This window comes from Bubalus kerabau, chromosome 4 (genome assembly GCF_029407905.1).
Source record: "Bubalus kerabau isolate K-KA32 ecotype Philippines breed swamp buffalo chromosome 4, PCC_UOA_SB_1v2, whole genome shotgun sequence".
Taxonomy (NCBI): domain Eukaryota; kingdom Metazoa; phylum Chordata; class Mammalia; order Artiodactyla; family Bovidae; genus Bubalus; species Bubalus kerabau.
This window is the reverse complement of record NC_073627.1, coordinates 32,851,352-33,071,178: the sequence shown is the minus strand read 5'-3', so window position 1 is coordinate 33,071,178 and position 219,827 is coordinate 32,851,352. Positions and strand designations below refer to the sequence as shown.

The window sequence follows — 219,827 nt, the reverse complement described above, 5'->3', positions numbered from 1 at the left end:
CTCTGTGTGACCCCATAGACGACAGCCCACCAGGCTCCCCCATCCCTGGGATTCTCCAGGCAAGAACACTGGAGTGGGTTGCCATTTCCTTCTCCAATGCATGAAAGTGAAAAGTGAAAGTGAAGTCGCTCAGTTGTATCCGACTCTTAGCGACCCCATGGACTGCAGCCCACCATGCTCCTCCATCCATGGGATTTTCCAGGCAAGAGTACTGGAGTGGGATTGCCTTCTCCATCAATCCTGTCTAGTGCTGCTGTTTCTGTAAGGTAAGGAAAAAAGAGTACTGTTTGATTTAATAATAAGGAGGTGGTTGGTCAGTAACCAAGGTGAGAGCATCATGGTGCAGTGGTAAAGCCAAGTGGATGTGGACCAAGGAATTGGAAGGCAATGAAGAGGCCGTTCCCTGGTGGCCTAGTGGTTATGATTCCGGGCTTTCACTGCTGTGGTCGGGGAACATGACCCCACAGGTCATGTGCAGCGTGGCCAGAAAAAGAGAAAAAGGTGGGGGGAATGAGAAAATGGAGACTGAATCCAGGCATCGCCTTTCAAGGGGCATGGCCACGTGAGGAAGAAGATGCACAAGACCAGAGCAGACAGAAATTTAAAGGACTGATTTTTCAAGAGGAGAGATATTTGAGGTAATTAAAAAAAAGAATGAGAATTAGCTAGTACACACAAGAGAAAGTGGTAGGGATCCATGCACATCTGTATCACCTTTAATTTATCCACTCTACTGTTGATGGACACTTCAGTTGTTTCCAATTTTTGACGATTGGAAATGTTGCTGATACAAACATCCTAGCACATTCATTTTGGTACACACATTACCAAATTTTTTTTTTAATTTATTTTTTGGCTGAGTTTTGCATCATGTGGAATCTTAATTCCCCAACCAGGGATTGAACCCATGCTCCTTGCAGTAGAAGCACAGAGTCTTAAACACTGAACCACCAGGGAAGTCTCCTTACATTTTTGTTGAACATGTGAAATTGTTGAGTCATGGTGTTTGCCTGCCGTTAAGTTGTAGCCAATGATGTAAAAACAGCTTTCTGAGGGGCTTGTCCTCATCCCCCTCCCATCAAAATAGATGAGCTTTGGCTGAGCTACGTCCCCACCAACACTTTGTTTTGCCCGTCTTTTTCAGTTTTAGCCATGCTGTGGATGTGTTTTGGTATTCCCTGTAAAATTGCCTGGCACAGATTGGATAACTAATAGGTTCAGCAACTTTTCATATTTCCTTGGCCATTTGGATTCCTATCTGTGGTAAGGTGACTGTTCAGGTCCCCTGCCCATTTTTCCTTTAAGTTTCTTGCCTTTTTCCTCTTGTATTGAAGAACTCTTTACATAATCTGGAGTTGAGTCTTTGACTATTATGTGGTTTTTGCAAGTAACTTCTCCCACTCTAAGGATTGTTTTTTTATTCTCTTAATGATATTATCTCATAAACCAAAGTCTTTTATTGTTAAGTAATATGATTTATAATGATTTCCTTTAAGGTGAGAATTTTTGGTATCATGTTTAAAGAATCCTTCCCTACCCCAAGATCCTATAGAAAAGCTTCTCTCTTGTTCTTTATTTTGATTATTATTTCTCTTGGGAAAAATAATTTTTTTAGAGAATGGGTGGCTGATAAACCTTTTCAGTTCATTGCATGTTTAAAAATGCCTTATTTTTCACCCTTGTTTGTGAATGTTAGACCAGATGTAGTTTTTGAGTCCCACTTGAGTTACAATCTGTTTCCATTGAGCTCTGTAAATATTGCTCGAAATTTTATTACACTGTTGCAAAAAGGAAGCTTGAGGGAATCAGCTTTTCTTCAGAGAGAAACTTCTTTTCTCTCAACAGTACTTATATACATTTATATCTATCTTTGTATTTGTATTGTTGTGGTTTTATTTTAATTTGCTTATTGATGTACACTGGGTTTACAGTGTGTAAGTTCCTGCTGTGTACAGCAAAGTGATTCACTTATACATATACTATATACACATTCTTTTTTACATTATTTTCCATTATGGTTTATCATAGGATACTGACTATAGTTCCTTGTGAAATACAGTAGGACTTTGTTGTTTATCCATTCCATATATAAAATCTTATATCTGCTAACCCCAGACTCCCACTCCACCACTCACCCAATCCCCCCCGCCACCCCTTGGCCTTGGTGGTTGTTTCCATTGAAGTGTAATTAACATATAATATTATATTAGTTTCAGGAGTACAATGTAATGATGTGATGTTTGTACATACAGCAAAATGATCACCACAGTGATCATTAGTTAATATGATCTAGTTAACATCCATGCCACACAAATTACATTTATTTCCTATGATTGGAACTTTTAAGATCTACTCTCTTGCTGCCGCTGCTGCTGCTGCTAAGTTGCTTCAGTCGTGTCCGACTCTGTGCGACCCCAGAGACGGCAGCCCACCAGGCTCCCCCGTCCCTGGCATTCTCCAGGCAAGAATACTCGAGTGGGTTGCCATTTCCTTCTCCAATGCATGAAAGTGAAAAGTCAAAGTGAAGTTGCTCAGTCGTGTCCAACCCCAGGGACTGCAGCCTTCCAGGCTCCTCCGTCCATGGGATTTAAGAGTACTGGAGTGGGGTGCCATTGTCTTCTCTGATCTACTCTCTTAGCAACTTTCAGATATACCATACAGCAGGTATCTAGCTTTGAAATTTAGAAATTTTACCCAGTTACTTCTGGGGTCCCCACCTCTATCTGCCGCAGTAGTGGTTTCTGGCACTTGATGAATGATTTCAAGTTTGATTTGGGCCTTTCTGCAGCTGTGCAAAATATCTTTTCAAGAATTTCCATGCTATTTTCTTCTTCATCATCTGCTCTGGAAATGCTATCACATATATATTTTTCAATGTTCTGAGGAAGATTCAGCATCTCTGCCTTTTCCCTTCTTTTCATGGAATTACCTCCTTCTTTCCTCTGAATTTTGGGAGATTTTTTCCAGCCCATCCTGGAATGGACTCTGAAGTCTGGCTTCGGGCAGTGGCAAATCTGTTATGACCTGCCTCTATTGAGTTTCATTAGTTTAGAAGTCATGTGTTTCTTATCCGAGAACTCTTCCTTCCTTGTTTAAAATGGCTCTTTTTCATGGCAGCCTGCTCCTGTCATATTAAAGCAGTGTTCTCTCTGTTCTCACCAGGAATACAAATTAGACTTTAAAAATATATTTCCCTTACTTCCTGATTAACTTTTTCACTGGAGGACAGTTCTCTGAATTCTCAGATTAGCCTCCCTGTTTTATGGAGGTAATAACCTGTAATAACAGCACAAGCATTTGAACTAGAAAAACCTGGCATCTCAGTGGTGATGCATGAGTGACTCTTCACAGAAACCCTCTGAGCTTTGATTTATTCGATGGGTGTAATAAAACCCTGATCCTAAAGTTCTTTTAAGGATTAAGTAAGATGATGTATGTTGAAAGAATCTGCCTGCAATGCAGGCGATCCTGGTTCTATTCCTGGGTTGGGAAGATCCCCTGCAGAAGGGATAGGCTACCCACTCCAGTATTCTTGGGCTTCCCTGGTAACTCAGCTGGTAAGGAATCTACCTGCAATGCAGGACACCTGGGTTTGATCCCTGGGTCAGGAAGATCCCCTGGGTAGGGAATGGCTACCCACTCCGGTATGCCTGGAGAATTCCATGGGGTCACAACGAGTTGGACATGACTAAACAACTAAGACTATATGATTTATTATTTTCATTGTATCTTGCCATCATCATTGTGGTCATCATCTTTATCATCATCTTTACTATTATATTTAATTACTGATTTTTTTCTGTTTGTTCAATTCTCAGGTAGAGAGGTCTGATTAGTCAGGATTTGGTGGCTGAGATGGTGGGGGAGGTGATCTATCAGAGATTATATTAGTCTCCATTTAATTTCCCTCAAGAGGTTACCACACATAGTAACTTTTTCCTGGCCAGTTCTTCCCTGATTCAGAATTCACTGGAATCATTTTTTTTTCCTGTAAGAACAAAATTTATTAGCATTAATATATGTAGTAATAATGACCACTTCCTTAGTTTCAATGTAGCAAACATTTCACATGTGTGCATTAATGTGTTTGATCTTCATAACAATCTTGAAAAGTAGGAACTGCAGGAATAATGGTGACCAGCAGAGACAAGGTTCTTGCCTTCATTTTCCAGAGGAAGAAACTGAGTTACTAGAGAAGTTGAGTAACTTGTCTTGGATCACTCAGTAAGTGACCAAGCCAAGACTGATCCTGGGCTTGTTTATCATGTCGTGTTGCTTCATTAAAATTTGACGTGGTTGCCATCGGAACTTACTGCATAAGACTCCCAGTTCTTTCCATCTCAGTTTTCCATTTCCATTGTATATATTCCTTATCATAATCAACACTTGTTGAACGTCTTCTATATACCCAGGTCTTATTTTGGGCAAAAAGAGGTCCAAGATGAAGTCTCTACTCTTAAGGTTGAGGTTTCCTATCTAGTGACTGCTTCCATTTTCTGCCATATGATAGCAAGTGGGATCTTTCCCTAATTTCCATGAGTGACATAGAATTTCTCTGGTGTGTGTGTGTGTGTAGATATATTTGAGTTATTTCAAAATGATATTGGAGGAAGAAATGAGTCAAAGCTACTGGCTCTAGTTAACTTTTTGGTCCCCAAAACAGAATTTAAAATTTACTCTAAATAAAGAGAATTAACAAATGAAGGATCTTAGATGAAAATACAGTTGAATATTTCTACCCTTTGGGGATAGGGAAGGCTTTCTAAGCATTAAACTAGAGGCATAAAACATAAAGGAAAAGATGGATGGCTTTGACCATATTAAAAATGTAAAATTCCTGGAAGACAAAAATCAACATTAGAGATATTAAAGGGGGAAGGTCAAATGTAAGGAAATATCTGACATAAGATAATAATAGCATTAGCGTAGTTAAGATAACTAAAGAGTTTTTTAAAATCAATAAGATAATATGGAGACCCATAAGAGAAAACCAGGCTGAGGACATGAAGAAGTGAGCAGTTAACTGAAGAAGGAATGCTCATAGCCTTGAAACGTGAGATGCATGTTTACTGTGATAAAGAAGAAAAACGCTGCAAATTAAAAGAGCACTATAATGCTGCTGCTGCTGCTAAGTCGCTTCAGTCGTGTCCGACTCTGTGCAACCACATAGACAGCAGCCCACCAGGCTCCCCTGTCCCTGGGATTCTCTAGGCAAGAACACTGGAGTGGGTTGCCATTTCCTTCTCCAATGCATGAGAGTGAAAAGTGAAAGTGAAGTCGCTCAGTCGTGTCCGACTAATGTTATTTCTCAGCTATTCATCAGGCAGGATTATTAACAGTGGTAATATCCCATGTAGGTCAGGGTGTGGGCAGAATAGGACATTTATGCATGGTAGGTGGGCCTGCAAAATGTTTCCATTTCTTAATCTAGAGGATAATTTGGCAACACAAGAATAATTTGAAAACATGACCGACACACTGTGATGCAGAAATTCTTTTTCTCACTGAACCATAATTGATCGACATAAATGACACGACAATCGTGTCAGCTTCAGGTGCACAGCGCGGTGGGTCAGGTATACACATATATGTATGTGTGTATGTGCGTGTGTGTGTGCTCAGCCGTGTCTGACTCTTTGCGACCCCATGGACTGTAGCCTGCCAGGCTCCTCTGTTCATGGAATCTTCCAGGCGAGATTATTGGAGAGGGTTGCCTCCAGGGGATCTTCCCGACCCAGGGATTGAACCTATGTCTCTTGAATCTCCTGAATTGGCAGGCGGATTATTAACCACTGTGCCACCTGGGAAGCCCATCCATCCACACACACACACACACACACACACACACACACACACATATTTTTTCAGTTTCTTTTCCATTATAGGTTATTACAGAATATTGAATACAGTTCCCTGTGCTATATAGGAGTTGATTTTCTATTTTATAGATAGTTGTGTGTATCCACGAATCCCAAACTCCTAGTTTATCCCTCCCCCGCCCCCCTTCCTCTTTGGTAGCCACTAGTTTGTTCTCCGTGTCTGTGAGTCTGTTTCTATTTTGTAGATAAGTTCATTTGTCTCCTACTTTAGATCCCACATATAAGTGATATCATATGGTATTTTTGCCCTGTGTTTTGAATTCTGTTCTCCAGACCAGTACTGTCCAGTGGAACTGTCAGCGATGATGTAGATGTTCTGTTTTACACTATCTAATGTGGCAGGCACTAGCTACGTGTGGTTTGGGGGTATTTGAAATGTGGCTAGTGTCACTGAGGAACTAAGTTTCTAATTTTATTGAATTCAACTGAAATTTAAATAAGCACATGTCTTTTGTGACTTCTGAGTTGCACAGGGCAGCTCCAGCCAATGCTGGGGTGCAGAATGAAGATGCTGAAACTAATTCAGGGGCCTGCAAGTGGAATATCAGATTTCAGAGGAAAAGGATCTCAGATAAATAGTACTACAACATTATTGAAGCAAGTAAGAAGCCCCTATTTTTGTTGGTCAAAGCAAGTCATGTGGTCACATTTAAGGTCCACAGAGCAGGAAGTGTAACCCTTCCATAGATCAAAGTCAGGGATATGAGAAGTAGAATGTTCTTTCTTTCTCTTCCCCTTCCTTCTTCTTGTCCATGTCTCTTCCTTTCTTCCCTCCTCCCTCACCTTCCTCCCCCTTCCCCTCCCCTCCTCCCCCTTTTCACTTTCTTCTTCAAATGCACTTAATCGAAACGTTCAGTCCATTCTTCTGGAGGTAGAAATCAAATTTCAGGTAATCTGGGGCTTCTTCATTCCACACCTCAGCCATTGCTGCCTTCTGCTTATCTATGTTGCCAACAGCATCATGCCCAGCTCTTTTGGTGCCTTTGTAGGCCCTCCTAGCACACACGTTCACTGCACATGGCACTGTGTGTTGGGCACTCCAGGTCCTCCATGTGGAGGGTCTCTGTGACCTTTGCTATATGACCCATAGCTATATAATCTACCTGTCTCCAACCTGCCGGGACTCTACTTAAATTGTGACCTTGGGAAGGGCAAAATGGGGCAAGTCACTTCCTTAGAGATTCTTTCTGTAGTAAGCTTAGACTCAGTGATGCTGCAGTAATGAACAGCCCACTAACCTCTGACTGACAGCAACAAAGGCATTGTGTTTTCACTCCAAGTGGACAATCGTGACTCTGATCCACAGCAGCCCCCCAACTGCTCATTGCTGGTCTCATGGGAGTGTAAAGAAAGAAGGGGGTGGATCACAAAATGACTCTTAAAGCTTCTACTTTGAAGTGGCATAAATCACCTCTGTGCAGTCTATGTCCAAGGAAAAAAATCACGTGACTGATCTTGACCTCAAAGAGAAGAGGAAGTATAATCCCTTCTTATGGAGATAGGCAGTGAAATTTTTGAACAATAATAAAATCAGCACATTCATCATCAACTTTTCCTCTTCCTGTCTCCTTTCCCACTCCCCTATCATCATCTTCAGTATTCCACAGCTTGGGGGTTCTTTATCTAGAATATACGGGGTAGGATACTCTTCAAACGGTGCTATTTATAGCATAGACATAAACATTCCAAAGCCCATAATCTTCAAGCTCAAAACCCCCCTTTTAAAAAAAAAACAAAAAACCTCTATTCTCTCACATGTGTTTCTGAAGTCTGCTTTGAGAGATGAAAAGATTTGACACTCCTTTCTCTTTTTTTCTGCACTGTCATCCCCTCCCTGGGGTAGGAAGCAGAAAAAACCCTGGCTGCTTCTTGAATGGAGGAAAAACTCATAGGAGAATAGAAACTTGTGAAGAAACCATCAGTTAATAACATATTATTAGACCACAGTCTAGCAGGGTAGACTGTCTTTTGAGGAGAAGCAGAACAGAACTGAAATATCTCAGCATTGAAGGCAGAGGCTGACATGATATTGGAGTTGTCTGCCAGAGTTCTGGAGGACAAGTGCTGTCCACTAGAACTTTCTGAGATGATAGGAATCTCCTAATTCTGTGCTGTTCAATACAGCCACTCCCTAGTCGCATGGGGCTATGAAGCCCTTAACATGCGGCTAGGGTGATGGAGAAACTAAATTTTATTGCTTTTAACTTTTAAAAGTTTTAATTGGAGGATAGTATTTTTGTTTTTAAGATTTTTTTATTTTTGGCTGTTTGGGGTCATTGCTGCCTCACCATCTCTTCTCTATTGCTGGGAAGCGGGCGCTACCCTTTGTCACTTTGTGTGCTGTGCGGACTTCTCTTTGCAGTGGCAGAGCTCGGACGCTACGGGCCTCAGGATTCAGTAGTTGTGACACATGGGCTCCGTAGTTGCAGCTCCCGGGCTCTAGAGCACAGGCTCAATAATTGTGGGCTTAGTTGCTCTGCAGTATGAGGGATCTTCCAGATCAGGGATCGAACCTGTGATTCCTGCATTGGCAGGCAGATTCTTTACCACTGACCCACCAGGGAAGCCCCAGTGTTTTAAAATTATTTTTAATTTTTAGGCTGCACCAGGTGGCTTCCAGGGATCTTAGTTCCTTGACCAGGTATCGAACTCGTGCCCCCTGCAGTGGAAGTACAGAATCTTAACCACTGGACCACCAGGGAAGTCCTGAGGAATTACATTTAAAATTTTAATTTCAGTAGCCATGTGCCGCTGGTGACTACTATACTGGGCACTCTAGACATTACCCGAGACAGTGCTACTATCAATAAAAATCACCCAGTGTCCTTACTGCTTCACTAGTATTTATACATATAAAAACATGCTGTGACTTGGCTTTTAAAAAAATTCTCAAAATGGAAATAACTTTAGTTTGTAGAAAAATTATATTGACATTATAGGCATAACTCAGTTAAAAGCAAATAATGCCTTAACGTATTAATTGGCTAGAGCTGCTGACCTAATAAGCTGAGGCTAAATCCACAACTTAATTAAAGATTTCATGTTCATTCAGCCAAGACATGCCTCAAACCATCTTTTGTTCAGCCGGTCAGCAAGATACTTAGAACCATATGTAGGACATCTTGAGACTATAATCAACCTATGCAAAATAGCCCATTGCAAAAAAAAAACTTCTTTCATTTGTCAGATTAGTAATTCTGCTGTAGGAATAGCATTTCTCTCTACTGCAATCATGCTAATCTTATTTGTAGTAAATGAAGGGGACATAATGTACTAAATAGAAATTTAGATGTTACTTGATTGTTGATAGTTTAGCAAACAGATCTCTAACTTTGCTATCTCTCAAGCAGTATTATTTCTCTATTAGAGATGAAAAAACTGACTTAGGGTATGTACTTTCTCCCTAAGGTTATATAATTGGTATTTGGAGTTTTAATACTCATATCTTTTTGATCCAAAGACCCTCCCACCCAACACACTGCTCTTACTTGGTAGATGATGATAAAACCTAACTGAAGTCACCATTGTTTTCCAAAGGATAAAGGCTGCAGAAGGTCATGACCCCTTTTCAAAAGCCAACTGATGCTAATGCGCCACCACCATGTAGGATGCTGCTGGCCAGCCACAGCTGATGGCACTTGTTCTTCAGCGGTAGAAGGGACATGAGGCTGGAGTCTAAGCCACACGAGAAAGTGATCCCGGTCAAACTGGAACCCGTGATCATGATGCCACTATCATTTTATTGGCTTCTGGGTACCTACTGCTAAGTCACTTCAGTTGAGTCCGACTCTGTGCCACCCCACAGATGGCAGCCAACTAGGCTCCTCTGTCCCTGGGATTCTCCAGGCAAGAATACTGGAATGGGTTGCCATTTCCTTCTCCAATGCATGAAAGTGAAAAGTGAAAGTAAAGTCGCTCAGTCGTTCCCAACTTTTAGCGACCCCATGGACTGCAGCCCACCAGGCATCCTCCGTGCATGGGATTTTCCAGGCAAGAGTACTGGAGTGGGTTGCCATTGCCTTCTCCTCTGGGTACCTACTAGGTTTGTTGAAAAGCAAGCATCACATTTCTGGGATGTATGCTACACCTGGTGCAAAATCTGCCCAACACTCTTGCCCCAGGCTTAACCCTGGCCCTCAGTGTTAATCATCTGCAGGTTTATGAGCCATGTTCTTGCAAGCATGTCTTCCTTCTGGGAATTCAATACCTCACATTCTCTTAAAATACAAACAGGTGGTTGCCAGGAAGGAGGAGGGTGGGAGGCAATGGGGGAAAGAGTTGAAGGGGATTAAGAGGCACAAATCTCCAGTTATATGTCAGTTGTTCAGTTGCTGTGTTCTGTTGGACTCTTTGCAACATAAGGGATATGGTCAGTAACATTGTAATAGCTTTGTGTGGGGACAGTTCGTTACTAGATTTATGGTGGTGATCGTTTGCAAATGTCAAATCATCATATAAAACACCTGAAGTATTAGTCCCTCAGTCCTGTCCGACTACTTGCGACCCCGTGGACTGCAGCCTGAGAGGCACCTCTGTCCATGTTCTCCAGGCAAGAATACTGGAGTGGGTAGCCATTCCCTTCTCCAGGGAATCTTCCCAACCCAGGGACTGAACCCAGGTCTCCTGCATTGCAGGCAGATTCTTTACCCTCTGAGCCTCCAGGGAAACCCAGTACACCTGAAACTGACATGATATTGTACATGCCCTGTATTTCATTAAAAAGAAAAAAAAAGGCAATGGATGCTCCTTATTTGCTGTTGTATCCTCGGTTCCACTTTGCTATTTCTAAAGCAGGAAAACCTTGCCCTTCCTAGAACGCTGAAGTGCAGAGCCGCTGGTCCCACGTGGACACCCGGGACCGTGGCGAGGTGGGCGCCGGGCGCGGAACTACAAGCCCCAGAATGCACGGCGCCCTCCGCACAGGCGCAGCGGGGACCCCCCTCCACCCCGCCAGCTCCGGGCCAGCCGGTCAGCGGCCAGCCTGCGGAGACCCGGGTCCCGCGCCGTAGCGGGGCTGGGGGCAGCGGCCGGGGCGGACCCGGCGGCGGCGCCCAGGGCGGCCCGGGCGTGGCCATGAGGGCTCCACGGCTGCACGAGGAGTAGGCGGTGGAGCCCCCGGGAGGGAGCCGCGCGCGGGCCAGACGGCTCGAGAGGCTCCGCAGTGCCGCCGCCCGGGAGGCTCGGCGCGGGAGCCATGTAACCCGGCGGCGGGCTCCGGGCTGCTCCGTCCTCCCCAGCTCCGGGCTAGCGCGCCAGCGGGGCCACGATGAAGAAGCAGTTCAACCGCATGCGCCAGCTGGCCAACCAGACGGTGGGCAGGTAGGTCACCCGCGGGCCGGGCGCGCGGCTGAGCTGTATCCCCCCGCGCGCGCAGGTAGGTGATGGAGCGGGCGCGCCGGCCCCCGCCGGTCCTCTCCTCTAGCTCCGGGCGCCGCTCGCGGGCGCGACCCCTCCTCCCCGAACTTCTCTCGGACCCCCGAGCCATTCTGGACCTCTGCCCGCCGCTTCGGGGCTCCGGTTGCCAAGCGCGAAGAATGACGCATCCTTTACCTGCGTCCCCAGCTGCCCCTTCACCTCGTCCTCCCTGCACACCGCCCCCCCTCCCTGGGACGCCCTTCTCCCTCTGGCACCAGAGCGTCGTGGAAACAGGTGTTTGCTCCGATCGTGCTGGAGGCCGCCGACCCGTGGTCGCTCTTCGAAGATGCATGCCCCTCCTCCTCCGAGTTCGGGGCTTCTCGGGGGGTCCGGCGGCGTGGGGAGGTGGGGCAGTGTTGGGCCTGGTGGGTCGGCTTGACAGAACTGAGCCTGCCCCTTCCGGAGCTCTGGCTGTGCGAGATGCTGAATCTCTTTTCCTGGCCGGGTTTGTCGATGTGTTAGGTGGCGGGGAGAGATCGGTAGGGGTGGGGGCCGCGGCAAGGAAGGTGCTGGTGGAATGGCGCGGCAGTCGCTCGGTCCTGAAACTGATTTCAGTGGCGGGGGGTAGGGGGGGGCGTTGGCGGGGGGGGGGGGTTGGCGGGGGGGAAGTGGGGGTGGCGGTGAAGGCCGCAGAGGAGGAGGCCCAACTCCTCTGGAAGATGAGATAAGCAGAAAGAAGGTCACAGCCAGGTAGGGGAGGCCGGGGGGCGGCGGTGGGGAACCCCGGCCCCAGAGTTGGAAAGAACCGGATCCTAGCGCAAGACCCCGCCGCCGGCTGTCATCACCAAAATGGGCTACATCTGGGCTAGTGTCTCCTGGGGCCGCTGTGTGGGGTGCCGGTGTCTATTTTTGTTACATAAGGGTTTTGGTGGGTCTCTTCCCAAGCTCTGCACACAGACTGGTTAGGTAGAGAGGGTTTTTCGTGAAACTTCTGTCCCTGGAGAGAGATTTCCGTTGCTTCTGTGGCCAAGGAATTTGGGTGTGCTGTCTTAAGGCTGGCGAAAAGCAGAGAACCCAGTCTTGGGTGCAGTTCAAGTACGAGCTCAACACCTCGAGGGCCCTCCACTAGGTTTACCAAGAAACCGAATACCTTTATTGGGTGGGAAATGGAGCCCCAACTGGCATCTGGCCAGTCGGGAGTGGGGACCTCCCCGGGGGACACTGAACACCCTTGTAAGCACACTGCCCTAATTACGGTGGGCATTTGAGGGCAGGGGGGTGCAGGTGGCTTGTTAGGCTTCCAGATGGCTCCCAAGCAACCATGTCTAAAATGGACTTGGATACATTTTCCTTTTTCCCAAACACATGTGCTTTCACATTGGGGAGAATTTATGAATAGCAGAGTCAGATTAGCCCAGATTTCTGGCATGGTATTGCCACAGATAGAGCCTCATGTGGGCTGCCTTTTGGTATGTTGGATGTGGAAACCGTGTTTTCCTGTCTGGGTCATTTAGCAGATGATGGTCCAGTTGACCTGTCTTTAGTGAATGACTTCTGCATCACCCCAGGGGCTGGCATGGATCTTCAGGTCTTCACACCAGACCAACCACGTGACCAGGGACCCATAACCTTAGACCTGGATCTCCCTTCTCACTTGGTCTTGAGGTTCCACTTCGGTCATCGAAGCAAAATGTTAGCAAGGTGTCATGCTTTCTTCCCAGTACCCCTAAAACACGGCTGTCTCTTTTCAGGACTTGTTTCAAAGTAGGAAGATTTACTACAAAACTTGGGCATAAAACATGATTTCCAGCCTCATCCATGGTTGGAATGACCAAGGGAGAATGGAGGTTGGGTTTCAGAATAGGTACCAGGTGTTCTTACTGATTTGAAAGCATATTCTTGGAGCTCCAAGCAACTGGTCACTAAGGGGTACTTTCCACTTGTTTATGGAGACACTGGTGGTTGCTGGCGTGTGGGTGAATTTTGACTCTTTATCAGGTAGCATTGGGACCAGCCCACTGTTGTGTTAATCACTAGTCTCTATCCATTTTGATGATGTTCTGAGTTGAGTGAACCTTTTAGGGCAAAAACTAGGTTGTATTATTTTGCTGCTGAAAAGCCTCCAGTGACCTTTCATTGCACTGAGCGCCCCAAATCTTTCCAGGGGCCTACAAGACCTGGCCAGACTTGACTCCCTTCTGGTCTTTTCATTCTCATTCTGTTCCGCCGACCCCTCCTCTTCTGTGCTCCATCGACGGCGGCCTTCCTTGCCCCAAACGCACCAAGCTCATTTCTATCTGGGGATCCCACTTTTCCTGCTTGGCTAAGGGTCTGCTCTTCCTGCATGCCTCTTCCTCTTCATCCAGGTCTTTGCTCAAAGACCTCTGAGAGGTCCCCCTCGCCTCTTCCCACCCCCCATCATCTTGTTCATTTTTGTCACATCACTCATCACTCTTTGAAATGCTCTTCTTTTTCATTTTTTTTGATTTCTTACAAGCACAAAACTGTAGAATGTACTGACTGCCGTTGTATGCTCATTGTGTATCGTGCAATGCCTTCTAGACCATTGGTCCTCAGTTCATGGTTATTTAATCCAGTTGACCGGGGGGTCCATGCAGGTAAGTAAAAGGGGGCAACCTTCACTTTCTCTTACGGAGAATGTACCAAGGCATGATCCTAACGCTGCTTCTTAATTTCTTGACTCGGTAGAAGCAGTGGGATTGGATGTTTGGATTTAGGTGTGGGGTTGGTGGACCACCTATTGGTGATGCTTTAACAAGCCACTGGATGCTTGCCCTATGTGTGTCTTTGAAGGGATGACATTCTTGTCTTTGAGGGAGGGCTAAGAGATGGGCTGGAGGGTGGTCCTAACTCTTGGCATCTCATCCGGCTTGCCTTCTGTAAGTTGTAGGTTCTGGACGTCTTCTGAATATAAAACTGCCAGGGATCAGATCCAGTCTCTTTAACAACGAGGAGATGCTGTACTTACACATACCTTATGGAGTTAGCAGTATTTTCTCTTGAAGTGAGTACTTCTCTGTAGAGAGGGTGCCAGCAACTGGGAAAAGTTTCAAGCCCACTGCAGTTAACTAGGAAAAGTGTCATCTCCTCCTTGGTTAGCTTCTCCCATCTGTGCACACATTCCTTCTCCTCTCCGTTCACTTCAGCCCATCTCTTGGGAAGCATCTCTCGACTTTCCAGACTGTACCACCAAGTGCCTCGTGGTTCCGAGTAGCACTGGCTTTCGAGTGGGATGGATCTGGCTGGTTGGTTACTGACTACAGGATCTTGAGCTGGGCTCTGCTCCTTAGTTTCCTCATCTGCAAAATGGGCATAATAAGGGTTGTGCTGAGGTGATGTAATAGGGAGGGACCTTTTGTATTCTATGACAAGTTCATCACTAAAGGGATGTTGCCTGTAAGCTTAAATTACACATAATGGCCCATCTCTGGGAGTCCTGCCTCCCAGGTCATGAGCATTAAGCCAAAATACCTTTGTTTAGCTTCCAGGAAACTTCCTGATCAGGCCCACCTGTGAATGACTGCAGGGAGGAAGAAATTAACACATCCCTTCTGGAGGCTAACGCAAACCAAGAAATGTTTGACTTTACTGTCCTTTTTTTTTTTTTTTTTTAAAGTATTAATGTAAAAGAAGCCTGAATTCTAACTCAGGAGAGATGGTTCTTTGGGACATGAGTCCACCATCTTCTTGGTTGGCTGGCTTTCCAAATAAAGGCACTATTCCTTGCTCTAACAGCTCCTCTCTTGATTTATTGGCCTCTTGTGTGGCAAGCAGTACAAGCTTGGACTGAGTACCAGTGATGTGGTGATTGTGGCAATGAGGTCATGGGATTACCCCCAGAAAGTACCCAAAATCACGCTCAGCCAGGGCATGCTTCATAAACAGTAGCCACAAGTAGCTTTGGGCAGACGCTATTCCTGGCTTGTATGCTCATACTTTCATCCATCCAGTAAATGCTTATTGGATGCCTGCTGTTTGCTGGGCTCTGTGCTGGTTCACGAACTGTTGCCGTGCAGAGTAAACAAAACCCATTTCTCTTGTGTAGTGTAATTTTTATCTTGTCTCATTTACCTTTTCCAGTAGACTTTAAGCTCCTTGCAGGCAGGAACAGCTGTTCTCTAATGCCTGGCGTATAGTCGGTTCTCTGAAATTCTTTGGCAATTGAATATATAAGTGAACGAGAGGTCCCGGTGTCATAGACAAGGATGCGAGAGGCTCCAGACACGGCTCCTCTCTCCTTTTGGGATGGTGATGGGTGTACCGATGCATGACCACAGCTGTATTCCTGGGCTTTGGAAGGATAGAGCAGGAGTTAAGGGAGGAATCAGTTCATGCTGACTTAGGATACCGGGGTTTTTTTTACCTTCAGGAGAGTCTATCGGTTGCTGGGGTGAGAGGCACTCTGAAAGACATAGAGTATTTTTTCTGCAAATGGCATGTGGTTTGTGTTGGGTGGAAATAGAGCCTGAGCTGAGATTTAGAGACCTGCTAGGTGACCCAGAAAATAGAAGTAAAACTGGCCTTCCTGGTGGCTCAGACGGTAGAGAAGCTGCCTGCAGGAAACTTGGGTTTGATCCCTGGATCAAGAAGATCCCCATGGAGAAGAGAATGGCTACCCACTCCAGTACTCTTGCCTGGAGAATCCCATGGACAGAGGAGCCTGGCAGGCTACAGTCCATGGGGTCACAAAAGTGTCGGACACGAATGAGAGACTAACACACTAGGTGACTGAGAAATTGGAAGTAAACCTGGCCCTTTGACTTGGTGAGGAGGAGGTTCCTTCAGTCTCCAGTGAGGGGTGGTGGACGGCATAGCAGCCCCTGCCCTAGATGTCTGTTAAGAGTTAAAGGGAGCTTGGCTTACATCGAGTACCCAGGAAATGGTTGGTGAGGCTCCTTGTGTCCATTCAGTCCTCTGAAAACACTGGCTCCGGAGTGTAAAGGACTTCTCAGATGCCCACAGCCACTGACCAGTGATGGCTGTCAATGGGCTCTGTGCTAAGTTGCATCAGTCATGTCCAACTCTTTGTGACCCCATGAACCATAGCCCACCAGGCTCCTCTGTCCATGGGCTTCTCCAGGCAAGAATACTGGAGTGGGTTGCCATTTCTTTCTCCAGGGGATCTTCCTGATCCAGGAATCGAACCCCCGTCTCTTATGTCTCCTAAATTGGCAGGTGCCACCTGGGAAGCCCTCAGTGCTCGTGTGCAAAACAGGGTGATGTTCAAGGGACTCGAGAGTAGACAAGGAGCTCTGGAAGTGTGGGAGGGACCAAGTCTGGTTGGGTTGGATTTTTTGGTTCTTAAAGCTCTGAGTTGGGGGAGTGGAAGGTCAAGTTTGGTCTGGACAGCCCCATCTTCCACTCCTAGACTGCTCCTTGAGCAGGCTTGGTTTCTGGTGCAGAGCTGGGTGGGTTGAGCATCACTGCTGCTGTGCAGCTCTGAGGATGCCCCTGCTGCCACCAGGGGTACCCAGATAGATGCTGAGGATGCAGCCATCAGGAGCACTGGTGCTGCAGACATCTTGGCTTGAACCAAAGCAGCCAAGACCAGTGAGGATCTTTTCCTTGAAGGTGTCTCTGAGACACTACTTTGCCCATCAGCAGGCCTCCTAAGAGCTGTGGCCCAGTTGATAGGGCATCACTGCCCTATAGGGAAGTGAACGTCACTGTTCTGATAGGGAAAAGTTGGAACCAACTCCAGATTAGTCATCGGACTCTTTTGCTCCTGCCTATATTTCCCCGTGTCTTTCTGTTACACAACAGGGCTGGGCACACCCAAACCTGTCCCCCAGGGAGCACTGTGCATGTTTGTAAGGTCTCAGAGTGATGTTTTTCATTAGTTTTATGGAAGCCTGTGTCAGGCCACCTGCTGCGGTATGTGTGTGTGACAGAGAAACAGAATGTACTCACCGACGGATGAGCAGGCTAGCAAATCTGGAATGTATTCTCTGCTTGAGTCTTCCAGGCTCCTCACCATGCAGACCTGCCAGCTTGCAGCCTTGGGCTGGGCTGCTCCCGGTTGTCAGGACTTCCTGCAGGACTCTGTTCTCCCAGACCTGCAAGTCATTGCCAGGGAGCCATTCTTCTCAGCAGCAGATAATGACTCCCCCTCCCATTGTCCATCCAGGGAAGAAATGTATCACGATGGGTGATAAGGACTGTTTCCCCTCTAGACAAAGTGAATCAGTAGCTGAGCAAAACAGTCATTCGGTTGAAGGTTGTTTCTTTTAGAGGGGATTAGTAAGGATCTCTTGATCTCTTTTAATAATAATCAAGAGATTCAAATGCTATATTGATAATGACAGCATGTATTTCAAATGCTGTATTGATGACAATGGGAAATAATACAATTAAGCCTCAACTCTGCATGGAGTTAGTGGTAGTTTGGAGAGAGGTGTGGGGAGACCGGGAGTGGGGGAGAGTTAGGGCTCTCCCGTTGATGGCACACCTCTGCCTTTGGGAAGTGTGTGGCTGTCTAGCAATTTTAAACTCTCCTTTCTGTCCAGGAAGCAGATGTTTTTGCTTTCATTTTCCAACTTCAGAGTTTATTTTTAGGATAAATGTTTATTTTCCCACAGAATTCAATTTACTTTTTTTAAAACTTTCTTTTTGGTTGTGTAGATGATACTTGTTTATTGTAGAAAAGTTATAAACTTGTGGGTGGGCAAAAAGGCAAAAAAAAAAAATCATCAATCTTGCTACTTGGAGCGACTTCATGGGTGGTGCAGTGGTTAAGACTCCCTACTTCCATGGCAGGGGACTCAGGTTCAATCCCTAGTCAGGAGCTTAAATCCTGCCTGCCACAAGGTATGGCCAGAAAACATCCCATGTCAGTAGCTGTTTTTACAGCATGATTTTTCAAAGCTATGTAATATTGCATTAGAGTCCACTGAGTTCCTTTGGTAATCATGTAGCAAGTATTTCTTATGGGTTTACTTTCCTAGGATGAAGTCTTAGCAATGGAATTTCTGGGCCAAAGAATAAGTGAGTTTTTAAGACTGTGTGAGTATATATTTCATATATATGAATTGCACACACATTTTCTGTTTTTATCCTCAGAAGAATTGTTAATTTCTTCTCCCCAACTCCATCAGTAACTAATTTTATGACTTTGTTAATTACCTGAATAAAACCAAAACCTTTTTTCCTCTCAAATGTCTATAGTGAGGTTGAGCATTTTTTATGTCTGTTGGATGTTTGTGGCCTTTTCTGAGTTGCCTGCATAGGTCTTTGCCCCATTTCTTTGCAGTCATGTTCATGACCGTTTCTTATTGATTTTAAGGTCTTTGCTAATATATTAAGTATATACACTTTGTCTTATGCTATGCACTCTCCCTGTAGTTTTCTCTGCCTTTGATATTTTATGTCATTTTTAATATTTCATGACCTCAAGTCTATCAATTTATGGTTTGTGCTTTAAATGTTATGCTTTGGAACACTTTTCCCAGCCTGCCGCCGCCGCCGCCAAGTCGCTTCAGTCGTGTCTGACTCTGTGTGAGCCCACGGACTGCAGCCCACCAGGCTTCTCCGTCCATGGGATTCTCCAGGCAAGAACACTGGAGTGGGTTGCCATTTCCTTCTCCAATGCATGAAAGTGGAAAGTGAAAGTGAAGTCACTCAGTCGTACATTAATATTGATACATTTTCGTGACCATTTATATAATTTTACTTTGCCATCAGATCTTTTATTTGTCAAATTCTGTGATTTTGATGTGTGATATCACATAGGTGTCACCTTTAGTTTTTGTTTCTAAACAGTTGTTGTTGTTCAGTTGCTAAGCTGTTTCTGACTCTTGGCGATGCCATGGACTGCAGTATGCCAGGCTCCTCTGTCCTTCACTCTCTCCTAGAGTTCATGTCCATTGAATTGGTGGTGCTATCTAACCCTTCATCCTCTCTTGTCCTCTTTTCCTCCTGCCCTCAAGGTTTTCCAGCATCAGGGTCTTTTCCGGTGAGTCCGCTCTCACAGTACTAGAGCTTTAGCAGCAGTCCTTCAGTGAGTATTCAGGGTTTATTTCCTTTAGGATGGACTGGTTTGATCTCCTTGCAGTCCAAGGGACTCTCAAGAGTCTTCCACAGCACCGCAGTTCAAAAGCATCAATTCTTTGGCACTGAGCAGGGATTTGAGGTGGGCTTTGCTGCCCAGGCGAGCAGGGGTGGATCCCACCCTTTGGGCAGGAGTGCAGTGGAGTTGGTCTGGGCCCCTCATCCTAGCTTCATCTGGGGCAACTCCTTGACTGGCTTGACAATTAGGACTCAACAGCTTTGCCCAAAGATCGTGTGCCTTAGTCACAGCTAATTACAAATAGCTTCCTTATTTAAAAAAAAATGTTGATTATATTCTTTTGGCTTTGCTCACTGGTTTATTTTTAGTATGTTTTAAAATGTATGCATTAAGTTGGGGGGAAATTAACAGTTTTGCAGTATTTAGTATGATGAGAATTCTTTCTGTCTGGGAATGACATATTTATTCAAGTTTGTTTATGATCCTATAATCTAGTTTTGTCTACAAAGGTCCTGAATAATCTTGCTTTTATGTTTAGGTCATTTGTTATTGTCATTGCTGTCGCCTTAATGGTTGGAGTCTTTTGTTAAGTGATATTTTCTTACTCTTTATTGTTGGAATGTAGGAAAGTGGTTGATTCTTGTATAATTATCTTAATCACCTTCATCCAAACTTTCCCATCGCTTATAAGTACTTTAGCAGACATTGAGTGTATTGAGTTTTCCAAATAGTAATCATATTTTCTACAAATAGTAATTTTGTTTCTTCCTCTCCAGTATTATACATATCATATTTTCTTGTCTAATTGCATTGTCTAGGACTTATAGAACACTGTTAAACTACTGATGAATACATGGTGAAATGTGAACTTCCCCGTCTTATTATCTCTGGAAATGCGTGATTGGTTTGAGAGACTTTGTTTTTTAATCATGTTACATAAATGTATTATTTTATTTTGAATTTTTCTTTGGCCCCGAAGTTAAATTTGACTATATTGTCGTGGTCTTTAGAGGTAATCATGTATTTTTATCCTTTAATTTGTTACTGTATTCACGCAGTAATTTATACCGTAGATATTTATGGAGCACTTACTATGTTCCAGGCATTGTTTTCTGCGCTGGTGATACACCAGTGGTCGTTCCTCCTGCACATGAAGGCCTTGTGTTCTACATTCTTGAGCCTCAGCAGATTTTCTAGTATTGAGCTCTCCCTGCCTTCCTGCAGTTGATCTTATTTGACTATGTTTGCCAGTTATTTTTATACAATGCTAGATTTAGTTGTTTAGGATTTGGGCATTCAGTATTCCTATGTGTTCTTTTGTTGCTAAGTCTTATCCGACTCTGTGACCCCAGGTACTGCAGGACTCCAGGCTCCTCTGTCTGTGGGATTTCCCAGGCAAGAATACTGGAGTGGGCTGCTGTTTCCTTCTCTAGGACATCTTCCCAACCTAGGAATCAAACCCATGTTGCCCGCATTGGCCGGTGGATTCTTTACCACTGAGCCATAACATTGTTAAATAGACTGTTCACTTCTTTTCCTGTGCAATGGTGAAGTAAGGAATTACTTGTTCTTTGAAGGTTCAAAACAACCTTTCCAGGACAGTTTTTGGAGGTGGTTCTTTGGCAGCTTTCCCAGTTTCTTCAGTGATCACTGGGCTATTTATGTTTTCTATCTTTTCCTGGGTCATTTTGGTAACCTGTGTTATAGAAAAGCATTAATTTTTTTAATGATTTTAAAACTCAATATAATCTATGAGTATATAGTCGTACCTCCTTTGTCAGCCAAATCTGCATTTCCCTCTTTTCATCTGGACTAACTTTGCCAGGGGTTTTCCTTCTTCCCATACCCCACATGCACCTCTGTGATGGTGGCGGATGTGACGAATCATGTTGGTTCTTTATGGAAGTCACACATGTCACTTCTGCTCATATCCAGTGGCTAGAGCAAGTCACCTGCCCCACCCCAGCTGGAGCTGGGGCAGGGACGGGCAGTCCCTCATGGACCCAGAAAAGGAGAGCCACAAAAGCCACAGCTCTGTCTCTCGTCACTCAGGACTGGGCAGTGTCTTTTATAGGCTTTATTTTTTTTTGACTCATGGTAGCAATACTTGGGCCATCTGATGTGAAGAGCTAACTCATTGGAAAAGACCCTGATGCTGGGAAAGATTGAGGGCAGGAGGAGAAGGGGGCAACAGAGGATGAGATGGTTGGATGGCATCACTGACTCAATGGACATGAGTTTGAGCAAACCCCAAGAGATGGTGAAGGACAGGGAAGCCTGGCCTGCTGCAGTCCATGGGGTCGCAAAGACTGGGACTTGACTTAGTGGTTGAACAACAACAGCGTGGAAGCGTGGCTAGGAGTTGGGTGCTCTGCATAGCTCCGTTTTGTGGAAGTGGCAGACTGAGACAGGAGCAGACCATCAGAGCTGTGGCCTAAGCAGGCCACGTGCGGGCAAATGCTCCCCGCTCAGCTGCTCTCTCCTGAAGGTGGATCTCTGTAGCCTCTGGGTCCCTCCTGTTACTTCAGTTTAGGTGGTTCTGGAAATGCTAATGAACTGCTCTTGACATGAATAAAAATAACACTGTCACATTCACTCAAGGTAATCGAGTGTCTTGTTGGTAGCCATCCACAAAGAGCATACGATGAACATCTGCCAATAGAAAATTCTTCATTTTGTTTCCTGACTGCGGTTTCACTAGAAAGGATAAGGAGAGTGAGTGCCCTTTGAAAGTACTTTTGTTTTTTTAAAAGCTCTGTATTGGAAGAAAAGCAGTTTCTGTATCTGCAAAAGCCTCTACCAACTTCTACATGACAAACTGAGCAGGGACCTTTACAAAACGAATGCTATAGAAAAGCATTCTTTTTTTATGATTTTAAAACTTAGTAGAATCTATGAGTATATACTCATATCTCGTTTGTCATATCAGGAAAATGAAAAGCGGACCGAACTTTTATTATTTTGTCATTTGCTTATGGATACTGTTATGGAGCTTCCCTGGTGGCTCAAATGGTGAAGAATCTGCCTGCAATGCAGGAGACACGGGTTCGATCCCTGGGATGGGAAGAACCCCTGCAGGAGGAAATGGCAACCCACCCCAGTATTCTTGCCTGGAGAATCCTACGGACAGAGGAGGCTGGTGGGCTGCAAAGAGTTGGACACGACTGAAGCGACTTGGCGCGGCATAGATACTGCTGGGATTGCAGACACAAGCTTCGTGTGCATAGCTGCTCTTGGTCGTGTGTGTCCTGTGTCTTGCGGCAAACACTTGAATGCACTTCACAGACGTTCCTGTTTCATCTTCATGACTCTTCAGAATAGTTACTGAAGTAGCAGGAGGGGCCCTGAGGCTGCAGAGGTCCACCCTCAGGAGACACCTCCGGTGTTTGCACAAGTATCCAAGCAGGTGAGCGTGTGATGCATCTGGGTGCAGAGATGGTAAGGAAAGGACAGCAGTTGAGATTTGCTCCTGGATTTGCTGGTTCTGACACTGATGTTCTTTATTGCTGTACTTTGAGTCTGGGCTTCCCTGGTGGCTCAGATGATAAAGAATCTGCCTGCAACGCAGGAGACCCGGGTTCAATCCCTGCATCAGGAAGATCCCCTGGAGAAGAAGTGGCTACCCACTCCAGTATTCTTGCTTGGAGAATTCCATGAACAGAGGAGCCTGGTTGGCTACAGTCCATGGGGTCACAAAGATTTGGACACAACTGAGAGACTAACACTTTAACTTTTCACTTTGAGTCTGCAGGAGGGAAAAATTTGGAAAATGTTGAAATGTCTGACGTTAGTGGGATGACTAAATTCTGGCCCATCTATGCAGTTGTAACAATCTTAGCATTTCCCTAACGTTGAAAAAAATGTAATGACTTGGGAGAAATGTTTAAGATAAGGAAACAGGATACAGAAGGCATACAGAGTTGAGACTGTACAGTTTTTTTTTTTTTTTGTAAAGAGTACATAGAACAGACTGGAAGGAAATCAGGAAAGCCTGGACAGTTCAGCATGCAGTGTTTATCTCTGGGTAGGATTAGGAGTGGTTTGGTTTCTTGCTGCTTGCACTTTCTAAAAATTTCCAAATTCTTTAAAAATAAACACTAAAAAAAAAATCAAACCCTTTCAAAGTGGGCAAATGTAAAATGTAGCTGGAAGTTCTCATGTGATACTGTTAAGTTTGGGGCCCTGGAAGATCTGAACAGAAATGTTTGAAGTCCTTCTCAGCCTTGATTTTCAAACATGGGAAACATCTTATCTTCATGCTCTGGAAGGGACCTGATGTCAGATCTCATTTTACAGAACAGAATAGTCATCTCTTAGGATGTGATCGGCTAATAGCCTTTGCGCATGGCTTCTTTTGAAAGACACATCACATTTTGAAACTTGGTCTGCATGACTATGAGCTGAGGTCTAGTGGATCCTTGTGACCAGTTGGGGTTCTCTGGTTGCGGCAGTAGGAAGAGCTAATTTAAGCCAAAATGAAGCTTTGGAAAGGAGAAGGGCAGCTCAGAAAATCAACGGAGTGACCAGGTGCAAGGGGGCCACAGGACAGCCCTGCAGAGGCCACCTTCGGAAGGGTTACTTCCCTGTAAATGGGCTTATTTACAAAACAGAAACAGACCAACAGACTTAGCAAACAAACCTAAGATTAGCAAAAGGGAAAAAGGAGGGGTGGATAAGTTAGGGATTTGGGAGTAACGTATACACACTGCTACATTTAAAATAGGTAACCAACAAAGATCTACTGTATCGTGCGGAGAACTCTCCTCAATATTTTGTGATAACCTATATGGGGAAAGAATCTGGAAAGTGTATATATACACACACATATACACACACCTTCCCAGGTGGCACTAGTGGTAAAGAACCCACCTGCCAATGCGGTTTGATCCCTGGGTTGGGGAGTTCCCCTGGAGGAGGGCATGGCAACCCACTCCACTGTTCTTGCCTGGAGAATCCTGTGGAAAGAGGAGCCTGGAGGGCTACAGACCATGGAGTTCCAAAGAGTTGGACATGACTGAAGCAACTTAGCATGCACACACACACACACATATTAAACTATATAAATGTATAACTGAATCACTTTGCTGTACACCTGACACTAACATAACATTGTAAATCAACTTCAATTAAAAAAAAAATTTTTTTTAAGAGAGTTAGTTCCCAGTTGTTTTCTGTCATTGGGCCACTCAGGATTCCACTGCAGAGGAGAGTCTGATTGGCTTGGTGCGGGTCATGTGACCTGGCCAACCCTTTGCGGAACGAGGAAGGGTAAGGAGTTGACAACATGTCCACACAGGCCAAATGGGGAGAAGCAATTCCTAAAAGGAAAACCAGAGGCTTCTACCCAAAGGATCAAGAAAGGATGGTGGCCATTTAGTCCACTCAGACGGTTGACTAGACTCTATAATCAGTGACATCAAAGACCCAACCTAGGTCACTTCGCCAGGGAGCTGTGACCTTAGCAGTGACCTGGAGAGCTTGTTTCCTGGTATTCTGAGGTCATTCCTCACTCCTCCATGTCCAGTCAGTTCCTCCAAATTTCTCTTTGAATCATAATTTATATATGTTATTTCATTCCTGTATCTTTTAAAAAACTTTTTATTTTGTATTGGAGTGTAACCAGTTAACAGTGTTCTGATAGTTGCTGGTGGACAGCAAAGGGACTCAGCTGTATGCATACATGTATCCATTCTCCCCCCAAACTCCCCTCCCATCCAGCTGCCACATAACATGGAGCAGAATTCCCCTTGCTATACAGTAGGTCCTTGTTGGTCATCCATTTTAAACGTGTACAGGAGCGTGTACATGTCCATCCCAACATTCCTGATTGTTCCTTGTTGTCTGTGTCCCTACCGTCGCCTGCTGCAGTGTCCTCCTTATGTGTATTCCCGCCTGGGATCTCTCCTCTCTGGCTTCCTGCAACACCAGAAAGATGATATTTTTGAGTACACGGACAGAAGAATGTCCTTCTTCTTCTTTATCAAGTTTTGTTCTGTGGGAAAAAAATCCCCGGACTGTGAGGAATGTGGCACGCTGTCGATTCTTCTTAGAGACTTACAATCTATATTTCTATTTAAGGTTCTCAAGTTCTGCAGTGAAGAAAACTGGATCACTTGTATCACCTAGAATGCTTTCATTACAGTAGCAGATGTCAGTTCAGAGACACTTAGTAAGGAGGCTTTGCTTCAGGTGAAGGTGTGTGCACAGGTAGGGAGAGTCCAGGTGCCCTGAGCACAGGGTCCCTGTGTCTTCCTCACCATTTCTCTTTGCTTTGCCTTCACCTGCATCTTGGCTTTTTTTTCACGGTCAGAATACAGCTGGTAGCAGCAACTGAGGTAGTTTGTCTTCATGCTCATGAACCCATGAGAGGACATGGGAGAGAGATGCTTGGGTCTGAATGTTTGTGTTCCCCCAAATTCATATTGAAATCCTGACCCTCAAGGTGGTGGTTTGGGAAGTAGGGCCTCTAGGAGTTTATGAGATCATGAAGACAGAGCCGCCATGAATGGGATTAGTGGCCTTATAAAGGCATCCCTGGAGGGTCTTCCCTGATGATCCAGTAGTTAAGACTATTGAGTTTCCAATGCAAAGGACGCAGATTTGATCCCTGATCAGGGAGCTGAGATCCTACATGCAGTGTGGTGCAGCCAAAAAAGAATCCCCCGAAAGCTCCCTTGGCCCCTCCACTACATGAGAACTCAAGTAGAAGACATTGTCATAAAGCAGATCAGCTGTCGCCTTGACCATGGACTTGCCAGTTTCTAGAACTGGGAGACATTTCTACTGATGTGAAGCCACTTGAATCCCTAAGGCATTCTGTTACAGCAGCCCCAAAATGACTCAGACAAGTGGAACAGTCCCTAGAGTCCCAGTCATGGGATAAGAGTCCTCTCCTCTCACCTGCTGCTAAGTCACTTCAGTTGTGTCCGACTCTTTGTGACCCCAGACGGCAGCCCACCAGCCTCCCCCGTCCCTGGGATTCTCCAGGCAAGAATACTGAAGTGGGTTGCCATTTCCTTCTCCAATGCATGAAAGTGAAAAGTGAGAGTGAAGTCGCTCAGTCATGTCTGACTCTTAGAGACCCCATGGACTGCAGCCTACCAGGCTCCTCCATCCATGGGATTTTCCAGGCAAGAGTATTAGAGTGGGGTGCCATTGCATTCTCCGCTAAGGCAGTTTATATGCATGCTCAGTCCTGTCTGACACTTTGTGACTGTAACCCACCAGGCTCCTCTGTTCATGGGATTTCCCAGGCAAGAATACTGGAGTGGGTTGCCATTTCCTTCTCTAGGGGATCTTCCCCACCCAGAGATGGCACCCAGGTCTTCCTCATTGCAGGTGGATTCTTTAGGGAAGCCCAAGGATATTGGAGTGGGTTGCTGTTTCCTCCTCCAGGGAGTAAACCTGCATCTCCTGCACTGACAAAATTCTTTTCCCTGAGCAGCCTGTGAAGCATATTTACATGTTTCCATTGACTTACCACGTGCCTGAGGGAGGAGGTGCCATGGGCTGCTGGGTACAAGCCTGCATCTTTGACTCGGTCCCTAGCAGGGGAGGCAGGATTGTGATGACTAGTGGCATGGAGACCCCTGGGAGTAGAGGTGGAGTGCTCCATGGGGGAGGAATGGGTACTTGTCCAGAAGGGAGGAGGAAAAGGGTATCTGGGTAGACAGACTGCAGCTAGGTTGAACCCAGCATTTTGAGTGTGAAAAATAATTTTTCAGAGACCACCCATGCTTCAAACTAGAGTTTTTAGACTGTCGTTGGCAGTGTGGTTCAGAGAAGTTCAAGTCTTAACCTTAGTGATGTTTTCACCTTGAGTCAGAATGTTGTCGCTTCTGCTTTGTATCTGTCAGGGCCCTTCTTCCATATTCCAGAGCTCTGGTTTGTATCGACATACGAAACATGGTGTACTGTGTCATCATGATAGTCCAGCTTGTAGTCTGTGGACCCCAGCGCCGTGTCTGGAATACAGAAGGGGCTCAGAAGCTGGGAGGCTTGTTCTCAGAGCTCAATTCGGATGCCGCCCCTACCTGTCTCTCCCCACGACCGTGTCTTGCTTTGTGCTTCCACACGCTCTGCTGCTTCTGTACCACTTCTCTCATCCTGCTCTGGTCTCCAGCTGCTGCCAGCTCTGTTTACCTCACTGGGTTGGGTGCTGCGCCTTTGCAGGGATCCAGGCAGATACCTCTGTGTCCGGAGCTGTCTCAGGTGCTGTGCAGACAGCGGGAGCAGGCGCTTCTGAAGAGGTGGCAGTGAGGCAGTGTGTGGTTTTCTAACAGGTGTCAGAAAGTCCTCTAAATTGAGGTTTTCCATGTTAAATATTTAGCTGGAGGCTTGTAGTCATGCCTTCTTAATCGCCAGGATTTTACTCTGCAAGCAAAAAAATAGGACATGGCTTTAGAATTGGTCCCCACTAAGTATAATGTCTTTAATTTGTAAGTATGATTTTCTATAAGCCAGACCCAGGCCATTGTCATATTTGCAAAGAGGAAGGTGTAGTCGTGGAAATGTATTAAGTAAAGAAGTCATTCGTTAACAGATAACTATTGACCACCTACTATTGTGGTAGGTGACAGGTGGGGTCACAGGAAGCAGATACTGAGAGTAACACGCAGAGTGGTTATTAGGAAATGCTCTTAACATCAGCAGGTGTGGAAGAAGTGAATGGAAATAGGACTTGGCAGAAGGAGAAATGAGTCCGTGATGCAGTCCCAGGAAAGGTCTCAGCTGGTTCCCTGTTGGGTTGGTGTCTGGAGCTCGGATGTCTCTTCAGAGTCGTCCTTGGTTGGGAGGAAGGCATTAAGCCATTTTTTTAATCTCTGTATTGATCAGTCGTTGGAATCGCACCTTTCATTGGAACACAGGGTGACTTTCAGCCCGAGCAGTGCCAGAGGGTAGACTGCTGAAGGTGGTCATCTGGCAGCGTTCCTGCAAGATGGGGCGCATAGCTTTCATTCCTGAAGGGGAGTCTGGTGTCCACTGTACCTACCAGGTGGCAGGTCCTTTGCTGGAAACGTGCACATGAGGAGAAGCGCACTTAAACCAGGACAGTGGGTGGCGTCTCGGGTGACAGGTCTGTTGTTCATGGCATCCTGAGAACATAATGGTGTTTGGATGGAGTGAGGTTTGGGAGGATGTCATGGAAGCTGAGACCTGAAGGACGAGGCATTTCTAGCAGGATAAGGGAGTAGAAATGCCAAGGGATGTAGAGTGTGGCACCGCAAGGAAGTCAAATAAATTCTCTGTGTTTGGAATGTCATTGGCAGTCAGGGTAAGGCTTAGACTGTCTAATTTACTGTCCAAAGTGGGACACTTCTGAGGCTGGTTGCATAATTCAGTGCCAGGGACGGTAGGGCAAAGCCTGGGCACATATTGTATGGATAGCCTACTTTTGCCATGACTCAGCGAATTTGGATTTTACACAAGGACCAGAGGTAAATTGCTCAGTAAATTACCAAATCACTGGACCTCTTTCCACACTTCTGGGGTCATGACAAGGGTTCCGATGTTGGATTCCCACAGGTTTAGATCTTGCCTCCGTCCCTTAACTATTTGCAAAATCTTGGGCACGTCACTTAGACTCGGTCAGCCTCAACTATCTTATTTGCAGAATTGGTATATTAATAATTGCCATGATATTTTATGATGTTTTAAATGATAAAATGTATTTTATGATATGAGAAAGTATGATATTTAAATGAATTAGTACACACGCAGTACTTGAAATAGTTTCTGGGACAGTATAAGCCAGCAGTAAGCGTAAGATGCTGCTATTATTTTAACAGGGGAGGAGATTGGGTTTTAGGCTAATTACTCTGGATGCAGGATGGGAAACCAAATGGAAAGGGGAGCAAGCCTAGGGCAGAGGGACCAGTGAGGAGATGACGCTATTGAACTCAGAGACTAGGTAAGTCATTCAAGCCAGGTGATGGCCACCTGGATCAGATCTGTGGTCATGAAGATGGAAGATGCGGAAAGATTAGAGGTAATTAAGTTGTTGACTTGGGGACCTTGGTAGAACTTGAGGGAGCAGGAGGAGATAAAGCTGCCCTGAGGTTTGGGATTAGGGCAAAGGGTGGGCAGTCCTGCCAGTCACTGAGAAACACAAGGGGAAGATGTTCCACTGGGCATCTGGGTCTGGAGCTCAGGAGGAGGTCTAGTGGTGATGGAGTTAGGAGTCCTCAGCAGGTGGGTGGAATCGAAGCATTGAAGTGAAGCGTGGGGGGGGAGTGTTGCTAAGAAGAGAGGGCTGCAGAGGAATGTCCTGAGGAACCTCAGGAAATAATAGATGGTGTCGGGGTGAGGGGATTGCACTGGAGCCCCCATTTTAGCTCAGAGTTACAACAGAGAAAGCCTTGCTCCACCTACTGTGTCAGTTCTTATGGCTCCTGTAATCAATTACCACACACCCAGGTGGGAGGGGGGTTTAAAATAACAGATTGTTGTTTTCTGACAGTTCTAAAGGCTACTGAGTCAAAATCCAGGGTGTAGGCAGGGCCATGCTCTCTCTGAAGGCTCCGGGGAGGATAGATCCCTTGCTGGGATGTAATGAAGAGGATCTCCTTTTCAGGGCTTCCCTGGTGGCCCACCGGTAAAGAACCTGCCTGCCAGTTCAGGAGACTCGGGTTCCATCCCTGGCTTGGGGAGATCCCCTGGAGAAGGAAGTGGCAACCTACTGCAGTATTCTTGTCTGAGAAATCCCATGGACAGAGGAGCCTAGAGGGCTACAGTTATTGGGGTCGCAAAAGAATCAAACATGACTTAGCGACTAAACCACTACCACCATCTCCTTTTCATCAGCTTCTGACAGGAAGCTTCAAAAATCCCTGGAATTTCTTGAGTTAATACTTGTGCTTTCTTATGTTAATGAGGTGACCTTGGTGGGCCCCTAGATGGCTTCAGGATGGGGGCTGGTCTCCAGAAAGACAAACCTTGTGATTGAAGGGTTGGAACATTGGGGGCACAACGTCTGGGGAGGAGAGAGGAGCTGGGTGTCCAGTGCTGTGGCCAGTGACTCAATCCATCCTGTCTATGTGCTGAAACTCATATATCATCTCTGGACAGTGGACCTCAGTAGAGCTTCCTAGATGGGAACATATTGAGGTGCTGGGGGTGGGGCGCCTATTCCACGAGAAGAGGCCATGGAAACCCAGCATCTCCCACCATCCCGCACCTTGCTCTGTGTACGCCTCTCATCTGGTTGTTCCCAAGCTGTATCCTTCTTTATTGAACTATAGTTGATTTACAATGTTGTGTGTTTAATTTCTGCTGTGCAGCAAAGTGGCTCAGTTATACACATGAATAATCTTTTTCGTGTTCTTTTCCATTATGGTTTATCCCAGGATATTGAATATGGTTCCCTGTGCTCTACAGTAGGACCTTGTTACTTATTCATCCTGTATGTAATAGTTTGCATCTGCTAATCCCAATTGAGTTGTTTCCATAATACATATACACAAAGCTGTAAGCCTCAGAGGAACGCTTTCAGGGAGTTCTGTGAGTCATTCTAAGAAATGATCCCACCTAAGGGAGATGGGGGAAGCCCTGAATTTGCAGCCAGCTGGGCATCATGGGCAGCTTGGGGACACCCAAAACTGGGGCTGGCACCAGAAGTAAGGGAAATCTTGTGTAGCCCTCTGTCCTTAACTTCTGGGGTCTGCTCTGACTTTGGGTAGTTAGTGTCAGAATGTAGGACATCTGGTTGGTACCAGGGAGCAGTGTCAGAACTTTCTCTTAACTTCTGGTGTTGCCAGCAATCCTTGGTGTTGTTAATACTTGGGTTGTAGACACAAGTATTAATAGAGATTAATCTAATCTCTACCGCTGCCATCGCATGGCATTATCACTGACTCTGTTTCTTCTCATCTTCTTATAAGTACACCAGTCATATTGGGTTAAGGGTCCACCCATCCCAGCACATGTGATAGTGTGTGTTCAGTCATTTTTCACTCTTTTCTTGTAACTCTGTGTTTCTGTATGGGCTTCCCTAGTAGCTCAGCTGATAAAGAATCCGCCTGCAATGCAGGAGACCCTGGTTCAATTTCTGGGTCTGGAAGATCTGCCTGGGAAGGGGTAAGCTACCCACTCGAGTATTCTTGGGCTTCCCTTGCGGCTCAGCTGGTAAAAAGAATCTGCCTGCAATGTTCAATCCCTGGGTTGGGAAGATCCCCTGGAGAAGGGAATGCCTACCCACTCCAGTATTCTGGCCTGGAGAATTCCATGGACTATATAGTCCACGGGGTCGCAAAGAGTCAGACACGACTGAGCAACTTTCACTTTCACCATGGACTGTAACCCACCAGGCTCCTCTGTCCATGAAATTTCCCAGGCAAGAATACTGAAGTGGGTTGCCATTTCCTACTTCAGGGGATCTTCCTGACCCAATGATCAAACCCACATCTCTTGTGTCTCCTGCATTGGCAGACGGATTCTTTACCACTAGTGCCACCTAGGAAACCCATACCCCCAACATATCCTCCTCTTAAAGTGAATTACACATGCAAGAACCCTATTCCCAGCTAAGGTCACATTGTGACTGTAACTTCTGCAGGGATAGGGGTGGGGTTGTTTGTGACACAGTTCAGTCAACAAAACCAACGAAACACATATTTATCCTTCAACAAGGAAAAAAAGGTTTAACCATATTTTTGTGCCAAGCTTAGTGGCGGGGGCAGTGAGCCCAACAAAGATGATACGTCTAGATGAGTAGTGAGTTTCTCCAGCACCATTTATTAAAAAAAGCCTATCCTTTCCCTGTTACATTGCAGTGTTCTCCTTGTCATAAATCAGCTGATAGTACATGTGGGTCTGGATTTGCCTGCTGGCCATAGTTTGCTGACCCTGCAGTAGGTTGTCATGGACTTCCTAGCTTGGGAGGGAGAGTGCTGGCACCACTTTGGGTACCTGGGTTCACACTTCTGGGCCTCAGGGAGTTCAACGCCAGTAGGTGTGTGGAGCTCCAGTAAAACCATTGTCTATTTAATAAACCATTACTGTTAATTATTCATGGAAAGAAACCAAAGTCTAGAATGCAAGCCATTTGCAAATCAGGATAGCATTGTCTCATCACTTTATGTCTTGAGCAGAAGTGATGAGAGCTGAAGGAAGTGATGAGAGCTGAAGGAAGTGATGAGAGCCGAACAAAGACAATTGCGTACAGCATTAGAGCCAGAAAAAAAGATATCTTAGATATTAAAATACTGTTTTCCTTGGCCACCCTTCTTGCCTGGTGACTCCATCTTTCTCTTCCCAAGGCACATCTGTGACTCAGAGGCTGGACTTAGGAAATGTTACATCTGTGAAAGAGACAATTGTTCTGCATGAGGTAATGTCAAAGCCAAGTAGAGGTGCTGGATCAATCATGTTTTCTTAAAGTATCAGGAAGGTGGGTTACTGGGTAGACCTTTTTCCTGATCTGCTGTGCTGCATGGGTAGATTCTGCTTTCTAACTTCTTTCATCTGCATAGTCTCATAACTCAGAAATCTGCTGTGGTTCAATACCAACTTAGTGTAGACTCTCTAGTTATAAAGTAATGTTCTGTCTGGCACTCTTGACCCTGGAGATGAGCAGCAGCATTGGTTCCTTGGGAGGGCATGACTGTCTTTATGATAATAGGAATCTTCAGAACTCCAGGCTTCTTTAATACTTCCAATCAACTTGCAGACTATTGAACTCTCTTAAAGTCTTTCCCGGGGAGCCTTGTGCCTGTAACTGAGGCAGTACACTCTGCTGTCGTGGGTGACTCAACAAGGCCAGTTGGTACCTTATGAATTCTTTACTGTCCAACTTGAATGGGCCCGCCCCTCATGGTTCCCTCCAAATCCTTCTGTTGTCAGATCAGCTTCTTCTGTCCTTCTCTAAAACAAGAGTACTTCCTTTTTCTATTTTCCTCAAACTGCCTCCTCCCTAGCACTTTTACTAACCTCACCTTCTACTTCCTATAGAAAGCTGATGCTCTATCAGATGAATGAGATGACCTTTCCACTGTGAAAGTCAAGACTTCCTCTGTCTGTAGCTTCTCTACCTTCTTACCTGTTCCAACAGAGGAGGAATTCTTCTCATTTTCTTTCTGTCCTTCCATCTGTGCTTTGGGTCTCATCTCTAGAACCTTACTGTGTTATCAAGTCTCCCTTCTTTCCCCACTATATTTAATTTTACTCTTTCAAATGGTTTGTTCCATCAACAATGAAGGTGTTCAATCCCTTCCATCTCAACAATAAAATTTCCCCTGACATTCCCTCCAACACTGACTTCCCTCTCGTCTTTTAAAGCCAGACTTTGGGGAAAGATGCCTGTATTCACAGGCTCTGTTTGTTTGCCTCCTCTTTTTTGGTAAGTATAAATTTTTTACTGAAGTATAGTTGATTTACAGTGTTGTGCCAGCCTCTGATGTTCAGCTAAGTGACTGTTACACACATGTATACATTTTTACGTTCTTTTCCATCATGCTTTATCACAGGATATTGAATATAGTTCCCTATGCTATACAGTAGGACCTTGTTTATCCATCCTATATATAATAGTTCGCATCTGCTAATTGAAAATTCCCACTTCACCTTCTTACACCCCCTTCCCCCTCAGCAACCACAAGCCTGCTCTCTCTGTATGTCTGTGAGTCTGTTGCTATTTCATAGATAGGTTCATTTGTGGCATATTTTAAATTCCACATATAAGTAATATCATATGGTATTTGTCTTTCTCTGACTTACTTCACTCAGTATGATTGTTTCTAGGTCCATCCGTGAAGCTGCAAACGTCTTTGCCCCCTCTTGACTGTGTATCCCTCTGCCTGGCCTCTGGTCCTGTTCCTTACCCATATCCCTCTGCCTGAACTCAATGAGGTACCAAAAAGGCGCCAGACTCCATATGGCTAACTCCACTGACATCTCTGAGTCTTTATTTCCTCTTTAACCTTTCAGCAACCTTGGTTCATCACTTTTCCCTGAAGTGCTTTTTTTCTCTCCCTTGGCTTCAGTGATACGATATTGTGCTGCGATTCTTCCTGTTTTTCTGGCCATTCCTTATCTGTCTCCATTGCAGGAAATAATGGATTTCCTCGTGGATTCTATGGTCTTTCCCTATGCAATTTCCTTCATATCCTTGGCTTCTGTAACCACTCAATGCAGATAACTGAGTTCTCGTAAGCCGTCTTGGAGCTGCCAGTGGTGAAGCCCCAGGTCCTTAATGCACTGTGGAAAAGTTTGAATTTTTGGTGAAGGAATAATACAGTTTTATTGACATTTTTAAAAGATTAGTCTTCCTGATGTGTGCAGAATACTTAGTAGAGAGACAAGTGGAAGCAGGGAAACCTTTTAGGAAGCTAATATCCAGAAAAGAGGCCATGGGGGCCTCATGTGTTCAGACGTGCCTTAAACACAACCTCTCTAAGGCCTATTTCATGGTCTTCTTCCCAGGCTTCCCTATTGTAATGTCTGTCATCACCATCCACCCAGTGGGCTGGGTTAGAGACATTGACCACACCTGTTTTGGTCTATTCCAGCTACTAAAACAAAATACCATATACTGGAGCTCTTAACAACAAGAGACATTTACTTCTCATAGTTGTGGAGAGTGAAAGTCCAAGATCAAGATAGTAGCATGGTCTGGTTCTGGTAAAATCTCTTTTCCTTTTCCTGGCTGGCACCTTCTTTGCTGTGTCCTTACATTGTGGAAGGAGCTCAGGGGTCTCTCTGGAGCTTCTTTTATAAGAACAGTTATGTCGGGTGTGGAGGCACTACTCTCATGACCAAATCAGTTTCCAAAGATTTCATCCCCTGATACTATCATCATCTCTGAGAGTGAGGATTTAAACATTGATTTTAGAGGTCAGTTCAGTTCAGGCACTTAGTCATGTCTGACTCTTTGTGACCCCATGGGCTGCAGCACACCAGGCTTCCCTGTCCATCACCAACTCTCAGAGCTTGCTCAAACTCATGTCCATTGAGTCAGTGATGCCATCCAACCATCTCATCCTCTGTTGTCCCCTTCTCCTCCTGCCTTCAATCTTTCTCAGCATCAGGGTCTTTTCCAATGAGTCAGTTCTTTGCATCAGGTGGCGAAAGTACTGAAGTTTCAGCTTTAGCATCATTCCTTCCAAAGAACACCCAAGGCTGATCTCCTTTAGAATGGACTGGTTGGATCTCCTTGCAGTCCAAGGGACTCTCAAGAGTCTTCTCCAACACCACAGTTCAAAAGCATCAATTCTTCGGTGCTCAACTTTCTTCACAGTCCAACTCTCACATCCATACATGACCACTGGAAAAACCATAGCCTTGACTAGACAGACCTTTGTTGGCAAAGTAATGTCTCTGCTTTAGAATATGCTATCTAGGTTAGTCTTAACTTTTCTTCCAAGAAGTAAGCGTCTTTTAATTTCATGGCTGCAGTCACCATCTGCAGTGATTTTGGAGCCCAGAAAAATAAAGTCAGCCACTGTTTCCACTGTTTCCCCATCTATTTCCCATGAAGTGATGGGACCAGATGCCATGATCTTTGTTTTCTGAATGTTGAGCTTTAAGCCAACTTTTTCACTCTCCACTTTCACTTTCATCAAGAGGCTTTTTAGCTCCTCTTCACTTTCTACCATAAGGGTGGTGTCATCTGCATATCTGAGGTTATTGATATTTCTCCTGGCAATCTTGATTCCAGCTTGTGCTTCCTCCAGCCCAGTGTTTCTCATGATGTACTCTGCATATAAGTTAAATAAGCAGGGTGACAATATACAGCCTTGATGTGCTCCTTTTCCTATTTGGAACCGGTCTGTTGTTCCATGTCCAGTTCTAACTGTTGCCTCCTGACCTGCATATAGGTTTCTCAGGAGGCAGGTCAGGTGGTCTGGTATACCTATCTCTTTCAGTATTTTCCACAGTTTATTGTGATCCATACAATCAAAGGCTTTGGCATAGTCAGTAAAGCAGAAATAGATGTTTTTCTGGAACTCTCTTGCTTTTTCGATGATCCAGCAGATGTTGGCAATTTGGTCTCTGGTTCCTCTGCCTTTTTTAAAACCAGCTGGAACATCTGGAAGTTCACGGTTCACGTATTGCTGAAGCCTGGCTTGGAGAATTTTGAGCATTACTTTACTAGCGTGTGAGATGAGTGCAATTATGCAGTAGTTTGAGCAGTGATTTTGGAGCCCCCCAAAATAAAGTCTCTCACTGTTTCCATTGTTTCCCCATCTGTTTGCCATGAAGTGATGGGACCAGATGCCATGATCTTAGTTTTCGGAATGTTGAGTTTTAAGCCAGAAGTTTCTGAATATTGAGTTTAAGCCCTCTTCCAATAACACAAGAGAAGACTCTAAACATGGACATCACCAGATGGTCAATACTGAAATCAAATTGATTATATTATTTGCAGCCGAAGATGGAGAAGCTTTATACAATCAGCAAAAACAAGACCAGGATCTGACTGTGGCTCAGATCATGAATTCCTTACTGCAAAATTCAGACTTAAATTGAAGAAAGTAGGGAAAACCACTAGACTATTCAGGTATGACCTAAATCAAATCCCTTCCGATTATACAGTGGAAGTGGCAAATAGATTCAAGGTATTAGATTTGATAGAGTGCCTGAAGAACTATGGATGGAGGTTTGTGACACTGTACAAGAGGCAGGAATCAAGACCACCCCCAAGAAAAAGAAATGCACGAAGACAAAATGGTTGTCTGAGGAGGACTTCCAGATAGCTGAGAAAAGAGAAGCCAAAGGTAAAAGAGAAAAGGAAAGATATATCCATTTGAATGCAGAGTTCAAAAGAATAGCAAGGAGATATAAGAAAGCCTTCCTCAGTGATCACTTTAGGGGTCAGTCAATTCAGTCGCTCAGTCATGTCTGATTATTTGCGACCCCATAAACTGCAGCACGCCAGGCTTCCCTGTCCATCACCAACTCCCGGAGCCCACCCAAACCCATGTCCATTGAGTTGGTGATGCCATCCAACCATCTCATCCTCTATTGTCCCCTTCTCCTCCTGCCCTCAATCTTTCCCAGCATCAGGGTCTTTTCAAATGAGTCAGCTCTTTGCATCAGGTGGCCAAATATTGGAGTTTCAGCTTCAATATCAGTCCTTCCAGTGAACACCCAGGACTGATCTCTTTTAGGATGAACTGGTTGGATCTCCTTGCAGTCCAAGGGACTCTCAAGAGTCTTCTCCAACACCACAGTTCAAAAGCATCAATTCTTCGGTGCTCAGCTTTCTTCACAGTCCAACTCTCACATCCATACATGACCGCTGGAAAAGCCATAGCCTTGACTAGACGGACCTTTTTGACAAAGTAGTGTCTGCTTTTGAATATGCTATCTAGGTTGGTCATAACTTTCCTTCCAAGGAGTAAGTGTCTTTTAATTTCATGGCTGCACCATCTGCAGTGATTTTGGAGCCCAGAAAAATAAAGTCAGCCACTGTTTCCACTGTTTTCCCATCTATTTCCCATGAAGTGATGGGACCGGGTGCTATGATCTTGTTTTCTGAATGTTGAGCTTTAAGCCAACTTTTTCACTCTCCTCTTTCACTTTCATCAAGAGGCTCTTTAGTTCTTCACTTTCTGCCATAAGGGTGGTGTCGTCTACATATCTGAGGTTATTGATATTTCTCCTGGCAATCTTGATTCCAGCTTGTGCTTCCTCCAGCCCAGCGTTTCTCATGATGTACTCTGCATAGAAGTTAAATAAACAGGGTGACAATATACAGCCTTGACGTACTCCTTTTCCTATTTGGAACCAGTCTGTTGTTCCATGTCCAGGTCTAACTGTTACCTCCTGACCTGCATACAGGTTTCTCAAGAGGGAGGTCAGGTGGTCTGGCATTCCCATCTCTTTCATAATTTTACACAGTTTATTGTGATCCACACAGTCAAAGGCTTTGGCATAGTCAATAAAGCAGAAATAGATGTTTTTATGGAACTCTCTTGCTTTTTCAATGATCCAGCGGATGTTGGCAATTTGATCTCTGGTTCCTCTGCCTTTTCTAAAACCGACATTCAAATCCTAGCACCACTTTTCCTTTCAGTTCAGTTAGGAACTCGGACCCTCTTCCACCCTGTTTCTTATGAGGTAGCCTGAGTAATCTCCACAGCGCACATCTGACGTTGCCCCATGCTGATTCCTTTCAGTTCTTTCCCTTTGCTCTGAGGATAGTGAACCTCATATAAGGTTCTTCATGGTCTGGCCTTGATGTCCCTTCCTGACGTCCTTTCCCACCTGTCTCCTCCTGCTTCTTCACTGTGCTGCCTTCTACCCGAGTCATTCTCTGCCAGCCTAACTACTGTTGCCTATGTATCTCCTGTTCTTCCAGAATCTTGGCTAAAATACCACTTTTGGTGAAGACTTCCCATCAGATTTGACCCCAATTTAGGTCAGTCGTCTTTTTTGTTACTATAGAGTTTGATTTCTTTCCTTTTTGTAGGACAATATTAGTTTGCAAATTTATGTTATTTATAGAGTCATTTGGGGCTAACCCGGAAGCTCAGCTGGTAAAGAATCTGCCTGGAATGCAGGAGACCCCAGTTTGATTCCTGGGTCGGGAAGATCCACTGGAGAAGGGATAGGCTACCCATTCCAGTATTCTTGGGCTTCCCTGGTGTCTCAGCTGATAAAGAATCCGCCTGCAATGTAGGAGACCTGTGTGCGATCCCTGGGTTGGGAAGATCCCCTGGAGAAGGGAATGGCTACCCACTCCAGTTTTCTGGCCTGGAGACTTCCATGGACTATATAGTCCATGGGGTTGCAAAGAGTTGGAGACAACTGAGTGACTCTCACTTCACTTATAGAGTCATTTTATTGCTGGTTTTTTTTTTTTTAATGACATAGGGGACTATGTTCATTGGAGTTTTCCAGAGAAACAGAACCAATTGCATGTATATGTGGAGAAAAGAGAGAGATTTATTTTAAGGAATTGGCTCATGTGATTGTTAGGTCTGAAATCTCTTAAGTCTGAAATCTGTGGTGCAGAGCAAATAAACTGGAGACTCAGGGGAAGGTTGATGTTGCCGTCTTAGTTCTGAAGACAGTCTGGGAGCAGAATTCATCCTTCCTCAGAGGAACTTTTCTGTAAAGGCCCTCAATTCTGTGAAGGAGATGGCCTACTCACATTGGAGAGTGCTGTAGACTGAATGTTTGCGTCGTCCCCAAATTCTTTTGTTTAAGCGTATTTCCCAAGATGGTGATCTTTGAAATTGGCACCTTTGGGAGGTGATTAGGTCATGAGGGTGGAGCCCTCATGAATGGGGTGAGTGCCCTTATAAAAAGATCCCAGAGAGATCCTTCTTCCCTTCTGTTGTGTGAGGACACAGGGAAAAGATAGCAGAAGCACGAAGTGGGCTCTCACCAGACTTGGACTACGCCAAGACCTTGATCGTGGACTTCCCAGCCTCTAGAACTTTGAGAGATAAATTTCTGTTGTTTTTAAGCCACTTAGTGTAGGCTATTCTGTTATAGCTGCCCAAATGGATTCAGGAGGTAATCTGCTTGGCTTCAAGTTTACCGATTTAAATTTTATTCACATCTTAAAAGTACCTTCACTACAATACCTAGAGTGTGGTTTAACCCAAAACTCAATACCATAGCCAAACCAAGGTGACACATAAAATTAACCATCACAGGAACCATGTCTGTTTGACCCCATCCTTGCATCCTCATTGCCTGTCATAGTGCGTGACATGTAGAAGGCATTCGATAGACATCAATTATGTAGCTTTGGCAGTGTTCGGTTTCTAGATTTTCTACCTATAGCCAATGCCAGTGGGAGTGATGTCTTGTGGCTGCATGCACTGCTGTTTAGAGTAATTCTGTGTGTTCATTCTAAAGTACATTATTGTTAAACCCTTTCCTGGTTCAACAGATCCCTTGAACAAATTTGCCTCTTTATAAATCATTTATAATCCCCTCTTCGACTGTTTCTTTACCAGTTCTTTTAAAGAATCTGATGAAGAAGTTGTGTCAGCCATTTGGCTTAATCGTGTGATTTCCTCTTCTCCGGTCTTCCGCTTTGTGCTTTTTCCTGTTTTCCTGAGTGCAGTAACCAGTGCGCTAACTTCATTCCCGGTGTCATTGGACCGTGACTTGACTTAAGGATGTGGTTGCATTTAAATTTCCCAAGGCGCTTACATTTTATTGGCAGTGTTGGCTATAGCAGCACATCATGCTGATTTTTCTATTTCTAAAATCAAACTTGTCATGCTGGCCCTGTCTCCAGAGTTTTCTGTTTCCGTCAGGGGTGCCAGACACCAAGACGAGAAAGCTGGGAGTCATCCTTGTCTTTTCCACCCCCACTCTCCCCACTCACTTCCAAGATTCTTTGGATTCTTTCTTGATGTGGTCCCTCAAAATGGTCCTTTTATTCTTCCACGTCTTCCTGCGAGGATTCATGGGCCCGTGCCATGGTAACAGATTTATCACCGGTGCTCCTCGCACTGTTCTTTTCCAGCTTTCCATTGGAACCCCCAGTGTCAGGTGAGCCTTCTGATGCATTAATATGATCTTGAATATATTCTCTTCTCCCCAACTTTCAATATCCAGTCACTACCTTGAACCCTGTTTATTAGTCCTTCCTACGAACTGTTTATAGAATATAAACTTTATTCCTTTTCTTTATTGAATGTTATAATCACACCAAAGTCTCCTCTCTTTAATTGAGGCTTTTGCACTCCGTTTTTCCTCTCCCTGGAATGTTCTTCTGCCTTCCCTGCAAGTATTTCCCTACATTTAGTAAATCTTTGCCCAAAGGCCACCTTCTTGATAGAGCCTGTCTTGGCCACGTCCTGAAATTGCAGTCCCATTGCTGCAGCACTCATGCTCAGCGCGTACACCTACTTACTCTACTTGCCTATTATGTTTATTTTCTTTCTCTCCCCAGCCCCACTCCCCACTGGCATATAAGGCCCTCAGAGGCAGAGATTTTGGTGTATTCATTCACTGATTATCTTGTTGTCTACAAGTGTGCCTGTAACATAGTTGGCACTCAGTAAATATTAAACAAATAAAATCAAATGTGTGTGCTCAGTCACTCAGTTGTGTCCAACTCTTGCACCCCCGTAGCCTGTAACCTGCCAGGCTCCTCTGTCCATGGGATTATCCAGGCAAGAATACTGGAGTGGGTTGCCATTTCCTCCTCCAGGGGATCTTCCCAACCCAGGAATTGAACCCAGGTCTCCTGCATTGCAGGCAGATTCTTTACCTACTGAGCTACAAGGGTGCCAGTCTTCAAATGAAGAACTTGTCCTGCAATGTAGACCTCCTGTGTGGCAGCAAAGAAGTATTGGTTGGTTGGGCTCTGGGGGTTTGGGATTTTGAAGAGATTGAAGTCTTTTCATAAGTATTTATTTGAATGCTTTCTTTCTTGACCTCAGAGAGCAATGGGCCTTTTTGCTCTGTTTGCTAAATTCTCTTAGGCCAAGGAACTGATCTTGTGCCTTGAGATGCTCTGACAAGATGTTCAGCTTACGTGCTGTCATGCTGGTAACAGGAGTAGATGCTTCCTTTCCCTGATTCTCTGCTCTGAGCTCAGACTCTCAGCTCTGTCCTCTTCAGTTTATTTAGGGATCGGCAAGATTCTTACATCTTTATTTTTCACACTGTTTTGAACCTAATGTCTTGTAATTCAAATTCTTGTCCTTATTGGTGATATTTCCCGGGTCTGTGTTACATCTTCCTTTATGCTGTTACCATGAGAAATCGACAAGGCATGGTTAAATTATCTTCTAGGTCTCGTCTCATTGCTAATTGCCTTGGGACCTTGGGCAAGGCACTTTTCCTCGGGAGGCTTCAAACTGCCCTTCTATATAATGCAGGAATCAGACTGAGTGCCCTGTAAATTCTTTTTTTTTCCAGCAGCTAACCAAGAAAAAAAAAACCCTATGAAATTTGTTATATTTTCCCCTTGGATAGGGAGCTATTCCAGACTGCTCTCATCTGGTGTTTTGCTTAATTTGCAGACAATGATTAATTTACACACAAGCTTAGCCTGTATCCCTTGGCGACACTTAGCAACCAGGAAAGAGGTTTGGTCAGGTTGTTTAAAGGGACATATTATCCCATGTTTTAGAGCAGAGAATGGAGGGCAAAGTTGATTTATTTTTTATTCAAAGTTGATTTATTTGAGGACACGTCTTTTGACTTTACATTGACTTTTCTTTCAATGTGTTATATGCCCCTGGCTTTGGTTTTCTGGCCCTGACCGCCTGGCTTGTCCAGTTTTAGTGAATCCTTCCAGAGGTTTATTTCCATTTGCTTTCTTAATTATTTGTTTAGCAGTTCTGATATTCCAGACATGGCCCTAAATTCATGCCATATCTTACTTCATTCTTTAGCAGCTCTTGTGAGGCAGGGCTGGTGTCTCCTTCTACACATTCAGGAAAGCATCTTGAGGTCACAGTGACCAAGCCCAGTGGGCAGAGCCTGGCTGACTGCCTGTTCACCTCTTGCATCTTTTATTCCTTAATTTCACCAAAGTGAAGCGGTAAGGAATGATTTTAATCCACAAAGTCGAACAACAATCAGTATCGAGGCTGCAGAGAACAGAGAGCTTTATCTGGGGTCTTAAGAATTGCTATTGGGGGGTACATAGATTTGGATAAAAAAGTATTCTGAGGAAGAGGAAGGATCCGGGATTTATAAAGACAAAAACTATGAGGTTGTTCAAGAACTGTGATTGAGGGACTTCCCTGGTGGTCCAGAGGCTAAGACTCTGTGCTCCCACTGCAGGGGGCCAGGGTTTGATCCCTAGTCAGGGAACTAGATCCCACGTGCCACAGCTAAAGGACCCATGTGCTGCAACTAAGACCCAGTGCAGTCAGTCAAATAAATAAATATTTTAAAAAGAACTGTAATTGATGATGATGGAAAAGGGGAACATTTGTCCTTAAGGAGTAGGCTATCAAGAGTTATTTTAGGGTTGTTGTTGTTTGATCACTAAGTTGTGTCCAGTTCTTTGTGACCCATGGACCACAGCACATCAGGCTCCCCTGTCCTACACTGTCTGCTGGAGTTTGCTCAGATTCATGTCCATTGAGTTGGTAATGCTATCTAACTGTCTTATCCTCTGTCGCCCGCCTTTTCTCCCACTCTCAGTCTTTCCCAGCATCATGGTCCTTTCTAATAAGTCGGCTCTTTGCATCGGGTGGCCAAAGTATTTAGAACTTCAGCTTCAGTATCAGTCCTTCCAATGAATATTCAGGGTTGATTTCCTTTAGGATTTCCTTTAGGATTGATTCCTTTAGATCAGCAAGGGTTTGATCTCCTTGCTGTCCAGGGGACAAGAGTCTTCTCCAGCACCACAATTTGAAAGCATCAATTCTTCAGCACTTAGCCTTCTTTATGGTCCAACTCTCACATCTGTACATGACTACTGGAAAAACCATACCTTTGACTCGAGGGACCTTTGTCAGCAAAGTGATGGATCTGATACATATCTGGGCAGGTGTTCTGGATGTCTAAAAAAAAAAATTGGTCACAGTTCAGATTCCATCTGGGCTAAGATGTGTTTAAGTTTTCCTTTCTCAGTGGCCTCCTGGGCATCATCACCTGGTCCTGTTCATCTTCTTCTTTGAATTCTCATCCTCCCCACCTCCTTTGGAGGAGGTGGAAGCACTTACTAAATGCCAGGGGCTGGTCATCCCCTACCCACCAACTCTCAGCCACTCACTTCCTTACCTTGATCTTTTCCTCCTCTGTTCTTCCAAGTGTCTAAATGACAGTACGATCCTACAAACTAACCGAACATAGAGGTCAGGTTCACATTCTCTGCGTGAAGAATAGAGCTGCTGTGAAGTGCTGCAGCATTGGACACTAGTCGTCTTCAACTAAAGTCCTGCACCAGGTCGTGAATTTCACTTATTCATCCAACTAGTTGAGTGTCTGCTGTCTCTGGAGCTGGGTTGACCTCGAGGATACAATATAGTCTTTTCCCTCATGGAATTTATTTTCTAGTAAAAGTGATCCTCACTTATTCATCCAACTAGTCGAGTGTCTGCTGTCTCTGGAGCTGGGTTGACCTTGAGGATACAATATAGTCTTTTCCCTCATGGAATTTATTTTCTAGTAAAAGTGATCTTCTCAGAAGAGGTATAACATTTGAGTGAGACCAGCTGAAATCAGTGAGATATAGACAACTTGGAGAAACATCAAATACACTTTTTTTAAGTTTCTTTTATAATATTGTGGTGTCCCTTTTTTTAATAATCACATAAATACGTAATATATAATTTTGTCTTTTCCTATCATAATATTTGGTGTATTAGGTTTTATAAGTGCAGTTTATTCTAATCATTGAAGGTTTAATTGCTTCTAATTATTACAAGTGTTTGGTTACTAAGGAGACTGAAAGGCAGGCTTGCTTAGAGGGTTGGAAAGGTCTGAAAATTAGATGCATTTTTCTGCATTCCAGATTATGGTGTGTGTTTGTGAGAGAGAGAGAGAGATTTATTATTAATTCATTGTGATCTGGAGAAAAGAGAACATCCCACAGAAACCCTTCTGGCTTCTGGCTGTAGTCTTTTGCAAGTTTAATTTAGATAGAACTTACCAAAGCTGAGGAGATTTTCAGCTAACCTGTAAATGACCCAGTGGTGGCAATCAGTATGAAAAAACTAGAAAAGCCCACACAAGTCATGATCATTTTATAATATATAGAAGTATTGAATCGCTATATCTTACACCAGGACCTAACAAAGCATTGTAGGTCTTTTAACTTCAAGAACAAACTCATAGATCGGATTTGTGGTTACCAGAGGTAAGGGTGAGGGGAATTAAATGAAAATGATCAAAAGGTATAAACTTCCAGTTATAAGATAAATAAATACTAGGGATGTAATGTAGAACATGGTAAAGATAATTAACACTGCTGTGTTTTATGTGAACATTGTTGAGAGTAAATCTTAAGAGTTCTCATCAAAAGGAAAGTTTTTCTTTTTTTGTTTTATTTTGTATCTATGAGATGTAGATGTTCAGTAAACTTATTGTAATCACTTCACTATGTATGCAAGTGAAATCATTATGCTATACACCTTAAACTTATACAGTGATGTATGCAAATTATATCAATAAAACTGAAAGGAAAAAAAATTGAGTAGAGGCTCACCAAAACCCTTAAGAACAAGAAAAGAAAGCTATGTGTGTGTGTATGTTGAGAAGACTCCTGAGAGTCACTTGAACAGCAAGGAGATCGAACCAATCAATCTTAAGGGTAATCAACCCTGAATATTCATTGGAAGGACTGATGCTGAAGCTGAAGCTCCAGTATTTTGGTCACTTCTTACAAATAGTGGACTCGTTGGAAAAGTTGCTGATGCTGGGTAAGATTGAGGGCAGAAGGAGAAGAGGGTGTCAGAGGATGAGATGGCTGGAAGGCATCATTGAGGCAATGGGCATGAACTTGGGCGAACTTCAGGAAATGGTGAGGGACAGGGAGGCCTGGTGTGCTGCAGTCCATGGGGCTGCAAAGAGTCGGACATGACTGGGCGACTGAATAACAACTCCTTCCTAAAACATAAACTCATGAGGACAATGACACTGTTTGCCTTGTCCATCGCTTTGTGCTCTGTGCCTCTTAATCTTTGTACATAATAGGCTCTCAAAGTATTTTTTTTCAGTTTATTGAGTTATAATTGACTTACTAAGTATTTATTAAGTTGATTAATGTGACATAGAACTTTCCTATTGAGTCACCAGATATTTATCCATCCCTGGGAGTTGGTGATGGACAGGGAAGCCTGGCATGCTGCAGTCCATGGGGTTGCAAAGAGTCGGACACACCTGAGTGACTGAACTGAACTGGGAAGGCTGCAATTGGTTTGTGACATCTTTATTTCTAAAGCTGTAGAAGTACTCCTTTCAGTGCAGAAAATGTCAGTGGTGTATTTCCTCTGTGTAAGGTGTGCAAGACCTGAGGTTCAGAGGATGGTTGGAAATAAATAGAAGACAGAGTCTCTGGATTTAAAAATCTATTAACAAAAAAACATATCTACAATAGGTTAGTGAAAACTTGTGACCTTGTTTCTAGGCTTGCTTTTTCACCCTTTTTTTCAGAGTCGTGGTGCAGGGAGATGGTGCAAGTTATTTCTAGGGAAAACCTTCAGCTGGCAAATGGATGGGTGAATTTTAGGACCTGTGGACTGCGTAGTATCTTGTTACCTAAAAGATTTCAGACTTAGATCTGTCTAGGTAGACATGAAAATCTTTACTGTTTTTCACTTACTAATTTTAAATTGAGAAGCAAAACGTAAACTTGGTAACTTTAAAAAAAAATGCAAAAAGAAAAATGTAAGCATTTTCCCAACTCTTTGGCTTCCAGATTCCCCTTTCCAGAGGCAGTAGCCCTTAACAGTACCCAGTTTGCCATAAACCTTTTTGAAAAACATATGCATCCATGCTGTACACATATCTGTACATCCTTACATGTGTTAGCCTATATCAGTGTGTTATGCCTTTTTATAACTGTGTAGGTGATGGCAACCCACTCCAGTACTCTCGCCTGGAAAATCCCATGGACGGAGGAGCCTGGTGGGCTGCAGTCCATGGGGTCGCTAAGAGTCAGACACGACTGAGCGACTTCACTTTGACTTTTCACTTTCATGCATTGGAGAAGGAAATGGCAACCCACGCCAGTGTTCTTGCCTGGAGAATCCCAGGGACGAGGGAAGCCTGATGGGCTGCCGTCTACGGGGTCACACAGAGCGGGACACGACTGAAGCGACTTAGCAGCAGCAGCAGCAGTATCTTGTTATGGGCTTCCCAGGTGGCTCTAGAGGTAAAGAACCCGCCTGTCAATGCAGGAGATGGGGGTTTGATCTTTGGGTGGAGAAGATCCCTGGAGGAGGGCTTGGCAACCCACTCCAGTATTCTTGCCTGGAGAACCCCATGGACAGAGGAGCCTGGTGGGCTACAGTCCATAGGGTCGCAAAGAGTCAGACATGATTGGAGCAACTTAGCATGCACGCAAGTATCTTATTACACAAATTATGTAATAATGCATTTATTCAGTCTCCTATGGAAAAATATTTTAGGCTGAAAATAGAATTTATTTGAAATGGGAAAGATGTCTGTCAAAGAAGTAGTAATGTAAGTTACTTTTTTGCAGTGTTTCTGGTTACCTTGACAACCGGAGACACCTTCAAATGCCATGCCATCTCTCCTAACACCATGCTTGAGTAGAAATGACAGAAATAGAATGAGTGAAAAGGCTAGATTGGGGTCTGCTTTAAATAATTTCAACAGAGGAACATTTTTATGGTGTGTTTCTTGTAGTGCCTTTAACTAGGCAGGTGTAATTCCTCACAGTGTTGCTTATGCGACAGAGTAGTTTCACGTAATCTCCTCTCATTCAAGGGAGAATTTGTATCCTGCTAGAATGGAGCTGAGAATTCTCGATCATGGTCTTGTCAGGTTGTTTCAGGTTAACCCACGAAGTAATGCTGAGCTGACAGTCATCACCGAAGTGGCCTGCTGTGCTACCTGGGCTTTATCCCATCCTGAACTGCATCTTTGTTATCCAGCTTTAGCACAGCATACTGCAGCACAGTTTGATTTATCTCATTGGATATAGGAAGTTCTTTAAAATAATACTAGGGAAGCAGTACAGACTGGTTTGTTACAAGGTATGCTTGGACAAACCAGGGGGAAAAAAGTGAATTATATCACAATTGGTGAGTGAAGGGGTGATGTCTGTAGAATGTGGCTGTTGCACTGTTGCCAAGGCAGTTTTCCCAGCATGCTAATGATTTTTTGTAGCTGTTATCTTTATTTTTTAGCTTATTTTTTTATTTTGTGAGTGTATAATTACACTCACATATAAATAACTTAATTGCTGTGCTGTATCCCTGAAACCAACACTATATTGTAAATAAACTCTAAAATAAAAAAATAAGCTAAAAAATAAAGATAACAGCTACCAAAAAATCATTAACATGCTGGGAAAACAAAGCTAGTGGAGGTGATGGAATTCCAGTTGAGCTATTCCAAATCCTGAAAGATGATGCTGTGAAAGTGCTGCACTCAATATGCCAGCAAATTTGGAAAACTCAGCAGTGGCCACAGGACTGGAAAAGGTTTTCATTCCAATCTCAAAGAAAGGCAATGCCAAAGAATGCTCAAACTACCGCACAATTGCACTCATCTCACACGCTAGTAAAGTAATGCTCAAAATTCTCCAAGCCAGGCTTCAGCAATACGTGAACCGTGAACTTCCTGATGTTCAAGCTGATTTTAGAAAAGGCAGAGGAACCAGAGACCAAATTGCCAACATCCGCTGGATCGTTGAAAAAGCAAGAGAGTTCCAGAAAAGCATCTATTTCTGCTTTATTGACTATGCCAAAGCCTTTGACTGTGTGGATTACAATAAACTGTGGAAAATTCTGAAAGACATGGGAATACCAGACCACCTGATCTGCCTCTTGAGAAATTTGTATGCAGGTCAGGAAGCAACAGTTAGAACTGGACATGGACCAACAGACTGGTTCCAAATAGGAAAAGGAGTACATCAAGGCTGTATATTGTCACCCTGTTTATTTAACTTCTATGCAGAGTACATCATGAGAAACGCTGGACTGGAAGAAACACAAGATGGAATCAAGATTGCCAGGAGAAATATCAATAACCTCAGATATGCAGATGACACCACCCTTATGGCAGAAAGTGAAGAGGAGCTAAAAAGCCTCTTGATGAAAGTGAAAGTGGAGAGTGAAAAAGTTGGCTTAAAGCTCAACATTCAGAAAACGAAGATCATGGCATCCGGTCCCATCACTTCATGGGAAATAGATGGGGAAACAGTGGAAACAGTGGCTGACTTTATTTTTCTGGGCTCCAAAATCACTGCAGATGGTGACTGCAGCCATGAAATTAAAAAACGCTTACTCCTTGGAAGGAAAGTTATGACCAACCTAGATAGCATATTCAAAAGCAGAGACATTACTTGGCCAACAAAGGTCTGTCTAGTCAAGGCTATGGTTTTTCCTGTGGTCATGTATGGATGTGAGAGTTGGACTGTGAAGAAAGCTGAGCGCCGAAGAATTGATGCTTTTGAACTGTGGTGTTGGAGAAGACTCTTGAGAGTCCCTTGGACTGCAAGGAGATCCAACCAGTCCATTCTGAAGGAGATCAGCCCTGGGATTTCTTTGGAAGGAATGATGCTGAAGCTGAAACTGCAGTACTTTGGCCACCTCATGCGAAGAGTTGACTCATTGGAAAAGACTCTGATGCTGCGAGGGATTGGGGGCGAGAGGAGAAGGGGACAACAGAGGATGAGATGGCTGGATGGCATCACTGACTCGATGGACGTGAGTCTGAGTGAACTCCGGGAGTTGGTGATGGACAGGGAGGCCTGGCATACTGTGATTCATGGAGTCACAAAGAGTCAGACACAACTGAGTGACTGATCTGATCTGATCTGATATATATAAATATATATATATGGATGTCTGTATTCTTTTTCAGATTCTTTTCCCTTACAGGTTATTACAAAATAGTTCCCTGTACTATGAGTAAGTCCTTTTAGTTGTTTATCTCTCTTTTATATAGTTCTTATATGTAGTAGTGTGTATAAATTCATCCCAAACTCCTCATTTATCTCCCCTCTGCTATCCCCTTTGGTATCCATAAGTTTGTTTTCTGTGTCTGTGAGTTTGTTTCTGATCTTTAAATAAGTTCATTTATATCCTTTTTTTTTAAAGATTCCACATATAAGTGACTTCATATGATGTTTGTCTTTCTCTGTCTGATTCACTTCACTTAATATGACCATCTCTAGGTCCATCCATGTTGCTTCCAATGGCATTATCACATTCTTTTTTATGGCAGAAGGTGATCCTGGATAAAGTCAGGTATCAGCCTGCTTCTTCTTGTTCCCTGCTATGTGCAGTAAGAATAGAATGGAAAAATGGGGAAACTCATATTCATGTTCTTTGAGGTACAGCCTAGAAATCTTTCTGTTCGATGTTATATTAATGGTAACTTTGAATCAAAGGGTAGAAGTGCTGTTTTTCAAGTAGCCATCTTCCCGGGCACTTCCTGTTCTGCCTTTTTTTGGGTGTCGATCTCCAGCCTTTGAGATGATTTGTTATCTCTGCATGGAAACTCTCCGTGCTTCTTCAGTCACCTTGTCAGAGCACCAACCCACTCATTTCTCACTTCTTATTAAATTTGTTGATTGGGTATGAAACATGAATATCCATCAAGTATTCTCACTAATACATTTTTCCTGCAGTTCCTGCCAAAGCTTGCCTTTTTTTTTTTTTTTTTTTTTAAAGTCAGAAGCTACTTCTGGAAATTACCAAGTTCTCTGGGTAAGTTAGTCAAACCTGTATCAGCACACTTGGATGGCTCTGAAACCCTGGTGTGCTTCAGCGTCTCTACTGGATTCTGAGATCCATGAGGGCAGAGACGGTTCTTCCTCTCATTTTTTAAAAAAAAATAAACATTTATTTATTTGTTTACTTGGCTGTGCCAGGTCTTAGTTGTGGCATGTGGAGTCTTTAGTTGTGGCATGTTTGATCTAGTTCCCTGATCAGGAATTGAACCCGGGCCACACTGCATTGGGAGCAGAGAGTCTTAGCCATTGGACCACCAGGGAAGTCCCCAGAGATGGTTCTTATTGGGAAGTATCCTGTGTTTCTAGAAGGAACACAAAATACATGTTGGTTTAACAAAATAAATGTTGGCTGCATTCAGATTCTAGCCTGCAAAAGGACATTCAGAATCTAGGTGCAGAGAGCGTTAAAATCACAGCTTGTATGTTGTCATGAGAATGAGTTATTTCTAGGATTTGCAGGTCAGGAACTTTCCCTGAGGTTTCTGTGCATGGACTTTTCATAGTCTGACTCATGTGCTTTACAGAGTCCATTCGAAAGCATCTGGGAGAACAGAGCTGTGTGGCCTGGCCCTTCCCCGCCCCTGTGTCTTCTTCCTGGTTCTGTCCGTCACCCACCTTACCAGCCTGACCCCGTGTCTGTGCTTGGCGTTCACACTGCTTGATACTCTGCCCTGCTTCTAACCCTCCTTGGCTTGTTCACCTGAATCTGATTTTCTGGTTTGAATCCTTGTTGCTACTTGGAAATGGATCTCTCTGGCTTCCAATGTTAGTTCAGTAACAGTCTTTCCTTCCAGTTTTTGTTCTTTTTTGTTTTTAAGCCCTTGTTTTCACCTTGTCTGGCCCCAATGAACCCTGAGTTGACTGATCATTAAGAAACAAACTCACAGGTATAAAGAACAGATTTGTGGTTGGTGGGAAGGTGGGGTGGGTGAAGGGATGGATTGGAAGTTTGGGGTTCTCTGATGCCATGTTTTATAATATATATAGAATGAATAAGTAACAGGATCATACTGTATTGCCCAGGGAACTATATTCAATACCCTGTAATAAGCCCTAATGGAAAAGAATATAAAAAAAGAATGTCTCTATGTATGTGTGTGTGTATGTGTGTGTGTATCTGAATCACTTTGCACAGCAGAAATTAATACAACGTTGTAAATCAGCTACAATTAAAAAAGAGGGGGATTTCCCTGCCCATCCAGTGGTTAAGACTCTGTGCTTCCACTGCAGGGGGCATGGATTTGAACCCTGGTGGGGAACTAGATCGCACATGCCAAGCACAGCCAAGGAAGAAGAAAAAAAAAAAAAGAATTGCCCAAACCCAGGCTCTCAAAGGGTCTGATGATAACATTTAACTGTATTTGCCAATTATTGGCTTTTGAAAATATTAATTCCTGCCATGACCAAAAACATGATGGCACTTAATAAATGATGTGCAACATTTTCTCATGTATTCCTTTACTTCCTTTTTTCCAGGCAGCATTTGATGCTGCTTGATCAAGGATGACAAGCTTGTCCACAATGTGTTGATGTGAGCGTATGACTCTGGGATGATTCAGTTTGTCTGTTAGCGAAATGTTCATTTTATCCATGGTGGAACAAAATTGCCCATAAAAGAGCATTCAGATTGTCCTTATGCTTCGCCAAGAGACCAGATTCACTTCTGCTTGCTAGGAAGGATGTTGGTAAGCATTGCCAAAGTGAAATGTCATGGACATATAATGACTTGTCATGGGATAAGTCAAATATAAATATCAAATGATCCAATTGTGGTGTCAAGGAAGCTCAAGAGAATATGTTCCAGCCAGCTCTGTTTTAAAATCAAGGGCATGAGGGCTTAGATGGTGAGCCACCCCAGAGCTGACAGGCAAGGAGCCTGGCCTGAGTTGGGCTTTTGTAATGACAGGTATACAGAGCCAATTGCTTTTCACTGCTGTCTTATATGTTGATGGAATCTAACTTTAAATAAGCCAGAGACAGGAGTAGAGCCCTATTTTTTTTAGAAAATTGCAGTTGTCTTAGTTTCACTGACCCATTTGGGATCCTTTGCCTTCTCTTACTGGAGTATAGTCAATTAACAATATTGTGATAATTTCAGGTGGACAGCAAAGCAACTCAGCCATACATATACATATACCCATTCTTTCCCAAACTCCCCTCCTGTCCAGGCTGCCACATAACACTGAACAGAGTTCCCTGTGCTATATGGTAGGTCCTTGTTGGTTATCCACTTTAAATATAAAAGTGTGTACATGGCCATCCGAGAATCCCTAACTATCCCTTCCCCAGATTCTGCCCCCCAACTCCCGGCAACCGTAAGTTTGTTCTCTAAATTGGTGAGTCTTTTTCTGTTTCATAAATAAGTTCACTTGTATAATTTCTTTTTAGATTCATCATATAAGGCATGTCATGATATTTATGATATTTTTCCTTCTCGGTCTGATTTACTTCACTCAGCATGACCATCTCTAAGAAGCTACTTCTAGTCATTGAGACTCATGCATATCACAGACAGCTTGGGACCTGGGTAGAAATCAGAGGAGCTGGATTTTATTTCCCACTTTGGCTTTTGAACACTTGTGATGCTGTGATTTTTAATAGGAAACATGCATTTTGTCTTTGTCCCTAGAGCTCCTCAATATATATTTAGAACTCCTAAAACCCTTGGACTTTCCCAGGTGATAATAGTGGTAAGGGTGTCTTGATATTCAGAACAAGCCCCTTTGAACCACACCTGAGCTTATGTAAGTGAGAAGATCTTTGGAAAGCATCTGGAGCCTGGGGGCTGGTTGGCAGAGCAAAACCAGTCCTGTGATTGGAGGGTTAGAACTTTCCTTCCAGCTTAACCTCCAGGGAGAGGAGAGGGGCTGGAGAGGTTGCCTATGGCCAGTGGTTTACTCAGTCATGACAATGTAATGAAGCCTCCACATTGCCCCAGAAGGACTGGGTTTGGACAGCTTCTGGGGAGTGTTGGCAGGATGGCACCCTTGGAGAGCTCATGGCAGAAGCTCTGGGCTCTTTCTTCATGCCTTGCCCCGTGCATTGCTTCCACTCTGCTGTTGCTGAGTTACATACTCTGAACCAGCATCTAGTAAGTACAGGTGACCCCTGAACAATGAGTTCAAACTGTGTGGGTCTGCTTATATGTGGACTCTTTCAATAAATACTCTAGTACTGTACAATCTACACCTGCGATTGGTTGTATCCTCGGGGGCAGAGTTGCAGGTAAGATGGTCAACTCTGGGACTTGAACATCCTCAGATTTGGGTCTCAGGGCAGGTCCTGGAACCAACCCCCTGTGTCTTTCAAGGGTCAACCATAAAATATTTTCCTGAATTCTGTGAGCCCCCTAGCCAATTGATTGAACCTAAGGAGGGGATCATGGGCTCCTTGGATCTGTAGCAGGTTGGTCCGAAGCACAGGAACAACCTGGACTTGGGGTTGGCATCTGAAGGGGACGGGGTGTAGGTAGCGCAGTCTCGTGGGACTGAGCCCTGAACCTGTGGGATCTGACATCATCTCCAGGTGTCAGAGTTAAGTTGTAGGAAGCCCGGCTGGTGTTGCAGATGATTGCTCGGTGGAGTGGAAGGAACCCACGCACGCAACATGGAAACTGGAATCAGCATTCTGCCAGTGCCTCAGCTTTTGTGAGTCATTTCCACTCTGCTCACGGGTAAAATGAGAGGGTTGGGTGTGTCCCTCTGTAGGATCCCTCCCAGCTGTCTTATTTCTGTGCTCAGGCATCCATGCAGGGTGAGCCTGAACAGCGTCTCCAGCATCGCAGGAAGCACAGACCTCAAGTCCTCAGGTCCCTCCCTTGAGGGTTTTCTCAGCTATGTGGACAGGCTGGTAGCTGCCCCATCTCCTCTCTCAGGGTCTGTCCTGGTCAACTGGTCATTGGAATCAGCTCGGGTTGCATATAAGAGAGAAGTCTTAAATGGTAGAGCTTTAAACAAAATGGTAGCCTCGAAAAAGGCAGAAGCTTATTTATCTCCTACCAAGAAGGCTAGAAGGTAGGGAGGACATAAACTCCCACCCCAGAACTCTTTCTCAGGGCTCCCTCATGCAGGTGATTGTTCTTACCTTCTAAACAGAAGGAGGGAATTCCTTTCTAAATAAATGAAGTCTATGGGAGAGAACTTTCCAGAAATCAGATTGTGCATCCTTTTTGTCTGCATCTCCTTGGCTTCAAATAGGTACCATCTAAGTCAGAGGGCAGTTGCTGCTGTTCAGTTCTTTTGCCTTCAGTCTTTCCCAGCATCAGGGTCTTTTCCAATGAATCAGCTCTTTGCATCAGGTGGCCAAACTATTGGAGCTTCAGCATCAGTCCTTCCAATAAATATTCAGGGTTGATTTTCTTTAGGATTGATTGGTTTGATCTCCTTGCAGTCCAATAGACCACGTTTTGCCAGAACTCTCCCCTATGACCCGTCCATCTTGGGTGGTCCTGCACAGCATGGCTCATGGCTTTGTTGAGTTACACAAGCCCCTTTGCCATGACAAGGCTGTGATACATCAAGGGACAGAGGGCTGTTGGGTAGTTAATCTTTTAGGTGGAGTGGAGTGGAGTATACCCTGCAGAAAATCTGTGGTTATAAAGATGAGCTTGTCTCATCAGTTTCTTTGTGCTGCCTTTATTTGATTCTGGCTTCAAGGACTAGAAGGCATTGGGCCCTACTTCCGCTGTTCTTTGTGGAGTTTGAGGAGATAGGATGGACGTGGCCTGTGCTCAGCTTGCCTGCACGATCATCTGAAATGTGTGAACTGTTTGCTTTATCTTAGGGTATGGTGATCATGTGGAAGATAGATTTTACATTCTGGTTAAGTATATTTCACCAGCAAGTCTTTGCTTGTAGAGACTTTTTGTCTGTTTGAGTAATTTTTATGTTTCTGGCAATTTTTAAAAACTCTCCATGTTCATTCACAGTGTTTGTCATTTGCATCTTTCTTGGTTTTTCTTAATTAGTTTTCCCAGGGGCTTGTCTGTTTCTTGTCTCTTCAAAGAACCCATATTAGCTTTGGTTAATTCCCTCTGTTGCTTATATTATCTTTTTCCCTTTATGTTTATATACATCATGATCATGACTGTACATCATGATCATGACTTGGTGACCATGAAGGCACAACTACAAGCTGTCAGCTAAATATTCAGCATGTGTGCTCAATCAGTCAGTCGTGTCTGACTCTTTGCAACCCCATGGACTGTAGCCCGCCAGGCTTCTCTGTCCATGGAATTTTCCAGGCAGGAATACTGGAGTGGGTTGCCATTTCCTTCTCCAGGCACAACTACAAGCCTACAGCTAAATATTTAGCATGTGTGCTTAGCCACTCAGTCGTGTCTGACTCTTTGCAACTCCGTGGACTGTAGCCTGCCAGGCGTCTCTGTCCACAGAATTTTCCAGGCAAGAATACTGGAGTGGGTTGCCATTTCCTTCTCTAGGGGGTCTTCCTAACCCAGGGATCAAACCCATGTCTCTGGCATCTTCTGCATTGTCAGGCAGATTCTTTACCACTGCGCCACTTGGGAAGCCCATACACACACACACACACACACGCACACATGAATGTATTATTTATAAATATATGTAATATATTAATTTATAATTATATAAACATATATATATATATAATATACATAAGTAGTGCTCAGTCGTGTCCGACTCTTTGCAATCCCATGGGCTGTAGCCTGCCAGACTCCTCTGTCCATGGGATTTTCCAGGCAAGAATACTGGAGTGGGCTGCCATTTCCTACTCCAAGGGATCTTCCTGACTCAGGGATCGAACCCATGTCTCTAGTGTCTCCTGTATTGGCAGGTGAATTCTTTATCCCTAGCACCATGAGGGAAGCATATAAGTTATATATAACGTGTATTATTTATAAATACTTTTATATTTGTACATATATTTATACATATAAATATATATATACTTATAAGTAATACATTTGTATATGTTTACATATACTTCTGTATATAATACATTCATATTATATGTGTATTTTTCTCTGTGCTGTTGGTCTTGTTCTGCTGTACTCATTTGTTTATTTTCTGGCTACAGGAGTGGGAGTTGTCACGCTGTCTGTGGGGTGGCTGCCTCTGGAGATGTTAGGGCAGAGAAACCCGCAGTCTGTTAGACCTGGCAGGGAAGTGTCCTTCCTCTCTGCTTCCCTGTAGGTAGCCTGAGAGCAATGATTTTCTGCTGTTTTTTGAAAAGCAGCCAGACTATATATAGCACTCTCCCGGAAGCGGGCCCTGAGCAGTGAAGTAGGCACAGTTTCGTTGTGCTTTCCCATCCCCTCCTCAGTGTCTTCCACGGTCAGTTCTTATTCCGAAGGTATTTTAGGGATTGCCGGGATCTCTAAACTTTTTAAAAAGCCATGATGATATGGAGGTCACGGAAGTGGGTTCTAAGCTCAGGCTGGGTTCATTATCTGCCTGTCCAAGCTTTGTGACCTTGGGCTGGTTCTCTGCGCTCACTAACCCTCCATTTCCCCATCAATAAAATGATGTTATTAATAGTCCCCGCCTCAGGGGTTGTTAGGAAAGTTAAACGAATATGAAGTTTTAACATACTGCTCAGTCAGCTCCAACTCTTTGTGACCCCATGGACTGTAGCCCATGAGGCTCCTCTGTCCATAGGATTCTCCAGGCAAGAATACTGGAGTGGGTTGCCATTTCTTCTTCCAGGGGATCTTCCCAACCCAGGGATCAAACCTGGGTCTCCTGCATTGCAAGTGGATTCTTTACCATCTCAGCCACCTGGGAAGCACTTATTGGGGACTTAATAAAGGCCTGTTTGTTTTGGTGGTGGTGGTGGGTTTTTTTTTTAATGAATTAAGACTCTACATGTGATTTTGCATTTTCTGCATTTTCTACATCTCTCTGCCTTCTGCAGACTTTGAGATTTACTTTCTGTAATTTATATTCTGAAAATAACCTATCATTAGAAGTGTAACGACAATACTCTTTTCAAGGAAATCTTCCCCCACTTCTTGCCAGACTTAAAAAAAGGTTACCTCACTTCTCTGAACCTCGTTGCCCTACTGCTGATTAGGGGCAAAGCCATTTCTCCAGAATCCTATGGAGACCTCTGTCCCCACCTCCTGCTTCTTTTCCTGGAAGCTTGTTCTTGCGCAGGCACCTGGTTAAGTCCTCCCTGAGGGAGCCCCGCAGTGACTCTAGTAGAGGATCTCTAGTAGAGGACAGTGATTTAAGCCACTGAAGGATTGGATGTTTCATCGTGGTATTTTAGGCATCGCTCCCTCAGCATTTTGAAGGTGTAAGGAATGAACTGCCTTGAAATATCAAACATCACCTCAGATGAAACTCAGGATCTCAATGAAATGTGAATCCAGACCCCATCAGAAAAGGAAGGTTTATCGTTTTGAGAAGCCAGCATCGGCTTGAGCTTGGAAGGAGGAACAGGAGTAAGTCTTCCACCAAGTCTGTAGTAAGCCTTTGGCTGTATTAGCCCACAGCGTGTGGGCCCAGGAATCTCATGAATGGAAGGTTCTGAGCATGTCTGCTGGTGTAAAAACACTGGGGTCAGCCAGATAGAGGAGCCGTGTATACAGCAGCTGTATCTTACCCCCTTTCTTTTCCTGCTTTGCCCTCTGCTAGTTGTGATGGGGCTGTGGAATCCCCCAAGCAGAGCCGCCCCCTCGCCACCACTTTGGTGCCCAGAAGGCAGGAGAGTCCATGTGGCACTGCCTGGGGTGTAACTGTTTCAGCGGGGATCCTGCAGGTGTGCAAGGATTCCTTTCACAGCTCTAGCATCAGGTCAAATAAAGCAGCCCTCCAGGCCCCTTTTCCACAGTTGAAGCTCTCAGCCTGTGATACTGTGATTTGTAATAAAAATATTTGTAATGAGGAATATAATATTTATAATAAGAAATTTAGTCTTGGTTTTCTTTCTGGCACAGAACTTTTAAAACTCTTGGAATTTCCGAAATAATGAGAGCTGTAAAGGTATCTTCTTACTTTTTAGCTTGTTGTGTGAATGAGGTAACTTTGGGATGGCACCTGAGAATGGGGCTGGTTGCCGGGGGAACCAACCCTGTGATTAGAGGGTGGGAACTTTCAGCCCCACCCCTAATCTCTGGGGAAGAGAAGAGTCTGGAGGTAGTATTGACCATCACTGGCCAGTGAGCTAATCAGTCGTGCATGTGTAATGAAGTCTCCATGAAAACCTGAAAGGCTGGAGTTTAGAGGGCTCCCGGGCTGGTGAACGGGCGGAGGCTCTGGGCGGGGCAGCGACTCAGAGCATGGAGGCTCTGCATCCTTTCCTCACCTCTCCTGTGCGCTCCTTCCATCTGGCTGCTCCTGAGTTCTGTCCTTTTATGGCAAACTGGTAATCTAGTGCAATTGGAAAGAAGGAGAAAGAGAAGAGATTACGTTACCAAGAATAGGAATGAAACAGGAAATATCACTGAGAACGTCTGGGTTGATCCCCACAAGCAGTTTCAGAGTTGTGTATTCCTCCAGTAATGGGAATTCTTGTTTCTTCCTCCCTTACATTTCCTGATCTCTCACTTGCCTGCTAACCTTTCAGGCTCTCTTCAGTCCTTCCATCTGGGAAATGATGGGGTTGGGTGGACAGCACGTTCTTGCTCTTGACACATGAACACTTATTAAAGGTCTGCAGGATGGTCGTGCTCGCAGAATTGTTTTAAAGGTCACTGAGTCCAATTGCCTCACTTAACAGATGAGGGAACTCAGAGAAGCTGAGACTCTTCCCTGGAGAACCAACAGCTTAGCCAGAAGCCAGGACCCCTGCTTTCGGATCCCATTACACCTTGTTTCTGAAACTCCTTGACCTAGTTAAGTGAATTCACTCTTGTCACGCACAGGTATTTTCCCCGAAAATTTGTAAGATCTAATGTCATTCACTGAGCTAACTCAAAATATTGCATCTCAACACGAGAACTGACATAACATTTACATGTCTTCTTCTACTAAGTATATTTGCATAAAATAGAATTATTATATTATTCCAGTTTCTTCCCATTTTACCTCTCAATGACAGTCATTTTAGTACCAAAGAAGTAGATGGTTCTAGAATCTTCTCAAAGCTATTTCTAAGACCAAGAAAGCTGGAGATAACGTGAATCCTTGAAAACTATGGAAATTTTGCATTAAAATATACATCCTTGGATAACCAGCAAGGACATATAGTATAGCACAGGAAACTCTACTCAATGTTACATGGCAACATGGATGGGAGGGGACTTCAGGGGGAAATGGTTACATGTGTATGTATGGCTGAGTCCCATTGCTGTTTACCTGAAACTATCACAACATTGTTAATTGGCTATACCCAATACAAAATAAAAAGTTTTAAGTTTGAAATATATATATATGTATATATAAATATAAATATAAATAAATAAATAAATCCTGGAGGATTCTAGAGAGAATCCTGTCTGAGTCCAGGTCCCTTATTTTTTATGTGGACTAGTATGGTGAACCATGGTGACCATTCTGGTTATCTAGGAGTGTGGTATAACAAACCAGCCCCACTCTAGTGGTCTGCAAGAACAATGGCATGGCATGGCTCAACTCATATGACACTGTAAGCCGTGAGTCCTTCATTGGAAGGACTATTGCTGAAGCTCCAATTCTTTGGCCACCTGATGTGAAGAGCCGACTCATTGGAAAAGACCCTAATGCTTGGAAGATTGAGGGCAAAAGGAGAAGGGGGCAGCAGAGGATGAGATGGTTAGATAGCATCACTGACCTAGTGAATTTGAGCAAACTCCAGGAGAGAGGGGAGGACAGAGGAGCCTGGCATGCTGCAGTCCATGGGGTCACACAGAGTTGAACGTGACTTAGGGATTGAACAAAGTCACAATGACGTTTTCTTTATGAATCTGCTCTTGGGCAAGGCACAGAGGGTTCAGCTCATTTCTCTTGCACTTGATGTCAGCTGTGGTGGTTCAGATGCTGAGGCCTGCTCACCTATCTGGTGAGCTTGGAAAGGTCCACCCTCCCACCCCCCCCACCTCCACCTCTGCCAACACACACACACCAGCCCCTAACCTTGAGAGCATCACTGGAGCCCTTGTCTCCGCAGCTCACAGCATCAGCCTGGACCACGGTCTGCCTGGCTTCACTTGTGGCTGCACCTCTACCTGGGACCCTTCACAGTGTGGCTTGGAAAGGGCCCCAGAAGAGAGGCCACAGGCCCCAATATCAGTATTTTGTCTGGGTGGGCACACTTTTGGAATACCACGGATCATGGCAAAATAGCATCTTATTGGTCTCTCTAAGCCCTGCCTGACCAGCACTGCCAAGAGCAGGAGGCCAGAGGAGTGTAAACCCACGTTTGTGGCCCTGGTCCTCTTGCTGTAGTGAATTGTGTCCAAAATCCTGCCCTCTGGACCCTGGGGCCGGCCTCCCCGTATAAAATCTGTCAGTCACATCGGAGAGGGCACCAGGGTATTCTGCCATTTTCAGTGTCGCAGACTGGCCCCTCCGAGAGCTGTACTTCCAAACCACTTTCCGCTGGACTGGATCGTGGGTTTATTTTTAAAACCGTGCCCAAGCCATAGACCAGAAAAAGACCTTGGCCAGTCATTGAGTCCAGGCTTTAACTTCAGAGAGAATCACACTTAAAATCCACCCCAGAGAACCTTTCTGCAATGACAGGTATCCTGGAAATTGCCCCCACGGACGGCTTGGGAATCTGTTCATCCTGAGCCAGTCAATCCCTTCATGTTCAGGAACCACATCAGGTCTTGTTCTGAACGTCACCAGACCGAGGTCTCTGACAAACACAGACCCCAAACTGTGAGCAGAAGAGAGCATGAGAGTCATGCAGTGTTTGTGACTCTCTTCTGCAGCCCTGAGACCATCCTTAAAACCATGAAGGTTCACGGCACTCAGAATTCAGTGACCATGAGGGGGTGGAGGTAGAAAACACAAAATGGGCTTCTGTGGGGTCTGCTGGGGCGGCTAAACCAAGTGGCATCGCCAGGGCACTTAACAATGGAAATTTATTTTCTGCTAATTTCAGAGGCTAGAAGCCCCCAAACCACGGTATCAATAGGGTTGGTTCCTTCTGAGGCCCCTCTCCCTGGCTTGCAGACAGCCGTCTCCTCCAGGCGTCCTCATACAGTCATCCGTATGCAGATCAGCGGCATTTATCACACTCACAGTTTTGTGCTACCATCACCACCATCCATCCTTCCAGGGAAGTCCTCATCTAGCAAACCTGAAACTCTGTATCCCTGAAACAGTAACTCCCCCGTAACCCCTGGTAACCACCTTTGCAATACATTTTACAATACTTACACTGTGACTGGAAGAAGCACAAGCTGGAATCAAGATTGCCGGGAGAAATATCAATAACCTCAGATATGCAGATGACACCACCCTCATGGCAGAAAGTGAAGAGGAACTCAAAAGCCTCTTGATGAAAGTGAAAGTGGAGAGTGAAAAAGTTGGCTTAAAGCTCAACATTTAGAAAATGAAGATCATGGCATTTGGTCCCATCACTTCATGGGAAATAGATGGAGAAACAGTGGAAACAGTGTCAGACTTTATTTTGGGGGGCTCTAAAATCACTGCAGATGGTGACTGAGCCATGAAATTAAAAGACGCTTACTCCTTGGAAGGAAAGTTATGTCCAACCTAGATAGCATATTCAAAAGCAGAGACATTACTTTGCCAACAAAGGTCCGTCTAGTCAAGGCTATGGTTTTTCCTGTGGTTTTTCTTTTCCTGTGGTCATGTATGGATGTGAGAGTTGGACTGTGAAGAAGGCTGAGTGCCAAAGAATTGATGCTTTTGAACTGTGGTGTTGGAGAAGACTCTTGAGAGTCTCTTGGACTGCAAGAAGATGCAACCAGTCCATTCTGAAGGAGATCAGCCCTGGGATTTCTTTGGAAGGAATGATGCTAAAGCTGAAACTCCAGTACTTTGGCCACCTCATGCGAAGAGTTGACTCATTGGAAAAGACTCTGATGCTGCGAGGGATTGGGGGCAGGAGGAGAAGGGGACGACAGAGGATGAGATGGCTGGATGGCATCACTGACTCGATGGGCGTGAGTCTGAGTGAACTCCAGGAATTGGTGATGGACAGGGAGGCCTGGCGTGCTGTGATTCATGGGGTGGCAAAGAGTTGGACACAACTGAGCGACTGAACTGAACTGAACACTGTTCACTGTAGAAGAATTGGAATATTTAACACAAGGGAAGAACACAGGGCTCACAGCACCTCGACATATACCTTAGCATATTCCTTTTGCCTCTGAGGTGGGGATTCCTTGGGGGCTCAGTGGTAAAGAATCCACCTGCCAGTGCAGGAGATACATGTTTGATCTCTGGGTCAGGAAGATCCCCTGGAGAAGGAAATGGCAATCCACTCCAGTATTCTTGCCTGGGAAATCCTATGGACAGAGGAGCTTGGTGGGCTACAGTCAGGGCAAGGAGTTGAACACAACTTAGTGACTAAACAACAACAGCATCCATATATGTTTGTGTGTGTGTATATATATGTTTTTTACTGCACGTACTGGTTTATGGCTTCTCCTTGCTTAATATATCAGTACCTTTGCATGTCAAATATGTCATCATTTTTAATACTTAGCTGAAAGTCCATCCATTTAAACAATTCCTTTTCATTTTGGGGGGCAATTCTTTGGATCTTTTCCAGTATATCCATGTTCCAAAGGGCCAGAGACAAAAGATTAAGTATAAACGTAGACCTCCATTCCGGAGAAGGCAATGGCACCCCACTCCAGTACTCTTGCCTGGAAAATCCCATGGACAGAGGAGCCTGGTAGGCTGCAGTCCATGAGGTCGCTAAAAGTCAGACACGACTGAATGACTTCACTTTGACTTTTCATTTTCATGCATTGGAGAAGGAAATGGCAACCCACTCCAGTGTTCTTGCCTGGAGAATCCCAGGGACGGGGGAGCCTGGTGGGCTGCCGTCTATGGGGTCGCACAGAGTTGGACACGACTGAAGCGACTTAGAAGCAGCAGCAAAAAGCAGACCTGCATTCAGCTCTGATAACTTTCTTACAGTTCAGTCTTTGTCTACATCCTCAGTTATTTCTTCGGGAAGAGTTCCTCCTTTTAAGTTACCTGGAGAAAGAAACATTTTCTCTATGTTCAGGCTTTTAAAAGATACTGCTTATGACTGAGACGTTTTGCTGCGTACCTGAAACTGTCATATCATTGTTAATCAGCTGTGTTTGTGCGTTAGTTGCTCAGTTGTGTCTGACTCTGTGATCCCAGGTTGCCTTCAGTGAAGATCGAACCATTTCGTGCTTCCAGCAGCTGTGGGTCAACACACCTACGTTCCCTGACTTGGATAACCTTGTCCCTTAAAAACTAAAATAATAGGTGGATGTGGCTTCAAAAAATCAAGTTGTAGAGAAGGACTTACAACGAAAAGGTACCAGCCCTGTTACTCTGATCCCACACCCAGGCCTGCTCTCTGAAGATAGTTCGTTTTGTTTGTTTTTTTTTAAGTAACTTTTATTTTTGGCTGTGCTGGGTCTTGGTTGGTGCCTGCAAGCTTTCTCTAATTGTGGCGAGCTGGCTTCTCATCACGGTGGCTTCTCTTGTTGAGGAGCACAGACCCTAGGCACAGACTTCCATAGTTGTGGCACAAGGGCTTAGTCACCCCCGCAGCCTGTGGGGTCTTCCCAGACCAGGGATGGAACCCTGCATTGGTAGGAGGATTCTTAACCACTGAGGCGTCAGGGAAGGCCATGGAGACAGCTATGGCTTCTGTATTTAATTCCTGAGTAACTTGTCCCCATATCTGTAAATAACATGCTTGTACTGTTGGTTCTTTCTCATACACACACACACACGCACACACGCACACACACATACAGTTTCCTTCCTACTGGAGAGATGAGGTTTTGATTCTATGAAACCACCTGCCTCCTCCTGCATTACCATTTTTGAAATTGTTATAACAAACCGCATTTTACGTGTGTTTAAATCTCTCTGCAGGTGCTGCAAGTGGTACAGCTTCAGTGAACCTGATTCACCTCTCTTTCTCAGCTCTTTTCTTTTCCCTCTTTTTGCTTTCTTTCCCTTCTTTCCTTCCTCTTTTTCTCTTTTTCACATCTCAAAGACTGATAAAATTTACATTCGTTCTCTCCTGCAATCCCCATAATTACATACTCTGTGCTTTGATCATGGGTTGATTCTAAAAGTCAAGTCAATTAAATACTTCTTTTGTAGCTACTTAAATATTGTTCATTGCAGAGCCCAGTAACATGTCAATAATATTTCATGCTGTGTGGTTCCAATATAAGGATATCTACTCAGATCACGGAGACTTTGCCTAGCGCCAAGGTTAAATGAATACTCTTCTGTTATGTTCTACAAATGAGTTGATCATGTATCACTTTACTTCAATTCATATTTTTTTTGATTCATATTTGAATCCTGTCTTTCTTGGGCGCTTTTCCTACAATTTCTTTGGGATTATCTTGTTTCTTCTTAGTGGGAGAATCATATGCCTTCATACCTTCCAGCTTACTCATTCCATCTATTATCTCGTTTGTTGTCTTCGTCTTCGAGGCCACTGAGTTATGATTTGGATTTACTGCTCACCAAGCTTCCTGAGGGGCTGACATCCTGGGATTTCCTCTTCTGGTCTCAGGTTTATTTCTATCATTTCTTGCTGGATTGAAGTTTTATCCTTATTTTTTTCCTGGAGTGCATCCTTAAAGAGTTTTCTCAGAAAGAGAGGTAACCTTTTCTATTTCTAAAAATGATTTTATTTTGCCTCTGTTCTTGACTGATAAGTTACCATAATAAAATTTTTTTTAGATTGAAATGAATTTTCACTCAGAACTTTGGAATTGGTCTGTGGTAGTCTATCGTCAATTATTTCTGATAAATTCTGCTGATGGTCTGATTGTTGCAACTCAATAGCTTCCTCCTCTCTGACAGCCTTTTAGGATCTCTTTGTTTTATTGTGTCCTTCACAGTCCAGGCACTAGCAATTTGAGGGCTTGAGTGTCTCTTTCGCTCTAGGAATTTTCCTCTCTCTGACTAGTTTCCCATTTTCCATTGTTTTCCCCTGGAACTTCTATAGGGCTTACTTCCAGAAATCTTTCTGGTGTTCTAATTGTTCTTGTTTTCATAGCTTTCTATGTTTTTAATAGGTGTCTTTTTCTTCTTGAAGATCTCAGAAGAAACTAGTTAATAAGGTGTTTTCTTTCTCAATTTAAGCATTGTCTGTACCTTGTTTTGAAAATACAGCTTTGTCCTGGCATTAGAATAACTTGGCCACGTGTGTCTCCTCTTATTCCCAAGAGGTGATTTTCTTCTTGTTAACCTACTTCTCTTTAGTTAGTTGCCTTTTTTTGGTCCAAAGGGAATGCCTTTCGTGGTTGCTCTGCCACTTTGGACTGTCTCCCTTGTTTCTGTCTGGCAAATCCTACCCAACCCTCAGTACCTGCTGATGCTACCTCCTTTGGAAGCCTTTCTCAGTAATTCTCACACCACCCCCACCCCCACATGTATTCATGTTCAGACTGGTAGTTAGTTAATGAAGATTCTCAGTGAAAAGTTAATAATTGCTATACTGATTTTAAGATGGAGGGAACTATGGACAATTTCAGGAATATCAAATAATTGCACTTTTAATCAGAATAAAATAAGCTATAGGATGAGACCCTCTGCAGCCAGTATGTTGAGCTGAGATTGTATCGAGCTTAGTAATAGAAAAATCCACTTAGAATGGCTTTGAAAAGAGTTGATTTCTCTCAAAAATAAGTCCAAGTATAAATGCTGGGTGGAGTTGTATCAGTGATTCAGTCATGTCAGGCTAGCATCTCTGCAGTTCTGACAGTTCTCCACGATTACAAAACAGCTGCTATCACTCCTGCCATCATGTCTGCATTCAAAGCAGGAAGAGGACAAAGAGCCTGACAGCTGTGTCCTCTTCATTCTTACCAGGAAAGTAGAGCTTTTCCAGATGACTCTGAAGCATACTTCTGCTTTTGTCTTAGAACCTAGAACCAGGACACATGGGTATTCCTAATTTCAGGAGAAACTGGGATGGTTTTGGCCTCCCACCTTCTTTGGTGAGAGATAGCAAAGCAGCAGAGGTGGGGATGGGCTTTAGGAGAGAGCCAGTTAGTAGAGTCTGCTAAAATGAGCAAGTCTGAATAGGGAAAGCCGCTGTGCCTGATTGTATCAAAGATGGCACTGCATTTTAATGAGCGTTTATAGAGCACGTGCTGTGTCTAAGTGCTTTGCTGGTGCTGAGCATGATAGGAGTCCCAGGGGTGCTTGTTTGGTGAACAAGGGAAAGTTAGATGTGCCTGCAGCATAGAGTATCAGGCAGGCAGGGTTGGAGGGGATCAGTATGAAGAGCAGGAGATGCCTGGGTGTGGAAGATGGGCGCAGTTTGGGGACCTTGAGGAGATAAATTTGTTGACTCAGCAGGATGTTCTAGAGGAGAACGCGGGCAACAGAGGATGAGATGGTTGGATGGCATCACTGACTCAATGGACATGAGTTTGAGTAAACTCCGGGAGATAGTGCAGGACAGGGAAGCCTGGCGTGCTGCAGTTCACAGGGTCACAGAGAGTCAGATACAACTTAGCGACTAACAGTATAATACACCAAAGCATAGTCCTGGACCCACAGTATCAGCATTACTTTCAAACTTGTTAGAAATGCCAATTCTCCAGTCCCAACCAGACCTACTGAGTCAGAACTTCTGGGAATGAGCTCCAGCAATCTACTTTAAGAAGCCCTCCAGGAGGAGGGAGTCAAGATGGTGCAGGAGCAAGTGGACGTGGAGTACATCTTTTTCTGCCGATGCATCAAGAATACATCTACAGATGGAACAGTTCTCAAAGAACACCAGCTGAATGCTAGCAGGAGCAATGCTGATAACTGTGTGTCCAGGACTATGCTTTGGCGTATTAGTACTGTTAGTCACTAAGTCGTATCTGACTCTTTGCGACCCTGTGGACTGCAGCCCACCAGGCTCCTCTGTCCATTGGGTTTTCCAGGCAAGAATACTGGAGTATTCCCTTCTCCAGGGGATCTTCCTGACCTAGGGACTGAACCCAGGTCTTCTGCATTGTAGGCGGATTCTTTACCATCTGAGCCATTAAGATGATGACTTAATTTAGAGTTGACTTAATTAAAAAACATTGGAGACAATAACATCTTCTGCCTTTAAAAAAAAAAGTGATTGACTGTATTCACTATATTTTCTGTATACTTCAGGATTGGGCATTTGAAGTCTCATTGTCTCAGGAGAGGCTGCCCCTCCCAGGCCTGGCTGATTCCTGGAGAGCGCAGACAGTTTGCCTGCAAGCACTTCTTTGATAGGCAAACAACCAGTCACAAGTCCATACCTCCACTCACCTGTTTTCAGGCTCCTGTAGTCCAAACACTATTCTCCTGCTTCTGAATCACCGCAGGTTCAGGGATTGGACTAGTAGGGACCCCCATAGCCCAGTGCATGCATGCTCAGTGGTGACCGACTCCTTGTGACCCTGTGGACTGGAGCCCGCCAGGCTCCTCTGCTCATGGGATTTTGCAGGCAAGAATGGGTTGCCATTTCCTCCTCCATGGAATCTTTCCTGCTGAGCCACCAGGGAAACCCTGTAATGAGACTATCTCTGCTTTAAAGGCAGCTTGCTCTGTGACTTCTGTAATGACAGCTGAGAGTCATTGCTTGGCTGTCTAGCCACTAAATGTCTTTCTGTGAGGAGGCTGGAACTCCAAAGGCAGCATGTCAGGTAAGATCTCCAGCGTGTCCGTAGCGAATGTTTCCTTCACTGTCATACTCTGCACTCAGGATGTGGTTGCAAACTGGTGTTATGTGAACTATATTTTTATAGATTTGGGAAATGACGAGTTGGCTAAGCCATTTGATTTCCTACAGGATGTCTCAGAGCCTTTAATACTTTAATAAGACTCTGTTAATGGATAATATAACCTTCAGTGTTTCCTAGCATTTTTTCCACAGAGCCCTTTTCTTTGGAGTGTCTAATAACTATTTGTTTTTTCATGGAGCACATTCTGTGACCTGACAAGCTCAAGAATGACACTGGCGACAGTCAGGATTTTTGTGGGTGGTGGTGATTATTCTCCTAAGCCCCTAAGGAGAACAGTGCACCATTTTTAGATCCGTTTGCCCAAGGCTCTGTTTTGCATTAGTCTCTTGGTGTAAAAAATAAAAGTACATGACTTGTACTCAGGTGTCACCTACACAGTGCCTATCATTCTGTAGAATGACTCACCCTCTGAAAACAGTAGTGTTCATTGTCTTAGTAGTGAACAATGCTCTTTCATTTACAAAGATGAGACCCAAATTACCAGGCTTCCTAAAATTAGCATCACCTTTTAGCCCACCGCCTTGCTTGGGTCAGTCTTGAGCGCTCTGTTGAAGTGGGTCCTGTGTAATGGAGGAAGTCTCCAGCGAGTGGACAGTCGGCCTATGCAACCTCCAGTCAATTCAGTATTGATCAGTCTTCCCAGGTCAGCAAAAGATTCTAGGAGTTTCTTAAATCCTTTTGATTTCCAAATAAGTGTTTGACCCCACACTTTAAGAGCAAAATTTGTCTCCAGCACAAGATCCTTTTCTTTTAAAGGAGTTTGTTGCCACTTTATCAATTATGTAGTTACATTGTTTTGATTATTTTATGTGCAGTTGAACTGTGAATAATTAGCTAGCAATCAAGAAGCCCTAAAACTCAACTCTTACCCTTAAAGAAAAAGTAGTAATATCTTTAAAGAAAATGTTTATAATGTCACAGTTTATATATATTGCATTTATTATCTATTTATTATATATAAAACATATGTATATATGAAGTGAAGTGAAGTGAAAGTCACTCTGTCATGTCCGACTCTTTGCGACCCCATGGACTGTAGCCCGCCAAGCTCCTCTGTCCATGGGATTCTCCAGGCAAGAATGCTAGAGTGGGTTGCCATTCCCTTCTCCAGTGTATCTATATAAACTTGCATAAATGAGTCCTATAATCCCAGAAGACTAAAAATAAACAAACAATATTCATTAGATTCCCTATATTCTGCCTTAAATATATGTGTGTATAACTATGTATGCATATGTATATAAATCATTTATGCAAGGAACCATTTATGCAAGTTTATGCTTAATACTTGCGGCTTATTTTTTATATTATCTTTTGTTTGATACATAGATTACCAGTATTTTCATATGCATATTCTGGAACATGTTAAAGCTATGAATGTACTATACAAATTCAGAACCAGAACACTAACAATTATGTTGGAGCTACCTGTTTATCCTTTTCAAATCCCACCCCTCTTCCTTTTCTAGAGATAACCACCATTTGAAATGCCTTTTCATTTTATTACATGTGTATTCATCCTATAACAATATGTCCTTTAGTAATTTTTAGCTTTGAGCCTTATGAAAATCATATCAAAGATCAAAGTAGTCTTTTGTTTTTCCCCAGTCACAGTACTTATTAGATTCATCAGTGTTGTTTTGGGTAAATTTTATTTAACTATTTTTATTAATGTATTAACATATGGTATCAGTTCAGTTCAGTTCAGTTCAGTGGCTCAGTCGTGTCCGACTCTTTGCCACCCCATGAATCGCAGTACACCAGGCCTCCCTGTCTATCACCAACTCCTGGAGATCACTCAGACTCACATCCATCGAGTCAGTGATGCCATCCAGCCATCTCATCCTCTGTCGTCCCCTTCTCCTCCTGTCCCCAATCCCTCCCAGCATCAGAGTCTTCCAATGAGTCAACTCTTCTCATGAGGTGGCCAAAGTACTGGAGTTTCAGCTTTAGCATCATTCCTTCCAAAGAAATCCCAGGGCTGATCTCCTTCAGAATGGACTGGTTGGATCTCCTTGCAGTCCAAGGGACTCTCAAGAGTCTTCTCCAACACCACATTTCAAAAGCATCAATTCTTCAGCGCTCAGCTTTCTTCACAGTCCAACTCTCACATCCATACATGACCATAGCCTTGACTAGATGGACCTTTGTTGGCAAAGTAATGTCTCTGCTTTTGAATATGCTATCTAGGTTGGTCATAACTTTTCTTGCAAGGAGTAAGCGTCTTTTAATGTCATGGCTGCAGTCACCATCTGCAGTGACTTTGGAGCCCCCAAAAATAAAGTCTGACACTGTTTCCACTGTTCCCCATCTATTTCCCATGAAGTGATGGGACCAGATGCCATGATCTTTGTTTTCTGAATGTTGAGCTTTAAGCCAACTTTTTCACTCTCCTCTTTCACCTTCATCAAGAGGCTTTTTAGTTCCTCTTCACTTTCTGCCATAAGGGTGGTGCCATCTGCATATCTGAGGTTATTGATATTTCTCCCGGCAATCTTGATTCCAGCTTGTGCTTCTCCCAGCCCAGTGTTTCTCATGATGTACTCTGCATATAAGTTAAATAAGCAGGGTGACAATATACAGCCTTGACGTACTCCTTTTCCTATTTGGAACCAGTCTGTTGTTCCATGTCCAGTTCTTACTGTTGCTTCCTGACCTGCATATAGGTTTCTCAAGAGGCAGGTCAGGTGGTCTGGTATTCCCATCTCTTTCATAATTTTCCACAGTTTATTGTGTTCCACATAGTCAAAGGCTTTGGCATAGTCAATAAAGCAGAAATAGATGCTTTTCTGGAACTCTCTTGCTTTTTCAATGATCCAGCGGATGTTGGCAATTTGGTCTCTGGTTCCTCTGCCTTTTCTAAAACCAGCTTGAACATCTGGGAGTTCACGGTTCATGTATTGCTGAAGCCTGGCTTGGAGAATTTTGAGCATTACTTGACTAGCGTGTGAGATGAGTGCAATGGTGAGGTAGTTTGAGCATTCTTTGGCATTGCCTTTCTTTAGGATTGGAATGAAAACTGACCTTTTCCAGTTCTGTGGCCACTGCTGAGTTTTCCAAATTTGCTGGCATATTGAGTACAGCACTTTCACAGCATCATCTTTCAGGATTTGAAATAGCTCAACTGGAATTCCATCACCTCCACTAGCTTTGTTCGTAGTGATGTTTTCTAAGGCCCACTTGACTTCACATTCCAGGATGTCTGGCTCTAGGTGAGTGATCACACCATTGTGATTATCTGGGTCATGAAGATCTTTTTTGTACAATTTTTCTGTGTATTCTTGCCACCTCTTCTTAATATCTTCTGCTTCTGTTAGGTCAATACCATTTCTGTCCTTTATCGAGCCCATCTTTGCATGAAATGTTCCCTTGGTATCTCTAATTTTCTTGAAGAGATCTCTAGTCTTTCCCATTCTGTTGTTTTCCTCTATTTCTTTGCATTGATCGCTGAGGAAGGCTTTCTTGTCTCTTCTTGCTATTTTTTTTGGAACTCTGCATTCAGATGCTTATGTCTTTTCTTTTCTCCTTTGCTTTTACTTCTCTTCTTTTCACAGCTATTTGTAAGGCCTCCCCAGACAGCCATTTTGCTTTTTTGCATTTCTTTTCCATGGTGCGATGCTGTAAAGAGCAATATTGCATAGGAACCTGGAATGTCAGGTCCATGAATCAAGGCAAATTGGAAGTGGTCATACAAGAGATGGCAAGAGTGAACATCGACATTCTAGGATTCAGCGAACTAAAATGGACTGGAATGGGTGAATTTAACTCAGATGACCATTATTTCTACTACTGCAGGCAGGAATCTCTCAGAAGAAATGGAGTATCCATCATGGTCAACAAAAGAGTTCAAAATGCAGTACTTGGATGTAATCTCAAAAATGACAGAATGATCTCTGTTCATTTCCAAGGCAAATCATTCAATATCACAGTAATCCAAGTCTGTGCCCCAACCAGTAACGCTGAAGAAGCTGAAGTTGAACGGTTCTATGAAGACCTACAAGACCTTTTAGAACTAACACCCCCAAAAGATGTCCTTTTCATTATAGGGGACTGGAATGCAAAAGTAGGAAGTCAAGAAACACCTGGAGTAACAGGCAAATTTGGCCTTGGAATATGGAATGAAGCAGGGCAAAGACTAATAGAGTTTTTCCAAGAAAATGCACTGGTCATAGCAAACACCCTCTTCCAACAACACAAGAGAACACTCTACACATGAGCATCACCAGATGGTCAACACCAAAATCAGATTGATTATATTCTTTGCAGCCAAAGATAGAGAAGCTCTATATAGTCAACAAAAACAAGACCGGGAGCTGACTGTGGCTCAGACCATGAACTCCTTATTGCCAAATTCAGACTGAAATTGAAGAAAATAGGGAAAACCACTAGACCATTCAGGTATGACCTAAATCAAATCCCTTATGATTATATAGTGGAAGTGAGAAATAGATTTAAGGGACTAGATATGATAGATAGAGTGCCTGATGAACTATGGACTGAAGTTCATGACATTGTACAGGAGGAGACAGGGATCAAGACCATCCCCATGGAAAAAGAACATATGGTATAACATTATGCAAATATATGCCATTTTTAAAATTCTCTTCTTGATGACCTTTTTCCCCCCTAATTTTTTGTTTAACCAAAAAGAGAAAAATCTGCTGAATGTTTTGAAAATGTCTCCTGATAAATGCCCAGGGGTTTCTCTAGGACAGCATTTTAAAAATGCAGAGTCCCAACCCATAGTTGATATGACAGAAATGGTATGGACCTAACAGAAGCAGAAGATATTAAGAAGAGGTGGCAAGAATACACAGAAGAACTATACAAAAAAGATCTTCATGATCCAGATAATCACGGTGGTGTGATCACTCACCTAAAGCCAGACATCCTGGAATGTGAAGTCAAGTGGGCCTTAGGAAGCATCACTACGAACAAAGCTAGTGGAGGTAATGGAATTCCAGTTGAGCTATTTCAAATTCTAAAAGATGATGCTGTGAAATGCTGTACTCAATATGCCAGCAAATTTGGAAAACTCAGCAGTGGCCACAGAACTGAAAAGGTCAGTTTTCATTCCAATGCCTAAGAAAGGCAATACCAAAGAATGCTCAAACTACCGCACAATTGCAGTCATCTCACATGCTAGCAAAGTAATGCTCAAAATTCTCTGAGCCAGGCTTCAACAGTACGTGATCCGTGAACTTCCAGATGTTCAAGCTGGATTTAGAAAAGGCAGAGGAACCAGAGATCAAATTGCCAACATCTGCTGGATCATCGAAAAAGCAAGAGAGTTCCAGAAAAACATCTACTTCTGCTTTATTGACTATGCCAAAGCCTTTGACTGTGTGAAGAAGTGAAGTGAAGTCGCTCAGTCGTGTCCAACTCTTTGGGACCCTGTGGACTGTAGTCTGCCAGGCTCCTCTGTCCATGGGATTTTCCAGGCAAGAATACTGCAGTGGGTTACGATTTCCTTCTCCAGGGGATCTTCCCGATCCAGGGATCAAACCCAGGTCTCCTGCATTGGAGGCAGACACTTTAATCTCTAAGCCACCAGGGAAGTCCTTTGACTGTGTGGATGACAATAATTGTGGAAAACTCTTCAAGAGATGGGAATACCAGACCACCTGACTTGCTTCCTGAGAAATCTATATGCATCTCAGGAAGCAACAGTAAGAACTGGACATGGAACAACAGACTGGTTCCAAATCAGGAAAGGAGTATATCAAGGCTGTATATTGTCACACTGCTTATTTAACTTACATGCAGAGTGCACCATAAGAAATGCTGGACTGGAAGAAGCACAAGCTGGAATCAAGATTGCCGGGAGAAATATCAATAACCTCAGATATGCAGATGGCACCACCCTTATGGCAGAAAGTGAAGAGGAACTAAAAAGCCTCTTGATGAAGGTGAAAGAGGAGAGTGAAAAAGTTGGCTTAAAACTCAACATTCAGAAAACTAAGATCATGGCATCTGGTCCCATCACTTCCTGGAAACAGTGACAGACTTTATTTTCTGGGGCTCCAAAATCACTGCAGATGGTGACTGCAGCCATGATATTAAAAGATGCTTGCTCCTTGGAAGAAAAGTTACAACCAATCTAGACAGCTTATTCAAAACCAGAGACATTACTTTGCCAACAAAGGTCCATCTACTCAAAGATATGATTTTTCTATTAGTCATGTATGGATATGAGAGTTGGACTATAAAGGAAGGTGAACATTGAAGAATTGATGCTTTTGAAGTGTTGTGTTGGAGAAGACTCTTGAGAGTCCCTTGGACAGCAAGGAAATCCAACCAGTCCATCCTAAAGGAAATCAGTTCTGAGCATTTATGGGAAGGACTGATGTTGAAGCTGAAACTCCAGTACTTTGGCCACCAGATGCAAAGAACTGACTCATTTGCAGAGATCCTGACGCTGGGAAGGATTGAAGGCAGGAGGAGAAGGGGACAACAGAGGATGAGATGGTTGGATGGCATCACTGACTCAATGGACATGAGTTTGAGTGAACTCTCGGAGTTTGTGATGGACAGGGAGGCCTTGCGTGCTGCAGTCCATGGGATTGCAAAGAATCGGACACTACTGAGCAAGTGAACTGAACTGAACCCATTAGTGATAGTGAAATTAATATAGTGAACACAGTAGAAAATATTAGAAAATATTTTAGCAGAACAATGCTTACTAAAATATTATTGTAATAGGCATTGTTCTGTTAAAAGATGTTTCATTTGTGTACCAGATAAGGGCATGTGGCCTTTTTCACTGAGCATAATGTCTTTAAACACCTATCCATATGGTCACTTGTGTCAATAGATCCTTCCTACTTATTGTTGAGTGTTTGTTGTTGGTCAGTTGCTAAGTTGTGTCTGACTCTTTGCAAAACTGTAAACTGCAGGACACCAGGCTTCCTTATCCTTCACTATCTCCTGGAGTTTGCTCAAATTCATGTCCATTGAGTTGGTGATGCTATCTAACCATCTCATCCTTTGCTGCCGCCTTCTCCTTTTGCCGTCAACCTTTCCCACTCAGCTTCCCTCGTGTCTCAGTTGGTGAAGAATCCGCCTGCAATGCAAGAGACCCTGGTTCAGTTTCTGGGTTGGGAAGATCCACTGGAGAAGCGATAGGCTACCCACTCCAGTATTCTTGGGCTTCCCTTGTGGCTCAGCTGGTAAAGAATCTGCCTGCAATGCGGGAGACCTGGGTTTCATCCCTGGGTTGGGCAGATCCCCTGGAGAAGGGAAAGGCTACGCACTCCAGTATTCTGGGCCTGGAGAATTCCATGGACTGTATTGTCCATGGGGTTGCAAAGAGTCGGACACGACTGAGTGACTTTCACTCACTTTTCCCAGCATTGGGGCCTTTTCCATTGAGTCTCTTCACATCAGGTGACCAAAGGATAATTGTGTTACAGAATTTTTGAACAGAAACTTTATCAAAGAAGATGAATAAATGGCAAGCATTGGAGCTTCATCATCAGTCCTTCCAATGATATTCTAGGTTGGTTTCCTTTAGGATTGACTGAGTGTTTTACAAATTGTCGAGTGTATTCTGCTATTAATCCACTCACCTAATGAAGGACATTTAGGATGTTTGCTTGTTATACATAAAGTGTCTATGAACATTTATGAGGGTTTTTTAGGGGGGAACATAAATTTCATTTCTATAGAGTGGGATTGCTAGGTCATGTGGCAAGTGTATGTTCAAGTTCATAAAACTACCAAGCTGTTTTCCCCAGTGACTGTTCCACCTTCCATTGCCTCACTCTCAGCTGTGTGTAAGGATTCCAGTTGGTCCATATCTTCTCCAGAACGTGATATAGTCAGGGTTTTGCATTTTTTGTTGTTATTTTGTTATATTGTGTTATCTCATTTGGATATTAATTTGCATTTTCCTAGTGGATACTGATGTTGAACAGTTTTCCCTGTGCTTATTTGCCATTTATTCATCTTCTTTGATAAAGTTTCTGTTCAAAAATTCTGTAACACAATTATCCTTCAACTAAAAAATAAATTTTAAAAAGTTTCTGTTTGGGTATTTTTGCCCATTTTGTAACAGGATGTTTTTTACTGTTAAATTTGAGAGCTCTGCATATATTCTGGATACAGTTCTTTTATGTGAACTACAAATATTTAAATATTTCTTGTTTCAGTGGATTTCCTTTTCATTTTTTAGATGTGCCTTTCACAGAGCAGAAGCTTTTAATTTAAATGAAGTCTAATGTATCCTTTTTTTAACTTTTATGGATCATGCTTTTGATATTTCCAAGAACTCATCGCCTAACCCCAAGGTCAAGGATATTTTCTCATGTTTTCTTCAGAAGTTTTATAGTCTCTTGTTTTGTATTAGGTCTGTGAACCTTTATGAATTTTTATATATGATATGATATATGGGACAAAGTTCATATTTTTTGATGTGAATGTCAAATTGTACCAGCATAGTTTGTTAAAAGGACTCTTCTTCCTCTTTATATCTTTGTCAGAAGTCAGTTGCTTATATCTATCTAGGTCCATTTTCCTTATTCTGTCCCATTGATCTGTTTTTCTGTCCTTTCACTTCCAGATTCTTTTGATTACTTAGTTTTATAGTAGGTTGCCGGGGTCCAGCCCTGGTGGATCCAGGGAATTCAAAGCGGGGACGACATCGGCGAACTGAATACAATAGCTTTAATTAAATATTAATTAGAGATATAAAGAGTAATAGAATAAGGATAGCTCAGCAGGAAAATTCAGTGGAGAAAAGAGGCTGAATAACTTGGTTTACGTGGAAAGCTAATAAAATTCCAAGGCAAGGAATTTACGTCACCTACATAGGCCGCAGGCGTCCTCCTGTTCTCCCGAAGGAGAGGAGACACTAAGGCCTCCCCAGTCAGATCTTAGAATCCCAGGCATAATTAGTAGGCTTGACGAGCCTCCACGCTCCAGATGGGAATTCAGCCAGAAGGTGAGAGAAAGAACGACATGGGGAGACCAAGTTTCAGTAAACAAGGCCCTCACTTTATTTTCCAAAGTTTTTATATACCTTAAGTTGTGCATAGAGTATAATGGGGGAAGGGGTAGAGTCAGCAGTAAGCCAGGCTTTCTTCCTGCAAACTTATCATATGCAAAAGTTTAGGTGATTTACATCATCTTCTGGCCAAGAGGCCTGTTAACATTTTATGACCCTTTCTTCAGAAACTTTATTTTTCTCTAAAGGTGATTATTCTAAAGTCAGGCACCACCCTCCGAAAGCATTAGATAAAGTTGCATTCCTATAGGGCAAAGGTGTGGTGGGCTATTACAAGAAAAGAATTAACTCAAGGGTCCAAGGTTACAAACATTAAAGCTACTACTTACATTCCTATACACCAATTATATTAATCAATACACTGCCAGGGACACAGTAGGTAAGGGATATGGAGACTTAGCAGCAAACATTGGACCAAGAAGTGAAAAACCCTTCACCAATACAATTTCTAATCAATCTTTTAACTGCTCAAAGGAATCTGTATTTAGACAGTTTAGAACATCTCATGCCTCTCATGGTTGGGAGGCTGTGAACAATCACATGTGGCCGGAAGAACCTGAAGGGCAGGCTAGAGAACTTCCAAAGGAGTTTGTAGGTTGAAACACTCTTGTTACACCCAGGAACTTTATTAACTGGAGCTGTAAGTTAACTCTTTTTCAGAGAGAGGTGGTGGGGGACAGCCCCCCATAAAGTCAGAGGTGTAGGTGAGAGCACAAAGCAGTAAAGTAGGCAGACTCTGGTTTTGGGGGTAGATGCTCGAGAATTTCCAGGGGGACTCCTGAGGCTCGATCCCGCCTTTGCGTATGCCGAGCCTCCCTCATGACCTTTGCCACAGGCGGAGTTCCTCACGCTGGCTCCCAGCAGTAGGTCTTAAAATTGAATGAGTACTGCAAATTTATTCTTTCTAAAAATTGTTTTGTATATTCTATTCCCTTTGCAGTTTCGTATTGATTTTAGATTGTTTGTATCTATAACAAATCCCAATCCTTTTGATTTGGATTGTATTTAATCATAACTAATTTTGTGAATATTGATATCTTTATTATGTTGAGTGTTCCAGTCCACAAACACAGTATTTCTCCCTTGATGTAGATTTTTATTTCTTTCATAAGTATTTTATAGTTTTCAACATGTACTTTCTGTGCCTATGTATTTATAAATTTATTCCTAAGTATTTTATTTTTCAAAGCAGTTGTTAATAGTATTTTATTTTTAATCCTAATATATATTCACTGCTAGTATATAGAAATAAAATTTATTTTTGTTTGTTTACTTTATGTCCTGTAACCTTGCTGAATTCATTGGCTCTAGGAATTTTTTTTTTTCTTGGTAGATTCCTTGGTATTTTCTACATAAACAAACATGTCATCTGCAAATAGGGACATTTTAATATGTTCCTTTCATATCTATATGTTTTTTTATTTCCTTTATTGCCCTAAGTAAAACTTCTAGCACTATATTGAATGAGTGTTGAGTACAAACTTGGATCAAGGCATCTATATCGTGAGGAATACTGGTTTATAGTTAGCTTTTTTTTTTTTTTTTTAACTGTTTTTTGTCTGGTTTTGGTATCAAAGGAATACTAGCTTCATAAAACCAATTGGGAAGTGTTTCTTCCTCTTCTGTATTCTGGAAGAGATTATGTAGAATCGGTGCTAATTCTTCTTTAAATTTTTGGTAAAGTTCTCTTGTGAAATCTCTGGATCTGAATTTTTTCCAAGATTTTTAATAGTATAGGTTCAATTTCTTAATAGTCACAGGGCTATTTAGATTATTTCTTTCATATTGAGTTTATTGTAATTTGTTTTTAAGTCCATTATTCCATTTCATGTAACGTGTCAAATTTACATGTATGTGGTTAATTGTTCAAAGACAACCTTTTGAAACCTACAGGATTTTGTAGTGACATTTCCTGTTTCACTCCTATTCTGTCTTCTCTTTCTTCCTGTTTTCAGTTGTGCTAGAGGTTTTTTCAACTGTATTCTCAAAGAACCAGCTCTTTTGTTTCTTGGTTTTCTCTGTTACTATTTTGTTTTAGACTTCTTTATTTCTGCCGTTTATGATTTCATTCCTTCTGCTTGCTCTGGACTTATTTTTGGTCTTTTTTTATAAGTTGTTGCACTAGAGGTTACTCATTTGAAAATGTTTCTCTTTTCTGATGTATGATTTTAGTGCTATAAAATTTCCTCCCAGCACTGCTTTGGCTGTGTCTGCCATTTTGATACATTGCATTTTCATTTTTATTCAGTTCGTTAGTTTTTTTCCTTTGAGACTTTCTCTGTTCCAGGAATTATTTAAAAGCATCCTGTTTAGTGTCTGTTTGGATATTTTCTTTTTATCCTTCTGTTAGTGATAGGAGAATATACTGTATATGATTTCAGTTCTTTCAGGCTAGTAATGTTATGAACCCAGATGTTGTGCATCTTGGTATATGTACTGGAAAAGAATATTCTGCTGGTGTTGGTTGGAGTGTTCTTCAATAAATGTCAAATTCTTTTGTGGCGGTTATGGTTTAGTCTCTAAGTTGTGTCTGACTCTTGTGACCTATGGACTGTAGCCTGCCAGACTCCTCTGTCCATGGGATTTTGCAGGCAAGTATACTGGAGTAAAAGAAAAGTGAAAGTCGCTGTCGTGTCTGACTCTTTGTGACCCTGTGGACTATACAGTCCATGGAATTCTCCAGGCCAGAATACTGGAGTGGGTAGCCTTTTCCTTCTCTCCAACCCAGGTCTCCTGCATTGCAGGCAGGAGCCACAAAGGAAGCCCAAGAATACTGGAGTGGGTAGCCTATCCCTTCTCCAGGGGATCTTCCAGACCCAGGAATCGAATCAGGGTCTCCTGCATTCCAGGCAGATTCTTTATCAACTGAGGTATCAGGGAAGCCCATACCGGGGTGGTTTGCCATCTCCTTCTCCAGGGGATCTTCCTGACCCAGGGATCAAACCTGGGTCTCGTGCAGTAAGACAGATTCTTGACTGACTGAGCTACCAGGGAAGCCCCTGGAATTCTGTTCATATATACTCTTGCTGATTTTTTTTTTCCTAGCTGGTCTGTCAGTTGTTGAGAGAAGAAATACTGACATCTCTGCATTTGTGCTTTCCTTCTCGTATTTTGCAGCTTTGTAGTTTGGTGCATACACATTCAAGATACTGCGTCTTCTTGTGGATTGATGCTTTTATCACTATATTCTCCTCTACACTTCTGGTCATTTTATTTATTCTGACTCTACTTTATCTGCTATTAATACTGCCACTTTTGCTTTCTTTTGATCAATGCTTGCATGATATCTTTTCCTGTCCTTTTACCTTCAGCCTACCCATATCATATTTGAAGTGAGATTCTTGTGGCCCACATGATTTCTTTCAGTCCACTCTTGTCACTTGTTATTTTAATTGGCATATTTATTAGGCCATTTGCATTTTTAATACAATTATGAATATGTTAAGGCTTAAGCCTGCCATTTAATATTTTTGTATTATGTCTGTTCTTTTCTTTAAAATTGCTTTGTATTCTTTTTCTTTCTTTTCTGTGGGTTAGTTTATATTTTGATTTTTTTGAGTATGCCTCTTTGTGCTTTGCTCCAGGAAGATTTGCATTTTCCTCTGATGCTGAAACAGGGATTGCTAACAGGTTGGGACACTCCAGCCAGCATCTAGGTTCTTTCCCTGAAAGTGTTAACCTCTGGTTTCAGCTCCCCACTTTCTGGGGGGGTACATCATACTAGTGGCCAGATCTCAGTGGTGACATTTGCATTTGTCACCAGGACTCAACGTTTTCTCTGTCTTTGCTGTTGATCATTCTCTGCCACATTTGCTTGTTTGGGGGAGACCAAAGGGAATGGGTGGGGGAACCTACTTAATTCTATCAATTGAAAAAAGAATACCTGGAGGCAGAAAAAGGTGTGTTTGTTGTGCTTCATCTAGGTTTCCACACAGTATCGGGAGACCCCTCAGAGCCTATGTTTTTGCTGGAAATGCTGGTTACTTGATGTTCCTTGTCAATCTCAGTACTGCCTACATTTTCTCTTGTTAGAAATCATTGCTGTTGATGCAAGCTAGTATATCCAGGATGGAGAGACAACAAGGTCCTGCTGTGTAGCACGGGAAACTGTGTTTAATATCCTGTAATAAACCACAAATGGAGAAGAATATGAAAGAATGTGCATAGATGTATAGCTGAATCACTCGATAAGTGGAGAGGGTGGGGAGTAATTATGAGACCATATTCCTGCTTTTGGTTTTTTAATTGATATGTGTCTCCATTTTCCCTTTAGGGCCGAGAAGACTGAAGTTCTGAGTGAAGACCTTCTTCAGGTAAGGTTGTCACTGGCCCATAACTCATAGATGTCAAAGACATCTTCCCTTTTACAGCCGAGCCCTTCCTGATGTTGTTCAGACTCTCCACTGCTCCTCCCCCAGTCCATTTAGAGATGCAGCTTTTTCTCTTTACAATAGCACCCTACATGGTGCACAGCAGCCTCAGTGGGACTTTTCAGGAGACATGGGAAGGCATTTCACCACACGGTTAGCAAAGTGTCCCCGAGTCTGTGATCCCCTCCTTTTCTCTCCCGCATCGGATGTTGTCTCTGCAGAAACAGGGGTCAGTCTTGTCCCTGGATTATCCAGACCCATGACCCCACTTCTGACCTCACCTCACCCGGGGGCCCCACCCCCTGCTCTGTCTGCAGGTAGAGAAGCGGCTGGAGCTGGTGAAGCAGGTCTCCCACAGCACACACAAGAAGCTCACGGCATGTCTGCAGGGCCAGCAAGGGGCCGAGGCTGACAAGCGCTCCGTAAGTGCCCTCTCGGCCCCGGGGGAGGTGGAATTTGCCTGCTGACCGCCCGGCCAGTGTTTGAGACTCATAGCCCTGCCTGAAGCACCTCCACCCTCACTAAGATGTGGTCCCCATCCTTGTCTTCCCAGACTGGGGCAGCCCCCGAGAAGAGCAGGACGGGCTTAGATCCCACTGCTAAGGAGGCTGCCACCTTTCCCTTACCCCAGCTGCTCATCTACGGATTCCATTTGCCTCCATAGTATCTTAAGATCACACGGGAAAAAAAATTACACTGTGGTTTTGGGGGTTACCAGGGACTTATAAAGGCTCTAATGAAGAGCGTTTTTGCTGCAGTGATGCAGTAAACATAACATGATGCATAACAGGGCTCCAGGGCTCTGTCTAGGACCTGCACTCGTGCTGAAGGCATGGCATCGTGCAGCTCCACTGGACAGTCCTTGGCGGGGATGATCCTGAAGGCTTACTTCCCTCTTGACCCCCACCTCCCTCAAATTCAGCAGAGATGAACAGATATTCTTCCTTTAAAAAAAAAAAATCTTACTAATATTAGTTTATTTTTTGTTTGTCTGCTGTGCTCAGTCACTCCTTGAGACCTCATGGACTGTCACCCACCAGGCTCCTCTGTACATGGGGTTTCCCAGGCAAGAATACTGGGTTGCCATTTCCTACTCCAGGGGATCTTCCCAACCCAGGAATCTAACCTGCGTCTCCTGCGTCTCCTGCATCGGCAGACAGATTCTTTACCACTGAGCCACCTGGAAAGCCCCCTGAAAAGATGTTCTCAAGTGTTCACTTGGCTTTGTTCCAGGGGAGGGGCAGTCTAGGGGGTTTCTTTCCCCCTTGAGTTGATGATCAATGTGTCTGATGTCTGTCTGATTTTCTCTGACCAGGAGTTCTTGTTGACATCACTTCCTGGTGGTTGCCCTGAGCCCCCCAACTCTGTTGGCCTCGCCTCTCTTGGCTATCCTGACGCGTCCTCCGAGCTCACACTGCAAGACCAGATCACTTTGCTCACTCCATCGATCATTCCATTTTCTCCTCCCAACCCTGGTTTCTTCTTTCTTAACTTTCCCAGCAGGAACTACTGATGTGTGGTGGAAAGAAAATGTTGACTGCTTTGCAGTGTCTGTGGAAGTAATTCGATGTGTTTTGGGGATTTCGGCAAGGGGAGCCTGACAGTCGTCCCACTTGTCAACCACTGGTCTGTTCTCTGGGTCCACAAATCTGCTTTTGTTTCCTAAGTGGGTTCGATTGTGTCCTCTTTTAGATTCCACATTTACGTGATAGCGTATGGTATTTGTCTTCCCCTGTCTGACTTCACTTAAGTGATAAACTCTAGGTCCATCCATGGTGCTGCAAATGTTGTTATTTTCCTCTTTTATGGCTGATTGGTATTCCTTTGTATATATGAACCACGTCCTGATCCATCATCTGTTGATGGGCTTTTAGACTGCTTCCAAGTCCTGGCTACTGCGACTAGCCAGACCAGCCACATCTTACTGTTTGATTCTCAGCTCAGATGCCACCTTCTTCGTGCAGCTTCTCTCACCATCTGATGTGTTTGCTCCCTCCCCCAGTCACACCCCCCAATTCCATGTTCTTCCTAGCACATGTTGTTCTCTAAAATCGCTGTGCTCCTTCATCTTCTCCCGTGTCCATTCCCAGTCCTGGTATGTGAGCTCCATGGGAGCAGGGATCTTATCTTCCCATCACGGCTGCATCCTTAATGCCTCTAATGGGCCTGCCATGTGAAGGCAGCGCTAAAAATAGATGTGTGACGACTGGATAGCCCATGAGTATTTTAGGCACAGGAGTTGCCCAACGCATCGCGCCAATTTGAATCTTTCCTATTCTTTTCTTCTAAAATCTTTATTTAATTTGTTACAGTATTGCTTCTGTTTTATGTTTTGGTTTTTTGGCTCCAAGGCATGTGGGATCTTAGTTCTCTGATCAAGGATCAAACCTACATGCCCTTCATTGGAAGGCGGATTCTTAACTACTGGACCACCAGGGAAGTCCCAAATCTTTGCTGTTCTTTACAGAAGCAATTTAGGTTGATGGTTCTGAGTTTAAGGGCTGGGATATGACTCTCTGAGCTTGAAGCCCAGCTCTGCTGTTTCCAGATTTTGCCTGACAGAGAACAAGTCAGTTACCTCTATAAGCCTTGGTTTCTTCACTTGGAAAATAGTAGTAACAGTGAATCCCTACTTAGTAGGGTTGTTTGAGAATTCCGTGAGATCATTCATGTAAATGCTTAGCACAGTGCTTGACCTAAGTACATAGTAAAGAAACAGAAGCTGCTGTTATTGTGGCCCCGTCGTTGGTCCAGAATCACCTGAGAACTGCTGAGCCCCAGGGAACAAGCGTGCCTGGATTAGAGGGTAGTAGACAGCGGTTCTCAGAGATGGGGCTGTGTGTGAGCGCGTGTGTATGTTTGGGAAGCAGAGTGGATATTAGAAATGAGACTTTTTGTCTCTGAGTCATCCTACAAACTGTGCTACTTCTGCCCAAGATAATTTTGGAAAGAACAGTCATCTCAGACAAGTCAGATCGACTGCTTGCAAACCCTGGAACATTCTGTGTCCCCGTCTTTAACTCTTAAGCATCTCTCGGCACTCCAGAATCAGGAGGAGGTGTATTCTAATAGCTTCCCTTTGACCTGGAAAGCCATTGGTCAGGGTGAAGCTTGCTCAGATCTCTTTACCTGGGCACTAATGGTCCCTGGTGGCTCAGACGGTAAAGATTCCAGCTACAATGCGGGAGACAGAAGAGAGGCAGGTTCGATCCCTAGGTCGGGAAGATCCCCTGGAGAAAGGATTGACAGCCCACTCCAGTATTCTTGCCTGGAGAATTCCATGGACAGAGGAGCCTGGTGGGCTACAGTCCATGGAGTCACAAAGAGTTGGACACAGCTGAGCAACTAACACAGTAGTCCCTGGAATGCTAGTGGTTCTTTCAGCCTGGATCTTTGTCAGCCAGAGAATGGTGGCTTTTCTAGACATGTGGGCAGTTGGATCCTTCAAAGTCTCCATATGCTTCTAAGTGAGGTGGGGGTGAGCAGAGGGTGGGGAAGAGAGCAAGTAATATCTCAGGAGCAGGTAGGCATTGGGATAAATTAATCAGCACAGTGCCCTGTGTCTACCAAGCCCTCAGCTTTTCCTTTTATCTTAGAAAATTTCTTTAGGAATAAAGAAATAATTTGGAGTCTGTCGTGAGTTGTAGTCCATTCACTTCTTCTATTCACCTGCCTTTGATTGTAGATTATTACTGTCTGATTTTTGACATGAAGATATAACCCATTTCTTCCTTTCTTTTTTTCCTTTGGTAGCTTCCTTTTAATTTCTTGATTCTTTTCTTCTCTTAGTTTCTGGACTCTTACAGCATCTACACAAGCAAAAACTCACTAATTGAGGTTTTACCCCTTCAACACCAATGCCCTTGAAATCCACGTGCCCACAAGGCCCTCAGTGTCTCCTCCACAGCAAATCCTTTCTTAGGAGCATCACTCGGTCCACAGGCACAGACCCTGTCTTGTGACCATTACACCGTCAGTACAGGACTTGTTTAAATGTTGTCATCATCATTCAATGATCTGTGTAGCCATTAAAAAAAAAAAACAGCATGAGGCAGTTCTCTCTACGTCTTGATAGGAAATGACATGAACGATATCTCTATGTGAAAAGGAAAACGAAGTGTAGGGTTGGATATATCGTGTGCTGACAGCGTGAGGGGGAAAATGTGTCCATTAAACACGGACACACACTCACATACATAATTGGATCTGCTTAGAATACTTATGGAAGGAGACACAGGAAACTGATCACTGCCATGATTCTGGGGACAGGAACCAAGCGGCTGAGGGTTAAGGATGGTCTGCTTTTCTTTCTTTTTTTAACCATTTTAGACCATTCTCTACAACGTGCCTGAAGTAACTCCTTTTGAACGGTGAGCGTGGGAGCAGATTCTCTCCGAAGATACTGTTCCTGTGCCTTTCATTAAATCTTTGGAAACCTGGACCTAATAGCTTTGTAGGACAGCTAGAAAGTGGTGGTTAAGTTTGGATGTATGATTTCTTGGTTGCCTGGTCTCATTGTTACCCAGAAGAATGTCTCATTTTATGTGAAATGGTGGGGTAGCAGGATTATTCCTCGAGTGAAAGGCATCTAACCGGGAAGTGGTACCTGGGTAGGTAGGCACCCCATTCACGGAAGTTAGATGTCCTCTCTCAGGGTAGGGAGGGGACTGTGACTTGGACCCACCCAGGGTATCCTGGGTTTTCCTGGGCTGGAGAGCAATAATCTCTCAGGTGTCCTGGTCTCTCCTCCTTCTGGAGCCCCAGGAACTCCATCCCATTCTTGGGCTTGACTTGACTCCTGCGATTTTTCCCTGGAGATACCTGGAGCCTGCCGCTCTCCTGGGGATGTTCAAACCAGATCCCTAAAAATCCACCTTCATCTTGGTTCCTCTCTCACATCATCCAGTTTTGTGTTTCAGGACTGAGTTATTTTAAACAGATCATTTTGTTCTTAAACAAGCCCCCAGTGGTCCCCAGATCCCCTAGAATCCAACTCCTACCTCCGGCTAATGAGGACCTGCGCAGTCTAGCCTCCACCTCCTCCCTGACTGCTCCCCCTTCACTCACTGAGCTCCAGTCATGCTGGTCTCCTGGGGATGGATGCTGAGCTGGCCCGGTATCCTACCTCCAGACCTTTGCACCTGCCATTCCTCTGCCTGGAATGTTCTGTCCCAGGCCATCCGGAGGCTTGGCTGACTTTGTCTCCCTTCAGGGTGCTTCCTAAAGGTACCCTCTCTGGGGGGAGGGTCTTTTCTCATCACTGCTCCCTCACCACAGCTGCCCACGCTACCTGTTGTCCTGCTTTCTGTTGCCCGCACGGCACTTCCAGCTCTTGAAACAGTCTCCTTCATAGTGTCTATGTTTAGTATTTGTCTCCCTTCCCTGGGGTGTAAGCTCCCTGAAAGCAGCGTCTGGTCTCAGTCATCACAGCTGCGGCACCCGGAAGTGAGTGACAGCTGAGGGCCTCTGGGTCCTGAGGCAAAGGCTGTGGGGTGGGAGGGGGTCTGTGTGGTGGTGTAGACCGGAAGACCTAAGGAGATCCTGTTGTTCTCACTTTTTTGTTCTCAGCATGTGCTGGATGGTGTAGGCTCAGGAAGAACAGGGCTTGTCCACACTTAGTAAGGAGGGAAGATGTATCATTCTGTGATCATAGATTGTTCTGCCTTTCTGCCTCCCTCCTTCTCTCTCTCCCTCACTTCCCACATAACATAAAACTTGCCATTTTAACTATTTTAAGAAGTACAATTCAGTGACATTTAGTGCAGGGACAGTATTCTGCAGCTACCACCATAATCTACTTCCAGAGCATTTCCGTCCCCCCAAAAGGAAACCCCATACTCATCAATTAATCCCCCTCCCCCGAAGTTCAGTTCAGTGGCTCAGTTGTGTCCGACTCTTTGCAGCTCCATGGACTGCAGCAACGCCAGGCCTCCCTGTCCATCACCGACTCCCAGAGTTTACTCAAACTCATGTCCATTGAGTCGGTGACGCCATCCAACCATCTCATCCTCCATTGTCCCCTTCTTCTCCTGCCTTCAATCTCTCCCAGTATCAGGAGAGTCAGTTCTTCAAATGAGTCAGTTCTTCACATCAAGTAGCCAAAGTATTGGAGTTTCCCCCTCATCTCTTAACCACAAATCTAGCTCCCGTACCCATGGATTTGTTTATTCTGGAGATCTTATATACGTAGATCATACATCACGTGCCCATTTTCCCTGGTGACGCCTTCAGGGTTCGTCCACCTTGTAGCCTGTGTCAGGACCTCGTTCTCTTTTTACGGCTGTGTAGTAGCTCCTTTGCGTGGATGGACTGCGTTGTGTTTCTTTACTCACCCGTTGATGGACACTGATGCTGTTTCTACCTTTTGGCTATTGTGCATTGGGCCGCTCTTCACATCATGCATGTTTTTATTCAGCCATCTGTTTCAGAGTATTTTGGGTACATACCCAAGAGTGGAATTGCCGGGCCATATGGTAATTTTGTTTAACTTATTGAAATACTGCCAAACTTTTCCCCAGTGCTGGACCGTTTTACATCTCTTCTGGCAAAGCATGAAGGTTCCAATTTCTCCACATGCTCACCAATATTTATTTTATGTACCCACAAATATATATTATTAATATTATGATAGCCATCCTAGTGGAGGTTAGGTGGTATCTCATTGCAGATTTCATTTGGTTTCCTTAATGACTAATGATGTTCAGCATCTTTTCACGTGCTTATTGGCCATTTTATATCTTCTTTGGAGTCTGCCTTATATTGATGATTACTTTGTTTGTATTATAATTCTAGGTGAACATTTTCTCTCTTTCTTGACCATAAGCTGCCTTATTTATAAATTAGGGCTAATGTACTTCTTAAGATAAGAGTTTGATTTCTAATTAAATCATGATTCAAGTCTTTAGCATAATTTTGAAATCTCTTTTTTTCCCTGTTGCTATCCTACTAGATTTTAAAATGCAGCATGTAAACCTCAGCCTTATTTTCCAAATTAGCAAATTTTGTTTTAATTTTCTGAATTTTGATATCTCTGAGTCTAACCCACCTTTGTATCCTCTGAATTTTTAGGTTTTATACATATTTTAAAGTCAATTTGTTTCTTAGCTAACAGAGTATCTAGGCAAGTATTTGACTTCTCACTATTTTCATATAAGTGGGTGACTGTTGAAGTCATTTTCATTACCACATTCTTTTTTCCTTTTCAGAAAAAATTGCCTTTGACAACACTGGCTCAGTGTCTGATGGAAGGGTCAGCTATCCTGGGAGATGACACACTTCTTGGGTAAGGAGATATCACGCATGGGTTCGTGCCAAATCTGGGAAAGTCCCCGTCCTTAAAGAGGGGACAAGCACATCTCAGCAAGGCGCTGAGGACCCTGAAGCCTGGCTGGGGGCTGGATGGGGAAGAAGGAGCGGTGGCCAGTGAGAAATGGAGCCCCCAGGCCCTGGAGTCATAGTGTCTGGGCAGGAGGCAGCTCCCAAGGGGAGAAACTAATGTAAAACTGTAGGGACTTCCCTGGCGGTCCAGTGGTTAGGACTCCGTGCTTCCACTGCAGGGGGTGTAGGTTTGATCCCCCGTTGGAGAACCAAGAGCCCACATGCCATGAGGTGTGGTCAAAAAAAAAAAAAAAAATGGTTGAAGGGCACTCAAAATCCCTCGGGTCCCAGCAGAAGCAAATATGAAATCTCTCCGTGTCAGATGTCAGAACTTATAGGATTCCCAGAAGAACAACCCATGCTGATTTTGAGCTCACAATAAAAACAAATTAAAAATAGAAGCATCATGAGAGAGGGTCAGCAGGCACAGCTGATGGGAGAATCGGACCCTAAGGGCTAAAAATACTAGGATGGCATGAAAGGAAATGGACAGTAATTACATTTAAAGTGAAATTTAAAAATTTAATAAACACAAAAAAATTCTTGAAAGAAAAAAATCAATACAAGGGGAAAAAAGAAGAGGCAGAATCAAAGAAAACCAAATAGAACTTTTAAAAATTCAAATTATATTTATTATACTTTAAAAACTTGAGAGAAACCAGAAGTTGCACACAGATATGGAAACTGGTGACCTTGAAAACATATCTGGAGTGGCCAGAAGAATGACCAGAATAAAGTACAGTTCCTTTGGGTTTTCCTGTAAGAGCTTCCAGAAGATCCTGAATGAAAGTCTTGGCTGACCAGTAGAAGCACTAAGGATACAGGCAACATTAAGTGGAGAAACTCAAGTGGCGGGTTATAAATATAGAGCATTAATGTGTAGTAGCTGCTCCTGAAGAAGAAAATAGAAGGGTGAGTTTCTGGTTGAATTTTCCTTTTCTATATTTGAAGAAAAGCATGAGTCTTCACATTTAAGGAGCACAAGAAGTCCTGACAGAGATCCACAAAAAGAAATCCATCACTGGACACGCCATTGTAAAACGACTACACACCATTGACACAAAAGAGAGATTTAAAGTCGAGCAGAGAAAGCTTGTTGTTGTTCAGTCACCAAGTGTGTATACAAGGGCACTTAGACTGATAACTGACTATGAGCCAAAATAAATGCCAGGAAATAAGGGAGGAATATCTTCAAGTAGTGAGTGAAAAATGTGAGAAATCTAGATTCAATGATGTACTAAACTGTCCTTTAAGAAGAAGGGGACGGGACTTCCCTGCTGGCCCAGTGGTTAAGAATCCTCCTCGTAATGCAGGGAACAGTGAGTCCCACCCCTGGCTGGGGATCTGAGATCCCACGTGGCTTGGGTGAGCAAAGCCCACGTGTTGCAGCTACTGAGCCAGCGTGCGCCACAACTAAGACCTGACAGCCAAAGAAGCAAATATTTTTTTAAAAAATCTTAAGGAATAAAAGGAAAATAGGATATCTTCAGGCACAGATATAGAGGAATTACTATTTGCATGTTCTCACTGAAAACCTAGTTAAGGTTGTGTGTGGTAGATTATGTCCAGAAGAAAAGAATGAAATGCAAATAGCAAGAAAGCATTAAAAAAAAAAAAAGTATGCTGGGAAAGAATGAGGGCAGGAGGAGAAGGGGGTGACAGAGGATAAGATGACTGGATGGCATCACCGACTCGATGGACATGGGTTTGAACAAATTGCTGGAGGTAGCGAAGGACAGGGAAGCCTGGAGTGCTGCAGTCCGTGGGGTTGCAAAGAGTCAGACATGACTTAGTGACTGAACAACAAACAGCAAAGTGAATGTGCTGGAGAGGATGAAGAAATTCTTTTTCCCTCTTCTCATCTTAGGCTCTTTCACGGGCCCTACAAATAAAATTGACAGAGGACAGATGAATAAGAGAAAAAGCATACATGTTTGATTGTCATACACGTGGGAGAACTCAATGATGAGTAACTCAAAGGGGTGACTTGAACTTGGGCCTATGTAGCATTTTTAACAAAAGAGCAGTGATTTTTAGAGATGGGACAAGACAAAGAAAAAGAAATGTTAGTCTCTAGGACAGCAGATTGTGGGAAGGTAAATATATGAGGAAATATATATATAGTAGAAGATAAGAGCTAGTAAAATTCATAATGTGGAGTCCACTGGGGCCGTCTCTGGGCTGATAAGGGTCTGGAATTGTCTCTGGTGATTAGCATGTGGTAGAGATGGGAGGGGGACCCCTTTACAGATTCATTTCCTGCTTTTAGGACTTCCCTCATAGCTTAGTTGGTAAAGAATCTGCCTGCAGTGCAGGAGACCCCGGTTTGATTCCTGGGTCGGGAAGATCCACTGGAGAAGGGATAGGCTACCCACTCTACTATTCTTGGACTTCCCTTGTGGCTCAGCTGGTAAAGAATCCGCCTGCAATGGGGGAGACCTGGGTTCGATCCCTGGGTTGGGAAGATCCTCTGGAGAAGGGAAAGGCTACCTAACTCTAGTATTCTGGCCTGGAGAATTCCATGGACTGTCTAGTCCTTGGGGTCACAAAGAGTTGGACTTGACTGAGTGACTTTCACTTTCACTTTAGGCAAACAAGGAAAGAGGAGAGAGCTTCTTCTTTTTTTTCTTTTAAATATTTATTTGGCCTCACCAGGTCTTGGTTGCAGCACACAGGATCTTTCGTTGCAGCATACAGGATCTTAGTTCCCCAACCAGGGATCGAACCCCAGCCCCCTGCACTGGAAGGTGAAGTCTCAACCACTGGACTGCCCCAGGGAAGCCCCTCTATATTTCTCTTAATTCCCCACAGACCCCCTTTTAGCCAAGACGCATAGTAGTTACTCAGCATCCTTTAGAAAGTGGACAGTTTCAGAAACGAAACTGCATGGAGCAAGTTTTTCTCAAGAGGGTTTACCTGGCTGGCAGGTGGCAGCAGCATTGGGACATGGGTCACATCTTTCTCGGAGAAGGCGCTGGCACCCACTGCAGTGCTCTCGCCTGGAGAATCTCAGGGACGGGGGAGCCTGGAGGGCTGCAGTCCCTGGGGTCGCGAAGGGTCGGATGCGACTGTGTGACTTCACTTGCACTTTGCACTTTCATGCACTGGAAAAGGAAATGGCAACCCACTCCAGTGTTCTTGCCTGGAGAATCCCAGGGACGGGGGAGCCCGGTGGGCTGCTGTCTATGGGGTCGCACAGAGTCGGACACGACTGACGTGACTTAGCAGTAGCACATCTTTCTCTGCAGAGTACTCAGGACGGTTTTCCTCCCCTTCTGTTGCAGGAAGATGCTGAAACTCTGCGGCGAGACAGAGGACAAGCTGGCTCAGGAGCTGATTCATTTCGAACTGCAGGTTGAGAGGGATGTGATCGAGCCACTGTTCTTGCTGGCCGAGGTCAGAAGTGGGAGCGAGGCTGGACCCATGTGATTGGGGTGGGCAGAGTGGTGGTCCCTGCGGTCCTTTGGCTCCAGCCTCAGGGTTGTTTCTGCCTCTCACCCACTCTGTGACACAGTGTCGCACCGGGGATTGTTACTACCCAACTGCAGGGGCTTCCCCAGCATGGGAGCCCTTTGCGCTGAATGCTGCCCCGTTCTCCTACCCATGCCATCCTTGAGGGTGGAACCACAAGGCTGGTGGCATCACTTCATCCTCTGCAGGGTCTCCGCCCCATCCTCCTCCCTGCCCTGTGCCCATCTCCAGTCTTCAGTGAAATGACAGTGGAATCTCAAATAGGACACAAATGAACCTATCTGTGAAAGAGAAACAGACTCCCAGACATAGAGAGCAGACATGGTTGCCAAGGGGGAGGGGATAAGGAAGGGATTGATTGGGAGTTTGGGATTAGCACACAAGCTAGTCTATATAGGATGGATAAACAACAAGGTCCTTCTCTATGGTACAGAGAACTAAATCCAGACTCCTGTAATAAACCGTAATGGACAAAAATATTTTAAAAAGTGTGTATATATATATATATATGTGTGTGTGTGTGTGTATGTAAGTGAATCACTTTGCTGTTTAGCAGTAATTAACACAACATTGTAAATCAACTGTACTTCAATTTAAAAAAGTTAAAAAATGAGCAGCAGCCCCTATTCATAAGCCCCTGTCCTTGGACATGGGGGCTCATGTCCAAGAGACTCTGTGCAACCCCCTCGCTGTCTCTGTTTAGACAGGGCCCTTCTCTGTCTACTTTAAAGGACACTGAAGCAAACTGTCTTTTTGAGAAGAAGCCTTAATGTGTAGGTGGCAACTTTGCCAGCTTCAACCAAGTGAAATTTTATTAAGTAAGAGATAAAGTGGTCGGGGGATGTTCTTTGCTGTGAACCCTGGCCCTCTTCGCATCCCCTTTAATTGGTCCTACCAACCTCCCCGGTGCTGGAGATGGTTCCGGTCTACACAGCTTGGCGACCGCTGACCACCTGTGGCTGCTGAGCTCCTGAAATGTGTGTCATGCAGCCAGGTGGCGCTAGTGGTGAAGAACCCCGCCTGCCAATGCAGGAGACAGAGGCTCACCTGGGAGGATAAATTAGGAGCTTGGGATAGACGCACACACTCTGCTATGTATAAAATAGACAACCAACAAAGACCTCCTGTCTAGCACAAAGAACTGTACTCAATATCATAATAACCTGTAATGGGACAAACCTATTATACAGCAAAGTGATTCAGTTTTATACATATCTATTTTTTTTTCAAGTTTTTCTATAATGGAGATGAACTTGTATGTAATTCAGTCACTTTGTTGTACACCTGAAACATTGGAAATTCAACTATACTTCAATCTTTAAAATTATTTTAAAAAATTTGTCACTGGACTTCAAATCAACTGTGTTTTCCTTGTTTGTTTGTTTCCTCTACCCACAGGTAGAAATCCCAAATATCCAAAAACAGAGGAAACACTTAGCCAAGCTGGTGCTGGACATGGACTCTTCACGAACGAGGTATGGTGGGTTTTCTTTGCTTCCATTTCTGCTTCTTTGAAGAGCAGCGGTCCTAGTTGGAAGGCAGTGGCTTGTGTGTGTGTTCATCCACTGAGTGTTTCTTTCTTCTGCTGTGAGCTGGGTCCTGAAGTACAGGGGCCTTGCTCTTAGGCTGTGGCCTGATTTGGGAGTTGGATGCTGGACAAGAGAACACAAACACACACACACACACACACACAAGGCCATTTCAGCAGCCGTAAGTCCTTTCAGGAAGACACCACAGTGTAAGTTTGGAAGTGGCTCTGCAGAAGCAGGTCATGGCATAAATAGTGAAATAGAGAAGATTTTTCTTTTTCTTTTTTTTTTTTTGAGTAGATGACACTTGATCTGTTAAGAAGGAAGCAGCTACGCAGAGATACATTGCAAAGCTGTCCATGACACTGGGAACAGCAAAGGCCCTGTGGGTGGAAATAAGGGTGACGGATTCAGGAAACAGAATGAAGGCGGGCATGGTGGGGGTGGAAGGGAAAAAGGGAGGGTGGTAGGAGCAGAGATCACAGAGGAGGGTGGGTGATGTGTCTGTAATAAGAGGAGATTTTCTGGGAATTCCACGGTTGTCCAGTATTCGTACTTCGTGCTTTCAGTGCCAAGACTCCATCCCTAGATGGGAAACTAAGATCCTGCAAGCCACGTGGCTCAGCCAAAAAAAGAAATGAAAGAGGAGAATTTCTGAATCTGGGGACTTGGTCACCTTTTCCTGCTTCCAATAGTATAGATTTCTCTTCTGTAGTTCCACACTGGGGAGTCACATAAGAAATTAGAAGACACTTGTTCCTTGGAAGAAAAGCTGTGACAAACTAGACAGCATATTAAAAAGCAGAGACATGACTTTGCTGACAAAGGTCCGTCTAGTCAAAGCTGTGGTTTTTCCAGTAGTCATGTATGGATGTGAGAGTTGGACCATAAAGAAGGCTGAGCACTAAAGAATTGATTCTTTTGAACGGTGGTGTTGGAGAAGACTCTTGAGAGTGCCTTGGACTGCAAGGAGATAAAACTAGTCATTCCTAAAGGAAATCAACTCTGGATGTTGATTGGAAGGACTGATGCTGAAGCTCCATTACTTTGGCCACCTGATGTGAAGAGCTAATTGGAAAAGATGTTGATGCTGGGAAAGATTGAAAGCAGAAGGAGAAGGGGGCAGCAGAGGATGAGATGGTTGGATGGCATCACTGCCTCAATGGACATGAACTTGGGCAACCTCCAGGAGATAGCGAGGGACAGGGAAGCCTGGCATGCTGTGGTCCATGGGGTCACAAAGAGTCGGACATGACTGAGCAACCGAACACCACCACGAGATGATTACAGACATGCTGTTTGTTGCGCTGTCAGGATGATGGTGGACACTATGTGCCTGGGTTTGCAGAGTGATTTCCTCCTCTGAGGACTTGGGTTTTAGCTCTGAGGTCTTTTCTCTGCTTCTGTAAGGAAAACCTGAATTTTCAGCTTCTGCTCAGAGCTGGATGTTAGCATCAAATCTTGTCCTTGCCTTGTCCACTTCCATTTCTTCATTCAGCTTTCCTAAAGGAGAATTTCTTCTGGGTAACAGAAGTGGTCCATCTAATTCTGTCTCATGTTTTTAATGGCGACACCAGAGGTGGCTTGTAGATTTTGAAACCGTAAGAAGTGTCATCAGGGGCTTCTCTTCCAGTATTTAATGAGTGTTTTCATGTCTCCAGCTTATGGTCTCTTGGGTATTAGGATTGGTAAGGCAATATCTCAAAATTCTCCAAGCCAGGCTTCAGCAATATGTGAACCATGAACTTCCTCATGTTCCAGCTGGTTTTAGAAAAGGCAGAGGAACCAGAGATCAAATTTCCAACATCCACAGGATCATTGAAAAAGCAAGAGAGTTCCAGAAAAACATCTATTTATGCTTTATTGACTATGCCAAAGCCTTTGACTGTGTGGATCACGATAAACTGTGGAAAATTCTGAAAGAGATGGGAATACCAGACCATCTGACCTGTCTCTTGAGAAACCTGTATGCAGGTCAGGAAGCAACAATTAGAACTAGACATGGAACAACAGACTGGTTCCAAATAGGAAAAGGAGTACGTCAAGGCTGTATACTGTCACCCTGCTTATTTAACTAAATGCAGAGTACATCATGAGAAACGCTGGTCTGGAAGAAGCACAAGCTGGAATCAAGATTGCCAGGAGAAATATCAATAACCTCAGATATGCAGACGACACCACCCTTATGGCAGAAAGTGAAGAGGAACTAAAAAGCCTCTTGATGAAAGTGAAGGAGGAGAGTGAAAAAGTTGCCTTTAAAGCTCAACATTCAGAAAACTAAGATCATGGCATTTGGTCCCATCACTTCATGGGAAATAGATGGGGAAACAGTGGCTGACTTTATTTTTCTGGGCTCCAAAATCACTGCAGATGGTGACTGCAGCCATGAAATTAAAAGACGCTTACTCCTTGGAAGGAAAGTTATGACCAACCTAGATAGCATATTGAAAAGCAGAGACATTACTTTGCCAACAAAGGTCCATCTAGTCAAGGCTATGGTTTTTCCAGTAGTCATGTATGGATGTGAGAGTTGGACAGTGAAGAAAGCTGAGCGCTGAAGAATTGATGCTTTTGAACTGTGGTGTTGGAGAAGACTCTTGAGAGTCCCTTGGACTGCAAGGAGATCCAATCAGTTCATCCTAAAAGAGATCAGTCCTGGGTGTTCATTGGAAGGACTGATGTTGAAGCTGAAACTCCAGTACTTTGGCCACCTCATGCGAAGAGTTGACTCATTGGAAAAGACTCTGATGTTGGGAAGGATTGGGGGCAGGAGGAGAAGGGGATGACAGAGGATGAGATGGCTGGATGGCATCATCGACTCGATGGACATAGGTTTGGGTAGACTCCGGGAGTTGGTGATGGACAGGGAGGCCTGGCGTGCTGTGATTCATGGGGTCACAAAGAGTTGGACACAACTGAGCGACTGAACTGAACTGAACTGAAGGAAATATATACCATCCCATCCAAATTTCTGTGCTTTTCACCTTGAACTTAGACCCTTGACAGCCTTTCAGAAGCCAGCTTCCCCCAATTTCTTGCCTTTCACTCTAACCCTTCACCCCGAGTCAGCATGAGGACTCTGCCAAGATAGAGCAGAGAGTGAGACTTGGCTCTGTGCTGTGGAAATGCAGACTCACCAGCTGCTCTTGGTGAACAGGTGGGTTCTCACTGCCCCCACCTCTGCCCCACCCCACTTCCGCATTTGGTCAGTCTGTACTCCTTAGGATCTGTTCCTCACAGCTTCCTCCTCCTGGGCCCTCAGAGAATGGAGGATGCCAGTGGTAGAGGAGCAGAGAAGATGGGGCAGATGAAACAACACATGTCCTCCTAACACAGCTTTCCCCTTTCTTTCCAGAACTTCTTCTGGACTCCCTGTCACCTTGAAGTCATCTTGACTTTGCCTTCTATACCCTTCTTGTGGTCTCTGAAATGTCTTACCCTTATTTCCAGCCTTTTTCTTTCCATAAGCCTTTCCTGAAGACTTTTTTGTTTCTTTAAATATTTATTTGGCTGCATCAGGTCTTAGTTGCAGCCTGCAGGATCTTTCCTTGCCTTGGCTCTTCGTTGCAGCACTCTGACATCTCTCTAGTTGCAGTGCGTGGGTCTCATTAGTTGCGGTGTGCGGGCCAAGTTGCCCTGTGTCATGTGGGATCTTAGCTCCCCGACCAGGGGTGGAGCCCATATCCTCTGCATTGGAAGGTATATTCTTAACCACTGACCACCAGAGAAGTCCCTCCTTAAACCTTGCATTCTATCTTCATCATCCCCAAATCGTCAGTTCAGTTCAGTCTCTCAGTTGTGTCTGACTCTTTGTGACCCCATGGACTGCAGCACACCAGGCTTCCCTGTCCATCACCAACTACCAGAGTTTATTCAAACTTTGTCCATGGCATCAGTGATGCCATCCAACCATCTCATCCTCTGTTGTCCCTTTCTCCTCCTGCCTTTGATCTTTCCCAGTATCAGGGTCTTTTCCAATGAGTCAGTTCTTCGCATCATGTGGCCAAAATATTGCAGTTTCAGCTTCAGCATCAGTCCTTCCAATGAATATTCAGGACTGATTTCCTTTAGGATTGACAGATTGGATCTCCTTGCAGTCCAAGGGACTCTCAAGAGTCTTCTCCAACACCACAATTCAAAAGCATCAATTCTTAGGCGCTCAGCTTTCTTTAAATCATAGTGATAGCATCTTTCCCAGAGAATGCTGGGTCACCTCAGCTCTCTTAGTGGGAAGAAATGAACTTTCTCCTCTTCCAGCTTCAAAGCTCAAACTCTTCTTGGACAAGAATCCTTATTTCTCCCCTTAACAGAGCAGTACACTTGTCGAGTTTATTTATAGAGCCTTTGGCTGAGAATATCATCGTTCCTTGAAATTTATGATTTTTTAAAAATATTTCAAGTTTATTGGAGTATAGATGTTCACAGTGTTGTGTTAGTTTCAGGTGTACAGCAGAGTGATTTGGTTATGCATAGACATATATTCATTCTGTTCCAGATTCTTTTCTCATATAGGTTATCACAGAATAGTGAGTGGAGTTCCCTGCAGGTCCTTGTTGGTCATCTATCTTATATATAGTAGTGTGTGTCTGTTCATCCGAAGCTCCTGATTTATAACCCGCCCCACGTTTCCCCTTTGGTAACCGTAAGTTTGTTTTTGGTATCTGTTGAAGTCTGTTTCTGTCTTGTACGTAAGTTCACTTGCATCTTTCTTTAAAATTCCATCAGTTTAGTTGCTCAGTTGTGTCTGACTCTTTGCGACCCCATGGACTGCAGCATGCCAGGCTTCCCTGTTTTTTAAGATTGGATTCCACATATGAGTGATATCACATGAGATTTGCCTTTGTCTGACTTACTTCACTTAGCTTGATAGTCTCTAGGTCCATCCATGTTGCTGCGAATGGCATTATTTTGTTCCATTTTATGGCTGAGTCACATTCCGTGTATATATATGTACCGTATCTTCTCTATCCATTCCTCTGTCGACTGACACTTATGTTGCTTCCATGTCCTGGCTTTTGTGAAATAGTGCTGCTCTGAACAGTAGGGTGCATGTCTCCTTTGGGGTTATAGTTTTCTCTGGATATGTGCTTAGGAGTGGCAGTGCTGGATCATATGGTTGTTTTAAGTTTTTTAAGGAGCCTCCACGCTGTTCCCCTTAGTGGCTGTACCAATTTACATTCCCAACCTGTAGTGCAGAAGGGTTCCCTTCCCTCCATACCCTCTCCAGCATCTGTTGTTCATCAAGATTCATGATTAGTGGCACTTCTAACAAATTACTACCTGTACAAAATGTTTCCTAGTTTTCCTTGATATTGTGCTATTCAGTTTCCACAAAGGGACCATTTGGTGGGTATTTATAATGTCAGAATAGATAACTTATCCATTACAAGTAAAATTCCCTATAAAGGGAGGGAAAAGGTGTATGCTTTTAAAGTACCAGGACAGAATTGTGGGGAAAAATAATGTCTTCATTTTAATATACATATATTAAATGTAATTTGGGGTTTAAAAAAAAGACCTAATCCAGATCTATACTACCCTAAAAATCAGTTTAGTATTTATGGCCACTGTATTTTTTATGCTTATTTATTTGTTACTTTCTTTTTTTCAGGCAGGATGAGTCAGATGGTGGTTATGGGTCTGTCCCATAATCTATTATGGAAGTACATTCATTATCTGAGATCCAAATTACATCCATGATATTCCATATTTTATTTGGCCGTGGCTTGGAGATATTAATTAAATAGATGATTTCTGTTGGACTTCCCTGGTGGTACAGTGGATAAGAATCCCCCTGCCAGTTTAGGGGACATGGGCTTGATCCTTGGTCCCTGAAGATCCCACTTGCCACAGAGCAACCAAGCCCTTGTGCAGCTCCTGAGCCCACGTGCTCCACCTGCTGGAGCCTGTGCTCTGCAACAAGAGAAGCCACCACCAAGGAGAAGCCTGTGGACAATGAAGAGAAGCCCCCACTTGCCACAACTAGAGAAGGCCCACGTACAGCAATGAACACTAAGCACAGCCAAAACTTTAATTAGTTAATTTTAAAAACAGAAATAATAAATACATCATTTCTGTAGGGCAAGCCATTATAAGAAAGAATTGCCAAGGCATTTTTACTAATCCTTACCTGTTAACTTAGATTTTTTTTTTTTTTTTGACATTTTGGAGTACAATATTAGAAAAATATTTCTAATTTTTCCTGAATTCTTGTTATGAGTAAGGAATCTTTCTCAGGACACATGTGACCGTCGCTGTAGCTTCAAGCCAGCTTGATGTCCCAAAGCCTTTCAAAGTAATTCTCCCATGGATGCCCTTTTTTAAGTGACAGAAGATTCTTCATTTTGCTACTTTTTGCTAATAGCAGAGAGAACTGATTTCCTCTTTTTTGGTATTGTGATACAGCTCCACTGTCTTAGTTTTTTTCTTGCACATAACACAGTAAACCCTTAGTGAGTCTATTATTGATTCTCAAAATGAGGGTAAGGCTGTACTTTTTGCCTCCACCTTGGGAGAATGGTCCAGGAGCCAGATGGAGCCGGCAGGGCTCTCTGGTTTGTCGCGTTCACCCCGGGCCTGCATGGTGTTTAGAGGACACTATTTAATCTGTTGCCACATTTCATCTGATGAGTACACTTGACAGTTCCCAGCTTGTCCATGAAAACATCCAGCTCCCCACAGCCCAGGCTCCTGATTGGGCCCCACCGTCCCCCGCCCACCCCCAATGAGTCCCTCCCGACTTCCCAAGACGGTAGCCAGGAATCATCTGCCTTTGCCACCCTGATGACTCGATTATTTTCCTTAGAGCTGAGAAGCAGCTTATATCTCGTGTCCCTATAACAAGGAGGAAATAAATGATTGGGTGGGTGAGTTTTTTGCCTTATTTTTCCATTTGCCTTGTTTTTCCCACGTGCTGGGCCCCATAGACTGTGGAGTTTACTGCCTGAGTGAGCGAGGCCCCACTGCTATTCCCTGCTATAGCCACTAGCATCTTAGTGTAATTAGAACCTTCTGTCAGGGCCTGCTTTTGGTAATTCTTTGATAATAACTTAGCAACCGGAAATAGCTTTTTAAATTTATTTTTTAATTGGAGGAGCAACCAGAAATATTTGTGTTTCCCCTTGAAAGTTTCCCAAGGGGCCTCCTTAGAAGGCCAATATTCTCTGCCTGGAAATCAACGTTTAAGAAAATATACATGAGGTATCAGAATGTTGATCCAAGGCTGCTTAGTGCTTCCTAGTGGAGATTTTGACTTTCACATTTGTTTTCATCTTACCCATTTATCCTCTCACTTAGCATCCATGGTTGACTTTGGCCAAGTAGATGAAGGTTTCCCAACTCAGTGCCCGTAGGGTGGGCAGGGAACTGAAAGGAACGGCGTGGACTGTGCTTCAGAGAAAGCAGCAGTGATGCCATTCAGCCTTAGGGTTCGGGAGACGGTAGGGACGGTGTTGCAAATTGGAGAACACTTGCTCTGTCTGAAGGACCACTGTCCTCAGCCTCTCTCGGTCCTGCCGTGTAGACACTGGGGTCCCCTTTCTCCTGGTCTGGTACCAGGTACCTTTTCCTGATTTCTTGGCAATGAGGCTGTGTCATTCCCTGGGTGATACCCGTAACCAGCTCTTTCCCTGCCTCCCACAGTGTCCCCAGGGTTTTCTCTACCTGTCTCATGTGTGTGCATGCATGCATGCTCAGTTATGTCCAACTCTTTGTGACCCCATGGACTATAGCCCTCCAGGCTCCTCTGTCCAGGGGATTTCCCAGGGAGGAACACTGGAGTGGGTTGCCATTTCCTTCTCAAGTGATCTTCCCAACCTAGGGATTGAACCTATGTCTCCTGCATTGGCAGGTGGATTCTTTACCACTGAGTCACTTGGGAAGCCCCGTCAGGGTTGATAAGGCATCAGATTCCACACGCTACATGGAAAATGTTCTTTGCCAAAAGTTATCATTGAGTCCCATTCACCATGCATTTTCCCTTTCTAATCCCAGAGTGTTTGCTTTCGCTGTTCATTCTAACTTATCACTTAAAAAAAAAAAAAGCTCAGTCGTGTCCAACTCTGCGACCCCATGGACTATAACCTACCAGGCTCCTCCGTCCATAGGATTTTCTGGGCAAGAATATTGGAGTGGGTTGCCATTTCCTTCTCCGGGAGATCTTCCCCACCCAGGGATCCAACCCAGGTCTCCCGCATTGTAGACAGACGCTTTACTATCTGAGCTACCAGGGAAGTCGCTAAAAGACACTGAAATTATGAAGGTGCACAGGGAAGAAGTTTGGAGTCTCGTGCATCAGTGGCAAAGGGATGGGGAGCCCTAAAGAGCTAAGGGTGTGTGTGTTTGACTATTTTGTATGTGCACAAACACCAATTTGTAAGGCTCATCAACTTAAATGTAGAATGTCTGAAAATGCTAAAAGAAAAAAACACCCACACTGTACTGAAACTCAACTTATATTTATGCCTTATCTGACTAGAATCTAAGTTCCTCGAAGGCAGGGACCAAGTTCTATTCACACCTCTCCTCTCTTTCTCCTGTTTCCTCATCAGGTGGCAGCAGACATCCAAGTCTTCGGGTTTGTCCAGCAGCTCACAGCCTGCAGGTGCCAAAGCCGATGCCCTCAGGGAGGAGATGGAGGAGGCTGCCAACAGAGTGGAGATTTGCAGGGTACCCCCTTTCTGTGCTCCTCTCCACTGAGAAAAACGGGAGGCCCTCAGGGAGCATCCTTTTGTTTGCTGGAGGTCTATGAAAACCCTAATAGCCTCTGGTTGAGTCTGTGTCCCCAAGCTTGGCAGCTGGCATGTCTAAAGAGCCCAGGACGAACCCTAAGAGCTTTCAGTACTCATCATATTTAAAAAAAAATTCCTGGCCCAATAATTTCAGCATTCTTGACACCTGTGACTCTGGTTCTGATGCTTGTTCAGTTTCTTCAAACTACGTTTTTGCCTTTTAGCATGCCTTGCAATTTGTGTCCAAAGGTGGACATGAAGGATTGGGTAAAGGGACGTGTGGTGCGCAGGCGTGTGGTGATGTGGCAGTCAGGTGTGGGAGCGGGGGAAGCCCCTGCAGCCCTGTGACTGGGCGTGAGTCTTGTGGGTGCGCCTGCAACCCTGCACCGTGAACTTCAGTGCTTCTCTGTTGCCTTTCGTTCTGTTTCCAGCTTCTCAGTTTTTGTGTTTGGTAGGACAGGATGGCTAGAGGATGCTGGAGCTGATTAATTCTCTTTCTCAATGTGAGGGAGGCTAGAGTCTGCTAAAAGCAAGTGTTCAGTAGGGCTCTGATATAACCCCAGCAGGTTGTTGTGGCTCAGTTGCTAAGTTATGTCTGACTCTTCACAACCCCATGGACTGCAGCCCAACAGGCTCCTCTGTCCTTCACTGTCTCCTGGAGTTTGCTCAGATTCATGTCCATTGAGTTGATGATGCCTTCTCCAACCATCTCATCCTTTGCCGACCCCTTCCCCTGTTGCCTTCAATCGTTCCCAGCATCGGGGCCTTTTCCAATGAGTTGGCTCTTCCCATTGGGTGGCCAAAGTATTGGAGCTTCAGCATCAGTCCTTCCAATGACTATTCACAGTTGATTTCCTTTGAGGTTGACTGGTTTGATCTCCTTGCCATCCAAGGGACTCTCAAGAGTCTTCTGCAGCACCACAATTTGAAAGCATCCCAGCAGGTTCTACTGGGATAAAATGATTTATCCTTGAAGTTTCCTGGCAGTCCAGAGGTTAGGACTTGACATTTCCACTGTTGTGGTCCCTTGTTCAGTCCATGGTTGGTGAACTAAGATCCCACAAGCAGCATGGCACAGCCAGGAATAAAAGAAAAATTCTCCTAAGGTTAGGTCTTGTTAAGGGTAGAATGCTCCAGTGCATTTCAAAATGGCAATATTTTCCCTTCCCCTTGGGAAAAACGAGAGAGGACTTTTCTCTGCTGTTCACTGTAAGAACTTGGTAGTAGTCCAGGAGGAAAAACTCAGCAGAAGTGTAGGGGCTCCCTATACTTATTTAAATATTAAATTATATTGATAATGTTTATGAATAAAATATTTATAATATTAAATTACAAATATTTTATTTAGACAAATGAAAATTTGGTTTAGAGTTTCTGCTTTTATTTCTCACTTGTGTGGCTTACTTGGAATCTATATTGTTAACTTTATAAGACGGTGATGTGATTGTACGTTCAGAAGGATACCTTCATGTTCCCGAGGGCATACTCCGTTCGGCTGGCTTTACAGAGATCGTCTGCTGAGTGGTTGAAGGTGATTTGATGTGGCATCAATAGACATGAGTTTAAGCAAGCTCTGGGAGTTGGTGATGGACAGTGGCATGCTGCAGTTCATGGGGTTGCAAAGAGTCGGACACAACTGAGCGACTGTACTGAACTGAACTGACGTGGCATTTAGTCCTTCCCAAGGCTCCCTTTCTTACCTCTGTCTACCGAGTTGTTGTTTTTTTTTTATCACCCCACCCTTTGTCTTCCCCTGACTTGAACTATCTCCCTCACGCTTGTCAGGCTGGTGATGGATGCTTCTAGACCAAGGCTGCTTGGGCCATGGCAGGCAAGGTTGAGTTCCGACAAAACCACTTTCTCTAGCACCTTTGACAGGTCCAGCAGCCTCCCGGAGGCATTCATTGTAAAGGATGCTGAAGTGGTGGGGACCTGAGGCGGGTGGTCCTAGAGCCCATTTTATTCTTTGGGAAAAATACCTTGAACTTTTGGTAGCTAGTCATGTGAAATTGGTGTCTTGGTTCTATCATCTTGTATGCAAGAACCCTTTAAGGACGCTTGCCTGTTGAGTATACTGGAAAAGGAAACAGATTACTTCTCCCATTCCCCTGCTCACGGAGGACAGTTCGATCAGCAGCTGGGGGGCTGCTGAGGTTATCGGGGTCTGTGCAGAATGCCTGAGGTTCCGTGTATATCAGACTCTTCCTGAATTATGCAGTTGTCTGCAGTAATTCCTTCAGCATTCGGGTCAGCTTTCCTGTGCTTTTTTTCCTTTTTATTGAGATATAGTTGACATACAATACCATGTTTGTATCTGGTGTGGTACATGATGACTTGATATTTGCATAGATTATGAAATGATCACCATGATGAATCTAGTAACCATCTGTCCCCATGCAAAGTTATTGCAGTATAATTAACTGTCTGCCTTATGCTGTATGTTACATCCCCGTTGCTTAATTATTAAGTAAACTGAAGGTTTGTGCCTCTTAATCTCCCTCATCTATTTTTCCCAGCCCCCGATCCCCTCCCCTTATGACAACTACTGTTTGTTCTATGAATCTATGAGTGTGTTTTTGTTTTGTTTTGCGTTTTAGATTGCATATATGAAATCATGAGGTATTTGTCTTTCTCTGACTTATTTCACGTAGCATAATACCCCCTAGGTCCATCCATTGTTACACATGGCAAGATTTTATTTTACTTTTTATGATTGAGTAGTACTCCATTGTCTGCACACTACAACTTCTTTATCCGTTCACCTGTCAGTGGACACTTGGGTTGCTTCCATATCTTGGCAATTGGAAATAGCGCTGCTATAAGCATTGGGGTGATGTTTTCCTATTTCCTCCAACCTGAACGTGACAGATACTTTTTCTCTTAACTCAGCACCTCTTCTGAAGCTCTGCCTCAAAGGCTACCAAGCAGGGAGGGAAGTCAGAGATCACATGACTTGTACAAACATGTTTAGAGAATGTGACATGCTCACAGATACGGTTAGTGTGACAGAGTCTATGTCCACTCGAATGCACTTCTGCACTGTGCTGGGGGCGTTTCAGTGAAACTGACCACTGACCTCGGAGGGAACATGATCCAGACACAGCATTCAGCCCCTATTCTCAGCCCCTCGGGGAGCTGAGTGATGAAGGGCTTTTCACACTGAGATTCATGTATGATATTGGATGAGTCCAGGGTTTTTTTTTTTTGCCAGGTTTGGCATCAGCAGTCCATCCCCTGCCCACCTGTCTTAACCAGCTTCCCTCGACTTGGTGTGTTTGCCTCTCTTTTCCTGATGATCAGCCAATCAGAACTGAAATGAGGGGAGCAAGGCAGTAGTATCATCAGGGGAAGAAGCGGCAGGGGTGGCAAGCAGAAGCACAGGGTGTGCCTGGCGGGGCTGCTGCAGACAGCAGGGCGCGCCGCAGAGATGCAAGGAAGCAATTTGCGCGTCATTCCCCTGCATCAGCTTTCCTAACTCTCCACGTGGCCCATGTTAAAAGCCCCAGGAAAACACTGGCATAGATGTTCTTTCCCCACTTAGTCATCCTTTAGAGCCGTGGCTGGGAAATGCAATGTCCACAGGCAAAGTTTGTAATCTGCCCAGTATTATGAAAAATGAGGTTAAACCATGGTTATGGTTCTTTGCCCTGATGTGTGGATTCCTACTCTCTATCCTTCTGTATTTTGCCCCCACAGGACCAGCTGTCAGCTGACATGTACAGTTTTGTGGCCAAAGAAATCGACTATGCAAACTACTTTCAGACGGTAAGCATCCAGAAAGGTGAGGCAGCTTGGAGTCTGTTAGCAGGTGTCACAGTGGGGACGGGAAGGAACGTGGGCCTCGAATCAAGGATCTGTGAAGCATGTCCTGAGAACAGGTGGGGCTTTGACAGTCCTACCTGTGAATAAATCCTGCCTTCTTGTCGCCTTTGTATGGATTTCTCCAAAACCCCAAGAATAAAATTCAGCCTCACCCAGGAAGATGTTTGTACCTCTGTGATCTACAGCAGTGGTTCTCAACCAGGGGTGATTCTGTCATCTCCCAGCAGATGATTGGCTGTGTCTGGAGACATTTGAGGAGGGCTTCCCAGCTGGCACTAGTGGTAAAGATCCCACCTGCCACTGCAGGAGACTTAAAAGACGCAGGGTCGATCCCTGGGTTGGGAAGATCCCCTATACAGCAACCCACTCCAATACTCTTGCCTGGAGAATTCCATGGACAGAGGAGCCTGGAAGGCTACAGTCCATAGGGTCACAAAGTGTCGGACACAACTGAAGTCACTTAGCAGAGATGTTTTTGGCCGTCACTATCAGGGGAGGTGCTACAGGCACTTGGAGGGTGGAGGTCAGGTTTGTCGCTAAGCGTCCTGCAGTGCACAGGACGGTGGCTCCCACGACAGAGGGTGATCCAGCCCCAGATGTCAGCGGGGCCAGGGTTGCAAAACCTGAGTCTGTCATCAGGAAGCAACTTGGGAAGAAGCAGCTAGCCACACCCCAGCATCTGTTGGTTATTAATGGAGATTTTTTTTGTCCCAGATGATGACACGTTGGTAAATGAGGGCTGAATTCTGTTTACTGCCTCTCCTCTATGGGGGCAGATTTACAGAGTAGAGACACAGGATCTGAGTCATCCATACTTGAATCATCTGGCCCAAATAATTAGGACCCTGAAATGAAAAATAACGTTGGGAATAAAACTCAAAGTTTCTCTTTAGGGTCAAGGAAGTGATACAAAGACAGGGAAAGAAGATAAAGGGAGGAGAGAAGAGGAATCCTGAGAAGCTGGATGCATTGATAAGCATGGGGCGGAACTGGGGGCAGTCAGTGCTCCCCTTCGTGCTCAGCATCAATGGCCAAGAAGTCCAGAGTTTCTTCCCCCGTGAGAGAGAGCTGATACATATTCCTTCCAACTTGAAATGTTTATTTTGAAATAGTAGGATTCTTTTCAAGTCTATTCCATTGGTTTTATTTGTGAAGGTAACATTTCATTTTAAAATATCTAAAACAAATGATTGTTGACATTCCAAGCATTATTGGACTACCTAATTGTCTTTGGGTACCACTTATTTCAACTCTATGACTTAAGAAAAGATTCCCTTTTAGTTTTCCTTGGGGATAATAGCTACTCATCATACCAGACTTTGAGCAAAGTGCCTCTCTCTTCGTTTCCTCCTACATGCCCAATTTTCTTTTTTGTTTTTGGAGTGGGGAGAGATTTAGAAAATAAATGAAGTGCCAGCTATTCACTGCTTTTCCTCTGCTGTTTTTACCATTTCAGCAGCTTTTTCAGTAGTGGGAGGGGCAGAACAGAGCATCTTGAAGGACCTTGTCCTTTGAATCACATCACGATAAAGCAGATTTGCCTCCCAAGGTGGAAGAGGATTGTGGATCGAGCACATGTTTTCCCACCAGTTGTATCTTGAACTCTTCTTGGGGGGAATCAAGATACATTGAGGCTCATGACATTGAGCGCCCTCTCATGGGCACCTGGATTTCTGAATGTGTTCTCTGTTTATAGCCTTTTCATTGTTGCACCCCTTTGGTGCCTTTTGCTGTGAGAACTGGGGGCATGGTGCTCCCCAGCAGGGGTGGCAGTGAAGGCAGGCTCACCTCTGGAGAGTCCCCTTCACCTCCTCCCCGAGTCTCCCACCTCCAAAACTTCCCTTTATGGTCACCCCTCTGCTGCAGAGGCTGAAGGGACGAATGCCCGTCATTGCAGATGGGTGGAGGAGGGGGCAGGGCACCCCGATGGTGTGGCAGCCCATGCCCTCTATCCTCCAGCAAAGGCTGATGCTTCTCCTTGTGTTCCCTCAGCTCATCGAAGTGCAGGCCGAGTACCACAGGAAGTCCCTGACACTCCTGCAGGCCGTGTTGCCTCAGATAAAAGCACAACAGGGTGAGTGCCTGCCTGGGGCGGGGAGGGCGGGGAGGGTGGGGAGCCTGCCATTCGGGGCCCTGTGCTTGGCTCGCCTGCTCCTCCCCTACAGGGCTGCCTTCACGTGAGCCCTGGGCCTCCGCCTGCGGGCACCTTGATCAGCGGCAGGAAAGCAGAGCACGTGTACACACTACACACACGCTGCCCCAGTGGGGATGAGGCGGGTGTGCATGGGTGTGTGTGGAGGTGCATGTGTAACAGGAAGCCCAGCAGCTCTGCTCACAGCAGGCAGGCTTCCACCGCCTCCCCCAGTTCCTCCCCGTCATCCCCCGAAACTGCAGGAATGGAGATGCTGCAGTTGGACAGTGCTTCCATGGACATTGTTGGACAATGCTTCCACGTCCACTGCTCCATGTCCCTGGGACACTTAGGAGAAGCAGTGTGACCGGAGGAAAGGAAGGTTCCCGCGGGGGTGACCTGTGCTGACCCCTCTCTTGCTCCACCTGCAACCCCCACACCCCAGAGGCCTGGGTGGAGAAGCCTTCCTTTGGGAAGCCCCTGGAGGAGCACCTCACAATCAGCGGCCGGGAGATCGCCTTCCCCATCGAGGCGTGCGTGACGATGCTGCTGGAATGCGGGATGCAGGAGGAGGTGCGTCTGGGTGCAGCCGAGCTCAGCCGTGAACGGGTCCCCACAAGATGCAGCCTCCGGGGTCTCTCCTCCTCTGTTACCATCCTCACCCGGCCCCACGAACCCAAACCTGGGAAGACGCAGTACAAGCCCCCTGTCCTCAAACTGGTCCTGCTTCTCCCATGAGCCTTCACTCTCCAGGGACAGTGGAGGATTGTGGGACATGATACCCCCGCCCTGAGGACGTTATAGCCCCGCTCTGGCCCTCCTGTCTGCATATGTAATGAGATTGGGGCTTTCTCCTCCTTCTCTTCCACCCCATTCTCCACCTCCTCTCTCTCTAATTTAAAATATAGACCTTTTAACCTTTAGATCATAACTTTTTTTATAGACATCCTGAAAACTGATATAGACATTAGAAAGCACTCCTTACAAGCCACATGTTAAAAAAAGAATCCTATGAGACATTGGCAACCATTGTTTTTATTGCTGTGTCAGTGGTCTCCTGGGAGGTAGACCTCATCTTTAGTTTCTTATGCAGGCAGTTTAAAATTCATGACTCCACTTTCCTGTGATCTGATCAACCAATCAATATTTATCTATGGTATTTATTACTAAGCAAAGTATAAGTGAGATGGGGGCTTATGAGCTTATGGAGCAGATAAGTGTAGCGTCTGTCAAATAAGCCTGATTTATTCAAAACAGGTTTCTTTGACCCTGTTTTAAATGCCAGGCATTTTCATGTATAATACCAATGAAAAATGAGGTCTTTTTAGTCCCTGAGGGAAAGTTTTATGGAGGGAGGTGAATGGGGCCTTTTCTTTCCCCATTTTTTAAAAACTTTTTATTTTGTATTGGGGTATAGCCAATTAACAATGCTGTGATAGTTTCAGATGAACAGCAAAGAGACTCAACCATACATACAAATGTATCCATTGTCCCCCAGACACCCCTCACATCCAGGCTGCCACATAACATTGAGTTGAGTTCCATGTGCTATACAGTAGGTCCTTGTTGATTACCCAGTTTAAATATAGCAATGTGTACCTGTCCATCCCAGTTCCCGACCTATCCCTTCCTCCTGTCCTTCCCCTGGCAACCATTAGTTCCATAAGTTTGTTCTCTAAGTCTGTGAATCTGGTTCTGTTTTGTAAGTAAGCTCATTTGTATCATTTCGTTTTAGATTTCACATATAAGGGTTGTCATGCAATAACTTCTCCTTCTGTCTTGCTTCATTAGTATCATAACCTCTAGGTCCATCCATGTTGCTGCAAATGGCAAAATTTTCATTCATTTTTATGGCTGAGCAGTATTCCATTTTATAGACTTACCATATCTTTTTAAATCCATTCATCTGCTGATGGACAGTTAGGTTGCTTCCATGTCCTGGTAATTGTAAATAATGCTGCTGTGGACATAGGGGTACGTGTATCTTTTCAAATTAGTGTTTTTGTTTTTCCAAAATATATCCTAAATACACAAGGACGGGACATTGACGTGCCCAAGGTTCGTTTAATCAAGTACGTGCTGAACCAGAACACCGGGTCACCCTGCCCTAGGTGCTGAGGCCACAGCCAGGGATGAGGCCCAGGTCCTGCTGTCCCAGTGTTGACACATGGCGATGGGAAGGAGGCCCCTGGGAGATCGTGGAGGAAGCGGGTGGGGAGACTGCCGGCCGTCGGTCTCGCTGTTGTGCCCTCAGGGTGCAGGCTGTCTGCTGACCCCTGTCCTGTCGGCAGGGCCTCTTCCGAGTAGCCCCATCTGCCTCCAAGCTGAAGAAGCTCAAGGCGGCCCTGGATTGCTGTGTGGTGGATGTACAGGAGTGCTCGGCGGACCCCCACGCCATCGCAGGTGGGCCCCGCAGCTGGAGGGGCTCCGGGGGAAGGGATGGGCGTGGAGGATGTACAGCCATGTGTCAGGGACACTCGAGCCCCTGGCTCCCCGCCGTGCTCTGGGCATGTCCACTCAGGGCCCCACTTTAGGCCTGGTTGCTTGTGCCCTTGAAGGAAGGAGGAGGTGTTGGTGGTAACACGAGAGAGGAGGCCCTCACGGCCACACCAGAGCGTTGGATCCAGGCATGTGGCAGCCACCATGTGACCTGGTCACGAGGGTCGGGGAACCTTCCCCAAACATGCCCCTCATGGTGACGCTGGCTGGTAGCACGTGTCTGCCACGTCCCGGCAGCTCACAGCCTGTACTGTGTTCACGTCCAGGAGCTCTCAAGTCTTACCTCCGGGAGCTACCAGAACCTCTGATGACCTTTGAACTCTACGACGAGTGGATTCAGGCTTCCAAGTGAGTATGGCAGGTCTCTGTGTGTCCTGTGGGTGTGGTTTATGTGGAGCCTTAATTGAAACTGTGCAAGTGTGCCACCTGGGATCCAGCGAGTCTGTATCTTGGTGTGTGTCGTGGGGAGAGGCTTGTACATGTGCCCGGAGAACCAGGTCCCAGGGTGTGGATCACAGGCTGGAGCCACCAGAGTGGCCCAGAGCCCCAGCTGGGCCTTCAGGAGGACTCAGGGAGGTTCCGGGCTCCCGTCACCACTCAGACCGCCCCCCGCCTTCACACTGGCCATTCCCTGCCACGCGACAGGTTTTGGTTCCCCAAAACCTCTACCTCGTAGGTTCCTTCTGACTCTCTGGGTCCCACTCTGAAGGTCACCTCAGAGAGGCCTCCTTCCTGACAACTGGTGCCCAGCAGCTGGCAGCCAGGGTCTGCCTCAGCCCCCGGGTTCTCTGCAGAGACTGATCAAATTCAAGGCTGTGTTGGTGTGGCTGGTTGGATTGTGAGCTGATGGGGAGCAGGGAGGGATGACCGTCTCTTCTGACTGCCTCCCACTCCCTAACCCCTGCGACGCTGCCTGATACACCAGAGACCCTCAGTATGTGAGTGTCGATTTTTTTTTTTTTGCTGTGCTCAGCTTGTGGGCTCTTAGTTCCCTGAATACGGATCAACCTGTGCCCCCTGTATTGAGAGAGTGTAGTCTTAACCACTGGACCACTAGGAAAGTCCTATATGGATGTTGAGTTTTTACTGAAGGAAAGACCTTGGCAGCATCTGCCCTTTGACCTTAAAGAGGATTGATGAGCAGAAAAGGGAGATTTTCTCGCCTTGGTCAGGATGGAAGCAGGGACTTCTGGGGGTCCTGCGATGGCCATTCCCTACCTTGGGTCTTGAGTCAGGGGGTCAGAGCTGAACCTCTCGGTGGTGTTTGCTTTTCAGTTTTTCTTGTTAAAAGGTTCTTTGAGCATAAGGTCTTCCAACCCTGTAAACCTTGATGTAGGTTTTCATAAAAATGTATATTTAAAAACGTAGTCCTAACAAAAATAAATTTTATATATATATATATATATATATATATCTTTCAGTAATCTCTTTTAATCCTTAGAAGATCTAGCGATAAAGAAACCCTTTGAGCAAGTCTCTCTGTAGAATGGAGAATCCTTTGGTTGCGGAAACTATCCATCTTGTGTTGTGTCTTCAAGGGTCAGATATCCTTATGTCAATATGAGTTCATGTCATTTACTTGTTCAGAAGGTGTTTATCGAGCATCTGTTATATTCCACATGCCGAGAAGCTTAATGTGCATCAAACTCTGTGGGACTGGCCAGTCGGTTGCCATGGTGGCGTGAGGGTGGAGTTGACCTGTTTCTGGTGTCCTGTTCTGTGCCAGATCTAACCTCCTGATGACATCACAGCCCTGCCCACTCAGGTGCAGGCGTCTGCCCTCTGCCCTCACCTGCTGCCCCGGTACACATTGACTGGGGCCATGTGATGTGTGCAGGGGAAGTTTTGTTAAAACAGCACAGGCAAGACCGAAAGATTATTGAGGGGGAAATAGTAAGAACCAAAGATATGAATGATAATAGTTTACTGATATGGTCACTGACAACGGCTGGTTTCTTTTTCTCAAATATTTCGATGGCTGTGAGTCTGAGTGCCGGTAAGACTTCATTGATCCGTACTCAGTTAGTGGCTTTTCCTGTTAATTTTCCAGCATCCAGGACCAGGACAAGAGGCTCCAGGCACTGTGGAATGCGTGTGAGAAGTTGCCCAAAGCCAATCATAACAACATCCGGTGAGTGGACGATAGAGACGCTGGGTCAAGGTTATTTAAACCTCACACACACGTTTCTGGGCCAAAAGGCGTAGTCACTGGCAAGCTTGGCGTTACACAGTGTCCAAAGTAAATTTAACATGCAGGGTCTCTTTTCAACTTCAAGCAATCCTGGGAGGTTGTGAATTACCATCCTGCAGATGAGGAAACAGACTGTATGGGGCTGTGAGATGCTGCAGGCTACCTGACCAGCTGCTGGCTGATGCAGTTCTTTGGTTTGCAAGGAGCAAGGATGAATGCAGGCTGCTTTCAGATACTGGGGTTTATTGTAAAGATAGGTGCCTGTGGATCCCAGGGGCGACACTGACCAGACCCTGAGCTGGATTTGACAGTTGTGTCCTGGAGCCAGGCTTCAGGAAGAAGAGGCTGGAGAATGTTCTCTGGTTTCCACTTGTCACCAGCAATTTTCCATGTGTCTGTCTCTTACTTTTCTCACCCTTACCCGGGTTTCACTTCCCACTGCTCTACGCATCTTTTCCCTCCCGGGCTTACGCTCTTTTCCACTTTCTGCTTCCTCATCACTTTGCACCAGCATCGCTCTTGGCCCTCCCCTCGTCCTCCTTGGAGCTTACTTAGATGCATATTTTCAGCTTCGGCTCCTACTGCCATCTGCCTGATTATTTCTGTTTTCCTGTTAAAAATCCCAGGAGTGACTTCTCATGGCGGATCCTCAGACAAACATAGGATTCCTGTATGACCCAGCAATTCCACTTCCGGGTGTATTTCCAAAAGATCTGAAAGTAGGGACTTGACTTTGTACACCTACGTTCATGCCAGCGTTATTCACAATACTCAAGAGGTAGAAACAGCCCACATGTCCAGCAGTGGATAAATATAGGTGAACAAAAAGTACATACAATGCAGTATTCAGCCTCAAATAGAATAGACATTCTCATTCTTGCTACAATATGGATGAACCTTGAAGGCTGTATGCTAAATGGGAAAGAAGCCAAACACAAAAGGGGAAATTCTGAACAATTCCACTAAAAAGCAGTATATACAGTAGTCAATTCATAAAGATGGAGAGTAGAATGGTGGTTGCCAGAATGTAGAATGGTGGCTAGGGTAAGGGGAAGGGGTCAGGAGCAGCAGGTGGGCTGTCATTTCATGGTGTCAAGTTTTAGTTTGGGGTGTTGAAAAATTCTGGGGATGGATGGTGGTGATGGTTGCATCACAATGGAAAGTAATGCTAGTGAACTGCATACTGTAAAATGCTTAAAGTGTTAAATATATACAAAATTGAAAGAGAGCATCCCACGAGCAAGAATCAGATCAAGAGCAAGAATGACTCTCAACTGATGCTAGGCCACTGACCAGCCTGTGGACTGACCATGCTGAGCTCAGGCCCCATGTCCTGGTCCAGGCATGTGTGGCCTCTTGGAGGGTGTGATGTCGCAGGATGTGGGTGGAGGTGGCCCATCAGCAGCTTAGGGTCTTTGTGCTCTGTGGGCAATAGTTGCTGAAGGAGCTGCTTCTCTGTGGTCCAGGCAGCATGGGGCTGGACCCACTGTCTATATAACCAAGAGCCCGGGAAGAGATGGGCTTTGGGGTCTGGGGCCTGTGCGGGACCAGGCATGTTTGATATGGTTTGGGAGAGCTCTTTTTGTGCTTCATTTGTGCATAGCTACTCAGTCACTGATTTTTTTTTTTTTAATAATAGCTTTATTGGCATAACCATTCATATGCCAGTGTCCCCTTTTAAAAGTGTGCAGTTAAGTGTGTTTTTGTAAATCTGCAGAGTTGTACAGCTATGACCACTGTGTAATTTGAAAACATTTTCATCACCCCACAAAGAAATGCTGTTCCCATCAGCAGTCACTCCCCATTTCTGCTTGCCCAGCCCCTGGCAAACTCTCATCTATGTTCTGTCTCTGTCAATTTGCCTGTGCCGGGCCTTTCATACAGATGGAGTCATTCACCCCGGGGTCTCTGTGTCTGGCTTTTCTCCACTGGCATCACGTTTCCGAGGTTCATCCACGCAGTAGCATGTGTCAGTATTTCATTGCTTTTGAGGGCTGACTAGTACTCCACTATATGGATGGGACTACGTTTTATTCATCTGTTCATCCCTTAATGGATATTTGGTGGTCTGTCCTTTTCAGCTATGCTGAATCACACTGCTAGGAACATTTGTGTCCACGTTTTTGTGTGGACGTATTTCTCTAGGAGTGGAATTGCTGGGCCACATGCTAAGTCTAGGTCTAACATTTTCTTCGTTGGCTCTCACAGCCCCACTGAGACACTGCTCCTCGCATGAGAAAGTCCCCACTACTGACACCTGCACACCACTTCTCACCTCTGCACACAGGGAGGACAGGAGGCGACAGAGGCTTGAAAAGAAGGAGGGAATTTCTGGCATTATGCACTGAGTCAAAAGGAAAGATGGAGAATTTTTTTCTGGCCACAGTTTGTTGAAGCAGACGTTGACAACTAGCCCAGGAAGAGCTCTCTCTGTTTTTGGAGCATTCTTGTGTCCTGACACGTGATACATCTTGATTATATTGTAGGATGTATGAGTCTTCTTATCAGTAAGAGATGTTTCCAGCTGGTGTTAAGGGACCATGGCTGGTATCCAGCCCTCGAAAACCTGGCCTTTCTCACTTCCTTTCAGATACTTGATCAAGTTTTTATCCAAGCTCTCAGAATACCAAGATGTCAACAAGATGACACCTAGTAACATGGCCATTGTATTAGGACCCAACCTGCTGTGGCCACAAGCAGAAGGGTGAGTCCAGGGAGGAAGGGGTGTGTGGGTCACACTGGGGGACTGTGGGGGCCTGGGTGGGATGGTCAGGGCCCCAGATAACCACTAGCCTAATTTATGTGTCAGGTCATATGCCTGTCTTGAGCTGGTCCTTCTTTAGACTCAGGAGGAGACCCAGAATTCCTCAGATAGTTCCTGTTAATAGTCTCAAAGCCAGGTGTAGCCAAGGTCTTTTCTGAGCTCATCTGGGTCAGCATCAAGTCTGGCAAGCTCTTCTAGGCCCTTGGGCCCTCTATGGAGAGCACATCCCAACATTGGGATACAGAAGGACAGAGTGCTGTCTTGACAGAACAGAGCTGGGAAAGGATGAATCTGGCAGTTGTGAGAATCAGTCCTCAGACTTAGCGATTTCGTGTGTGTTACTCACTCGTCTCCTGTAGGGAGGACTTCTGGGGATGTCTCCATTCTGTAGACATGGGGAGAGGTTCAGAAAGGTGAAGTGGCCTCCCCAAGAGGACACACGCTCTCAGACCCAGGTGTGCAGGCTTCTGGTCCAGGGCCCCCTCCCTGCCTCAGCTGCTCACCTCGCCTGCCCTCCTCTGCCCTGTGCCCTCAGGAACATCACGGAGATGATGACCACGGTCTCGCTGCAGATCGTCGGGATCATCGAGCCCATCATCCAGCACGCAGACTGGTTCTTCCCTGGGGGTATGTGGCAGCAGCTGATGTGGGAGTAGGCTTCTGGGGGGAACGGGAGGTTGCTGTGAGTTCTGAATCTTTGAAATTGAGTGCCACTGGCCAAAGGGGTGTGTGTGTGTGTGTGTATGTGTGTTGTTTTGTTTTTAAGCCCCCTGTGCATACCACCTTTGGCCAGTGGTAGGAAATCAGGATAAAGAAACAAAGGAGGTAGGAGTTCAAGGTAAAACTCTGTAGGTTCTGTGGCTGAGCTCATAAGCACTGCAGATAAATCGGCTGTAGTCAGGAGGGGATGAGATGAGACTCCATTTGAGAGCCCGCAGTCTTAAGTGAGATCTCTTTCTGTTTCTAATCCTGTAATTTTTTTTTCTCTTTGGTTTTCTGAAAAAACATCTGATCATCATTGTCTACAGATAGTAATATTGCCTGTTATTTTCTTTTCTTGACTAATTCCATTGGCTAGCACTTCAACAATATCAGATAATACTGTTGAGAGTGGACATTGACCTCTTTCCTGATTTGATTTAGACTGCTCTGGCATTTATTTCAGTCTTAAATGTGAGGATTGAGATAGATGATTCTGCCTTTTTTTTTTTTTTTTCCATAAAGAAAATACCTATCTGTCCCTGTTTGACTGAATTTGTTTTGCGAATCACAGGTGCAAAAGTGCTTTATTAAGTCCCTCTTCTATTACATGCTAGGTGAGCACCATGAAATATAATAAGATGAGTTAATATCAACAGATGATCTAACACTGAACCATGGGATGAGATTTTCAGGGGTGACATATAAAAGAGTGGCCATTTCTCTGCTGGTTTCCCTCCTGCCCAGGAATGGCTTGGCCAGCTCACAGACCATGTGTATCTCTTCTGTCTTGCCCACAGAGATAGAGTTCAACATCACGGGCAATTACGGGAGTCCAGTACACGTGAACCACAACGCCAATTACAGCTCAATGCCCTCCCCGGACATGGACCCCGCCGACCGGCGCCAGCCCGAGCAGGCCCGCCGGCCCCTCAGTGTGGCCACGGATAACATGATGCTGGAGTTTTACAAAAAGGATGGGTATGAGCTCACGGCCCTGTCTCAGCTTTGGGGGAGGGAGGGGTTGACTGAGATGGATGACATCAAGGCTGCACTTAACCAGCAGCAGTCTAAGTGGCCCTGTCATCTCATTTCTGATGCCAGCAAATGCTTTGGAATTTGTCTTTTAAACGTGGTTTTTAAGCAGTTCGGTTCCTGTGTGAGGCGTCTCTAGCTGGGGGGATACCCTGGAGGGTCAGTTGTGGTGCTTCGCTCTCAGATGTCTCTGCATCAGAGCTGGACTCCCTGTCTTCTCGGCCACACCTCGTCTGACTCCCAGTCCGCTCTGAAAAGCCATCCAGATGACCTCTGCGAGAAAGGTGTCACCGTGGCACCTTGGGGCATTCAGTGTCCACTGGCCCCTATAGTATGGTCTTCTGAATATAAAGAGCCAGGGTCGTCAGGATTTCTGTGGCTAGAGAGCCATCTCTCTGGGACCCCAGGGTCTGCAGGCAGTTTCGCAGGCGCTGCTGGAACTTAGGGGTATAGAGGCTAAAACCACATACGCCAAGCCGCCTCAGCTACTGCTGTATGGATTAGTCCAGCTGACGCTGCCAAGTTCTGTCAGAATTGTGGATTTGTGGCCTGGATCGATAAGCTACTAAATTTTGAGGATAGTTTGTTATGCAACAAAAGAGAATCAGAACAAGCTTTTTAAAAAAAGAAAAAGACACTGGGGGCTTCCCTGGTAGTCAAGTTAGGTTGTCAGTTTAGGTTAGGACTCAGAGCTTCCATGCAGGGGGTGCAGGTTCAATCCCTGGTCAGGCTCAATCCCATGTGGTCACACCACATGCCATGCAGTGTGCCAAAAAAAGAAAAAGGACACTGAGGTCACGCACCCTATGCGGCTCTGTGTAGCTGCTCTTTCCAGTCCTACTTGATGTGCCTGTAGCAATATCACTTCTGTTCTGAGCCTCAGGGGGCCTCACCAGGTCAGCTGACAGCAGCACCTGAATCCATGAGTATGTCCACACAGAGACCTTAGCCTGGAGGTACTGTGATTTCGAATGTTGTTGTTGTTTAGTTGCTAAGGCATGTGCGACTCTTTGCGACCCTGTGGACAATAGCCCACCAGGCTCCTCTGTCCTTGGAATTTCCCAGACAAGAATACTGGAATGGGTTGCCATTTCCTACTCCAGGGGGTCTTCCTGACCCAGGGATGGAACCCATGTCTCCTGCACTGGCAGGCAGATTCTGTACCCCTGAGCCACCAGGGAAGCTTGTAATTTGGAATAAGCACGTGTAAGAAGAAGTTCAGGAGCGACCTGAGGTGCTCTATGGAGCACAGGTTCCATGATGCTTCGTTATGTTGGGGCAGCGGGGAGGAGATAGACACCTGGGTCTCGTGAGTTTCTGAGACACATGATTCAACACATTGAAGCCACTTCCCTGAATGTATGAGTTTGTGGGGTCTTTTACATGCTGTGATCTGTCACGTATCTTCACAGCGGGCTGTGGCATCCTTTCCCAAGTTTATTACATGAAAAAGCCTGTTGTCACGAGATAGAACTCGTGTTCCAAGGAGCTTGTTTTTACGATTGTGGCTATTGGGGTCCTCTGAAGACCAAGTAGAAAGATGGAGAACCCCAAATGCAGCTACTCTGAACAGGATTGTGGGGTGGTGAGGGGGTGCAGGAATTTTTCTTCAGACAGAACTTGAGGTTCTGGGTACCATGGAAACTTTGACTCATATTTGACGCTTGGACTGTCAGCTCAGCCTTCAAGAGGTGTGTTCTTGGCCCAGGCCCCACCTCTGCTTCCACATTTCCTGGATTCACACATTTGTGAGACCAGGTCTGTGAAATGTTGCCTGGTGCCTCCGGCTGTTATTTGTCCTGGGGAGGTGAAGAAACTTTGTTATGCATTTAGGAGAGGAATGATCCCTAGAGGAGCTAGAAATACTTGATTCTGGCCTTCCTGGGGGAGTGTGGGCAAGGCTGAGCCAGGATCTTTAGGATCCTTCTTACTCATCTCTCATGTTGGCACCTACCATGCCACTGCTGCCCAGCCTCCAAGTTCATCTTAAATGGTCCAGGAACTCCCAAAACTCCTGTGGATTTTGGGGGAGATACTAGGCTTTCTTGCTTCCTTTCTCTCAGCAAGTATTTGCCAAATGTAACTGATCGTCAGAACAAAAATCGAAACCTTCCAGATCAGTATAGACTTGTTTTTGTTCAGTTGCTCAGTCATGTCCGACTCTTTGTGACCCCATGGACTGCAGCACACCAGTCCTCCCTATCCTTCACCATCTCCCGGAGTTTGCTCAAACTCATGTTCATTGAGTCGGTGATGCCATCCAACCTTCTCATTCTCTGTCCCACCTTGTCCTCCTGCCTTCAATCTTTCCTAGCATTAGGGTCTTTTCCAGTGATTCCAAATGTAACCAATCTCTAGATGAAAAATCAAAGCCTATCCGACCTCTGTATACTTAAATACCTCAAATCCATATACTGGCCAACATCTCTGGGTAAGATCGTTCCTGACCAGAATTCAAAAACAGCATGATGGGGACTTCCCTGGCAACCCAGTGGTCAAGACTCCACATTTCCACTGCAGGGGTCATGGGTTTGATCCCTCGTTGGGGAACTAAGATCCTGCATGCCACATGATGTGGCCAAAAATAAAAACAGCATGAGAGATGTCTATGCTGCTGCTAAGTCGCTTCAGTCGTGTCCAACTCTGTGCAACCCCATAGATGGCAGCCCACCAGGCTCCCCCGTCCCTGGGATTCTCCAGGCAAGAACACTGGAGTGGGTTGCCATTTCCTTCTCCAATGCATGAAAGTGAAAACTGAAAGAGAAGTCGCTCAGTCGTGTCCAACTCTTAGCAACCCCATGGACTGCAGCCTACCAGGCTCCTACGCCCATGGGGTTTTCCAGGCAAGAGTACTGGAGTGGGGTGCCATTGCCCTCTCCGGATGTCTATCCTACAGAGGTCAAAAAGAAATATAGCTGCTAACCCCTGACAGCTCATGACTTGGAACGGTCCAGAGCAAACTTCTGTTCTCAGTGATAAATGTATTCTTTCTGTAGACACCTGTTCTTATGCTGAACTCTCTAACTTTCAGATTTTTTTTTTCTGGGGCAGGCCTTTGTCTCCTAATTTTTAAGGTCCTGCATCTTATCTTTTCCCTGTGTGGCCTGCCAGGTTATAGTGTGAAGTGTTAGTCACTTAGTTATGTCCAACTCTTTGTGACGCTATGGACTGTAGCCTGCCAGGCTCCTCTGTCCTTGGGATTCTCCAGGCAAGAATACTGGAGTGGGTAGCCATTCCCTTCTCCAGGGGATCTTCCTGACCCAGGGATCAAACTTGGGTTACCTGCATTGGCAGGCACATTCTTAAGCTTCTGACTCACCAGAAAAGCCTAGCTTAGGATAAGCTACTCTGCAATACGAGGTCCCAGTAGGCTAGGAGGAGTGAAGCAGGGGAGAGTAGCTGCCAGTGGACCCGCCTTGCCAGCCAGCCTGCCCCATGTGAATCCCAAGGGGGAGCAGATGAGGACTCTTGCCACGTCGTCCTGCTTTCTGCTAATTGCTCTCCAAACCTTTTGCTTCTTGGGTGTTCTTTGTGGCCTCTGGCTTCTCGCCTCTGCCTTGATTCAACTATAAAGGGATCCGAAAACCAAGTTCTTCTCATTCTCACTGGAAGCAGTGGCTGTGGGGAATCTTTGACGTCCATAAGCGATGTGGGTATCTATGAAGTTTCTAAGGGAGTTGGTTGTTTTCGATGGATTGAATCTGGTGTTTTTTTAAAACAACACGAAGTTATTTGATGCTTGCGACTATTCTTTGTGTGACAGAACAATGAGCAGAAACTTGTGACCTGCTTCTGTGACCTTCTGGTTGTATTCTTCTACCTCTGAGTAGCTCCCTTGCTCTTGGCAATATGCCAAGCAATTTTGTAAATTTTGTCTTTGGGTGGAGTTCTAGCTCGACGTTTAGACACTTAAGCCTGCCAATGTTTCAAGCAAATTTTCATTAGCCTCTGAAGGTAAACGTGCTTCGACGCCTCCAAGGTTGTCGCTGTTGCCATTGTGATTCATTGGTCTATAAAGATTTTTGTTGCCTTTTGAAGACATCTGTGAACCTTTGATGCCTGTTTCCTGGGCACAGGGCATGCTGCCTGCCCCACAAAAGTCACTTCAGCTGGGAGAGTCATGATGGCAGGCGGCTTAGCTGTCTATGAAAGCAGGAGCATACATTCACCTCTTGATTCTTGGTTGCTGACGCTTTGCTGCTGCGATTTAGCGGGTCTCATTGGTCCCCCCTCCGCGTCCTCCTCTTGGTGAACCAGGGGATCACCAGGTAGCCTGATGTCGGGGTCCATGGTGCTGGGAGATGCAGTTGATAGCAGAAGATGTCCCCCCACCAGCCCTGATCCCAAAGCCCATGCCTCCCATCTCAAATGGGGAAGGTCTTTCTAAGCGAAAGAGAGTGTGATAAGAAAGAAAACCCATGAGACCGCCCTCCTTTAGGGCTCTTCTAGGAACCACAGGGAACAGCATCACCAACCATTGCAACAAAGTGGCGTCAGTTCGCTTCCCCAGGTGGATTGTTAAGCTTTTTGCTCTCTTTCATCCTGATAAATTTAGAAGCCCAAAGAGCACAGTTTGCTGCTTGCCCCCAGCTTACTTTAAATACCAGGGGATGCCACTGGACCCTGCTGCAGAGTTTTGAGTGGCCTCCGGGGGTGACTGGATCCCCTGTAGAAGGTGCCTGTTTATTGGTGGGGGTCCTCAGAGCCAAGACGACTTGCAAGCTGGTGGGTAGTGGATCCCAGAGAGAGACCAGCTGCCCCCAAAATGCCTTGGAGAAGAGAACTATTAACACATTATTGACCAGAGAGGTATTAACACCACAGCGTTAGCTTCTGCAAAAATGCCCCGGTCAATAATGTGTTAACAGCGACACTAGACGGGCGGCGTGGCAGTGGTGGTGGGGGTCTCCCCTCCGCTTTCCCCAGGGGAACGTGTGTCAGAAGGTGTCCCTTTCTGTGTGCATGGCGTAGCACCATTGTCCTCTGTGCCCCTCATGGAGGCTCCCTACCCACACATTTTCGTAAAGGACCACATCCCACCTGCTACAACCCATCCCCAACCTTTGGTTTGAATCTTGCTGCACCTCTGCAAGGTGGGCAGACCGTCACGGTGTGGCAGCTCAGTGCTCCTGGCCAGCGTGGGTGACAGCAAGGGGCAACCCTCTGCTTATCCCCAGTGGAGACGGGGGACTGCCCGGTGTTCTCCCTGCATGAACATCTGTCTCCCTTAACACTGGCAGTATTAGCTCTTGCCATAGTCAGTGAAGGCTTTGACTACGTATCATGGCACCAGTCACCTCCTAGACCAGAGGAAAGGAGATTGACCACCTTCTAAATCATATAACTTAGAAAAGAGCGGATGGCTGCTTCTGTGGATTTTTTCCCTTCCTTGTGACATGCCCCCAACCCCTACCACAAGCACCAGGGTCAACTCTTCAGCTTCTGTCTTTATTCACCAGTGCGCTTGGTAGGATGCTCTTCACCTGTGCAGACAGAAAAGTCACTTTAACTGGAGAGACGGACTAAGCAAACAATTTCAAGGCTCAGTGGAAACCCCAGGCTTAGCCCCTGACCCTGACAGAGAGCCGCTGTGTGTCCGGAGGCAGGCGCAGTGTTTGCCACACTAATGTCTGTGTGTTTCTGTCCCTGCAGCCTTAGGAAAATCCAAAGGTACAGTATCCTCGGGTAGCCATGAGGCCACGTGCAGTCTATGGGAATAGCGAGCAGTGCCTTAGCGAGCTCTGCAGGGGTGAATGTGCGTGTCTGGTTGCTTTGGCCGATGTACTCAAAGCTGTGTCCCCCCTTCTTGAAGTGGAATCGGGGGGCGGGGACTGACCAGAGCATGATCAGCCCCGCCCTGCTCTGTAGACCTTGCAGAGGTTGTAAGCCAGCCAGCATCCTGGGGCTGGCCCGGGAGTCCTGAGTCGGTCCTGTGCTTCCCAGGTGACAAAAAGAAGGATGGGTGTTCAGGTGTCCCTGCTGGTCGGTGCTCTCTTCTAGTCTGATGCTGCCCTCCCCCCTCCCCCGCCCTGCCTCGCCTCCACCCTCCACTTGGGAGGAGTGGGTGACCCCCCCCAGCGAAGCCGCTCTCTGCTCTGAGGGAAGCTTGGGTTCCGGGGAGCTTGTCGGGCATGCCGTGGTCCTAAGGCCAGCGGTGCCCAGGCCGCCCCAGCCTGGAGCTGCGGGATGCTCCGCGGAGCAAGGCCGCCGCCTCGCTTCCTTGGTCCAAGAGATGCTCGGGGCTGCGCTGCTGGCCGCTTCGTGGGGGCGGGAGCCCGGCGCCCTGGGTGCGAGGCTAAGCCTGGGTGTCTCTGTGTCCCCGGCCAGCATGGGCGTGAGGGTCATGGACACGTCGTGGGTGGCTCGAAGAGGCTCCTCGGCCGGCCGGAAGGCATCCTGCGCCCCGCCTGCCATGCAGCCCCCCGCCCCGCCCGCTGAGCTCGCCCCACCCCTGCCGTCGCCCCTCCCGGAGCAGTCCCCGGAGGCCCCCATGGCGCCCGCGCTCTCTCCATCCGGCCTCGGCCTCCAGCCTGCGGCTGAACGGACCAGGTAAGTCCGGGGCGCTGGCCCCCCACCCGACCCCCCGGGTAGGCTAGCTTGCAGTGCACGTGGATGAGGGGTTTCAGGTTTGCTGCACACGCTCAGAGCCTCGTGCAGTTGGTCATGTCCCCTGTCCCCTTTCTAAGCATCCTGGTTTGGCTTCTGCTTCATGCTGGCAGCAGGTAGGGATCATAGCCCCTGTGTGATCAGAGGGTGCCCAGGCTTTTTGAGAATAGCATCCCAGGTGCACGTGTAAGGTGGCAGCTTGCCAAAGCAGGCGAGGAAGCTGAGTTCCCAGTTCCTCTGTCCCCTCCTGTGCTGGTACAGCTTGTTACCTGTTTCGAAGTTTAGAATTTCAGTGGTTCTCCTCTCCACTCCTCTTCCTTTAGATGCATAGGGGCCATTTTTACTGCTAAAATGGGAGCAAGTCAGGTAAAGAATGGAGGTGACAAGATCATGCATTTCATTCTCGTGGAGGAAGAAAAGAGTTAGGGAGCCTGCTTGTTTCAGTGCTGGTTCCATGAGATTTTATGGAGAAAGGGCCTTGTCCCTCCAAAAATGGAAAGTGTGATCTGAGCCGGAACGGGGTCGCTGGTCCCCAGGGGCGCAGGGGAGGAGCCCCCCCCCCACAAACCCCTTTGAGAGGGGCATGGTCAGAGGGAGGGGATTCTACAAGCGGGGTTGCACAGACCCCTTGGCTGTTTGTCTCTGTTCTAAACAATTCAGAAAATTAGGAAAGCCACTTCACCAGGCCCACTGTGCATTCTGTTAGGAATTGGAAAAATTTTGGCGACTTTGGAAATCTGAACCTTTCAAGCCAGTCTTTGTATGCACTTGTGTGTGTGTGCACATGCACACAGATACCAATCCCTAAGTGAAGGGGTTGCAGGATTTTTTTTTTTTCTTTAATGTATAGAAAGTATTTTCCTTGTGAGATGGGAAATGACAGAGTTGGCAGGGGCTAGAGATGACCCTGGATGGGGTGGTTGCTGATGGCTCCATCAGAGAGGGCAAGGGGTTGCCGACCCTGGCCATGGAACCATGGGCTTTGATTCTGTTTCAGGATGCAGGAGGGGGGAGAGAGGTCAGCAGGAAGCAGGGGCTGCTGTGGGAAGGAGGAAACTGACAAAGAGGAGACTTCCTGGAATGGTCTGCTGGGGAGAGGGCCAAGGCCAGGAAAGGGCACTGGCTGTAAGGGGGCCACCTGGAGATGGGAGTGGAGCTCAGGCCTTCAGAGCCCCCACGAGGGGCTGGTCACCTCCACAGGCATCTTTGAAGGCCTTAAGAAGGTCTGGGAGGACCACACCTGCCCAGAGAACATAAATTCAGTTCATGATTCTGATGCTGAAGCTGCCTGAGTTCAGGGACTGACTCGGTTTTATAAACTGTTGTGTTACAGTGCTTCTAAAAGCAAAGAACTTTCTCCAGGATCAGGGCAGAAGGGAAGTCCGGGTTCTAGCCAGGGGACACCCAGTGCAGGCTCACAGCCCGGGGCACAGCCAGGCACGAGTCCGGGCCAGCCACCTGCGGACCAGAGCCCTCACACCCTCCGGAAAGGTACGTCACAGCCACCCTCATGACTAAATAAATAAAAGAGGGCAGTGTGGAGACTTACCCGGGGCTCTGGTGGTTAGGACTCTGCTTCCACTGCAGGTGGACGGGTTCAATCCTTTGTCATCGGGGAACTAAGATTCTGAATCAAAAAAAAGTAAAAAGAGGGAAAAAAGTAAAAAAGAGGGCAGTGCAGAGGAGTCGGGGCAGTGGTACACCTAGAACAATGCAGATCTGTCCACATCTACACCTGGGATTCTTAAAGGGTAAACACCTCCAGGGCAAGTACACGGGACTGAGGGCAAGGACAGGGAAAAGACAGACTGAGTGATGGAGGCTCTGGGCCTCTGTGGCCGGAGGACTGGGTCAGAGGTCTCTGTTATGGCATCCCAGAGCCACTGGAGGTTCAGCCAGAAGAGCTTCCTGCCCGGAGGACAGTCGCTTTGTCCAGGGTCCAGTGTCCAGGTCCATCTGTAGTCGTCCCCTCCTGGACAATGCATCCTCAACTCCCACCTTCTCTGAGCAACCCTGATACTTGTACCACTGTGAAGCGATGGAAGGACCCTGAACTCAGCCGCTGCCTGGGGGTGGGACATATGTGTGTGTGTGTGTGTGTGTGTGTGTGTGTGCGCGCGTGCGTGCGTGTGTGTGTGTGTGTGTGTGCATGTGCGCCAATTACAGCAGGAATCGAGAGAAGAGGAGGAGACATTAGTGAACAGGTGGGGCAGATAGGAAAACCTGTAGTTCTAGGTGAATTTTTAAAAATGGCATCAGCTGCCCTCAGGGTGCCAGGAGCTGGGCGTGGAGGCACTGGTGGTGAGGGGTCGGGGAAAGGTGCTCACAGCCACATGGATGGATGGTGAGTGCCACTTAACAACCCTGTGTGCTGATTCGTCTTTCAGTTTCCAAGAAGCTGGCACCCATTCCACCCAAGGTCCCCTTCGGCCAGCCAGGGCCCCTGCCTGAGCAGCCTGCCGGCCAGCCATCCCCACTCAGCCTGTCCCCCACGCCCCCCAGCACCCCATCACCCTACGGACTCAACTATCCCCCGGGCTACTCCCTGGCATCGGGCCAGCTCTCCCCCGCGGCCCCGGCACCCCCACTGGCCTCCCCCTCTGGCTTCACGGGCGCCCTAAGCAAGTCGCGGCCCACCCCGAAGCCCCGGCAGAGGCCCACCCTGCCGCCGCCCCAGCCGCCCACTGTCAGCCTCGCCGCCTCCAGCCCACAGTCCTCAGAGCATCCCGTGCTGGACGGCGTGTCCCCCGGGGAGAGCATGTCAACAGGTAACCTTGGCGCGCGTGGCATCTGGGAACTTGGCAGGAGGTGGGCCTTGTTTCCAGGGATGACCGTGCTGGAGCCACCTGTGGCATATGGGGTGGTCTCCTTAGAAGCCCCCCTGAGGCCGTGGACACCCCCGGGCCCAGTTGTCCTGCAGAGAGGGGGCTCCCTAGGGGATTTCTCCCAATTGAACACCCGCCAGCCTGGGTTCTCATCCTGCATCTGGGGGCCGAGCGCCCTGCGTCCTGGGAAGAGGCGGCTTCAGGAGGGGCTGGACTGTGATGGCAGAAAGCGGGATCACAGCACAGGTGTGTCTGGGGCTTTGCTCAGCTCAGCACTGGCAACTCAGTTACCAGTTTTCACCGTGAGAACAGAGGTTGAGAGACAAAGACATAGTTTCCTAATAACTAAACAAGCCTTGTGGGCTTCCTGATAACTCGGTTGGTAAAGAATCCACCTGCAGTGCAGGAGACCCCGGTTCGATTCCTGGGTCGGGAAGATTCCCCTGGAGAAGAGATAGGCTACCCACTCCAGTATTCTTGGGTTTTCCTGGTGGCTCAGATGGTAAAGAATCTGCCTGCAATGCAGGAGACATGGGTTTAATCCCTGGGTTGGGAAGATCCCCTGGAAAAGGGAACAGCTACCCACTCCAGTATTCTGGCCTGGGGAATTCCATGAGTCCATGGGGTCACAAAGAGACATGATTGAGCGACTTTCACTTCACTTCAAACAAGGCTTATTAGAAAAAGGTTTTTTCCCTAGCAAAATATATTTAGAAAGGGCTCAGTAAAGAACCTGCTTGCCAGTGCAGATGTGAGAGATAATGGGTTTGATCCCTGGGTCAGGAAGATCCCTTAGAACATGGCAACCTACTCCAGTATTCTTGCCTAGAGAATCCCATGGACAGAGGAGCCTGGAGGGCTACAGTCCATGGGGTCGCAGAGTTGGATACAACTGAAGTGACTGAGCATGCAATTTCAAACAAGATTCTGTAAGCCTGGTTCTTTGAGGGGCTTTGTGGGACAGGCCCATGACAACTAAAATTAGTTTTACTTTAACATCAAAGGTGGAGCTATTTTTCCTCTAGGAAAATGTGTAACCATAACCCACACACACCACACAGATACATGCATGCAAGCATGCTTGAACGCACTCATACCACAGATACACATAAATCACACACAGATACACCATATATACACCTACTGTATACACACACCACACACACACATACAAACACAGCTGTCTCCATGCAGACACGCCACACACACACTGGAGGCAGCAGTCTGGCCTTGGGTCCTGACTTGTGCTTTTATTCATCCCCACATCTGCCCTCGGGAGTGAAGGTTCCCTTGACCACATGGAAGGAGAACCCATGGGTTTAGTGCTTTGCTGCCTAGAAGAGACTAGTCCAGTGCACGTGCCTGGGGTGGGGGAAACAGATGTATATACCATGGGGAGCGGCCGTCTGGCAATCTGGCTTTCTTTGGATGTGATTAATGGTGAAGGCCCAGTTGCTCTGTCCACCCTGAGGCTCTTAAGACATTAAGGAGACCCCTCCCTGGAGAACCACAGTGAGCACCACCTCCCTCCCGCTGGTGGTTCTGGAAGAGTCCCTGATGGATGGCGGGGGTCCCAGCCACCCCTGGTTCAGAGCTGCTGCCCTTGAGCGGTCATCTGGGGGGCGGCGGCCCCGCCCCTCGTCCAGCGGGGCAGTGGTCTGAGCGGTGTGGTCGTCGCGGTTTGCTGCGGCCCCCTGACTGTGCGTTGGGCGTGCTGTGTCCGTTGTCGTCTCATCGTCTCTCTTCCTCTCTCCGCCTCCTGTCGCTGTGTTCTCGCAGCTGTGTGACACGGGGGATGCGGTTGTGGACGCGTGAGGGGGATTGCAGGGTAAGCGGTCCCGGCCTCACCTCTCCCGGCCGCAGCCAGGCCGCACCCCACGCTCTGCATGCACCCCGACCCGCACGGCAGCCTCCTGTGGCCTAGGGGCTCACCGGCCGCCTCCTGGCTTTTCTCAGGAGGAGAAAGAGGCTGCGCTCGGCTTCTCCCTCACTGTCCCCCTCCAGGGCCGCCCAGCCCCAGCTGCTTCCCACGCGGTCTTAGAAGGAAGGGGTGACGGCCCCCTCCCTCATCCCAGGTCTGTGTCACTGGATGGCCCGCTGGCTGACGACGTGTGCCCAGTGTTGGGGGAGGCACAAGCACCAGGGGTTTAGGGAGGGGCCCCCGGGGAGAGTACCTGCCCGGTCCTCTAGGATGGCCAGCAGGTTCTAAAGAACCCCTCGTGTCCGTTCTAGAATTCACCCCAAGCTCACGTTGTCCCAGGTATGCAGCTAGCCAGGGCCTTTCTGTCCAATTCAATGAAATACTCTGGGAGCCCTCCTACCAGTTTCTGCCAGGCCTCCTGCTCCTGTAAAGGGTAGAAGCTCCTAAAGAAACCAGAGGCAAGAACAGGCAGGAAGCAGGTGTCGGGGCCTGAGTCAGATGGGGCAGCCAGAGTCAAATGGGGCAGCCAGAGTGAAGCAAGGGGTCCCCTCTGCCCCCCAGGAAAGCTGCACATTCTGGACAGGAGTGGCTTTGCGGTGTCTGCCGCCCACACGGGCCCCCTGACAGGCCTCCGGGGGCCTCTGTCCCAAGGATGGGCCTCTCCTTTCTCGGCCGTCTGCAGGGGTTTCTCTCCCACTGCGTTCCAGCTGCCTGAGTTACCTTCCTGCTCAGTGTGGCTTAAGGAGTGGCCAAGGTGGCCGCTAGGCGGCTCTCCTCAGGCTGCGTGTCCTTCACCTGTTTTGCCTGCGGGCACCTTCCCACCTGTGTCACCCCAGTGACTGCCAGACCCAGGCGGAGTCAGAAGGCGCCCAAGGTCACACTCCGCCTGGGGACAGAGGCGGGGCTTGAGTCCAAGCCAGGCCGGCAGGAGGAGGAGCACGGCCGAGCCGCGGACCCCCACCCCCCACCCCCGTCTCTGCTCGGTCAGGCAGGGGGCTGTTTCGGGGGGTGGGGGGTCAGGGGAGAGGAGGAGCTTCGTTCCAGAGCTTGCATGTTTGTGTGTCTTTGAAGACGGTGTCCACACGTCTGTCTGTCCACTTGCCGTGGTCTTCCTTGGATGGAATGTTTGACAAAAACGGGAAGCCCCACCCCCATCTGCTCCCCCATGGTGTGGGTCCTCAGTCCCCCACTCGGGGACGGTGAGGCTGAGCAGAGGCCAGAGCTCATCAGGCCCGGAGGGAGTGACAGGTCCCCTTAGCCCTGCGGCCCCGGGAGTTGGCGCTGCCGTCCGATGCCCGCCCCGCCGGGCCGCCAGCCCCGAGCTGCCTGCTGAGGTCTAGACAGACTGTGTGTGTTGCCTTGGGGACCAGTCTTCTTCCTGGTCTTTTTCTAGGAAGTGACCTTTCAGTGCCCGAGCAGAGGCGTAACTGGAGGCGAGCAGGACGGGAATGGGGGTGGCGGTGCCCACAGGGAGCAGCTTGCCCCCCTTACTCCTGGGGTCCTCAGGGAGACCCTTGTCCCACCTCTGCCAGCCCCTTAGGCATACATGTGTGGTCTTGAGTTGGGCCACTGTGTCAGGACCCCCTGTCCAGCCACGCACTTGGGAGGTGGCTGTGTCCCCAGGCTGTGACCCGATCCCTGCAGACTCCAGGAAACTAAATGCAGCCCTGACATCCCCAATCCGGTGTGACCTGGCCCAGCCAGGGGGCATCCTCTATACGCAGAGTCTGGTTCCAGGGGGTAAGGATCCGCTGGGCCTGAACCACAGGTAGGAATCTGGATGTCCGGGCCCATGGGCGGAGAGGGCCCCTTTGAGAGGCTGCTTCAAGGGACCCCCACACCAGCTGGCCCTTCCATGACACCCCAGGCCCCCAGCCTCTCAGCCCGCCCCCCACCCCTGCCGCCTTGCAGATCTGGTCCACTTCGACGTGCCCTCCATCCACGTGGAGCTGGGGTCGGCGCTGCGCCTCGGGCCCCTGGAGCACATGCGGCGACACTCGGTGGCTGAGAAGAGAGACTCAGAGGAGGAGTCGGAGAGCACGGCCCTGTGAGCAGCACTGCAGACGCGCGTGCACACAGCCCTGAGAGCAGCACCGCGCACGCGTGTGCTCACAGCCGTTGCAGCCGCCGCCCAGGTGGGACCCCTGCGGATGGCCACGTGGCAGGTTTCTGTGGTGCAGATGTTTTTTCGTCCCCTCTGGGTGGTGACTCTGGCCTTTTGTTTGATCTTTGCCTTTTGACTTTGTGCCTATTTTGATCCACTTTCGGCCTCCACGCCAGGCGACCGCCCTCCCCACCCGAGGGCTTATGTCAGAAATACCCTCTGCTGGGTGGGTGTGCGCGGCTCGGTGGTGGTCAGCCTGGGGCTGCCTGTTACCCGTGCTGACGGCCGCCGTTGAGTCCTGCGAGGTCCGCCTGATGGTGCAGAGCAGGGAGGGGACAGGGGAAGGTACGGGGCAGGGGGCAGGTCGCTCTCAGGAGCCTGGAAGCCTGGGGCCCTGGCCGGCCTTCCTCTTCACAGCAAGGAGCCCGCCGGGGCAGACCTTCATCTGTGGGCTTTGATGTAAATGGCTGAAGACAAAATTTAAGTTTTACTCCTCCACGCTGTGGAATGAAGCTCCCTTTACTATCTTATGGTTTTCTATTTCTGAATTTTAAAAATGATTTTGAGTGTGTCTGGGGGACCCAAATGTAACTCCCCAGGCACCCCCCCAAAACTTGAGATGTGTCTCAGTAATTGCAGCCCTCCAGGGTCCCCCAGCTCACTAAGAAATGGGGTCAATTTCTGGAGGTCAGAAGTGAATAGCAATAATCCTGTCACCCAAAGCCCAGAGGGGAAGGGGGCATGGCCCGCGGAGCCCCCAGGCCCACACCCCCAGCCATGCGGTGGGCAGAGCTTGGCTCACCCTTCCACAGAGCCCCCAGCCGGCCCTGGGGAGGAGACCCTGGGGATCTGGTCACACCTGGGATGGAAGGGGAGAGAAGTGGATTCCGGTCATGCATGCAGAGTCCAACCTTACAGTTTTATCCTTTTCAAATAGAATACCTAAACTGGATATAATATTTGTATATATGAAATCTATATTTGTTTAATTTGAGCCATTCAATCTAAACCCATGTACAGGTGTACAATGAGAGATTTAAATGCTTCGTTATTTTTCCCAACCAAGTGTAAAGTAATCCTCCTCCGACAGTGGGACTTGCTGATTTCTGATGTTCCCAGCTTTGCTCGTTTCCTGGCAGGGCAGCTCAGTACCCAATTTGTAATGGAGCCCGGGGGATGACAATTACCTTTCAATACGTGTACAAATAGTTGTCAAAAGTAATGTTATTAAAATAGATTTATTATCCCTGAGCGTGGCCTATCTTCCTGTCTTAACAACAAGCTTGAGGGGACGCGGGAGGCGATGCCAGGGACCCCGAGGTCATGGTGAGTCCAGTCCTTGGTCTCTGTCTCAGCACCTATGTCTCTTTAAAGCTGCCCCTCTCTCCTCCCCGGTGGTAAGAACACGTGAATACTAGCGGTGTCTGTGAGAATCCACCCCCTTCTCAGACACTGACCTCAGTGCTGTCCAGCCCTAGGGGGACGCCCGGCCGCTGAACCCACGCGGTGTTGCTCCACACTCCAGTCTGTTTATGCGGCAGGAACGGCAGCCCATCTCTGCGTTCCTGGAACCACTGCACGCCCACCCATCGCGGTCCACAGCTGACAGTCCACAAGACTTGACTTTGGCTAAGACACCAGGCTGCAGAGGGGTGCTGGCTCCCCAGGGATGGACTCCGAAGGTCACTGCCAGGATCAAGTTGCTTCCAGGCACCCTGGGTGCCCGCAGTGCAGAGCTGTGCCCGAAGACCCTGCTTGGCCGCAGCACAGGGACAGAGCGCTCAGGGTCCAGACGCCACCTTCACCATGTCCCATCCTTGGAGATGCCGTTCCTGAGGCTGCGTCCCCAACCCAGCGCTCGTGCTGGAGACCGAAGGAAGCCGCGGCCTCCCGCCACACTCCCCAGCCCGTCTACTGGGCCCTGGCCTTCTTGTTCTGCGGGCTCAGGGGCTGCTCCGCGGGGGCGCGTTTCTGCGGTGGCTCCATGTCCTCCCCGGCGAGCAGGGCCGCCCGCACCTGCCGCAGCTCCCGGCGCTCCCGGCGCCCCTCCATCTCCTCCAGGTCCCCGGCGAACAGGGCCTTCAGTGGCGCCGTCAGCCTGGGCACCGTCGGGAGGTCCCCCAGGCTGACCTACGAGGCAAGACAAGGCCGTCATGGCTCGCAGGCACTGGCCACCCTCACAGGCAGACTTGGCTGGAAGACTGGCCTGGCCATGGGGAGAGGAAGCCAGGCTCCAGAGGCCCAGCTTTACTGCTCAGAGAACGCCGTCCCTGGGCCCTCATGGAGGGTGGCTCATGTGTCATAGCTGGGCCTCCACGGGGCTTTTGGGGGCCTGTGCCCCAAGGCTCTGTGCCAGCTGTGGTGGGCAGCAGGCCGAGCCCGGCCATCCTGTGGATGGAGGCACCTCTCTCCGCCCCGCCCAAGGGGTCCCCTCACCTTCATATGGTCGAAGGCGATGCCCACTTTCTCGTTGAAGTCAGGGCTGAAGAGCGGGATCTTGGCATAGCGCTGGCTGAAGTGGGTCAGCATGATGAAGGCTGCGCTCATCCGCATGCCCACGCCGATGGCCTGGGAGGTGGTGCTGCACACATGGGTCAACGGGAGGCTGCAGGAGCAGGCCGCGCAGGCCCCGGCCCAGGCAGGCACCTGGGGGCCACAGGCTTCCTGCCGCCGACACAGCCACCCCAGGGCCCGTCTTCCCACCTCCCCCAGTGCAACCCAGGCTCTGCATTGTGGGACTGCCCACCAGTGAGGGCCTCAGGGGGACAGGGGCCCCCCACTTGGGGCGACACACTCCTCCCTTAGATCGCACCATGACCCTGCCCCAGGCCCGCTTCCCTGGCTTCAGCATATTTTCAGTTCTTTCCTGAGCCACACCTCCTCCAGAGCCTTGCCTTAGAGGTGCCACAGAAATAAAAGTGGAGGCTGGGGAGCCAGCCACTCGGGGTCAGGAGCCCCCACGGCCCTTGGTGGGAAGCAGGCTGGCCCAGCATCAGCTGGGGAGCCAGACGGACTGGGTGCTCTGTACCTGTGTGTCTTCTCCACAGCTTCCTCTTCCAGACCGTCTTCCAAGGTGGCCTCGTGGATCAGGAGGGTGGCGTCCTTCCCTGAGCAGCAGCACAGGTGCCAAGAATAAGCCCTCTGCCTGGGGGCCACAGGGGTCTGGGGGCCGCACAGAACACGCCCCTACTCACCCATCTGGACCAGAGCTTCACAGGGCATGGTGTCCCCCGAGTAGACCACCTTCCAGCCGGACATGTGGACCAGCGCACAGCCGAAGGCATGCTTGCAGTGCCGGACCAGGCAGGTCTGGAACTGGAGGAGGGGTGGTGCGCTCACAGCCAGCCACACGCTTCCGTGGCCCCCACCTGCCACCCGCGCCCAGGCCTCCCCCTACCTCCTCCAGGCCACAGGTTTCCAGCAGCAAATTTATCAACCTCTCCACCTCGGGGCTGGAGACCTCAGCTCCCTTCTGAAGGCATTTGGCAGGAATAACACTGTGAGAAGATAAAACATTTAAGAAAAAGAACGTTTAATTTGATGTTCAAGCCGCTGACTAGAGAGCCCCACTATTACAAAGGAACAATGCAGCGCTGTCACTGAGCAAGCAGGGTGCTAGGCCTGGAAACCGTTTCACGGAGAAGTGCTGGCAGAGATCTAGACTTGCGGATGGAAGTGAAGGAGGCCGGGAGAAACCGAAAGCAAAGGGCCTTTATGAGTGGGAACCAGCCGAGGGTTTCCGCCCTCCCCGGCTCTGCCGCCCGGCCCGAGCCCACCTGACGTGGTGCAGCAGCGGCTGGCACTGGTTATGGTACTGCTGGAGCCAGGTCCGGAGCTGGGTGGGGGCGACCACGAGCAGGGGGTGGCAGGGTCTGCTCAGCGATGCCTGCAGTGGGGAGACAGCAGATGTTTCAGCGGAAACGGCGTGGAGTGGGAGGAGGCGTGTGTGTCATCACAGAAACACAAGAGAGCGGTACAGTCCAGTGGACTCACCAGAGCACGCTCTCTCTGTAGCAGGATGTTCAACAAGCCCTGGGAGGAGGAGGGGACACAATCAGCCTCGTGCAGACCCGACCTCCCTCCTGAGTTGGGGCCCTGGGACCCCAGCTTGCAGTCCCTGGTCGCCGTCAGCCACCTCCCTCCGATGCCCACCACCCGGCTGCCGCCCGCCTCTGGCTGAAGGTGGCCCCAAGCAGCCACCTGGCCAGGGGAGGCCCTGTGGCCTCAAGATTAGGCCACCGGGTTTTCCTAAGACACCACGCCGGGTGGGAGGCATGGGGCCCGAGGAGGGAGCCCACTCACCGTGTGGTGGTCGGCGTGCAGGTGGGACACGAACACAGCGGCCAGGGAGCCCAGGACCCGGTCCACGCCATCCCCATAGTGGCGGCACAGCTGCCCGAAGGTGCCCTCCCCGCAGTCCAGCAGCAGGGACGTGTCGGGGCTGTGGGGGACGGGCGGGGGGAATCACTCAGGGAGGACGGCAGGGCGATACCTCAGCCCCACCCGGGGGGGCTGCCTCAAGGTGAAGGTGACCTCACAGCTGTCCTCCTCCTATCACAGGACATCCCGACGCCCCGGGACATACACGAGTGTCCTCAGAGTCGCACAGATGCTGGGCATCCAAGAGAGGGTCTGTGAGGGAAGCGGAGCCTGGGGGCAGGTGCACCACGATGCTGGTGGGGGCGGTTAGTGACTAGTTCACAGGAGGAGCCGAAAGCCCAGTGAGACTGCGTCTCAGCCAGGTGACCAGGCGATGGCTCACAGCACACCACCTGCTTCATCCCAAGATGACTGGGCATCCAACTGTGCAGACCCCCCACGTCCAAGTCAGCTACTCGGACCACCCGTCACCTTACTGCCCGACCCCTCCCCAGGCACTCCAGCCAAGACTGGCCTCCAGGGATTAAAGGCTGCACCTTCTGATTCACCTGGGAGTGGGGCAGGGTCCCCCCGCAGGCGGCGCCTCCCTTCAAGGGTTCATACCTGATGTTGACGAGCGTGGAGCTCACGTTCCGGATCTTCATTGGGATCGCAGACCCTGTCCCCAGGAAGACCACTTCTGGGTACTGGCTGCTGGTCGCTATGGAAAAACATGTCGTGAGCCAGCCCTGAGGTTAAGTCCAGATCCCCTGGAGGGGGTGATGTTCAGACCAGAAGGGGCGGAAAGCAGAGCAATTCCACAGGCCCAAGTCTCTTGGTGGTGAAAGTTGCTCAGTCCATGGAACTCTCCAGGCCAGAATACTGGAGTGGGTAGCCTTTCCCTTCTCCAGGGGATCTCCCCAACCCAGTAATCAAACCCAGGCCCAGGTCTCCCGCATTGCAGGTGGATTCTTTACCAGCGGAGCCACAAGGGAAGCCCAAGAATACTGGAGTGAGTAGCCTACCCCTTCTCCACCGGGTCTTCCTGACCCAGGAATCGAACCAGGGTCTCCAGCATTGCAGGCAGGTTCTTTACCAACTGAGCTTTCAGGGAAGCCCCCAAGTCTCCTACTAGATGATATAACAGGGGGCCCCTTTCCGTGCTGTGAATCAGCTCAGACCTCCGGGCTGAGCCCACCTGGCCCAGGTCCTGCCCTGCTGGGAGGGGCTCAGGGGGGTTCACTCTCTGGGAGGAAGAGGCACAGCCTCCTGGATTCTGAAGCATGGGGCCCCACAAGCCTTGCCCAGCCAGACAGGCCCCATGCGCACGCGCGCGAGCAACAATACAAATGGGGCTTTAACGTGCGAACCTGAAACCTACCCCGGCAAGCGCAGCCAGGGAGGCATAGTCCTGAAACTCCAGCCTGGTGCTGACTGGCTTGAACCTGACCCCCACTTCTGGTCCAGCCTCCTTTCTCCACTTCAGTTGTGAGCTGAGAACACCACCACTGGGAAAACCAACTACTGCAGAGAGGCCACGGAGTTCCCCAAACTGTCTTCCCATTGGGGCAGGGGAAGCCCGACACGGTGAGTGACGGGGCCAGAGTCCTCCCGTGGACCCTTAAAGCAAAGCTGGGACCAGACCCCAGGTTCTGCCCAGAGCCTCACCCGAGGTCCCAGACCCTCATGCTCGGCTTGCGTGGGCCTCATCACCTAACCTCCGACCTGACTGGTCTGGGTGGGGGCAGGCACTGGTAGTAAACAGACCAGAAGGCCCTGGGGTTAGACAGTGTCAGGCTGACCCTGCGCTCTGTGCTGCACGAATGCCCTCAGGAGGGCAAGCCCGGGAGGGGCTGGTCCCTGGTCTGCCTCACCCTCTGGGCCGTCCTGGGCCGTCTTCCTATACTCCTGCACGCTCTCCTGGAAGTTGGGGAGCTCCAGGGCCTCGGCGATGAACTCCTCGGGGTCGCAGGTCAGGACGGCATCCCTGCAAGAAGGTGGTAGAATCAGGGGACAGAAGGGCACCGTGGCCGTGAATGAGACCCGACGTCAGCACCAACCCTGGGGACTGTCTGCAGGTGCTTCCACCTCTCAGTCACGCCGTGGCAGACCCTCCCCAGCCCAGCAGGTCTCACACCTCTGGTCCTCAGAACCTCGCAGCTCAAAGCGGGCCGGGCTGGCCCTGGCAGCACTGATACGTGGGCAGGGGCCTCCCTGACCTCTACTCACTAGACCCGTCGTGCCGGGCATCCCCCTGCGGGAGGGGAGGAGGGCTCTTAAAGGGCCCCAACTATTCAACACAATGGTGCCCAGGGTCCAGCCACCTTTCCAAATGTGGTCCCCTTGGACCACACTGGTGTGCACAGGACACTTCAAATTTTTAAACAATGAAGACAGAGGGCAGTAAGCACCTCTCACGTGACTGGCTGCAGGGTAAGCTGGGTTCACTAGGTGCTTCAGGTAGGGCCGGCCTCTGACCCAGTACCCCTCCCCCACCCCCACTTAAGAATCTTCCAAGGAAACCCTGTTCCACCCAAGCATTTTTATGGAAGGCACTTGTTTCATTAACGTAGCAGGAGGACTGCAGGGCCTCCAATGAACAAGCACCCCCACCTGGAAACCTGGCGACAACCTTGTTCTGAAGAAAAGCCCGACAGTGTATCAGGCCCTAAACCCACAGTATAAACATACCTCTTAACATGCCCCCACACCCTGGGTCAGAAATCACAAACTGGTAACAGGCAGTCTTTCAGGGTGACCGGATGGCGGGTGACTGACTTTCCTGCTCGGAGGCAGAGGCCACGTGGCTGCAGACCTGAGACACTGACCACTCCCCCCCTGCCCCCGAGACCACACTGACCTCTGCCACTCCCGCCGGGGCCGGAGCTGGTACTTAAGGAGACACTGGCCTCCGACCGTGGGCACACCTTGGGTAGCACTGCCTTCCTGCAGGAGACGGAGCTGTGACCCATGGGGGGACAACAGGGACAGAGGGGAGCCACTACCTGAACGCGGGGGCTGGAGAGTGGAGGTGGGGGGCTGCTACCTGAGGGGGGGGGCCAGCGAGTGGAGGTGGGGGGCTGCTACCTGAGGGGGGGGCCAGCGAGTGGAGGTAGGGGGCTGCTACCTGAGGGGGGGGCCGGCAAGTGGAGGTGGGGGGCTGCTACCAGGGGGGGGCCGGCGAGTGGAGCTGGGGGGCTGCTACCTGAGGGCGGGGGCCGGCGAGTGGAGGTGGGGGGCTGCTACCTGAGGGCGGGGGCCGGCGAGTGGAGGTGGGGGGCTGCTACCTGAGGGCGGGGGCCGGCGAGTGGAGGTGGGGGGCTGCTACCTGAGGGCGGGGGCCGGCGAGTGGAGGTGGGGGGCTGCTACCTGAGGGCGGGGGCCGGCGAGTGGAGGTGGGGGGCTGCTACCTGAGGGTGGGGGCCGGCGAGTGGAGGTGGGGGGCTGCTACCTGAGGGCGGGGGCCGGCGAGTGGAGGTGGGGGGCTGCTACCTGAGGGGGGGGGCCAGCGAGTGGAGGTGGGGGGCTGCTACCTGAGGGGGGGCCAGCGAGTGGAGGTAGGGGGCTGCTACCTGAAGGGGGGGGCCGGCAAGTGGAGGTGGGGGGCTGCTACCGGGGGGGGGGCCGGCGAGTGGAGCTGGGGGGCTGCTACCTGAGGGCGGGGGCCGGCGAGTGGAGGTGGGGGGCTGCTACCTGAGGGCGGGGGCCGGCGAGTGGAGGTGGGGGGCTGCTACCTGAGGGCGGGGGCCGGCGAGTGGAGGTGGGGGGCTGCTACCTGAGGGCGGGGGCTGGCGAGCGGGGGGAAGATGCCGGGGTGGATGAGGCCAAGCTGGGTCTGGATCTTGTGGCTGCGCAGGTTGTGGACCGACTCGCAGTTCTCGTTCAGAACCAGGTGTTCAGTGTCGGGCCCAAACCTAAGACGGGTGGACACACGGTCGTCATGGTGTCTTTCTGGGGGCACTCCAGCCCATGGGGTGGTCATCTACTGGGAGCGCTCAAGAGGGTGAGTGACCTGTCCAGAGGTCACCCCGAGTGGCCAGACACAGCCCAGCTCCTCATCAGAGCCCAGTTCAAAGCCTTTGGGAAACCAGGAACAGTTCCAGGGCTGGGGACTCGGGAACACGAGGGAGCACGGGGATGAGGGGAGGAAAGGAAGATGGTGATGGACACCAACACTCAGACCCCGAGGGGCAGAGGACCAGGGGCGCCAAAAAGAGAGGAGTCACCACACGCCCCAGTCCAACCCCAGCCAAGTCCCTCCACCCGGCCCTCAGGCGGGCGGTGGGGAAGAGCAGGAAGGTGCCCAACGTGGATAGAGCTTCTAAAGCAAGGCTGCTACTTTATCCTCCACCTGTCTTATTTAGGAAACACACACGTGATCATCAACACAGGCAGGGTTTGTTCCGAGGTGAGGGTGTGGAGGGTGCAGGCAGAAAGCCAGTCCCAGGCCAGCAGACGTGTGCCCGCAGCGCCCCCTCGCGGGGACTGTCTTCACAGCACAGACACCCCCAGCCTCCAGGGAGGGCAGGAACCCGGGGGCCCTCATACCTCTCCATCCACTGCTGGTATCTGCTGTCCAGGAGCACGTGCTCCGGGGCCATGTGGACCACCAGGGCCACAGGGGCGTCGGCCTTCCCTTGGTAACTGGGAGGAAGCAAGCGGGGGCTCTGCTGGGTCCAGTGAGGCAAAGAGTACAGACCTCGGACTGGGCAGCGGGAGCCTGGCCCCGCTCTCCCAACCAATGTCGGTTCCCACCTCCCGCCAGGAGGGCCCTCCTCACCTCCTGAAGGTGGTGTTCTCACACAGCGGCTGGATGAACCCTTCGTCTGGACATTCTACCACGATGAAGGTGATCCCGGGGTCTGGAGGGGTGCAGATCTCTTCAGGCAGAATCTGTGAAGTCCCCGGGGTCATCATGTGCTCCCAGGGCAGGCCCCCGAGTCCCCAGTGTTAGCCCCCTCAGGGAGCGCCCACACCGCCGGCCCTTTCTCCACGGACACCAGCCGGGGCCGGCCAGCCGGAGAGGGCGTTTCACACTCGGCTCTTGGCAGAATCTCGTCCTTACATCCTCCCACCTTGGTGAGGATGTCACTCCTTGGGGCCACACGCCTGAAGTCCACCCTGAGGGGATCTCCCCTGAACCCAGGGACAGGGACAGCCCTCATCCTATCAGGAAGACCCCCAAATCCTAAAGGGAAACCCCCAGAAACGCCCCCATGCAGCCAGCACTGATGTGCAGGGCAAGCCTAGACAAGCTCAGCTCAGTGATGAAACCCAAGCTGCTCACTCCCCTGCAAGTGGGGCCCAAACCAGACAGCGACTGTCCAGCATCCGGGCCCGGCTTGTGGCTGCCAGGACTGCACCCACCTCTCTCCCTTCGTAGGTGATGCTCTTCCCGTCCTTGACGGCAGCGATGATGGGGGCGATGGCAGCTGTTCCGCTGAAATGACAGGCGAGGCCTCGGTTTGGGCGGGGCCCCGGGGGCGCCCTGTGCCCAGCAAGGCCCCCCCAGATGCCCCGCCACTCACACTGGGAGACCCAGCTCCTTTGCTTTGAGCACCAAGAAGTTTCCCTTCTTCACGTGGAGCTGTGAGGAAGAGGATAGCATGTGAGGCCAGAGGCTGACGGAGAAGCTCGGTTTCCACCAGCAGTTTCACAACTGGTTTAGCACTGGAAACCGAATGCTTTAAAACTGAGCTGCTTACTTCCCCAACCTTGTTACCTCCTTGTCCATCTAATAAAATGCTCTCTATTCCCATCCCAAGTAAGAAGCGTCCTCCAAGCATCTGGAGGAGAGACGCTCGCTTTGTTATCCTGCGCTGGTCAAGTGACGGCCAACGGAGCGTCACCAGAACAGAGTCCAGCAGAAACAGTCACGGATCCACCATGTCACACGGCACTCCAGGGACAGGGAAACTGTGGGTGGTTTCTCTCGTTGACTTTTCACATATGTGGCAAAACTGTGCTGCTGCTTTTATACCAGAGAGAAGTTACAATAAAAAATTCCCAGTGTTCTCTTATTATGTTAAAATGGAAAAAAATCCTATCACAAAACCTCATAATCATCATTCTGTACTTAAAAACTTGCACAACTAGAGGGGCCCCTGCTCACAACTAGAAGGGCCTCTGCTTGCAACCAGGAGCTCCTGCTCACAACTAGAGAAAGCCCATGCAGCAGTGAAGACCCAGCAGCGCCAGAAATAAACAAACAAACGTAATAAGGGCTTCCCTGGTAGCTCAGAGGTTAAAGCGTCTGCCTGCAATGCAGGAGACCCGGGTTTGATCCCTGGGCAAGGAAGATCCCCTAGAGAAGGAAATGGCAACCCACTCCAGTATTCTTGCCTGGAGAATCCCATGGACAGAGGAGCCTGGTGGGCTACAGGCCACTGGGTCACAAAGAGTCAGACACGACTGAGTGACTTCACTTTCACTTTCTTTCAATAATGATTAAAAAAGAAAATCTCTTACCAAAGTGGGTATAGAGAGAACATATCTCCAGATAATAAAAGCTATTAATTGAGCCCAGAACTAAATCCACAAACCTACAGTCAACTGATCTTCAACAAAAGGGGCAAGAATATATTAACACAATAGGGAAAAAGACTTTCTTCAGCCAGTGATGCTGGGAAAGTTGGACAGATCCATTTAAGTCAGCGAAGTTAGAACACTCCCTCACACCATACACAGAAATAAAGTGGCTTAAAGACTTAAATATAAGACATGACACCATAAAACTCCTACAAGAGAACACAGGCAAACGTTCTGACATAAATCATACCAATGTGTTCTTAGGTCAATCTCCCAAAGTAACAGAAGTAAAAATAAACAAATGGGACCTAATCTAACTCACAGCTTTAGCAAAGGAAACCACACACAAAATGAAAAGCCAACCTACACAATGGTAGAAATATTTGCAAATGATGCAACTAAAAGGGGTTAATTTCCAAAATATACAAACAGCTCATAAACTCAACAACAAAAAAAGCAACCTAACGGAACAATGGACAGACCGAAACAGACATTTCTCCAAACGAGATATATATGGATAGCCAATAGCTATGCACGTGAAAAGATGCTCAACATTGCTAATTATTAGGGAAATGCAAATCAAAACTCCAATGAAGTGCCACCTCACACCAGTCAGAATGGTCATCATTAAAAAGTCTACAAAACAATAAATGCTGGAGAGGATGTGGAGAAAAGGGAACTCTCCTACACTGTTGGTGAAAATGTAAGTTGGTGCAACCACTGTGAAAAACAGTATTAAGGTTCCTCAGAAAAGTAAAAACAGAATTATCATACAATCCAGCAATCCCACTCCTGGCTATATATCAGGAGAAAACCATATTTTAAAAAGATATATGCACCCTAATGTGCACTGCAATACTGGTTACAACAGCCAGGACACAGAAGCAACCCAAACATCCACTGATGGAGGAATAGGTAAAAAAAGATGTGGTATATAAATATATGTATGTATACACATAATAGAATATTACTCAACCATAAAAAAATTAAATGCCATTTGCAGCAACATAGATGGGCCTACAGATTATCATATTAAGTGAAGTCAGAAAAAGACAAATATCATATGCTATCACTTATACGTCCAATCTAAAACAGGATACAAATGAACCTATCTAAGAAAAAGACTGGTCACCAAGGGAAGTCCAGGGTGGGGGAGGGTAGGGGAGGATTGGGAGCTTGGGATTAGCAAATGCAAACTATTATATATAGAATGGGTATAAGGTCCTACCGTATAGCACAAGAAAATATCCTGTGATAAACCATAATGGAAAAGAATATTTTTAAAAAGAGTATACATACACATGTGTATACTGAGTCACTTTGCTGTACAGCAGTAGTTAACACTGTAAATCAACTCTATTTCCATTGACTTCAGAAACTTAACTTTTCGCTATTTCTGAAGTTCAAGAGTGAGGCTCACAGTCAACTATGAAGCATGTCTCCAAAGACTGACTCTGGTTGGAAGACAATCTGGACACATACACGAGCACAGGTGGTTTACTGGGAACCAGGGTGTGTTTTCTCTGATCACAGAGAAAGCTGCTACCCTCAGATCACCAGACACGTGCTCACCTTACAGACGAAAGCCACCACCAAGGAGGTGTCCCTGCCACGTGCTTTCCAGCCGACACCTGAGAAGAGACAGTCCGACCGTGACCAGGCGAATGGCAAGGCTTCCAGGTGTCACAGGTCAGTGGTCATCTGACACCTAATCTGGCTTCACACAAATTTAAACGGAAGGAACTTTGGATACAAACACACTTGTTTTTCCCTCAAGCAGAACTTTCTTTTTTTTCTAACTCATGTTGAGATTCGAGTAAACAAAAATGCAAAAACTCAAACCAGAAAAGAGCAAGTGAAGGGTTTTAAAATGTTTTATGTTTTACCTAGAAGTGGAGATGAGAAAAAAATAAGCTGTAATGTGCTTTATCAATAACTCTGTGAGAAATAACATAAAAGTTGAAAGGCCTGCAAAAATGTCAGTCCTCACTCATGCCATCCAAGAAGGACAGTTCACAGGGCTGGGCCCCTCGGTCCTCAGAGCAGAGGCGGGAACTTAGCAAGCGTGCCCATCCCTGGACCACAGCATCCTCAAGCAGCCCAATTCCTCTGGCAGGTCTCATCCTGGAATTCTGATCCCATTTCCCAGTGGGCTGTCATTCTGGAAGAGGAGGCACAAAGCCACTCTCTGACTGCTTTGTCGGCTTGGCTGTTAGGTCCTGCATTCACAAAAATTAACTGGCATCACTGCTGCCTCAATGAGACACCAACAGTTCACCGAGCCTTCTCCATCTGCTGACACCAACAACGTGAGAGCAGTGTTCCTGTGTATGCGGTTTTGCAAACACGACAGGTGCACACGCAAATACTGATTTGCTACACGTGAAATGGGAATTCAAAAAAATCCAAAGACTCAGTAATGAACTGTACAGACTTAATGATCTGTACTGTATAATGAAATAAACAACATAATTTTGTACCAGAAAATGGGAAGCACAAAAACCTCTGTATGAATCATTTGTCAGGCCCTGTTCTCCTCTGGGTAAACTGGACCCGAAGCTTGGGCCCCTACCTGCCGGCTGCAAACTGGCCCTTAAGGCTCCGTGCGGCCACCTTTACAAAGGCCTTCTCAGCTGCCCGCAGGTGTCTTAACGTGACAAGGAAAAAGTGTTCTGCACAGAGAACTTCCTTAGGACAAAAACTTGAATGGAGAGCAGAAGGAAGCAATGGACTAAAACAGACCCCATGTCCACCCCAGCCCCCTCGACAGCACACTGCTGACTGACCACCATTACCGTCCGGGCGCTGCTCCCCATCAGCTGGTTCCGCGTGTGGAGGCGGCTGTGGACTCAGCCGCTCTGGACTCTGTGCGGGCGGCTGCTGACCACTCGTCTGCTCGCCTGGTCAGTAGGGGAGATGAGCAGATGACACAGCCCTCGGGTGAGCTCACAGCCAGTTGCCCACTACACTGGCCTGTCCTCCACTGGCCACCAGCAGTTTCTCCCATCCCCCTGCCTTCCTCAACTAGGACCCACATCCTCCCACTCCAAGAAAATGTGGCTTTCTAAATGTTTGCCTGTCCAGCTCAGCTTGCAGGACCTTAGTTCCCTGACCAGGGATCAAACCTGGGCCCCGGTGGTGAAAGCACGGAGCCCTAACCAACGGACCGCCAGGGGTCTCCACCATGTGGCCTGGTACTCACAGTGGATGGGGATCTGGAACACTGTCATGGTCTCGTCCTTGTATTCTGGTGCTGAGTGGGGCCGCACGGCTGTGGGGAAAAGACCACAGGATAGTGACTGGGGCAGCAAACACAGGCACGAGAATCACCTTCAGATCACCACCCATGAGCAACGGAAGTGCTTTGGATTTTTGCAGAAATCTGCATTAAACCAAGAATTTCTAAGTAAATGAAAATATTTAGGGAGGCAGCAAAAATACATCTTCAGCCGTTAACGTTTAGCACAGCCACGTGAGAAGACGTAAGAGGATCACTGATGATGAACTGCCAAAAGAAAATGAAGCCGATGGTTAAGTGTAAGAGACCCAGGTTGACACTCAGCACTGCCAGGCCAGGGAACCTATGCTCTCAACTCTGAGAGCCAAGACACGTTCTGAAATAAAACACCAGCGTTCTTCTACAGAAGAACCAACGGGAGATGCCCCTGGCCCGGCTGGTACCTCGGTCAGGCCTCTTCCCATCAACTGGCCACGTGCTCCCAGCCCCTCTCTCTGTGAGGGATCCAAGGCCAATCAATGGTGCCACCTACCTACAGGGCCAGGAAGGAGCCTCAGGGCCCCAAGGGAGACCCCATCCTGCACACACCCCATTGCTGGCAGCTTTTGACTCACTCCTGCCTTCCCGCCGTTGTTTAAGGGGATGAGGTAGGGGCAGAGAAAGTGCAATCAGCAATTGGTTCAAAATTCATCTCACATGGATGAAACATTTAAGTTTTAATGTTTACTTTGGTCAGCTTTTATGTATTCTGATTTGAGAGAAGGGGGCATATGAGTAGTTATCAAGGACTTACCCAGGTCTATTCCTTTCAGTGGACCAGAAAATATTTTGATAGCTTCCAGATACTTCTCCTAAGAAAGAAAAACGAGGAGGACGAAACACATGTTCAAGCATCAATACATGAGAGGTGCTGGAAGCAGCAATGTAAAACACACTCCAGAGAGCACTTTCAACTTTATTACTGAGTGTCCACCACAGGTTAGATGCCTGGGCGTCAGCAATGAGAAGACGGGGTACCTGCGCTCACAGAACTTAGAAACCAGGGGAAGAGACAGAAATCATAAAAACGACAACAAGCAGCTGTGGGGCTGAGCGTCCTGCACACAGGAAAACACAGGAGACTGGGAACCAACCAGTCTGCAGAGTCACTGGCCGGGGGCGGGGGGCGGGCCTCCCACGCCAAAGCCCTGGAGCTGAGCCCGGAAGTCTGGGAGGACACAGGAGGGAGAAAATTATCTTGGCCTGAGACAGGTGGGGGCTTTGTGAAGCGCTCAGAGCTGGCCCGGCAGCCTCGCGTATGGCCGGGCATAGATGCAGGGCAGGTGAGGGCCGGGGCCAGCGGGACCTGGGGGCCACGTGACAGTATCTGGACTCTGTTTACAGACACCTGTGAAGGGTTTTAGGACAAGGTGACCCGCCTTCTGTTCCACTTGGGAGGGATCCCTGTGGCCGCGGGGCTGGACAGTCACGGGGGTGGAGGAATGGACGTGGGAAGCGATGGCAGACCGTGGTGGGACAGAGCTAACGAGGAGGACAGAGGGACGGCTGTGAGGCGTTATTCTGGAGACACATGTCACAGGCAGGGCTGGTGTCTGGCTGCCTTTTCCCCTAGGACCTGGGACGTGAAGTGAACCCTTACACCAATAATGTGTTTATAACCTCTCAAGAGTGTTGTAAGCTGGCTTGGAAGGTACAACAGAGATGTCTGAAATTTAATAAATAAGAATAAAAGTTGTTCATGTTGAGGTATGACAGAAAACAACAAAATTCTGTAAAGCAATTATCCTTCAACTAAAAAGTAAATAAATTTTAAACAAAAAAAGAATAAAAGCTGACATCTATCTTGTGTCCACATGGTGTGAAACAAAGTGACCCAGTGCTCCGTGTTACCTTGTTCAATTCGTAACACCTGCGACCCTTTCACAGCGACAGACACTGAGGCTCCAGGAGGAAATGTGACCTGAGCCCAGTCAGAGAGTCAATAAGGCTTGGACTCAAAGTTATCTTTAGCTTGAAACGCAAAGTGTTTCCACTGCTCTGAGATTTCTCTGGAGGGCAGAGGGCTGATGTGCAAAACTGGAAATTCCTGTGGAAGTTAAAATGGAAGGCTCAGCTTTAAGACTCACCAGTTGTGGAGGTCCAGAAAGCACACACTTTGGAACTCCAGTTTCCTTTAAAGTGAGGATCATTCCTAAAAAAAAAAAACAATGAATAAACTCAGATCTCTCATAGCCCTGACTCGCAGTCACCGCCAGGAGGCGCACTCCTTACTTAACTGGCTGCTTTTCCTACTTGCTCTCATTCCAGAGTTAACAGGGAACAGACGCAGAGCAGACTTGGGGCTGGCTAGAGGTTCAAGGGATGCTTACTCAGGACTTGATATTAGAATGAGGCACCTCGGGGGCAAAAACCCACCGAGTCAAAGGACGGCACCAATTCTGCACCCTGGGCGCGTCCTCACCTCATCTGAGTCTCAGTCTTGGGGGATGAGATGGGTCCAGCCTTTACTCCTTCCTACCTGCTCCACAATGTTACAGAATGTGGCAGCAAAACAATCTCGATCTTTCTAATTGATGGGCAGAAACAAGGGGGTAATCAGGATACCGGGCTTTCCTGGTGGCTCAGTGGTAAAGAATCCACCTGCCAATGTTGGAGACTTGGGTTTGATCCCTGGGTGGGGATGGATCCTTTGGGGAAGGAAATGGCAACCCACTCCAGTATTCTTGCCTGGAAAACTCCACAGACAGAGGAGCCTGGTGGGCTATAACAGCCCATGGGGTCATAAAAGTGTCGGACACTTCTTAGCAACTAAACGACAACAAATCTGGATACTGGGTCTCTGTGTGTAGCTGATAGTCCCAGTGGCAGACATAATGAGTTGGCCAAAGAGTCTGTTAAGCAAAGACCCAAACCATCTTCTTGGCCAACCTAATATTTAATGTGATCCGCATTTACTGTGACTACACACTCCAGTTGGTCCCGCACCTCCAGTCCAGCAACTCAATAAATGAGGTGGGTGGTTAACACCTAAAGGCAGCCTCCACATTAACACCTACTCTTCTGAGCCACACTTTTTGATGCTTCCTGCTGTAGCTGATGGGGCAAGCATAAAAAGAATTCCAGCTCCCCTGGACGTCTGGTGATGGGCAAAAAAAAAAGGGGGGGGGGGTGGTGAGGGCGGGGGAGAAGGCAGGTTAAAATCCCAGAGACCTCCCTCCAGCCTCTGACCTGGACAAGAATGGACTCACCGCACAACCCGCCAACATTAGACCAGTGCATTCGGGTCAGGAATATGTTGTCCAAACGGGACACCTTCAGCCTAAGAAAGAGAAAGCGCTGGAGCAGGACACAGTACACTGGCCAGGGACCCTCTCTCCTGCTGACCCCCGTGTCAAAGCCGCACAGTCATCCCCGCCCCGCAGGAAGAGGGCTGGCTCACTTGTGCTCCTGCATGAGTCGCTGGACGCCTTCCCCGCAGTTGAAGAGATACCTAGAAGACGAACATCGCACCAGAGAGTCAGAGTCTGTAAAGCTTCTGCCACCGATCGGATGCTCTGTTGTACACCGTTGAGGGGAGAAAAAAAACCCTGAAAACCCATGTGGTGCTACCGGCCGAGTGTCTGCTGTTAGGACGCTAGGTTTTGAATCCTCCTCGGCAGACGCGAGGAGGGGGCTAGGGTGGGCCGGTGCTGGGGTCCTCTTCCATCACCTCCTCAGCACATCTGCCCACTTCACACACGGACTAAGAGGCCCCAGCCATGGGGCGCACGCGAGAGGGCTCTGCCTAAGGGTCAGGGGCGCCTCCCGGAGCCGCACGGACGGGGCAGTACGGGGTGCGGGCTCTCGCATTCACACTGACAACCCGGTGACCAAGCCTGGTGGAGAGGGGGTGGGCTCGGCCAGGGGACACCCACCCCCCACCGGGCCCCGGCGCGGCGCACGGACCGGTTGAATTCGGAGAAGACGTAGAGGGCGGCGCCCGCATCCCGGCCGCCGGCGGCCACCACCTGCAGGTACACGGTGTTCGGGCCCCCGGGCCCCCATGACGGGCCGCGCTTCTCCCGCGTGCGCAGGTGCCGCAGAGGGTCCTTGGGCGGCCGCGGGCGGCGCGCCTGCCCCTGTGACATGGTGCGCCCGGCCGCGCACCGCAGCCCCAGCAGCGAGCGGAGCGCCCACATGCGCAGCCTCCTCTTCCCGGACCTGAACACAGCCGGCGGCCTTGGTCCGCATGCCCCGTGAGCACCGCCCCTCCACCCGCGTGGGGCCCCAGCTAATCAGCGCACCGCTAGCCGAGCTGCCCGCCTACGCGAGGCCGCACGTCCAATAGGGAGCGACCTCTCAGCACTGCCCTTGTCAATTGGTAGTGGTCATAGAGAGGAAGAATGCTAGAGCGCCCTGAACGGCCCCGCCCCTGGTCTCTTTTTGGTTTCCCCTGGCTGTTCTTTCCGGGAATCCTCCCTCGTCTGGGCGGGGCTTCCGGGGGCGCGGGGCGGGACTTCCAGGGGCACGACTTCCAGGGGCACAGGACTGGAAAGGAGATGCGGCCGGAGGAGCAAGTTCTTGGAGTGGACTTAGGCTCACGCGCTGGACACCGGTTCCTACCTCTTTTTTTTTTTTTAATTTTATTTTATTTAACTTTACAATATTGTATTGGTTTTGCCATATATCAAAATGAATCTGCCACAGGTATACATGTGTTCCCCATCCTGAACCCTCCTCCCTCCCCATACCATCCCTCTGGGTCGTCCCAGTGCACCAGCCCCAAGCATCCAGTATCGTGCATCGAACCTGGACTGGCGACTTGTTTCATATATGATATTATACATATTTCAATGCCATTCTCCCAAATCATCCCACCCTCTCCCTCTCCCCCAGAGTCCAAAGGACTGTTATATACATCAGTGTCTCTTTTGCTGTCTCGTATACAGGGTTATTGTTACCATCTTTCTAAATTCCATATATATGCGTTAGTATACTGTATTGGTGTTTTTCTTTCTGGCTTACTTCACTCTGTATAATAGGCTCCAGTTTCATCCACCTCATTAGAACTGATTCAAATGTATTCTTTTTAATGGCTGAGTAATACTCCATTGTATATATGTACCACAGCTTTCTTATCCATTCATCTGCTGATGGACATCTAGGTTGCTTCCATGTCCTGGCTATTATAAACAAAGCTGTGATGAACATTGGGGTACACTTGTCTCTTCCTACCTCTTCTAAGCTGTTCCCTTAGACGAGTCAACCACTTGTGGTGGTTGTTAGAATTAAGATGTGAGGAGATAAACTATATAGAGCTTTACCATAGGAGTTTTGCTAGCTTTTATGTTGTAATTCGTATGAATACACGTTTCAGATGTGTTTTACTGGGTTTTGGAAAGAAAAGCAAGAATGGGAGTTAAGAGAACATTCTCAGGAATAAGAGAGTCTTTTAATAGTCGAGTGATCTTGACCTCTCTGAGCCCATTTGCTTAACTGTAAAGTGGGGGTAGTCAGTTTTTACTTCGTAAGGTTTTATTTTTTAAATATTTTTGTGTATTTATTTGGCTGTACCAAGTCTCAGCTGTAGCACGCAGGATCTTTAGCTACAGCGTGTGTGATGTAATTCCCTGACCAGGGAATCAAACCTTGGCCCTTTGCATTGGGAGCATACAGTCTTAGCCCCTGGACCATGAGGAAGTCCCATACTTCATAAGGTTTTAGAATTAAATCACCCAATGGTATATTAACAGCTTTGAGTGGCACTGTCGTGGACCAGGCACTCAATGAATGGTGGTAAAAATTGGAAAGGAAATAAAGAGTTTTGACCGACATAAAATATTTTAAAAAGCTGTTGGTGGTTAAAGAAATGTTGCCTAGGGACAGTCATGGGGTAGACAGCCCAATAGAGACCTTTTGAAAAGCTAAACAAGACTTAGCTCCCCTTTCAAGGCCCCTGAGAGATTTCAATTAAACCATTTGGAATACAAGGGACTTCCTTAAATGGGGATGACCCTTTTTTTACCTGGACATTCTAATCAAATATGAAACTGGTTCTGTGGAAGAATACCACACAACTGTGTAAAAACATTTTGTGCTTGAAGAAACCTTTACTGAAAGGAAAACTTCATTTCCGTTATTTTAAACATTTCCAGGGCTTAATCCTGAAACAGTGATGACACTACCATCCCCAAAAGTATTCAAAGTAAACATTTGAGCAAGAAAATCAAAGGCAGCCTATGGAATGGGAGAAAAATATCAATCAGTATGTGCCAATTATCTGATAAGTGGTTAATATCCAACATAGATAAGGAGCTCATACAACTTAATAGCAACAAGTCAAATAAAATTTTGAAATGAATGATAGACCTGAATAGACATTTTCCCAAAGAAGATATACACATGCCCATCAGGTACGTGAACAACTGCTCAACATCACTAACCATTAGGGGAGTGCAAGTCAAAACCTCGGCAAGCTATGACCATACACAGGTCAGACGCGCTATTAACAAAAGACAAGCAATAACAGGTATTGGTCAGGATATGGACAAAAGGGAAGTGTGTGTGCTGTTGGTGGGAATGTAAACTGGTTCAGCCACTATGGAAAACAGTATGGAATTTCCTCAAAAAAAATTAAATATGGAACTACTATGCTGCTTCTGCTGCCAAGTCGCTTCAGTCGTGTCCGACTCTGTGTGACCCCACAGACGGCAGCCCACCAGGCTCCCCCGTCCCTGGGATTCTCCAGGCAAGAACACTGGAGTGGGTTGCCATTTCCTTCTCCAATGCAGGAAAGTGAAAAGTAAAAGTGAAGTCGCTCAGTCGTGTCCAACTCTTCTCGACCCCATGGACTGCAGCCTACCAGGCTCCTCTGCCCATGGGATTTTCCAGGCAAGAGTACTAGAGTGGGGTGCCATTGCCTTCTCCGTGGAACTACTATAAGATTCCGAAATTCCATTTCTGGGTATATATAGGAATGAAATCACTAAGGAAATGAAATCAGTATCTCAGAGATATCTACAACCCTGTGTTAATTATTTACAATAGCCAAGACATGGAAACAACCAAGACAAGGACACAACCTAATAGATGAATGGATAAAATATGGTAAATATATCCAATGCAATACTACTCAGCCATAACAAAGATTTGCAACACCATGGGTGAGACTTGAGGGCATTATACTAAGTGAAATAAGTCAGAGAAAGACAAATACTATATGATCTCACTTACATAGAGACTCTTAAAGGAATTCACAGAAACAGAGAGGAAATTAGTGATTACCAGAAGCTGGGAGCATGGGAAAATAGGTAGAGGTGTTCAAACTGTACAAACTTCTGGTTGCAAGATGAATAAGCTCTGGAGATGTAATGTACAGTACAGTAACTATAGTTAGCAATACTGTATTGTATACTTGAAAGTTACTAAGAAAGTAGATCACACACACACAAAGGTTGCTTTGCACGGTGATGGATATATTAACTAACCTCATGGTGGTAATCATTTTGCAATATGTATTTATATCAAGTCATTACACTGAAAACCTTCAACTTACACGATGTTATATGTCAATCAAGCTCAATAAGGCTGGGAGGAAAACAGAAACAAAACCAAACCACTGGACCACCAGGGAAATCCCTTCATTCATCATTAGATGCTCAGCATTAAGCACAGTCCCTTAGCGAAAAATAACAACTGAGACCTGGAGAGAACCCAGGACATGTTTGCTGAGGGCACGGAGGATCTTCCCAGTATTAGTTTGCTCAGGCTGCCATAACATAACAGCACAGGCCAGGGGGCTTAACAAACAGAAATTAATTTGCTCACAGTTCTGGAGGCTGGAAGTCCAGGCTCACGGTGTCCGCAGAGCAGATTTCTCCTGAAGCCTCACTCGTTGGCTTGCAGGTGGCCACCTCCTCCCTGCTTCCTCCCTGGGCTTCTCTTCTGTATGTATCCCTGGTGGTGCCTTCTGTGTGTCTGAATTTCTTGGCACTCATCTTATCTGACTAGGAGCCACCACCATGGCCTCCTTTTAACTTAATCACATCTTTAAAAGCCCTCTCTTCAGATTCAGTCACATTTTGAGGTCCTGGGAGTTAGGGTCTCAACACATGAATTCAGGGAAGGAACACAATTCAGCCCCTAACAGCTGACTCCAGCTCTCCTCTCCTCCGCACCCTTCTATTCAGGACACCTCAGCGCTCCTGTGTCTCCTGCCCCTTGACCTTCAAAGGGAGAACGTTTTGGTTCCTCTTTTCCTATGAGCCCAGCTGGTAGCTGTGAACCTGGTCTGAAATGAGGGTCTCACAGTCTCTTGCCTGAGACAGGCTGTGAGGCTGCCCCTCTCCACCTGATGGGAATATTGCTCGCAGGCAGCAGGTGCTCTCAAGTGGTGCCAGACTGGAGCAGTTGTCTTCTAGATCCCGATTCAAAATTATAAATCAGCTATTATTTCAATTAAAAACAACAACAACAAAACCTTCTAGATCCTCAGCACATGTTCAGAGCCGTCCCACACCCTCCACGGAGCATGTTCTGGGTGGCTGCTACCATGTGCCTGCCTTGTGGCCTGGCTGCCCGGACCCCGGGTCAGACCTGGAGGACCGGTCCCATTCAGATTGAGCCCCGCACAGGGTCAGGGCTCAGGCCAAGTCCAGAGGGATGCAACGCGCGCCATCACCACTAGAGGCCGTGGTGGCTCCTACTTTCAGTGTTAGCTTCTTTTAGAGTTTATTTCCAGCGCTACCAAGTGCTTGGCGCACGGCTGCCCGTAAGAAAAACTTAGGCTATTTTACCAAAGGGTTTATGGACTGGTGGGAGGCTGGCAAATGTTGAGGGGGGGTATTTCCCCCCTATAATATTTCCCCCCTTCAGTATATACTGAAAAATATTTCAAGTATTAATTGAACACTCACAGGTGGTGCTGGGCTTGCCTGGTGGCTCAGCTGGTAAAGAATATGCCTGCAATGCGGGAGACCTGGGTTGGATTCCTGGATTGACAAGATCACCTGGAGAAGGGAAAGGCTACCCAAGCCAGTATTCTAGCCTGGGGAATTCCATGGGCTGTATAGTCCGTGGGGCTGCAGAGAGTCAGACACGACCGAGCAATTTTCACTTCACTCAGATGGTGCCAGTGGTAAAGAACCCGCCTGGCAATGCAGGAGACAAGAGATGTGGGTTCAATCCCTGGGTTGGGAAGATCCCCTGGAGAAGGGAATGGCAACCCTCTCCAGTATGCTGGCCTGGAGTCCCATGGACAGAGGAGCCTGGTGGGATACAGTCCATGGGGTCGCAAAGAGTCAGACATGGTTGAATGACTAACCCTTTCTTTTCTCTCCAGTCATTATGACCTTCCCTGAGTTCCAAAGGGCAGGTTGCTAGTAAAAGGAGGAGAAACCACCCAAAGCAAGATTAAAGGGACCAGAGAAGTTCATAAAGATTAGGAGATGGACCACCTGAGACTACGGGCATGCAAGCCCTGCTCACACCTTGATCTTGTCAGAGCCCGCCTTTGACCCACTGTTATGAAAACCCTCATCAAGTTCTCTAGAGTAGTCACATAGTTTTTCAGCGCAGAGGCCTGGTGTGTCTCCCTTTGCTTGGCAAGGCAATAAAGCTATCCTTTTCTACTTCACCCAAAACCTTGTCTCTGGGATTTGATTCGGCACCAGTGTTCAGAGAGGTTGAGCTTTTGGTAACATTATGGACTGAATTGCGCCCCCCCCCACCCCCCACAAAGTGTTAGTCACTCAGTCGTGTCCAACTCTCTGTGACCCCGAGGACTGGAGCCTGCCAGGCTCCTCTGTCCATGGGATTCTCCAGGCAAGAATACTGGGGTGGGTTACCATTCCCTTCTTCAGGAAATCTTCCCAAGCCAGGAGTCAACCTGGGGTCTCCTGTATTGCAGGCAGGTTCTTTACCATCTGAGCCACAAGGGAAGCCCCATCCCCTCAAAATTCATGTGTTAAAGCCTAATTCCCAGTACTCTGATTGTATTCAGAGAAAGGGCCTTTAAATGGGTAATTAAGTCAAAATGAGTCCTTAGGGTCCTAATGCAGGCCTTCTGGTGTCCCTGTAGGAAAAAGAAATTAAGACTCAAAAGAAACACCAGGGATGCTCCAGGAGAGAGGAGAACCCAGTGAGAACATCGGGGGACAGCCATCTGCAAGCCAAGGAAAGAGGCTTCTCACGAAATCCAACCTTGATCTCACCCTCCCAGCCCCTAGAACTGTGAGAAAACATGTTTCTGTTGTTTAAGCTGCTCTCTCTGGTATTTTAGTACAGGAATCAGCCTAGCAAGTTGACACACCCCACTTCCAGGAAGCTGACATGGCCCCTGGGGAGCCTGGGGACTCAGAAACCATGAGGTCTGAATTTTCTGCCAACCCAGCATGGTGGCTTAAAACAGAAATATGTGAGGGTAGTCCGTGGTGGTCCAGTGGCTAAGACTCTGCACTCTCAATGCCGGGGGCCTGGGTTTGATCCCTGGTCAGGGAATTTGATCCCATGTGATGCCACTGAGAGGTCGTAGGCCACAGCCAAAGATCTCATGTGCTGCAACTAAGACTGGGAGCAGCCAAATAAATATTTTAAAAGGGATGAAGAAATATGTGAAGGTAGAACTCTAGCTATGGCTTTCTACACATTTTTTTTTTTCGCTGATAGCATAAGCATGTGTGTTGCTGCTGCTGCTGCTAAGTCGCTTTAGTCGTGTCCGACTCTGTGCGACCCCATAGACGGCCTCCCACCAGGCTCCCCCGTCCCTGGGATTCTCCAGGCAAGAACACTGGAGTGGGTTGCCATTTCCTTCTCCAATGCATGAAAGTGAAAAGTGAAAGTGAAGTCCCTTAGTTGTGTCCAACTCCTAGCGACCCCATGGACTGCAGCCTACCAGGCCCCTCCGTCCATGGGATTTTCCAGGCAAGAGTACTGGAGTGGGGTGCCATTGCCTTCTCCGAGCATGTGTGTTAGTGATGGCTGTTTTCTGGGCACAGTGGTTAATGTCAGGGAAGTCTCACAGAACATAAGGCATGCTTGGGATTTTGGAAAATTAACAGGAAACTTCGAGGATGGCAAGATGAGGAAAGTTATTCCAGCCAGAGGGAACAGTAAGGAGATATGAAAGATGGGGATGTATCCAGTGTCTACTCTGTGATGGGCATGCCTCTGTGAATTTAAATTTGCTCCTCATCTAATCCTCACCACAGTCCTGCTGCCTGTAGCCTATTATTATCCCATTTCACAGATGGGAAAACCAAGGCAGAAAGGGATTAATTCACCCAAGATTACAAACCTCATATGTAAAGGAGAGATTCACTCTAATTTTTCACCAGTAGACACCCTGTATGGAGAAGGCAATGGCACCCCACTCCAGTACTCTTGCCTGGAAAATCCCATGGACGGAGGAGCCTGGAAGGCTGCAGTCCATGGGGTCCTAGGAGTCAGGCACGACTGAGTGACTTCACTTTCACTTTTCATTTTCATGTATTGGAGAAGGAAATGGCAACCCATTCCAGTGTTCTTGCCTGGAGAATCCCAGGGATGGTGGAGCCTGGTGGGCTGCCGTCTGTGGGGTCACACAGAGTCAGACACGACTGAAGCGACTTGGCAGCAGCAGTAGCAGACACCCTGTATTCTGCCTTTCAGTCCACCAGGGTAGGGGTAGGGCCATGAGGAAAAGATATATTTATGTGTATTCTGTAATGCTTTTGTGAAATCACTGTATTAGTCAGGGTTCTTCAGAGAGCCAATAGGATGTACACACGCGTGTGTGTGTTGAAAGAAGATTTTAAGAAATTGTCTCGTGGGGTTGCAGCTCCATGCTTTCACTGCATAGAGTGTGGGTTCATCCTTTGGTCCCTAGTCAGGGGACTAAGATCCTGAAAGCCATGCTGTGTGGCCAAATTAAAAAAAAAAAAAAAAACATGCAGGGCAACTCAGCAGGTTGGAGACCCAGGAGAGTTGTAGTTGAGTCCGAAGTCCATCTGCTGGCAAAATTCCTCCTTCCTCCAGGGTGGTCAGTCTCAAGTGGCTTCAGCTGATTAGATGAAGCCAATCCAGATTATGGAGGGGTCATCCACTAAGTCAGTGATTTAAATGTTAATCTTTTGTAAAAAAAAAAATACACACAAACATCTTAGAACGATGTTTGACAAGATACCTAGGTACCATGGCCTATCCATGGGCTTCCCTCATAGCTCAGTTGGTAAAAAATCTGTCTGCAAATGCAGGAGATCCCGATTCGATTCCTGGGTCAGGAAGATCCACTGGAGAAGGGATAGGCTACCCACTCCAGTATTCTTGGGCTTCCCTTGTGGCTCAGCTGCTAAATAATCCCCCTGTAATGCGGCAGACCTGGGTTTGATCCCTGGGTTGGGAAGATCCCCTGGAGAAGGGAAAGGCTACCACTCCAGTATTTTGGCCTGGAGAATTCCATGGACTGTATAGTCCATGGGGTCTCAAAGAGTTGGACACGACTGTGACTTTCACATGGACTATGCAAGTTGACATATAAAATTCATCACCTATTGGTTTAGATGGGCTCATTTAGGAAACTGAATTAAAGGTAGTCTTGTCTGATGGGAGGAGAAAAGAAAGATGCCAGGGTTGTTGGGGTGGGCGGGGGCCGGGGGCGGGGGGGCTCTGCTAGCTGTCCCTTGCTGAGCAAGCATCCCACAGGGAGCTGGCTTTGGTGAATTTACAGGCATCTGAAACATGAGCACCCACGCAAAAGCAGTGTCAGCTGTGGGGTTTTGAGCTCAACCTCTGGACCTGATAAGTTCTTCTCCTTGGGAAGCTCCCTGGCCCCCACTGGCCAGATGCTGCACGAAGCCACACCCTGTCTGGGCTCTGCTGCCTCCCCGGGACTCTAACCCAGGGAATGAGCCACAGAAACTTTCTCTGAGACCCACCTGAAGTCCTGCTCCCGGATCCACAGATTGGGGGGTATTTTTCCAGAGGGATGTTGAGGCAGGAATTCCTCCTCTCCTTCAGGAACCTGAAATCACCGTCCAGAAAGTTTCTTCATTCTCTGCTCTCTACTTGGCCCAATCCGTCCCGTCATTGGGCCTGGCTTCTTTTACCCCAGGGCAGAGGGGAATCCTGGGGGGAAAGTCAGTTACAATTTAATGATATTATCCCACCTGATTCGTGGCCATCAGCCGCATCCCCCTGTATTTTACTCTCTTCTCTGCGTCCCCAGCACCCATACTTTGTGACATCATAAAGAAGAGGAGGATGTGTTCTGGTCTGGAAACACCTGCCTGTTACTGACTCAATACCACAAGCTCTTACTTTATAAGAGGAAAAAAAAATCATAAAAGACCTTGAATGCTGCTTTTTGTTCATAAGCATTTTCCTTCTCTCTCTCGTTTTTTCCTCTCTCCATAACTGGAGGGAGCTGGTAGCAGCTCCTCTGCTTTGCAGCTCAGCTGGTAAAACGCCTGGAAAGCAGCCAGTGGCCTGGGTTCAATCTACTGATAAGTCATCAATTTCTTTCTCACCCAAAACATCTGGTTTTGGATCCTGAGTTATGAGCTAATATTAAATATAAAAGTTTATAGCATCACATATATAATACTGCTGATTAGAAACATCAAGAAAAGTAATTGACTGGAGGGGACTCGGGGTGACCAGCTGGTTGAACATCTGGATGGGATCCAAGAGGCTTGAATCCCCGATCTGTCCATTCTTTCTTGGTCAGTAATATCTGGTCTGGGATCTTTTAAAAAGAGTTTGACTCTCTTCCTTGGATACCACTTTTGCCCAGTGTTTTAGACACAAGAAATGGGCATGTGTGTTCACTAGGAAAAACTAGAATAATTATAGTTTTTATCCTCTCTTGCATCCGTTCTTGACGGGCCTTGATTGGTTTTCATTATTTCCTTAGCCGCGGGGTGTTACCAGCAGTGACCACTTGGTGGCAGCGAACCCTCGTCTTTCGCCCACGGGCTGAGGTGGTGGCGAGGGGAAAATGCCCAGACCCATCCTTCTCCATCTGGCTGGCAGCTGAGCCTCCCCGGGAGGGAGAAGAGTTCCTGCCAGTCTGGGCTTTGTTCTCAGGGGGCTTCGCTTGACATCTGTTACTCACTGCTCCGCAGAATTCCTTTGCCGACGGCATCCGTGTGACCAACAACCTGAAGTTAACCAAGGCAGTGTGTTCTGTTAGCGTAACCCCTCCCCGACCCCCCAGAACATCACGGATTTCTCCGTCTCTCCTGATGTTGCCTTTGGGTCCAGGATTTAAGGAGGCCAGTGGTTTCTGGAATCTCTTCTCAACAGGCTTCTTTCCAGGACATTAGGCAGAGAGCAGGCGCATCTCAGACTGTCTGAGGGTGGCTGCTCTAAACCCCACGTAAGTCCAGGCTCAGGGAGCAGGAATTTGAGGCTTGATCACCCAGATTTGCCACTTGCACCTCACCGTGTGATTGGGAGGGGCAGGGCTTCGCAGGGGGACATGCTGGATACAGAGTAGCATCCTGATACAGGACACAAGGAATGTACCACAATGTGTGTGCGGCCCCATGGACTGTACCTGCCAGGCTCCTCCATCCATGGGATTCTCCAGGCAAGAATACTGGAGTGGGTTGCATTTCCTCCAGGGGATATTCCAACCCAGGGATCGAACCCAGGTCTCCTGTATTGGCAGGCAGGTTCTTTATCACTAGCACCACCTGGGAAGCCACTGGCTACAGAGTAGCATCTTAATCGGATCTCCTACTCCTTCCTTTTCTTTTTTCTTGCCTTTTGTGTCCAGAACATTATTGCTTGGGCCTTCCTCAGGACACTCAGGAACCCACTGCTTCAGGCAGGAGGAAATCACCATTGCAGCCCTCTTCCTCCAGAGCCTGGAAGCCTGCTGCTACTGCTAAGTTGCTTTAGTCATGTCCGACTCTGTGCGACCCCATAGATGGCAGCCCACCAGGCTCCCGCGTCCCTGGGATTCCCCAGGCAAGAACACCGGAGTGGGTTGCCATTTCCTTCTCCAATGCATGAAAGTGAAAAATGAAAGTGAAGTCGCTCAGTCGTGTCCGACTCTTAGCGACCCCATGGGCTTCAGCCCACCAGGCTCCTCCATCCATGGGATTTTCCAGGCAAGAGTACTGGAGTGGGGTGCCATCGCCTTCTCCAGTCAGTCTTTATTGAGTGCCTGCTAAATTCTGAAATAGAAAGACAAGGGTGAGTGAATTATTAAAAATCTGTAAACTATCTCTGGAAACTTATCTTTTGAAAAAGAGCCACCAAGAGCAGAAGTTCTCAAAAATGTGGCTCCTGGGCCAATAACATGAACACTGCCCAAAAACTTACTACAAATGCAGACTCTCAGGCCCACCCAGAGCCACTGAATCTGAAACTCTGGGATGGAGGGGTGGGGGGGCACCAGTGGCCTGGGGCTATAGCCACTGCTCCAGGGAGGGGATTCTTGGGTTCCTATTTTTTTAACATGTAATTTGCCTACCATAAAATTCATCTTTTTATTATTTTTTTTAAAACATTTATTTGGCTACATCAGGTCTTAGGTGCGGCATGTGGGGTCTTTGTTTTAGTTGTGGCCTGTGTAATCTTTAGTTGCAGCATGCAAACTCTTAGCTGGGGCATGTGGAATCTAGTTCCTTGACCAGGGATTGAACCTGGGTCCCCTGCATTGGGAGCTCTGAGTCTTAGCCACTGGACCACTAGGGAAGTCTTGGGAGGGGATTCTGATGTCCACTCGGGCTTGAGAACCAGGGTGTTTGAGTCCACCCTTCCCCACCTTACCTGCTTCCCAGGTGGCACTAGTGGTAAAGAACCCACCTGCCAATGCAGGAGACGGAAGAGACAGGGTTTCAATCCCTGGGTCGGGATCATCCCCTGGAGGAGGTCATGGCAACCCACTCCAGCATTCTTGCGTGGAGAATCCCATGGACAGAGGAGCCTAGTGGGCTAGAGTCCATAGGGTCGCACAGGGTCCAACATGACTGAAGGGACTTAGCACTCACATCTTCTTCCCCTACCTTCTTTGTTGAATTCCTTTAAGAACCAGGTACAGGATTATCTTGGTCCCTGCCCTTGGAGAATTTACAGATTAATGGGAGAGACAGTAAAAATCTGGGTCCATGATCATAATAGTAGAGAACCTCTCGTGTGCTGTGGTCACAAGCTAGAGGCCCCTCACAGCTTTGAACAGCAGTGAAATGGGGTTGCAGACAGTAAGACCTGAGTCAGGAGTAAAACTGTTGTTGTTGTTCAGTCACTCAGTCATGTCTGACTATTTGCAACCCAGTAGACTGCAGCACGCCAGGCTTCCCTGTCCTTCACCATCTCCCAGAGTTTGCTCAAACTCATGTCCATTGAATCAGTGATGCTATCCTATCATACATTCTATGCTATACCATCTCATCCTCTGTCGTCCCCTTCTCCTCCTGCCTTCAGTCTTTCCCAGGTCTTTTCCGATGAGTCAGCTCTTTGCATCAGGTCACCAAAGTATTGGAGCTTCAGCTCCAGCATCAGTCCTTCCAATGAATATTCAGGGTTGATTTCCTTTAGGATTGACTGGTTTGATCTCTTTGCTGTCCAAGGGACTCTGAAGAGTCTTCTCCAGCACCACAGTTTGAAAACATCAATTCTTTGGCTCTCAGCCTTCTTTAAGGTCCAACTCTCACATCTGTACATGACTACTGGAAAAACCATAGCTTTGACTATACAGACCTTTGTTGGAAAAGTGATGGATGTCTCTGCTTTTTAACATGCTGCCTAGGTTTTTCATAGCTTTTCTTCCAAGGAGCAAGTGTCTTTTAATTTCATGGCTGCAGTCACCAACAGGAAAATATGTACAAGCACTTCTCAACCCCCATTGCGCTGCTCTGAGTCAGCAATGGTCTAAAAAACACCTACATGCCTCACCAGACTCCCCCTTAGGTGGTTTTGGGGCTACTGGGGTGGTAGGCAGGTGGCATGAGTGAGCGATCAACGGGATGAGGTGAGAAGGAGCAAAACCTGGCCCGGGTGCTCCATGTGGGAGCAATGCTCTGCCCAGAGCAAGCCTTGGTTCCCCAAGAGACCCAGGCCCAGATGATGCCAGATCCTGGGACTGTTTTACAAGTGAGCCTGGAACACTAGATTTTTATGCAAAATTTCCTGAGAACATATATAAACACTTTGTGGGCCAAAAAGGAGATGCATGGAAGCCAAACATAGGCCCAAACCAGGCTGGTCGCCCTATTTGAGCATTTGCTTCCACGATCGCCACCTAGCGGTGAGCATGGGTTGCTGCACTCTTTGCTTTTCCACCCACAGAGGCTGCGGACTTCTTCCCTCTCTTCTTAAATTAGGGTTAGGATTTCCAAAAGTCTGTTGTTATGAAAAGGTTTAGAGTGACACGCGAGGGGCTGTTCTCCTCCTTCTCCTTCTGGAAATGGATTAAACTGAAGAGGGGTGGGGGTGGGGTTGAGACAGTACTTTGAGGCCCCTAAGGTGAGGGGGAAGGGAGGTGACCCCCCCCAGGCTTGTGTCCCTGCTTTGCCTCTGGGAACTTTGCGAGGTGATGCTCATTTGCCTCGGAAATAGGAGAGTGGGATGGCTCAGCATTTGGGGACAGGACAGGGGGACCAGGAAGGTGCTGGGTTTGCAGAAAGAGGGCAGCATGTCACTGAGGGTACAGGGTCCCCCTGCCCTTCATGGGTGTCCCAGCATCAGAGGACAGAGAGAAGCAGAGTCCTGGGTGGGAACCAAAATCCTCACCCAGCTCCATGTCTGCTGGGGCAGAACTGAGGTGTGACCCCGGGGCAAGTCACTTTCTGTCCCTGAGCCTCCGAGTCCACACCCGCACAGTGTGTACGTGGGACACAATTGCCCAGTAAAGAGCAGAATCCAGCGATCGGTCCTGCTTTCTTCCTTAGTAGGAAGAATTAGAGAAACTGAGAAATTGAAGGAATATTTCTTTTTTCCTTTTTTAAAAAACTTAATTTATTTTTGGCTGCGTCAGGTCTTAGCTGTGGCATGTGGGATGTTTTGTTGCAGTGTGCGGGCTTCTCTCTAGTTATGTCCCGTGGGCTCTGTAGTTGCGGTCTGCAGGCTTAGTTACCCTGTCAAATGTAGGATCCTAGTTCCCACACCAGGGATTGAACCCACGTTCCCTGCATTGGAAGGTGGATTCTCAACCACTGGACCACCAGGGAAGTCCCTGGAATATTTCTCTTTGAAAAACATTTGCTTTCAAGTCAATTGAGGTATAATTCTAGCCAATATTATTTCTTCATTAACTATGTGCCAGGGCTTGCCTGATGGCTCAGCGGTAGTACCTGCAATGCAGGAGATGCAGGTTCGATCCCTGGGTCGGGAAGATCCCCTGGAAGAGGACATGGCAACCTACTCCAGTATTCTTGACTGGGAAAATCCTATGGACTGAAGAGCCTGAAGGGCTATGGTCCATGGGGTTGCAAAGAGTCAGACATGACTGAAGTGACTGAGCACGCACACACGCAGGCCCTTTCCCAAGCCCTTCATATACCCTAACTCACCTAATGCTTGAGGCAAGTGTAGGAGGCAAATGTAGTTTTTACTCCTGTTTTACAGTTGAGGAAACTGAGACACAAGTAGTATAAGGAGCCATCCCAGGTCACCGAGCTAGATGGCAGAGCAGGGATTAACTCTAGAATGAAGGAGGCTGCCTGCCTCCTGACAAACACGGCATGTTCTCCACTGCTTCCAGAGTCCATCTCCAGATTTGCAGAGACCTGTGCTTGGGACCAGACAGTTTCCTCTGTGCTTGCAAAGAGGATCAGACTATACCATCCTAATTTTTTGGTGACAAAAAACAACTTAAAGAATTAATCAAAAAAGGACAAACACTAGCTCTACTGACTGCAAAGTCCAGCGGTAGAGCTGGTAAGATGTCTTCAGGTTCTGCTGGATCCAGGTGCTCTCAAGGTATCCCCAGGAACCTGTCCTGCTCTCTGCCTTTGAGCTGCCTGCTTCTCATTATTGGCCTCATCCTCAGAGGGACTCTACCCAGGAAAGAGCAGATGGGCATCCACAGTTCCAGAAAGATGGTCTATTATCTTAGCAACTCCAGCAGAAAAAGGCTGCCAGGGGTTAGCAATGCTTCACTCTTCTCTGCCAAGACTGGTCAACTTGCCCACATACAGAATGAAGGGAAAGGGTCAGTCCATCTGAACCTCAGAGACTGATGGTGGCAAAGGAATGATGGTCCTCTAAAGGAAAATTGGAATGATGTTACTGTAGCCAGGGCTACCTGCAATGCAGGAGATGCTAGGGATGTGGGTTCAATTCATGGGTCAGGAAGATTCCCTGGAGAAGGAAATGGCAACCCGCTCCAGTATTCTTGCCCGGAGAACCCATGGACAGAGGAGCCTGGTGGGCTGTAGTCCATGGGGTTGCGAAGAGTGGGACAATACTGAGTATGCATGTTGCACCCTTCCATAGCCAGTGGACTCTGGGGATCCAAAAACGACAGATGGTTCTTCACACCCTCTCCTTGCGGCTGGTCATTCTGGGGACCTGCTGTGCTGTCTGGGTTGGGCTTTGATACATCTATTCTGCCAGAGGGCCTTGGGAGGCTGTGCTTCTCTTCTTCTTGCTCTTCTGAATTCCGTGTGTTTACAGCAGTGGAGTCACATGGGCTGAATTCGGTCCAGCCTTGGCAACAACGTGTCCTGCAGCCCATCCGTGTTCCAGGCCAGCCACCTCACCAGGAAGCCACACTCAGGTTTGGAGCCGAATGTCAGCAGAAACATGGAGTCAAGCTGAGCATAGGTCTGTGTTAGATCCTGGCATGCAGTGTCCAGCTGCCCTTCGCAAGGCCTAGGCACACATCTCCTAGGTCCTGGGAATATTGCTTGTGGGACTGATGGCTCATAGCTGTGTCCTTCACTGAGCACTGTCCACATCTGTGCTACAGGGCCCTCCTTCAGCCAAGGATACACAGCCTGCTGAGGTCCAGCCCACTGTCAATGAAATGAGGTTAACCACCCAAACACAGAGCTCCCCGCTGGACTAGCCAGGGCCTCAGTTGCATCCACACTGCATCCTGCCCATTCCTGCCTCCTCCATGTCCTTACAGGCAACCCTCCCGAGAGCTCTTCCTGAAAACCCTTCTGTACACAACTCCCATCTCAACGTCTGTTTCCAGAGAGCCAGTCTAAGACATCTGGTTTTCTCTCCTTGTGGTCTGTGGACATGCTGCCCCCAGAGAAATGTGTACCCCTCTTTTTTTCTAAATAATTTTGTGTATTTATCTATTGGCTGTGCTGGGTCTTTGTTGCCGTGTGGGTTTTTCTCTAGCTGTAGCAAGTGGGGGCTACTCTCTAGTTGTCCGTGGGCTTCTCATTGCCGTGGCTTCTTGTAGTGGAGCCCTGGCTCTAGTGCTCAGGCTTCGGTAGTTGTGGTGTGTGGGCTCAGTAGTTCCAGCTCCTGGGCTCTAAAGCACAGACTTAGATGCTCCAAGGCATGTGGGATCTTCCTGGGTCAGGGATCAAACCCACGTCCCCTGCATTTGCAGGCAGGTTCTTTACCGTCTGAGCCACCAGGGAAGCCCCCAGGGTCGGAGTTAGGTGCTCATGTTAAGAAATAGGGTGAGAGGAACTTTCCTGGCGGTCCAGTGTAGTTAATAATCTACCTTGCAATGCAGGGGACTTGGCTTTGATCCCTGGTCAGGTAACTAAGGTCCACATGCCACAGAGAAACTAAGCCCACGCTGCACAAGCAGAGAGTCCGTGGTCCATCACAAAAGATCCCAGGTGCTGCAACTAAGACCGGACATAGCTGAATTGATAAATAAATGTTTTTTAAAAAGAGAGAGAGAAAATAGGGTGATAAAGAAAGCAGCAGATTTGTTGTTCCAGCTGAGAGTCCTTGTCTGGTGACAAAGATGCTCTCCTTGACCAGATTCTCTGTGCAGGCTTCTCTGAGACCTTTTCCACCAAGGCTTTGACTTTGGGACTTGCATGTTCATTTCCGCATTGTCCGATTTTAGCAAGAATCCGGCCAAGTCAGTTAGGCCAGCATCCCGATCCTCTACACTTGATCACCCTCCACAACCCAGAGCCTCATGCTGCACCATCCCCCAGCTCATGTCTGACCACCCGCCTTTCTTTAGGGAGGATCCTGTTGGTCAGTTTACTAGAATCCCTGCTACGCAGGCACTTTTTTATTGTTGCTGTTGATACACAAAGTAACCCATTTATTATAGGCTGGCAACGTGACCAAATGATGGTGCGTCTAGTGGTCCTTCAGTCCTGGGCTCTTCTGATGGCAGACTTCTCTGTGACAGCAGAGGTTGGGCTGTAGGTCCAGGCACCATCGGCTACCACTTTCATGCAGGAACCACAATCCCAAATGCCCACAGCTCGTCTCTTCATCTTGGTCTTGCCACAGAAGGAGCAGGTGTACTTGGCTTGCTGGCTGATTTAAATTTTCTTCACCACTTTCCCGAGGGGGGCACCATAACAGGTCCCGTATTTGCCCACGATTCCAACATTCTGGCTGCGTTTCGCCATGCTGCCACAGCCCAGGTCCGAGCCCAGAGCTACCCCAAGTTCCCATCCACTGACCGACCCCTACCTCATCACCCTGCTCCTTGGCTTTAAATTCCCACTTTTCCTTGTCGTTTTCAGCACTGAGCCCAGGCTCTCTCTTCCACTGCAAAATCTCATTGCAGCGATCCGTCCGTCTATCACGGTCGTTCCCCTTGAATAAACCCCTCCTCACCATTTTTTAACAAGTGACACGAATACTTTTTTCTTCTACACTGTTGGGGGTCTGCTCATCATTCAAGACCTCATTCAAGGTTATTTCTTCTAAGAAGCCTTTCCTGGCTGTTAATGTCACTTCCTGTCTGGGCTTTCTTTGTATGTTTTACGTATTTTAGTAGAACCGCTGGTCTCAGTCTCTCAGTTGTGTCTGACTCTTTGTGACCTGTGGACAGTAGCCATGAGGCTCCTCTGTCCATGGGATTTCCCAGGCAAGAAGACTGGAGTGTGTTGCCACCTCCTTCTCCAGGAGATCTTCCCAACCCGGGGATCGAACCCGGGTCTCCCGCACCGCAGGCAGATTCTTTACCGTCTGAGCCACCAGGGACGTGGACACAAATCATTATAAATACTGTCCAATATTGTTTCTACTAAAGTGTTTTTCAAGCTTTAAAAACAATTGCAGAATACAGGACTCATGATAGTAATCAGACCCTTCACGTGGTAGAAGGAGCAGAGGGAGTGAAGGTTCCTTGGGGTCCCTTATGCCTCAGGCAGTCTCCAATACAGAGGTGAACTTCCATTATAAGTTCATGGAATATGAGTGAGAGAGTGAATGAATGAAGCTGTCTGATTTGGGGTATGGTCCTCTCTGGCTCCAGTTTCAGTTTTATGAATCTCAGTTCAGTTGCTCAGTTGTGTCTGACCCCTTGTGACCCCATGAATTGCAGCACGCCAGGCCTCCCTGTCTATCACCAACTCCCAGAATTCACCCAAACTCATGTCCATCGAGTCAGTGATGCCATCCAGCCATCTCAGCCTCTGTCGTCCCCTTCTCCTTCTGCCCTCAATCCCTCCCAGCATCAGGGTCTTTTCCAGTGCTAGGGACAATCAGACTTAATTACTGTAAATTTGTTCCTCGGAATCAAGCAAGTCTCACCCACTGGAAAATTCACTTTTTATTTCACCATAGGAACCATTTGGGGCAGGGGTCCTGGGATCAGTCAGTGGGGTCGTTTGCTTGTCAAGTACAGAATAACTCAAAGGGCGTTGGTTGTTTCTTATTTCTCTCAAGGTGGGGCACCTAGATGAACTGACCTCAATGTTGAGATGTTTCTCTCAGAATACCACCTGCCAGGACACCTCCCACCAGTTCTGAGAGCATCAGGATAATCACTGCTCTGTGTTCCTTAAAGTTCCTTGTTCTTGAACACCTCTGAAGACCTCAGGTGTGTCCATTCTTAGGCGGAGATTCAGGGCACACCCCAGGCTCATCTGCAGCACATTGCCAAAGGGCGGTTTCCTCCTGGAGATGGCTAATTGCTTCAATTTCACGTTACTTCTTATTAACTTCTGCTTGCAAAGGTGACACTTCCTGACCTTGCTCTGAAATCCTGATTCTGAACCCTGTCTGAAGCCTGATGACCCTTCTGCACTGAATATACACAATAAATAGTTGCTGGATGATTGAACTGATATTATCAACCTAAGTTTTGATTTGCGGCTGACCCAGTCTGACCTGCCACCTCCTGGTCCTGAAGCCTGTTGGGATGGTCAGCGGGGTCATCTCCATTCGTGATTCGTGAAGACCGCGTTCCCCACTCGGTCTGAACCTCCAGCCAATTCCAGCGTCACACGATGCTCGGCACAGATTTCCTGAAACAGACGACAAATGCATGAAACACACCCCTATTGGTTTTCCATGTGGAACCTATAAAAAAAAAAAAAAAAAGGGCTTCCTTCCCTCTTGCAAAGACTCTTTCACCCATCTGGTTTAAATTTGTGTGGATCGCTGCCTGCCCAGAAAAGGGTTAATGACACCAGGGAGGGAGAGCTCTGTTTACTTGGCCGGGCTTTGCAGGAGTCCAGTTTCTCCCAGAAGTTGAGTCCAATCAAAACCAACCCAGGGGGCTGAGGAGGACTTCCGGTTTGCCCTGACAGGACTTAAAGGGGCTGGATGAAGGTGGCACCAAGACCCTGGCAGCAGCAGCAATAACCATGCTGCATAGGCAGATGGTCTGCAGAGAGCATGGCCAGAGTACCAGCAACTTGCACTCTAACAACATAATGCAGATCACATTCCCATAACTGTATAATACACAGGCCCAGCACTGTAACATTGCTTGTCTAAATGTGATACAAAATTAGACGCAGAAGCTGGGGCCCTTTGGTAAATGCTACCCAGGGATGGTCTTCAGAGAGTTTCGTTTCTGACCGGACTTCCGTCTTAGGAAGCTGGGCTCATTTTTCTGAAGGCCAGTTCTGCAAATGAGCACCTTCAAGTTATCCTTTCTGGTCCTCCTGAAGGTTTCCAAGAATGTGACATCTTCCCAAGCAAAGAGGAACGCTTGGATGTGTGGTTGGCTGGGGGACTTCCAATAATTACTTCCTTAAGGGTTGACATTAGAAAGGAATTCACATGAGGCCAAAAAGAACGCTTTTTCAAAAGACCCACTCTCTGGGGATGTTTTAGTCAGAAAGATGGCCAAGGTTGAATTAAGCCAGACTTGTATAAATCTCACTGTTATGATATTAAGAAAATGAGCTGGACTTTGATCTCTTTATGTTTTATGTGAATGCTGTTGGGATAATACAATATTTCCTTTGGCTGTAAGAGCCATTATTATCCTCTAAGAAGGATAATAAAACAGGGATGGTGTGTTAAGATGCAGTTTGGGATAGAGTGGCACCATGTGTGACAGTGGGAAAGTTTTCTGTCTTCTATATAAGAAGGCTATTTTATTTTTAAACTTTTATTTTACTCTTTTAGACATACTTAGAAGCATGCAGTATCTTAGTTCCTCGACCAGGGATTGAACCCATGCCTCTTGCATTGGGAGTGCAGTCTTAACCACTGGGCCACCAGGGAAGTCCCTAAGAAGGCTATTTTACATCCCATATTTGCTAATCCTCCCAGAGTCCAAAGGGGGTTGTCAATATGTTACCATTTGAAACTGCATTGGAAATTTTCCAAATTTTTCCTAATTTCATCTCCTAAGCAGCCCTGTTAGGGTAAGTAAGATAGTCATTGTTCCTGCCCATTTGTCCAGCGGTTAACAACTCACTGGAGAAGGCAATGGCAACCCACTCCAGTACTCTTGCCTGGAGAATCCCATGGAGGGAGGAGCCTGGTAGGCTACAGTCCATGGGGTTGCAAAGAGTTGGACATGACTGAGCAACTTCACTTTCACTTTCTAACAACTCGCTCAGCACCCACTAGCGATGGAGCAAAGTTGACATTCAAATGCCATTAACTTCTGATTCCAAGTGTCCACCCCATCGCGTTGGGTGTCATTTCATATAATTCACTTCTGCTTTCAGTATAACCCAGAAATGCCCCCAAAATGACATGCATGACCCTGAAGTTTAACATGACCACGGGCAGCCGCTGCACAAGTAAAATCCATTTGCATTAAAGCATCACTAAGACGAGAATCATACATTTAACTCTGTGCTCCGTGTCCCTGGGGATGACCCAGAATAACAGTGCGCAGCTGCTCTGGTTTCAATACTTTCCTGTCATCCTTTACAACTGTGTCACTCAAGGTACGGTTTGCAGACCTGCAGCCTCAGCATCGCCTGAGAGCGTGTCCAAAAAGCAGCAGCTCAGGCGCCATCCCAGATCTTCTGAATGAGAGTGTGCATTTCAACAAGAGCCCCAGGCGATCCAGAGCCTGTCAGGCTGTGGAGGTGCGGTGTCCAGAGATGCGGCTTTTGCTCTTTTCTGTAGTGGGCTCTGCAGGAGGCGAGGAGGAGGACCAGGCAGGATATGCCCACCTAACTGCCCATCTTCTTGAAGGAGTAGTTCGACTGGAGATGAGTGACAGCTGTGGAAGGAAGAAGCTGGGAAGGAGTTTGGAGACAGAGAGGAACTTGCCAGTAGCTGCCTGCAGACATCTGGTTTGAGGTCTCAAGGAAACAGACAGCGATTCTGACTTTTTTTTTGGAAATGACGGGCCCTCCACAGGCCTCTTGCTCATGGGCACTTCAGGAAATAGTGTTTGAGAAACCCTGGTTTGCTCCTGAAGGAGCACAACCAGGTTCCCCAATTCCTGCAGGCGGTGACCCGACGGGCTCTGGGCTGGAAAGAAGCCCAGACTCTAAATTTCTTCCAATTGCGCCCAGGCTCCTCCCCTGTGGTCCCAGATGCAGGTGTGAGCCCGAGGGCTCCCCTGGCCCGGCATCAGGACCTCCCCAAGGCTCAGCTCACTTGGCTGCAGCTGGAAGCCCAGAATGCATGCAGCCCTAGCCCCAACTCCTTCTCAGGTAGGGCTGAGCCCCCCACCCCTCTTCCCGGCCGACATCTCTGCGTCTTTGCAGGAGCTGCCAAATGTCAAATGGCTCCTTTCTCTGTGATTTCAGGATCCCGGCAAATGTCCATGAAGGGGAAGACTGTAACCACAGAGACACAGCTTGAATACAGGGTCCTGGGTTTGGTTGTGGGCACACTCGCTGATCGATTCGAAATGACTCTTCTGGGAGCTGGTTGTCAAATTTCTGGTGTGTTCAGGAAATGGCTGCCACATTTTACATCAACATCTTCGAACTGCGAGTGAATGAAGTGTTGAATTGTAACAATGAGTGAGTGGAATGAATGGTTCATGGTGCCAATGGCGAACAGGCTCGGGTAACAAAGCAACTTTTTTTTTAATTAAAAAAAAATTCCTTGCTGTGGTGCCCCTTTTTGGTGCTTGGCTGCAGGGATGATAAATGTTGCCCTCATGCCTTGCGGAGCCACACCACACTAAAGACTTTATACACGGATTATGGTGGAAAGAATTGGGGGCCTTTTGGCTTCCAGCCATCACTTCTATTTCAAGTTTCAGACGGGTGGAAGTCAATCAAAATACACTCCAATATGCCTGCAATTGCTCCCGGACTCAGGAGCCAAGGGCTTGCTACTCAAGGGCTCAAAGCATCGATGTGACTATCACTTTGACTCCCAGATGCTTTTCATCCCATTCACATTAACTTCCTGCTGGAGGCCTCCACCCCAGACGAGATCAGCCTCTCTTCTTCCTTCTGCCACATCTCGCCCGGCTGGCAAAGATCAGCATGGAACAGCAGCAAGGGTCCTCGCCCGTCGGCTCACTTACATTCATCCTCCCTGTTAATCCGCCCATCACAGGAGCTCAGTTCATGATCAGGCAGCTCTCAAGGGCAGACCGGGCTTTTGCCTGGTGCTTTGGCGCCAATAGCAGTGGTTCTCAAAGTGGGATCCCCTGGAGCAGCAGCATCACCTGGGACCTTGTTAGAAATGGAAGTTCCCAGGCCCCACCCCAGACTTTCTGAAACAGACACTCTCCAGGTGGGCACAGCATATAAATCAAAAATAAAAACACAGGACGGTCCTATGTTTTAACATCCCCGCCAGAGGACTCAGGTGCCAGCTCAATTCAGAAAATCACTCTTCTGTACTAAGTACAGGGTCCTGTGTTGTGCGTTATTCCAGCCAGTAGACTGTAAACTCCCTGAGGCAGGACTTCTGCCTTCTTCATCTCTGGGCAGCCGCTGTATGAAATCTAATACTAGTGAAAGGGAACCCTTTGGCCTATGGTCCTCCCCTTATCACATGTCCTCCACCTGCCTGTTGTCTGTGGAAAAACTTGAGTCCAAGAACATTTAATCAGAGAAATGAGAAAATGCAGAAGCAAGAGAAAACAGTCCTAGAAGATGAAAGAAGCATAGTTTAGTCAGTAAGCAAAGTAAGGACCTTTAGTTCCTCCTCAAGGGCTATAGATAATGTTGTTGTAGGCTGCTGTGCTGTGCTCAGTCCCTCAGTCATGCGCACTCTTTGCGACCCCATGGACTATAGCCCACCGGACTCCTCTGTCCATGGGATTTCCCAGGCAAGAATACTGGAGTGGTTTGCCATGCCCTTCCCCAAGGGATCTTCCCAGATTAGGAGTTGAACCCAGTCCCCTGCCCTGGCAGGTGGATTCTTTTACCACTGAGCCAGGGAAGCCTGAGCCATATACTATGGGCTGTCTTATAGATATTGAACCCCCCTCCACCAAGTGGTAGAAGTTAACTACATAATGACCAGACTATAGCCATGACGTAAGCTGCCACAATTCAGAGAACTGGCCTCGAGAAAAATGGGAACAAACAAAAATGGGATCAAAACTGAAGACTAACTGTACTTAAAACAAACAAGATGATGCTGGTCAGACCACCAGTGACCAATTCCAAGATGACTGTCAGAGCTGACTATGCAGTTTCTGCATGTAGCCCCTCCCTGTGTCTATAAAAGCTCTTGCCCATTGGTTGTCCAGGAAGGGGAACCAACCTTTGGACAGAAGTCCACCCCCCGACTTCCAACCACCATTTGCCGGCCTCCAAAATAAAGCAAACTTTCCACCAAGCTTGCCTCTTTATCGGTTTCAGAGAGGCAAGCAGTCGGACCTCACTTTTGCTAGGAGCAAACATTATTGAGCTCTTGCTGTAAAGGCAACACCAAACATTACTGAGCTCTTGCGGTATGCCAGAGGGGCATCCATCATTCTACCCTCAGAAGGAGCCTCGGAGGCAGTGCTGTTATTATTACCTGCCTTTTACGGATGAGGACGCGGGAGAAGGGAGATGAAGCCACTTGGTCAGAATCTGTGCTACCTCCTGGGAGAGCTGGGATGTGAACCCTGGGGTCTGACCAAGGTTTTCCTTCCCAGGCCTTCTGACTCAGCACTTGCTTACTAAATTGACTCAAACCACCTGGACTCTCCTGGGCACCACCTGGGGGAAAAGGCTAAAATGTAAACGAGTTTGTGTACAGAGCAGCTTAGGGGGAGAGGAAAGGCAGAAAGGAAGGCATGGTTTTCCTAGGGAAGCAAAACTGAATTATTAAACCCACTTCATTTCATTCCTCATAGATCCAGGTATCTTGACCTCTGACACAGGGATGGTGGGGAAGCGTTCTAAAGATACCTGCATGTCTTGAATTCCTGCATCAGAAGGTGCAGGCTTCAGGGGAGTCAGGAGGAGGGGGAGAGGGGGGACAGAGACATTTCTATGGGTTAGGGCTCAGGTACAAGCAGATCTCGGAAAGATTTGGGGCCACTGCGAAAAACAGAATATCATGATAGAGCAAGTAGCATGAATTTTTTGGTTTTCCAATACATATAAAAGTGATATTAGCTGTAGACTATTATGTGTACAATAGCATTATGTCTAAAAAAAACAGTGTATGTACCTTAATTTAAAAATGCACTATTGCTAAAAAATGCTAACCCATCATCTGACAGTGCAGAGTCACACCTTCAATTTGTTTTTTAAAAATAAGTATCTGTGAAGCACAGTAAGAGGAGGTCCACCTATAGAGATGCCTGAATTCAAACCACCCAGTCCAGGTCATGACCGTGCTGCTTGGGATCCATGTAACATGTTGGCCACAAGCCATGTTCCCTCTCTGGGCCTCAGTCCCTTCATCTGTAAAGTGGGGATAATGAAAACAGCTGTTTGATCTGAGTGCCTGTTCTTTGCTGTGACTTTTGCAGCAAAAACATATGAATGAACAGCCTTTGGCACATACCACTCAACCATTCCTACAAGAATTAAACAATCTTGGTTATTCTTTAGCTGTTGTGCGTGTGTGTGAGCTAAGTCGCTTTAGTCATGTCTGACTCTATGTGATCTTGTGGACTGTAGACCACCAGGCTCCTCTAGCCATGGGATTCTCCAGGCCAGAATACTGGAGTGGGTTTCCGTGCCCTTCTCCAGAGGATCTTCTCAATCCAGGGAATCGAACCTGCATCTCTTACGTCTCCTGCATTGACAGGAGGGTTCTTTACCACTAGCGCCATTGGAAAGCCCTCTTTAACTAACAAACACTTGTAGCTGGACTCACCCTCCACAAAGCTGATTACTATGACTCCATATAGATTACACTCTGCACCTGGCATTCTTCTCCCCCTACTCTCTCGTAGTATACCATATTTCAGAAAGAACATCATGGGCTGATAACTTCAGGTTCACTAGACCCAGTTACTGAGCTGCCTGATCCAGCTGTGGTTGTTTTGAAACTTAGCAAAAGAAAAAAAAAAAAAAGCAAGACCTTCAGGAAGATATAAAACCTCTCCCTATCCCCGAGAAAGGGGGCCACAGTCCTTGAGACACTATCCCGCTGGGTTTCCCTGTTTCCTTTTCTATTTCCTCCAACTCAGTTTCTGTATTTCTATTCAGCATGGGCGGACGGGGAGTCAAGATTTTGGCAACATGACCAGCACAGGTGTGGAGGAGGTGCCCACCTGCATGAGATTCTTCCCTGCCTGCACTCCCTTCCTGGGAACACGGGAGGGTTATTTCTCAGCACCCAGTCAACGCAGCCCACTGGCCTGATCCTCTGAGCCTGGAAACCAGTCCTCAGTCCTTTGATAACAGGAACTTTCTAAAGAGGAAGGGTCCTGACCGGGGAGGAGTAGAGGGTCCCCCAAGGATGCCATGCTATTTTGCATACCAACCCTCAAAATAATGGTCTTCTAAGACTTCTCTGGCCATCTGGTAGTTGAGACACCAAGTTCCCAGTGCATGGGGTGTGGGTTTGATCCCTGGTCGAGGAACTAAGATCCTGCATGCTGTGCAGGCAAAAAAAAAAAAACCAAAAAACAAAATCCAAACAAAAACAAAAGCAAACTATGACCTTCCCAGTCTGAATTTCTAGAATTCCGTTTACATATCGGCGTTCCACCACTGAACAGCCTCCTTCCCCCTCCATCCTTCTCCAGGCATCAAAGTCCTTCTAAAATGTCTTCACCTTTCACGGGACACCAGCACGCAAATCCCCCATTCCAAATAAATGAGAAAGAAACCCCTTCCCGCCAGGTTTTGCTGGTGCCCCGGGCCACCCGAAGCCAGGATACAGTTTCTAGGCGGGGGCGCACGTGTGTGTAATTGCTTCCTGAGAGGAAGACCGTGAGAACCTCATTGCAAATGAGGTGTTAATGATGAGAGCCACAGGATCTGTTACTGTAGCCAAGTCCCACATGATGGACTACATTAAACCGCTTTTTATGTGGCCCTGAGCAGAACCCCTTCCCCTTTGTGAGGGAGCCTCCCACATGAGGGAAGCAGAATGAATAAAACACACCCCCACCCACCTCGCTTTGTGGTGGAACACTGCCAGTGGACCCGCAGATCCTGTGATCTGTCAAGGCAGGGGGTTTCCTTCGAGGGGAAGGGCTTGGAGATGCTCCTCGATGCATTGTTCTGAACGTCACAACTGGGCACCTGCTGCGGCTGCAGTGTCTGTTGTTGAGTCTGAAATCTGAGGTTCAGAGGAGACTGAGTAATTTGAACAAAAATTCTGAAAGATCTATGAAGATCAGGTTGTTCACCTGTAGAATAGGTTTGACGATATCTCCCCTGTCATCTCATTTTAACCTAACAAACACCAAGGTGATGGCTCAGGTCCATAGAGCGGGAGCATGAAAAGCAACCGTAGTTCGAGGTAACGTCCTGATTCCTCCTTTTATTAGCAAGGAGACAGAAATTCAGAGGAGCAAAGCTCTCTGTCCAAGGACACAAACTGCTCAGGGGTGGAAGAACGCCCAGAAACACGGTCTTCCAACTTTGAGGGAGATTGGTTGTTGACTCTTATTTTGGCTAAAATAGAACTTTGCTCATTCCCAATCCATCCCTTTGCAAATGACTATTTTATTTAAAAGTATTTTGGCCGTGCAGCATGGGGGACCTTAGTTTTCTCTGACCAGGGATGGAACCTGCAACCTCTGCAGTGGAAGCGTGGACTCTGCAATCACTGAACCTCCAGGGATGTCCCCTCTTCCTCTGCCTAAGAAGCAAAGTGATTTGGCTGAGTGTGGCTGATGCCCTGGAATTCTCCACTGACTTCTGCATTCACCACACCTGTTCTAGTCACCCACATGGCCACCCAGCAAGCCATCCTACTGCCTACAGACATGGCCTGGGGGACCCTAGCCAGCCAGCAAAAGCATCCTTGGCCCCTTCTGCCAGTAAAACCAGTGCCTGGAATGCAATACAAGCACACTGAACTAGCGGAAATCAAAGTAGAGTTTCAAATGTCCTCAACCATGACGTTTTATTTAATTTTTCCTGTACGAAGATTGGACAACTGTTGTCATTTAGTTGCTAAGTTGTGTCCGACTCTTTTGCAGCCTCACAGACTATAGCCCACCAGGTTTCTCTGTCCATGGGGATTTTCCAGGCAAGAATACTGGAGAGGGTTGCCATTCCCTTCTCCAAGGAACCTTCCCGACCAAGGGATTGAACCCGTGTCTCCTACATTGGCAAGGGGATTCTTTACCACTGAGCCACTGGGGAAGTCCCAATAGGGTAATTAACTACCTAAAAAGGGAAATAGAGCTTTCATGTTTGGGGGTCTGTGATACCACCAGCGAAGGGACAGGTTTGGTAATGTTGTTTTTCACTCGGTAAGTCGTGTCTGACTTTTTGCAAGCCATGGATTGCAGCATGCCAGGCTTCCCTGTCCTTCACCATCTCCCAGAATTTGTTCAAACTCATGTCCGTTGAGTCAATGATGCTCTCGAATTGTCTCATCCTCTGCCACCCCCTTCTCCTCCTGCCCTCAATCTTTTCCAGCATCAGGGTCTTTTCCAGTAAGTCCGCTTTTCGCATCAGATGGCCAGAGTGTCAGAGCTTCAGCTTCAGCATCAGTCCTTCCAATTCTCCAGGCAAGACTACTGGAGTGGGTAGCCAACCCCTTCTCCAGGGGATCTTCCTGACCCAGTGATTGAACCCGGGTCTTCTGTATTGCAGGCAGATTCTTTACCATCTGAGCCACCAGGAAAGCCCAATCTTTGATAATGTAGGTGCCCCCCTCCCCAACCGCAAAGTAATATTTCTGGTCCAGATTTGGAATTCATTTCAACCAACTGACTTTGCCCAAATAAATACAAGTTTCTTTTATCTCGTTAAAAGGCAAAATGAGACTTCTAGAATGTTTGCCGGATGGAGCCAATGGGAGATGTTAATGTTTTCTAAATGCTCTCAGGGAACAACTGGTGTTCACGGCTGTTCATCTTTATTCAGAGGAGGATTTGGCCGTGGAGCGTTGTAGTGAACACAATTGGATATGTTTCATTAAGACTGCACCTCCGTCTTTTAATTAACTTCTTGTTCCTGTCTTTGCTGTGATATTAATTATTTTTTAATCATCACTGGGAGGCACTTTAAGGAGAAGCAGCTGGAATCATCCAACCTTAGTTTCATTATACAGATAGGTGTTATAATAATTAACTTAATTAGCTTGTCACTGCTTGCATAAAATATGACTGTATTTGGAGAACAGATAGTGCTTTGCTGATCCAAGGTTAATTAAAACATGGAGTGTGTGAGAGGTCACATTCCGTGGAGTTGTTACCTGGCCAGCATGATGGAGAATGTTCCCACAGTGGGCTGGACTGGAAACTGGTCATGGCAGAGTCCTAAATCCGTCCTTGGGGAACCTCAACATCATCGGATCCGTGCCTCAGCCCATCTGTGACGTTGTCTTCTGATTCTGGGGTCCGTGAGCCTCCACAGGTTAGAGGGGGAAGTCAATGAGACACTTGCTTTAAGTGAAGGATATTCTGTGTGATCCTCTGTGTTAAAACCAGGAAAGAATATTCTATGTGGGGGACTTCCTTGGTGGTCCCGTGGCTAAGACTCTGTGCTCCCAATGCAAGGGGGTCAGGGTTTGATCCCTGGTCAGGGAACTAGATCCCACATGTCGCTACTAAGACCTGGTACAGCCAAATAAATTTTAATTTTTGTCTTAGCACTTTTTTTTTTAATTTAAATGATTTATTTTTAATTGGAGGATAATTTCTTTACAATATTGTGGTGTCAGTTTCTGCCATATATCAACATGAATCAGCCATAGGTATACTTATGTCCCCCACTCTTGAACCTCCCTCCTACCCCACAAATAAATAATTCTTTTAAAAAAGAATATGCTGTGCAGGATGTAGCTGATATTTACCAAATGCTACCCTTGTGCAGGTACCTAGCTGAGTCCCATGAATGACTCCATCTTTACCCAAATCCTATGAGGCACATGGTATTATCCCTGCTTTGGAGTTGAGGAAACTGAGTTAATTTCTTGAGTTATCTTTAGGGTCTTAGAAGTAAAGAGAAGAGAGAGACTAGTGGCTGTATTTCAGATCATCATTCACGAAATGGGCCAGGCCAGAATGTGAGATCTGGATCCTAGAAGTTCCTGCCATTGAGGCTGAGTGACCCACATTTGTTTTCTACACAGATTGTGGCCCTGTGTCATCTTTCTTTCTCCTTTGCAAGTTTATGTAGACACTGGCATGGAATGCAGTTCGTTATTGTCCCCTGAGGTTTGATCTTTTTTTCTGATTGCTTGACTGTCTCTAATATTCTGCTGGTTCCCAGAACCAATCTTCCTTGTACCTGCAAATTGTATTTTTCTAAGTGAAAGTGTTATCCAGTAAATGATTGTCAACCTTAAAGCGTAAAAAAGACCAAACCCCTTGTTCAAGGTCACACAGCTATTTAGTCATCCAGCCAGGGTTTGAACCCAGCTCGTTTGTTTCCAGAAGCCCAAATTCTCAGTCACTGATCCTCAACAGTTGCTTTTGAATGAAATATTACTACACAGTGATGCATCATCCACACCATCATAAAATGAGTACCGTTTCTTGGGGGAAAGGAAAATGGGTAAATGACAGAGTCATTCCTGTAGGATCCCTCACCCATGAGAAAGCCAAGACCAAACCAGAATGTTCCAACCTCGTCAAAACACCGAGGGACTGGTGGGTCTGCAAGACTCATTGCAGTCACTCCTCGTCAATATGTGGAGGAGTCGAACGTGTGTGACTGTTTTTGTTTTGTAATTATGCTGCAGCCCATTAAAGGTTGATTTGCCTCTACAATCAGTCCAGCCTTCTAACAGCTCATTCGGAGGAGTCAATGGACATCATGAAGAAATTTACAGCTTCGGAGACATTGAGATAAGCATGCATCCCATCCCTTGAAAATGACTCATCCAGTGAGGGTTGAGCTGCCTGGAAACAATGGAAATCTTGAACCACGCTGGTTACAAACTGTGGTTGGTATCAACCCTGAAATGTTAACATGGGGACTGGAAGGGAATTTCATGTTCAACAGATGCTACCTGCATTATGGACTAGGGTGGGCTATGCTTGACTGGGAAGGCTTGTCCACGTTTCTGAGAAAATGGCCTTAAAATCATTTGCTCCGATTCCTCTCAGACTGCTGGGTTTGATTTCGCATGATGGTTTACTGACTTTCTCCATCGGAATGACTTAAGCTCATTTTAAATGTAACTCTCTGCTCAATGCTGCTATTATTTTACTTGAGGCTGTTATTAATTTGCCCTAGAGTGACGCGTGGTTTGGATTGGGTTGTGCTGATGTGGTTTGTCATATTTGATTCGAAATGTAGGACAGAAGCTTGGAAAGAAGGAAAAGGAGAATGTGGAAAGAGAGTCAGTGAATGTGACTGTGGCTTTGAGGAATGTGTCATAGGCTGCTACTTTTTGGATGGGTTGTGTCCATTTTTTAAGGTGACATGGTCCAAAAAGTGGGATATAATAGAGAAATGGGGCTTCCCAGGTGGCTCAGTGGTAAAGTATCTGCCTGCCAGTGCAGGAGACATGGGTTCAATCCCTGGGTCAGAAAGATCCCTTGGAGGAGGAAATGGCAACCCTCTCCCAGTATTCTTGCCTGGAAAATCCCATGGACAAAGGAGCCTGGTGGACTACAGTCCATAGGGTTGCAAGAGTCAGGCACGACTGAGAGCACGTGCGCACGCACACACACACACATAGACACACACACACACGGGAATAGTCAGCTGGCCTGTATCAAGCTGCATCTTCATGACACGGTTCCACTTAGAAGAGGCTGTGGTCTTGGAGGCACCATGGTAATCCTGTCTACTACAATATCCTCCAGTTAGGAAACTGTACAGGACATAATACAACAAAATGCTAAATTGTGTTAATATACAAGTGCCAAGAACTATAAAGAATCTGGGAGTCTATCCTACTTGTAGGCTCTTAGGCAAACCCATTATTAGTTCATGGATGTTGGCAGAAGACACGAGATTCTTGGGTCAGAGACAAAGGTCTTAACCATAGTATAGCAAGCAGCATGAGCTTCCTGTCATGTCCATTCCCCTGGCTCCCTAGTCTCATGGGAGGGTCACACCGATGAACCTAGAAGGATGCCTTCATACCCAGTGGGTTGCATAAAAGAAGAGGAACCCTGAGCTTGGTGTGAGTGGTAAGCACAGTCGCTCTCTGGCCAGGAGGGACTGGTACTTCATTGCTCAAGCTTACCTGTTGCAAACACAACCTTGAGAAATGGATTACCAGGCAGAGAGTGGTCGGGATGCTGCTTTTTAGGTAGACAGAGTTAGAGCATGCAGGAACACTGAGCCCGGGGAGTGGTGAATTGCCTCTCCCAGAAAGAGATTACTCTCAGCCAGTGTAGAAATAATGGATAATATGGGAATTCCCTGGCAGTCCAGTGGTTAAGACTTCATGCTTCCACTGCAGGGGGCACTGGTTCCATCCCTGGTTGGGGAACTAAGATCCTGTATGCCACGTGGTAAGGAAAAAACGAGAGAGAGAGAGGATGTAGTCAAAGAAGAACTAGTGTCAATAAATAAATAATCTCTACTTTGTACCACAAAGTGTTACTAGGGACTTCATCATTATAAGATTAAAAGGTTAAAGAGCTCCCACTTCTTTTCCCACTTTCCAGCCAGCCCAACTCCCTCTGGAGCAAAACTATTTTGGCTAACCATAAGATTGCAATGACAACTGGTGGGCATGGGATGGCATACGGCCAAATGTCAGATTTTCTGCGAGAAGGCTCATCTTCCTGTTGTGATGCAGGAGCCTAGAGAGGAAGCAATGGTTCGTTGTGCTCATCCAGTGACAGCTGACAATAACCCAAGAGCACCGTCCCCCGGGCAGGGTCTGCATATCACACACACCTCTAAGCATATTGGATCCCCTTTTACTCCTGGGGTTCCAGGCTTGATCTCCCCAAGGTCACAAGGCAGACCCAATCATGTCAGCATGAACCTGAAAGATGACTCCAGTCTAAGAAGCGACCTTCTTCTTGATTCAGGATCAAATCCCAGTCCTCCTCTTCTGGGTAGTTTCTCAGTCTTCTATGGAATATACTTGGCGATTCCACGTGCAAAGATCATCTTCTTCAGCTGGAAGGCAGGTCACTTTCCAGGGGTTGCTCTCAAACTGGACTGGTGATAGAGCTTTCCTGCGTGCATGCGTGCATGCTAAGTCACTTCAGTCAGGTGTGACTCTTTACGACCCCATGGACTGTAGCCCGCCAGGATCCTTTGTCCATGGGATTCTCCAGGCAAGAATTCTGGAGTGGGTTGTCATTCCCTTCTCCAGGGTAATCTTCCTGACCCAGGGATCGAACCCACATCTCTTATGCTTCCTGCACCGGCAGGCGGATTCTAGTGCCACCTGGGAAGCCCACTGTATGCCCAGCAGTGTGCTAAATATGATTTTGCTTCCACAACAACTCTGCGAGGGAGATAATGTGATTATTCACTTTCTGCAGCTAGGGTAACTGAAGCTTATAGAGGCTGAGGAATTTCCCAGGTTCACACAAACCAGCAAGTGGTGAAGGAAAATTATGAGCCCAGCGCTAGAGGCTAACCCACTCCTCACCACTTCTCTGGTTTACTCTTGGATGTGGACAGCCCTGGGGATCTTGGGGACTTTCCTGCTGCCGCCTGAGTGGAGCTGCAGCTCAATGTTGCAGACAGAACCCTGTGTTTAGAGTCACATGATCTAGACAAAATGTACCAACCTAGCAATCTGCATATAGTTAAAGCTCTGGCTTTTCCAGTAGTCATGTAAGTTGTGAGAGTTGGACCATAAAGAAGGGCGAGTGCCAAAGAATTGACGCTTTCGAACATCAAAGACTGGAGTGCTAGAGAAGACTCTTAAGAGTCTTGGACAGCAAGGAGATCAAACCAGTCACTCCTAAAGGAAATGAACCCTGAATAATCATTGGAAGGACTGATGCTGAAGCTGCAATACTTTGGCCAAATGATGCGAAGAGCTGACTCACTGAAAAGACCCTGATGCTGGGAAAGACTGAAAGCAGGACAAGAAGGGGACAAAAGAGGATGAGAAGGTTGGACGGCATCACTGACATAATGGACATGAGTTTGAGCAAGCTCTGGGAGATGGTGAAGGACAGGTAAGCCTGGTGTGCTACAGTCCATGGGGTTCCAAAGAGTCAGACATGACTTAGCAACGGAACAACAATAACAAGAGATGTGCATGAGAGTGCCTTACAAACCCATGGCAGGCTAAAATGTAACACAACGGCAAGTTGCTCTTTTCTTTCAAATTCCCCCAAATATGGGTTTTCCAGGTGGTACAGTGGTAAAGAATCTGCCTGTCCATGCGGGAGACACAGGAGATGAGGGTTTGATCTCTGGATGGGGAAGGACATCCCTGGAGTAGGACATGGCAACCACCTCCATATTCTTGCCTGGAAAATGCCACGGACAGAGGAGCCTGGTGGGCAACAGTCCATGGGGTCACAAAGAATCGACACAACTGAGCAACTGAGCATGCGTACACACAAAAGTGTAGACTGTGGCTTCCACAGGGGCTCTACTATTGCTGAACAATCATACAACAAACTTTAACTTGGTGGAGGGGGTCAAATGGCTTCGTTTTGGTGTGATGGGTGAAGACTGTCCTCTGTCGAGAAGGATGCTGAGGCCTTGTTGGACTCAGCAGAGGAGGGTACAGTGATACAGTTAGGAGAGGGGAGGGAGGTTATAGTCATGCCTAATTGTTCCATGCTGGTGTTGGGGGGCAGCAGAGACATGAAGACAAAATGAGTATCCTGTGATGGCTCTCCAGAGTTCTGGAGAAGGGACCTCCCTGGTGGTCTAGTGGCTAGGAATCCTCCTTGTGGTGCAGGGTACATGGATTCAGTCTCTGCCAGGGAACTAAGATGCCACATGCTGAGGAGCAAGTAAGCCCCAACTAGAGAGTACGTGTGCTGTAACGACTGATCCCGGATGGTGCAACTAAGACCCGATGCAGCCAAATAAATACATGAATATTAAAAAAAAAATAAAAGTTCTACAGGAGCCCACGGTATGGGCATCTGGCAGAACTACCCAGTGATACTTCCTTCAGCACCAAAGGAGTTCTTAAGTGTGTTGAAGTGCCTGTAGTGGGAGAGTTAGTCCTCCCACCGTACCAGCAGCTTGGGTAATCGTTCATCCGGGAGGCATGCCTGGGCCTGCCTCCTGGGATGGAGAACGGGGCTGGGGGCCATAATGAGAAGCAAATCTCGCAGGATCGAGGCCCGTGATGTGATGAAAAGCTCTGACAGTGGATGAGATAAGAAGTGCTGAGTGGAAGCAGGCACGACTGATCCCACAACTTCTATTAAAACCAGGCCTCCCGGCCTGTCACTCACACTAGCTTGCCTTTCTCTCTGCCCATCAGTTAAGAAAACTGTTAGGCAAGTAACATTGACCAAAGCCCAGGGCCATGACGCTGGGGAAGTGATCCTTGGTGTGTCAGGATACAGGGCAGTGACATCTAGAATGGTCTTTGGGGAAAAAACTGGGAGCTCCAGTGAAATATGACTTAGCCTGGGTGGCCAGGCAAACCCATGGGGGACCCATGAGGTAGACCCAGGGTTTTCACCACTCTCTGCACAGAAAAGGGTTTTCAAAGCATTTCCTAGCACCTTGTACTCCTATTTGGGACATAACTCTTCCCACCCCCATATTAAAGCAAATTTAATCATATTTAAACAAATGAAACACCCACAGTCCCAGTCTTCAGGGATAACCATGGCTTACATTTTGGTGGACATCTTTCTGATATTATTACTGCATGTATTCCCCCATGACTCAGTGGGTAAAGAATCCACCTGCAATGCAGGAGACACAGGAGACAGGTTGATTCTGGGTCTGGAAGTTCCCTTGGAGGAGGAAATGGCAACCCACTCCAGTATTCTTGCCTGAAAAATCCCATGGACAAAGGAGTCTGGCGGAGTACAGTCCAAAGTGTTGCAAAGAGTTGGACATGACTAATCACAAGTGCTTCGAAATGATGTAAAAAGTGAAATGATAATTGCTCAGTCATGTCCAACTCTCTTCGATCCCATTTACTTAGTCTGCCAGGCTCCTCTGTCCATGGAATTCTCCAGGCAAGAATACTGGAGTGGGTTGACATTCCCTTCTCCAGGGAATCTTCCCAACCTGGGGATCGAACCCACATCTCCTGTATTGCAGGCAGATTCTTTACCATCTGAGCTACTAGCAAAATGGTAAATGTAGATAAAAATATGATCGATCACACTATAGATCTGATCGTCCATTATGGCAGCCAATAGCCACATGTGGCCACTCAAATTAGAATTAGTTAAATAAAAACAAAAACTCAGTTTCTCAGTTAACACTGGCCACATTTCAGATACTCAAAACCCCCATATAGTCATGGAGAAGTTTATATAAAGAACATTTCCATCCACACAGAAAACTCTGCTGGATGGCACTGCTCATATATACAGTCCTGTGAGCTTTTCTCACCCACTGAATGTCTTTCTTATCACAAAATATGAGTGTACATTAGCCTTTCCCACAACTGCATAGTATTCCTTTGTGTCCACATTCAACCACTCTTTAAAAAAGTTTATGTATTTGGCTTCACCAGGTTCTTAGTTATGGCATGTGGGATCTAGTTCCCTGACCAAGGATGTAACCTGGGCTCCCCGCATTCGGAGTGCAGAGTCTCAGCGAAGTCCCTATTGAGTCACTTTTTAAACCATTTCTCTAATGTTCAAAATTTAAATCATTTCTGGTTTGTCCCTGTGATTGAATAAACTTATAAAATGCTAAATGTTGATTGCTCTGTGTGGTTACTTTCCTACTTTTTCTTCCAAAGCAGACTGCAGGGTTTTTAGGTCATTTTCTTTGTGAAGGTGTTAGTCACTCAGACCCCATGGACTGTAGCCTGCCAGGAATTCTCCATGGATTCTCCAGGCAAGAATACTGGAGTGGGTTGATATTCCCTTCTCTAGGGGATCTTCCCAACCCAGGGATTGAACCCACATCTCCTGTATTGCAGGCAGATTCTTTACTGTCTGAGCTACCAGCTCATGGAATTCTCCAGGCAAGAATATTGGAGTGGGTAGCCAGTCCCTTCTCCAGGGGATCTTTCCAACCCAGGGATTGAACCTCCATTTCATGAATTGTAGGAACTTTACCAGGGAAGTCCCAGTTTCCAGAAAGACAGCATAAATTTATACACCTCCCGAGCAGGATACAAAAGTACTTCTTACTCTAATCTAATCAATAATTTAAAAAATTATTGCCACTTCCATAATAATTTTTAAAAATCAAAGCTGCAATATCTCAAAGGTGCTTTGCTTTGCAGTTCTTGGATTTCTAGTGTTTATTTGGGTTTAAAACCACCTGCATTTCTTTTGTGACCTGCTTTTGCTGAGCTTTTTTTTTTTAGCCATATCACACAGCATGCAGGATCTTAGTTCCCCAATAAGGGATTGAACTCTTGAGCCCTGCGTTGGAAGCACAGAGTCTTAACCAGCGGACTGCCAGGGAAGTCCCTTTGCTGAGCTTTTAGTTGAAATATTTATACCTTTCTAATTGATTCATACAAGATCTTTATATGTGGAGGGATTAAATTTCTTACCCTAAAACTTACCTCTTACCATATAACTTACCAAAGGCTTGCTTTGATTTGTTGTTCGTATGTCAGTTCTTTTCCTTTCTCTTACAAGCATTATAAAACTGCATTTAGTCAAATCTCTCAGTTTTTTTCTTAGATTTCTACTTTTGATAAGACACTTAGATATACCCTGCTAAAAATTATATATAAATATTTGCTATATTTTATAGTTTACCTTTTAAAAATGCCTAAAACTTTAGTACATCTGGAATTTATTTAGGGCGTAATATGAGTTTGATATTTACATTTAGTTTCTAAATGGCTAGCCACTCAAACCACTTATTGAATTATTATTCTTTTTCTTTAACTGATTTTAAATTTCACCTTTATCAAATATTACATTTATATACACATTTGGGTCTGCTGTTATGTTTCCTATTCTATTCTATTACTCTTTCTAATTTGGTACAAATAACATATTGATTTAATTATTATGCTATATATTACATGTTAATATTTGTGTGGTAAATCCTTCTTTTCTAAAATATTGGCTTTTCTAGTTCGTGTGTTCTCCATTATGAATGTTGAAGCTATTTTGTGAAATGTCAGACAATGGTCCTGTCAGAGTTTTTTATTGGCATTGTTTATATAAAAATAAATTTGTGAAAATTTGACTTTTTATCAATATTGAGTCTTCTCATCTAGGACTATGGTATATCTTTTAATTTATTCTCAATCTTGTATGTCACTTTTTGAAGTTTATTAGTTGTTTTCTTTCTCCCAGCCTTGAACATTGCTTATAAATTTCACTCCCACCTTGCCAAAATCTTGGCCCTAGTTTCTGGAGTGGTGCTGGAAAATAAGGGTGAATTGGACTGGGAACCATGCTAGCAAGCAAATTTCCTAGACTGGAGCACATGATGTAATGTTTTAATTTTTCAAAAAATGGTTGTTTTGAATGAGACCTTTATTTTTTTTTCAAATATCATATGTTATTACTTATATGTTGAATCTAAAAAAAATAATACAAATGAACTTGTTTACAAAACAGAAATAGATTCACACACATAGAAAATAAGCTTATGGTTACCAAAGGGAATGCAGGGGAAGGGAGAGAGGTCTTTCAGTTCCATTATATTTTGTGATATTGCGATCATTTTTAGATTGGATATCTTGGGCTTGGCAAAGAGAGGATCATTTTATTTTCAAGAAATATTTGTCAATATTTAAAATTTTGAATTTTTTTTTCTTATTCTAGATCAATAGAGTATAGTACTTAAAAAAAAAAAAGAAGCATCACTGTTTCAGACCGACAGACCTGGGTAAATTCCTATTGCACTGCCTACTAACTCAAACCTTCTGCCTTTTGCCCAGTTTCTGAGGCTGTTTCCTCAGTTGTAAAAAGGGATAATGATACCTACTTTATAGGGATCTTCTGAGGATTAAATGAAATATTGTCCATAAGGCACACAGCTTAGTACCTGGCACATACACAGTCTATTACTGCTTGTCTGATTGTAGTTGGCTGGAGCTCCTAGAACCTTGACTACTAACTGTAATGGTGGACATCAGGCTTTAATGGGAAGAGGTTTGTTGCTAAATAGAAATACCAGGCACTGCTGATGACAATGTTGATGATGATGCTGATGAGGACTAACGTTTATTCGGCATTTGTGCCCCATCCAGCACATATGCCATAAAGACAATGGCAGGAAATGACTCTAACATCTTCCAAACTTGCCCCTAATAAAATTGCTTTTATTCATTCCTTCCATCATTCAACTAATTTATTCAACAATCATTTGTTGAGCATGCACCAAAACTCTCACTTAACATGCCTCAGTTCTTACTACAGTCATTTTGAACTGAGTGTGACTCATCGGATGATGAGGGAAGAAACAAATAAACAGATGATGGAAGGTAAGGGCACCTATGCTCCACGTACAGACCACCTATAGAACCACACACATGCACAGATGATGGTACGGTGACCGTTACCTGTGATCTTTGCTGTCCATCATGTATGGACTGTCCTCATTGAGAGCAAAAGATTCATAATGAGATAAAGAATGGGGCTAGCTGGGACTTCCCTCGAGGTGCAGTGGTTAAGACTCTGCCTTCCAACCCAGAGGGCGCAGGTTTGGTCCCTGGTTGGGGAACTAAGATCCCATATGCCATGGGGTGTGGCTGAAAATTTTAAAAAAACATGGGGCAGACTGGCTTTCTTCTGATGAAAGCTTACTCATTTAACCATCATTTGCTGATGCTAATAATAAAAAGGATGAATAAGAGGAGAATCCTGCCATTGGGCCACTCGTAGTTGAGAAATCCAGATAGGTAAGGACATCACGGAATATTCATTGGAAGGACTGATGCCGAAGCTGAAGCTCAAATACTTTGGCCACCTGATGCGAAGAACTGACTCATTGGAAAAGACCCTGAGGATGGGAAAGTTTGAGAGCTGGAGGAGAAGGGGGAGACAGAGGATGAGACAGTTGGATGGCATCACCGACTCAATGGACAGGAGTTTGGAGAAACTCCAGGAGATAGTGCAGGACAGGAGGGCCTGGTGTGCTGTAGTCCATGAGGGTCACAAAGAGTTGGACATGACTGAGCGGCTGAACAACAACAAAGGACAACACACCAGCAGAAGTACAAATATTAATGAGAATATAGAGAAGTGTTTGTGCAGGGAGGTGGGGCTTGCCCACTTGTGCTGTGGGAAGGAGACAGAGCTACAGAGTGGGTGGGTGGAGTCGGGACTGGGTGAGTCATGAGACTAGGTAGGTAAGGGAGAAAAGCAGGCGAACTGTGGGTACAGCTTATGCAAATGCACACAAGCACACTGGAGCTGACTGCTCAACCTGCCTAACGGTCTGTTTTGCAGTGAACTTGAACTGAAAGGAGGTGGACTTTGTGATTAAATTCAATTTGAAGACTGCAAAATTAGAGCTTATCTTATATGGTTTAATGAGGTCACCAGAAAGCAAACAAACTGTGCCTTGTTAATATTCTGAGTCAAGAGATATGCCAGGGCAAAGCAAAATAATGGGAAGAGTCTGGGGACAAAATGAGGAACAGAAGGAATCTACTGCTTTGGGGAGATGTTCATTGTCTTTGGATTAGCTCAGTGTCTCCACTCCTCTTTCTGTCCTTATCACTTTCTTCTCCTAGACCTCATTCAGCAGCAGTTTTCTAGGCTGGCTGGATTTCTTAAAACACTGATGAGGAACATTAGCTAGAGGTAGAAGAAGACGATTCAAATTTCTCCCTAAAGTCGTGTATAAACGGTGCACACAGGAAGGACGCATCCCCGTTGGCCCCTATTGTCTGCTGACGAATACAGAATTTGGGGTTTGATTCATTTGCCCTCTGCAGTCAACCTCTCCTTTTCCTCTCCCTCTATCCTGTTTCCTTCTCAGGTATTTGGGTTTGGCAGGCTATTATTGGGTGGAACCCACAGACACAAGGAAGTGATTTTATGGACTTTCTTCTGGGCTCATGTGCAATTTTTAAAAATTCCTTTTGATCCCCTAAGATCCCAGAAGCCAGCTCTGGTTAACATCATCAAGAAGCCAGCTACACCCAGGGCTGTCCTAGGAGCGAGGCTTCTCCTGTGCCAAGCTGCAGGCAATTGGCCTCCTGGCCTGGAACCAGAGGCGTCTTGAGAAGATGCAAACAGAAGTGGCCAGTCAGATCATTAACATGTGAATTTGATCAATGTTTACATCTGTGCAAAGCATTTCATACCAAATAAATCTCTTAGAAATTCCACTGCCATCTTCCCCATCTCTAGGTTGAATAGCTTAACCCTCGGTTCTTTTATATATATTTCCTGATTCAGTGCCTAGTAAGGGTTTAAGGTTGATCCTGTTCTGAAACTGTAGCTTATTCTCCGCAAATTCCTAAACGTTATTGGATCAGAACTGCTACCAGGGCACATTGAGGTATTGAGAGAACTGGGTAGAAAGGAGGAAACTGGAGAGAGACCAGTACTCAGATTATCAAGAGAGACTTTCAACTCTAACTATTCCTATGGCTTCCCGGGTGGTGCTAGTGGTCAAGATCGCACCTGTCAATGTAAGAGACACAGGAGACTTAGTTTCAATCCCTGGGTCGGGAAGATCCCCTGGAGTAGGAAATGGCAACCCACTTCAGTATTCTTGCCTGGAAAGTTCCATGGACGGAGGAGCCTGGTGAGCTATAGTCCATGGGATCACGAAGAGTCAGACACAACTGAAACCACTGAGACTACTCCTGTGAACCAGACCACAGACGGTGCCTAAAAATGCCTGAGGGCAGGCTGTTAACCCAACCCATTGTCTGGCTTTTGATCAGACCTGCCTGCCTGAGTTTTGATGGCATTGGAAGCACTTACAGATAGAAATGACCATGCAGATAAAATACAGATAAAGTTATTTTTTATGCATGTGGTACCAGAATGGACCCATTCATTTTTAAAATTGTTGTTGTTGTTCAGTCACTCAGTTATGTCTGACTCTTTGCGACCCCATGGATTTTTAAAATACAGAAAGCTGAGCACTGAAGAATTGATGCTTTTGAACTGTGGTGTTGGAGAAGACTCTTGAGAGTCCCTTGGACTGCAAGGAGATCCAACCAGTCCACCCTAAAGGAAATCAACACTGAATAATCATTGGAACGACTGATGCTTAAGCTGAAACTCCAATATTTTGGCTACCTGATGTGAAGAAGTAACTCCATGGGAAAGACCCTGATGCTGGGAAAGATTGAAGGCAGGAGGAGAAGGGGACGACAGAGGATAAGATGGTTGGAATGCATCACTGACTCTATGGACAGGAGTTTGAGTAAGCTTGAGGAGTTGGCGATGGATGGGGAGGCCTGGTGTGCTGCGACTGAAATGAACTGATTATTTATTTGGCTGTGCCAGGTTTTAGTTGCATGTGGGAATTCGTTCCCTGACTAGATATTGAACCTGAAACCCTTTCATTGGTAGCACAGAATCTTAGCCACTGGGCCGCAAGGGAAGTCCTGGACCCCTTCATTTTTTGATGGGATTGCTAGACTGGATCTATCAAGGAAGTACAACAATCTTAGAGCATCTTTTATTTTGTATATTTGCATTTTTGTTATTGTTGTTCTGGCTTCTCTCCCTCAACCCAAGTTTTACTGATATAATTGACACATAACATTCTATAAGTTTAACGTTTACAACGTGATGATTAGATACAGGTATATATTGCAAAATGATTACCACAGTAAGCTTAGTTATTGCTCATCACATAGCTTCCATAGCTACCAATTTTCCATAGCTATATACTTCACATAGCTACCAATTTTCTTCCTTGGATGAGAACTTTTAAGATCTACTCTCTTAGCATCATTCAAATATATAATAGGTATTATTAGCTACAGTCATAATGTTGTACATGACATCCCCAGAACTTCTCTTATAAGTGAACGTTTGTGCCTCTTAACTACCTTCACCCTTATTGCCTGGAAAATTCCATGGACAGAGGAGCCTGACAAGCTACAGTCCATGGTGTCGCCAAGAGTCAGACAGGACTGAGCGCACACACACACACACACACACACACACACACCTTTCCCCCTACCTCCCAATTCCTGCTTAACTAGTTCACTGAATTTGAGTTAAGGTATTAGAACTGTGCTTTCCTAGTGTCTCCACATACACAGAAAACAGCAACTTGAACGACAAAATAATTAGGAAAAATTGCACCTTGTTGAGTATCTGGGTCTGAAAGATGAAAAACAAAGATCAGCCTCAAGCTGGAGATCGTCTCTAATGATGACATGCAGGGCTCTACCCTGTGGGACATTTTCACTTATGCCAAGTTTTCAGGGGATTTTAGGCTCATTAAACTCGTGGATAACACAGTAGAAAGCTCACTCCTCAGATGGCACAGGTGGTAAAGAACCCGCCTGCCAATGCAGGAGATGTAAGAGAAGCAGGTTCAGTCCCTGGGTTGGGAAGACACACTGGAGGAGGGCATGGCAACCCACTCCAGTATTTCTGCCTGGAGAATCCCCATCGATAGAGGAACCTGGCAGGCAATGGTCCATAGGGTCACAAAGAGATGGACACGACTGAAGTGACCTAGCACCACATAGTAGAAACAGTAAATAATGGAACTGAGCCCACCCAGTGGGCTCAAACAGTGGGTCAGATGGTTATGGGCAGGGAACAGTGGAAGCTGGCCAGCTGATTTCTTCTTCCTCCCCCTCCCCCACCACCCCCTCCTCTCATTCATCTTTGTGGCGTGTAAAAGTTTATAAACACACCCAGGGCTATTGAGAGAGTGAATGTGATGAACAAAAATGGGTGCGGCACCATCATTCCATACATTCTAAGTGGTACCAGTGGGAGCAGAACTCAAACCCGAGCTCCCCCTATTTTTCTTTTTTCTCTTTTATTTATTTTTGGCAGTGCTGGGTGTTTGTTGCTGCATGGGGTTTTCTCTAGTTGCAGCAAGTGGGGGCTACTCTCTAGTTGCGGCTCCCAGCTCTAGGGAATGTGGGGTCAATAGTTATGGTGCCCAGGCTTGGCTGCTCTGCAGCACGTGGGATCTTCCTGGGCCAGGGATCGAACCCATGTGTCTCCTGCATTGGCAGATGGGTTCTTTACCACTGCACCACCAGAGGAGCCCTGAGCTTCCCTTCTTTTCAAATGATGCTGGCGTCTCTAGGAATATTCTTTGGGAATGACCACGCCTGACTTTGTGAACATGAGCATTCTGTGCAGCAACACGGTGCTTATGGAGATCTGCACATTCTTGCTGTGTTCTTTTAATCAGGCAGCTGGGCCCAGGGTAAATCAACTGCTGCTAACACGAGCTTCTGCTGAGCCCAACACATCAAAAAGACCACCCATGCTAAAGATGGACTGGACAGCAGATGCATTCAGACCACAAGATCCAGAACCAGCGTTTTAGACGAGATACCAAATATGCCGAAAATAATGAACATTTTGGAGCTAAGGGGGACCATAAAAAATCATGTGACCTAACTCCCCTCTTGGCGATGGAGACCCTGGGCAGAGAGAGGTCAGCTGATATGCCCCAAGTAGGGGTGCGCTTGGTTTCTTGATGCCTGGTCCGAAGTATCCTCTACTCTATTACATTCTTCTGCTCTAATAATGATAATAATAATAATAGTAATAATTGTGATGACTTAATCTTTGTATCATTTTTTATAGCTTAAAAATCTTGGATGGTTTAACGAGGTCAGGAGAATATACAAGGAAAACCATTGTGCCCTGTTCAATATTCATATTCATGCTACCTACTGGGGCAAAAGAAAGATAAATATAGCTTTCTCTGGGAAAAGATTGGGGACAAAATGAGGAATTGAAAGGTTCTACTGCCTCTATGTAAAAACAATGAGATAATAACTTTGAATTTGTTCAGTTTTTCTGTTTCTTTACCCACCCCTGTCCTCCCAGAATCTCATTCAGCAGCAGGTTTCTGTCATGGAGCAGAGCCCTGTGGGGCCTTCCCTCCCCAAAACAGATCTCCCTCCCCGCCCATCCCACATGTCCTCTGCCTGCCCTTGCCAAAGAATAAATTTAATCAGAGAAATGAAAAAAACATACAAAGGCAAAGAAAAGCAGTCAAGCAGAACAAAAAATTGGGTTGGCCAAAATGTTCATTTGGGTTTTCCATAAGGTCTTACTTGAAAACCCAAATGAACTTTTTGGCCAGCCCAATAATAATAAAGTCATTAAACAAGGTCAAAGACCTTTAGCTCCTCCTCATGGGCTGTGGATAATATTCCGAGCTGGGTCACTAAGTCTGTGGTAGTTTGTCACAGCCTGCTATAGCCATCCTTCTGGGACAGGTGGACCCCCACCCAAAATTTGGTTCAGATGTTGAGACTGAGGATGCCACACAAATAACAAAAGGACGTGAAAAAGTCTGTTACTTACATAATGAAGCTTTCAGGCTGGATCCCAAGCAGGTCCCAAAACAGTTTGAGAAAGTGAGAAAAGAAGGCTGGGTGGAGGTTTTGTGGTGAGTAGGAAGTGGGGACAGGGTGAATTTCCTATCCCATTAATACCAATTCTTATCCACTTTCCCAGATGTGGGGCAGAAAGAGAATAATATGGGGTGATGCTTACATACTGTCAGCAGTCAAATATCAAAAACTGGAATCAGACTTTATTACTCAACAATAGAAGATCAATGCACCAATCTTCCTCTAGCTCCATCTAAGCAACCATCCATCCATCCATCCTTCCATATATCTGGCCATCCATCCTTCCTTCCACCCACCCATCCATCCATCCATCTATCCTTCTATCCACCTATCCATCCATCCTTCCATATATCTGTCCAAACATCCATCTACCCATCCATCCATCCATCCATCCTTCCATCCATCCATCTTTCCATCCCTCCATCCATCCATCCATCCATCCTTCCATCCATCCATCCTTCCATCCATCCATCCATCCATTCATCCATCCTGCCATCCTTCCATATATCCGTCCATCCATCCATCTACCCATCCATCCATCCATCCTTCCATCCATCCATCCTTCCATCCATCCATCCATCCATCCTTCCATCCATCCATCCATCCATCCTTCCATCCATCCATCCATCCTTCCATCTATTCCTTCAATATTTTACTGCATATCCATTGTGTATCAGCCACAACTAGAGGTTATGGATACAGTAGTATTACTGAAGTAATTTTTCCTTCCATTGTGCTCACTACCTGGTAGGAGTGACCACTGAATTGATTTTTAAATATTTGATTATTTGTCAAGTATCACAGTTGTGCTATATGGAGAAGGCTAAGACAGCATAACAGAGAAAGATTTTTCTTTCTAGGAATTTTAGAGGAATTTTCCCTGAGAAGGCAACAGTCTGTGCTGCTCTTGATTAACACCAGGAGTTCAACCAGCAGAGACAGAAGTGTAAGCATTTTAGGTCTTAAAGGGAACACAATTGACAACCGTTACAGAGGTGTGATGTCTTATCTCTGTGACAGTGAATGGGATTAGCAGATGAGGGTTTTCCCATTTTGATCCCATATGATTCGGGATTGGGGAATTGTAGGATTTCATGAGATAATTTGGAACAAAAAGCTAGAATAGTGCAATGAAGCAGCTTTAAAGATGGCCAGTAGCAGATTATCTCCAGGTTGAGCTTTTTTTTTTGGCTGTGCCGGGTCTTAGCTGAGGCATGTGGGATCTAGTTCCCTGACTAAGGATTGAATCAGGGCCCCCAGCGTTGGGAGTATGGAGTCTTAGCCACTGAACCACCAGTGAAGTCCCAAGGTTGACCTAATTTAATGATGGGCTTACAAAAAAATTTTTTTAGCCTGAAGCCATTGACTCACACCTGGATTAATATACATGAAGGAAAACATATGAGACCTGTAGCACGGACAAGACGGGGAAGGGATGGTTTCGTGTAAAGGGAGTTCATAATGAGACTTTCTGGCATACACAGCAGTTGTTTTTTTTTTTTTTTTTTCCCTTCAATCATGGTCCAAGTAAATGAAGCAGCGAGTATGTAGAATTACAGGACGGTTGATTGTGGGGAGCATGGATCTGCAGGGCTGGCAGAGGAATAAAGCTGCTCATCTTGATTCAGAATGGGTCTCCTCCCCCTCGGGTCCTCCTCTTTGTGACATCCTAGAACATCCCAGGACACTGCTGGTCTTTGAACTCCACCCTTTCATCCCAGAGGTCTGGCAGCCTCAGTAGCAGCCTCTACCCTCATGTGGGTATCAGCTGGGGCAGCCTGGATTTTTATAAGCGTTCCAACATTAATGACTAGGTTCTGCTGGAAGGAGACAAGACTTTTCTCTCATTCCTACCCTCCCCACTTCATGCTGCATCCCCACTTCTCTCTCCCTCTGTTTCATATTTTAGATTCAAGAGGATCTTTCATATATATAACAAGTCCTTGCTTTGAACTTAAAAATAAACAGTATGAAAGAAAAAAATAGATGGTCCAATCTTACTTGAAGTGCTCAAATATGATTAGTATTAGACTGTGAAATACCTCTGCCTTATCTCTAGTTGCCAGCTGCTGGGAACATTTTGAGAGATCGGGCTGGTTGTTGTGATGTGATTTTTTTTAAACAATACATAAGCCCCAAGTGATCTGTGTATAGACTCTCCACAAAATCCCCTTTGTCAAAAACTCAATCTTTCTAATTTTTATTCCCCCATCATTTGGCCTGATCCCAGTTTATGGAAGTCAGTGTGGGAGTAAAATAGAATCCAATCCCGATCCAATTCCTTCTCTCTGTATTTCTGCTTTTCTCTTTTCTAAACTTGCCTGGCTACATCTAAGGATTTCCCAGTTGAAGAAACAAATTATTTGGGTCACACAGGCCACCGTTGCTGTTTACGAGCCAAAAATTGCTGCCTGGCATTTTGAAAAATGATTTCTGAACCCACAGAGGGTCGTCCTGCATGTCAACAACTTCAAATTATGGGTTACAGATTTGCATCTTCCATAATTTCATGGCGTCATTCAATGGGACTTAAAAAAAAAATAGGCTAAATGATAAAATGGTTTCTTTTCCTCCTCAAATCTCTTTTTGAAAAAGCTGCCTACCTCTTTCATCAAAAAGAAAAACAAAAAAATATGTTTGTCTTAATTCACTGAAGAGTTTAGCTTTAAAGCACAAGACAAGTTTAAGTCCATGAATTACGGTGTGTATGATATATGAGCCAATTATAGAAAGAATAGGAAATAGCTAACCATTTCATATCAATCTCCTAAACTATGTTCAGGAAAATTAATTTAGGATTCAGTCAAAGAAGGAGCTAACATTAAGTTCCTTCTGAACACACTACTCTGGAAGAATATTTAAGGGGCACCAAAAGTAAAAGATAATGAATATTTATCTTCAGTGAATGTGTACTTTTGGAGGGAGACAAGACTTCAGAAGTTGCGTGTTGACATTGAAAAGGTTTCTAGCGGGGCTTCCCTGGCAGCCCAGAGGTTGATTCCCTCTGCCAATGCAGGGGACGCAGGTTTGATCCCAGGTCTGAGAAGATCCCTCATGCCTCAGGGCAACTGAACCTGTGTGCCGCAACTACTGAGCCAGCACTCCAGAGCCCAGGAACCACACATCTGAAGCCTGTGCACCCTAGAGACTGTGCCCTGTGGCAAGAGAGGCCACTGAAATAAGAAGGCCCACAAACCTCAACTAGAGAAAAAGCCTGCTCGTCGATGAAGACCCAACGCAACCAAAAATAAATAAATACATTAAAATTTTTTTTCTAGCAATTTGCTCAGAAGAAGATTTCCCTGATGGTCCAGTGATAAGTGATTAACACTCTGAACTTTCAATGAAGGAATGGGAGTTTGATCACTGGTTGGGAAACTAAGATCCCACACACTTTGTGGTGCAGTGAAAAAAAAAATTTACTCCCAAGAAAAGGCCAAGTAACAGATGATCATTAATTAGTAAATCAGCAATAAGTTAATAGGTGCCACCAATTGATGGCAATGGGGCATTCCCATAGGACTGGAGAGGTCTGGGAGGATTTCAAGTAAAACATGAACTTTTTTTTTCCTGGACTTCAGACACAACTGAAATCCTGCATGTGTGTGTGCTCCATTGTGCCTGACACTTTGAGACCCCATGGACTGCACCCTGCCAGACTCCTCTGTCCATGGGATTTCCCAGGCAAGAATACTGGAGTGGGTTGCTATTTCCTTCTCCAAGGGATCTTCCTGATCCAGGGATCCAGTCTGCATCTCCTACTGAAATCCTAGAAGGCCGGAAAAGCAAAGAGGATGTGGTGGTCCAGTGGCTAAGACTCTGCTCCCAATGCAGCAGGCCTGGGTTCAATCCCTATTCAGGGAGCTAGGTCCCACATGCCACAACTAAGACTCAGCACAGCCAAATAAATAAATATATATATAAAAAAAAAAGACCTGAAAAGGACATCTCAGAGATTCTCAGGCATCAATGAATAGAGCTGTTTCATTGGTTTGGAGAACTCATGGGGAGTTGTGATTCAAAAGAGTATTTTTAAACAAATCAAATACCTAGGAAATGACCAGAGAAAGATATTCAGGACTTGTACACAAAAAACTACACATAATGACTCAGTAAATGGAAGGAAATACCATGTTCATGGATTGGACGATTCAATCTTGTTACATTATCTTCTTTTCTTGACATCAATTTATGTATTTACTGGCATCTTAATCAAAACCTCAGCAGATTTAATTTTTGTGGAAATTGACAAACTGGTTCTAAAATTCATATGGGAAAAGAAAAGGATAAGAAGAGCTGTGGTAGAAGAAGAATCAAGATGATTATACTTTATGATTTATGAAAAAGCTGTAGTAATGAAGATTGTCATTTTTCTAATATACGGATAGGAACATTAATCGGTGAAGTGGAACAAACATAAGACATATGCGACTGATACGTATTCAATCACATGACTTAAACAAGGTTACCACTTATGTCACTGGTGGCAGTGTAAACTGGATCACCAGCTTCGGAAAACCGTTTGATCGTATCTAATAAGACTGTTGTTGTTCAGTCCCTCAGTCATGTCCAACTCTTTGTGACCCCATGGACTGCAGCACACCAGGCTGCCCTGTTCTTCACTATCTCTGGGAGTTTGCTCAAACTCATGTCCATCGAGTCAATGATCCAACCATCTCATCCTCTGTCATCCCCTTCTCCTCCCGCCCTCTATCTTTTCCAGCATCAGGGTCTTTTCCAATGAGTTGGCTTTTCACATCAGGTGGCCAAAGTAATGAAGCTTCAGCTTCAGTGTCAATCATTCCGATGAATATTCCAGGTTGATTTCCTTTAGGGTTGACTGGTTTGATCTCCTTCGACACATGAATACTCAATGACAGCTCCATATTTAGGTATATCAACAGAAATGTGTACCTAACTGCAAGAATATACATGAGATCGCTGTTTATTATTTATTATTGCTGCCAACTGGAAACAAATCAAATGCCTATCAGCACTTGAATGGATAACAAATTATAGCTCATTCATACGTAGTTACAGAACAGAAATGGACTCACAGACTCAGAGAACGAACTTAGGGTTGCTGGAGGGGAGGGATGGGGGATGGGATAGTTAGAGAGTTTGGGATGGACATGCACACACTGCTGTATTTAAAGTGGATAACCAACAAGGACCTACTGTGTAGCACAGGGAACTCTGCTGAATGTTACATGGCAGCCTGGATGGGAGGGGAGTCTGGGGGAGAATGGATACATGTGTATGTATGGCTGAGTCCCTCTGCTGTGGACCTGAAACTATCACAACTTTGTTAACTGGCTATGTTTGTTGTTGTTCTGTTGCTGAGTTGTGTCTGACTTAACTGGCTATACTCCAATACAAAAAAAAAGTGAACAAAAAACGATAGTTCATTTGTACCATGGAACACTGTATAGCAGGTTTGGGCTGCTACAGCAAAATACCGCAGACAGACAGCTTATAACCACAGCATGTATTTCTTACAGCTCTGGAAGCCGGGACATCCAGAATCTAGGCACTGGCAGGCTCTGTCTTCGGGGACGACTACCTTCTACCTTCCTAGGCAGCTATGCATTGAATCTTGTGTCTGTAAAGGTCAGAGAGTAAATATTTTAGGATTTGCTGGACTTGCTGCCTCTGACACAAGCACTCATCTCTGCTGTCCTAGTGTGAAAGTAGCCACAGACAACCCACAAATGCATGAGCGTGGCTGTGCCTCTAGAATTTTATTTATGGACAGTGAAATTTGAATTTCATATAATCTTCACATTGCAAAATGTTACCCTTTAAAAGCATTTGTTTTCAACCATTAAAAATTATACAGATTTTTCTTAGCTCATAGGCTGTACAAAAACATTTTCTCTCCTTGGGAATGAAATGATGAGAAATTAGGGGACTTCCCTGGTAGTCCAGTGGCTGAAACTCTACTCTCTGAATGCCGGGGGCCTGGGTTCGATTCCTGGTCAGGAAACTAGATCCCACACGCTATAACTAGAAGTTCACATGCTGCAGTCAAAAAAGATCTCTCATGCCACAACTAAGATCTGAATCAGCCAAATAGATAAATAGTTTTAAAAAAAGAAGAGAAATTAACCACTGCTACACACTCAACAGTATAGATGAACTTCACAGATTATAGTGCCGAGTGAAGAAAGATTGAACAAAAAGAAGCATTGAGTTTATGACTCCACTTAAAGAAAGCTCAGAACCAGGCAAAACTAACTTAGGGTGATAAAGGTCAAACCAGTGGCTACCTGAGTAGTGTAATAGGCAGGCTTCTGAGCTGCGGCTAATGTTCTATTTTGTGATTTGAATGGTGGCTATTCAGCCATGTTCACTTTATAACACTCCTCAAGCTGTGCTGTAAATTTGCTGTATTTTCTACAGGACAATTTAAACAATTATTAACCTAGGTTCAGTTAAAGCACTGTGGGCTCGCTAAGCACATGCAGAAAGACTGCTGGTCTAAACCTCAGTTCTGTCACCAGCTGGGTGACCTTGGGTGAGTTGTTTCACCTCTGTTCCTTAGTTTTTCTCAGTTGTGTAAAAGGGGGTAACTGTGATTCTCACGTCATAGGATTTCTGTAAGAATTCTGAGTTAATTCTTATAAAGCTGCCTAGAACAATGCTTGGCATACCCAAAGCACTCAATAAATGTTAGCTAGTATTACTGTGGCCAATAACTTTTTTTTTTGCTCTGGGTCTTATGTTCCAGCCTGTTGAGATGTTTATAAACTTTTGATTCTGCCATATATTATGTTTACTTTCAGATTCAGTCTTAGGTCAGGAGCACAAAGAAGTCTTTCTACCTCACATGTGGTCCAGCCTGACTCACCAGGAATACGAGTCTGGAGAAGAGCCTGGGAGTGCAGGCTTGTGGTCATAAATAATATAAATATCCCTCGTCTTATTTAGAACGTACACACTGCCTGTGAAAAGCGGCAGTGTCAGTAGGTGCTAGTTGAAGACTCTGAGATCTGGGATTCCAAACAAATATACATTTCCATTCTGAACTAATCATTTTTATAGGAAACAGAAGGGGCTTGTTGGAGGGGCATATGAACAATATATTTTGTTTCTTGTCTGTTCTCCAGGCCTGGGTCTTTGCATTGAAGGAGTGCCTGAGGGAAAGTCTTTTGCCCTCCAGGAACTTAATAAGGTGTAACCCCCCACTCACCCACTTTAAACCTTTTCCTGGAAAAAAAAAAGGCTGAAAATAAATAAAGACAGAAATAAACATATTCTAGCGGCTACGATCTCATTAGGTGCTATAAATGACCATTCTCCCATACTGGAAGGTATAATGTTCTGTAGCTTTGAAACAGTGAAGCCAATAGTTTTTTTGGCTGCCTATAAACATTCACTTTCTGTTCCATCATTCAACAGATTTTCAATCATTCAACAGTTTTTATCGAGTACTTCATATCTGCGGCATAAAAGTCCAATGAAATATCGGTTGAAAGAAACCTTTTTAACTCTTGCTTTGTTTAAGGTGATGCTTCTTTAAAATCGTTGACCACGGAAAGTCACAACCTCCTCCTCCTTTTTTTTTCTTTCTCCCAGTCATACCTATTTATATCACAGAACATTCTTTGGGAAATGCTGAGTTAACCAGTCCTTTATTGCTGAATCCTGAGCTTTTCCAAGTTTTGCTGCCATAAATAACACCGCGGTGAACATTCTTATACCTACAGCTTTGCACACATGTTAGATTATCTCTTTAGGATAAATTCCTAGGAGTGGAATTGTTGAGCTAAAAGCTCTGTTTCTTTTTACGTGCATAAAAGACCCTGGTGTCAGTTTTACAAATCTTAGGTAATCGTAGACTCATAAAACATCAGAGTGGGAAGGGATCTTGGAGAGCAGCTTATCAAGCCCTCCTGCTGGGCCGGGACGACCACGGCTAGAAGCCAGGTCCGTCCTAAGACGCTTCTCCAGGCACTGTGTGGGCTCTGGGAACAGCTGTGCAACAGAGGAAAGACAGATTGGAGGGAGTCAGTGAGGCACTGCTGAACTCCACTAGAAGCCTGTCTCCTTGCCAATGGGCTTTCTTTTTCAAGCCAGAGGACCTATGTGCCATGATGGGCCATTTACTGAGAATAAAATGCCAGTGGAGCCAAGATCCAATTTAGCACCAGCTCTTTCATTAAAAGATAGCCAAGATTCCCAAGAAGCCCACAAAGGGTGCAGTGTGTGCATGTGTGTGTGTGTACACTAGTCGTAATGAGATGCACACAGGACAGCATGTAATGTTAATTTCCCAGCAGCTCAGCCATGACCCTGCCGTTTAGGTTACCTTCAGAAAGGACTAAGCTGGCAGTTGTGTGAATTATTTTCTAGACTTATCGGGAGAACTGGCTGCTATGTGCTGGCACGTGGGCTTTTGTGTGTTTGTGTTTTGGCTGCACTGGTCTTCATTGCAGCACACGCGCTTTCTCTAGTTGCCGTGAGCAGGGACTACGCTCTAGTTGCTGTGTGTGGGCTGCTCATTGCAGTGGCTTCTCTAGTTTTGGAGCACTGGATCTAGAGCATAGGCTCAGCAGATGTGGCACATGGCTTCAGTTGCTCCGTGGCGGGTGGAATCTTCCAGGGATCAAACTCATGTCCCTTGCATTGGGATGTGGATTCTTTTTCAATTGGAAGAGAATTGCTTTACAATATTGTGCTGGTTTCATAATCAGCATAAATCAGCCACAGATTTACATATGTCCCCTCCCTCTTGAACCTCCCTTCCACCTCCCACCCCATCTCACCCCTCTAGGTTGTCACAGAGCCCCAGGCCTGAGCTCCCTGCATCATATGGCAAATTCCCACTGGCGCTCTATTTTACATATGGTAATGTGTATGTTTCCATGCTGCTCTCTCAGTTCGTCCCACCCTCTCCTTCCCCCACTGTGTCCACAAGTCTGCCTTCTATGTCTACATCTCCATTGCTGCCCTCAGATAGGTCCCTCAGCCCCATCTTTTTCGATTTCATATATATGCATTAATATATGATATTTGTTTTTCTGAACTTACTTCACTCTGTATAATAGGCCCTAGGTTCATCTACCTCATTAGAACTGTCTGAAATTTGTTCCTTTTTATGGCTGAGTAATATCACATTGTATATACGTACTGAACCTTTTTATCCTTTTATTGGTTGATGGACATCTAGGTTGCTTCCATGTCCTAGCTATTGTAAATAATGCTGCAATGAAGACTGGGGTACATGTGTCTTTTTCAGTTAGGGTTTCCTCAGGATATATGCCCAGGAGTGGGATTATAGGGTCATAAGGTAGATTTATTCCTAGCTTTTTTTTTGTTTTAAGGAATCTCCATACTGTTCTCCATAGTGGCTATATCAGTTTACATGCCTGGCAGGTGGATTTTTAACCATGGACCACCAGGAAAGTCCCTAGGTAGTCCTTTTAACTTTACATATGAACTGACTACTAAGTCACTGATCGTTTCAAGTTCTGGGTTTAGCCCATAGATTTTTAGCCAAGGAGACCTCCTACTGTCAGTTCCCATGATCGTTCCCAGGCCTCCATTTTCCTGTCTCTAAAATAGGTGTGTCCATGGATAATACCCTTGAATAGGGAGATGGATCTGGGAGAACCTGTGTCTGGTACAAGGGGGTCTTGGGCTCCCAAGTGCCTCCCAGCCCAGGCATTTCACCACCCCTCCCACAGCTCTGTGATTTCTCGTCTTATGAGCTGTAAATCATCAAGGACTCGGCACTTGCCATTGCAGTTCACCCTGTGTGCCCCCGCCGAGATCCTGCTTTTCCTCCTTAATTCTTCCTTAATTCATAGACTTTTATGGAAAGAAGTTATAAACAAACGGATGTTTCTGGATGACATTCCATTATTTAAATCAAACTTCAGGCAGCAGCAGTATCACGTGAGTAAAGATAATTCTCCCCATGCGGTGAGAGGTGGATTCAGAGGAGATGAAGTTTTGTATGTGATGAGCCATCCTCTGGCTCCCCAAGTTATTTCAAAGCAACATGAAGGAAGAGCCAGGGCATATCCAGGGTATGTAGGAGTTTTTGCAAAACCAAAAACAAACAGGGATTTTCCTGGTGGTCCAGTGGTTAAGACTTTGCCTTCCAATGCAAGGAGTACAGGTTCAATCCCTGGTCAGGGAACTAGGATCCCATATGCCTTACAGCCAAAAAATCAAAACATAAAATAGAAGCAATATTGTAACAAATTCAATAAAAAATTTAAAAATGGTCCACATCAAAAAAAAAAACTTAGGAAAAAAAAAACATAAAACCCAAGGTAATCAAACATCAAACAATTAATGTTGATAAAAGAAATCAACCCCAAAAGAAATCAACCCTGATTATACATTTGGAAGGGCTGACACTGAAGCTGAAGCTCCAATACTTCGGCCATCTGATGTGAAAAGATGACTCATTGGAAAAGACCCTGATACTGGGAAAGACTGACGGTAGGAGAAGTGGACAAGAAGGTTGGTTTGCATCACCGACTCAGTGGACATGATTTTAAGCAAACTCTGGGAGATAGCAAAGGATGGGGGAGTCTGGGATGCTGTAGTCCATGGGGTCACAAAGAGTCAGACACTTAGTAACTGAATGACAACTCAATCTCCTATCTTCGGACTAAAATCACCTTTTCTCAGCCTGTAGAAGACTCTATCCTAAATTGCCTTAAAAACACATATGGTTTTCTTTTTTTCTTTTCTTTAAAAATTTTTATTTAAATTTATTTGGGTGTGTTGGGTCTTATTGTGACACAAGGGTTTAGTTGCCCTACCAAATATAGGATCTGAGTTCCCAGACCAGGGATTGAATCTGAGTCCTTTGCATTGGAAGGCAGATTCTTAACCACTGTATCACCAGATAAGTCCCTGTTTGTTTTTGTTTTCTGATCTGCTAAATGGCTGAGAGTCCATTGGACAGAAAGGAGATCAAACCAGTCAATCCTATAGGAAATCAACCCTGAATATTCATTGGAAAGGCTGATGCTGAAGCTCCAACACTTTGGCCACCTGATGCGAAGAGCTAACTCACTGGAAAAGACCCTGATTCTGGGAAAGATTGAAGGCAAAAGGAGAAGGGGGCAGCAGAGGAAGAGATGGTTGGATGGCATCACTGACTCAATGGATATGAATTTGAGCAAACTCAGGAGACAGAGTGAAGGACAGAGAAGCCTGGTGTGCTGCAGTCCATGGGGTCTCAAAGGGCTGGACATGACTTAGCAACTGAACAACAGCAACAATGAAAATGTGTGACACTTCTTTTATGCAAATCCACTCCAGGAAATCCTAGGTCTCGGCATTCCTCCCTGAAAATTAGAGGGAAATAAACGGCCTGTACCCCGGCCTGCTATGATCATCAACAGAATTGCAGAGTTGAAGACCAAGAGGGAGCAAGACTCCACCCACTTCCTCCTGCTCCAGCCAGGGGACCCCTGGTCTTGAGGGAGCCTTGCTCTCTGGCCCATTCCCTCGAAGAAACGGTCGTTCCTGGAAATCCACTCCAAGCCTCCCCCAGCCTTCCAACAATGTGTGTTTATGGCTGCAGCACTGCAGCTGGGAACCATAAGGCATGAATGAACGTGTGTCCATACTTTGGAGCCGATTTTCGTCAGAAATGTACTAAACACTTCATAAATTAAGTCCTTGGCTGTCAAGCTCCTCTGATATTAAGTTAGTCATTGCTCGCCATTCCCTGAACAAAACCCAGGGGACGGCCGCACCAGATGGTGCCAGAGGTTTTCCTCTTTTTCTTTTTGTTAATGGAAAATGTGTGGGGAGGAATAAGTTACCTTGTCCCCTGCTACACAATCACAGATGTGAGTGATGGACATTCCGGCTGGTTTTCCCAGCGCTGCAGCCTTTCTGTCCTTCCCCAGCATGGCCCAAGTGCAGACAGGCTCTTGGTGGAGGGCGAGGAGTTGGCTGAGACCTTAGATGCCTAGATTTCCCCCAGGTTTTGTGAGTGCCAGGCACTGATGTCAACACTTTGTTTATTTAGAGGAATCAGTCCTCCAGGATGATCTCATGATGAGACAGTGTTATTATCCCCCACTTGACTGCTTAAGAAGCTGAAGTACATGAGTGAATAACTCGTCCAAGGACACATAGCTGTGCACAGCTGAGATGAGGTTCATGAACACGCCTTGCCCTCAACCGCCTGCTGCACGGCTGCTGCTCCATGGGTGTCAGACCCGAGTCAGAGCCACTCTGCTGGCAGAATGGGGCAGAAGCATGAACGTCAGCCCTCCCGTGTGTGTGTGCACTCAGTTGTGTCTGACTCTTGGGAACCGCATAGATTGTGTAGCCTTCCAGGCTCCTCTGTCCAAGGGACTTCTCAGGCAAGAATACTGGAAAGTGAAAGTGGAAGCGTTTGTCGCTCAGTTGTTCTGACTCTTTGAAACCCCATGGACTGTAGCCTGCCAGGTTCCTCTGTCCATGGGATTCTCTGGGCAAGAACACTGGAGTGGGTTGCCATTCCCTTCTCCTGGGATCTTCCCAACTCAGGGGTTGAACCTGGATCTCCTGCATTGCAGGCAGATTCTTTACCATCTGAGCCACCAGGGAAGCCCAAGAACACTGGAGTGGGTGCCATTCCCTTCTCCAGGGCATCTTCCCAACTCAGGGGATCGAATGTGGGTCTCCTGCAGTTCCTCCACTAGCGGGCAGATTCTTTACCACTGAGCCACCTGGGAAACCCTCAGCTCTGCAAGCCTGTCTTTGTTTATTTATGCAGTAAAGATGTTCTTAGGATCTACTGCCCTAGAGGGTCTTAGGAAATTTTCCTTTTTAATATTTTATTTGGGCTTCCTTGATAACTCAGTTGGTAAAGAATCAGCCTGCAATGCAGGAGACCCTGGTTCAATTCCTGGGTCTGGAAGATCCCTTGGAGAAGGGATAGGTTACCCACTCCAGTATTTTTGGGCTTCCCTTGTGGCTCAGCTGGTAAAGAATCCATCTGCAATCCAGGAGACCTGGGTTCGATCCCTGGGTGGGCCTAGGGATGTACTTAGATCTACTTAGTAGTTCTACTAGGGATCTATTTAGTAAATCTTAGGAGCTACTGCCCTAGAGGTTCTTAGGGAATTTTCTTTTTTAATATTTTATTTATTTGGCTTTGTTAGGTTTTAGTTGCACATGCAGGATATTTCATTGCAGCTCACAGACTCTAGTCATGGCAAACAGACTCAGTAGTTGCTCTGCAGTATGTGGGATCTTAGTTCCCTGACCAGGAATTGAACCTGTGTCCCCTGCATTGGAAGGTGGATTCTTAGCCACTAGATCATCAGGGAAGTCCTTAAATTGATTTACTTTAGAAATCAGTCCCCCTTTGAGAGAATTTGCAATTCTAGCATTCCCTGCTAGAGGAGTGAGGCAAATTTTGGGGTCTTAAAGAAATTTTAAAAATCAATTTTCCTAAAGACACTTTTACTACATTTAATATTTTTAACAAGTTTTTTTTTTTTTTTTTTTTCAAGAAAAAGAGATGTTCATGATTTCCCCCCCTAGGGGATAATATCAGTTGCCTGAGCTCTGCCTGTGGGGTAGGGACACAGACACTCCACACACAGACCTTTACAAGACCCTCTGGGGTATCACATTTTACCCCACCTTTCCCCACTTGGGAGTCTCCATCTGCTCAAAACACTTAGGGCTCCAGGCTGCCACTTTCAGCTACGTTGTTGGTCTGCTTCACTGTCAATACTCTCATATCCCTTCTATTATATACATCTTCTGGAAATCTGTGGGCACTGATAGTTTTCCCCTCCTGTTACTTTAATTTGCTCCCCTGGTAGCTCAGCTGGTAAGGAATCCACCTGCAAGGCAGGAGACCCTGGTTCCATTCCTGGGTTGGGAAGATCCACTGGAGAAGGAATAGGATACCCACTCCAGTATTTGTGGGCTTCCCTGGGGGCTCAGGTGGCAAAGAATCTGCCTGCAATATGGGAGACCTGTTATTTTAAATGCTCCAGTCCCAGTGCTTTCTGAACTTCTCCGTTTTTTATTTCAGAGGAATCATGGGAAGGCTGTGCAGATCTTGAGTTGGAAGTTTGTCTTCTTGGGTTTTGAAGAGAGGAGAGGTGCTCTAAGGGAGACAGACTCACAGAATCTAACCTGACATGGAGTGGGTAGGGGTCTTTGAGGAGGACACCCGTGGCCTTCAGGTCGATAACTGTGGTTCGGATCGCGTCTGAGAACTGTGATGCAGGCCAACCAAATGGGCAGCGAAGTCTCTTCTTCACACTTACCGTGCCCTGGGAAGGCAGTAGCCTTGGCACTGGAGTTTGGAGAGACTCCAAGGCAGGCAGAGGAGACGAGGAGTCACAGTGGGTGGAAGAGAAGGCTCAGGGCTGCCCTGATGGCAGCTGTTTGGCTTGGGGAGGGGAGAGGCTGGGGGCAGGCTGACTAGAAGCGGGATGTCCTGTGTGACTGGTCAGGGTTCAAAGAAAGTGTGAACATCTTGCCAAAGATCAGACAACTCGAGAGGGGCAGAGTGAATATGCAGACCCAGGTTCTGATTCTTTCCAAGCTCACCCATCCCTCCACACTGTGAGACATCCCTTCTGAGTTCTGCAGGAAACAGGCTGCTTTGGTTACCAGATCAGGGAGTATGGTCGCCTTCGCTGTGGCTCTCCTGTCTGTCTGCTCCCGAGGGCTTTCCACAAACCCACAGCGAGGTCTAGTTCTTTCTTCATCCACTTTAAAAAAATATCTTTCACATTTCAAAAACTGTGTTGAAGGGGCTTCCCTAGTGGCTCATTGGTAGACTTTCTTTACCACTCTGTTGAGTGGTACTCTGTTCCCCCCACCCCCGGCCCCCACTTCATCACCTGGCAGCCCCTAATCTGCTCTCTGCCTTTACGTATTTGCCTATCCAGGGTGCTTCATACATATGGAATTATATAATAAGAGGGCTTTTGTGCCTGGCTGCCTGGTGGGCTGCAGTCCATAGGGTCACAAAGAGTTGGACACGACTAAGCGACTTCACTTTCACTTTTCCCTTTCATGCATTGGAGAAGGAAATGGCAACCCACTCCAGTGTTCTTGCCTGGAGAATCCCAGGGATGGGGGAGCCTGGTGGGCTGCAGACTATGGGGTCGCACAGAGTCGGACATGACTGAAGCGACTTAGCAGCAGCAGCAGCCTTCACTGAGCATACTGTTTTCAAGGTTCATCCGTATTACAGCTTGTAAAGCACTCTGTTCCTTTTAAAGGTGAAGAAGTCTTCCGCTGCATGGGCAGATTAAATTTTGTTTATCCATTCATCTACTGTTGGACGTTTGGGCTGTGTCCACCTTTGCTGCTGTGGAGACCACAGCTGTGGACATTCATGGGTGGGGTTTTGTCTGGACTCTGAGCACCGTAGCTCCACACAGCTGTCCGGGCAATGCTCCCCCGGTGCTCGTCCTGAGCCTAGAATTCTGCCCCAGCTCGTTCCACCCTCTGGAGCTAGCCGGGCAGGCAGAGGGATAAGGAGAGCTGTGCAGAATGCCAAATGGGAGCTCCGTGGCCATACCCTCCCGGGACCAAAAGCCATACTCTGCAAGCCACTCAGGACAGAAACTTCTTCAGACCTGCCTGCACACAAAATGTTTCCTTGGGCTGAATGTCCTACTCCTTCTCCTGCCTGTCCAACTGCTAGTCCTCTTTCCTCTCTAATTTAACTGTCACCCCTGACTTACGTTCTTCTAAGTGGAATTCTTTAGTATATAAGCTACTGAAAGAAGAGGCAAGGCATATCCTATATACATTCCCAGTTTCCCCAGGACAGGAGCTGCACAACTACTCAGCCTGTTCTCTAGAGCCTGAGAATCATAACTACTGAAGCCCACACACCCCAGAGCCCTTGCTCTGCAACAAGAGAAGCCACAGCAATGAGAAGCCTACCCACCACTACAAGAGAGAAGCTCCCCCCCACCCCTGCCACAACTAAGAAAGCCCCACAGCAACGAAGACCCAGCACAGACAAAAATAAATAAATAAAATTATTTTTAAAAGATAGCTTGAATATGTCCAGCATAGGGAATATAGCCAATGTTTTGTAATAACTGTAAATGGAAAGTAACGTTTAAATTGTATAAAAGTAAAATATTTAAAAAAAAAATGTAGTACACAGGAGGATGCGTGTAGGCTATATACAAGTACCACACCATTTTATGTGAGACTTGGGCACTTATGGATTTGGGGGTCTGTGGGGTCCTGGAACTAACTCCCTGCAGGTACTCAGGAACAACGTGACTATCTGTCCACTTTGTCCACTGGATTCTTCCAGCCACAGTCCTGTGTGGCTGGCTCTGTTTCAATGTGCTCAAGTCCTATCTTCCCAACAAGACTTAACCCTCTTTTGGGGGAAGGACTGGGTCCAGCCCCACCCTACCCATCCACAGCCCGCCATGTGTGAGGCTGCTCAGCAACCAGAGGAAATTCCTCACCCTGTACAAGCTTCAGTGTTTCATCTGCAAATGGGGGCTGATATGCTTTTTACTGCCTTGTCACTAGGGCCCATGAGATGATGCTCTGGGGCCCTCATCAGAGTCTGCAGAACCAGGCTAGTGGGAGGCAGCCAATCTGTGCTGGTGGTACCATCGTGGCTTCCCTGCAGGACCATACAGAGGGACACAGCTCTGTTCTCCTCCATCATGGAATTTTAACCTTAAATAAAAGACCTGGAGAAGAAAAAAACATCTAAGGGGCCGGTTTGAGAAATAGAGAGTGATGATTTGTTTCTCAGAGGGCAGAGCCTCCCCCGAGCTTGGGCAGGAAAGTCCCGGGGTCACATTTAGAACAACCTAGTCGCATACTAAAACTCAGGGGGCGTCTGAGTTACTCAGAGCACTGAGTGAGCTATTGTGGGCACTTTAGCAACAGTAACAAACGTCTCTGTAGTGGAACAAAATGTGTCCTTTCTCTGGGTTGCAATTCCCAAACTCAAGGTTTAAAGGAATATGACTTTATTGTTATTTTCTTTAGCAGAAGACCCTGAGGTGTGAATCGAAGCTGCGGTGCTCCCCGGAGTCCGATGCTGCCTGGCCCGGCTGCCACCAGCACCCTGAAATGAATGGGCATATTATGCTTTCCATTAAAAGTTGTGGCTCTTAATTAAAAACGTGATCGTGGGTCTTTATGGAGACATTGTTTAGGTTTTCTTTAGCTGTTAACACGTAATAAATCATTTTAAAAGGACCTTTCCCCGGATTGCTTAATGGTTAGTGTATTTTTAAAAAGCGATTTGAAAATAAAGCTGGGATTAAATTTAGTGTTTGACAAGGTGCTAAGGGGCTCACCACCTCGCTGGGCTAAGACAAGCGGGCTTTGCTTGATCTGCTACTGATGGTTCTCATCTCACCAGCTTCGACCCAGCTTCCCCATTTGAAACAGCAGGGTGACTTGGGTGTCAAAAGTTTAAATGGTGAGTACAGGGAAAAAGTGCAGCCAGCCCACTCTTTCATCTGAGCTTCCTTTTACTGTCTTATAATTGCAAAACATGCAGCTCTGCTGAGAAGAAAAGCCTATTTCTTTTATGAACTCTCCTGCAATGCCATAAAGCAGGGGAGGTGTGGGTCGCGTGTGGGTGCCTGTGAATAATCCATAAATCCCCAAACCTGGGCTTCATTTCTTCTTCCTGGTGCAGCCTCCTGCACCAGGGTGGAGTAAACAGGAAGTGCCCTTGGGTTCCAGTCCATTCGAGGGTTCTGTGCATACAGATGTAGGAATCACTGTAAATCTGAGGGGTGGTCACAAACATTTTCTGATTTACTGGGCTGTTCTTAGGGCCTCTGGGTTGGATGGTACAGCAGAGACAAAACTAAAGGGCAGCCTGGAATTGATGTGGGACCTTGGTCACGCATCGTTGTCATACTTTAGGGATGCTGTGTTTTCTGTGAAGGAGGACAACAGTAATTGCTAAGGGTATGATGAGATGACAAATGTCAGAGTGTTTGCAAAGTACCTGTCACTGGGCAAATAAAAGATTATGATGATGATTCTAACCCAGTTTTACAATCATTTAAAAATAAATAATTTCTTTGCAAAATTTCTAGTTGGCTGTGAAGATGGTTTCGGTTTGTTTCCTCTTCCCTCATGGAATTTCCTGGTGGAGGAAGGCATTACCTTGTTTGCTACTGGCCGAGAAGCCTGCTGTCCAAGTTTGCCCATCTCCAAGCCAGGGCTCAGCCTCCAAGCGGCAGTCCCCCAGGACGCCAGTAGAGGGGGTGCTGCCCCCTGCTCTCAGCACCGGGGGTGCAGTGGCCGCTGGGTTTCCCTTTCACTGTCCTGGCTGTGACCTTGACTCCTGTGTGCCATGGAGACCACACACATGGCCGACAGTGGTTTTCATCTTGTTTACTGAAGGGAAAGGGAATTTAACTGGGATTTTTCAGAAATTACAAAATGCCAGACGTCGCATTCCTGGTTACCGTCCATTCCGAAGTTTATCCCTGATTCAACTTTAGGTCCATCTGGCTGGGAGTGTCTCCACCTGCGTGGGGCAGCTCTCCCCTGAGTTGGTCTGTCTGCCTGCCTCCACTGTTCTCATTTTCAATCCTGGCTCTGCACTCTGCCCCACTACCCTCAGATTTTGATGAAGAAAGTAGCTTCCACCCAAGTATGAAGGATCCCAGCAAAACTCATGACATCAGCATATTGTACTTTTTCGACTATATTTTTTTAAAAAGGGCTGCATTCTGTGGTTGACATTAGTTTACTCCTTGATTAACAGATATGTATGTGTGTGTGTATCTGTTCTTTTGGGTGTTGTCTCCATACAGATTTATTGTTCAGTTGTGTCTGACTCTTTGCGACCCCATGAACTGCAGCACACTAGGCTTCCCTGTCCTTCACCATCTCCTGGAGCTTGCTCAAACTCATGTCCATCAAGTCGGTGATTACCACTGAACCATGTCATCCTCTGTCACCCTCTTCGCCTGCCTTCAATCCTTGCCAGCATCAGGGTCTTTTCCAGTGAGTTGGCTCTTTGCATCGGGTGGCCGAAGTATTGGAGCTTCAGCTTCAACTCCAGTCCTTCCAATGAATATTCAGGGTTCATTTCCTTTAGGATTGACTGGTTTGCTCTCCTTGCTGTCCAAGGGACTCTCAAGAGTCTTCTCCTGCACCACAGTTAAAGCGTACATTTAGGCTACCAATTCCAGATGAATCTACTCTAATCAGTTTTTAAAAAATTTTATTTATTTGCCTATATCAGGTCTTAGTTGCAGCCTGTAGGATCTTGGTTGCGGTACATAGGCTCTCTAGTTGCGGTCTGTGGCCTCTCTAGCTGTCTGTGACCTCACTAGTTGTGGCCTGTGGACTCCCTAGTTGTGGTCCATGGCCTCTCTAGTTGTGGTCTGTGGACCCTCTAGTTGTGGCATGGAGGCTCAGTTGCTCTGCTACATGTGGCATCTTACTTCCCCGACCAGGGACTGAACCTGTGTCCCCTGCATTGCAAGGTGGATTCTTAACCACTGGACCAGGGAAGTCCCTTAATCCACTCTAATTGTTAACTGTTGCCTTTCAGTTTGATAGATAAGAATTTTTGTCACTTTTATCGCCACCAATCCTATCCCCATGTGTAGTGTATGACTAGCATCACCCAGACCCTTCTTTAGTCAGACCTACGTATTCAAAGTTATCCTTTGATCTCCACTTCTTTTTCTAGAAACCCCAAGACATCTCCATTCCGTACTGGCAATTTTCTTCCCCCATACTTCACCAGTGCTCCCATCTACCTCAACTTTATGCACAAAAACTTTATGCTTCCATCATTAAGGTTTATAAAGCTTACATTTTGTTATGTAAGTAAGGTTGCCACCCATGAAGGCTAGAGTTGGTTCTAAAAGTTGAGAACTCAGCCACAGCATTTATCCTTTTTTAGATAATGTAACACCTCTTATTTGCAGAACCAAGCAATAATCTATGATTACATTTCCATTAATATAATGTGTAAATATCAGACCTCTTTCTTTACCTGAAAAACAATTTTCCAAGCTCAAGAAACATTTATAAATGGGGATTCATTCTTCTCTCCTCCTCCAGATCACATAATAATCCTAGACAGTCAACTGTTCAGGTCATTGCAGTGGCTGGGGGTGGGGAGTCTCTTCTTATTCCCACCCTGGTGACTGTTGGGATGTAGTCTGGAACCTCAATTGGGATTTTTCTTCCTGGAGGCTGGGAACCTTCTTGGGCCACCTCTGAGTCATTCCACTGTTATTCTGCCACATCCTGTCCCTAGGGACTGAGGGTGCCCCTGCTCAAGGGAGCAAGCAACCAACCACAGTCTGGGGAAAATCTCTCCTTTACGCCTCTGGTGGCCTTCAAAGCCCCTCTCTCTCTCACACATACATACACCTCTTTTCTCTGAACCTCAAGCATGCAATCTTTTCAATGAACCCAGGCTCCTAAAATATAGGAGAAACTGTTGACCTGGGCAGCTTCTATTTTCAGCTCTGCAAATACCTCTAAGACAAGAAATGATCAAGGGAAATAGATGGAAGCAAGACTGTAAGGAAGGCTGAGTGGGCACCACCTTGGGGAGCTGTTTGGCCATAGGGAGTGATGTGAAGATGATCTGCTGGGGGCAGAGGTGGCAGTTTCTCCAGTGCAGAAGGGCCCTCACTCCCTTTTGCATTGTCTGCATTCATGCTCCAGGAGCTGAGCTGAGTAACTTTGACCAAGACCTAAAATACTAAAATATTTCCTATGTGTTGTGCTGACCTCTGGTCTAGATGAGCAATTCCACTTCTAGGTGTGGATGCTTAACTCCCCCAGATGGGGGCTGCAAGACGTGCCCCTGCTGATATTGTTTGTACTCAGAAAACCTGGAAACAGCAAATGTTTCTCAGTGGGGGGAGGGGGAGCCATGATGGACACACCGTGGTGACTCACGTACCAGGTTCCACAAAGGAAGAGCAGTGAGTGAACCAGGTGGAGGAGGGAGTGAATGCATTATTTATTTACATTTCAGTAAAACCAGACTGGAAAAGGTCAGTTTTCATTCCAATCCTAAAGAAAGGCAATGCCAAAGAATGCTCAAACTACCACACAATTGCACTCATCTCACACGCTAGTAATGCTCAAAATTCTCCAAGCCAGGCTTCAGCAATATGTGAACCGTGAACTTCCAGATGTTCAAGCTGGTTTTAGAAAAGACAGAGGAACCAGAGACCAAATTGCCAACATCCGCTGGATCATGGAAAAAGCAAGAGAGTTACAAAAAAACATCTATTTCTGCTTTATTGACTGTGCCAAAGCCTTTGACTGTGTGGATCACGATAAACTGTGGAAAATTCTGAAAGAGATGGGAAAACCAGACCATCTGACCTGCCTCTTGAGAAACCTATATGCAGGTCAGGAAGCAACAGTTAGAACTGGACATGGAACAACAGACTGGTTCCAAATAGGAAAAGGAGTACATCAAGGCTGTATATTGTCACCCTGCTTATTTAACTTATATGCAGAGTACTTCATGAGAGACGCTGGGCTGGAAGAAGCACAAGCTAGAATCAAGATTGCCGGGAGAAATATCAATAACCTCAGATATGCAGATGACACCACCCTTATGGCAGAAAGTGAAGAGGAACTAAAAAGCCTCTTGATGAAAGTGAAAGTGGAGAGTGAAAAAGTTGGCTTAAAGCTCAACATTCAGAAAACGAAGATCATGGCATCTGGTCCCATCACTACATGGGAAATAGATGGGGAAACAGTGGAAGCAGTGTCAGACTTTATCTTTTTGGGCTCCAAAATCACTGCAGATGGTGACTGCAGCCATGAAATTAAAAGATGCTTACTTCTTGGAAGGAAATTTATGACCAACCTAGATAGCATATTGAAAAGCAGAGACATTACTTTGCCAACAAAGGTCCATCTAGTCAAGGCTATGGTTTTTCCAGTGGTCATGTACGGATGTGAGAGTTGGACTGTGAAGAAAGCTGAGCGCCGAAGAATTGATGCTTTTGAACTGTGGTGTTGGAGAAGACTCTTGAGAGTCCCTTGGACTTCAAGGAGATCCAACCAGTCCATTCTAAAGGAGATCAGCCCTGGGTGTTCTTTGGAAGGAATGATGCTAAAGCTGAAACTCCAATACTTTTGCCACTTCATGTGAAGAGTTGATTCATTGGAAAAGACTCTGATGCTGGGAGGGATTGGGGGCAGGAGGAAAAAGGGATGACAGAGGATGAGATGGTTGGATGGCATCACAGACTCGATGTACATGAGTTTGAGTAAACTCTGGGTGTTGGTGATGGACAGGGAGGCCTGGCGTGCTGCGATTCATGGAGTCACAAAGAGTTGGACACCACTGAGCGACTGAACTGAACTGAAAGCGAAAGTGAAAGTGAAGTCGCTCAGTGGTATCCGACTCTTTGTGACCCCATGAACTATAGCCTATCAGGTTCCTCCGTCCATGGGATTTTCCAGGCATGAGTACTGGAGTGGGTTGCCATTTCCTTCTCCAGAACTGAACTGAACTGGACTGAAAACCAGAAAGCATTATATATATTGTTTATCTATATTTATCTACCTGTCTATCTTTATCTACCTATCTATCTTTGTCTGTCTGCCCATTCATCCCTCCATCTAGCCATCCCTCCATTTATCTATGGTTTATCTTATATGTACATATATACACACACATATAGACACATGCATATATGTATATGTATGGAGAGAGAGAGAAAGTGAGGGAGAGAGAGGAATGTGAACTACAGCACCTTTATATAGCTTTCAAAAACTCACAAAACATTATAATATTGTTCATACATACATATCTGTGCTTGTATAGAGGGCGGCAGAGGATGAGATGGTTGGATGCCAGCACCAACCCAATGGACATGAACCTGAGCAAACTCTGGGAGATGGGACAGGGGAGCCTGGTGTGCTGCAGTCCATGGGGGGTAAGAGTTGGACACAACGTACTGACTGAATAACAACAACAACAATGATCCCTTTAATCCACAAAGTATGAAATGTTCTCAAAAATTAAATTATGATAATATAATTATGAATGATTTTTTTGATGAAGAAAAGGGGGAGACATCTATAAAAAAATCAATGTGGCTAGACTTTCTCATTAATTCCCATTTTAAAAGAACACGTACGAGATATAAGGAGAAACAAAGCAAAGGGCATGTGAAAAAGAGGCTAGTATGAATGTGTAAAAATGGAAAAATGCTGAGATTGAAAACAACACCAAGAAGACTGGGGTTTCCTAAGCTGCATCCAGAACAAGAATTACAAGGAATATATAAGGCCTCTCCCCAGGGCAAGTGTGGAGAAGGCAATGGCACCCCACTCCAGTGCTCTTGCCTGGAAAATCCCATGGATGGAGGAGCCTGGTGGGCTGCAGTCCATGGGGTCGCTAAGAGTCGGACACGACTGAGCGACTTCACTTTCACTTCTCACTTTCATGCATTGGAGAAGGAAATGGCAACCCACTCCAGTGTTCTTGCCTAGAGAATCCCAGGGACGGGGGAGCCTGTTGGGCTGCCGTCTATGGGGTTGCACAGACTCGGACATGATTGAAGCGACCCTAGCAGCAGGGCAAGTGATGTAATAGGTTAAGAGAGAATATAGTAAAACAACGACTCAAAATTTTTTTTTATTTATTTTTATTCCGTTTCTATATTTTGCAATCTCTAAATTTAAAAGAAACTGAAGAAAATTCTATAAGTGGGAGCAAAGCTCTCTCAGATAGTAATTATATTGCATATGTAAGATGAACACTTCCATTTTTATACTTTACCAAATTTATGTCATCAGAATCATTCTCATTTCAGAAAGTGAGTTGATAAATTTTCTATATTTTTCCATGCCCTTAGTAGTTTAATTGATGAGAGTTCAATATTTGAACATTTGAAAAAACTCATTCATAAAACTAAAGACTATTGTTCTTTTTGTATAGGTCTTTAACAATTTTTAAAAAACCATTTCTTCCATTGTTATTAGGCTTTTAAACTTTCCTATGTCAATTTTCATAATTTATGCTTTCCTGGAATATTTTCCACTTATTAAAATGGAAAGTTAATACACAACATTTGTTTAGGATTTTAAAAATTGTCTCTCTATCCATGGCTATAAACGGATATAAATGGTAATAGCCCTTTCTTTGACTCTAAATTGTGTACTTATGTTTTCTCTTTTGATTCACTTAGCTTTAGTCCGTTTTTCTTTTTTTCAGCTTATTGATACTTGCTCTTGTAATTTTTCCTTTCTTCTTTTATGCATGTACAGCTATCTGTGTATAGTTTTAAACTTTCTGAAAGAAAAATGTTTAATTATTTTATTTCCAGTCCTTCTTTTTAATAATAAAAGCCATTTAAGGGATTTCCCTGGTGGTTCAATGGTTAAGAATCTATGCTTCCACTGCAGGTGGCACGGGTTCGATCCCTGGTGGAGGAACTAATATCCCACATGCCTCATGATGTGGCAAAAACAAAAGGCACTGAAGAACAGGGATTTCTGTTTGAGTTTAGCATTGGTTGCAGAGTACAACTTTAAATATTATTGTTATTTTCTTAAGAGCCTGTCACTGCATTTTTTAAGTTTTTATTTTGAAACATTTTCGGATTTATAGAAAAGTTAACAAAGTTAGTACTGAGTTCCTCAGCTTTCTCTAATGGAATGTAGGTGCATGGTACAATTATCAAAGCTAAGACATTCAAACTGGGATCATACTGTCAGGGTAAACAACAAACTTCATTCATCTCTTACAGTGTTTAGACTAGTGTGTACCAATCAGGGTCTCACACTGTGTTCAGGTCTCAAGTGTCCTTGGCCTCCTCCAGCCTGGGCTCTTCCTTAGTTTTAGGGCCTCGATGCTTTTAGGTAATACAGGTCAGGTGTTTTAGAGAACGTCCTTCACTTTGGGTTTGTCTAGTGCTTTCTCAGCTTCTATTGAAGTTTGAATGCTTGGCA

The 219,827-nt window shown here is 46.5% G+C and overlaps 2 protein-coding genes, 2 long non-coding RNA genes and 1 pseudogene across 10 annotated transcripts; 2 read left to right on the top strand and 3 right to left on the bottom strand.

Annotated features, from left to right (window-relative positions):
• The first annotated feature begins 10,852 nt into the window (after positions 1–10,852).
• Positions 10,853–131,569, top strand: ARHGAP44 (Rho GTPase activating protein 44). Of its 2 annotated transcripts, XM_055576475.1 has the most exons (20): positions 10,853–11,198; positions 81,674–81,713; positions 82,088–82,192; positions 88,976–89,052; positions 92,432–92,543; positions 94,017–94,093; positions 102,697–102,814; positions 106,573–106,641; positions 108,691–108,772; positions 109,275–109,402; positions 111,121–111,232; positions 111,595–111,676; positions 113,379–113,459; positions 116,110–116,223; positions 116,819–116,910; positions 117,783–117,963; positions 124,345–124,566; positions 125,957–126,114; positions 127,011–127,391; positions 131,281–131,569. In XM_055576475.1, the coding sequence occupies exons 1-20, from the start codon at positions 11,146–11,148 to the stop codon at positions 131,418–131,420; spliced, it is 2,424 nt and encodes an 807-aa protein (XP_055432450.1). In that variant the 5' UTR covers positions 10,853–11,145; the 3' UTR covers positions 131,421–131,569. The 2 variants fall into 2 exon arrangements, with proteins under 2 accessions (XP_055432450.1, XP_055432451.1); XM_055576476.1 differs by lacking the exons at positions 10,853–11,198; positions 81,674–81,713; positions 82,088–82,192; positions 88,976–89,052; positions 102,697–102,814 and having other exon boundaries at positions 92,488–92,543.
• Positions 131,570–132,695: 1,126 nt separating this feature from the next.
• Positions 132,696–153,589, bottom strand: ELAC2 (elaC ribonuclease Z 2). Of its 3 annotated transcripts, none has more exons than XM_055576479.1 (24): positions 153,405–153,589; positions 149,038–149,088; positions 148,847–148,917; positions 147,725–147,789; positions 146,392–146,449; positions 145,563–145,631; positions 145,147–145,260; positions 143,933–143,991; positions 141,361–141,419; positions 141,200–141,272; positions 140,613–140,725; positions 140,381–140,476; positions 139,608–139,746; positions 138,693–138,778; positions 137,707–137,819; positions 136,457–136,553; positions 135,776–135,914; positions 135,467–135,505; positions 135,250–135,359; positions 134,871–134,970; positions 134,668–134,788; positions 134,502–134,580; positions 133,910–134,054; positions 132,696–133,603 (listed from the first exon to the last, which is right to left on the bottom strand). In XM_055576479.1, exons 1-24 carry the CDS (start codon positions 153,572–153,574, stop codon positions 133,385–133,387), a joined length of 2,385 nt encoding a protein of 794 aa, XP_055432454.1. In that variant the 5' UTR covers positions 153,575–153,589; the 3' UTR covers positions 132,696–133,384. The 3 variants fall into 3 exon arrangements, with proteins under 3 accessions (XP_055432454.1, XP_055432452.1, XP_055432453.1); XM_055576477.1 differs by lacking the exon at positions 153,405–153,589 and adding an exon at positions 149,544–149,848; XM_055576478.1 differs by lacking the exon at positions 153,405–153,589 and adding an exon at positions 149,544–149,848 and having other exon boundaries at positions 145,156–145,260.
• A 459-nt stretch (positions 153,590–154,048) lies between these two features.
• Positions 154,049–168,738, top strand: LOC129649252 (uncharacterized). 4 transcript variants are annotated; one of them, XR_008713039.1, is made up of 3 exons: positions 154,049–154,347; positions 155,656–155,807; positions 168,339–168,738. It is a non-coding gene; the product is annotated as an uncharacterized LOC129649252 (long non-coding RNA). The 4 variants fall into 4 exon arrangements; XR_008713037.1 differs by lacking the exon at positions 154,049–154,347 and adding an exon at positions 154,407–155,259; XR_008713038.1 differs by lacking the exon at positions 154,049–154,347 and adding an exon at positions 154,407–155,271.
• On the bottom strand, positions 156,873–176,238 carry LOC129649251 (uncharacterized). The gene is made up of 4 exons (XR_008713035.1): positions 173,811–176,238; positions 168,783–168,919; positions 158,489–158,678; positions 156,873–157,681 (listed from the first exon to the last, which is right to left on the bottom strand). It is a non-coding gene; the product is annotated as an uncharacterized LOC129649251 (long non-coding RNA).
• On the bottom strand, positions 166,568–167,071 carry LOC129649250 (60S ribosomal protein L37a-like; annotated as a pseudogene).
• Positions 176,239–219,827: the final 43,589 nt, after the last annotated feature.

Coding starts and splice junctions, on each gene's coding strand:
- ARHGAP44 (XM_055576475.1), top strand. CDS start 11,146: ATGAAGAAGCAGTTCAACCGCATGCGCCAGCTGGCCAACCAGACGGTG. Junction 11,199..81,673: donor GCCAACCAGACGGTGGGCAG/GTAGGTCACCCG, acceptor TTTTCCCTTTAG/GGCCGAGAAGACTGAAGTTC. Junction 116,911..117,782: donor AGACTGGTTCTTCCCTGGGG/GTATGTGGCAGC, acceptor TCTTGCCCACAG/AGATAGAGTTCAACATCACG.
- ELAC2 (XM_055576477.1), bottom strand. CDS start 149,776: ATGTGGGCGCTCCGCTCGCTGCTGGGGCTGCGGTGCGCGGCCGGGCGC. Junction 147,790..148,846: donor TAATGTTGGCGGGTTGTGCG/GTGAGTCCATTC, acceptor TTTTTTTTTTAG/GAATGATCCTCACTTTAAAG. Junction 135,506..135,775: donor TGCACGCCGACCACCACACG/GTGAGTGGGCTC, acceptor TCCTCCTCCCAG/GGCTTGTTGAACATCCTGCT.